We start from the raw sequence: 241,405 nt of genomic DNA, 5'->3' as shown, positions 1-241,405 counted from the left end.
GAGTAGATACTATTTTTGTGGTCAGCAAAGCAGCTGCCAGTAGATAGACAGTGAGTGTATGTATGTATGTATACGCACTGTCTGGGAATGTTTCAGTTACAAATGCAGCCACCTACATCAACAATATCCCTATTCAACATTTTTAAACAAGCACAAATAATATTTGTAAAAAAAAAGTTTAATTTTATTTATTATAGTAATAAACTATTTTATACATTACCATTGCTTGGGTGTGCTTTTCCATGTGTTGAGTCTGTGCTTATCAACAAGGGTTTAAGTTACTCTCTAGAACTTCTGGCCATTTTGTTGCTGTTGGTTTGTATTATCTTGAGTGTTATCAGTAGAGAAGTTTGATATTACTGGTTTTGGTCGTAAACAGTTTGGGTCGTTTCCTCAGATTTCTGTATGCTGTGTATCAGTACAGTCGGGATTTACACTTCCAGGGTCGCTGTAAACTGAACTCAGGTGTTGTGTAAAGTGTGTAAATATCCTGGCACCCCAGGCAGCATCCTGCACTGTGGTCTCCAGCCTGGGCCAGGTGTCTGCTGAGCAGGAGCGAGCCCACTGGAGGGCTGTGACCTGTCTGAAACGGACGTTCAATATCCTGAGGGTACGTGTGTTTGTAGTCAGTCTGTTTTAGACTATGTTCACTGTTGCAGTATCTGAGAACTATTGCAAAACTTCTGGAAACCAGAGTACTAGAGACCAAAGAGGCTTCTGCTGTCCTGTCATCTGCTGCAGAAGAAGGTGACCTTACCATGGACTTACATGAAGACAAAAACAACAGGAAGGAAGCCCTTAGTAGCGTGTCGCCTGCCAGCGACACTACTGCAACAGGCACCAATTAATATTATTTTATTGGCTACCTCAGCAAAGAAATCAATAGCCAGAGGTGGCGGGAACAGGAGATCCTTTCAGGTCAGGACACGCATACGTGAGAGGATCACCCGCAGCAGCGTTGCTGCGGGCCAGCAGCTGGTCTGGACGTGTAATACAAAGTTTTAGTCTTTGGGATGTCAGCCTACACTCCATGAGCTTCACACCCATTTCCGTGGTTCATTCTCCATCCTCTTGCTTGAGGGTCTGGTGAACGCGCCTGTCACCTGTGGTAAGACACCTCACGGGACTGTGAATCTCATCTTCAAAAGAACAGCGATGAGGCATAAGCTTTCAGACTGCAGAGCGGAGGCTAAACCGTACTGAGAGCAGCCAAGGAGCACAATGAGGAGCTATTTTTAACAACATCATTTCTGCATCCACTGTAGTATGTGGCGTGACAGGATCTCCAGTCGCTAGTATTGTTTCACTGGCCAGTATGAAAATCCAGCTTGCTTTTGCCTAATGTTATACAGTGTTCCCCATACTTAATAGAAAAGGAAAAATTACCATAGTGGAGGCATGTACTTTACTTTTTTTTTTTTTTTTTTTTTTTTTTTTTTAGGTCTCTAGAGGCTGTTGTTCTCGTTTTCTGAACTCTCCGTTATTTATTTTGCTCAGGCTTTTCCTGCATTCTTTGCAGCCCCCCCTGTTGTGCTGCAAGCTTAAATTAGTGCATGGGGTACAGCATTGCCCGCACAACGTTCCTCATCCCAGCTTCCCTCCCCTCATCAGCCCCACAGCATTTCAAACCAGAGGTAATTAACTACAGCAGGTTTGGCCCAGATTTGTGTGACAAATTGCAAAGGCTCCTGTTGCTCAATGTGGCCTGTCAGGCCTGGGCTCAGCTGAGCAGCAGCTCACCTGTGCCAGCCCCCACTCCTCATTCACTGCACCTGGGAGCATGCTCAGAGCTGGGACAAAAGGTTTCTACACCACGAGGTGTGTGCTGTGGCCTCTGACTTCTCTCAGTGATAACTGCAGGTATTGTTGTTTCTGTTTTGCTATGAGTTAGTGTGCAGAGGGCAGCACCCACAAGATGGCTGAAGGCGCATAGCCAGAGGCGAGCTCTGGGTTGGAATGTGTGTAATGGCCTCCTCAGGGCTGTAAAGAAGCCCCTTGCTGGTAGCACTGGCTGTAGAGGGCCTGGATGCCATGGGGCCTTGCTTGCCTTTACTCTGCTGCATGTGTGGCAGCTGCTGGGGACCCTTCCTGGGGACATGGGGGCTTTACCTGGCCGGGTGTGTGGCCCTGGGGTGCTTGGCTGCTGGGGCAGTCTGCGCTCTGTTGGCTTCTGGGTGGTGGGTATTGCTTATGTGGTTTTCAATTTTGTGTTTGGCAATGGGGGTTCTTTACTTGCCCTGTGGTGCGTTTTAGTATCTGTTGTGGTCAGAAGCACTTTGGCTCTGGTGCTTTCTTGCACTGGAGTAACTATGACCAGCATAAACCAGCTCTTCTGTGCTGTGGGAACCCGTGGGACTGAATCGCAGGAAATCCACCCCCTCTCACACATGTGTGCAATAGCAACGTCTTTTATTTGCTCCCCCCCCGTTACTTAGGCGCATCAGAACTGTTTCTGTTCAGGGTGTGCCAGCAATGTATCTGCCTGCTGGGGAAGGCTGCTCAGGCCAGCCGGCCAAACCTGAGGCGAGCAATGAGCCCAGCAGCTGTGTGCCCCCTCCCTTAGTGTGAGATGGCCGCTGTGCTCCAACCTGCCTACCCACAGTGGGCACTGAGACCGGGGGACATCTTGGCTGATGAGCTGCTTTCCGTGCTTGCCTTGCGCTCCGCTGAGGCAGGGTGGATAGAAAGGCTGCAGGTCCAACTGGAAAACGCTGAGCAGGATGCAGTGTTGCTATGGTATTTATTCCTGCCAGTGGTGTGAGGGGTTTCACTGCATATAGTGTGTAAAGAATATCGGCAAGTACAAATGTTTTTCATCTAGAAGATTGCATTTTTTGCTCCTTTCGTTCTAATTCACCACAACCTCAGTGATGGTATATGGAAGATGGGGGAATAACCCATCCTGTTCTTGAAAGACAGAATGAGTAAAAACCTGTGAGAGATCCAAAGGCGGCATTAGAGTAACTAACCTCCTAATGCGTCTGTCAGAACTAGATAGGAAGACGTTTGTGCACAGCCATATCTGCAAAATACACGTGCTCAAGCCTTGTCTTCCCCCCCCCCATTCCTGTTCCTCCTTCCTAATCAAGTTGAAGCCCTCATGTAGCACAGCCAAGAAAAAAAACTGTGCTGGAATATCCATTGCATGTATGAATTTTCTATAAAAGGAGGACTACGGGCTCTTCTTCAGCAGGGGTTACCACCGGGGGGAAACACTAAGCAGCGGGAGCACACCAAGTGCCGTATTAAACCTGGGAGCTACTGCGTGCTCAGCAGCGGGACCAAGACAGCTGAACAAGAAATGGTTCCCTGCAAGCAGTGGCTCGCAGTGAAGAGAAATAAGGGATTGCTTTCAAACCTCTCCGGCAATCTTTTTTTTTGTGAGTTTTATGGTTAAGCAGAAGGTATTTTAGGAGAACTAACGATAACAGGAAAATTTATTGAAGGTTCTCAGCCGTGGCGTGAGGATAGGAAGGAGAGCTAAGATAATCCATATGTAGCCCCAAGTCAAAATAAAGTGTTTGTTTTGGGTTTCCTTTAGGATGATAATGCTGCACATGCAGCCATATTGAACCTGGCTGTTGGGAGCGTGGCGACAGAAATAGAAAATAAAACAGCTCAGCTGAAAGGTAAATTGAAAAAAGCACCCTTTAGGAAAGTGTGCAGACACTGTGCATGAACTACTGCATGAAATTACAGTTCTGACAACAAGAATTGTAAATAGCTCTGTAAAATTGGGACAGGCACGTCTCATTTGTGAGCAGCAAACAAAGCAGCTGTAGTTAGGTGTGCTGAGCAGCCGCAGGCTGGTTGCTCTGACCTTAGTGGTAGACAAGGTGTCGGTAGAAGAATCTAAGGTCGTGGCGGTAAATGGAAGAAGCATATAATGTAGCCAAAGTACAGCCTTGGATACCTATCCGGTGGGTTGAATCTGCTGTGTTTCCTTTGTCCAGGAAAATCGGTTATGGAGGAAACGTAGCTGTGTCTCGGGAAAGCGTCTGAGGAAAGGCCAGGAAAAGAGAGTGAGAGGGCGAGTGCAGTCTGCAGACCCACCAAGGGGGCAGGCAGCAGAGAGGGAGCAGGAGCAGCTAAATGAAAGCACAGGACTGGCACAGGAGCTAACGGGAGGGACGGGCTCCCCAGGAAGCTCCTTAGGCTGGGGGTTATAAAGGGCTGTAGCCCTCCGAGTTACTGTCTGCCAAGCAGCTGGTGTAGTTTCATCAGTGAGCGTGGCTGTCTTCTGCAAGGAGCTGTGGGATATTTCACCCTGCCTAGGTTGTCTCCACCAGTGTCACAGGGTACCCTTGTAGTACTGCCAGCAGCCTTAAAGTTTTAAAGATTGTGCTTGGAAAAATTATTATTATGAAAATGCAATTTTTCTTAAAAACTGGTGTTAAGTAATAAGCAGTTCAGAGCCTCCAAGGACTCCAGAAGCAGTACGCTATTGTATTTTGAATGACTGCCGTGGTTTTTCAACCCTTATACCTTGTCAGGGCAGTTGTTCTTGGTGTCAGTAGTTATAGGCATAACTGTTCCAGGCAAGTGGGACATCTTCAGAGACTGGAGACCCTTTGTAGGGCTCAGATTCTTACCAAGCGATGTTTGGCAGGATTTGGTCAGATTGAGGAACTCTGAGAATAAGTAACCTGAGCGACGGGTGCTAAAGTCTGGGCAGATGGCACCAGCAGTGGAGCGCAAAGTGTGGGTCAAGAGGCGTCGCAGTTGACAAGCTTTGAGTTTAGGACCCAGAGCTCACTTGCTCACACACGCCTGGTGACCTTCTGGGATATCACCGTCCGGAGTGCCAGGGGCTCAAAACCTGCCTCGGCCTTGAAGGGGTTAAAAACACTTCGTTTCCCCAAACCTTATCGCCAGGCTGGGAGGAGGTGCAGTCAGAGGCTCCTGTGCTGAAGGGTCCTGTGTCTCTGAGTCTGGAGAGGGGTTTCTCCATGGTTTGTTCTCCGTGTTTTGGCATTTCATAGCACGTTCGCAATAGGTCTGCGGTGACAGGCTGGTAAGGTGAAACCCGGGGCAGGCTGGATGCTGCTGCTGCTGCTGCGTGGTGTTTTAGCGTGGTGCCCAGGGTAAGGCCATGTGGGGTGTTACTTACCTCCCCAAGCCACAGCTCTGCTGACGCTGGAGGCCCCGGCAGGCAGCAGTGGGGCCAGGCAAGTCCTGGGCTCCTCGCTAGGCAGCCTGGTCCTGGGCAGATGTTTGCCAAGGCAGGACCTAGGCAATGCCCTCCCTGTGTTTGTGGCACCGTCATGAGAACTGACCCTGAGCCGTGGCCGTGAGGCAGGATGCCAAGAGGTGGGAGAAGGCAGCTGAGAGATGGATGAAGTAGCCTGGAGCAGAGATGTGACCAAATGAATGTTATTAGCCTGTAATTTCAGCATAAACTGCCACCTCAGCACAAAACTACCACCACTTGAGTAAAGAAACCAATAACTATAAATTAGCAGTAACATCATTTAAAGAACTGTCTCATAAATGCTTATTTTTATCTCTGCAATTTGGCTTATTATAAGGTAATCCTCCCACATACCTGAGCCCTTAAAACAACCTTAACCCTTCCAGGAGCAGTCTAAGGAAAAAAAAAAAAAAAGGGAAAAAAAAACCCCCTGGATCTTCTTTTTCCCTAAGACTTGCCTTTTAAATTGATTTACCAACAGTGTAGATGTTTCTGGTCTTCTAGTTTCATTTCCAGTTGTTCTATTTTTGTCACCTAATTTTGGAAACTCAAATGCACTAGTGCAGGGATGGAAGTTCTGTGGTCCATAAAAATTAATTAATTTTGTCAAGAAAGATCAGCTCTAGAGGGAGTGCTAATACAATTTAAACTTCACAGGTCATAACTGAAGTTGCGTTTCTATATTATTTCTTCAGTAAACTTTTATTTTTCAGTGGTTGGCTGATGCACTTGTCAGCAATGATTTGCCTCAGCTACCCAACCATATGTAAAGTTTTTCTTAAATCCCTGTAGCCAGTGATGCACTTTCATTACCTGTAGTCTGACCGTTGCTGGGGAAGGCGCATGCCACAGGTACCCCGTTTCATTTGACCCATTTCTGAAAGGAGCTGGTACGCAGGTACCTAAGGTTGTTTACACTTAGACCAAATTGGCCCTGGATATGAGGAAAGGTGGTGCAGCCTAGCTGTGGTCAAAAATTTGCCTGTTAAAACCTGGTGTTAGCGTAACTTGCTCTCACCCAGACCTTTGTGACTCCAAGCATAAGGAATGAGTCGTCTTGCGAGCATCTGTGTGTTTGATTCCCCTGACTCATGCCGCTGCATATTTTTCATCCGGTTGTTATCTCCATTGGGTACTGATCGCACGCAGCTGTTTCTCCCTGAGGCAGTAGTTTCCATGGCCAGCGATGCTGACATGCGGCTGGAGGGCTTACATCGCTAAAGTTGTGGGAGCTGCCATGAACGCAGCGGTGCCGAGGCTGCCTGGAAGTCGGGCCTTGACACTCTTCAGCTCAGTCTCTTGCACAGCGTCTTAAATACACGGGTCAGATCCGTTAGACAATTTCTCTTCCTTTTCCTCTCCTCTTGGGCATCGGTGGCATCCCTGAAGGCCTCTCAAGCTTGGAGCTGCCAGTGCTTGGGAATGCCTGGGCTGAGTTGGTCCATCTGCAGAAAGCTCCAGTGTAGGTGACTCACGCCACGGGCAGCTGGGACTCATTCTCAGAGGCTCTGGCAGGACCTGTGCTTGACACGATTGCATTTGCTGAAAGTGGAAATCTCAAATAAAATAGTTGTCTTCATCTTTTCTTCCTTTTATGTGCAATTAATGGAGGAACCGCTCCACAAGCGGCTCCTGGTGAAATTGCTGAATTGGGTGCATGCGCACGCAACACCCCTGTGCATCCACATCTGAAGGGGGTCGGCAGAGATGACCACTAGAGAGGGTTGAGCTCAGAGGTCCCTTAATACAAGAAAGACCTATTGTAATACAGATTTCCCCTCATTCCTCAAAGGTGTTACAGCCTCAGCGTTCTTCACTGGCTTTGTGGCAAGCAGTATTTCAGCTCTCCCCGCGGGATTAAAATATATGCCCTAACAAGTGACTGTGTGCTGAGAGAGTTATTTTGCAAAGCAGTAACAGGCAGCACTACTCGGGGAAGGGGGGGATGGACTATAAAGTGCAGGCAGGAGAAGCTGTGACAGACCATGCATAGCAATCTCCTCGCTCTTCACAGCTCCTTGAGGAAAATCATGCCAGCGTGCCTGAGGAAGGCAAGCCTCCCCTTTGCAAGTGCAGGCAGCAACTGGCTCAAGGGTTAGCGGAAATTAAGGAAATTAAGAAAAAGGACAGGCCCTGTGCTACTGCTATGATTAATAACAAAATTGCTGCAGGTTTTCTAGTTAAGCTCTTTTTCTTCTGACCTGTGGTAAGCTGGTTATTCCAACTAAGCTGCTTTCAGCTCTCAGATAGGTGAGCAAAGCCTCGCTTGCCCTCTAATCAATGTGGAATTAAAGAAAGAGCCACTTAGCACGATCTGACTGTCCCCAGTAACAATGATGGCTGGGAGGGCTTTGCCAGCGAAGGAGGGGGTTAGGGGGAGGACGTGTGTGTGTGCACGAGAGAAACTTGATTGCTACAGCTTTGGGGCAGCCATTAAAGCTGTATATTGTGATACGCTATGCTTGCTAGTTGTTTTGGCGGTTTTTCAAAATCACTTGTAAACTGTTTTTGTCAGTAGCCACCACGTGTCTGTCCAGCTCCGTTTCACCATGTCAGAGCCACCACCTTGGGTTTTTTTGGTCACTGCAGTCCTGTGACTTTTAGGGTCTATCAGAAGTAGTGTCCCCCCCCCCCCCCCCCCCCCCCCCCCCCAGACTAGAAGTGTCTCCCCTTCCATTCAAAATGGCCAGTGTTGCTCTTTGGCAATTTCTCTCTTTGTTAACTGTTTCCTAGGTCCCTTAACTAGCTTTTCCTTAGTGTTTGGAAGTCTCCTTTTCCTCTTACCCTCACTGATGCTTTTCTTTGGTAAGTGGGGTGTCTCCTTCAGTCTCTTCCAGGCCTGGCAAGCTCCCACCCATCTAGGACTGCCGCTGAGGACTCGCCTGGAGGATGGCACTTCTGGCTACCACATAATTTCAATTAGACCAGGTGCCACATGATAACAAAGAGTCAATTCTCTGGTCATGCTGAGGAATATGCCTCCAAGCTGAAGGTGTAACTGAGCTATTCACAGAGCTGTGTGTCTCACCAAGCACTGTCTACCGGTGCTCTGTAAGCAGGACAGAGCAAAAACTTGATGAGTGGGCTTGGTCTTGAAATACGTGTTTCAAAGTAGCAGGACAAAGAACCCCTGGAAAGACTGAGTGTGAAGGAAATCTATTTACTTCTCAAATGATAAATATTTAAACTATAAGAAAAAGTATCTTTTTCTTAAATTGTGCAAGCACACGTCATACTTCTGACTAGACCAGGGTAGCAAGAGTCTAAAGGGAAGCATCATTTTACTTACACACACTACTCCTGGTGAGCATTCTCAGAAGCTTCAGACACTGAAGTCTCACCTTAACTGATCTACAAAAGGTGTATTTGCTGTTTAAACTCACACCGTTAGGGAATGCATGTTCCGTGCAATACACAAGAGGGATAACAGTGACCAGTTTGCACCACCCCCACCCCGCAGCCTTCCTGCACGCAGCAGTTTCTTCACAGCAGCAGAGCACTGATTTTTCTTACACCAAACAGTAGCTGACACAGTTCTCAAGCCAACAGTCAGTTTCAGCTTTGTTTATTGAAACAGAAAAGGATACAAAATTATGAAAGATGTATAAAGCACTGAAAAACAATATAAAACAATTTTAGTTCAGAAATAAGCATACTCTAGATGAGCTTCAAGATCATTTCCGTATAGGAGTAGGAAGTTTTGCATGCATACAAATTGGAATCTAATCCTCTTGTTTCAGGTAATAACGGTAATTGATAAGACTGATGAACAGACTCATGACTTTTCACTCCAATGCTAATTCCACTTAATTACAAAGTTTGACTTAAGTTTGAGGAAGTTCTTGCCCTTAGCTCAGTTCTACTCCAAAATGGAGGCCAATCTCAGATCCTTTCAGTAGATTCAGAGGCTGCGAGCGCCACTTCTGTGTGGCTGAGAGGATCCCTGCAATCATCCTAAGTCAATCAGGAGGGCCATGTCTCTGGCCAGGCAGCATTCAAGGTAAGTCTTATTTTCAACAGTCCACGGAATCTCCCAGAAGTGACTTCCAGGGGGAATCATGGTGTTCTCATGGACGGGAGAAAATCTTTCCCTAAACATAAAGGGCTGGAGATTCTGCTTTGAAACAGCAAGAGACGGGCTTAGTCTCCGGATGGGTAGAGAGCTGAAGCCTCTGCCCTTATTTCTTCAGGAATCAATGAAGGGGAAAAAGAGGGCTGCCATAGTTCTGAGCAGCAGAAACATCAGAAATGCAGGCACTAAGCTGAAGCCTATCTCAGGGACTGAATTTCTTGTTGAAGGGATAAGCTATATCAGACTTGGCTGAGGCTGCAGGAGTGATGGACAGCAGGATGCTAACTGTGCCTCCCAATAGGCTGAAATGGTTGCTGGCGGGGGGCATGGAACGAGTTTTGACAGGAGTCCTTCTGCTTTGGGTGCAGGAAGCTGCTCTTGGAAGAAGCCCCTCTCCAGGACTGGTGGCCTTTCGCCAGGCGTAGGGGGAATGTCTGTCTTTAGGAAGACTAAAGGTCTTCTGGCTGCTCTTCAACATCAGGTTAAAAAACACCCCCTTGTGCCAGATGTGAGCGGGGTTCCCCCTTCCCTCAGAAGTGCTGAAGCCCTCCCACAGCCCTGACGCTTGCAGACAGGACCTGCCCAGCTCTGCGCAACCCGGTCTTTTGGCAAAGATGCGGCTCTAACAGGTCTGGCTGTGGGCAAAGGACATGGAGCTCTGGCTAATTTGCTCCCACTGTATTGGACCATTCTGGGTTTTTTTAAAGGTCTTAAAATGCTACTCCTAGGGTGTCTTTAATATTGCAGGAGCTGATTGCCTGGACACCAGAGAAGGAAGCAGACTGAACAGATTTACCATTCAGCCAGACTGGGGTTATCTCCTTTTGTAACAGAAAAATACAAGAGGGAGACTGAACAGTTCCCCTGAAGGTGGGATTCACCTCATAATAAAGGTAATATTACATGCTTTAGCTCTAATACAAGGCAGAGAGCACTTAGAGCCCAAGAAACTGTAAGGTCGTATTTGATTAAAAAGAAAAGACCTGCCTCCCTACTCCCTCTTTTTAAAGAGACAAATAAAATCATTCCTAAGACTACCAAAAAAAGGGTGTTGTTTTAAAGGTGAAATTTTAAATGAAGACATTAAAGAGAAAAAGCAGACTTTGCTACAGTAGGTAGAAAAGTAGCTTAAGGCTGAACTACTGCAGTCGGTGAGAACAGCAAAAGAGTTCTAACTTATATCGGAAAGCAATCAAGAACAACTAATGAGCATCATGCCCTTCATGGAGTAACATAAGTGCAGGGCACAGCCTGGACAGAGGTTGAGAGAGATTGGGCTTTTTGAATTCTGCAAAGTAGGAAACCTTTTTTTCTTCAATATCTCAAAGTAGGCAGCAAAACATTGGAAGAAACAAACACAATCCTCAACATATATAAAATACCTATTCTGAGATGCATGTTTCCAATGTACATAGAGTCACAGAGATGCTGTTTTATAAAAATAACATAATTCAAAATGCTTCATAATTTCGCCCCAGCCCATCATTGTTTCTGGTTCAATTCCTGCATTCGCAATCCAGAATCAATTACACAAGCTTTTGGTTTTAACACATTAACCAAATACTTGGGTCTGGCGCATCCTTCTGCAGACAGGATATCCAGTGTAGAAGAGCCATTAACCTGCCTTAAAAAGCATCGTTCTGCGTCATTCCTAATTCACAGCGTATGTTTGCTCCCATTCAATTCCGACGTGAGAATAGCAGTACAGGAACCCAAGAACAGTCAGTGTTGCCCATGGCCAGCCTATAAATAGAAAGACAGACAATCCTAGTCATAATAATTAATGACTGCTTCAAGTAGAAATACTCTTGGGATGACCAACTTACGATGCTTCTAATTAATTTTATTAGCAATTCAGTCTCATAAGTAAGTAGAGCCAACCCACAAAATTTGAAAGGGAAAATCTGGATTGTTTGAGCTTCTGGGGGGCCTGACCCTCTGCAGCCCTTGTCTTTTCCATTTTCAAGGAAGTGGATCAGGTTTATTCCTGCTCTGCACCTCCAAAGGTGCTGAATTAAAAGGGTCTGCTTCAATCCTCTCCTTTGAGGTGGGTTGGTCTATCAAGCAGATCTCAGAATGAACCCTGACACTTTAGGCTGGCTACGGCGCTTCCTAGGTGCAAAGGCATGCATAGCCACGATGCAGGTTATTAAAAATCAGAATAAATCCAGTTACCTGTTCTGCCAAAAGAGGCTGGGGAAACCTCTGATTAAGGCTGTTTTGGATACCCTGCAGCTGGGTGTAAAATTGATGTATGTACTTTACAGCCCCCTAACAGCTAATGGGGTCAGGACACCATTGTGCCCGTGCAGAACAGACAGCCCTATTTGCCTGGTGTGTTCTTGCTAGTTTAACTAAAAAACCTGACTCCTCCAATATATAAAACTTTTGCTGGGAAAATGACATGTTTCATTATTATTTCAAATTCTTTTTAGTGAAAGCCACCACCTTTTCACTTGAACTTTTAACAGCTAAAAGCAGTAAGCAGGAAGTTACAAGCCAAAAGGTCTATTGCTTTCCAGTGGAGTTGTAGATCACTTGAAAAATCCTCATCTGTAGGTTTCTGAGTTGGGTAAATGATTTTGCTTTTCTTGATGCCTTTCCTAGCACCTCTGCTCCCCTTCTCCATCCTCCTCCTCTCCTTAGAATTTATGAAATTTAGAGTTTATAGGCTGAAAGCCCCAGCATTAGACCCTAATGTTCTTCAGTGTGTTTTGATTGTGGGAAGGGGGCAGGGAGGAAGGTGTTTGAAGGGTTTTTGGTGGATTTTTTTCATTGCTTTGTTGACATAAGAATTTTGGTTATGTTTACAACTGGTTTTCTGCATGCTGTCCTTGAACTACCATCAGCTGCTTCTAAAAGAAGGGCTTCCCCCTTGGGGAAAACTCTGGTCTGAAGGAACCTGATGGCAGAAATGAGATTCCCCACTAGCCTGGAGAACGGATGAGGAGAAGATATAACCTCTCTGCAACACAATGCACCAGGAAGGGCTCCTTCTAAAGGTATGCTTACAAGGTATTTTGTCCAGGCTCCAAGCCAGTTCCAGTCTGGAGGCTGGAATTAGTTGTGCTAATGTCCAGCTGAGCCTCAGCAGGGCTCGCTGCCTCGGGCTTGGTCCTGCACTTCTGGGGACTGCACGCGCTGGGACCCTTCCTCTGTGCTCCGAGAGCGCAGGCAGTGTAACACTTCATCCTGAACAGGTTCAGAAGAAGTTAATTTTTTTTCCCCTGTGAAAAGCTGTGTGTTTGCTTCATGAATCTCTAATTGTTCTGGCCTTGTTTTGTGGTGAAATAGTCTTGTAACCTGAATGATTTTCGTGGAGCCATTTACAAATATCAATCACTTGTCCTCACAACACCCTAAAGCAAAATTATACTTTTTGTTTAATTATTTGTTTCACAAAACAAAATTGCTGAGGTATTTCCAAAGGGATTTTTAACAATAAAATAGTCTCTTTTTTTCTTCAGTGAAATTAGGCTACTGTAGATTGGGTTTCACCTTTGATAGCAAGCTAAAGACCAGCTGTGCTTTGTCTCTCATAAAACTGCAAGCAAAAGTACGTCAACAGATGTAATAAAAAAATACCTCTTCTGGCAGCAGTATTGTGGTGGCTACTTTATACAGAGAGAGACAGAAAGTTAAAAAAGGACTGAGTGTAGAATTGTCTTTTTTTTTTTTAAAGGGAACTTTCGTAAATCTTGCTAGATACCTATTTTTAAATACTTTAAAACTCTGGCACACAGAAAATGTGCCAATGCATAAGAGATCTTGTCAGAATATGTAGGTATGCACTGGAAATCTTTCCTAGATGCCTTATATTTATGATAAGATTCCTTCATAATGCCCAAGACCTGGGTTCACGGGGCTCTAATCAGGCTTGTGGTAATCCTCCTGGAACATAGGGAGTCTCTCCTGTACAGTAACAGGTGTCAGGGGTTGCATTCAGCAGATTACCTCCTCCTGATCTAATTAAGATGAAGAAGAGGGGGGAAGACAAAGTGACCCACTATGGTCAAGAGAAAAGGGGAATTTTTTTAATTTAATCTTGCTACAGCTATTCTAGGAGGAGCTGCACAGATGCCAAAGCATTTCTTGCTGCATGAGTGGGAGGTAGCCAGCTCTGAGCAGGCGTGAAAGAGAGAGCACCTCTGCTTTGCTGGCCTTTTCTTGCCATACAGGAACCACGTGCATGGCTCCTGGGTGTGGGGAAATGCATGGGGTGCTTCCGCTGTAAGTGAGCGAAGCAAAGGCATCGTGTTCTGCTCCAACGCAATCCCAGATTAGCTCCAGTCCACTCAAGGCACGTTTGCACAAGTGCATCCATACCTGAGAAGCAGCCCAAGGGCAGCCTGAAGCAAGCAGGGGATCTTTAAACTGTTTTCACTCATCTCTTCCATTTTAGGATTGGCTATAAAAGAAACTTGTTGAAAAGACTGAAGAACTGGTCTCCAGAAGGTAATATTGTAGGGGAGGACACATGGAGCAATGCTAATCCAGCAAGGACGCAATTTCAAATGCTGCCTAGCATGTAAAGGACCTGTGTGTCATCCCTGCATGTGACCTCTATGATCCAGCAGCAGCATGAACTGCTCTCTTGCAAGATGAGTTCACAGGAGCCTTTCCCTTGCTTAAACAGTTTTTCCTTGTAAACCCAACCAATCAAACGGTACTGATGGTCTCGGATCCACAGTTCCATGGAACTCACTCTTTTTGTCCTGGGCCAGCAGTGTAAGGTACGTTCTTCCCTCGGGCCTTTTGCTGACTCTCATTCTGCTCCTACCCTCAAACACAATTCAAGGGGCTCTTCCTTTTGGTGCCTCCCCAGCTTTACCTTATCACCCTAAACCACTGCATCCTCACCTGCACTGTACCATTCTCCAAATTCTGCTTGGAAGCATACGTGCCTGCATTCTAGATCAGTATCTCTCTACAAAATCAATACATAAAATTTACTCTTAAAAACAACATTACCAGGGTCAAATCAAGTACTAAACTGTTAGGAAATGACTGAGTTAAGTTTGTCTATTCAAAAATAAGTCACATACCACCTTAAATCTTAAAATTTTTTGACTGTCTTCAATAATTTGATTTTAGGCTTGAAGGCCAAGTTTCGTGAGACTACTCAGATTTTCATAATTTTTTTTGTGGAAAGATTAATTAGTATTCATTAACATATGCTATTTGTAAATCCAAGAGCAAATTCATATGCTGTTTGCAAATCCAGTGACACTCATGAGCTTTACCTGCACAATTTTTTTTTAAGACAGCTGGACTTCCCTTGTAACAAAGGACTGCTGGGGGAGAAACATTAATGGCATTATGACCAAATTCTCTACTTATACAGGTATGCTGCCCCACAAAAATCAAACACAAACTCCTTTATGAAGAGGACTGAGAATTCTGTGGCAAGGTACCAGCAGCACTTTATCTGTCTGTCCCACAGCCTCTTCCCAAAGAAGTCTCCAGTCCCAACTAGGCAGGAGGCAGTGCTCTCTTGCACACAGCTGGTCTGCTGTCCAACAGTCTCACCAGTTTAAAACCACGTTTTGATATGTTATGTACTCAGCTTTCAGCATAATGTATAGGAGACTTGTTTAACACAAATTAAGAATTAACACAAACTAAGGCTGAGGTACTCAACAACTTTTTTGTCTCAGTCTTCACTGGCAACCTCTCTTCCCACACCTCTTGAATGGACTGCAAGATGGGGACAGGGGAGCCAAGTCCCTCCCACTGTAAAAGAAGATCCGGTTTGTGACCATCATGAGGAACATAAACATACACAAGCCCATGGGACCTGACAAGATGCGTCCCAGAGTCCTGAGGGAATTGGCCGATGTAGCTGCCAAGCTACTCTCCATGATATTTGAAAAGTCATGGCAGTCAGGTGAAGTCCCTGGTGACTGGAAAAAGGGAAAATTGTACCCACTTTTAAAAAGGGTAGAAAGGAGGACCCTGGGAACTACTGACAGCCTCACCTCTCCGCCTGGGAAGATCATGGAACAGATCCTGCTAGAAGCTATGCTAAAGTACATGGAGGACAGCCAGCATGGCTTCACCAAGAGCAAGTCCTGCCTGACCAACCTAGTGGCCTTCTATGATGAAGTGACTACATCAGTGGATGTAGCATGCCCAGCAGGTCGAGTGAGGTGATTCTCCCCTTCTACGCCACTCTCATGAGATCCCACCTGGGAGTACTGCATCCAGCTCTGGGTTCCTCAGCACGGGAAAGACATGGAGCTGATGGAGCGAGTCCAGAGGAGGGCCACGAAAATGATCACAGATCTGGAGCACCTCTCCTATGAGGACAGACTGAGACAGTTGGGGTTGTTCAGCCTGGAGAAGAGAAGGCTCCAGGGAGACCTTACTGTGGCTTTCCAGTACCTAAAGGGGGCTTACAAGAAAGATGAGGACAGACTTTCTAGTAAGAGCCTGTTGCAATAAGACAAGGAGTAATGGTTTTAAACTAAAACAGGGTAGATTTAGACTAAATATAAGGAAGAAATTTTCTATAATGAGAGTGGTGAAACACTGGAACAGGTTGCCCAGAGAGGTGGTAGATGCCCCATCCCTGGAAACATTCAAGGTCAGGTTGGACGGGGCTCTGGGCAACCTGATCCAGTTGAAAACGTCCCTGCTCATTGCAGGGAGGTTGGACTAGATGACCTTTAAATGTCCCTTCCAACCCAAACTATTCTATGATTCTAACTGCAACAGGAACAGCTTTAGGAGTTAGTCCTTCCTTTGAACTTCCTATCTCCTCTTCAAGAACATTTCTGGATACTTTGCAAACATCTAGAAAAGGTCATGTTTCTGGCATACTCTGGATTTTTAAGGGTGTGGGGTAAAACTAAGTAACAGTCTGGATCACAGCTCTTAAAAGACCAGTTACATCCTCATCACCTCAGTTCAAATCATCTCAGCCAACATTTAATCATGTATCCATAAGGATGTTCTTTCAAATTTCCTAGTCGCCTACAGTAATGAAAAAGAACCACATCAGCAATGTTTTGGGCATACCCAGGTTTCACATTATTATCAAAACACGAGGGAACAGCCCTTTGTTCCCTCCAACCTGTGAGATGTAAGAGAAAGGGACTGTAGTTGCATTTTCCAAAACTTGTCTTAGGAGCTCTGGGACCTTAATGCTATTTTCAGATGTGACTTGTCCGCACAGTCCTCAGAAGTTGTCAAGTACAGAGTAGTTATTAAATCAATAGAAGTCAGAAAAAGTCATCTCTTTGAAAAGCTTGACTTCAGAAGCGTACATCTTACTCTGATTTGGAAGTACCTAAGTTGCCAGAAGACTTGGCACTCAGGAAAATTTATCCTTAACCAAAAGTTCACATGTGACAAGACACTGAAGCAACTCCCCTGTAGAGTGGAATTAAGGAGACACAACTGTGGGAAGGAGGAGGACCAGGCGCCAATTTGTCAAGCAGAATAAAAAGCCAAAGCAAACCAGCATTTGAGGCCAAGACACCTCTTACCTATAATTAACATCATCTTTACAAGATCACTATAAACTGCCATATTTTCAGGAAAAATAACATTCAAAACTAAAGATCAGTTGAAAGAAACCTATTGTCTAGCCCAACATCTGAAGCAGAGGATAAACTCTGGATATTTTAATTTTAGGTCTGTTCATCACTTCCAGGTGGACCCCTGCTGAGCGTTATAGCAGAGCATGTCCAACAGCATGTATTACAAACACTGTGCAGTCTGATATCCAATTACTCTTTAGGTATTTGGAAAAGGAAGCCCCATATATTTTCAGCTGTGCACATGTGGGACTGGATAACTCCAAAGCACGTCAGAGGTGATCTAACTGGTTTATACAAAATTGCTCCATGCGTTGTGCATCAAGTTTTGCAGCTGCTTTGTACTCCCAGACACGATACACACAGCCCTACTTAATGTTGGGTCTGGGTAGCAGTGCTGTAAGGCTCTGATAACAAGTGAATGTCGCAAACGTCCGTCTTGGCCAAGGACAGACCGTCTTGTGAGCCCATTCCCCTATTCCTGACACACGTAGACAAAAGACCATCTGTGTCCCGTGCGTGTGCGCCTGTGAAAGGCCATCACTCAGTCAACCCCGAAGCGGGGGGACAGTGAGACCCCCAAGACCCCCCACAACCCACCATATCATTTCTGGAACATTCCTGAGCACATACTGTGCCTGCTCAGTGATGACAGACCCCCACCTATGCAGAGCACTTTGGGTTATAAAAAGGGGAAATGCAAGTTTTCGGCGCGCGCCCACCACCTGAGGACTACAACTATGAGCAGAGAACATCACTGGATCCAAGGGTGGTGGTATCTTTCTCTCTCTCTCTTTCTTTCTCTCTTTTCCTCTCTATCACTCTCTTTGTCTCTAACTTCTTTTTTGGCACATTAGGATAATATTGTCACAAGTTTTGCTAAGCCATTACCTTTCGTAGTTCTGCTAAGTTTTAAGTATTGTTTTAACTTTTGCCAAGCCACTATCTTTTGTAGTTCTGCTGAGTTTTATTAAATCTGTGATTCGTTTGAACCTCTAGAGTAATTGTCATTACTCCTGATTACTGCGCAGAGAATTAAAAAGTTAACCTCACCCTAACCCACCGAGTGGGACGGGACAACTGCATTATGCAGTGTGTGCTCTATTTGCACAGCTGAACAGAAACCTAATGTTCATTGTACTACGTTTTCACGGATACTGTTCTTCCAAGAGTGTTTCAATGAAGGGCAAGATGGAAGGGACTTCCCTCTTTCTCCTGGAGTTCACACCTCTTATGAAGGTACTTAAGCAGAGTATGAAAGGAATTACAATTTTCAATTCTTGGTTTAAAAAGTTATTTCTAAAGGGATATTCTTGTCCTTATAATACACCCTTCAAAATACAGCATTCATATGATAAATAGCAAATCACCCTTTATAGAGAGGGGTTTCCTACAAACTCCTTAAAGTGCCTTTAGATGCTAATTCCTTACTACTGCCTCCCTTTACTCACTTATAACTAACCCAGACAGGAAGCTGGGTATTTTCAATGACCACGTGAAGAAAAAGAACCAAGCATAGCCTCATTTTCTGGTGCAAATAATTTTACCATTCATTAAATAAATCCAAACATTTAAGAAATCTCAATGAAACTGGAACCCGTAATAGTAAACAACTCCACTCCTAGGTGTAAACAAAACAAATCAGAAGCAATTATGGAAGTATTATTAGCCCTATTTGGAATTCAGTAAAGTTAGCTTTCATACTTTTATCTCTCTCTCCTTCCCTCTCTTCCTTCTTCAGTTTCTGATCAAATTCTGTCATTGCCTCAGATTGCTGGACTCAGCAAGCTCTGGAGTGGTTTGGTGGCTGGCAGCTTTGCCCTAAGCACTTCTGTGTTGCACCTCATCCTAAGAACAAAATTTAGAGATGGGAAGATGCAAGCAGAGCTGGTACGAAGCTGGGAAAAACTCTCATATATGTTGAATTATACCCTCTCTGTGATAAAGTAAACTTACTACAGTACCATGTAGGGCCAAAAAGCAAAAAATAAACATGTAAAATATTACATGAAGACATGTAATTCCCCTTTTGTGTGGCTGCAGCATATCTAAATTATTTGCTTCACTGTAGGTACAGCAACATATTAGATTGATAGAAAATTTATTAATGTACCTAAATCACCCAGCTGGACCCCATCCCAATCACATCTGCCCCATCTGCACTGATCTCTGTATGCTCTGCTTGAGCTGACCACATTTCGCAGTGATCTAAGCCTGATTTTAAGAATTTTTCTGCAGTTTATCCTCCCACTGCTCTGCAAGCTCTATACCACCTAGAGAATTTGACTAGAAATGCAGTTTTTCACCAGTCTGAATTTTCTTGAGCAGTGCTATTAAAGGACTTTTTTTCCTGTGTGCATCAAGTGCTGTACAAAAAGCTTTGGTCAGGGAAGCAGTCTTTTCATTATTTAAATTCTTCCTAATCTCCTGGTGTTGGTGATCAATTTTTTTCTGGTTTTTTTTTTTAATAATCCACATTTGAGGATAGGTCCTTAAAAGTACAAGTGTGTGCATTACTGTAGCTGCTCCTCTTAAAATCTAGCAGAATATTTAATACCTGAAATCTTAGCCTAAAGGCTAATTAAGTCTCCCAGTTTCTGGGTTTAAAATGTAAAATGAAGAGTCTACTAATTTGTATTATTCAAGTACTTAAATTCAGCTGTGGTGCTTTTCTAAATTAATGGCTAACTTAGGCATTACTGTCTGCGAACAGCCTGTATCCTTGCGTAGGAGCTTTTACTAATAAGCATTTTAATTTTGCATACTTCCAGTTCAGCTACTGATACATAAACTTCTGCTGCTAACAAACAAGCCTGGAAAAAATTGCTGCTGCAGAGAATTTCACTTCCACTTAACTAGCTTCTTGGCTATTGCATGGGAGCACTCAAACCAGGGATATCAAATCACCTCCAGTCGTTCATTCAGGATAACTGCAAGGATGGTGAGGTAAGATGCAGTACATAGAGGACAGTGCATTCAGTTGCAAAAGAATACATACGACAAGCAAAGCCCTAACCCAAACCGTGGCAGGGGTTTTTTGCTGCTACTTTCGGCCTCCACATTGCACACGCTGCAAAGGACAGACAATAAATTCTGACAGCAAACACAGAGCCCTAAGTCCCCATCCGGGCATCTACATCCTCCCAGCCCATGTACATCAGCACACAGATTCACAGGGTCTGTATATTGAAGATGCCACCTCATCCCATTATTAGCCCCCAGCAAACAGCTCCTGCATCTTTCCCCTCCATCCGCTGCGTAGCCTGGGAGCAGAGCAGCAGAGTGGCTCAGCCCAGGGGAACCAGCCTGGGAGACCTTACTTATTGCTATGGATTTCCAGGTGTTGAAGATACTTAAGCTTCAAGTGTGGGTAAGGTCCAAATATTCAGAGAAAGTATTACTGTATAATAGGAGGTATTTCAGAGGAAAACCAGGGAAATGCTGTAAGGATAACTCAAAAAGCTGTCCCATGCAGCATCTGGAAACAAGACTGAAAAGGACAAAATCCTTAGCTGCCAGGTCTAGTCCTGAACCTCAGCCAGGCACACTGGCAGTAACCGCAAAAGCTTCCGCTTCAGTAGACATGAAGTAGTTTCCAGTTAATGACATTAACAAATGTATAACATAGTAGTCTACTTATGTGAATTTTAAATTATACCATCCTGGAGAATGCTTACATCTGTGGCTTTCTGAGGAGTACTTATCACTTGAGAAAAACTGAAAATGGATAGAAAACAGTCCGAGACCATAATTTGCAATGCAGGATGACCACAATTCACCCAGATCAGCATTACCGAGAGCAGAAAGCCGTAGTCTCTTAGTGTTTTCATAATGCAAACAGGTTTTATTTAGCAGATAAAGGTCACAAAAGTTGTGGCTTTTCTTTGTTCTTACTGTGCATGGAACCACACTTTACCATACCTACAATAATTTTACTTTTATGCTTGATGGCACTGAAGAGAGTTGTGTGCTGACAAGGACTTCCTTAAACGACGAGAAATCAATTCAACCTATGTGAGGGCTAAGGATGCTGAACATACTTTTTCCTGTTAATTAGATAAGCTGCAAATAAACAATTTCATAGGTAGAGCTCAAAAGACAGGCCTATCCTATAGCTTTTATAAAGCACCCCTCGACACAATTCAATGATGAGGCCAAAACAATTTGCATTGCATTATGTACATGAAAGAAAAAAAACCTGCTGTGTTATTTACAAATGCTGGCAAATGCTCCATGGATGCAGGTATCCATACAGGGTATGCCTGCCTGCATGGATTCTCTGTTTTGTCTTTGGAGCCAGAACCTCATTTAATGCTACCTAACCATGACATTAGCAGCTCTCTGGATGCTCCACAATGTAGATCAGAAGCATTATTTCCCCTGTATGTATCACCTGATGTGAGCAGGATGATGCTGGTAACTTCGCTCTGTATTTCTTGTGTTTTTTTCTGGTATTATCTGACCATAATTCTACCTTAAGTATTTTTATTTTAAACATTGTATAAACCACAAAAGAATCACAGCAGTTATGCCTTCTGCTTCATGTTTTAAAATAAAGCTTCACCCTCTACTAGTTTTTCCAGCAGAGCTAGTCAGTGGAAAAAAGCCCGAGATTTTAGGGAGTAATCCTGGTCTCACGCGTATCAAGTTGACTCTGGAGTAATTCAGCTAAAATCAAAAGAATCATATTCGTGCTACTGCTGAATTTGAATTAACAGTAAAGACGACTGCTTAAAACTGCCTGGCAGAATCTTTCTGCCACAACTACTAATAGGAAAGGAAAACCAAACAAACAGCTTTAGTTTTCAGATGAAGGAGGAGTGAATCTGTAAATAAGAAGCAACCTTCCTTCTCCTCCCAGGTCTTTAGTTGAGAGCTACACACAGCTAATGTGAAATCAAAGCCCACAAAATATGAAATCTCCATGTTTGTTCATTTATTTTTAGAACAGAGAAAAAAGCTTTCAAAAGCACGATTGTAAATAAAGATGCATTTTCACCTGGAAGCAAGGCAAAAGAGCCACCTCTTCAAAGTATTATGCAAAGAAAAGATTTTAGAATAAGATATCAAGCTTGGCATGCATAAGCACTATCCATATCATTAAATGTCTACTCTGGTATTCCCAGCACAACCTCCTTAAATACAGTGTGAACAATTATGGAAAGATAACACTTGCAAAGATTTTAGGGCATTTTCCACTTGTAATTATTCATTGAGAGTATTATAGACATGAATCAAAACATCAGAGCCACGAGCCTCCTTTCGTTACCGCTGGAAGATGGAACAGGAGAACAAAGAACAAAGTCCCCAGAAGAACACGAATGTCCCGAAGGCAGAGCTGGGAACGCTGCTGCTGCCTGGCAGGATCCCGAGGTGAGCCTCTGCCCCTTACTGAGCAGAGAGACACCCACGTTATAGACAGAAAGACGTGCTGAGCAGAAGGGTGAATTAACTTCCCCTCTGCTAGCACTTGAATTTCAGAAGGATGTCTATATCAATCTCATTGGGGTTCTTGGATTTAGGTTTGTATGTCAGCCTTTTTGCATACTGCAAAACTCTTTCGCTAGCCTTTTAGTGCTAGGGAGCTCTTGAGAAATCAAGGCTATATACTCTCAAAAGCAGAGGATTTGAACTAGGAATTCAGACAGGTATCATCAATCACCAGCAAGCAAACATTTGGGTAAAAAGGTGAAGTACTATAATTTATTTCCCCAACCTAATTTCTGGCTAAGGTACCCTGAAATGGTCATGAATATAAGATGCTTAAATGACCGTAAAATAATTAATATTTAAATGTGAAGGATTAATTATTCACAGCCCCCTTCCTACCTACAACACACTTTTTAATCTACAATTTTCCTTTGTCATCCTCAAAACCACTTGTGGTCCCAGACCACTGCAGCAATTCTATGGGGCTTTCTTGTCCCTTCCCAGTGTTAAGAATAAGAAAAAAAGCAGACAGCATCACAAATTTAACAACTATTTACAACCAGCTACGCTAGCAATAAACAAACTGTAACTTCTTATCACAGAGCTCTTGTACCTGAAATGCTCTCTGTAGTGAAAATTATATTACCTGTTACAGCTTAATGCAGTGAGATAAGGGCTGAGAGCACATCAGTAATTTACAGGAACGCTGCGTTCGGGATAATTGCTATATCAGTGTAAAGCTAGCACTACAAGTGAGGCCACTGAACCAAGTTCTCACTTAACAGAAATCCAAACACCTTGAGGAATGGAAGTGCATAGATAAGGTAACCAGGCAATCTTGCAAATCACTTACTGAGCCGTAGCAATTGATTCAGGACTAAGGCATTTTTAATGCTGCTGGTCTCAGGTTATATGAAGTTACACCCCTTCCGCTTGTGTCTTGTTTTCACGGCGTCACCAAAGGGCAAAGAAAAGGGTTTTTCTTTGGAGGTAAGGCAGGCAGCCCTGGACAGGCAGTGGTGCCTGAAGGTAGCAAATCAGGCAACAGAAAACATTGGCAACAATCAATCTCCATCACACCGGTGGCATATACCATGAAATGTAATTGTTGCATGCAAGTTATCTGGAGGAAAAGGCCATACAGGATCGACCTTGGTTGACCAGGTTTTGGTAAAACAATTGTTTCACTTCTCACCTGTGCAAGCTACTCTAACCCTGCTGCAGCCCATATAATCATAGCAACTAAAAAGAAAAATTATCAGTAAAATAGTTCAATTACCGATAGTTTGTGGGTAAGATTAAATTCATTTCAATTTGGCGGGGAAAAAAGAGTCTCTGTTAGTCCACCATCAAGACCATTTGAAACAAAGGAAAAAAACTAACTTGAAATTACTTGAAAGTATCAATATTTAATTGACTTCAAGGTCAAAATTAGACAATTCGCTTGTATAGTCTCAGAAAACACATTCTGGATTTCAAGAGTGCATCTATTGAGTTTGAGGAGGAAATACCTTATTCCCTGCTTTCTATGTGAATCGGAAGCGTGCTCTTTGCGACACAGAACCCAGAGAGCACCTGAATGCAGGGCTACCTATGTGAGCTGGGTAAGCCTGGAGCTCATCTGAAGCAAAAGCTAGCAAACCTTTTATCACCTACATTGGAAAACATAGACTAGAAATACCAAGGCAGCTACATCAACACACAAAACCTGCCAGCATTGCCAAGTGCAGGGAGCTTGTTTCCTGAGCCCCACTCTGCTTTCCTGGGATCTGGTCTCAGGCCAGTAAGCAGCCACCCAAGGGGAGGAATTTTGATCAGCACAAATCTGAGTTACCTACCTGTGTGGTAACCGAGATCAAAACAATTCTGTCAGCCCGAACCCCTTTCATCTGTACGCTGCTGCAACACTTCTTTGCCTAGTAGCTGGCTCAAAGGAATGCACATGGAAAGACTTAAATGTTGTTATAAGAGGCTGGCAGCTCTCCTTGCTTTCCTGTTTTCAGAAAGCTCCCTCAACAGATGCTGAATGGGCTCACTCACAATGTTCCTTTCAGGTACGATGGCTGCACTGGCGTAGGAAAGCATATAGAGGAACAAGCCTGTGCCTGCAAAGAAGATTTTCTTAAAAAAATCCCCCTTTTTTTTTAATATTATTAGCAGCATATTCCCTTTTCTAGAAGAAAAAAACCAAACAAACCATCACAACCACCACCTCCTTTACATTATATCAAACTATAACCAAGTAAATCAGTATTACTATGCCTTGCCAGAAAGTTACTGCCTATATTTAAATTGTCTTATTTAACAAGGTGCAGCTTAGTGTAATGACACACAGTCTTTCCATGTGCTTCCCTCGCCCACTAAAATTAGCAAGGAGCATCATCTGATGCATGGCTGTTATACCCTCTGTCCCACCTGTGCTCTGCTATTCAATGGAGTCAAAGTAGCGCTGCAAACCTTTAGCAAGACTGCTGATAGCGCTAATACACACATCTTGCTCAAAACCAACACGCGCATACACCTCTCCAGAGGAAACTAGTGACCCATTTATATACATCAACTCTGCAGCGTTCAACTAGCTTCTTGTCTCCTTGCCCAGGTGTGCAATGAAGTGACACTGCAGCGATCCACAGCCTTGACGGCGTTTGCTATTGATGTAAAGCAGGAACAGATTACATAATCAGAACCAGAACTCTATAAAAGTATCTTGTTTACGTATATACCATACGCGCGCTGCACCTGCTCGCTACTTGGCTTCCCAGCTCCACCTCAGCCCTGCCTCATCACCGCCACCTTGCCTGGCCCTGGCCGGCCCCTCGGCTGAGTCTGGTCGATGCCGGCGGACTGTGCCTGCCCCTTGCTGAGGGATGCTGGCAAAGGCAGTGTCCTGCCGGCCTCGCGGCCTCCCTGCTCCCCCTTCCTGCTGGAGCAGCCTCAATGGCAGAGACTCGGCTTCGTGGGATTTCTCATAGTGCTAATTTCACATCCCATGGGAGAGAAATATAATGAGAACTGGCTATGAAGCAGTCATTTCCATTTATAAATGGGATAGCACAAAAGAAGAAATGAGAACAAATTTCCATATGTACAGTCCCTGCTAAACAATCATCTCTGCAAACCTCTCCACAGCGTGCGTGGTGCACGCTGCCTTCTTTATGGGATCAGCCGTGCAACCAGAATAATTAATTGATCTAGGCACCATCACATCAGCTCAGAGGATCCAATATAACAGAGCTGGATCTGATTTATTTCAAAGATCACAGTTCACGTGCAATGGCTTGGCCACACAGATTAGTCATATTAAATATAATTTGGGGCTAATTAACGAATGCCGCATCTCAAGCAGGCCCAGACCGTGATCAAACATGTTTGTTTACAATCCCTACTTGTCAAAAAACCCACTTTCTCATATCCCCATTTTTGAACTAAAACACCGAGGTGGAGAAGTAGCCCGCCTGAGGAAGAAAGCGCCGTGGCTACAGAGGGCTGGCCGGGCACAGGCGAAGCCGGCGTTGAAGCAGGATGGAGCAGTGGGCTCGCAGAGCAGCACAAAGCCCGGCCATGTGGCACGCAGTGCCTTGGCGCGGGATGGAGCCTGCGCTGGGAAGAACAAGACGTGAGGAACAGCTCTACAGGTGATAGATCAAAGGTCCTGTTTCTCTGTTAGCGTCATTCCTCATGTCACCATTATGGTCAATGAATGACCCAATGGTAATTGGGCTATGCAGCTAATAATTTTTAGGATGGCATAAGAAATGTGAAAATGGTATATTTTAAAACCTGAGGTGAACAAAATATGTTATTAGATCTGATCCACTTAGATGGGTGTGGTAAGATGGCAGAAGGAAAGCTGCCCATGGAAAACAGTCTACCAAGAAAGGTAGCTGTGATTTTGTTGGGGATGCAGTAAAAATGCAAATGGGGTTAATTGGGAGTGGCTTTACTTTAGTTTGGATTGCCAAAGCTAGAGGTTGGCAACCCTTGGTTTGTTGGTGAAAGCATAGTGCCAAATGAAGATGTCAGGGTATCCATGATTTACACTGGTTAGCTGGAGAAGATCCAAAAGATTGCCAGTTTTGGGGTGGAGAGACAGGGAATATGGCTTACCTTGCTGAAATAGGCTATTTTTCTTCTGAAGGCAGTATTACTCCAGATCTTGACAAGGAGATTAATGCCAATTTTTTTTGGCAATGATTAAGATACCTAATAGAGAGTTTAGAGGGTTCATCATCTTCCCTTCCCCTTTATTTTCAGTTGGATCTTCTAATGGTTCTACATGAATTATTACTAAAAATCAATGCCTCATGCTGAACTATGGATTCTGGATGAAATGGAAGAGCTTCTCAAAAATTGATGCATGGTCACTGAATGCAGCTGATTTCTGCACAGGAAAGTAGACATTTAAAGAGAAAAGTATCCATTTATTTTATTGGTTTTTTACTCTATTTGGAAATCTTAAATGCACAATCTGGTTGTCCAGCCACCGTATATCACCTTACTTATTTCTTTCAAAAAATCTTTTGAATGGATACTGGCACACCGAGTACAGATTTTCCAAGTTCCACTTTTGGATCAAATTTTCTGACACAAGTGTTAGCATCCTTCATGTCTGCTCACACTGTATTTATCGTATGGGCCAAAGCTGCTCAGACGACCCTCTATTTCCACTTTGAAGAATTATTTTGCAGTGGGATTTGTCTCAGTGTTCACTTTACTGCAGAACTGCAAGATAATTATGGCTAAAAGACCTTCCTCTATCCTTTAGTGTTTCAGTGAGTACTGGACTCAAGTGAAGAGCTCAGCTGCAGTCAAAGTTTGTCATAACAAAGAAGCCCAATTAAGTAAGAGAAATTTACCATTTGGCAGAATCCTTTGACCCTTCATAAAAGGAAAAGTCAAACACAATACTTAATTTTTTGATCAGAAACTCTGCTTAAGTCTTTGACTTGCATCCTTGATGACCTTTAAATTGCATTTGAATACATTTCAATTACCAAGGCAGGAAAATTACCCTGGCAGATGGACCAAGGTCATTACCAATTTACTAACATCTCTACCTTCCCTTATGCTGAAGACCCTGTATCTTCTATGACTTTAGAATAATAAAGTAATTTTTATTCTTCAGAGAGTGATGTAGCTTAATTTGTTTTAAATCCTAATCCAAACTGCAACAGATGTTATGATTGTTGGGTGGAATACTTGAGAGGCTGTGGCATGTCTCCATTTCGATTTGCTATCAGAGGCCTCAGAGCACAATAAATAAAATTACAGAGAAGGAGAGAAGCAAAAGAGTGACTCAAATACATTGGCATCACTCTAGACAAAGACTCTGAAAAAATAAATATTGAAGGGTTAAAGTGAGCAAGTCAATCTTCAGTAAGAAGGAAGAAATGTCAGAGGTAGACTGACAACTGAACTAGGGAAACAGTTACACAGAAAAGATGGGAAACAAGGGTGAACCTCACAGATTTGAAAAAATTAACTCTTCTCTAAAAAAGAAATCATAAGAGGCTTCCTCAACTCCTTACTATTTATCTAACAGTCCAGTTAGAAAACAGGTAAAGAATGGGTACTATACACTACATTAGACAACAAATGGTCTTAATCAAGTCTGTTATGAGAGAGTAAACCATTCAAGTTCTCTTGTTAAACAATACTTGTTTTTTAGAAAAGAAGATGGGACAAAAGATTCAATAATAATATATTTTTTTCAAATCTTAGATGGTTATTTTTAGTCTTACAAGTAAAAACAAACAAAGCTCGTATGTCAATATAAACTTCCCCCACTGCTTATGAGTGAGCCTCAGCAGGGACACTAGCTAGCTCAACTTGCTTTGTGCCTTTGGCACATACGCGCATCCTATACATGCAGAACAGATACCAAAGGTCATTTGGCAAAAGACACCCCCAAAAATGATCAATTTGTAAATTGGAGTGACTACTAACTAGGATGGCCTTCACCTGGTAAAAACGGGTCCAGTCTTTCGAGCCTTCTTTCAGAGCTAATTATGCCAATTTTGTTTCAGACTGAAAACTTAAGTTAGTCTACAGTGAAGAGTTGTAGGCTTCGTACAGCTTGACCAGCAGCTTAATTATAGCTGTAATCTTACTAACGTGGAAAAATTTTTTTGTCTTCCCTCTTGGAGATATAAGTGGACTTAATCTTGTATCTCAATCAAGCTTAGCAGAACATTAAATACAAGTGCTGTCAGAAGCCAACTTCTTTAATGAAGGCAGCAGTACATAAAGCTGAATTGAATTATTAATGAAATTACTCCTGCAGAACCCACATGATGGTAGAAACACTCTGTAAAAAGTGTTGCATAAATGTTAACATTTTCTAACAAAATAACCACTATCTTTGATTAATGTAGATCTAATCAAGCTATACATGAATTTTGAATCATCTATAAATTGTCATGGAAGTAATTTATGTCATCTTTCAAAACCAGTACAAATTTGGCAAAGTACTACATGTAATACAGGGTCTTGATGTAATTAACTGCAGTGACAAAATTGCTCATAAAGCGTGTGTCCTTGGCTAAGCGCAGCACTGCCATGGTCTCAGTTTCAAGAGAACTGATGGGTCAGCACTTACCATTGTAACAGAAGTACACGAAGGTTACTGTAGGCAGGTCTTTACAGTTGTTTTATATACTACCATGCCTGCACTGAAATGAAATCATAGATGTTTTATGTAACACCATAGATAATGTGAAGATATAGAAAGTGCAAAGTGTAAGCAGGACAAAAAAACCTCCCAACCACCCTTATTTTTTCACAATCACGTTGAAGACTCAGCATTTTGAGATGTGACATCTGGGTATGTGGTGAGTTTCTTGTTTGTTTTTTTACTTTGTTAGTGGCCATGCTCACAGTAGCACCTGCATACCATGTTGTAGCAACAATACCTATTGCATTCGCTGGGCTAATAATTATATTGGACCAGATTTCCAAAGGGAAACATGCTCGGCCCTGGGAAGCTTCTGCTGGAGGCTCACCCTGGAGCTGCCCCCGATGCTGGGCTCAGCTCTCTGCCTCCTTTGGAAGCTGCTCCATAGCTTAGTTAGAGAGTCACTACATAAAATCCCCAGGATTTTCTGTATCCTGGTGGCTTGCACACTCCTCTGTAGAATGGAAGAGAGAGGTGCCCTCCCTGCCCCACAGACTACATTTTGTTTCTATCCGGTAATGATTTAAAGTAAATCAGACTTTCCAGTATGGCCCAACTGGCAGAAACTAAAGCAAACGCATCCTACAGATGCTTCCATTTTCTCTCTAGCATTCCCGAGGAGGCATCAAAGGCCCAGACCATGCAGAGAACATCTCATTGCTTCACTTTACCTGGGCAGTGGGCAGTAAAGGTGAGGGCAGATTTTCAGAGGAAGAAAAAAACCCGCAAAAAAGACAAGAGCATCATAAAGGACCCCTAACCTATGCGTGACAGACACATACACTAGGACAGACAATCCTGGAGGGAAAAAGTTGAGCAAGTTTGTCCAACATGTTGCCAGTGCAACAAAGGTTTTACTGCAATAAACACAGGTGCTATTTAATTTTTTTTCAATAAATGGCATCAAGATGTAAAATTTGCATCTTGTCAAACAGGTTAGCTCATACAGTGATGTGCATAGAGCTCCATGACAGCGTCACCATCAGCCAACACCAGGCTCATTGGAAGAGATGCCTTAGGAACAAGAGAATGATCTTGCTGCTACTAGGAGAGGCCTTTACCCCTGGCTGCTGTGATTTGTAAAATCCCCTGTCTGGGATTTTACTGTTCAGCAGAAAGCAGCAAGATGATATCAAATGCCCTAGCAAAGCTATGTGTCCCTTACAACTAAATTGCACACATCAGGTAACACTATAATAAGGTTCAATTCCTGTTCAACCTAATTTTGCTGGTAGACGTTACAAGAGTATTCCTGCCATTACATGCTGTTTAAATCCAGGGAAGAATGTTACTGAACAGGTACGAAGTATGGATTTATGTGAGATGTCTTACTGGTACAGCCTGTGGATATTCCTATATTACAAAGGTGCCCTCTGCATAGGTAAAGCCCCAAGCATGTGAATTGAGAATACAGAACCAAGCATCAGCTGGACCGAAATCCCTTTGTGGTTTTTCCCTCTTTGAAAAGCGGTCCTCCAAGAAATCCCAGACTAACTCTCGACATTCTGTAGGAAGTCATTAGTCCTTGAGAAATTTGGCATCTCAAAGTTACTCTGCATCCCTCAGGGCTAACCTCTCCTAAATGCAGTGGACCAGAGCTCAATTACTGTGACGCTCACTCTAACTAGAGCTAGCCTCTGTCCCTTACACCAAGAGGGAGTCATTAGTAATTTTCCTCCAGGAAGCACACAGTTCATTATACACTGCTGTCAAGTATAAAATAGCTTTTGGCTCCCTTAGATTTTTTTGTTTTGTTTTGCAGCATGACACAGAATAAAAGGCAATGTGCATTGAACTGTTTATGCGATAAAAGGCATGACTGCCACTACACAAGTTGAAGCAGCTCAATAGCTGAAAACAGCCGCTTCCTGCAGAGAATTGATGTGACAAAACTTGGAATCATTTTTGGAGTCAGGCAATAGATCTCCAGCCCAATACAGAGCAGGAAGTGTATTGAACGCAGGCTGTGTAAAATTCAGCATGCAGCTTACCCCAAATTAGCTTTTTGTGAGACGGCCTTGCTGCTTGGAGAAGATTTCTTAAGAACAACACTTTGATGGTGTTTTCTAAGGCTATGAAAGTGTATCTGAAAGAAACAAAGACTGACTACAGTAAATATAAGGTTTAATCTATCTGCGACAAGCTCCTACTAAAATTTTCATATGACATAAAAAGGCTCAGAGTTAAATACCACAGTCTTTGTAGATAATTGGTTTACCTGAGAAAAGAAGATACGGGCATTTAAATTCGGTGCTGACAAATTCAGTGGGAATTTTGCCACCAACCTGAACGGAAATAGGACCGCTTGCCAGGGTGTAATGCTCTTTGTTGTATGGTGGCCTCTAATCCAAGCAACTCAGGCAGAATTTAAAAGCACTCAATAATTTGGGGGACTTGGCTTGAAAGCAGCTGAAATATTGATGCCTACCTCACACTAGAAATAGACCATTTGCTTGTGACAGTTATTGGGGAACTTGACATCTATGAATACATGACAGGATTTTCTCTCAAAATCCCCTTCCAAACCTCAAGCCATCCCCCACACCTTCCCACCTGAGAAAAGGAGTACATTAAATATTTTAATAAATAGCAACACTTGAGTATTAAAATGATGTATCTCTCTAGTAAAATAGTTGGAGTAGAGCACAGGAAAATGAACAGAACTTATTTAGTCCAGTAAAAAAAAAAAAAAAGCAAAATTTTCTGCAAAAGGAAACTTAACAAATAACTACCAGACTCTCTTGTAAAGTGTTAGATTTCTACCCTAGCTTTCATGAAAAGCATTTAGAAAACAGAAGGTAGCACTTGCATCTGCTCTGAATCTGTAAATTTCACTTGAACAAACTTAGCTATGATTCCTCCATCTATCAACTTTTTCTCTGCAGCATTTGGTTACCTTGCTGCTACCAGCTTATTTACCTGCATGATCATTCTGTGCATGGAAACTGTCCCACCTTTTCATCATCCCTGCTCTCCTTCTCCCAAACCTGTCAAGCTCTGCTATATGCTTTCTCATACAGGGGAAGGCTGCAGGGACTGCAGAGCTCAGCAGTAGCCTGAATATAAATACCAGAGGGTTTCACAATCGCCTGCACGTGAATACTGTGGTGTGTAAAAGAAGTCCCATCCAGGACTGATAAACATGGCAGGGTCAAGCAGAAGGAAAAAGTCCAAATAAAGTAACAAGCTGTAAAAGGAACCAGTTGTGGCAAGGATAGGAACAAATGCAGGTGGAACTGTCTATAGAGCAGATACCACAAGAGGAACAGCTGTCTGACAAGCAGGACCACGTAGCAAAGCTCTCATGTCAGAATCAATGCAAAAGATTGGTGTAAAATGAGAGCGGGGAGAGCAGAAGGGCGAATGCTACTTTCCATATTGTGCAGACAGAAGTCTGCTATGCTGACTCAGAGCTATGCAATAAATCCATATATGCTTGAGACTTAGGCTTATGACTGGTAAACGCTTATATGTGATGCGTTTATGAACTTGAATATGGTAGGCTCAAGCACTGCAGAAACCCAAACTAGAACCAGATGAGTCTCCAAGCCAGATGCTACTTTTGGAGTCTTTTGCATCTACTTCCAAATCAAGTCATAGACCAGTTTGCATCTGTCAACATGTGGGTACAGCACAGCCTTGTACCATGGGGAAATGGCGTTCCCAAGAATGGACATCACTCACATTTGGCTTTTCCTGCTGCTGAGCTGATGTCTTCATCAGACTGCCACTGAGATAATGCCAAGCTCTTTCCTGGATGGTAAGTCGGCTCAGAAATACAAAGCTTGGATTTTGTTCCCTCCCTCTCCTCTGTCAACATACAGTTAACATGTAAGTGAACTGTAGTTAACATTTAAGTGAACCAAATTTCATCTGCCATTTTAGTGCTATGGCACTGAAGCCTCATAAGATCCTTCTGCACCTATTCATGCTTGCCTCATGTCTTTTTTTTACCATTAATACTGAGTATCATCAGCAAAGTTGACCACCTAGTACAGGATGTGAGCAGGCAAGTAATACGTGCCTCCCAGGCACCTGGCAAAGATTTCTCCTTCCCCAGAAGCAGAGAGAGAACAGGACAAAGTCAGAGTCTTGTTTCCTCTAGTGTCCAGTTCAGCTCCTGGGAAAGCCCAGCAGCACCTGCTCTGGGCTGCATCTCTGCCTAGACCAGAGCGCACAACCAGCAAGCACTAACAAGCAAGACAGAAGGATGCAAAGAAGCCACAGCATACACCAATGTTAAGGCTCTGTCCTGCAGTACTGACACAGTTTCAGATCAGACTCCATAAATAAGTTAACACTTACGTATCAAAAAAAGCACAACTGCCCTCATTAACTTGAGCAGGAATTTCTGAGTAAGAAAAGAGCTACTGGTCAACTCCCATATGACAAAAGGCCAAATCCTGACAGAGGCAGTTGTTCTTCACCTCTGGGGCACAAGCCTAAGTCCTCCCCATACTTCCCTCTTCCTTTTCCTCATCTCCAACCAAACGCCAACTCTTGCCTCAAGCCTTTGAAAGAAAACTGTCCACTTGGTTGTATATGCTTCAGCTCCACATCTGGAGATGCCTGAAGTGTTTTGGCTGAGTCGAGTCTTCTAGGAATTGGCCTGAGGGAAAGTAGAAATAAAACCTAAAAACCCCAAAAAGCAAATAAAGAATTAATGGTCTTGTAGTGAGAAATCTGAGGTGCTTCTAACCCTATTTGTAATACATCAATTTGATTTCTTTCAGGATTCATATAATGCAGAAATGTTAATATTAGTCTTCAGTCTTCTAACTTCACTGTTAGAAAAAACCCAAAAGTACGTAGTCTTATTTTAGCATGAGTAAGTGCTGAGGGTGCAGATGTACAGAAATATTTATGTAGATACTTAAAGATATTCTTCCAAATACATTCTGCCTCTTATTTCTTATTCAGTACCTGTTTTTAACTAGTAGGTGGGAAAACTGCTCATAGTTATCTTCCAGGTCATCCTGCGGGAGTAGATTTGAAAGCCACAGAGTTTCTAAAAGGTGTGGTAACATTTTTCATACGGCTGTCCCAGGATGCCTAAGCAGAACTCACTGAGGCAGTGAGATGCGCTAGAAGTAAGCCTCACTTCTTGACTTTGCTGGCCAGTTAGGCATCAACTCACCTGTACATGGGGTTTTGCCTCAGTGAGTATTTTTCAGGCATTTGAGGTACTTTTGATTTGGAAAAAAATAACAAAAATAATTCTCCAAGCAGCAAAACCTGCAGCCTGTTTGAAATTTTCTTTATAGCTTGTATCGGTCACTAATTAGGACTAGCCAGCTTTGAAAAACCAACCACACACACAATATTGTGAACCCAGCCTTCCCTTCATTGTGTTCACAAAACACACAACTCTGCTAAAAACAACAGAGCGCCACAGATTTAATTCTCCAATATGCTCTTGGAATTTCCATTAAGACTTCCCCCGCCCCCCGATCTTTCCAACCTTCTTTCTACTTTAAAAGATCTCTGGAGGTGGCAGGAGCAATCACTGTCAGGCTCTCCTACATGAGCAGCTTCAGGCTTTCTAGGCTTTTGCTGAACACAGAAATACACCAACACAAACAGTTCCGGGAACTCAGACAGAACTAAAAGATGGCTCTTAGCAAAGAAAAAAGGGCTTTACAGGAAAGAACACAAAAGTGTACAAAACAACTGCTGCCCAAGATTCTTTCCCAAGACTTAACATTGCTATAATAATGTAACAGTCAAAATGGAAACTGTATTTTCTATTCCTGAGAAAAAGAGGTAATTTCTGTTAGTTTTATGAATTCGGGTGCGCGTTAGTTCAGCCCCCACCTTGGTTGGACTCTGCAGCCTTGCACACGCATGCCGGTGCAGAGCAAGGAAGAGGAGTTCTTCCAGTTCCACACTAGGAGGATTTTTCCTCCACGTGATTTTTATATGGTAAGTCCAGATTGTTCATCAGCCACCCATGGCTGATAGACACCTTTCTAAAATCCTCTTTAATACTTAAGCCTGCATTTTATAATTTTAAGCCAAGTCTGTGCAGCAGGAGACCATGTGTGAAGAAGATAAAATAGAAAGCTTAACAAAACCCAGGTTCCCCATGTCCATGAGAACTCTTAACCTGAAAGATTCGAAACAATGCCTGGCACTTAAATACAGCTCCAACATCAAAGCGCTTTACAGACACCACACACGCTGCAAGAAAAGACGGGGAATATAAAATGTTCCTCTGTCAGGATGACTGTGTCAGTAATTCCAGTTTAAATACACCATGTCAGGAGACTTCCACCAGCTTCCCCGAGGGCTTACTCCTAATCTCACAGATCTCCCTGTAAAAATCTTTCAGACTTTAATTAGTCGAGCAATTGCTGCGTGTAAAACTTAGCGTCACACAGATTTAGACGGAGGATCCAAATGGACAATGGACATGTATAACACGCACAGTTGTTGGCAGAAAGTGGCCAGAGGCTCTTATGGAAACTTGCTTCCATGGTAGATGCGAGGGATCTTAAAGAAGGAAAAGGAGCTGCAGGCACAAGGAGTAACGCGGCAGGAGACTTAAATGGAGCAGTGGAAGGAGACACAAAGGAGGAGCAGTTCAGACTTAGGACTGCCGATGCCAGTGGAGCAAAACCAGCGGACGTCAGCAACTGCTGGTGTAAATGGTGTGGCAGAGGGCAGGGTTAGACTCAGACCTGGGGCACAGCTGGTAAGAGGAAAGATGCAGTCCAACACTCAAAGTTAAATAGTTGCATTCATGATTGGAGGGAGATTAAGGAACTTATTTCAAATGAATTTTTAGCATGTAAATTACATTTTAATGCATTTTGCTTTTTAAACAAACTTGTTTAAAATTTAATAAGAACCAATGATGACTTTCCTGAATATCTGATTTTTTTTTGTAATCTATTCAAATAATTTGTATAAGAAATATTACATTACTGAATCATGCTGTGAAGTTTAATAAGTTAAAAGGTGACGATTTTATATGAATGTAGAAATGGAATAAATAAGAGCTGTAGCTGTGGATGTCAATTCAAGTTCTATAAATAATGCAGCAAATAATACTGTGACAGAAGTATCTGAGTGAACTCCTGCCCTGTTTTAAGTACTTTTCTACCACAAATGCAAGTATTTATTTTGAGCATGAAAATAAGAAGTTTTGTCCTAATTTTCAGTTTCCATCTTCTTAGGAGATATGCAAGAAGATTTTCTTTAAAGTAGCTAAAAGTTAGAGAAACAACGTGAATCTAAACTCAGTATTCTTCATCCTCCTCTTCTCAGCTACAAGTAAAAACTAGCAGAGAGTGTAAGAGCTCATTGCTAAAGGACTCAGTATGGGCCAGACTTTCTGAAGGTCTTAGATATCCAAAGGTGCTGACAAGGTTCTTCAGTGCTATTGAAAATCCCCCTAAACACCAAGTCTCCTACTGTCATTACATTATTATTATTTGTTTGGGAAGAAAAACATAACTTTTGGTACTGGCCATCAGAAATATGTCCTTTTTTTTTTCTTCTTTTGTTAGGAAAATAGCAAATGCAACAAAAAATTAAAATTGAAATTAATTCCCTCGAGTTTCTTCCTCACCTACTGGAAGCATAAGGTTCAAGCAAGGATTTAGGAACTCTCTTATTTTAATTAATTCACTTTGGACGTGAAGTAGACTTACCACTCTCTGTTTGTTTTCCTACTCTCGTTAAAACCCATGAAAACATAATGACTTAATGACTATTCGACCTAACAGTACTCTAGAAACATTCATGTTTCAAAGTGATCTCCCTCTGAATTTCACACTCTTCATCCCACGCGGAGTCCACTTACCACTCACAGCCAGATCGTACCGTCGAGGCACCTCTGCCTGTCCCTGTCCTCCTCCCTGCTGAGGTCTTCTCCTTCCTGCCAGGGCTGCTGTGTCCCAGCACCTCCCCATCCTTGCCCAGGGGATTGCCAGTCAAATAAATCCAGACAGCAGCAGCCCTGTGCTGCCAAGATGTGGCGCTCCCCATGACTTCCAAGGGACGCCCTGCCTACACCTACAGCCAACGAGCCAAATCGCTACTAGTGTGGCAATGCAGAGCAACACTAAATCCATTTAAAAACCCAGCCTTTAGGGGTATATCCTCCTTTTGTAAAAAAAATGGCACCTCAGTGCTGTCCTTACTCTACTTTGTACGAAAAAACTTCTCTATCAAACTGGTTCTGTCACAGACCGTAAACGGTGTAAAAACTCGCAATCTACTGTTACTGTCCCCCACTCTCCAACTAAATCCATTCATGGTACCAGGACACACTACATTTTCTGCTAAATTTCATTTAAAAACTAAGGCAACAAACCCACTGAAAACCAAAGTCAATAACTATGGATAGAGAAAGGCAAGGTGGCTTTATTTCTCCTTGACTGGATCACAGTATCAGGTGGTTATGTTTAGGGAACAGGCAGGAATTACAGCATCAGGCAAGAAAGCCATACCAATTTTAATCGAAGAGGAAGATCTGTGCGGCTTGTCAGCACTGAACAGCAGATTTTCATATTCTCTTCCAGCATATTTGAAAACAGTAAGTTGATTTCCCAATACAAGAGAGTATTCATATTGACAGCGTTTTAAAATATTAGAAGCTTTTCATAGAATTAACCCATACTTCCACAACTTCCTTTTGCTAAGCATAAGAACTATGGCTGAAAATATGAATTGCCTCCCTCTCCTCCCCATATTCTGAAAAGCACTTAAATCAAGAATGTCCTAAATTTTTAATGCATCTTTTTCATTTCTGATTTCAAGAAAGAGTAACAAAGCTCTGAGTGTTGACACTAAATAAAATCTTTGTTTGCTTCACACAACCTGTCTTATGACTTGCATGGGTGTAGTAATCTTTTTATATTCAGATCAGGAGTAATGTCCAAACGTTGTTTTAACCTTGAAGCTCTGAAAAATCAAAGCTCATGTCCTCTTTCCAGTCATAAAAAGCATCTGTCCTATCAGATTACAAGATGGTAAACAATAAAAATCACACCATTTTTAATATCTGGTCTCTGCTTATCACTACATTAGAATTACAAGATGGTTTTAGCAGGTAAAAAAAGATGATCTCAAAATCCTGAAGATAAGCAAACCTTCCTTTCACTGTACAGACCTCTGGCACAAGGAGACAGTAACATTAAAATGACATAAGTAATAATGTAATGAAGGGGATTAGAAGATGGTTAAAATATAAATAGTGTTCAGACTTCACAACATTTACCTAAGTGCTCATAATATTAGATGATATAAAACTTCTGCCTTTTTTGTGTGATTGCTCAAATTTTCTTACAAAGCAGCTGAAGCTTTTTCATAAAATAATTTCAAAGAGAAGTTTTGTTTCAATGAGGAGGTTGATATTCTTAATCAAACTTAGTAAAGACTTTTCTTCAATAATGAGCAGATCTCCACAATCGATGCTTACTGCCTATGGTTTTTTTGACCAAATTTATGTAATTTAATGCAGCCTCTGCATGAAATGCATGAAACTGGATGGTGAGAAAAGTTCAGCTAGAAAACTGAATCTCAGCATTTCATTTCCAAAAGCCCGAGTTCCCATGTCAGACAGAAGGTCTGAAGCAAATCTGGAGAATTTTGTTTATAATAAATGGAGGCAACCGATACATATTACTGCAACTACTCAATTGTGTGACTGGAATGTCAAACTTCATAGAATAGTGGTAGTTAAATTGCCTCACTGAGCAGAAATTACGTGGATTTGAAAGGATTATAAAAGGATAAATTATCCCAGCTGTTCTCATTCTCTTAAGGCACTTTTATTAAAATATTTGCTGGAGGCAGTGTTGTCCTGATGCTTAATTTTCACTAACACTTTACAGCCACGTATAACGGTACAGCTCTTACTGACTGGATATTGATTATGTATGGCAGCAAATACAGACAATCAGTATTATAATTTTTTCTTCTCTTTTTCAGGAATCAAATCAAGGGGTTACAGGTCTTAAAGTTGATTTTTAAAAATGTATTATTGGTAAATAGGCATGCAACTCATTTCTGTCCTGTTTGACGAACAATGCACTGTACTGATTGCCAGTTATTGTGCACTTGCAATGTTAAGCTTTTTATTACTTTAGTTAATCTATTTAAACTGAGAGTTTCATTAACACCATTAGAAATGAACCACTGAATAAAGGGCAGAAACAGAAGTGAGAGAGGTGCTGATGCTCTGACCTTCAGCACTAGCACACACAGAAGGAAAAAAGAGCTATACCTTGTGATGCTACACACACTCGTATTTCCTCCCTAACAACATTCTCTAGACAAAACTGTGTTCTGGATTTCTATCAGATTCGAAAAAAAAAAAAAAAGGAAAAAAGAAGCAGCTGCATCAAGAATTTTTCTTTCTTTTTTCTCTTATGAGCTTGTGCAAAGGCTCATTACCATCTACCAGTTATTTTTGTAGGGAGCAAGCTAGGGATGCTCTCCATTTTTTAAAGGAAAAGTCTACCTGGTATTAATCAGTATTACCTGGGATGAGATCTCATCACAAAAAATGGCTGAAAGAACAAAATCGAGCTGCTTTCTCATTAGTGGAGAAAGGCTCTGCCAGCTGAGTTTGAAAGAGGTGAGCATGTGCATGCACTGGTCCACCTCTTGGGTTGACAAACAGCTTTTCCATCTCCAAATCAGATGTTGCATCTAATTTGCCGTAACACCAAATTCATTCAAGTGTGTGCACACCTGTACGTACACCTGCGTGTGCAGATTTTCTTTTGAACAGCTAGATACACTGTTATCAGAGAGCATTTAACCATGTTCACTGATTTTAAAAAGCGCCCAGCAATCCCGAAGAGTGAAACAGTCTTGCTTTTCCTTCTCTGATACGGCAAGATGCTATATTTTAAAGTGAGAACCATAACAAAAATATTTTATGGACTCACTACTATATTAAAAAAATATATGCTCGAACACACAGCAGCAGGGTGAAGTGGTAGCAGGGGAGAGAGGATAAAAAGCCCCCTCCTTCTCAGTTTAGATCTTTTGCTATATTAACCACATTCATTACATATTCAAGGGGATTTTAATGAATGCCAGACCAAGAGAAATAACTTCAATTACTTTAATTAGTTTTCCTTCATAACTACATATAAAAATGACAAATAGGAATGATGAAACTGATTTCCATACACTTGCCTCTTAGTCCTCAATGAGTGTGGATTTTTGTCTCTCTCTCCTTTTGCTGTTTTCTCTGTTTTATTTTTTATTAAATCTGTAGCATAGAACAGATTCTCCCAAAAAGAACTGTCCTCCTCCTATGTCGCTGTCAGGGATATTCTGGTAAAACCAACGGATTAATTAGTGAACTGGCAATTCATTCTCCAACTATGGCTCTTGCTCACCTGCTGGCAAGTTACTGAATTAGTAAATATACATTTACTAGGGAACACCTGCTTTTAACTGGGACACTTATGATCAAAAAACCCAAGCTCAAACCAGGAAGACAATGCTGAAGGGGTTTTTTTTCCCAACACTTTCCTTTCTGCAGCTGTGTATTTTCAGTCTTTTCTGTGATAATGATACTAATCTTTTTCATGTATAAATACACAAAATTTTGATTATAACTCAGAGAAAATGGATCTCATTATTAAATAAAAATACACTATGTGCTGGGTTTTTTTTTTTTAAATGTCTTACTTCTGAATATCCTGCCTGGACGCTTGTGGGAGGAACAGGTCAAGGAAGCTGTTCAACATCTTTTGCTGAGACAGTTTAATGAGAAAGGCAGCAGTCAACGCAACGCTGTCGCCTATAACACACCACAACTGCTTCTGCTGCATCAAAAAAACCCTTGAATTTTTAGCTACAGTTTTCAGTGTGCTGCTTTCTGGTAAAGAAAAACTGCACTCTGATGGCAGTTAGCACCATGGTGCTGATGAGTGTGCTGGTTCATCAAAAGGGCCTGGAGGGCAGCTGGGGGCTGCAGCAGAGCCAGCGGACTGATTCTGCTCCCTGAAACACTCACCGGTGTGAGCGATCACAGCTCCTCTGCTTGGGGACTCGAGCCTGGCCAGCTTCTCAGCAGCTCCAAGTTCTTTGTTTCTTTAAAAACGCCTTCATGAACATTTTGCTCTCCAGCAGGCATAGCTCTGGCCGCCACTGCGTGATGCTGAGGCAGGCTGCAGCCAGCCGCGCTGCCAAATGCACTGATGGACACGTGCTGTTCCTGGATCTGCTGCACATGTGCCTGCTGCCAGCATGGACCTACTGACTGGGTCACTGCTCGTTTTCGGGAATTTTGAAGCCACTGTTAAACTGACTCTTTGCTTTTGGAGGTAGGGATAACAGCTGCCTCTGAGAAGTGTTACGACTTAATATTTTAATTAAATATTTGTATGCGGATGGCAACAAAAGAAGACATCTGTCTGCCAGAAAATTAGCAAAGTGAGGATAACAAGAGGTAAGAATCAGAGAGAGTGCAGCTCTCAGCTTGAGGCCTGCTGAAATCCTTCTTCTTCAAGTGATCATTTAATGCCTTGAATAGGTAAGAAATCAGTCAGCTACTTAAGCCAGAGCTGAAAGCACACAGTGGAAACGCTCACCAGCCATACACAGCATTGCAGAATATGAGATAGTAAGAATTCAAGTATAGACAGATATATTTATATTTCCCTATATGCCCATAACTGGAACAATATCTAATCTTGTGTCTTCTACAGAGCTACTAGAAATTGGTACATTTTGCTACAGGCTGAATACGACCAGCTGTAAAACACTGATTTGGTTGCCAATGGTTAAAGAGGCAAAGATTGCTGATGGACTGCAACTGGAGGTCTACAGGTGACCCACTGTTTTTTGCAGTCTACTGTCTCCATCCAGGACTTCTAATTCTTTGTACTCCTGACTGAACTTCTCTACATTTGAGGAATCTGATGCTGAACTTGCAGGAAGAAATGTTCAAGCTTAACATGCACAAGTATGTTGCAGTAGGAGCCCACTGAAATATCCTGGATTCAGCAGAAAGTATTTAGATGCTAGTAGCTGGCTGAGAACTTTTCTGACCCAAAATATACTGTCACACTGACTCTGTAACTTTAGACAGGGAGAGCAAAATTTATATGAACCATCTGTGTGTGGTTTCTCATAAAAAAAACCCAATGAAACAAAACCTTTTATCATTTCCTACAAGAGGAAAAAAAGTATAATCCCTGCCCCAAAAATCTTGTCTTGAAATGCAAGCTAAGATTTTATTTTTCAATTAAAAGAATTCAAGGCTAAATGAAATTTAAATCTAAGGCAAACATATCTCCCTGGACCCTATCTGATAGGTCAGAAAACCTGTTTTTTGACTGGTTTGATCCCATATTATGACAGGAAGTTTCTTGGAGACTCAATACCTCCCTGAGAAAGGAAAACCATTTCCCGTCCTGCTCTGGTTTCCAAGAAAGACTTTGCTGGATTACAACAAGTCTAACACAGGATGCTGGCCAAAGATTGCCCATTTGAATTGAAAGAGTGCCCACTACCTATCAGGAGGTGGAAAATTCAGGACCATTACCTCCAGCCTTATGCTATGCTGAAAAGTCCAGACAACTGCTACAAACCCGGCTGTCTGCATCCAGGCCAAAGCACGTGCTGTTGCTGCGAAGGTGGCTCCAAGAAGCCAAGCAGTCCGTGCTTGCCAAAGCACAGAGAATGAAGTGTCACAACTGTCCTATCTGATTGATCATGCAGCTCTTTCAAAGCTGTTCCTTACTCACTTCTCTTACATCACAGCCCTGATAGAGAGGCTTTCGCAGTGCTCGCTTCCATCAAGGATATAAATAAACGTGACAAGCTTTTAGAAACAACCTGTTAGCACTGTCCTTGCATTAGCAGACTATCATGAAGAAACGGCCTCAAGCTTTTAAAGATGAACTAAGAAGTGCCTCTTCAAAGAACTAAACCGTTCAAATGTGAGAATTTAATACCTGCTTAGTGACGTTCACAACACTGGGTGTTAAGCACGAATTGCCTTTAGTTTGCAGCTATGCCATTTCCACTTCGTTCCCCCAGCAGAAACTTGGAAGTGAGGACTCCTCACAAAGGATTGAAAATCCTTCAAGTTCTTTTCCATTACTCTAGCAGCAAAAAGAAAAAAGAATAATAATAGGAAGAAGCTTTACAATAGGCATGGAGTCTTCCAGCTTTAATGGGTCTTTTACATTTACAGACCTTTAGACTCTAGCACTGTATTTTCAGTGGGGACGAGACTTAGGAAGACTTGCTCCCACTAACTGCAGTGCAGTGACAAAAGCAGAGCAACAAGGCGACGCGCTAACTCCCAGCTTTGCTTTGTTTCCAGAAAGTGAGGCTGCCTTGCCGCAGGGTTTGATGACTGCATAAGCAATCACCTGCGTGCACACTGAAGTGAGCTCTGATGAACAGGTGGGTACCAGCATGAGGGAACCGCTGATACAGTCCATTATTAAAGTACAGGCTCAGTGCTGCAATCCACAAGCGTGCAGGTGCATGCACGATCAACGTGCTCATCACCTGAAGCTTTTCACACTCCCGTCCTGAAGACGCACTTTGATCACCTTAATAGAAGAGCTGACCTTAAGAGAAAACAAGAACAGAAACTGCTCTGAAAGACAGCCACAGGCACACAAAAGCTTCCTGTGAAGCAGCGTTACTCATAGCCAGCTGCTTATGATGAGCATCAGCACTCTCATCAGCTGGTGAGTCAGCAGCACCTGCTCCCCATCACCTTCCTGCAGGATACGTAACACAGCACCACGCTCAGCAGCCCTCTCAAGCGTCCAGCCGTGTGCAGTAGGACCTAGCCCGCAGGATACCTATTGCATGTCAGCCAGTATGCCCTGCTAAATATAAGCATGCCTTATACTAGCGCCTACGCTACTCGTTTTGCATATGTGCTGGAGACACTGAATAGTTATTTCACTGCAGCATCACATCTAAACAGGATCAGACTGGAGCAGAGTTAGTAAAGAAAACTTTGAGGATACTTTAGGATTTTTTTTGTTTGTTTGTTTAAGATTCAGTAGGTAATACTTTAATCTCTGTGTAGTCCTGAACCATTGTTTCAGTTTAAGTGCATCTCTGCAAAGGTGCATACACAGAAATCACATATGACTCTACTATTCAAACCAAAAGTTTCTCTTATTTCGATTGTAAAGACCATGCAATGCTATTGTACCTGCTGTTCAGCTGAAGCAAATGGGAATAATTTAAGAATCCCATGTGGTATTTCCACACACACAATAATAATTCACGTGCATATTACAGTTCTTAAGGAGTGCTCTATTCCATACATCAATGGCTGCAATTCCTATAGATGTGAAAAGTCTTGACAGATAACAGGTTTACTGCAGTTTCTGACTACCTCCAGTGGTAAGTAATTTACCATCCATCCAGTAAAGTTATGATAAGCCTAATGTCCTGTTGCTTATTAATTATCAGCTCAACAAGCCATTTAAGCAAGAAAGAAATGCACAGCAAGCTGCTTCCTGCCATCCTGCTTATTTGCTGTAACAAATGGTTGCAGAGTTACAACACATCACACTGAGCAAACCGGGCAGGATTCCTGAACGCAGCATTGTTCAAAACGCATCCCTGCATCTAACGTAGGCATATTTGTTCTGGCACTCTGAAGCCTTCCTTCCTTCACCACAGGAAGCAGGATGGTCTAAGGAGATCATTTTAGGTGACTAAGAGAAAGCCTCCCATCCCTGTGCAGTCCTCCACTGGATATCGCTGTATTTCATAGCTGAGATACTGATCTTGAATTGTTTTAAACTGACCTCATATTTGCCTCTCTATTTTGGAGACCATAGTTTTAGGTAGACTCCTGAGATGACTGAAAACAATGGAAATTTCTCTCATTCCCATCATTCAACCTTGTAATTTTAAGCACAGTAGCTCAAACTATGTCTCTACCTACCTGACCTGGGGACAGAGTCACATACTTGTGTATCCAGTTTGACCTAAACTACACCTCCACAACTTCAAAGCTAAATTGAGCTCAAGTAAGTACTGCCCTCTCAGCTTTATTTGTTTCAAAATTGCCCTGCAGAACTGGAGTACTGCAAAGAGAAAAACCAGAACAGGCAATCCATATCCTCTTTTTCACTCCGCAGCAGCCACGCCAAGGAGTGGAAACTTTCTGATACTTCATTGTTTCCTCTTTCGTGACATTAAAAATAAAAATTATCCATTTCACGGGATACTGTAAGAATTTCTGCACCAACTACGAGTTTTGTGTTCTTGGTGTAGAAAGTGAATGGAAATGTAAGTTATAAACATCATGCTACAATCAGTCACATATGCTGCAGTCCATACACAGATTGCTGTTCATGGAAGCCTTCCCAAGTTACCATTGCTCCTATTCACTTTGACAGCTCTAATTTGATTTTTGTTCTGGAGCTCTCTTTGTAGAGGAGAAAATGGCAATGAACACAAAACATTGATAATGTGCATAATAAAAAGCAGACCTCACTATCATTCTCATTTGTATGGCAGTATATTGGCATTTTGATTTGCCCTGTCTGCAACACCAGTTTGTAGACCAGCCCTGGAAGTCTCCTCTTTTATTCAAAAGGCTGAGTCTGTGGTGCCAGGCACCCAACAGCTCCCTCCCTGATCCAGCGAGGACTTCCTAACTTCTCATTTCTAGGGATTATGCTGTTCTGCAGCACAGAGAACTCCTTGGATACCAGGAAGAATTAGAGAAAACTAAAATTGTGCCTATTTTCCCCTGCCTCATTAAGTGCAGTGGGATTTAAATACTGGGAACCACACACTTAAGACAACACAACAGAGGTTTTCTTACTCTCTAAGAAGCCATTCTTTCACAGATGTGGTCTGTATTTGACAAGCTCTCTACTGAGCATGAGATCAAGCAAATCAGACCAGTGTTGACTTTCAGTTAAATTCAACAGCTTTTCTTGATTCTTGTAGGACTTGACTCCAAGCATAAGACATCTGGCACAAGCTTTGGATGCTAGGATGTCATGTTTACTTATTCCTTCCCTTTGAATACACAGACATACATGCATATGGAAGTGGCGTAAGACAATTTAGTTAAAACCCCATTTATTTAGTGCATTCACTTCCCACCATTCATTATTGCTGCTTAAAGTACTTCATCTCAGAGAGAACCTTATTAGAACCCAACGACGTAACATATGGTCATGTTTGCTGCTCTGTACACAGACTACTTTGACAAAAGAACATCACAAGATATAAAAAGCACAGGTTCAGAAGGTGAGTTTTGTTATGCATGTATGAGAATCTGCGAGTTTTTTTATACTCGCCCTCTACAGAGTATTTTTCTCAGAATGACTGTGGCTTGTGCCATAACTGTATCATGCATTTTCTTATAATATGTCTATGCAACCAAAGCCAAGGGATGAATGCAGGGTAGTCTCCATCTTACATGTGACAATGAGAGCCCCTAATGTTCTGCATGAGCCTATTTTCTATCACTTTTCCATATAGTTCCCTATAGTTTAGGGATATAACAAGGTCTCATTCGAATCAACAGCTTACATGATCAGCAAAAGCTTTTGTGCTGCACTGTGCATGTACCACTTTAACCGCAAAATTCAAACCGGGGTAAAAGGATGGAGCATTAGACCAGAATCAGAGAATCTGATTTCCATTTGTGGCTCTGCTACAGTCTTGATAGGCAACACAAGACAAATCATTCACCTCTGTGTGAAGTCTACTGAAAGCAGGACTTCTCTGCAGGAGTGGAGAAAAACAGAAAGTTCATGTAAGTAACATCTGCAAAATGCAGGAAGGTAATGGGCTAAAGGTGCTCAGCCTTTCAAATAAATAAAGATGATGGCCAGAGCCCACCTTCATTAAATATTTTTTTCTCTTCTCAGAAATGAGCAGACTGAAAATCCTGAAATATTTTTGGCAGAGCAAAAGTTGCAGGACATATTTGTCATAAAAAAACCAAAACAAAGAAACCCTACTGCTCTTAAAATAGCACTAGCAATCAACTAAAAATTATGTACTCAGGAAAGACAGAACTTAACACTGGCATGTAGAAAGGAATACATTTCCCCTGTGGCCTCTGCAAGTCCATTTGAGTACTCCTGATATGATTACTTGCACCTTCAAACTTCCTATTTTCTTTCTTTCTTCCATGAGCTGGAAATCAGCTCCAAGGTGGAGACAAACAGAAACAGTAATGCTGAACTTCTAGCTGAAGCTACTGGAATAAAAATTCCTATCTTGGGAAAACTAGATTTATTTCTTTTTTTAAAGCCCCAGATCCTGGAGAAGCATAAAAATTTCAGCTTTTCATTGAAATTAGAGTTTGTATTCAGCCTTCATATTTGTAGAAAGCTACCTGAAACACAGCTGGACTGCAGCCAAAAGCCAAGAAATCAAAATTATGATAGAAAACACAAATGAAGCAAAGGTCTAAGGCATTAACACATTTTTTGTGATCAGACTTCTGGTATTTTGCTATTCACAGTTGGCAATGCTCAGGAGGAGATCAAAGTGACACCAGTTCACAGTCCACTGTAAATTAAGACCGCCTTAATCTGTGGCCAAATTAGTTCTTTTGTGAGATTTTCGCTTTACCATTTCATAGTGCTTGCTCAGGTAAGGAAGGTAAGGTAGACAGGGACTGCCTCAGCCATTTGAAATAATCGCTGCAATTTTAGCCTTTATTTTGAATCCTAGCCTGAAAATTTAAGGTAGCTACTTTGGAAAGTAATAAATCAAAAAAAAAAGGATAAGCTCTTCTTCAGAAAAACCAGGCTAGTACATTTAGCAGGCAAAACGCTCAACAACAGAGGAAGGGGAATTTTATAATGTTGTTTTACATCACATCACGTTTCCAGTTGAATTTATAATTACCTACAATTTATTCAAATTTGGCCTTTACTGGATTTAATAAACTATGATGTTCCCTACTGCCCTTTAACAAAACTGCAGGGCAACAAGAAGTAATGGAGTTAATGAGGGACATCATGAAAATAGTACTAGACAAGCTGACAAACTCATCTGTACATCATGATACAGCTTTTTTTTTTTTTTTTTCTTCCCAAAACCTGATTTTGCTCAATTACAGAAGAACTGGGAGATGTGCTGAATGTTACTGGAAAGCCATTGTCAAATACTATAAAATAAGGTATGAAGTTTGGCTCACTAACACAATTCGCATCCAAAAATCAAGTGCTAGGGAAGGGAGGGTTTCAGCAGGGTCAACTGCTACACCTGAGTTGGCAGAGAAGCGCGAGGACAGCAGTCACTGCTTCCTAAGCTCCAGTTCTGCTAAGTGGCATGGCCACCTGCCCATCGCTGCCTGCCAAATGCACGCCGCTACTAATTATAACTAGTTCAAATACGAATGAGTAAAGAGAAGCAGGGAGCCCATTATTACAGAGAAATACTACAAAGCACGGCCTTATTTTACCTACATGAAAGACAGAATTTTGTCACTCGATAGCAGCGTGAGCAGAATCCCACTGATCTCCATGTAGCAAATCCAGTGACTCTGAGCAACAAAACTCCCGTGGCTCCTGCTCTTTCTCTCAGAATAGATTTATTAGTTAGGTGCTACACTGAAGTCTCTTATTCTTTTTATCAGGTCTGTAATTTGGGTTCAATATCCTGAATATTGGGTGGTCTTGTTCTGTTTTACCCAGTAACTTGCTGAATTCTGTAATAAATGAGTAACTCTTTGCACTCTGAGTTTTATGGATCTAACTCTTCCATCTAGATGCCAGCCACTAAAACACTCGCCATGTTTCTAGGTATTCAATTTCTCCTTGTCTGTAGCTTCTGCAGTTTGAGTCTCATTTGAGGATGACAGCGCCAGTCCCCTGTCTAGCTAGGGACAAAGAAGGAAGACGCTCAATGTGCTGCATGCGCATTGTCAATACACCTTTTTGTTTGCTTCTCAACAAGGAAGGAACAATTTCTACAAGGTTCATTTCCTCCATCAGACTCAGAACTATGGAAGAGCCCTTACGACCTTGCAGTTGTGTCTCGTGGGCAAGACACAATCGAGACAGGGACAAAGGGCTTCTCAAAGAAATGTTTCCAGGGCAATACCGCACACTACAGTCCTGCAGTACAGTGATCGTCCATTCTGCTGCCTCTAACCACAAAACCACAGCATTCCTGCCAATTACTTACAACAGCGCAAACATACACTGTTGAGACACTCGGTGTCACTGCTTTCCCTCAGCTCCTTCCTTTATAGGACACCAGGGCCACTTTGCTATTCTGCACCTTCCCCTATGCCACCACTTCTCTCCTTGTCCTGAGCACTTGTCCTGATATGACCATCAGGAGCTGGCACTACCCGTCACAACAGGACCTGCATTTAGCTCATCCCCCCCGTCTCTCACAAAGTCTTACAAGGACTTCAGCCCTTACAGCAAGCCTGCACAAGCCCAGGATGCAAACCCAAGGTGTATGTATTGGGTTTTCGTGGGAAGGACTCACACTGGAGAAGTTGGCGGAGGACTGTCTCCCATGGGAGGGACCTCACGCTGGAGCAGGGGCAGAGTGTGAGGAGTCCTCGCCCTGAGGAGGAAGGAGCAGCAGAGACAACGTGTGATGGACTGACCACAACCCCCATTCCCCATCCCCCTGCGCCACTGCGGGGGAGGAGAGACAGAAACCGGGAGTGAAGTTAAGCCTGGGAAGAAGGGAAGGGTGGGGGGAAGGTGTTTTAATATTTGGGTTTATTTCTCATTATCCTACTCCAATTTGACTGGTAATAAATTAATTTTCCCCAAGATGAGTCTGTTTTGCCCATGACAGTAATTGCTGAGTGATCTCCCTGTCCTTATCCTGACCCACGAGCCTTTCATTATATTTTCTGCGCCCTGCCCAGCTGAGGAGGGGAGCGATAGAGCGGCTTTGGGGGACAACTGGCCTCCAGCCAGGGTCAACCCAGCACAGCGTACAGCTTGTTTTCTTCCCTAGAACCCTGTCTGTGCAACAAGCCCCAGGAACACACACCAACGCTGATCAATACCCATCAGTGAAATGGGCCATTTCATTAGCACAGAGCTCTGGAGGCAGCCTCTCTCTCTGCGAGCTGGCTGGACGCCACCACAAGCTGCTCTGAATTTCATGCCCCGTAACTTGATGCATCATTGGCAGACAACAGATGAAAAAGGCAGGTAGATTGTGTTCATCCCGTCACTGATTTTACTGTAAAAAAAAAAAAAAAAAAGGCAACTGGGGAAATAAAATATTTCCTCAATTTCTCCTTTTAATATGTGAAATTCAAGTCAAAAGCTAGGTTTTCTAGCATACATAGCCATATAACTCGCAATGAAGATGACAAGCCGTGTTGACAACAGGACTCTGGCAACTTTCAGTATCACTGTATTGGCTTTGGACCTGACATTGACTCAGCCCATACTGTGGCTGAAGCTACAGCCTGTAAAACCAGCCCCTGAACACACTATGCTTCTCTGCTTCCATTTTTCTAAGTACCAGGTTCAGGAGCTAAAGCCATAACTCATTTAAGGTCTACCACTGACCTGTCATTTTGATGACTGCTCCAAGCAAAAAGTATCAGATAATGAAAAATTGTGGGGGGGAAGCAGTGATTTATAGAACTAAGTTAACATGCTAAAATGAAGCTGAGCAATTAAACTTTAAAGAGGCTACCATTGAACAGAATCAATCAGTGGCAGTCAGAAGAGTGGATAAACACCTTTTCGTATCAGGCTAACTGGAGGTGACAAAGAGGAGAAACATGCTTTGGAAAGGACTCTTAAAACAGGTCACCCTTGACAGCCACAAGCTGACAGAGGCATCAGCACAGCGTTTTGCTGCGTGGCAAGGGCACACTCAGGAAAGCTTAGCAACACAAACTTCACAGGTAATGCCCTACTCCAAAACCCCCTCAATCTCTGCAGACCCCTGGGACCTGCACCCGGTTACGTGCTTGTTGCTATTTCAGTACTATCCTGGAGTCAGGAGGCCTGAGGTCTGTGTCATGATCATTGTTAGCAAACAGCCATTTCAGTGGATTGTGGGGGATTTTACTTTTCTGCAGAATCAAAATCACATCCTTCCATGCTCAAAAATGGAGCAAGGAAGAGGATACACAATTGTACAACAATAACTAAGGGTACAAATGAAACTAGACTGGTGCATGGCTAATGCTGAGGATGGTTAAAAGATGTGGCACAGAAGGTATCAGGCAAAAGGTAGCAAAAAAATAAAGAGGGGAAAGGGGGAAGGACCTGCAGGATAAGCAGATAAGAATGTAGCAAAACAGAAATTCTGGGGATAGGGTATGAGAAAATAGCATGTGCGAAAAGGAAACTGAGAATTGAAATAGAAAAGGAGACGAAAAATAAAAGTGAAATAAAAAAACCCCAACAAACCAAAACAAAAGAGCGGATATTTGCGCCAGAATAAAGAGGAACATTGAACTGTGTGTCAGCATCCTTACGCTGCACCCATCTCTGAGGTACATCAAATAGTGAGATGCAGAGGCATCCACGCTGAAACTCTTATTTGCACTGTTTTGTTACATTTGTTAAGACAAAGCTAATCCTCTCTGTATTGTTCCCATTTGAAACTAGAAGCAACTTTTTAGAATGTTGAACAATACAGCAGAAGAGAGATAAGCGCTTTATCTGCCGTACTCAGCTGCAAGCCTCACCAAAGAGCAACCACATTTCACTGTTACAGCAGCTCAAGTAAATCTAAAAGCTAAACTGACATCTCAGAAACCAAAAATCTATCACAATACCAGAGAGCATGAAAACATATGAGAAGCGAGTTGGAGCTTTTCCAATCTGCTGCAGACTGCTGACTCTTCCAGACTGTTACACAGAGTGGTTCTGCAACAACAGTTTTTCACCTGTGATTCATTTTGAACAATAGATCTGATCCTGAGTAAGCGTTACTTATCTAGTTCGTGCTGGATGTTTCTGACACAGTGTGTTAGGGAGAGTTTAAAAAAGAATAATAATAAAAAAATCACTTTAAAAATGAAAAGATACACTTTGGAAGTGAATTCTCTGATTGCCTCTGCTTACAGCACTTCGATTTGCATCACAGAGCAGCAACACAATCTGCCTCAACTGGATTCCTCTCTGCTGAAATCAAAACCTTAAAATGTTATCCAACAAACCCAGTCTGAAGTAACCTCTTCATGAAGCACACTGTGCATGGACTGTGGATGTAGCCTAGGACTATAGACTAATTTAGGTCAGAAGGAACCTCTGGAGGTCATCTGCTCCAGATGCCTGCAGCACCAGCTTAGGTTGCTCAGGGCTTTGTTCAGCAAAGCTCAACAACGTCTCTGACCAATCTGTTCCAGTGTTTAAATATCCTAATTCTGAAGCTTTTTTCCATAATATTTAATTGGATATTCCTTTGTTGCAACTTATGACTGCTGCCTCTTGTCCTGTTACTATGCAACTCTAAGACAACTGTTTCTCTCTTCTCCACACTCTCCCCTTAGATATCTGAAGAGAGCAGAAAGATCCCCTTCAGCCTTCCCTCCTTAACCCCAAAATTTTTAACGTGCACCTAACTTACAGTATCCACTCTGAGACTGCTACGCCGTGTTAACGTTTCCATTTTTCCTGTCGAAAGCATTTTGTAATCAGCAGACCCTCAGCGTCGACTGCCGCTGGTACGGATCTGCCCATGCCACACCAAGCTGCTTGCTGATGCAGACACAGCCGTACCCCGCCAGTTTGCGTACGGCGAGCGCAAGGACAGCGCGCCCAGGAGCACTGCAGCGCGCTTAAACAGGTAGGTTCCTGGCTCAGCTATAAGCCATAAGAAACTTAATTACATTAGCCCAAATAAGTCATTCAGCAAAACCTTTCTAGCAGACGGCCAACAAACACACTCTTGAATACAAACTGAGCCCTTCAGTATTGGTTCTGGATAGGAATTAAGGAGAATTAAAAATATTTCAGCTTTTAACAAATGTAAGTCTGAAATGGCAGTTGTCTAGATGGCCGGTGGGATTTTGCCACCATTGCAATTTTGTGGTCATCCTCAACCTCAACAAAGCTAATAGTGATACAGTTCTAAGTCATCACTACTTTTTTATGTATTTAAAATCTCAGTTGCTTCCAGCAGCGACTAATTGTTTATTAATTCCACCACAGAAAATGCTGTAAGGGATTTACAGTAATTAATACAGTAATTAATCTGCTTTCTGCCCTGAACTGTCTCTCCTGCACATGAACTAATGGAGCACTGACTGACCCCCAAGCTCCAGAGCTGCAAATACAAAGCTGAGTTCTGTGCTGCCTTTTCCCAGCTACTCGGGAAAGGTATCGGCTTTGTGCAAGACAGTAATATAAAACAATTCTTTCCTTTTTTTTAAAGCAACCGAGAGAGGACAATTGCATTCATCAACTCTCTGTCCATCACCTTCCTGTCATCTTTCAACTTATTTCTGTCACGCTTTGTGGGAGGAAAGGTGTGTAAATGCAGCTCACGATCATGAACCCTGGTGTCTGTTTATAGCTGCAATCCACTCCATTGCTAATCCTTTACAATGCTTGCTCTGGATTTATTTACCTTTGCAATAAAGCTTAGAGATTCACAGAATTGGCTGCATTTGCAGGGCATTCTTTACTGTACTGATAAATATCATGAGCAGAAAGATACGTCGGGAAACCCCCCCTGTAAATCAGAAAGTCTGAATCAGCTCAACTTTGTGTTTTAGGTATGCAGACAACATACATCCCACCGTTCATCAGATACCGCATTACTTAGAGACACTCATGATTAGTAAGACAGGAAACAGTAAAAAAAGAAGCCCTCCTTTCTCTGTGTGACCCAGGCTGCCATCCAACAGACACATCCTTGCTAACATACCCGAACGCTTCTCCATTGACACGAGCCCAGAGTTTCCAACGAGCCAGACGATATGCTTGCTAGGGTGCCAAGAGAGTTGATCCCCCTTCCAAATCACAAACCCGTTTTTCTTAAATGAAGAAAAGGTGGCTGCAGAGTGGTTAGGCTCATTTTAATGGAGAGCAGCTGTAAATGCTGGCATGTATAATTAGTAAAATAATGCCGCAAATATTTAGATAACAAACAACCTCTGTGATGATAAAGATGAGTGATAAGCAGCCATGATTTAAAACAAACTAATTATGTCCAATAAATCTATTCTCTTTCTGGATAAAGAACGTAGGAAATTTACTAAGTCTGGTCATGAGCAAACCATAGTGGGATGGAGTGCAGCTGCAGAAATGTCAAACTATCCTCACAAGGTTATACTTGACATTCTGGGAGAAATGCAAACAACAGAAACTTGGAAGAAGAATTCCTATGTGTCCTTAAAGAACTATAATTAGTTATTGCAGGTCAAAACTATACCAAATAGCAGCATGGTGATGAGAGCCAAAGGAAAGCAGATTTTGCCTCAAACTTCGCCATTAAGTAAAAGAAATAAAGGACAGGCACCCCAAAATTCAGATGCTAATACAGTATTCTGGAGCAATCCTAATGTGGTAATGATCACATTGGTATGCAAAGCTGTAGAACCGATTTTTGCTTCTTCTTTTAAGTTATGGAATGAAATCATGTTCTTCAATGCAAATTCTACTTCAGCTTCAATTCAATTTCATCTATGCATTTTAATTTGAATTGCCAGGAAAACAATACATATTTTTACATAGTAACTTTTTAAAATGGTCTAAATACTGTTGCTTGCTTTAAAAGTAAAAAACAAAACAAAACAAAACAAAAACCAACCCAGACTATTATTTTTGCTATGAGCTTCCTGCCTTTTTTTTTCAGCGACACAGACCGGATCACAAATATGACAAAGACACAGTGAAAGAATGGCCTCAATGAATGACTTCCACATACACACTCTTGTGTACAGTCATTTGCTAGACATACCTTTAGCATAATGACAAAAATGCATTTTCCTGTCCCCTAGCAAGTTTTTCTTTCTGCACTACAAAGACAGACAGTACCCAAAGTTCAAACCACAACAGTTACAATGCCTTAAAGTTCTCTGTCGACTGTCTACATGCCTCACAGATATGCCACAGGTAAACAGAAACTATTAAAAAAACCCCAAACTCTTTGTAATTATTTTGATGTTAAACTCATATTCTGAAAAGAACTACTGTATGCTTGCAAGTTTAGGGGGAAAAACCAAACCAAACAACAAACCAACCTGCTGCATTACCATGGGCATCTGTTTGTAGTGTAGCTAGAGGGCTTCTTCAAATATTGCTCCAAAAGACAGAATAGAACTCTGTTTTACAAAACAAATGTACTTGCCCTCTGTCTGAAGTGACAAAGATGACAATATTTTTAATTAAATAGATTTTAAAATATATGAGTTTAGCAGAAAGAACTCAAGAGTCTCCACAAATTCCCACTCACCTGCCTCTCACTCACGTCCAAAATTGTCAAGCTATTTTTTCACCTGCCATAATCCAGGTTGTCTAAGACACATCAGTTCTGTGTGTCCCTCAGTGTTATGGGGTATCAAACTCTTTGTTGGGATAAAAAGCTCCATGCCATGTCTCCAGCAAAATGTTTTTTCTTCCTTTTTCAAGGAAAAAATGGTATGCTATTAGAACTAGACTAAAAGAAACCAGACAAGCGGTTTACATTTATGATCTGGAAGCCACCCATGTCTGTGCTTCACCTGAAATATAATAAAGAACGGAGAGGCTGTCTGCTCAGTAGCATTGACCAGGAATATGCTATTCTGTAGTAACTCTGGCACTCTAAATTGAGGACTCCTTAGTTTGGAATTTTGTCATTCCTTTTCTCCACAGGCGAGCTGTAACGATGACTGAAATTAAAAGCATTGCAACAGAACGATTATTTTAAGAAACAGAAATCGGTAGCATGACAAATTAAGAGAGAAACCCAGAAAACTAATTACTGTCATAAAGGAAAAAAGATGGAATCCTGGAGTATGCCCATAACATTTCAGATAAGTTATGTGGAAAAAGCAAGAAGCACAGTGAATTCACCACTGGCCACTGCTCCCTGTGAGACCTGGAGAGTACCAATAAGGCAGGAGGTTAGAGTTATCAGAAAGAAACCAAACGCAAAAATTACAAAACGTAAAAAGCAATGCCAGCACATCAAATTCAAGCGAAGTTAGGTGTAAGAAGGTTTCCTCAGGGCACCCCACAAAAAACATTTAGCATTTTAACACTCCTTTTCTGTTTGAAAACTTGAACATTAAGAAATTTGTGAGGCAATATTCAAGGCAAACTTCTACCTGACTTGAGCACACAGGTAACCTCAGACACTTGGATCAACCCTTAAAAGCTGCTGTGTATAAATTAGCATGTGATAGTTACCTCATGAGTTTTCCCTCAGTTTATGGTAAGTAAAAGGAAAAACGGCAGAGCCATTTTAGTTTAAGGTTTTGTGTATTTATAAACACATGTATCTATTGGGATCACATTTACATCAGTGCTAATATTCAATGCCTATTTAATGTTCTGCTTTTACCTAAACAAAACTGTAGCTTAATACTGGTCTAATGAGAAGGCATGTTTTCAGCTCATTTTAATTAAACAACTGCAGTAGCGACCATGTGAGCACTCCTACTCTAGCTCAGTAAAACAGATGCCAACAATGGCATAAGCAAACCTGTTTTTAATCTGTTCCGGGTAAACTGAAATACTCAGTCAGCTTCTCTTTACAACAGCTCTGGGACTGTGATTAAAGCTTCTCCAAAACCAAGTACCTGACTACACTCACAAAATAAACCTGGTTTATCTTCATTACCTGAAATTGGCCTATGGTAAAATGATGCCAGGCAAGCATTTTACCCTTCTCCTTTAGTCAACGGGGAGACAGTCGTATTCAAACCAATTCTGCGGCAATAGATATTTCAATGAATTTGAAATGGACACTTTGAACTTGAAATTACCCCATTGTAACTGGAGCCAGACTGAGATTTTAATGAAATATAAATACTGCATTTCTGCAGCATCACTAGGTTACCTAACCTGAGCATGTGGGATACTGGAAAGCATCCAGTGTGAATTATAAAGAGACCTGGAGACAACATAAAAGAAAGACTGATAGAAAGACACATGGAAAAAATAACAGAGGGGTGCAGTTGAATCTGTAAAAGGCCACCTACAAACAGAAGGAATCAATCTGTCCCACCAGCTCGTAGTGGCCAGGGAAGGAGAAGGATTCCTTGTGTCGGCAAAGCTCAAGCTGCTGACAGGGATGCTAGGAAGGGCGGGCTCCGGCAACCTGAAGAGCAGTCTGGAAGCCCAGCGCTGGAAAGCTGCAGGAGTAGCTTGTATAAGTACCCGTCCCAAGTTACCTAGGGATAGGACGCGTGTGTCAGGTAGCAAGAACGTCTGCTCGAAGGTCCTGCCTAGGCCTACCTAGCCAACTCCACCTGCGACACAGAGAGCACACACAGTTACAACCATCTAGTCAACGCACATTTTCAATTACATTTTCTGGTGTATGATGGAGTGTCTGCACTCAATTCAGGTCTCCCTCTGACACGTTCATGTATAGCAAGGAAGAAGATAACAAATGTTCAATCTGCATGGGCACAGGTTGGTAAATCCTATATATGTATGAGTGAAACAATCCTACTGGTTCACTGTTTTCCAGAGATTTTCAATGATTAGAGCAGCATAGTTTTACATAGGATTTATTAATTATTTACAACACCAAGACTGTGAATGAAGGAAACTCAATTACTATACTTCACATGTATAGGCTTCCAGAAGTCTTTTAGTAAGGTGATTCGCAAGAAGGTACTGAAGAATAAACACCAAGTAGTCCAGTAGAAAAAATATTTTGAACACAGAAAGAACTGTCCAGAGACAGAATGCAAAGAAGGAAGATCAATTCCTTTCTGTGAAAACTATCAAGTTGGGGGGCATGAAGATTTACATTGGTGCTGTTTGCTTCAATATAACAATCTGGAAATTCAGTAATGAGTGAGATAGATAATTTCAGGTGCCATGAAGTTATCAGCTTCTTCATGGAGCCAGCAAAGGACTAATGAAGATCTGGTATTTCTTACACAGTGGGGAAACCTGCCCAGTTCCATACAGGAGTAGGATGAATGATGAAAGTAATGCAAAACACTAATGCCATCTTCAACAGACATTGTATTAATTCAGTGCTCAACAGAGTTAAAAATTTGGGTATGGTGTTTGCAGTTCACACAAAAATCCTCCCTGCTCCCGTAATGTCTATAGATATTTGGTAACACCTTTGTGAATGTAATTTATTATACTGAAATCTCCTTTTGTGCTTCTTGAATCCCATTGCTGATTTACTTCCTCCTGAATACATTATCCAAAAAATGATGCCAGCAGTGCCAAAGACATCATTAATCATTTGTATGCTACTCAGTCTCCTCAGGAAGCTGTCTGCTCTTCAATGTCCTCAAACTATTCTTATTCTCCTATACCAAGATATGTTCAGGCTGATATTGGGATGGCGGGGAGGGGGGAGTGACCCACAAAACCCATGATATCATAAATGGTCACTGATCTGTGACAGTTATTGCAGGGTAATATTACTGTCAGTCTGCCAGTCAGCCAAGAGTGATGGGCCACCCATCACACATCCTCTAGCCCAGAGTGAATTCTGACATCTTTCAATGATCACCACTAAAATCAAAAACCGTGAAAAGGAACAATCTGACAAAGAATTAACAGAAATAAAAGTAGTCACAAAAATAGCCACGCATTTAATTCTTCCCTGGAAAAGACTAAGAAAAAAAGATTTAAAAGGATTAAAATATGAACAAAAGAACAAAAGGGCAAAGTGCCTGCTTTCATGCCTTGCAAGTACACTGTCTGCTAAACACAAAGCCTCGCTAATATCTTAGGGTTTTTCAGCACAATGTTAAGTGTTGATGAAGCCAAACTGTGTATGTTTTGCCCAGAGAGGTTGTGGATGCCCCATCCCTGGAAGTGTTCAAGGCCAGGTTGGATGAGGCTTTGGGCAACGTGGTCTAGTGGAGGGTGTCCCTGCCCGCAGCAGGGGGGTTGGAACTAGATGGTCTTGAAGGTCCCTTCCAACCCAAACCGTTCTATGATTCTGTGTTTTCCTGGAGCCAGCTCTGCTAATAGTAATAATAATGATAATAAAGGCTCACCTCACTGGTTGGTTGGTTGGCTGAGGGAATTAGGGAAAGAACATACATTAATAGATATTGCCAGGGACAGTGTATACTTGTAAAACTTTGAGATGGTTGAATATGGTTTGGGTTTTATTGCAGATGACAATATTTGTCAAAAAGGACATACTTTTTGATCCTAAGGTGTTTGTAGTCTTTTTAAGGTTAATGAAGGAGAAATATAGCAAAAAGGTGTTATACTTTATGATGTTTCAGTGGACACAGAGAAACAAGTCACCCTACGTGTGATAACTGAGTATTTTTTTGGTTTAGAAATAAAAGAATAAATAGCTGGGGGTAGCACAGCCAGAGTAGGTGGTCTTTATATCTTTGCTAGATCTTAGCTGGACTTTATTAAACTACAGTATAGTCTACGGCATTCTGCAGTCTCTAGCCTGCTGACAGCTGTTGTGGGTTATCAGTTTCAGTAGAAACTGGAAAAGCTTTACGGCTGCTCTAACCTCTACCAGCAATGAACAAGTTGTCTTCATTACTGGAGAGTCCAAAGGGCTGTTTCTCTCCTGTCCACCCAACTTCTTTTGAGAAAATCAACTTTCACGAGAAAAAATCCTATCTGTTTCCAGCTGTAATGGATGTGAGACCTTTGATTGCTGAAGCAACTTTCACAGCCTGGGCATGTTTCTCTACGCGACATTAACAGCAATCAGAAAAAGATTCCGTTTACACTTAAAAAAAAAAAATCAGCCTGCATGCAGTACATAAGCTGCATTTATGCACCCTGTGCTTTGGCCTCTCAGTACATACAACACAAACAAGGGCTATAGTCCAACATCAAACCCAGTATTAACCCAAACTAAAGCTTTTACAACAAAAAGTGGTCTTTCAAACAAAGTGTTCTTGGATATCTATTTGATTTGTTAACTGGAATTCATGGTTATGTGCCGTTATACATATTGAAAAGGATTAAACTATGAACTGCCTTGATGCACTTCCTTAACACTGGTCCCACAATCCTGCAGCCTCGGAAGATGTCCTTTCTAGGTGACTGTCAAAAAAAACCCCAAAAACCAAATGTCCCTAACTCTACAGTTCGTGCTAGCTACGTTACAGCGCCAAGGCCAGTTACCTTGCTCGGGTTATCCTTGGCAGTTGTGTCAGTGCCAGCCATGCAAGCTAAAGCAGCCGCCCTTGAGATGTGAATCTGGGTTCTGCTTTTATAGATCAAAAGCACTGGTCCATATTACATTTTTAAGTAGGTATAACTTATTCATTCAATGGAATGTGCTCTTGCAGTGCGTTGCTGATCCCACTGGTATCTTGCACTGCATGATACACTGTCCGTGTTCCTTGTGCTACTTCGCAGTGGGACTGTCTGCTCCACAAACCAGCCCAGTAAAAGGAACTGGACAACAGCTTTTCTCCAAGCAAAGAAAGAATGAGAGCCTATGCAAAAGCCATGGAGGAAATCTGCAGAGTAGGCTTCAATGCAGGTCTCTCTTCAAGGTTTATTTTGCATGAATTTGCAGTGTGAAGAAATGCCTAGGCCAGACCTTTTTCTTGGCTGGATCTGCCTTGTTTCCATTTCTTTTTGTCTTTCCTCCCTTGCAGTCGTCTTCCTTTAATCTCCACTGAAGCTTAAGAAGGAGCTGAGAATACAGCTCCATTCCTTCAGAGCAGCAGTCAAAAGAATACTAATTAGCTTTTGTTGTTCTCATGCTTTAGTTGTAGTTAAGCCAAAATATCTGACTCCTCTGTCAACAGCAGAAGAATGCAGAGACCAAACACCTATTTGTAAGATAAAGAAATAATGACTGTTTCCTCAGTTCCATAAGAGAAACTAAATCCTGCTGTTTAAGGGACGTGTAACATTATGTCCTGCCCTGTGCAATTATGCAGTATCGCCCTATGCATGAGGGTATTCACCGTAGTCAAAGTCAGCAATGCATTTGCTGACCAGATTTTCAATGAGACTCAAGTAGCCTTCATCCCCGCCAAGAGCCTCCCCGGTCCTACTAAAAGAGAAGCAAAAGGACGGTGTTTACACAACCTTGCCCCCCCAGCTTGCACTGCTCAGACTGAGGTGTGTACAAAAACTTTTGCTGTCCCATGCTCTCCAGGCCAGGCCTGTTCCTTACACATTTTTTCCCCCCAAACATCTAGTATTGGGTGGTAACACGATACATGATACCACAGAAGACAGACCTTCGAGCGTGCCAGGACTGGCCAATGTACTGTAACTCGGTCCACATGACAGTCTGCCACAATGCTAAAAGAATATTTGTGCTTTTTAAAAGACTTTTGAGGGTCTTTAGCTGCAGCAAAATACCTGAATTAGTCCCACCTAACTAATGAATACTGCTTTCTCTGTTTCTCCTGCATGCTTATCCAAGAAAAATGAAGATAGACCCTCAATGTCTAGCATGAAACCCCTCCTCTCCACTGGCAAGGTTAGCCATTATCAGTGTATCACACGGCTGGCCTGCAAGTAGTTATTAATTATAGAGTTCAAGTGGTAACCATTACGTTTTTACGGAAGGAGGATTTAGTGAACACGACTCATGATTCCTGATTTCTCCATCTACTTCTGCCCCTGACTTAATATGCAACATTGGCCAAATCACATTATGAGAGTTGTATTAAACTGCGCACAATACTGTTTACACACCTCAGTGAGCACTATGAGGGCTTTCGGCATGTGGACAAGAAAAGGCTTCTAAATACAGTAATCTGCTCTCATAGAATTATGAGTCAAATAACATTAAAAGGGGGATAGTGATGGTTTTCCATCAGGGCTCTAGTGATGTTTTTCCCATGAAAGTCTCGATCATCCTTCTTTTGGCTGCACATACTGATTCACAGGGGCACGCTGCTGTATTTGTCATGCAGATCTCCTGTTATTTCTGATGAAGCGGTAATCAACCTGTGTAAGACAATGCTGGAAAACAGAACCACATTATGCTAGGGCATCTTTAGTAAGGCTAGGAATAAGATCAGCTAGAGTGAGACTGCTTTTGCAGGAAGTAATATCCAAACCGCCATGCAAATACTCCTTCTAGCACATCTGGGGTGTGACAAAAACTGAATCCCTCACTTTTTTCATAGCTTTTATGCAATAGTTGTGGTCTCAAATGGCCAAACTATTGACAAGAGGAGTTGTTCACTCTCCAAGCTTCTTCCACTGCTGGAGCGGTCTGCAGACCCACCTTGATACTGCTGAGTTCCTGCTAAACAACAGCAACTGTATCTCAACCCTTCTGCCCAGTTCGTATTCCAGAGGCACGGAAAAAACTATCAGGTGGTACAAAATCTCAGTTGCTCCTGACCTGGAAAAAATTTGAACTTAAGCTAAGGCGAAAGACTGTACATGCCATTAGCAATTCTCTAGAGTTTTTCAGTCATTTCATTTTCCACATTTCTAATCAGTCTACGGGTTAACTGTTCTTAAACATTTAAACACGCTATTTGGGCAGGAATGAACAAATTGTGTCCTGTCTCAATACTGGAATAAAAAAAAAAAGATATCCACATGTTAGACATTATTAGTAATGAATGGTGCCCGTGTCTTGAAGATTATCTTGTCCCACATGTATGTTTTAATTTCTGATTTGCTACACTAAAAACATAACTGATGCAATTTTTATATACAGCAATAAAGGATTATATCAAACATTCTCAGCTGCATGCAACAGACATGCTAGAACACAGATCACCATTTTAAGCCTTTTAAATCAAAAGTAATAGCAACTGGGACAATAGTAAGATTTTCTGATATGCTGGGTTTCAATTATTTACAGACAAACTATCTGATAAATAGAAGATGCCTTCACTGTAAATATTACTAACAGAGGGGTTGGCAAAGCATTATAGTCACAATAGTCAAGTTTAAAACATTTTTATATTTGCAAACTATTCCTCACTGTAGGATCCATATTAGTCTGAAGGTAACGGAACAATATACTTACACTTCTCTTTCAATGTTAAGAACTACTAAAGAAGATGTTTTTCCATCTGAACAATGAAACTATTACAGTAGCACTTTACTACTATTTCTAAAGAGACAAACAACCCTCTCCTACAACAAAGTACCATGATTTGAGGTTTTTGTCCAATCTAGATGCAAGATAAATCTTTATTCAGACACAAAAGTCCCACCATTGGGGAATTTTTATGGATAATTTGTATTATAATACACAAGTCACTCTTCTCCCAGGATTGCTTCAAAGCCTAACTTAGAATTTGCACAAGGATTATTATATTTGATAGAAGGCTTAGCTGTGGGTCTAATAAAAAACACACGAAAGAGGGCAGAAGTAATAAAAATCAGCAGTCCGCTGTTGTTATACGGTTAGGAGCATGGATGTTAACAAAACAAAAAAAACCTATCCTGTTATTTATCGTTTTTCGCATGCAAGCTGCAAAAATAAGGAAGTAGCTGTAAAAAAAAAAGTCAAACTAACTAAATTAGTTATTAACAACAGAGCATATTTTCTGCTTAAGACGCTTAAATACTGGCATGCTACTCTCTAGCTACAAATGACTCACGCCATTTACTGCTAACTAGTAGAATGGGCAGGAATACACAGATCTGGCAGCTTGACAGAGATTTGTGGGGAAAAAAGACTCGGGTATCTCAACAACTGTCGGAAATAAACCGTATCTTGTTAAAGCATGGAGGGCTAAGACACATTTGTATCAGGCTTTTAAGCTAACCTACTAACAGTGAAAATTCAAGACCTAGGAAGATAGCCCCAACCTAACAAGTCACAACTGGGTATCAGTACATGCTCTCCTTGTACTGGGAATTTTAGAAACAATAAGTGAGAAAAGGGGAAGATAAAATGGGATACAGTTTATTAAATAAAAACTATTCTAATATTAGAAGCCCATTACTTTCTTGGAAGAAATATTCTTGAGGAATTTCCCTGCCCTGCAATTTATAATTATTTCACTACAGAATGAACAGCAGGCATCAGATATAATTTGTAACAATAACTGGGAATGCTTATGATGATCTCCGACTTTACAGCTGGATTTAAGACATTAGTAATTCTTGCATTTATTTAGTCTAGTATCTCAGCTACATGCTGTTACTTACACACACACATACATGCACTAACAGAAAAATGTAGCATTTCTAGGATTATTGAAGTTACGTCTAGGAACTGTACCATTTAGTACTCAAATTCTATCCGGTCTCTCAGAGCTTAGGTGGACCTGGACCATGCACTTCAAAACCACGTATTCAAATGGTCATCGGAAGTCACACACACGATAGCACCGGAGAGCACTGTACCCCAGGGGTACAGCCTCTGCAGCAGACAGAACTGAGGTTTTACAAGTTAGAGACAGATTATCTCCATTTTCGCAGGGGAAGACAGTGCCCAAAGAGATCAGAAAAGTACTGAGAGACACATTCCTCCCTGCTCATCCATCCTTTTCATCCTGTCCAGACTAGATAGCAAGACTATCAATAGAATGGTAGAACACTGAGCGAAAAATCCCAGCTGTTTACGAAGGAGACACACTTCTGCCCTCATGGTGCTTCCTTAGGGACACCAGAGCTATGTTTGCCGCACTGTATGGTGCCATTTCTCATAGGGTTTGATCAAGTCCACATAAAGTGTGACATATTCCAAGTCGAGCATGAACTTAAACCCCAACTCTGCAGAGTTTCAGAATGCTGTGGGCTGGGACCAAGTGCACTAAGAAAACATGGCACAGCATGCAATTTAAAAAGAAATGTAATGACAGGAACTAGAAGACATTTCACAGAACTGTCAGCATTTAGGAGGGTGTAAATCTGTAAATTTTATCAAATATGGGTACAATGTTTCACTCTCTCCCTCTCAAAAAAACCAACCCAAAACCAAAACCCTACCCAAAAAAACAACAGTCAAGACAATGAGACAAAACTCAATCAATTAATTTGATTTTTTCGCAGGATTTTTATACTTCTAGTTTTTCTATTCTTTAAAGCAGTGGCTATTTAAGGACGGTTGAAATAAATTCATTCAGACATAAAAAGATGCTAAAATATTCTGAGACAACTATCTTTCTTTGTGAACCTAGAACAGAGTTACAGACAAAACAGCATTAGCGTAAATATGTTACCTACTTATGCAGCAGAACTGTGCTATAGTGTAGTAAAAATTCCTGTCAAGCTTCCTTGGTGAGAAAAATAAACTAACTGCTTCTCATTCCTGTTGCACAGGCAACACAACTTTTAGAAGAGGATCTGCCTCCTCTGTGACCCATGCACTTTCACAACAGAATTGTTAAGAACATCTCTGACTTTGCAAGAGCCAGAATGAACACAGCTTGAATGTCTGATCTCAAGCTGATACGCAGGGCTGGCATTTGGGGAAAAAAGTGTCTTTTTTTTTTCCTATAAGCTGAGAAAATTTGATCTAGCAGGTTCCAAGTGGCAGTAATTGTGGAACCCCACAATGCTGTTTTAACATCACTTTTCAGGAAATAAACAACTTAGAAAGTTGTCATGAAAGTCTCAATGATTGCAAAGCTAAATACAGCTGGTGTTCCAGCTCCTGCTGTTAGATGGTTACTTTCTGTATTTGGGAACTATTCTCTCAATGAGCATTTGAAAAAAGTCAGGACTAGTTCAAATCTGAAGACAGATGAAAGGAGCTGACAGAAGGAAGAAACAGGATTCAATGATGAGAAAGAAGTAGCAGCTACAAGACTCCTGGAAATTTCTGAATAAGAGAAACGAAAAAGATTGCATCATTCTTCAGAGAACTTTTCTCAATGGTTGCAAGTCTTAGCTGAAATTATCGCTCTTACTAATCAGTTACATACGTGCCACGAGTTCATTTATGTATAAATTTCCCAATAAGCATAGTGACACAGTAAGCATAAAAAAAGCAATTCAAGTATTTTATACCAGGCTATGTTACTGTGAGTCATTGTGAGAGTTTTGCTGTGTATGGCAAGAAAAAAAGGGGAGTAAGAAGGCAAAATTGTGAGCGTCCTCTGCCCTCCTAAGGTTCTTGGCTGGGCTACTTTGCATGGCAAGAGCCCAGCAAGTGCAATGGCAGGGAAGAGAAACAGTCATGGTCAGTGTGGGTCACTACACTTCTTCCTCTGCATGGTATGACCAAAATTATATCTCTGCCCCCAACACTAAGGATGAGTAGGGCCTGGAGTGGAAAAGAGAGCTAATGGTCCTCAAAAATTACTCTTGCTGGTCATGCATGACAAAAGAGATCTGGCATAACCACAGCCACACTCCCATCTTCCAGTGTGGCTTCTGGCAGCAACATCAGTGCTCCCTGTGGCAGCCCTCAGCCCCAGTCCCTGCCGGCTAATCTACAACTCATAGGGAAATGAGGAGCACTATTCCTGTCTTGTTAGTAATTCCCAAAGAACAGTTTCAAGAAAACATGGTTCCAAGGGTATTCCTACATGGCCTTTTGACATGTCTGTCATTGTACTTAATGTGCATAAGGACCCAAAAGAGAAAGGCATTTTAGAGGTGTTACAAGATTTTTTTAAAAAAATGTTCTCCCATGAGTTTTAAAACCATTCCCATCCTCTTACTTCTTTGCTGAGGTATGCTATAGGAATTACACGCTGAATTGCATGTGTTTACAAGCAGTCATGAGGTCATGGCAATTTTAAGCTTTTTGAGACAAAAACTAGTTTTATTTTTTTATGTTCATGCTATGTTTAAGACATAAAGGGTCCACACATTCAATCTACTTCAGTCTCTGAAAGACTATGCTAAAACAGTACGGACTGATCTGCTACACCAGCGGAACATACATGTTTGGTAGTATCGTTCATTCCAGCTTCCACACTAAGCGCATTGCTACCATCAAGGTTACATCCGTAAGATGGACTTGGTCAACCCACTACCCCAACTGCTGATCGTACCATCCTACACTTTACTGGCATCATTACAAGAAAAAGGTGTATGAACCTTGCCCAAGTCATTGAAAATCTGGGGGCATTTTGCCTGTGATCAGCAAAGCTCATGAAGTAGCAAACTTGTCTATTATAAAAGAGCTGCAGATTGCCAAGAAGGCAGTGAAATGTAGGAACAACTCCCCGTTTTCTGTGTGCAGTGTAGTTTACTTAGTTCTGTAAGTCCCATACTGCATAACGCACAACAGTGAACTCTGTACATCAGTCATGGTGTAGACTCTCCTGCATTACTGTACGCGTACATGCCACATGTAAAATAAAGGCTTTAACATGGTACATGAGATGTAGGTTCTTTGGGACCAATTCAGACTCTGCAATCCTATTGATCCTGGCAGATGTGTCTGCACATGTTCTGGGACTTTCTAGATAGAAGGATCTTTCTGCATTGATATGATTCCAGGATCAGGTCCTAAGACTGTAAAGACTTTAAACTATTTAGATTCGACAGAAACAACTGAATTTAAACATAGCAATGCCATCCAGAGGGACCTTGACAGGCTGGAGAGGTGGGACCATGCAAACTGCATGAAGTTCAACAAGGCCAAGTGCAAGGTCCTGCACATGGGTCAGCACAATCCCAAGCACAACTGTAGGCTGGGCGGGGAATGGATTGAAAGCACCCTCGAGGAGAAGGACTTGGGGGTATTGATTGATGAGAAGCTCAACGTGACTCAGCAATGTGCGCTTGCAGCCCAGAAAGCCAACTGTGTTCTGGGTTGCATCAAAAGAAGTGTGACCAGAAGGTCGAGGGAGGTGATTCTGCCCCTCTACTCTGCTCTGGTGAGACCCCACCTGGGGTACTGAGACAGGCTGAGAGAGTTGGGATTGTTCAGCCTGGAGAAAAGAAGGCTGCGGGGAGACCTTAATAGCAGCCTTCCAGTACCTGAAGGGGGCCTACAGGAAAGCTGGAGAGGGACTGTTTATCAGGGAGTGTAGTGACAGGACAAGGGGGAATGGGTTTAAGCTGAAGGAGGGTCCATTGAGATTAGATGTTAGAAAGAAATTCTTTTACTGTTAGAGTGGTGAGGCACTGGAACAGGTTGCCCAGAGAGGTTGTGGATGCCCCATCCCTGGAAGTGTTCCAGGCCAGGTTGGATGAGGCTTTGGGCAACGTGGTCTAGTGGAGGGTGTCCCTGCCCGCAGCGGGGGGGTTGGAACTAGATGGTCTTTGAGGTCCCTTCTAACGCAAACCATTCTATGATTCTAATGCTCCAACAGTTTTCACTTAGAACGGACGCTCGAACCAACGTGATTCAATAGAAGATGGCGGAACATGCTTTATTGTTTCAACTCTAAAGAAACCCTCCCAAAACAATGCAAATTATTTGCTTTTATACAGCTCTCATCCTTTGGGAGGTGAAGGGGGGCGGGGGGGGGGGCAATCACTGCCTCCTTATTACTGCAGACCAAAATTCTTTTTCTTGGTATTTTGCCAGTTCACTTCCCAATGAACTGCACCCACCAAGCAAGGTCACATAAATGATTGTAAAAACAAGTTTCCTTTGTGCATGAAGAGGAATGAAACATTTGGAAAAATGTGACATCTTCAGTAGTATTCCTGCCACTATGCAATATTTCTCTAAATTATGCAATCCATCAATATAGCATTCATATTTTTTTTTTTAAATGACCTTAAGTTAGTTTCTGCATAACAGCAGCAAGTGGGATTTCTCAGTGAAAGTGAAAATCTGGGGGAACAGGAATGCTGGAAGACCATATGCCAGCTACTCTACAGCAGAAGCTTCCAAACCATAACAAGGACCATCTGAAAACACAAATGACAACAACTCTAACAGGCAATTATTGAAGTAGCCCTCCTGTTTCTTTCAGCTGCAAAGAAATTTGAATGAAGGCTTTGCAAGAGATGCACAACAGAATGGACAGCAAAGTATCACACAGTCACAGGGACAGCCTCAACTGACAGGTCTTGTGGCCTCCTTCAAGGTCCTTTGCTACATGATTTCATTCCTCCTGCACCTTTAAGCTCCTTCATAGCTATTTACAGATGTCACTGCTAGCAATCTCAGAAGTTGTTGAAGTGCAATATGGATCCTAGTACATCATTGTATGTTATCTGGCAACGCCCTAGGGTTAAAGTGTCCAACAAAACTCCATTTAATAATAAGTTCTAACTACTTTGCTCTGACTCTTTCTTAGCTTCCTTCAGCCCTTAAAATGTGTTAAATCTGTTAACTAAGCTAACTAGCAATATTCAGATTTCTGAAGGGAGAGATGCTGTCATATGAACTGCTGATCACCCTGAGACATTTTTCCTACACTCATTATAGCAGCAAATAAGGCATACGATCAGCAACACGTCTAATGGGTAGAGATGATCTTACATGAGCCACAACAGAGCATACAACAACTGACACAGGAATCTCTCATCTCTTTCTGTTATTGACATCTCACACAGCAGCGGAGCTACATAATAAGTCAGTCATGTTTTTTAAATGATTTAGTTGTTGAAAGGTTGAGAAAGGCATCTCAACCACTAACATATAAGTGTTTTTTTTGTAGAAAAAGGACCTAATTTCACTGTCTTCAAAATCAAGGGCAAAACTTCTAAAGTTAACAGCAGTCCAGGATGGTGCCTTGAAGGATCCTGATACCCTTCCAATTCTCAATTCATTCACTATATTTGTTTCATAACATGAAACAAATATAAATGCTGAGAATAATCCTCAATACTGTGATATAGTGTAATTAGCAAACCGCATCATTTTAACTTAATGCCATAAGATAATGGTCTGCTGTTTCTGCCAAAGCAAGCCAAGTGTTCCACATTTATGCATGTTACACCAAACATGTTACACCAAACTCTATGGTTCACTCGAACCTCTGAATCTTGTATGCCATTATCATGGAAATTCCCACTTGCAAATCAATGTCTAAGATGTCCTGTGAAACACAATCTGAGATAGTGCTGCACAGCTGTGAAGAATTCCAAAGGCTACCTGCCTCCATGAAGTAGGTCAGGTAATCACCTAGTAGTGAGGAGAAAATCTTTTCCCTGTAAATTAACTAAATAACTGAATTCTGATCAGCATAAAACCCGATTTTTCTTCAAAGCAAGCCGAAAGGGAAAACTGGAGGCAAAATAAAGGCTTCGCCATCTTCAATTAGTGAACAAATATTAGCCATTGAGAAATCAGCTTTAGTTTTGCATAGTACAATTGGTTTTAAATGCTCTCGGAAATTTATCTAATGAAATATTCATATACAACACTATGCATTTCATCCTAAATGCTAAGAGAAAAGAACGAGTATGAAACAGCAAATAATTTCAGACTTCTTGTCGTGGTTTACCCCAGCCAGCAACTAAGCACCACACAACCACTCACTCACTCCCCCCTCCAGCAGGATGAAATAAAATAAAATAATAATTAAAAAAAAAGTAATTAAAAGGAAAATAACAAAGAGAGAGAAATAAAACCCAAGAAAGGCAAGTGATGCAAATGAAAAACAATTGCTCACCACCAACTGACCAATGCCCAGCCAGTCCCCAAGCAGTGGCCTCCCGGTCAACCTTCCCCCTATGTTTTATTGCTGAGCACGATGTCATATGGTACGGAACATCCCTTTGGTCAGTTGGGGTCAGCTGTCCTGGCTGTGTCCCCTCCCAACTTCTGGTGCACCCCCAGCCCCCTCGCTGGTGGGGTGGTGTGAGAAGCAGCAAAGGCCTTGGCTCTGTGTAAGCACTGCTTAGCAGTAACAAAAACATCCCTGGGTTATCAATACTGTTTTCAGCACAAAACCAAAACATAGCCCCATGCTAGCTACTATGAAGAAAACTAACTCTACCCCAGCCAAAACCAGACACTTCTCCATAACAGTATTTGTTAGTAGTTTAAAATTGCACCATGATTTCCACTGAGCTGCACCTCAGCCACAGTACTATGGGCTTTTTCCCCCCATCAGATCATCAAACTTCAAAAAGAAATTGTTATAAAATGTTACTGAAACTGCATTTTGTACGTTACCATGGTCCTTAACTTACTGAAGAAGTATATAAATCCAAATAAAAATCCTGTACACTGATTTATCTTCCATGTGAACGGTTGTATCTGGTGATGAACCACCTAGAGAAAACAGGGCTTGGAATGGCTCTGGAGGCCATTCAGAGGTTCCTCCTACACCACGAGGAAATCAATATTTTCTACATTGCTTGACAGATTTTTGTCACTGACTGTCCTCCAAAGACGGCAATCCAACAGCTTACCTAGGTAATGTGTTCCAATGCTTTCCATGCTTTAGAGTTTGAAAGTTTCTCCTACCTCAACTAAATCTTCCTTGCTGCATTTTACAGGTTTTTTTTCTTCTCCTGACCTCACTGGCAATACAGAATAGGTTGTTAACATTTTCTTTGCAGAAACTTCTATGTATCTATTTCTGCCCTCAATACTTTCCTCGCAAAACAAAACAATGCCATTTATTTCAGGGCCATGACTTCCAGTCATGTTGCCGTATTTCCCTCTCCTTAATTGTTGTGTGATTTTTTTATTTTTTTTTTAAACTGCAGTAACCAAAATCGGACATATTATTACTTTAACCTTCAGAAGATCATGTAGGAGAAGAGGTTATTTTATGCATTTTACACTGCTGTCAATGCATCTCAGTGTAAGGTCTATTTTTGTTGTAAGTGGTATGATGCTGTTGATGCACGAAGTTTGCAATCTGGTAGAACAGTCAGATACCCTTCATTGCAGGACTTCTGCCCAGCCAGCCGTTCTGTACTCCTGTGGTAAATCATTTCTAATGGAGGGTGAAATTCAGTCTTAGCTGGATGTCTACTAAAGGACACCTTCTCAAAGGTTGGACGTCCAATCTAATCTAAACTAGCCCATACAAAATGCCTTTGAACCCAGCGAAGAGTGACAATGCGTCTCATCCCATGCTAAGCTAGGTATATGTGGGATGAACTGCCCTCAAGACAGGCACTTCTCACAATTTAGCAAGGTAAATTGGATAGTTAAAGTACTGGTTCATAGTTAAATGATGGCTGTCCAATTTTCAGACAGCTATTCAACGTAAAATACACCTGGCATGCACTGTGCATTTTCCTCACTGATACAGGCTCTGTTCCTCACAAACCAGAGAAAGAGCTGGAAGCATTTTATACTTTTATCGCCCAATATACTTGTGTCCCCTCCCAGTTTAATGCCTTTGGCCATACTTGCTAAGATAATTCAGCCTCTCAGCCAAAAGCACTGCACAGCACCAGTCCCAGGAGACAGTCCTTCCAAAAAGAAGCCTCCCTCCTTGGAGCCTCTCATTTGGAAGGGAAGTATTAACTAATTAATTACTCTGAATACAGGATTAAAACCAGTTTGTTACATAGAAGACATTTCTCCTGCTTTCTTATTAGCATGACACTGTATCATATGCTTACCGAAAAAAAGTCAAAGCAAATGCTTGCTGCAGAAATTTTGTTCTTTGTAAATAACTTAAGGGGCCAAGTTAAGTTTTAGAAACAAGCACTAAGGCTGGTCCAAACAGTTTGAGAACAAATTTAAGAACAAATACTCATACATGTAAGACACACACCCCCCACTCTTGTAATTTTGGCAATAGCGATTTTAATGATGCACAGAAATTAATTTTAAAGCCAGATAAATTTAATTTATTTTTCACAAGAGGAAAACAAATGTTGAAAAACACTGCTGCCTGGCATGGTCAAATATCAACTTTCCTTGTCAGTGGTATGGGAACTGTCAAAAGCACTGCCAAGGCACTAAAAAACAGTTCAAATATCAGTCAAGCAAGAATTCTGGGAAAAGAGAAGGGATAACTATAGCATGGCAAGGGGCATTGCAGCATCCAAAGCTTACCACACATGAGAAAATCTCATCTAAATCCTGTTCCTAGAAAGCAATCTACAAAGCTTTGACAACAAAGGCAGCGTACTCGCGTGGCCCTTCTTGCACTGACTATGCTGTCCTGCGGTTGAACTGCTTTCATACCCATGTCCTCTCCTCCCCACTCTCAGACAACTGTATAGCTTTTTGATAATACTCAGTCTTTGCAAAAGAACACAGCAGATCCTCTTCGGTAAACAAAGAGCAAAACTAGAAGTGCATTTTGTACATCTTCAGCTTCAGTAAAACTTCCTTTTAAGAGTTAGCCATTTTAAATTTGCATCACCATCACATACATGCTAATGGGAATCTGCTCTCCACACGCTGTTTTTATATATTATACAATAGAACTCCTAATTTCTGACTACAAAGTGCTATATGCTGGGCGTTTAGAGTTTTAAAATACTGATATTCTGACGTTCATTTACTTACCAGACCTGAAAGTGCCATGCACAACACCTAAAGCTGTACCTAAATCTGGAGATCTGATTTCTGCTCTGAGATGCTTTTTATTGCTTGAGTTTAGCGTATGTGTTCTTGACTAAGTTTGTTAGTGATCTACAAACGCCAATTATATTTACAAACTGTGATATGCACGTCTATTCTATTTTCTTCCTACCTGCATGTGTACAAATTGTTGTAGACATAATTCTGTGGGGTTTGAACAAAGGAAAGGAACTGACTATTCTTTGCAGCTGATCTGCAGGTGGACAGCTTACTTTTCACAGCTCTCTATTCCTTACCTGATCTCTGCTCCTTACCTCAGAGGGATTTTACGTCACACTATTGCTACAGAGTCCTCTGCCACCTCACTCAACCAATCTCAAGACCTACTGCCCTGGTTGTTCAGAACGTAGAAATGTCCTCCAAATGCAAATGTCTACTCTCTAGGTTTGGTTTTAGAGCAGTGCAAACCCTGCTTAGGTTTCCTAAACTAAGATGAATTTCAAACAGATCAAAAAGGTTTTAAATAGGGCAAGAATATTATTTTTAATATTTTAACCTGAAATTCACCAAGTATCTTCTCAACCCAAAGCTAACAATTATTGACTCAAAGTAACTAGATACATATCTAGGAGATCTTAGTAACGTACTGGACATTACAACATTGCTTTGTCTACCAAGTGCAAGGACACAGATTTGGATATTATATACAGAAGAGGTCCCTTGCCAGATTTCTTGAGTACTCTTCAGAAGACACTGATGGGAGGTCAACATATGTTCTAATCAAAGCTCTTCAACATCATAGTGCACAAGAGAAAATCTTCATGCATGGGAACTTTATATTGTTTGCATCACACCAGAAAGAAAGTGTAAAAATAAAACCCCAAAACAAACACCCTCCTGCCTCACAGAACACTAACTCACTACCACCACCCTTACTGCTTCAAACAAGTCGAGCATCTCCCCATTTAACTTTTTATGAAGGTAATGACAAAAACTTGAGTTGAAGACAAGCAGCTAGATCATCCCATCTGTCCTTGGGCTGACAAAGGAATGACCAAAGAGTATATACTGCAGTATTTAGTTTGGTCTGAATATACTGATGAATTGCATTCACCAGAACAGTGCAGGCCATACACAAATTTATTTATCTTTGTCTTTCAGCACTGCACTCTGCAAATATGTGTAGATTTTTGTTACATCTCCTACCGACCAGCACTTAAATTTACTTTAAATTGAAGACCATAGTTCTGAATAGTCCGTCTGGATTTGACTGGCCTTCAGTGGAAAACAATGGAGCAAGAGTGTTGATGCAGTAAAATCTTAGCGGCTGTTTCAGTTTGTACACGTGAGTTGTCAGAACCATAAAGCAGTAATAGAATATGCTCACAGTCATCTGTGTGATCTAAGCATACAGACATATAAAACTTAACCCTGTGATTTCTACTAGTAGAGTATGAGCTGCACTAAGCAAAAGCTTTTACGTTCTAAAAATAAATTTGAATAACATCATGGAAACAGTCACAAATGACTAAACTAATTTCCTATTCCTATCTTAGACACCTGGTACCTAATACTGAAGTAACTGTATGTACTCGAGTTACATGCAGAGCAATAGACCAAAGAACTATTAAAAAACCTGCACCAAACCAAACCTAGAAAAACAATCAATAACTGATCTCATTTAATTAAATACTGTTCTACCTGCTAAAACATTGCCTTTCATCAGACGCAAACGCCAGCATTCTGCCAACTACTAACCCTTGTGAAGAGGAAGGCATACTTTCTCCATTTACAATATACAAATTGCATTAAGAAAATATTTCGCATGAAGCTAGAAATCTGAAATGGACAATTTCACCAGTGCTTTTTTTTTTTAATAGATAAGAAATGATGTCTAGCTTTACTTCCAAACTTATTCTATCAGCTATTTTTTCATACTGAAACTATTAGCCGACTAAGTGGGAGGAAACAATTTAAGAGAAAATGAAGCCTTTTTAGGCTTTAGAAAACAGAAGACAAATCTTTTGTTTTAAGAGCAAAAACCAAACATGAACAAGCATTTCATCCCATCTTCCCTGCTTCACTATATTTTATGCTTAAAATGTACCTTTTTTATGGCTGTTTGAATGCTTTTTTGCTTGAGCTCAGAAGAGAAATCATTCAGTTTATATACACAACTTACTCTTTAATAGTTTCATTATTTTGAGATGCTTAAGTAGGACCTTGGAACTCCAGAGCTGACCTCTAAACCATTGCAAGGAACATGAAGAGAAAACACTGCATGAAGGAGCAATAGACAGTGGTGGTCTTTGTAGGAAAGTGCTTCGAGGCACAGAAGCCTATTAGTACTTCCCTCATGAGGAACAAATATTCCTCTACAAGACCTTTATTTCACTGTGTGGGACTCTGGCAGCAATAAGAACAGCAAGAAGAAAACTGGTCCCGCTTACATTGAGCTCTGGTAAAAAAAAAAATAAAGCTGGATTTGTCCCCTGAGTCAGCTCACAGCACAGCGCTACATACTGCTTATTCAGCAACACCACAGGCTGATATTGTCACCCAAGTTCCCCGTCCTCAAACCTCGTCCTCGATAGTCAGAAGGTCTCTACCCTGACAATAGATCCGCTACAAAAAAAACTTTAATTGCTCAATTATGCTGTATTATGCAGATCTCATTCACTAACCTTCCACAGAATCTATAAGGTTGGCTTTAGTATGCCTTTTCTTACTGATGTAAATGAAATACAGAGCAGAAAAAAAAATCCAACCTGGCTAACTTGTCACACATTTATTATTTGATCTTCAGTGATTTCACTGACAGAGAAGCCTGATAATTCTCATTCTAGACGTGATGGGAGAAAGGCAATGTTTCTTTGTAGTCACGTGGCCTGCATAGTTATTTAGATTTTGTCAGACAGATTTTTGATGTTTTTGAACAGGAACAGAAAAAAAGTTACTCCCAGTTAGTGCACTGAGAGAGCCTGGCTCAGCCCACCCAAGGTAATATTTGGAAAGTTCTGTTATCTAGAAAGCACATAAAAATAAACTTGCCTTCCATAAAGATCCTGTTCCAGTAGATTTTTCCAACGTGATTTCCTCCAAGAAATATTAGATTTGATAAAATCAACATTGAAGTGCTAACAGATGCTAGGACAGCATGAAGTCGACGACGAATTCTTGGCGAGAAGAAACGTTCCTGAGGGGCAAAACAAAAGGTGCAGATGAAGTTAACAACCTCTATAATTTTTCAGGCAACGTTAGAAAAAGACATTGTAGTTACGACGAACGACTTTCATGTGGAAATTCAAATCCTTATGGAACAGATTCCAAAGCTTTTGAAATACCCAGCAGAAGTCCCACCAATGCCATTTAAGCTTGGGTAAGACTTCACAATAAAAAGTGGTGTGGAATCATAGTTGAGGTTGGAAGGGGCCTCTGGAGGTTAACTAGAAAGGTCACCAAAGCAGCGTCAGGTAGAGCAGGCTGCTCAGGACTGCGTCCAGTTGGGTTTTGAATATCTCCAATGATGGAGACTGCACAACCTCACTGGGCAACCTGTGCTGGTGTTTGACTACCCTCACAGTAAAAAAGATTTTCTTCTATTTCACTTTGTGACTGTTGCCTTTTGTCCTGTCACTAAATACCACTGAGAAGGGTCTGGTTCTGTCATCTTCTCCCCTACAATTAGATATTTGTACACATGGATAAAATCCCCCCTGAGCCTTCCCTTCTCCAGGCTGAACAGTCCCAGCTCTCTCAGCCTCTCCTCTTATGGCGGATGCTCCAGACCATTCAGCATCTCTGTGCCCTTTGCTGGACTCACTCCAGCATGCCCACATCTGTCTTGTAGCGGGGAGCCCAGAACTGGACATAGTTCTATACGTTCTATGACTTAATTCTTTTCTTATTAATGTACTCCTTGATGAATTTTTGCTGATGGACATAAACCGTAATAACGTGCTGCTGGGGTGGATAATACTATCCAATAGGTTCCAATATGAAGTAAAGCACTTCGGTACAAAACAAACGGCATCAAACAACTTCAGAAGTCATTCATGATTTCATTGATTAATCAAGACTTCACTGAAAGATTCTAGTATCAGATCAGAACTGGCTATCACAGTGAATCTTAATAAATGGATGCTTCCATAAAAAAAAGATTTAAACACACATGCAATCCCCTATTATTTTTCAGTGCAAATATTACTGCTCATGTTTGAGAAGTGTAAAGTTTTTGGTACTGTTGCACTAAGGATACAAACAAAGTAGGTCTCTCTCCACCATATACCAATTTACATTTTTCTGAATCTGTATTTTACATTATCACCTGAGTTGTGAGTGCAGCATGGAGACTGCAAGATGATGGTGAAAGAAGGATAAGAAAGTTTTAGCTTCCTCCAATATTCAGTTGTTAGAACAAATTTTCAAGAGCATTATAGCATATCACAAGGAAATAATGTCTCATTACTGCATAAGGAAAAATATCTGGTTCATCATGGCCCCAGGCTGAAAGCCTCTTTACATAGTGCCTGAATCTGCAGAAGACTGAATGCTTTGTGTGAAGTGATGAGCATTTCCCAGGGCATAGGAGCTAAAGAACATATCAGGAGCTGCTCAGCCTTCATGTCAAAAACGTTGATGTTGCAGAAAACAGAGTCTTGTGACTGCAGCATCAAAAAAAGAGCAGTAATAGCTGCAGCCAGACCAGAATTCATGCTCAGATACCTGAAACAACATAAACACATACTCAAAACAGACCTAGACAATTAAATTGCTAGTTTTGTAAGCATCAAAACAAATGTTTCAACTACTAGATTATAAAGTGACAAATCTTCAAATAAATGACAGTTACAAGCATAAAAGTACAATTTTAACATATTACTGCAAAACAGATCTCTGGTAAATTGAATGTTAGTCCCAGTCAGAACTATATCCAGTGTATAAGTCAGTCTGAGTCAGCACAAAAATCACGATAGATAAGCTTCAAGGAAAAGTACTCTGTATCAGCTGTACGCACAATACAGCGATAGTCAATCTTCCCTATGACACTATGAAAAACATTCATGTATGAAAACAGAGACTGAGATTTTTCTCTGAAAATTCTGGATGAAAACTAGAGCATCACAGAAGAAGAGCAGAGAATATATTATAATTATGTAAATATTCACAGACACTGACAGTTACTTAGTGAAAGAACTTTTTCCCTTTCTAGTACTTTGCATCTCCAAAACTGCCCAAGGACTTCCAAGACTTTCTTCTTCAGTTGACACACAGGTAGAGGGTGTCTTAATTTTGTGTTCTCCTGAAATGCACAGTATGAATGCCTGGTCCTATATATGAAAAATGTAAGCCTTTTCAGAATGCATATGTGTATGCACACAGAGAAAATGTTCAAAATCTTGCTATTAAATCCATGTTACCAACCAAGTTTAAATAAGGAGCAGTTATGATCATGCTAGCTTGAACTTTTGTGTTAAGAGTTACCAAACTTACCCTCTTCTCACACCATGCTACTTAATTCTGATTGAGCTGTAGCTTATCTATAGAACATAGTCTATCATCAGATCTACTTTTCACTCTCCCTTTGTCTATTAAACTTATTCATCCACTCTATAAAGAAACAGTTTTAATTAAGAAAGGGGAAAGAAAAAAAAAAAAGAATCTTCTGGTAAAGCTGTAGAAAGAGCTAGAGATGGACAACTCATCAGACAGCTGGCATTGGACTGCATTTTCCACCAAGGCGCTGATTAGACACAGTAAGTTTGTGAGGTCTGCCCGCTTTACAACCCAAACCAGTATGACTAAGACAAACAACATGAATAGCTAAAAAACTCTGCCACTTCTTTTAAAAAATGAATACAGTTACTAAAAAAATAAATAAAACTGTCACATATAATACATCACCCTCTATAAAAGTGCTATATGTTAAACAATACAAGTTAACTGTAGTACAGACCATAAAAGCCTTTGGTCATTTATAAGGTATAAAGGAGTAGTTTAAGACAGAAACAGTTTAGACAAACACTGAACCTTTTCTGGGTTTTGCTGCAGCTAATTTCCATTAACTCTGCTAGGCATTGATCCAAAAAGCTGTACACATTTTCCTGAGAGTCTTTGATGTCAACGCAGCTTTTACCCAGCTGCATTGGTAAAAAGTAAAAAAAGAAAGTGTTCTTTAAACATCTCATGTCACCTAGAAAAAGCTAACTATGAAAGTACCTGAGCAGCTATTGTGCTCAAATTAATACACTGGAAGCACTAATTTGCCCATGAAAAAGGAATGAGGCTGGTCTAGATAATCCGTAATAACATTTGTGATTTAAATATCTACCAGCATGTGGATTTTTCTGAATTTACGGCAAGTTGTTTTCATCAAAGTAGACAAAATTAAAAAAACCCTCCACACCCACAACTCTTCATTATGCTATTTAATGCTTTTAACAATACATTCCATTGCAACAATACAAGCAGCTGCTATGGATTTGTGGTGTTCTCCCAGGTTTTACTGCTGTTTCTTTCTCCTCTTTCCTTGTTGCAAATACAGCCAGAAGATAGGGTGGCAAAAGAGCACCTATGATTAAAATGACAACGAAGTCATGCTGCCTGGCTGAAACCCTTATATTTGAATCCTTCCTCAATTCTTCATCTTACTTGTAATCTCACAATACTTCATCATACTTTACTTTTAGTAATCACCACCACCCCCACATTGTGAAATAAATAGGACTGTAGCATTTAAACTACACCAAAAATAGACATTTTGTCAAGATACACAGTCCAAAGGTGTGCGGCATGACAGAGGAGGTGACTTAACAAAGGCTGGCTCAGGCCACCTTTCCTGGAACTGAATGGAGTTTGGGTTATTAGTCCAATCCAACTCCTGCTGTAAATGAAGATCAGCCTCAGATATTTTTGCCAGATGTTGGGAAAAACCTCTCTCTGCACATTGCTGGGTCCAGGAAAATTAGCTACCATCAGATTTATCTCAAGTGGGCCTTCTCAGTCATCTTACAAAAATAAATGATACTATCACGTAGTGGGGTACCTTGAAAAGTAAATCTGTGTATGTGTTTGAGAGGGGTGGAAAAAGACAGGCGTGAAAAAGATTTGCATGGTCCAAACATTCCCACTCCTAAATCCATTTCCAATTACACATGCATGGCATGTTTAGCCTCTAAGTGAAAACCAAGCCAGAAATAGGAACCTTTTGTATAATGGTTGTTTCTTCAGAAAGATAGCTTATGAAGGACAACACACACCAGAATAGATCATTTAGGTTAGAATTAAGAATCAAGTTAAAGGACACGGTGGAACTTCGAACTCAGAGAGAATGTAAGAGAAAACACTCATTTCATTAGCTCTGCAAGGTAATTACACCACTATGAGTGCGAAACAAACAAACATGGCAGGAGAAGTGGCTTCCGACAGCACAGCATCATTTAAAAGATCTTCTCTCTAAGGTAAGTTAGAGCTAACCAACAATAAATTTGCATTTGCACTGATTTACAGGACTGTGTACAACAATATTACTGAATGGCATGGGGGAGATGAAATTGAGGGTCTAGATGTGTTTTTCCTAAAAGCATTTACTTCTAGCTAGCAAAAAACAGAGAAAATAATGTGGGGAATACTGACCAGAATAAGTCACCCACCTGCCCATGTGGAAGTTGAGGAGACACCCAAAATCAAATTCTGAACAGCAGTCAAAATTAGGCAGTCCTATACAAAATATCACACTGAAGTCTTCTTTTATGGAAATATACTCCCCAGTATTTTATCAGGGACCCAATCCCACATCTTCCTACAGCAACCATTCTCTAATTTTTTCTAGCAACAGCTGTGGCACCATGCTGCTTTGGCATGTCCCAAATGCTCATTATTCAGAGGGCTGCTGAACCCATTTGCAGCAGCTTGTTTTGAGAGCAGGTCACACGCATCATGCCTTTTAGGGAGGGCTCGGGAACTGGGGTGCATGTTTTCCACCACACTGCAAACCCAGCCTGATGACGGTGCGACACGTGCTAAGAAGCCTCCCCTGACAGACATTAGCTGGTAACTTCTTGGCAAGCACTCGGAAGATGGAAAATATCTACGTGTGCTGCGTTTGGAATGTACCTCATTTATATATCTGCTCTGAGACAGATTAAAGAAAACTTCTACATAAAGTCAGTGATGTTATCAAGCTTGCTCATACTAAAAATACTTTAAAGTGTCCCATGTAATGGACTTAAGTTTGCTGCAATTTCAACAAGCGTCCATCTTCATGGAGTAAAACAGAGATTCACAACATTTATTTCTTTTTGAACTACTCTTCCAGAGACTTGGTAATCCAAGCACATGGCAAAATAAGACCGTATGGTAAAATGGGAGAAGCAGTTGAGTATTTCTTATGGGAACATATGCACCGTGGAATAAGACTGTCAGATCCTATGGCCAGAGTGACATGAAACATGTGCTTGATACTACAAACTATAACACTACAGATTACATTACTCTATTTTCATCTGCCTTTGGTTTTTAAAGGGTCAAAATAATCTAGTACAATTTTTAGAAGAATTGTCTTTTTTTAAACATATATTTAATTACTATCTGTTCTACAGATTTCATCCTCTCCCACTTAAATCTATCAGCCAACTTATCCATAATAATTTTAAAATAAGGTACACAAACTGCGCTGTTTGTTATGTTGAAGAAATCAAGCAAATTAACTACCACGAATATAACACCTAGTCCTGCATTACCTTTCACTGCCTCTCCTAATGTATGACAGGGGAGTAACTGTGCTTCCTACAGTTAGTAATGCTCCATCCTTTCAATTTCCTGAAGGCTTTTACTAGAGAAGCAATGCTTAAAAGCTAGTGTAACATTGACTCATCTTTACGCCACAAAAACTATATGAAATATTCTTTGCAATGGTCTTTTATACACTGTTTGCAAGGATTTGGTGGGGGGGGAGAGGACGGATGGGTAAAACGTTTGTGGGTAAAGTTGCTGCAGTACAGGAGGGGCACAGGTGGTGCCACATTATGCATATCAGGAAAATGTCTGGAAAAAACCTCAAATCGCTTGCTGGGGTTCTTTTACCAGCGCAATTCAAGGATCTGAACTTTGGTTTTCACCCTCTGTTGCATCACAACTGAAGAGTAAGGCCCAAATTTGTTTACTTTTCTATAGAAGCAAGAGAGGCCACCCACTCAATCTTAAAAGTGCTTTCTTTTAGAACATGTTCTTAGATGAATGTCAGGCTAACTCTTCAATGGCTATCCGTGAACCCTGGTAATCATCCCATCACCACAAAAGTGAACCCCTCAATGCATCCCTTGAATCTGGGTCATCCGCAATGCAGCCCTTTGCCAAAAATAACGGGACGGGTGAAAAGCTGAAAGAGAGCGAGGAGCAGATGGGACGGTGGGAAGGGAAACGACACATCCTGACTAGCAGTTACCGGCTATTTTATCTATCTGCAGCTAGGCGCACTGAAAATGGAGGGCAGGGTGTGACTGAGCAGCTGGGGGAGCAGATGGGACGGAGGAAAGGCTGAAAATTGTGACAAAGCTCTGCCAAATCGAACATCAATTTATTTAATTTTTAAAGTGAGCAGTAGAAATGAAGATGGGTTGGGTCCACGCAGTGAGGCAACTACTAAAAATGTTAATACACATTGTCAATGGGTAATAGTGACAGAAATGTGTTTGGGAGACTGCAGAAACGAAGGGAGGGACTACATGTGCTCATTAACGTTGGTAGCAGTTAGGCTCGAAGAGCAGCAGGAGCAAGGGAAAGGCAGCTGATGAGAGGCTGACATGTCAGTATAATACCTACTCCTGCACTCTGAAGCTGAGGGGCAGATGTTGAATAGGATAAGAGTAGAGACTGTACCACAGAACAGAAAAGCAACAAAAAATAAAGACTTCTGGTTGAATACAGATGCAAAATATCCATTTATGAAATAATTCAAAAGAAGCTGAGCAGTAACAGTAACAAGATAAGGAACAGGCCCGCAAGCTCAAAGTGAGCGAGATGTGCTACCTGATCTTATCCATCAACAACTGCCACACGAAATGGAAGAATAAATTTAATTTCCCATCAACATATACCGTACCCTTCAGTAATCATGGCTAATCATTCCTGTTTGCTCTGTTCTTCATCTAGCCCCAACCCAGAACCAGTCCCCTTTACTTTATTTTTCTGGCATTTTATTTTGTTTGCAGTTGTTCCCTCCCTTCTCCCCAAGCTGGATTGGGGCCTGAGGTCATCTCCTGTTTCTTTTCAAGATATATACTTTCCTTCCAAAGCAAAGGTAAAAATTAGCTCCTGGAAGATTCACACATGAAGGCGGGAACTGACAACATTTTTCCAAGAGACAGGATGATGCAAATGACCTGTAATTCCCTACATCACTCCTATAAAAAGAGGACCACACAATTAAAATCAAGCAGCTGTCAGTTAAGATCTATTTTCACAAATAGAACTTGTTTCTGAATTTAGGAATAAATGCTATATATAGTATTTGAGAAGATACTCATCTTCTCTATTGATGTCTTACTAAACATTCACTCAACAAAACGCTGTCTTGCACTAGCACCAGTTAATTTTTAGATTTTCAAAAAGATCTACATTTATAGCATCTCTCAGCAAACAGCCAACCGGCCCTTCTGTTTGAAGAAAGCCTCCTACCAGCTCGTATGTATGCACTACACTTACAGATGCATGTGTGAAAGTTTGACATACACAGAAGTAAATTTCTGTACTTGCTCCTACACTTATTCTTCACCCTCAAAGAACCTGCCCAAACATTTTTTTTTTAAGTGGCAGCTTGTTAAAAGTGCAAAATGAACAGCATTGAAACGCACCAGCCTCTTTTCTGCTTTATGTTTAAAGCAGGGAATTTAACCAAGTAATGGCAGTGTACATACTCCTATAAAAGTGTCTCACCCAAGGAGGACAGGTCAAGAGAGCCATGCACTCTCCTCTGTGTCCAGATCCTTCACATCCTTATTTTTGTTCTTCTGGTTCCCATTCTGGTTCTCTCTGTTCCCTCATCCACATTTTAATGTTTTTACCTTTTAAATTGTAGTCAAATTGGGAAAGGATCTAACTTCATCGATCATTAGTGCTTCATTTTGGTCCTGCCCTTATGGTCTTCCCACACTGCCACTGTGAAACTGTTAACAAATAAATATTATACAGTAATACTCCCCATGGAGATATCTGATAAACACACTCAGCAAACACAGACCTCGCTTTCCCTGTGGCAAGTTTCTGCAGCTCAAGGCACAGCAGAAAGACAAGAGTGCGACCACTCTTCGGTACTTGAACTTGTATTTCCATAACTGCTGACATCTATCGTCTGGACTAATTTTTGAGGTGAACAGTAACAAAAAAGTGCAAAATCAGCATCACTCTGACTTGTTTTTACCCTGTATCATGATTTACTTGCTTTTCAAGCTGCATTATGGCCTGAGCACCAGAAAACTGCCTGATGTTTCTCCCAATTACCAGCCTTATTCTTCTGTTTTGGAGACTTTTTTTTTGTTATGACAACTGAGCAAGGGGCTTTCCAGATGACATTGCGGTCTGAAGCAGAGCAGCAATCATCTGGTTAAAGACAGATGGAAAATCACAACAGGTTCTCCACTGTTGGCATCAAAAATAACATTTCTTGCACAGATTTGACAAAAAAAGGGATGCTTGTGCTCAACAGGTAGGAAATGACAGAATGTTATCTCTGAAATCTTACTGCAGCCAATTTTGTCATTCACCTTCTGAAAGCCTGTATCATATCGCATATGCTTGCCCCTCACACAAAACATCACCTACCAGATTTTCAGTCTTTGTTACTGAGTCTGAGGCAAGAAGTTCCCTCAGTAAAGAAAACCAGAGTCAGAGTGCAAGTGTGTGTCTGCGTGTGTGCATTTTTAGCAGGGCTCTCAAAATGTTTTGTGATCCACTTCCATGAAGACAAATAAACCCTTAAAACAAGAGGGTGGAGAACAGAGGAAAAAAAAAATCAAGCAAAAGCAGACACGTGGCAAGAACTACTTGACTCAGAATTATTGTTGGCAAAGCTAAAAGTCAGTGGAAAAAACCTAGGCTGCATCAGCCAGCCGATACTCCCGTTTGATGGTCATTCAGCAGCTCAGTACACAACAGCGCCTCGACAACTCGGCTTGCTGCTTCTAGGTACCATACGCAAGACGACCATTTGTCACAAGTCTGCCCTGGCTAAAGTTCACATCCAGGGAAAGGAGTTTCCATTGATTTTGAGTCAGAGTGTATCTACTTTGGATAGTAGAGATTTCTGGTTAGAGCAATGATATGGTTGAGTTTGAGGGGTAGGGGGTGTGGGGCAAGCCCCATCCACTGGTCTGGATGTTGACATTATGGATGATACTTATATCTCAAAAACCAATTCTGCACTAGAGAATAAGAACCTGATTAAGGGATTTTGTTCAACTATCCCACCTTACATTCTTACAGATTCTCAGAGAGTAAAATGACAAACCCAACAGAAGTCTACAGCAAGCACATAAAAAGGTTATGAAGAAAGTATCATTGGCAATGCTTGCTACTTAATTGAATCACTATGTTGCAATAAAAATATGTATGAATTACACAAGACTATTAGTAAAAAAGAAAAGGCCAGACAGGCTTGACATTAGTAAACCAGTGATATAAATACTCTTTCCACCAAATGAAGCAAAAGAAAGATCAAAGCCTAGTGTGCGCTGAAGAACAGCTGAGAAGGGTCTGTATTTATTACAGAGATCTTATTAAAGATCTAATCTTGCAAGGTAGTCAATAAACATCCTTCCCTTGAACGAGTTCCTAATGTTTGGTCAGATCTTGCCTCAGTCAGCTGCAGAAGGAAGCTTTACAGTTATCTCACAGCAGTTTAAAGTGAGTTATATTTGCAAAAAGAAATTCTGTCATTAAAGATGACAGTTATACATTTGCTCAATGTATATAGAACATGGTTGTGAAATTCACAGGAATCTACCACGGCTACGCCAAATTTGGGCCCTAACGTAAGGCTGAGTAATTACTGCAGCAGAACCCAATTAATTAGTTTCTTTGTCCCACTGACTTTAAATACGGAGGCTCAGCCTACCACCCCCTGTACTGCTTGTGTACGTTTGCAAGGGTTTCCAGGTAGTTGAGCTCCTCCTCTTCCGCTTCCTTTCCTTGGCTTTTGTCTCTGACACTGTACTGCTCTGGCTGCTTTTCAGATTCCTCTCCATGAGACAAATCATCTAGCAATAAAATAACCAGAAGTAGTGATGCTTTCTGCTGGGGTAAAGAGCTAGGTCAGCTCAGCAAAGATTCCAGCAGGAATGAGGCATGCAGAGGAGGAAGTGGTGAGACTGCAAGGAAGGGAGGAAAGGGAAATTAAACCTTCTCCCCTTCAATAGCAGTGAGCTGTTAGATCAGCTTAATTCCCTGTTAAACCACAGCCCAGAGGTCAGGCTCACCAGTCAGTACCTTTCCCTGCTCCACACCAGCTGTCTGCAGGATCATTGCATAATGCAGAACTTACAAATAACTGGAGAAATTTAACGCACCAAGCAGAAGAAACAGGGCAGACAAAACTAAACAGAGAAAAAAAAGTGGGCAAAAACACCTCACCACACACAACTTTTTGAAAGACATCTAAAATTCTGTTCTCTGCGAAGCTGAGGATGCCAATTGTCATTGACCACATCTCTGGTACCCAAAAAAATGGTGATATTTTAACTACAGAGACAAATGCATGGAGTTCCTTCTTGGAGGGGGGGGGGGGGGTGTGTGTGTGGAATAAAATCTAACACCCTAACCAAAACCATGGACATTGTACAAAATATTTCCTCTCTTGCAAAGGGGGGGTGGGAAGGCAATTACAGTATACTGAAACGGACTTAATTAGTACACCTCATTACACCCATAAATGAAAATGAAGAAATCAAAGATTTTATACTTTAAAAACCCAAAACACTTACAAGGATAGTACAAATTACTTTAAAATAAGCCATGCTTAAAATTAGTTGGTTTCTCAAATTGAATTGTTTACGGTGTATTTAGTTTCTTACTAAATAAAGCTTGCAGTATGATCTTAAACTAGAAATTCATTGTAGCATTTTTAGAATAGAGATCTTTATGTTTCAATTTAAAAAATCCTTACTAGACTGAATGACGTGTTTTCACTTTACGAAAGAACTAAGATGATAAATGCTGCTGTTTCAATTGAGATTAAAACATTAATTTTAACAATCTGCCAACTTCACCCCATTTGCTACATCTTCTTTTAGATTATTTCCTAATATTTCTTTTTTTAAAATCCATTGATTTAAAGATGTTGTCAACTATTCTAAGGTTTCAATAATTCAAAATCTATTTTTATACCAAAATCTAATTTCTTGTATTGATCTATATCTTGTTTTCCTTAAGGAGAAGGAGGACGAAAAAAATTAAATCACTGGAAGAATGAGAGCCATTACCATTTTCTTTCAGAAATATGACACATTATTTATTAAAAGTCAATGCAAATTCTGTCATTGATTTCGAACGAGTTACTACTGGAGTCTCTGTTTATCTGTAAGAAATTAATATAGAATCAGTGAAACAAAGCACTACTTGGCTCAGTACAGGTCTAAATATCCCCTGAAAAACTAAAAAAACCCCAACAAAAACAAAATCCCTGATAAAAACACAATGAAACTTCTCCCATTTAATATAAAGTTCCCAGATACGCCCTAGCTTAAGATGCATAGCATTTATTGTTGCTTTATATACAATGTTTTGATGAAAAGACAAAATTACTTAATTCAGCTCCAATTTACTGATATCTAACAAGTAATCTCTAAGGGAAAAAAAGATACGTAGATAACCTCTCAATATACAACTCCCTGAAACATGAAATTTCTGAGCAATGCAACCAGAAAAGTACATAAGAAGGAGCGTCAGCTCTTTTAGAGCTGAAATCAGGAAGCCAGGCACTGGTTTGCAACCAGTACAAATGAAAAGTTTTGATTTCTTGGGTCATGAAATGCACTGTTTTCTTTATATGCTGATTTTGCTTCTCACAAATAATACCCGTGCTTCTTTGCTCATTCTAGTTCAGTATGCCTGAGATGACATTTAAAACCTGTCAGACTGCTACAAAAGTGTTATTTACCCATACTGCACTGGTTTCACGTGCTGAGATTTAAACTACCATAGAATCTGCATAAATATAGAGTACAATTCTTTTTATATATATTCTTAGTCAGCACAAGGATTCAGTGAAGGACGAGACTCAAATGTGCTTCATTTAGATTTCTAAATCTTTCTTTTGCAAGAGAATTGAGACAATATAGTGGGGAAAAGAGGAAAGCAGTTTTGATATAATTCTTGCTATTCTTTGTGATCAATTCAATTTTAAAAACAGAGCAGAATTAAAATTCAACTTATTATTCAAGATTTTTTTAAATGTATTTCCTAATTAAACACCTCCTGCTCAACTGAATTATCTAAATCAACTTTAACAACAACATATGAGGAGGTCTGATAAATAGAATGGGTTAAAAAAAAAGCATAAAACTGTGCTTTGTATTTTTTCACAAACTCATCTCTTATTCTTGGGACAAAAATAAACTCTCCTTCTCAAAAATAGCCTTTAAGAACCAACAGAGCAAGTGAGTAAAGCACAAGAACGCAAAGGTTTTCAGCTTGTCAACAGATGAAAGTTAAGTGAAAAACCTATCCCCCAGAACGGGGTTCTCAACACCACGATGACTAGGCTTGCAGCACACCTCTCGCCGAGACAGGATGATGGGAGTGCTTCCAAAAGCTAGATTGGGGAAAAAGGAAATTTATATAGGGCATTAGGGAATTTGCAGTTCATTTTAAATGTAGGTGGTGATACTTAGAGAATGTCACATCACGCCACCCCTTGATAAGGAAGGGTCAAAGTCCAGCTACTCATCTGCTCCCCAGTCTCAGCATTCAAGAAGAAAATGGGAGTTTATTAGAAGAGTGAGGAGAGGCAGTTTGCAAAGACTGTATGTAGCTCATGTTGTAGAGAAACCTTCAAAGCACAAGGCAAAGCACGGCTCAGCCATAATAACCACATGCAGCAAGATCTGCCTAACGCACTAATTCAGATAACAAAACTATTTGTATTAAAAAATGCTGGATTCAGAAATATTTCAGGGAAAGATGTGGAAGTGTCTTCTAAGGAAGGTCTACAGCCATGTTTCCAAACAGAAGTGGAAAACAAGGGAGACATGGAAGACATTGGATAAGCCTCTAAAAACACTGGATGAAAATGAAGGGGAGGAAAGGGGTAACATGCACTTGGTTCATTATTACAGAGTTGATTTATACAAAAAAACCCCTACTGCCAGCATTGGTTAACTATAATCAGAATTATGTGTTACAAATTAATACAACACTTATAACCCCACCTTCATAATGCCACATCCTTATCATTTCTACGGTATTTCAGAACTTAATTCCTTAAGAGTTCTTTTCAAGTTTCGAATACAGTGACATCAAACACAAAAAGCCCCTACACTTATATTTCCTCATACAACTGAATGCCTAAAAACTATGTTGTCTTCCAGTCCGGAGACAAACATATGCAGACGGTCAGATGGTGAAGCTCAGTTTCACCCCAGAGGGAGGATTAATGGAACTGATAAACTCATCCTCCAGGAGGGAAAAAAGCTGTTTCCAGGCTGTCACTGAATCTGCAGTGATGGACAGTTGGATGATATAAGGTAGCACTGGCTGTTATTGGCTACTAAATTACTTAGCTGTATCAGTTGCCATACATGGGATGCAACAACAGTGAAAACTGAGATGGGTGGGATGGACAACAAGCATAATTACTTGAGCATCAGGACTTAATCAGCTGCAGAGTCAGTCACCACCACCACCACATCATACAGAAGTGTGAATTCTGTGCGCTTTTCACTAAGGAAGCAAGACATAGGAATTATTTATTCTTACAAGCAGTTATTTATTAACAGAAGATTTGTGATTTAATAGTGAGCAAACCTGCAGACTAAATTGACCATCAAAATTAAAATAGCACTTTTTACATATGATTGCACACGGAAGAATTTTGTCATTTGGAAATGACAACATGAAGGTCAAAAGTATAAGTGAAAATATCAGAGGTCTTTAAAGCAAAATAATATTTTCTTTACTTGGCTCTTTAGTGGCATAAGATTTCCCAGTGTAAGCTTGTTCCCAGATGCAAGCAGCTGCTACACACGCATTCATCCAGGAAACACATGGTTAGAAATATACAGTCCTAATTTTAGTGAAGATGAATATTTTAAGGCCATCCTGAGTGAAATCAGAATACAAATGTTAAAACTGGCTTCTGTTCAGCCATATACAATGCGACAAGCAGTTGCTTACGTTAGGACTGCAGAGGAAGCTTTTAAAACCATGTGTATTTCTGTGCCTGCTTTGCTGATATTTTGCAAAATTCTAGTTATATGGTTTACCTCAATTAGTGGAGGGTGGGCAAGGGTATGCTAACTCTGTTATCCATGCCTTTTAATCTACATTATACCAAACTAGTACCAGGACCTTCAGATGAGCATGGAGCCAGGAAACAAGAACATGAAATGGAGAGAGATTCAACTTACAATTAAATCTTGAATAAGTGAAATAGAAAGTATCCTCTTGACGCCATTTTCCACAATTACTCCAAGCCAGTTAAGCGCGCCCCAGTACCACAGATAACTCTGTCCTCCGTGCCAATAGCTTACAAAGGCAAAAGTGAGGGCTGTGGAAAAGAGCGTTCCCAGCAGACTGGACTGAGATCCTCCCATGGGAACATAAATGTACCTGTGGGTAAAATGGCAGATAAGCAACGTTATTAGAGATTTCACAGAAGAACATCCGCTACAGAACAAATTTGTTATTTTGTAGCATAAAAAAGAATTTGAATAATTACCTGACATTCATTATGTACAGAGCTTGCCCTAATTTCTGCAAAGCTGTAGACCACTTCATGAAATATGTACATATGCCATTTGGCAAAAAGACAATTTTGTGGTTACGGGAACTCTGCATTAGGCAAACGTATAGCATAAACTATATTCTCAAAATTGCAAAAGACAAATGTTCAGGTTTTTTTAAACTGCAGTAGTTGTAAGTCATAGAATGGTTTGGGTTGGAAGGGACCTCAAAGATCATCTAGTTCCAACCCCCCTGCTGCGGGCAGGGACACCCTCCACTTGACCATGTTGCCCAAAGCCCCATCCAGCCTGGCCTGGAACAATTCCAGGGATGGGGCATCCACAGCTTCTCTGGGCAATCTGTTCCAGTGTCTCACTGCCCTCACAGTGAAGAATTTCTTCCTAGTATCTAATCTTCCTAATAATCTAAATCGACCCTCCTTCAGCCTGAGGCCATTATCCCTCGTCCTATCACTCCATGCCCTTGTAAACAGTCCCTCACCTTCTTTCCTGTAGGCCCCTTTAGGTACTGGAAGGCTGCTATTAAGGTCTCCCTGGAGCCTTCTCTTGTCCAGGCTGAACAACCCCAACTGTCTCAGCCTGTCCTCATAGGAGAGGTGCTCCAGCCCTCTGATCAGCTTCGTGGCCCTCCTCTGGTCTCCCTCCAACAGCTCCATGTATCTGCTGTACTGGGGCCCCCAGAGCTGGATGCAGTACTCCAGGTGGGGTCTCACCAGAGTGGAGTAGAGGGGGAGAATCACCTCCCTCGACCTCTGGTCACGCATCTTTTGATGCGGCCCAGGATACGGTTGGCTTTCTGGGCTGCAAGTGCATATTGCCAGCTCATGTTGAACTTAACTGTCCACCAACACCCTCAAGTCCTTCTCCTCAGGGCTGCTCCCAATACAACTGATATACACAGAAATTACATGTAATCTTCACGTAAATTGAAATGATAAGACTCTTAAAAAAAATTTAAAACATTATATAAAGTCATATATAGTCATAACCCATAGAATGTTTTCCATTTGTCAGAAATGTGGACACATGCAAATGTGTTTTATTTTTAAAAGCTTGTAGTTTCTTTCTTTTTAAATCTTTCATTAAAAATTATATGAACTGAAAGTATTTCCTATCTGGTCCTCATATTATAGTCTCAGGATCACATCTGCCTAATGACCTTCAGAGCACATGTATCAAAAAGCCACCCAAAACCTATATGAAGCACCCTGCATGCAATTATATTCTGTATTTAAACTGAATCCAGGAGTCAGAACCTTAGCCTTTAATTGATGTTTTTAAGTGTCCAGAAAGCAGTGCTCGTTCAGTAAAAATACCTGAAGCAATGGGACTCTGAAAGCTGACACAGTTTTCTGGGTCACTTCACTTCCTTCCTGCCTAGAGAGCTACATCCACTCCTGGCATTTTCTGAGTAAGGCATGGCCACTGGCCAACCTTTATCTGAAAAAGTCGTGTATTTCTGTCAACCCTTTGAAGAAGCTCGTCAGGCGACGGAGTCACCATCCAGCTCATGGGTACCAGTGAGGAGACTCAGCTGTCACTCCTTTGGCATGATGCGCTGTACTCATATTTGAGAGTATTCCTACTTGCTAAGATAATTAAAGGAAGGTTTTTGCAGTGAAATTTTTATCTCTGGTTATCAGTTTTATATTCAGAGATAAATACTAGCTTAAAAATTTAAAAGGGAGATTAGCGTAGTGCTTTATTCCTAATCTTAGGAAGTACAAAAATACAGTAATGGGGTAAAATAAAATTATAAGAGTAATTAAAAGGTAATCAGAAAAGTCATTAAGAAAACAACTGTCAAACGCTCCAAATTCTCTCTAAGCATAACATCAATACACCTTTTTACTTCAACCTGCTACGGGGAACATCTGATTACATTTATAGTGATTTTCAGTATAAGTGTGCTTTTTACTAAGCATATGAAAATAAATAGAAATTAAGATCAATAGCTTTTATTTATGTTGTGTTTTTCTTCTCTCTCCCCTTCCTATATTTTTCTCAGGGGTTGTCTTTTCTCATCACATATATAAAGGAACAGCGTGGCAATAACAGACACTTGCAACCAATTAGTCCCATGGCAGAGAGGTCCATCGTCGCAGTCTATAAGCAGGGGATGCCTTGCAGGGCTCTGGCACAGAGAAGAGAGCAGAGCCACAGACCCCGCTGCTTCGGACCAATTTCTTCTATGCAAAGGACTACAGAAATGAAAGACCAAAGCAGCTCAACCCCTTCTATGACATACTTTCCCAACACCTTCCCTCCCCCTTTTTAAAGGCTGATGATTTCATTTTTTAGGCAGGGCCCATTGTCATTACCATTCCCCTCGCGGGCTGGCTGGAGGAGGGCTGGCTGCAGCTGAGAAGCTGCAACCCTGAGAGCAGCAGCTCCATGCCCCTGCGGCCCTGCGAGCACGGTGACACCTTGTTTCCCAGAGCTTCACCCAGAGGAACCCAAAACAGGACATTGCAGTCCCGCCACTCTCTGTCATACATTTACTGTAACCGAGACGCCATTGAAGACACACAGCTCTGTGATGGAGACCCTACTCTAAGCCCTAAGTAAACCCTTCTCCTGACCTCATAGAGTCCTGGGTTAAATCCACAGCACAAAAGGTAGTTTTTACTGCAGAAGTGGCTCTGGGTTTCCATACAGTCCCCTTCCCTGCACTGCGACAGAGCTGTTGTGTAAGCACCAGCCATCTTGTCAGCACAGGCAGCCCCCCCGGCACTGGCATCGCCAGGAATGTCCCAGCAGCACCAGCTTGTTCCTTTGCAATCGCAGTTCAGTTTAGGTTGGCCCAAATGGCTTTCAGCTTACTGTGCAGAGAAAAATAGGCTATTTTCTGATTTTTAGTGTTTAACAACAGCAGCTAGACAATTGAGCAGCAATAACTCATAACTGATGTATGTTCAAGGTCAGTGACGTTTTAGCTCCGAGTGAGGCCCATGGCAGTTGTGGAACTGAAAATTCACTTGCGCTATCTTTGTGAAAAACTGTCTGAAGAAGGACGGAAGCCAGGAGGAGTCACGTAATCTTTACTAACACTTCAACCTTCCCCTCCAGTACTGTAGAGAGTTTGCCTCCTTGCCTGGAGGACAAAGGGAAAGCAGAAAGCAACACCTCTCTCCTTCCCTGCTGGCTACCATAAGAAAACAGAATGAAGGCTGGCTGCCATTTTTTGTCACAAGGGCACTAACCGCCCCCAGACTGCGTGGTCTTGCCTTCCCTTGTCAGGGCATTCCCACTGGCAACTTTAAAGTATAAAGGACTGATGGGTGTTGAGTCGTTTCTCTCAAGCAGCATGAAGAGCAATTCTGTATGTTCCTGGGGTTTTTTTACGCAAAAAAAATTGTTAAAAATCTATTATTACATTACAGAACACATCACGGAAAAAAAATTGCTACCTCATCACCCACACACATCATTTCCACGTCATGTTCTTGTGCTTACACTCTTAGATTGGCAGGCCGGTGTACAAGCAACAGGCAACTCAGTGTGCAGCCAGGCCAGATCCTGGCTCTGCAACAGCCACTTTGTGCTCTCCAATATAAACCAAAATTGTCTTGCAAAAGAACCACCACAAGAGTCCTCATCATTACAAAAATGCGTTTTGCTTCTTTTTGAGCATTGTAGTAGTTTAGAATCTAATTTCTCAATACCTTCCCTCTGTGTTTACACAGGAAAGTACTCATTTGATTACAGAAAGCTATATTTAGACTGAAGTGTGAGGGAGAATAAACCAGTGAATAGTATAATTAAGCCAGAAGATAGAAGAAACATGTTACTTCTGTATTATTATTTATGACACAACACATGCTTTGTTGTAACTAACCGTTTGTTGTGGTTTAAATCCAGCCAGTAGAAGCCCCACGCAGCCCCTCGCTCACTCCCCTCCCCGGCAGGATGGAGAAGAAAAGAAGCCTCTTACAGTACATTAGGAAAGTTGTTCTGTCCTCCAGTTCTCTAACAAAATCCATGAGAAATGAAGGAAGGAAGCAGGGAGAGACAGAGATTAAGGGGCAATGGCTACTACAATTTCATGTTTTCTGTAACTGCATGCTTCCCCAATTTTTTCCTTCTTACCAGTACTACAGTCCTTCCATACTGCGGTTAGAAACTCAGGGTTTACACAAATGAAGAGACTGCTGTAGAGCACGCTGATCTGCTGCGCCATGTGCAGAATAGCATTACGTAAATATCTCAATTTTAAGCTTCCATGCAGTTTTTAAGACTATTTCCATCTCTAATCACAGAAAATCCACGGAGAAGCTCAAAACCCCCTATTCAGGGACTATTAGCACGCAAAAGTAATCATAGGTCCTCATGGCAGACTAACACAACTCAAAGAAACACCCTCATAGCAGAATTTCTTAACAGCTTGTAAGCAGATTACACATTTACCATAGATGCACGAGGAAGGCCGACTTAGCTGAAAAATGTGGCACCAATGTGCAACAACTTTATCTTAATTCACATACTCCCAGAAAAAGAAAACAATTATTTTGTGGTCAGTGAGCCAAAAATGGATAAATGAAGTAAAGCAACAAAGTATTTTGCAAAGAGAAAAGGACGTTAAGGCAAGTAGAGTTGAGGATGGTCATGCCCCTACAGGTTATTTTAGAGGGATGAGTAATGCTGGTCCCCCTTACGATCCACGAAAATTACAGACAGGAAGATTAGACCTGTGGAAGATGCTTAGTATCAAAAAAATGCAGGCTAAGTGAGTATTTAAAAAAAACCCCAACACATCGACTTAGGGGATCACAAGTCAGTCCCTGCCAAAACTTCAAAGGTGAAATTTGAGGGTGAAAGAACAGAGAAGACTTCTAGGCAGGCTGTCAAAGAGGAACTCATGAAGGCCACAGGGCAGGCTTTGCCAACCATTCCTAGACTGGCTAGATCTCTCTTAATGACAAGAAGGAAAGGCATTTCACGTTGCCAGAACAAAAAGTTGTATGTGTTGGAGAGGAGAGAAGGGGGAAGAGAACTCTGTGTAGATTAAATAGCTCAAAGCATTAGGGGGGCATTTGAGGCACACATATACATATCACTATTGAGAGAATGTTATATAGTAAAAAATTTTTGATCACACACCTGACACAACTAAACATGCATTCTTTGCCTTCCCCTTCTGAGGCAAAGATTCTGTCAGCCTTTACCATATTTCCATAGACTCTGTTTTAATTTCAAACTAAAACTTACATGCTATTAAACATGTTACTTTCACAAACATAACTGTGTATGTCTTCTGAAAAACCAAGTGCCTTACTTTCAGTCCCACTTACAGTAGCTTAAATCAGCTTATCTACAGCCAGCAAGCTGTTCCATTTACACAACTTGTCTTAATTTTAACTCAGAAAGTGAACACTAGAGAATTGGATAAAATATGTAAATGGTACCATTTAAATCCCTAAAGTAATGCAAACACAAACATAATAGCTGAGGTATTTAAAAGTGACATTTACTTACAGAGAATAACTTTTAAATCCAATAACCATTTTGTTAGTTTTCTTGAAGTGGTAATCTACAGAACAATCATAAGAGATCTGACAATCATTCCCTTGGAAAACACATTTTTCTTCTAATGACATCTACATTATAAAGTTTTTATCCTGATAACTTTAGAAAACCACTAAGAGGAGCATTTGCAACCAGTTAGGAATCACTCTGAAAGGCTTTTATTCCTTGAGACTTCAATACATTGCTCTTACTTCCACGTGCATGTAATTTTAAACATATTTAAATCTTGAAGTAAGTGCAAGTAAAGCACTTGTTTAAATGCTGTTCTGTCCAGGGGCTTTCTTCAACATGTGCTTAAATTTCTTCCTGAAGTAAGGCGATACAGCAAGATGCATGCTATCCATGATTTTTCTTCCCCTCTCCTTAGCTATTGGTCTTAGAATGTCTTATCCAGAAACAAGTGAAATGTATTTTTTTTTTAAATGTTAATTTTGTAATGGTAAACGTCTTGTAAATAAAATTAATTTATGAGTTGTTTGTGGTTTATTTCAGGGAATGTGCGATGTTCACAATTTCAATGCCTCTCTAAATTTCAAAGCATTGAGGGGTTAACCATACTGTTTTGAGTTGGACAGTTACAGAGCCAGCACAGTAAAAGTTATAAGTCTTCCATCTTACATCCCAACAACAGAAATCACTTGAGGTTCTGTACAGTGACGGTGTCCATTTGTGGACATATATATGTGCATTATGCCTGGAGAATTTGACCCTTTAAGTCAATAAAAAGTTCTTCATCATTAGCTATGAAATCAATGCTCAATATCAGTCTGAACAATTTTGAGGATAAACTTCAACAGTCAAGTTAGCATTCATTTTGCTTCTAAATTATCCCAAGGATTGTCACCACAAAAGAGATTTAATTGAAATGAAAAGTGTGGCAGGACATAGGGTGAGAACCAGAGGTGAATTCTCTGTAGAACTGGGGTTGTGCTTCCTTAATTTATCTATTTTTTAATCCTCTTTTTTCTTTTTCTGCCCTTAGACCATTGATTTCAAACTTTTTCTCTACTGGATAACAAAAAGATTTCAGGCCCAGGTCTGCAAAGTCTTACTTGTGGGTAAGCTCTGACGATCCCTGTTTTGTCAGTTCAAGCTTTCACTGACTTGGATGGAGCTATGCAGAACGCATAAGTAAAGCAAACCTGTAAGTCTTTGCAAGACTGGGTCCTACAGGAATAAATGTGTTTTAAATCACAGAAGCATCTGTAAACAAGACTTTTTGAAAGCTGAGCCCCACATATTTGCACCTGAAATAAAAAAAAATAACCAGAGGTATCTGGAATACCATTTGACAAAATTGCCATTAGGAGAGGTAAGCCTTGTTCTTACTGTGAAACTCAATTTTTTTACACGGTCTAATAATTTTGCTGGGCTGTTGGCAAAGCTTTTTAAGCTCTAAGATTCTCTCACCTCACCAGCTTAACGTGATGTTTAGAGAGACCTTGAAAAATGCAGACCCTTTAAAACATTGAAGCTAATGTTGGCTCCAGGCAAGCCTTGTTAAATTACCACAAAAAATGTTTAATGAGGAATTAAGTCCATTTGGGTTACAAAGCATTAATGAGAATATTCATATGCAAGAACACTCAGCTTTACAAATATGACCTGAATTTTGGTTCACTTTCTAGTTGTGATCATGTTTCCCAAAGACTGAGCGTGCACTTTCCTACTAAAAAAAATGACAAGTGTTTAATGTGTTTTTCTTCCCTTGCATTCAACACCAAAAATGATCCGAGCCAAGTCCGTATGTCAAAGGGCAGATAACTGGGGAATATTGAACAAATCATTTTGAATTCACTCTTCCAAGGAAGCTCATGTTTTCAAAGAGATTCATTTATTTCAAATGAAATTTTAATCTAAATCATAATACTTCCTTTTAATAGAAAAAGTTTCATTACTGATGGACTGCTGTGTTTAGTTTTCTCCCAGCCGCATCTAGGAAAAAAAGAAACCCTTCCTACCACCTGTTTGCAGTCAAACGCACAACTACCAGTCAACTATCTTTGATCGCAATGGAAATGGGAGAGGTTCCAGATGACCAAAGAGCCAAAAGACTGGTTAAATCACTAAGTTCAAACCAGGGCCCCAACTTTTTTGCTGACAGTAGGAGCCTATACGTTATTGCCAAAACATCCTAGAGTTAAGTGCCTACAGGAGGGGGCTGTGTCCCCAGCTGGCTGCCGGAGCTGGGAAGCAGGTGCCTCCTCCCATGTACGGTTTGCAGAGCTCCCTGAAGCTGTTCCGAACTTAACTCCCCCCGGGGGCCCAATTCATTCCCGATACTCACAATACACCTACCATGTGCTGGTAATATCTAAGCTCAGCACGAAGCACAGCAATCAGGCTATACTCCTTTGAAAACCTGGCTGGAGGAGGGATCTATTAATAGCACTGTCACTCTTTGCTTATAAAACAGTAGAGGTCAGGCTCTTTGCCAAGGAGACCGACATATCTTGTCTCCCAGAGGAGTGCTCCAGCTCTCTGTTACCAGACTGCCACCAGGCAGAAAAGAAAATGAGATTCAGAGAGTGAATATGCAAGAAAAAACAAGTCTGTGGCTACAGCATTACCCAGACAAATGCAGAGATCCCAGTCCTGCTTTCTGCACCAGGAATTGCTCACTGTGCCCTAAAGAATCATTACACAAAATGCATAAGCAACACCACAAAAGAATTAATTTTTTTCTCATTTTCTTTACTTCTCCCGATACTTACATTGGAGGGCCCAGCTCAAAATTCAGAGCTCTGCAAATCTGCACCGGAGGCTGAATAGGCATAATTTTCCCACACAAATAAACCCTTTGCAGCAAATCTCTTCCCTTGCCATCTCCCCTCTCGTCTTAAGTGTGCATTCACAACAGCACATTTTACAGTAGTTTTCAACTACAGCTAAAGCAACAGAGACCAATTCTTCCTGTGCATGTGTCTACACATATTGAACTATTTGTGGTTCAGTTTGCAAAAAACTGTTAAGTACGTGCCATTTGTTGCTTTTACCATGCCAAGAATAAAGTACTACCTTTTCTCCCCCCTCTTAGAAAGCCGCTTTAAATTCCATAGGTGTAAGCACAAGCTATTTAGCCAGCCTGCTAATCTTCGCATGCCAGGTACATCAGACAAAATGCAGATCCATCTGCATCTATGGATTCAGATGTTTAAAATACACTCATCGCCGTGCACTTAACAGCTACCTTTTCCAGCATGTCTCTGCCAAAGGAGTGCATGAAATGTAGTCACTACAATAGAACCTATATTATTTTCCTTATTAAAATATTTTTGCTTAGAGACAAGGTGATAAAGTTAAACAGCCCTCTGCAATTTGCTGGGTAACAGAAAAGACTGTTTAATCTTCACAGATCCCTTTGCGGAGAGCTTGATGATTCTTTTGCATTTATATATCACTGCCTACACATGCATGGCAAAGGACTTTGTTAGTATCCACGGACCACACAGCAGTTTCACCACACCATGCAATACCTTTGCCTCACTGGGCTGTACAGTTCTATAGACAAGCAGAAGCCAAGGCGTTGGAAGACTTTCACCTGGGTACATCAGAAATACAATTTTTTGTGAGATCAGAATAATGTTTGAGAGTCAAAGTTCCAAAGTCAATGAAGACTCAGTAAGCATTACAAACTTCAGATTATAAACTAACGTCAACAAAGCATACTTCAAATGCATCTCTGAAACAAAGTGAAGGCATGTAATTAATGAAAAGAAATATAGAAGAGACATTGCTTAAATATTGCAGGAAGCTTGATGAAAATCAATGTATCTGCTTAAATATTGAGTAGCATTACATATTCCTCCAAGTTGCATGTGCACAATTTAAAGACTTAGGACTTCTGACATTATTCCAACCTGAGTAATTCTCTCACCTCTCTTGAGTTCACATTTCTTGTAAAATGCAGTCTGCAGTTCTGGGAAAAGACTATTTATAAAATACAGCCAAGGCATTGGGATGTCTAGGCAAAGCTGGGATGACTTAAATTAAGATTACACAGCACCTTCCAAACTAAAGAACTTTTATACACTCTCCAGTCTGTGTCAAAAACCCTTCAAACACCAGCAGAGTTAAATCCCCTCTGCTGTAAAGTACAATCCCTATTTATCAGCCCAAATCAACGTTGCCTAATTGTTATATAAGTGAGAATGGATATCAAATTTAATTAAGCAGAATGAAGCAAAATATTTACTTTTATGGAAGCGGCACCTTTAAATAACAATGATCTTATTTTTTTTCTCATTTGTAAAGAAAGCATAGACACTCTCTCCTAACACCAGTTGGGAACACAGTTCAATCCAGATAAAAACTTACGTGGGAAATGTCAGTTCCTGTGAAGTCAACAGCAATAGGGGACCAAAGCTAAACAAACCAATAAGTTTTAAACATACAGCAACAAATTATCCCACTGCAAAGGTAATAAATGAGTAAGAAATACTGTAGCAACAGCCAGAAATTTAAACATACATGTAAGAAGGGGAAAGAAAGGGGGCGAAAAAAGAAAAGAAAAGGTGCTCGCTCAAGGAAAAAGGAATGGTAAAAGTCTGTCAGGGAAAAAACATCAGTTAGGATATCACAGAAAGGTAAGTAGAAAAGGTACCATAAATCTTCTTATCCTCCTACAACACTTAGCTATATATCTGTCCAGTTGCCTAAGGGTAGTCCGTATGATAGAGAGAGAAAGAACAAATAATGATTGATAAAAGAATGACTTCTCTGCCTTGATCTTCACAAAAAGCCCCAAGATGATGAATCAACAAAACTGGTTGTAACTGGGAAGTACAAATGTAGGCCAGAAAAAGTAGAAAACAGGTTAAAGACCATTAAGACTGCCAGCAGCATTCCAGTCAGTGTGCCTTCATGAAGTTCTGTGAAAGGTGTTCAAAGAAGCATCTGGTTTACCCATTGGGTCACCAGTGATTGTTTTTCCTATTTTCTGCCTCGAGATTTCAACAGCCTGTAAAAAGCAAAACAAACTCCTTTTCTTTCTTCAAACATGGGGGGAATCAAGCAGGAGCAAGAAAACCCACCCAGCCTGGGAAGTGCCCAACAAATTCCCAGTGGTGCTTGGGAACAGGCTGTGAAAGAGCAGCTTGTGCTTGCATCATCCTTAGTACTTGGGGCTAACCAGCTAAGAAACAGCACGTAGCTTCAAACAGTTAAATCGAAACAGCAACACCAAACTGGTATGTTTTCCCTACAAAACCTCAACTAAAACCAAATCCATCAGTTAAAGTCTGAACAGTAACACAAAGAACATCATGGCAGGATAGCTATGGTGTAGCTCTGAAACTGCTTGGATTATTCCCCAAATACTGAATGAAGCATTTAAACTGCTTCAGTATTCAATAACTCATACCTCCAGCAACAGGGTGCAAGTACCTCCCAGGGCTGTAAGCTCCACACCTGGGAGAGTATCAGACACCCACAAACCATGGGTGACACTGGATGGAGGTGGAACGCCCGTCCTTCACTCCAGCCTCAACTGGGAGGCAGTGGGCCACCACTGCTTGTGGCTGTTGATTTTCCACCATCTTGCAGAACCTGGTCCCCAACTGGAAAATGGCTTTTCCCTGTCACAAATCACTGCTCGCACAGGTATCACTCAACTTCAAGAGCTACAAGCAGAACAACATCATCCAATGCTTTCTGACTCCAAGCTGAGACAGCCCCTGCCTCCAGGAGCACTTTTTCCTTTCACAGATGGATCACTTCAGAAGGAAGGATGTGGGGGTACGGCGTTTACATGGCTACTAGGCATCCATCAGCTCCTGGCTGAGATCAAAAGCTAAGACGCAACAAATAGGAACCTGAATTTCAGGCGCACCCTCATCAGTGATTTTACTGTTTGCCCTGAAGTAGAATTGAAATGCTTGGCCAGGTTAAGGAGGAGTGCCCCATTTACCCCCAGCTTTTACCTAAAACACATTATTCTCAATTATGAGCTCATACAGTGGCAGAGCATAGCCATATGGACAGAATTCTTGCATACCAAAAAGTCAGATATAATTGTCTGGGGTCAAGTGTGTTGACAATGTCCTGGAACATCTTCCATTTACATTGCAAATGTTTAACAGCACCACTGCAGAGACTGATAACAATGATCCATCTCTACAGTACTGTTTACTGATGTTCAGTAGAATTAACGTGAAGTTGAGTGGCCATAAAATGAAGCTTTCATTTTTACTTGCTCGCCCATTTGACTTTTAGTGATGCTAGCTGCCTTTGTGTTTATCACCTTTTTCTATAAACAGCCCCCAGTCCCACAACAGCAGCCCCTCTCTTCATTACCATCTGACCTAAAAGACAATTCTTCTATGATTGCCTCAGTCTCCATTCTATCCTGTACACTTTAACACTGTTGAAAAGAAATTAAATACAGTAATATGAAAGTTTAGAGCTGATTCACTAGCGTAGAGACAGTAACAGTAATGCTGACTGAAAAACATGAATGATGATTGATGGCTATGAACATTTCACCAGATACACAAATCATTAGTTCAGATTGCTAGGTTATTCCTAAGACAAACGGAAAATGCACGTGTTCTGTTCATGTATATGCACCAAAATTCTACCAAGGTGAGCACTGGATTTCTTGGACAGCGATAACTAAGATCAGCTTATTTTCTCCCAAGAGAAGAGGGCACACCATATTTTCTTTTATTGCCAGCAAAATTTTCTTCATCAGTATCAGATGGATAGGGAGCTGGGTTCTGTGCTTGTTTTCAGTGCCAAGTACCTTTTGCAGCAAGCCTCCTCTGTTCTCCCCTTAAAATTAGCCAAATCAAAACCTTTTCAAAATTTGAGGACAGAAGAATCAGAAAGATTTCTTGAGCTTTCCATAGTTAGAAATGATGCTACAACTCATTGTTATTTCAAGAGAAAAAAAAGTATTCAATAATTGTATGTTTATATTTCTTTTTCTGCATGTATTCACATAAATGCTTCAGCTGGATGCTTGCACGTTTTGTGGATGCAGGGGTGGGGTTCATTAAGCAGAGCATACATTTAGCAGAGCAGCTAGACAAAAATAAACTTTTTCACCACTAACTTAGTTTGGAGATTGCATTTAGCAGAGTGAACTTGACAGATATTTTTTCCAATTTGAATGATATTTCAGTTTGTTCAATTTCTGGAGTACACACATTAAAGAATTTCCATTTTAATGTTAAAAGCAATGCTTCCTACATTAAAAAGTCTTTATTTTAAGAACATGACACCACATGCAAGATACAATGATTTTCTTGCCTTATATGATGGGCAGAATAGCCATACATGATTATGACCTGGCTGTCCAGTTTTAATCTTCTAAGCATCCCTGTATGAGAACTCTTACTATGCTTCCATGATCTATTGGTATTTTCACTTGCATATTGACTAAGTAACTATGTCCATAAGGTGGAGAAACCATCAAGAAAATACAGTGCAAACCAAACCGCAGTCCTTAACACCAAGTGTGCCAGTTAAATCCTTTTCTGAGCACATGCACAGTACTAAATTGCAGCCAAGCTGTGAGGTGTTGGTGTTAAGCTCAAATTTTATTTAAAGAACAAACATACAAACACTGTTTCTCTATCTCAGACTCTTTTCTGTGCCTTTATGGGATAAGCTGAGCATATGACACAGCCTCCTGAGGTAATCCCTCTCGGACAGTTGTTGTTCCCTCGCTCCCTCATCACCTCTCCTCTGAGCCGGAAAGCACAAGCTGCTGGGGCTACTCCTGAGATCCCAATAGGCAATGGCTCTTCTGCTCCTGCCTGGCTTGGAAGTCAAAGCATCCCACCACAGACTCATTTAAGCAAGCTCCAACATCCCTTTAAAGCTATAGGGGACAGCATAAAGCCAGCTCTAACAGTCGGTATTAAAACCTTTAAAGCGTCCACTGCGGGCAGAAGGTTGGGGATTTCAGGCAGGGCTGCTGCCATTCAGAACAGGAGGTGGCTTTTAGCTCCTAATGTAACAAGAACAAAGAATGGACAAAAGTGAATGCAGGCAAAATTTAAAGTGTAAATTGAGTTTTAGACCTAATTCTGGTTCTGAAATACGGGTTATCATTGCTAAGAAATGCGTATGATCAACTGGATCTTTGCACAGGATAAATATTTTTCTTTGCCAGCTATAACTGAGCAAGAAAACCTGGCCTTAGTTATCATACAACGTTTTTTACCCTTGTTAATAGAGTTCAATATTAAATATGAGGACATTCTGTGAAGGAAGCCTAGCTGTGAATTCTATGGCTCTTGTTTTGCTGAGTAGGTAGTTTAAATCAATAGCAAGGGCGTTCTTCCCCATCTTCTACCTTCAGCCACCTTTGCAATGCTTTTTCACTTTCTAAAGGAGAATAGCAACACAAGCCACCACCATGCTGTTCCACTTTAACTCAGAATTTTTGAAAGGTAAGATTATCAAGAAAGTGTCTTTGTGATCAATCTTTGGTTTTGTGAACCAAACATATATCAAATACTTCTTGTGTGCTTCAAAGAAAAAGGAAATACAGGTCAAAGCCACTATTCCAGAGAGAGGAGAAGGAAAACAAAAGTACCAACCACTGGTGCCTGACAACTCTACCACCACTGGGACCATTGCAGGAAAGAGCCTGGTTGGCAGTATGACACAAATACAGTGCTTATTTTATGTTAGTCTTCTGGAAAAGAGGCAGAGGAGTCTTAAGCCATGCAGGGTTGATTCCTGCCTCTTGGGGGTTTTTGCACTGGGTGCAAAGAAGATAAAGAATCAGACTGCATCACCTGTTTACTGTGTAATCTATTAACAGCAACTGATCCACTCCAGCCCTGTTTCAGTTAAAATTGAAGTGCAATACTAAAAATCAACATTTCAGCATTATGTCAGTACCACTTCTAGTCTAGTCATTGAGATTCAGTAATTAAGAAAATGTCTTTCCACGTTCCTTATAGCAAGAAATAAAGCAGCAAAGAACCTTTTTCTGTACCGTATCTTTTCTGTACATAACCCTGCAAGGATCAATGATACCACACAGCCATGCCAGACTGAGGAAGACTAGCTGCAGATAGTATCCAATGTCAGGCAGCAGCCTGTACAGAGCGCTTGACATGTAAGACAAGCCAGTCCTCTCCATGTTTCAGAATTTTCTAGCTGATAACACTAATCAGATTTAACATTTTGCCAGTTCAGACAAAATTATGCTGGTACAAACACTGTTCTGCTGTTATTGGCTCTGAAAGCCGTTACGTGAATAAACAAGACAAGGCAAGTGATGTAATCACATAGCAATGGCATATTTTAACTCTCCTGATCCCATGTGAGGCATAGACCCATCTTGCTTAATTGGGACAGTACGTACATGCTTCACATCAGGCATGTACTTAAATAACACGTAGAGCCGAAACCTTTTTCAGTGATCCAAGAAGCTTTTCATTTATATATCCACCCTCTTTTCAAAAGTGAGTAGTAACTAACACTCACCGCTCTTTCAGTTTCTCACAGGCTCCTGGACTGCACAGACATGGTATTTTTCCCGACATTTTCCATGCTGTAAATGTGTCTTTTAGTTACTATGCCTGGAGGATTCTCTCAAAATCCAAACTCCCTTAGGATTACCAGTCACCAAATCTAAATCACACAGACTGATCCAGCACTAAGTATTAAACTATCCCATCTGTGCCTCTTGGAAAGGTCAGAAACTAGGACAATAGCATGACTTGCACAGTGCAGCTCTATCATCCTCAACACGATATCCAGCATCCCTGGCTCACCACTCACCGTATCTCGTGCTTTGGCAGGAAACCAGTAAGCCCTGGGCAGCATTTTACAATGCTACCCTGGTTCCATTTCTAAGGAACACTTAATAGCTTGCTGCCAGGTATCGCTGTACTGGGCTTATCAGAGCACTGAGGAGCGCAGCAAGGCCTGCACCCCCCCAGCTATCGTTCAGCTAACTCCATGTGGATCCTTGCATGCATGCGTGAGAGAGAAAGAGGGCCAAGAGGAATGAAAAGAACATTTTACTGACAGCACTTGACCAGTCCAAAGGTAGGCATGAATCAGTATCTCTAATTTATGTTTGCTGCTGGCAAGAGATGATCAAGTACGCAAAATATTCAAGTTGTCAAACATGACCAAGAGGTCTATTCTAATAACAAAACAATTGCTTGACACGTTCACCTTCAAATTCTAGGCTTTCTTAAGTTATCATGGTTCTGACATTAACAACAGATGAAACATGACTAAAACTCCCAAAACCATTTTATACAGACTCCAAGTTTTAACCCCTACTACACTGCATTGTGATCAGCTTCATCTAATAGCTAAGTGATTGAACACATATGCTTCAAAGCAAACGCAGATAAGGATCTAGATAAACTGTGCTGGCACCATTTGCAAGCGCCCTGCTTCTTGTTTTCATCAGCAGGTTTGCAGAAGTGGAGAAAAGATCATGAGAAGAAGTCTACGTGGAAATGAACTGCAGAAAGGAAAAAACCACTATGCTTTTTGTTCCTTTTCAGCATCTTTTTCCTCCTATGCAACTAAAATACAAGATTCAATTTATGAAAATTAAAGCAGAGCTGAAGAAGGGGAGACAAAAACTAAGTGTATCTTAGAAATTTGCCATTTGACCAATAAAGATGGAAATGTTTTTACTGCCCAGATGGTAATTATGTGTTCAAATTATATCATAATTATTCAACTGCAAGTGACCTTGCCATGTATAAGTCTTAAGAACTGCTTGTAGACTAGAAAGAACAGATTTTAGAACTGTTTTCAAGCTGAAGGTTGATTATGCTGAAACATTGCATACCAAGGAATAATGTGTTCTGACTCAGTGAGAATGAGCTGACTGGAAGCAAGGTGAGACGCTAATTAAAATCTGTGCAGCACCTGGAAATTATAAAGTGATTTAAGTATAAAATGTCATTATTATCAACGTACAAATATGTATCTCTTTGTGGGTGAAAGAACATCTAGGAAGAACACAGCTAGTAATCCTTTATTCTCTAGACCATTCAGCTGACGTATGACTGATGCTAAACATTATTTTTAGTAAGTTTCTCATGACTTTTCTAACAAGATATTATTTCCTTCTGCGTGCTTGGGAAGAGAGAGTTGTTTTCAAGGTAGATAAATTATCATGTTGCAATCACTCTTAAAATGCATAGGAAAATACCTTTAAAGTATGCAATCTGATCTAACAGGGTTCAGCTGGTTCACATTCTCTCAATAGGGTCCAGTGAAGCTTCCCATACATTTTCTGCATGAAATAGATACATGGAAAGCCATATTAAGTCAGATAAAAGGTAAACAAAAGAAGATTTGTCATAACTATAATGGTTAAAAATGCAGATTCCATTCTTTCTACTTATCTCACATGGACAAGAAAGTTACATTGAATGTCATCTTAACATACTGTTTATTCTCTGCATGGCATGTGTGATCCAGGATAGTATATCTATTCAAAACAATACTCAAAAGTTTTCTGTTTGTTCCAAAGTTATTTTCAGGCACTGGTAAGTGTTCTGCATTTTATTTGAAACAGTCCATGCTTGTCAAGCCACATTCTTGCTTGTTCTATAAACCCACTTATCCTATCCCCATCACTACAGTATCTGAATGCATTCTGGTACTCTATTAAAAAAAAAACCACAAAAACCCTAAACCCACCATATTCTGTGGTTTATTCACTCACCAGAGAAAAACATGTGTGCAGTATAGCACAGGAGTTTGGCATGGAAGGAGACTGTGCATACGTTTTTCAAAGTGCATTTGGAAATGAAGTAAGCATGGTCTGAGAACACTGCTCTGCCCATTGACTGAAAGGTGATACCGCGCCCCTGACTTTGGGTAGGTGCTCACTACAAAACTATGGGCTATATTACCAGACAGAATAAATTCCTAAAAAGATCATCTTTAACCCGCAGGTAGAAGGCCTCACTACTTTTGAAGACTAGGGTTACTGACCCTGGTCTACCTTCTAGATCTTTACAATTGAATCTTTTGGGTCTCAGCCTCACAGAGCCCAAACCTTGAACTTGATTAGTACTTAGTAGAGCAAAAGTAGAGAGAATGCACATTAGCTTTCCTGTGTTAGTAGTAGCTCACAGTAGTGAAAAAATGCACTAGAGTATTCAGTGGCAACTGGACCGTTCGACACACACCATCACACTGTGGCACTACCTAGGAACAACAGAAGTTTCTCAGCTGTGAAAGTTAGAAAAGACAGAGCACTCTCTGAACATAACAATACTGTTTCAAGGGCACACTGCACTGTGTTGCTGAAGATAGCTAAGCTAGCGACTATCTGCACAGTATAAAAAGCAATGAGTTAAAAAAAACCCTATACAAAATCAAGCAGTGTTGCCCTAGAATCCAGTTCCAAATCCTGTCCTGTCCTCCCCTGACACTTGAGTTGTATGATCTAGTACTTGACTCCACCAAAGGAGGAAATTGCTTATTATATTACCCATTATACTTCTGTAACTATGTATGAAAATAGAGATGCCATCTATAGATATGAAACATTGCATAATGACAGCCTACAAACGTATTATGCCACGGGGGGGGGGGGGGGCGCGGAGAAAAACAATGACAAGGAGGTTGTAAACAACCTAAATCAATCTGTTGCAGGGATAGTAAGAACCATCCTCAAAGTCACCCTTCCAGGGGTAAAGCCAATTGTTCATAATTTGTAACTGGAACTAAAACATGTACCCTGGAGGCGGGGCGAAGAGGGAGACAAATACATGAAACACCACAAAATGAGCAGGTCTTGTCTTCATTATCCCACCCAAACGAGCCACTGCACTGAGTAACAGTGAACAACCTGCATAAACCATATGGAGCCTAGTTTACATTTACAGTGTTTCCATATGTGTTGGATGTATATACGTTGCTCACCACAGATATTTTTAGAGAAACCTTGAAATGTTCATCAGGACACAGGAATGCTTCTCAGAATGTCACGGAAATGCAGGGACGTAACAAAGATGTCCAGAATAGCCAACAATGCTGCGTACACTGTCCATCAGTGCTACGTCTGTTCCCGCTACCTACGCAGGAGTTCACAAGATGGACTTCTGGAAAGTAAGAAAACAGACCGAGAGGAATGTAGAGTAGGGCTGATTGACAGGGAGCAGACTGTAATTAGCTGGAATTACTGGCCAACCTCGCTACTGTTGATTTTATTATCATCATCACCAAGAACTGTTTTGAGACAGTGGCTAGATAAGGGCACCACAGCACTAAGCAGGCCAGTTGAAGGGGCAAAACCAAAAGTTAAGAGTGGTAGAAATTATAAAGGCTAGAAAAAAACACCCACCTGCCTGAGAATAAGAAAAACAGAAAGGCAGAGAAAACATGAATAGATGTTTTAAAGCGACAAAATAAATTTTGTCCTATCATCCTCAAAACTCCAAACCCTTACATGCACTGAATGGAAAAGGTTATGCTAAAGAATTAAAATCGCTTTAAAAGGCAGAGAGCAGCTACCAGAAGAACACAAGCTACAGAAACAACTTAAGAGCACTGCAACAGAAGAGTCAGTTCAGGTGGAATGATACAAAAAATGTCACTTTCAGCAATTTTCAGTAATTTTCATGAGCAGTTTTCATTTCTTAGGCAAAAAGCCTCAAAACCTGTGAAAAATCTCACACAAAATTTGGGACTGACAGCAAGGAGGCATAAGATGATAATGTTTAGCTGTCTAGAATTCTCTATCATGTATCATGTAAACATGGCTTAATGCTATTTTTCCCCCAGTCAAAACCTACTACATTTTTTACAATTCTGTTCATTAGATGTACATGCTGCAAATAAGATGTTAGAAAATGTACCACAGAAATATGATTGGGACAAAATTTTTATGTAACTAGTACATGTCTAAGTGAAAATAGCCTACCTGTTTCGACGTTAAGAATTTCAGATATTTGTTTTATGTAAACACATCAAAAAGCAGGATATTGAACCTACAATTCCTAAACGCAGGGTAAGATACTTACTAGGTATCTCTATTTACAGTATACATACACAGTTTTTTGGAAAAGTCTGAGGAAAGGAAGGATAATTACAGCAAAACTTACACCAAATTTACATACGTGCTTCACACACATTTAAAACATCCTTCACCTTAAAGATAGATAACTTTCATCACAGTCTTTGATATATACCATAAAAACTTCAAGAGCCAAGCCCGAGCAATCTGAGCTTGAATTCAGTGTAATTATCTAGGCAGCAGGCAAAGATTGTTACCAATTTCTCCAGCTTTTCTCCCTGTGGTAGCTGCATTTTAGTGACTGAACTGCCCTTTCTGTGCAAGTTGCTGGGCAAACAAGGAGAGGGTACACAGATGACCAAAGGAAAATTGGTCATTGGAGGACTTACCAGACAGTTTCAGACAAACAGTTGTACAGGAATGGAAAGACAATGAAAAGTTTCGCTCTCAGCTTCAGTTATGTATATAGTTCATAGCAAAAGTGACCAGTATGAACACTGAGTTAAAAGTAACACAGGCTAATGCAGTAATCTGCTTAGAAGCTACCCGCTTTAGGATACAATGGGAGGTTTTAAATGTAATTAATAGATTGAGATCCTAATACTAAACATAACCAAGTAATACAAGACCTGGCTGTAAAAAAATTCCTAAATCAACTTATGAATCCTGTACGATCCTGTTGGAGCATCCACAGTAGCTGGGAATGTAGGGAGAAGGAGACTCCATCAGCCTTTCGTGTTTCTTTGTCCAGAAGATAGTTATGCAGCCAGTGCACTGGCCTCATCATACAGGACTTCTGGCTCAAAACAAGGGGTTAGGGAGGAGACACACAAGATGCCCTAAAGAGCCATCATAATGCATAGGATGAATTAAGCGCCAGGAGGATAGGTGAACAGAATTTTTTAACAGCCAGACTGCTGAAAAATGGACACCGGAGCCAAGTGTTCCTGACACAAAACTGTCCCATGGCATCTATTTGAGATGAGGATTCACAGCCAAAAACCTGCTTTAGATTCAGATGCAAAGTCATGGCCTTCAGTGGGTTGTGTTAGAAAAAACATCTGTAAGCAACTAAGTAAAGCAGATATTGCATCTATAGGCAACATATTACAGAATACTTTTACCTTCACACACAGACACCTATTATTACAATATTCAGTAGGCCCATCTGTTTGGATAGTACGTAAATAACACATCCAGGAACACAGACAGCTAGGACTCAGCACACAGTGCCTATCCGCTGTTTTTGTCAGATAAAACCAACACATTTCTCTATTAATATAGTGCTTTATTGGCCAGCTTGTATGATTTACCAAGATTGCAGAATCCAGACATTAGCAAAATACTGACAGAAAAATATATGAACATCATTCTTAGGAAGTGAGGTTTTTTGTCTTTAAGGACCAGGAAAACAGCTGGTCCTGTTACAACAGCAAAGGGTGCAAAGATGCTGGACATCAGCTGAGGAAGAATACTCTTACCTAAAATGATCAATAGGAACCCAGTTCAGAGCAGCTCTTGAGTAACTTGTAAAGAGACTTTCTGGAGACCTTTTCCAAGCAAAGAAGGTTTTCCTTTCCCAGATCAGAAAGGCAGGATTGGAAGATTCATTCATTTCTGTCTTTATTTAAATAATTGAGAGTCTGTTAACTAAAGTGGTTGTGGCAGTCTCCTGCCAGGGCTGAAAGAGAGAGTGATAAGCCTAACATAGCTAATTACCGCAGCAACCATCCTAAATCCTCTCAGAATCTGTTTCATAGAAATATCACTTTTCTGTGGAATAATTACCTCTTACATGCCCAATCCTATTCCTGACATGCATATTTTAATGCTCTGACATTTTAATGCCATCTGCCGCCAAAAAGCCCAGCCTGCCACACTGTCAGAACTCAATCCACGCACCATCTTCCTACTCCCCATCATTTCACTCTTCCCCTGAATCCAGAGGAATTGCTTTTCCAATGCCCAGTGTTATGATTTACCCTTTGGCAGCGTGGGTAGGAGACACTACCAAAAGCAAATTATAGCAATTTTCAGGCTATTTGTATATTTTGTGGCTACGGTTTCTGTAAAGCGAAGAGAAATCAAAGCTGATTGCTCTTGGAAGCACCAACTGCCTTTAGATCATGTCTTCTGAGGCATTTGTGCATGCAATAGAAATAATCCCGTTTCCTACTTCTCAACCCACGGCGATGGAAAAAAAAAAACCTCCTCTAGTGTCAATTTACCTCAAATCAGTGAAGGGGCAGGTATGATGAAATTATAAAGTGCCTTCAGTCAGATGGGATTAGTTGAGGCTCTTATCTTCACTTTCCAATATCTTAAACATTGTCAACATTACCTTGCGTACAAAAAAGCAAAGAGAAACAAGCACATACACCACAGAGAGACAAAGTTTTATCTCAGACAATTTGAGTAGTAGGAACAGGTTGGTTTTTTCCCCTCTGATTTGGGAAGTCTAAACAGCGTGGCTTTACATTTCAGATTAAATCAATAAAGCACTAACAGTATTTAGGAAAGAGTTACAGTATTTTCCCCTATGTTGGGGCATTTCAGCAGAGCTGGGACTGTGCGCTGTACACTGAGCATGTACAGGTAAATGTGCACAAACAAGAAGAAACAGTACTTATGTCCTGATTTGCGGGAAACTGTTATTTTAAAAGCAATGCCCTCAATCCTGATTCCAGTTACGTTAGTTGTGAGATAGGAGCGCTTCTACAAAGAAGAAATACAAATAATCATTAATCATGAAGTTATTGAAAATACAGGAGCATTCTCCAACACAACTAGATTGCCAGAACTACATATATAACAACATGTAAAACTGTGCTACTGTTCTCTGTTCATTCTCCCTTATTGTTACCCCATTTTCTAAGTCTAGTGATTGACAACATGTATTATTCATTCCTATCAGGACTGGAAGATCATTGACACTGCTGCACAGTGCTCCCCTCCTTCCAGGCTGCCACTAATAATTTTACTGACCTGAGATTTCTCACAAAGTCAGCAGAACTGTGCACTGCACAACTGGTTGCCAGGTGCTCATATATAAATATTTCATTGATACCTAGTAGCAACAACTCAAAAAAACACAGATGGAATGATATTATACCCAGAATAAATTAATATAGACAGATCACAAACTGGTTTATGATATATAAAAGAATGCAAATAAACAGCTCTCTTTAGAGTTTCCTTTTGTTTCTTTGTATTAAAAAATGTTCATTAATGAGACATCTTTCCTAAAATAAAAAAAAAATCACACTGGTCTGAAAATTATAACCAAGATAAACCAACAAAACAGAGGAAGTCATGTTCATCATCCAATGTACATCTAAACAGAGTCATTTGGGAGCTTTCTTCATTAACATAATTTCCTAAGGGCTGGTACTAAATTGATTACACAGAAAAAGCACCCCATATCCCTTTAATGTTGATCACAAATTAAAAACAAATCAAAACGTAGGAAAAATAGGCATGCCAAACAAAGATACTGGCTTAAAGCACTTCTGGACCTTGTTTCAGGACTACTAAAGTACATCTCTGCATACTTTACAGCACATTTTGTTCAAAAGACAACATCAACAACGTGCAACAGCCTTAGGGGAAAGCTCTCAAGCCCGCTCTGGGGACTCGGCACGCTGGTGTGGCTCTCAAACACCTCTGCACTAATGCAGGCAGCGTGGGGAACAAACAGGAGGAGCTAGAAGTCTGCATGCAGTTACACGGCCAGAGTGCTGCGATGGATGGGCACAGGCTCTTCGGGAAGGCCGGGATGGGAAGGCCAGGAGGGGGTCTTGCCTAATATCTGAGAAAGCAGGTGGAGTGCGCGGAGCTCTGCCTGGGCATGGGTGTCACTGTACTGGGTATCTGCTATAGACTTCCTGACCATGAAGCAGGAGATAAGGCCTTCTTCCAACAACCAGAATAAGCCTCATGTTCACAGACCCTGGTCCTCATGGGGAGCTTTAACCACCCCAATATCTGTTAGAAGGATAACACAGCAGCCCTCAAGTAATCTAGCGTACTTCTGGAATGCATTGATGACCACTTTCCAACACAGATGATTGAGGAACCGACAAGGAACGGTGTTTCGCTGGACCTCGTACTTACGAACAACGAAGAACTGGCCAGGGACAGGAAACTCAGAGGCAGCCTTGGCTGCAGTAACCATGAGATGATGGGCTTCAAGATCGTGAGAGAAGGGAGCAGGGCAGAAAGCAGGACCACAACCTTGGATCTCAGGAGAGCAGACACCATCCTCTTCAGAGATCTGTTTAAAAGAAGCCCACGGGATATGGCTCTGGAGAGAAGAGGGGACCAGGAAAGCTGGCTGCTATTCAGGGACCACCTCCTTCAGGCTCAAGAAAGGTCCATCCTGACAAATAAGAAATCAAGCAAAGGCAGCAAGAGGCCTGCACGGAGGAGCAAGGAGCTCCTAACTGAACTCGGACATCAAAAGGAAGCGTACAAGAGGTAGAAATACTGATTTCACTGTTAGTCTTCTGAGGCGTTATGAGTCTGAACTATGGGACATTTTGATTGCTGATTTAATTTTAAATGATCCTTCTGACAAAACTAGGACCTACTGCATGCATCTCTGGGAAGACTTTTGCATCAGCAGTTCTTGGAGGCAGCATCAGGACCTAAAGTCGCATAGTTCTTCAGAGAGAAATAAAATCTTAATATCTATAAAACATATAGAAACAGAACAAAAAGTCTGTTGATCTCAACACAAGCATGAGGATCTATTTGAAGAAAATTGTTTGTACTATCAAGGTCTGAAGTTGTCTGTTATGAGGACACAAACAATAAAGCACAAAACGCTGACCCAACACCACGGCATTAATAACTTTGTTGCTTAACAATGAGGAGAAATTTTACTCCTAAGAAAAGTGGCCTAACATTTAGTCACATATATGCACAGTTATTCACAAGTTACTACACTTTAAAAAATGTTCTCTTCTTACTATAGGCTGGTATAAAATGTCAAGTCAGCAATTCTGTGGACTGATGATGTAAATACTTAGTATCTATAAAATAAGTCATAACAACATGTTTCCTATGTACTGCCCTCAAGAGATTTCCATAGGATACACGAGAGGAGTTGAGATGCTGTGACCGCTCTGAACAGGTTCTGGAGGGTCTATGCTACTCCAGTGAAATGATAATCACCCAGTCAAGATGTAAGCTGCCTCTGAGACTCTGATCATAATCAGCACAAAGATATGTCAGCTTTCTGTGATTAAATGATTTTTCAGTCTAGTCCTACGAATGATTTGTGCATCTACAGCTCTAGTGAAAGCATGTAACTCCAACACATTTGCTTCCACAGCTGAAACATCTTAATGAAAGCAGTCATTATTTTTCTAATTTACTTCTGAACTCTTCAGAGACACCATCAGCTGAAGCGAGACACTTCTGCCTGAATATTGCTTTCTGAGCCTTTTGTTATAAGTCATGCTTAAGGTGAAAGAAATTTGAGAAAAATAATTTCAGGCTTTCCCTGTTGATTTGGTCTGTGCACTTGACAACACTTCATAAAACCTTGTGTCACTGCTCCTTGCTTAAGGTGGATCAAGTTTTCATCTTTCCTCAGTTCAACAGAAGAAGAAAAAAACCCCAACATTTAAAACAGCAATTTGAGGCACAAAATAATTTGGAGAGCAACTAAGGGCATGTATGCTACTAGACACTTTTTGAAACTCACTTTTGAGCACTATGCCTCTGACCTGCACCCTGCATGCCCTTCTCTAAGCACTGTCCAAAAAGCAACAAAGGTTAATGTTCTATAAAACAGATACTTGTCTCCTAGCATTGAAATATCTTTTAACTTGGTAACATTAAGTACATAAGACCATGTCTACTTTGTGCGATCTGTGTATCACTATACCACATTTGCAGTTTTGTTGGCACCTGCCTTAACTCTTCTTCACAGATTGTGCCCAGAAATTCAACCACAGACAATTCAATCACAACTTTTCACTTAGTTATAGCTATGCTAACATTGCCACTATTCATTTTTGAGAATCGACAACCAAAAGAAAGAGATTGATATCACATCTACAGAAGATTACAATTAACAGAAGATTGGCCTGCAAGAGCAATTTCTGCCTGCTGTATTCAACGCTTTGTCCCTATTAAGGCTATTTTTTATATACAAGTGAAATACTGATAGCTTGTATACAATTTCTTAACTTGAAGTCAGGGCTTAATTCCCACCTGCTATAACAACTACTGTACGCAACTGGAAACCTGCATAAGACAGAATGCCCTGCAATACCACAAACCAAAACCCAAGGCAAAATCATGAGTAAGAAATTGCAAAATTATTTGTTATAACTTTTGCTCCTTAACCACTGCTCTTAAGTCATGCAAAGCTCTGACCAGACACTTCAAAACATCAACAAATCTTCAGTTCTGGAATCCGAAATCAGAGAAAACAAGGAAAATCTTGCAGAGGTGGGTATATCAGAGAACTAGAATGTTTGCCCATAAAAGCAAGGACAAAATTTCCAAGAAATGTGATGGAAATCCTGGCAACTGAAATTCTTAAAACCTGACTGAACGCAGCACCACCAGTACTGTACTAAACAACAGAGTAATACTCTAGACCACTGGACGACCACTCAAGAAGCTCTTCTCCAACTCCAAATTATGGAAGTCAAGGGACAATAAAAGCATCCAGGTAATAGACATCTCATTGTATCTTATCACCGAAACTAAGTTAATCCAAGAAATAAAATTTGGTTTCACACGACTGAAATCAATTGTTCATGTGACAAAAATTAAAAACCGCAAACCTTTTCTGCTGAGTTTAAGCTTAATTACTATCATGCCAATGTAGGCAGAATCATCTTGAAATAACAGTCCAGAATTAAGATATGAATCTGAAGCATTGTTATCAAGTTTTAATATAGGTGTTTCTTAAAATTGTCTCAGATTATGTAAAATATGTATTTGCAATTGTCATTTTGTGAGGTGTTAATTAGAAAGGTAAATTACACCTAATACTGTTTTTCTTTCTTCTGGCACTTTAATGCTAAAGCCTAATGACTTCTAAACATAAAACATTATTTCCTTTCATATTCCTCTTCATCAGTTCTGTAGGTATAGGATTGATCAGCTCTGCAAAATCTGCCTGTATTTTGGCAATAGGCTGTGTGATCCAAAAAGAAAGCAACACTTAAAAACTGCTAACGACTGCAAGTGCCAAGAGAGCACAGCTCCTACTCTGAGAGTTCAAAAAGAACAACATGCTGCAGGTAGCTGCCGCCTGGGAGAGCATTTCACCTACACGGCGGTAATTCTGACCTAAACCCATAAAGTCCAAAAGCCAGCGCACGCTACAAGCCATCACACACGAAGATGCCGCTCCTGACTTGAGAAGTTCACGAATCACGAATTGCTGAAGACAGTTTACCGACAAGGCTTGACCAGGCTGCACACATCTCCTCGCTACGTGCTCACTGCTAGCAAAGACAGAGTGCTCGGCCAGGGTGAGCTGTGTGCTGACCCCGCACGCTTGCTCTTGTAGTCAATTATTGCTCTAACCCACCAGGCTCCCCAAAGGAAGGTCTCCCAAAATCTGAGGAACTAAACAAGACTTCAGGTGACCTTCATTTCCTCAAAGTGGAGGCATCATCTCCAGTTTAAGAATCTCTGCCCTGCAAGGCGCCATAATTTTGTCTAATGATGCTTTGATCTTATGCAAGTTAGCACTCACATACTTGAAATATCAATTAAAAGAATTGCTCATCTGTTTTCCTCATCTAGCACTTCACAATGAAAAAAGGCCATTGCAAATTTGAAGATCCCATCTTCAGAAATGCATTTTGCCTAGTCAAGGCTTGCTACTAGCTTTACATACAGTTTCTTTGTACCACTTCATTCTTGCAGTGCTACCCCAAATAAAGAGTACGAATACAAACTCTCTCTACACCGATCATACCAATACTGGTTGTGACTAGATAACCAACAACTTAAAATACAATCTTTATGGGTCATTTTGTTGGTTCAGTTCAAATCACAGTGAGGGAAAGAAATCATAAATATCATTAAAAAAACATTTCCACAGAGAGAGGGAGAGAAAGAGGCTAAAGCAGGTTTCCATGGTTACTTTGTTAACCATCTCCATTTTGCTGTTTACGTAGTTTAAAAACTACAAGACAAGACACTATAAACAAGAAGAAATGAAATATTTATTAAGATCTACATTACAGAAAGCTCCCACCATATGTCATCTGTTTCAACAGCTGACTGCCTGATGAAGCTCTAAAAGATGTGCTGACATCTACCAGTCGCTGGTGCTATCAAGTACGTTACACAGGACAAACCCTTATTGAACACGCACAGCGGAAACCCTTGACTCAAGTTCATTTACTAATATTTCATCTGTAATTTATTTTCAGTAGAAGATGATCCCTTGCCTTGAGACCAATAATAAAATTGCAGGTATCTCTCTTATAAGTAAAAGCTCTTGCTTGGCTGTCAGCTAAAACTAACTGGCCACCAAAGGCTGCTCTCAAGCTCTATCCATTTCAACAGCTGCAGTTTTAATCGTTTACTTCTGATGCAAAAGAAGTTCCTCTTATCTTGAGTCATCACCCTAAATGAAAGGTTAATTCTGTATAACAGCACTTTTCAGCCAAAATGTCATCTAAATAAGGCCATTTTTATTTTGATATCCTGGAAACTTTTGTTTTAGCTAGGCTTCTTATAGTTTGAGGGAGGAATGTAACTCAGTGATACCACTAGTACTGGGAAGACTCCAGACTCGCACTCGAACACCAAGAAGTTCGATAGGGAGTCCCCAGTGCAGGAAAGTCAGGAGGTATTTTGAGTCCTTGGTATCTGAATATCAACTGCATTCAGTTAAGAGGCAGCACATAGCCTTAGGTCCTGTATGCGTAGTCATCATGCAGCAACCAAGCACAAATAAACCCAAGGTAGGTTAACTCCATTACTGACAGCAGTCCTGCAGCACCGATTTCAGCACAAGGTCACAAGTAAAATCAGAGAATCATTTAGGTTGGAAAAGACCTTTAAGATCATCAAGTCCAACCATTAACCTAACACTGCCAAGTCCACCACTAAACCATGTCCCTAAGCACCACATCTACATGTCTTTTAAATACCTCCAGGGATGGTGACTCAAGTAGTACAGTACAGACTATTTAAGTAGAGTACAGAGAACAAGACAGACATATTTTTCTAAGAAGCAACGTTTTTCCTGCTGTGTCTTGGCCAAAAAGCATCCTGGAAACTGTTGTGCAGCTTGAACACGATCAGCCTCTCTACCATCCTACAGGCAAAACTTCTGCATTTCACTGTTGCTGTGTGTTTGCAAAAATTTCTCTCAGTGAATACATTTATTATTCTTTTAGCCAATCTGCAAGTCCTGAAGAGGTCAGCTAATCTCTCCTCCATGGCAGGATCAACTCTATGTAGGTTACTCTCGAACAAGATTTTGCTCCTGAGTTGTTGCTACACTCTGAGGACATTTGAGTGAGAAAATTTACCTGAGCAACCCATGGCCTGTTTTGGCTTCCTTTTTCCATCTGTCCAGAAAAGAAATTTTATATATATTTATATATATAAATTTGCACTTGGCAGATCTCAAAGAAAAACACTACTGAAGTTTATATTCTAATGTTAGCTCTCTATCACTGATCAAAAAATTAAGGTCAGTATTTAAAACTACTATGCCTCACCAGCAAGTTGTAAATGTCTAAAATTTAATACTTTCAGAGCAATAGTCTAATCCAGATTTGAAAAGCAATTCATTGTACTGAAATGCTAGATACATTTTGAAATAATCTCTAAATCTACCAGAACTGTCTCTGAAAAGCACTAGCACATGGAATGCCATTATCCTTATGGCTAGAGCAGATAATGTTCATTATATAATATCGGTATTCACAAAAAATAGTAGAGCAATACTTATACATCCTGATTCTCTCTACACCAGTCAAGGTGGAAATCTGCTTTATTTAATGCTTTTTAAGTTTGGGGTAACATCCTGTAACTCAGGCAAGCAAACTGCATTTTGCTATTCACATAGAACAGGACAGCAGAGGTTGGAAGTGGAATTACTTTTCAAGTGTCCAGCTATGTTGCTTGCGAGAAAATGCTAAGTCTTCTCCAGGAGAAAGCAAACAAAACTGTGTAATGGCTGATAAAAAGTATTATCCTTTGGTTGCCATGACCTTAGGTCATTCTTCGGCTCTGCATGCAGGTACTGCAATTACATTTTGGGGATATAGTAGGAAGCCTACAGCGTGTTACTTTAATTTCAAATGGTAAGATAAATAGAAGTTTGCAGGGTTTGACCCCTCATTCCTTCAAAAATATGAGTTCTGCCCAATTATTTATTTGTGACCTTTAAGATGGAAGTCTGCATGAGATTTTGATTCACATGGGCTAACTTCTTCAGGATCTGAAGGAGTGTTTCTCCTGAAACTGCATATCATAAACAACATATATTTACAAAGACATTAATTGACATAATTTATACACGCTTTATTGATTTATTCTTAGCTGCTTAAAAGATCACTTTTCACTACGGTTCCCTATTTACATTCCACCCAAGTAAATGCAATTAAAAATACACGCAGACTGCAAAACCCCACAGCATTTCCTTCCCCCGCCCCCCCCCCCCCAAATTTCTATCTGTGATAGAACAATTCCAAATCAAATAGTTACTTCCTGGCCTGTTTTGTCATCTGTTCTTGGTGTTATGTAAAGAGCTTATACTAAATATCAACATTGAGCTCTTATATAGCATTCTTAATCCATAGATCTCAAAGTATTTTACAAAAGATGATCATTATCCTGCCTCAGCTATGAAAAGAAAAAACGTGGAGATCTTTAGGGTGAAATTCAGATATCACTGAATTCCCACAGTCCACAGTGAAGCTAGGATTGCACTTTACATCGCAGTATCACCGCTCAGCCAGAACAGCATCCGTATCCTCAGACAGATCCCAGAGCCTTCCATAACACCGGTGGCCTGTGAGTTGCACTCAGCAACTCCATGTGCCATTTAGGAATCAATCCAGAGAGAATATGGCTTTCAATACGGTATCCTATTCACCTTGGCGTTCACTAAAATGCCTCCCATCCCACACACGCAGCACTTTAACAATGTACTCTACCTTCTCCCGGGTATCCTGCTTCCAGCTCTAAACACACTAACACAGCCATCAGTGCTGTAAATAACTGCAGTCAAGTCCTCTACTCAGGCTTTACTACTGAAATCAATACTGCTGCAGACAGATATACAGATATCAAGGTCTAATGACGCCACTCAGGTGTCTCAAAGTATTTTCACCTCCACACTGAAATCCTCAAAGCACCTGATCTGTGGGTAACTAGATATGAGTTATCAAGCCTCCTGCCTTCATCCTTTTCTCCCCTCTTTTAGATTTGTTTCCTGTGCTCACTCTTAGCACCTTGCTCAAAGGTAAATATTTAAACTCTCAGACTTCTTCGACTCTATAAACTCCCCTGGACTATTCAGAGACCCTAGAACCAAGTCTATGTATTGGAGTTTACACGGTCAGGGACAAGGACTGAAAGCAGACTGCGTATTAACCACCACACAGGTTACTGACTGGGGTATTGATCTGATTGCAACTGGTCCGTGCTACTGCAGTGCCCTAACATAAGCAGTAAAGCTATCTACTTCAGTAACACCTCCAATAACGTACTATCCAGGTGTGATGATCTGAGAAAAGTTTCTGACTTCTGACTTCAGACTGATGTTAAGGGGTTGTTGTTTTGACATGCTATATATCACAAACCACCCCAAAAACTCTTTGGACCCAGGCAAAGTCAAGCAACCTGACCCTGAGCACAAAGATAGGCTGAAGAGCTGTGATCTTCAGGCCAGGATTCAGAACACTTCGGTCCCCAGCACGCTCCGTGTGGTAAGGTCGCCAAGGAAGAGAAACGCATGCAAGCTTTCCTTCCCACAGGGATGGAGTCATTCGGTATTCCACTGTGCTAACCCAGTTAGGTTATTCTGAGCAGCTGTTCCTAGAATGCCATATGCTATATGAACTACCTACTGCCTGAACCGGTACTTTGAGGAAGAGAAAGCATAAAAGTAGAGGAGGTCACATAATAGATTACATCTTCTAGGATGCACATTTCCTAGAATGGGACCATCTTCAAAAAAACCCCAAACCCCACAGAGGCAGTCTTATGGACTCCCATGTCACTCCCTGCAACATTTCCCATGCAGAGAAAGACGTTCTAGAGAAAGCACGGGTTAAACACACAAAGTTTCACCCGTTCCCAAGCTGAGCTAGGCACGAGTGAAGTACAAATGCGGAAAGACAAACCGCAGCCCTGCGGATGTTGCCAGGCAGCTCTTCCTGCCTGCGTTTAGGCAGACTACACTAGAGCAGACTCCAGCCGACTCCGGTTTCTGACCGACCCGGTGAGCACCGCCCGGGCGCGGAGGCAACGCAACGCAATGCAATGCTCCGCAGCGAGCGAGCGGCCCCGCAGGCAGGCAGCGCCCAGCGCGCGCTGCAGGCAGCGCCAGGGCAAGGCCGCCCCCTGGCGGCAGCGAGGGGCCGCGCTGGTGGAACCGCCCGATCGCCGCGGCGAGGTCCCGGGGCGCGCCCGGCTGAAAGTCGCGACAGCGACGGGAAGCCCGAGTGTCCTTTTGGAAACACTGGTCCCCAGGGACCGCTGCCACCGCGGCCTTCTCCGGTACCGAATTAGCCGCCAGCCAAAAATAACGCCGCGGTAATTGCAGGGGTTCGCTCTCCCCACGGGGCAGGGGAACCAGGGCGGCAGGTCCGTGACGCGTTTGTTTGTAAGGGGGGGATGAGAGGTAGTAACCTCCGAGCAGCGCCCGCTCCGGCTACAAAGGTTTACTCTGAAACGTGTGCCGGCTAAGATGGAATTTATGGCAGCTATGGCGCATACAACCAATTTACCAGAAGCTGGGAGTAGAAAAGAATGCTCTTTTCATCCTATTTTTTTTTTCCGGCACTGGTCTACATCTTAACAATTCCAATATACTCTCACACCAAAATAGCACGTGGCTTTCCAAAACACACCTAAAACAGAAAACATGAAATAATGTTGAGATTGAAGTTTATACCAACCACATCCTACTACTTGGAAGTTATAATCATGTCTCTTCACATGCCAAAGTAAAAATATGGACCCACAACACATGGCAGAAAAAAAGAGACATTAAAAGTGAGAAAGACAAAAGAATTAACAAAGTTAAGCAGAAATTTGTAAATTTATACTCCAGGTCATATAAAACCTTTATACGTATGTTTAGCTTTAACTACAAATGCTTGGTGGAACTGGAAGCATTACATAAATAATATTTTTTTATTATAAATAACATTTCTTATATATTCAGGTTTGTGACTCTGAAATACAGGTTGCTGCAGTTATAAAAGACGCCGAGTCCCTCAGACTGAAACCACACATAAACTCCAGCCAAATTCTAGCCCTTAAAGTCAGGGACAAAAGTGCCATAATTTCCTGGACTTCGCAAAGAATAAATTCAGCATCCTTCCAATCTCAGGTGGTTCAAGACTCCTGGGCACATACTTTCTGCTATTATATTGAAATACAGCCTTTGATCTACCGCCATTACACTACTCGGTGAAATTATTTAAAAGCGGCCTAAAGTGAATCTCAAAATACTTCACGTTCCACAAACGACATATTTCTTGCTCACAGATAGTAACTCAAACACCCTGCAACAAAAATAACAAACTGTTTTAATTCACAGTTGCAACACATAAACATGATGAGATCTGTACCTTGTTAATCCCGACTTTGCCACTACAACAGTTTAAGTTAAATGTCACATTTACATAACATTTACATAAAGATTCAGTTTTGTTTATACAAAACCCAGCCTTATTTTTGCAACATGCTCAATGCTAATTCATTATGTAACAACAGATTGTTTTCTCTATTACAGAAAAAGTTTAATTCTGAGAAGATGTTTGAGAGGCTGCAGTTGCTCTGAAGCAATTTAGCATCATTCTTCATTACTGTCCGATCAAGGTTTTTCTGTTGTTTGATTTCTGGGGTATTTTTTTTTAAACAAATTTGAGGGTGTTTTTGGACACTGTCCCACTCTAAGCAAGACACCCCAACTGATTTCACACGTCACAGCCACTTGCACAGTTCATACTTATGCCCAGCGCACACGGAGCAGAACATTCGCGGAGCCTCCCAACACAGCTCACGAGAGTTCAGCTTTGGACTTTAACCGCAGTAAGGCTGGATCTTGTGGTTTGAAACATTTTAGAAGCTTTCAAGCTCTGCCCAGTTTGGTTTGGTTGGTTTTTTACTACCACTTCAGTGGTATCACTGCTTTCAACAGGAACACAATTAGACTGGTGCTGACCCCTTCAAAAATTGCCAGCACCAGCAAACATTGCAAAACTTCCAGCACGTCTCAAAGCAGAGCTCACGGGAATCTGCAATGCGGCTGGATGTAACGGCAATATTTTACAAAAAGAGCGATAGCTTTCAGCTCCTCCATGCAGGGGTCTCTACAGATAGACTGACTGCTGTTCTCTTCTGTATTTTAGAACTTTAAAATGATTTTTGCAGAAAACCTAAAGGCCCATATTGAAAGTAAATTTAAACAAGAAATAACTCCTAAGCCAATACCACCACCCCTTCACTGTAATAAAATAAACACTTTACCTTTAAAACTACTTATAAATTAGACACAAAGCCATTCAATCACTAGATGTGATTGCTACAATTGCTTTTATTAGCAAGACGACTACATTCTTGGGTTTCCAATGTGCTAACTTAATCACAAAATTTCAGGTCAGTCTCTACAAGGGCTGTCTCCATCACCAGATGTACAAAAGATGGCAAGAATCACCTTTTGCTCTTCCTAGCTCCTGGGCTAAGGAGGTACTGTTACAGAGGAGCTTTTTCGTCCCAGAGGGACTTTTTCATCCCAGAGGATGTTTTTGTCATGTAACTTGGAAACAGCCTGTTTCTGTGTTAGTCTGTTCTAGAAGCTTCTTTCACAGCTGGACATCCTTGACTGAAAACACTGCTTCTGGTATTTCTACCGCCTTTATCTGCGCTGCTCCTGAAGAGCACAGTGATCCAAGGAAGTCAAGACTAGTGAATATTTGTTATAGCCTCGTGTCCTCGTCCTTGCTTAGTTCAAAGGCTAGGGATTGGAGGCAGAACGGACCCAAGAGAGAATGAGAACAGCAGTTACACATATTCTACACACAGTGGTCCCACCTGCGTGTGACAAGTTAAGTACCAGCATCACTGGATCCTTCCCCAGGAAGTGTATCAGTAGATTTAAGTGGAATGATGCAGTGTGTCACTTGCATCTTTGACAGTTTTTACGCTGTACATTACTTTGACAACTACAGCTAGATATAAATTGTTTTCCTGCTTAATCAATACAGCACCTTTATACCAGCACTGATCCAAGTGAGAAAAATGAGACAGAGAATAAAGTTGTCAGAGATATACCACAGGAAACACAAAACAAAGAATACTGCTTATTCAATGGATCTCCCACAGACACACAGGCTACATACAGAAGTCAAACACATCTGCTCCTACCAGTCATCCAGGACTCCTCGGCAAAGCAGGACAAAGATTTGGCAAAATTAGTTAGGATTAACCTCATTTGGAATAGATTGGTGAAATCTACACAATGCACAAGTTGCCCCTTAGGGCACCATATTTTTCTCACGATGTCTGAAGGAAGGTGAGGGCAGCACTGTGGCCCATTTTTATGGCAGAAGACTAAGGTTACATGCTGACTAAACACACAGTCTGAAAACAGACAGGAAGTCCTGAGGGTAATAGCCATTGGGGAAACACTAGGGGACCGCACAGGGCACAGGAAGACAAAGTTGGTGTATTTGTATCCACACCACCTATCAGAAAGGGCCTGTGGCGTGAATGATCTCCAGAACAACGCTTAGATTTTTGTTCTTAAAGAAATGATTTGGTTTGCTCCAGAAGAGTATGGGCATACATTGCTGTGAGAGTTGGGGTTTTTCAGCCTGGAGAAGAGAAGGCTCCAGGGAGACCTTATTGCGGCCTTCCAGTACTCAAAGGGGGCTTACAAGAAAGATGGGGACAGACTTTCTAGCAGGGCCTGTTGCAATAGGACACAGGACAATAGTTTTAAACCAAAAAGGGTAGATTTAGAAGAGATAAGTAAGAAATTTTTTACAATGAGAGTGGTGAAACACTGGAACAGGTTGCCCAGAGAGGTGGTAGATGCCCCATCCCTGGAAACATTCAAGTTCAGGTTGGACGGGGCTCTGGGCAACCTGGTCTAGTTGAAGATGTCCCTGCTCATTGCAGGGAGGTTGGACTAGATGACCTTTAATTGTCCCTTCCAACCCAAACTATTTTATGATTGTTGTACATGCAGTAAGGATGACTAGGTGACCAGGACACAGAGTGAACCAAAAGCAAAACTTCTTGACAGAGCAGAGGAGAAAGGATGCATCCTTGTGGGGCTTTACACCTAGTAATTTCAAAGGCAGAGGCAGTTATCCAAATACCTCTTATCAATCCTGTCACAAGAAAAGTGGAATCTCTTTAATACTGTGCTGCCCAGCCCAGCTACAGTATATTAGAACATCAATAGTATTTTATGGGCAGCCACATTCAAAGCAGCAGCAGAGAGACTGTATAGCATTAGCACTGGTATTTGGCTCCCACAGACAGCCATGCTTTACACTGCATCCCACGTGGCATCCCAGCAGGAAATCTGTGTCTAGCTGGAGCCCAGAATCACCTCTGATCTCACCTAGCAATGGAGTCAGAGGAGGGATGCAATACAAAGCGAAAGGGACTGCTGCATCAGATGTTGACTTTCCAAGAATGGAGCGTGTTAGAGAAGGTAAAAGCTCAGAAGTATTGTGTTGTTGGGGTTTTTTTTGTCTGGCTGGGTTTGCTGTTTGGTTTTTTGGTTGTGTTTGTTGGGTTTGGGTGTTTTTGTGGTTGTGTTTTTTTTAAAAAACAGAAACAGCAATGGCAAGAACTGCTTGTTTTTTTAAGCAGGGGCATAGATCTCTCCAGCTTGGGATGGCTTGAATATTGTTCAGCTCTTCAGCAGTTCCCATAGGGGTTATACTTAGAGTGACTTCTCACCATCTCAGTAAAGAGTTATGATGTCTTTTGGGAGGAAATATGCACTTTTTCTAAAATTTTACACAGGAACTGATCTCAGGGCTACCATTCTGAATGGAGTGGAATAACAAGGAAAAAAGCCTGATTTATTATAAAATTTACTTAAACCAGTTATCGGATAGTTCATTATCATCATCATTCTGTTATTCTTTTGGGTAGCATGGAAATATGTAGGGTCCTATGGGATTCCACAGAGAATGGAAACACAAGTTGACCCAGCTGATGAACAGACTTTTCCTTACTTTCTTTCATGGGAGTACCTAATTTAGAGCCATAATCCCTCTTTTGCCATGCAACCATTCTGCCCTTACATGGAGCTGCCCTGTTTCTAACTAAAAAAAAAATAGTAGAGGTGGCAACACATTAATTTTAATCACAGAGCTGAACTATGCCTTGCTTCACCTGAGAAAACTAGAAAAGGAGATGCTTTTCAAGTTCTGTATTTGGGAAACCTTTGCACCAGGTAATAAGCTAAACCTAAATAACCTGCAACTCTAAATAAGCTAAAGTAATTGCAAGCCATGTGAGCACTGCTAACAGATGGACACCTTTGAGAAACATTGGGAATGCTTTGAAAAGAGCTGCAGGACCATGCAAGATCTGTACTGGAATGAGTATGATTCACATTTTTCCAAAGGCACAGCAGTGCTGAAAGTGTGGAGATTTTTCAAAAGGATCATGCCTCCAGGAACTGTCAATTCTTCTCCACTGCCCTCATCAGTGCTGCCCTAAAGGAAGCACTGTTTGGCATTAGGACAGTAAATATTCTCATATGTTCATGATTTTATTTCATCTAATGCCCTGTTCTCAGCACTGGATGAAATGCCTGGATAAAATAGCTTCAGTGAACAAACAGCACCAGGCAGCCTCTCTTGCTCTTTCCCCTTTGAACTGCTACCCCAAAGGCTATTTTTATGCATTTTGAACTCTGAAAATACATCCATTGCTCCATTTTCAGAATACCTAGATTTAGGAGAAACAGGGTTGGTTTTCCTGTAGTCACAATGAAAAAATATTGTTATGTTTGTATAGTACTTGTGTGATTTAAGTGACATTGATTAATGATTTTGCCAATACTAAAAAAAAGTAACAAATACTTTATCATTGTGTGAAAACAGTTGGCAAATGACCTTCTAAGTATGGTAGTACATTTTTAATGGGTAGTATCAAAACCCAGTTTTCATCTTGAAATTACTGATCTTTCCTCCATGAATTTCTAGGATCTCTGCTTCAAACACTATGGTATAGCTAACAAATGTTCAAGGCCCAGACCCCGACGTACTCAATTGCACTTTAATCTCACAAATAGTAGTTCCATGATAACACCATATCTCAGCATGAGAGTAAAGCAATTAGAAGTCTCATGTTACAATCCAGTTGAGCTGAAGCCAGTAAACACCACATAATTAACCTTTTCAGTATAATATATACTTTTCAATAATACATTTAAAATTATGGTATTTTTAAACCTGAGCTATGTTAAATGTATCAGAAGCATAGTTCAAGCCACAGCTAGATGGCTGGGCAGAAATTTTTATATTTATTTTTTCACTAAAGAACACAGAAGCAGGTGTGTAGCTGTAATTCTGTGATAATGTCATGCTTCACTCAGGCAAGCCATTGACTCCATACACTAGGCTATGTAGAATTCTAGTCCCTTCAATCAGCATTTTAGTAAGTAATTAGGCACAGATTGCCCTTTCAGTAGAGACTGTTTTTACTTTTGTTGGCCTTGCATTTTATGTTTGAAGTGTCATACCTGGTTCCCTGTTCTACTGCAGAGTGGCATCCTTATATTTAAAACAATATGGTATTTCTCGAACATTTCAAATCTCGGGTCATAGATTTTTAACCCTTCCTGCAATGGTTTGTTTGGGTTTCCCCCCCACACTGTATTTCACACATAGTAACCCAAACTGTGAAGAGGGCCATTTACAACATACTATATGAACACAGAAGAAGATCTGCAAGTTCAAGAGCAGAGACTGTCTAAATAGGCAAAAACAAAGGCAGTAATTTTCTAAAGGTCACATGGCAGACCAACATCAGAGATATAACACTAAGTCCTCTGCTTCCTAGTCCAAAAAGTCATCTACTAAAAGGAAAGAAATTTTCAGTTAAGGAAACCCAAGCAAAACTCATACTGCTACAACAGAAGGGGATAATATTTCCTCCTTAGCAGTACAGTTACAGAGAAAGTATCTGATGGCTTCCCAAGCGGTTAACAGGGGTAGGTGACAGAGTGAAGTATTGAAGCCAAGGTTAGAACACCACACTGCATAGAACCCACAGTGGGCTTTGAAAAAAGTGACACATTAGTCAAAGATGACATTCAACTCATTCAAATTCAACAACTACTTGCGGTTCGGGGATTGCATGAGTGTATAATTCCAATACTGCATCTCCACAGGACATAAAACAATGCAGTTTAAGAGAAGAACATCTTATTACATTCTTTGTATTACACAAGTGAAAGCATGTTTTGTGGCAGAAGCATTAAGAGCTCAGACTTAGTACATCACTGCTTACCATGATTCTATTCTTGTTTAAATAGTTGTACGTATTCCCAGGAGACCTTGTGCACTGTATTCCCTTTACAACTGTAGGTTTTTTTTAAACCAAGTCTCATATGATGACTTCAAATTCTTATATGATTATTTAAAGATAAGTCAATCTCCTGGTCAAATTATAGATGCAACTTTTTTTAGAACTGATACCACAACTTGAATACATTAAAACTGTATCAACACACTGAAATGCATGTATCTTCAGCAATATGGACACTATGGCTTTAGTAAAGACAACTGTCTGTTAAAAGCTGTCATGTTAAACAAACACATAAAATAGCCCTAGTGTTACAAAGCCTACTGCTCAAAGGTTACGAGATGTCAGGATAGGGGTTTGCCTGTGCAACCTTAAAAGAAAACTGATTTTCCCTGAGACATAGGCATTGTCTGATCTCCTTTCACTTTTTTTTGTATTTAGTTTAAACCACAAAAGCACAGTGCTCAATATGATACTACCCAGTATTCTTCCCTTTAAGAGATGCCCTTTGTATTATTGTCCAATTGGCACCCAGACCTTGGACAGGGAATTACCATTTTTTCCTGGATTTTGCCATGGTACTAATAATCTAGAGAAGCTAAATCTGAAAGGAGTATCTCAGATACTTTAGAGGACAAAGTGAAAAGAACACTTACAAGTGATGTCAAGTCTAAGGCAGAGAGATGCTTCTAGGCATTTATCATTCTGTCTGGACCTGTATGCTGGTTGTACTAGCTACAGTCAAGAGCAGTTAGCAGTGTTCTGAAAACATTACAAAATACATGCTTCAAGTGAGTGACCAGAGCAGTGAAAAGCAATCAGGAGCAACCAATCTGTTAGGGAGCCTGTGAACCAGTGCTGACAAACTCTGTATTAAGGCCACAAGGACTCATGAGTGTGACGGCTTAGCAGAATCTTTATCCAGCAAATACAAAGCAGCCTAAAATAATGAGTTCAGTAGCAAGGCCAAATCAAGGGAAGCCTAAGATCACCCAATCCTTATGGTGGTACCCAAACAACGTGCTCTGGCTCATGTACTGCATTCATTCTTCCAAGGTAAAGTTCTTCACAGATGGATACTGCAACACTTTAGGTGGGATGAAATAAGTGAAAGAATGAATTTTCTAAGGGCCTGAAGACCATGGCAAACTTCATCTTTCATGGTACACATCACACTTCTTTGTAAAGGTCAGTAGCTAGTGATAGGTATGTTACTAAAAACGAATGCAAGCACATTCTTAGTGAACACCTGTGATTTTGCTCACACAAAAGAACTCCAAACAGCAAAAACAGTTTCTCAGTGTAGCATTCAAACGCATTAACCTCACTTTTCCTGTTGAAGTGCCCTGCTTTAATCACTGCACTCCTCTAAATGTCAAACAAGACACAATTATTTCACTTTCCTTATTTATCTTCAGAACATAATCCATCCCATACATTGAATCAAATTTTCTATTGAGAAAATAAAACTGCTCTCCACAGTCAATTTCCTACAAAATTCAAGCTCTTATTAGGAAGTACAAAGGTTCTTGAGTTTCTAGTGGAAAAACGCTAAAAAAGTTTTTCTTCAGTACAAGAAAAATTAAGACGACTTGTTTAGGAATGAGTGGAATACTGCCACTGAAATTTCCTGAGTTAAGGTTTTCCTGAAGACATTCCTTAGAGAATGACATTGGGTACACATCCAAGCCAAACAGTTCAAGTTTCTCAAACTAATATATAAGTGGAAGACAAAAGAGGATCTTGCCACAGAAAATATCAAGTTCACATGACCAGTTTAACAAAATGCTGTTTAATAAGGAATTGCAATTCAAAATAAACTTTAGCTTACCTGACCAGGAAGCGATGTAGCCCAACATCAAAACTTCTGTAAGAAAAAAGTCACCACATTTTAATTATTAAAAAATACAACTATGTTGAATATTGTACAAACACTGTATTGCAAAACAATCAATAATACCAAAGATAAATATAAGATTACCAGAATTAATAAAAACACAAGTGTAATATACAATTTCTTTTTGTAATGACGTGAAATTTAAGATTATCATCATATGGAAAAATTTAGATTCATGTTAAAAAGTCACAAATCCCTATTGAATATCTCTTCAATAAAGCAATAAGATCGAGAGTAGTATGCTTTATGTGGGTTCTAAATTGTGTATATTCTGTTACTAGAAATAATTTAACCATCCTGATGACCAGTGACTCCGCATGTTTCCTGTCACATGCAGGTGGATCCTTTATGCAAAACTACTACGGAATCCTTTCTTTCCCCTTTTCTGCTCCATACTGCACTAAAAATGCAAGTGATTGCTGTGAACTCTCTCCATGATACAGAATAATCAAAGAACCCCCTTATGTCTCCTTCAGATCCACACAATATACTAAGAAGTGGGCCTCAGCTCTGGTGAGGAAAATAACTTTGAGGACTTTTGACAATAAGTACAAGTTAGATCACATTAAATCACAAGAACCATGCCTGAAAACTTTAGTGCTAACAACCTACATTGGCATTTACTGCCAGTGTTTCTTTCCCTTTTGTTTCCTCCATCCCTCAGCCAGCAAGGAGAATCAAGCTCATGAACAACATGCTAACAAATCCTTGCCACTACAGGCAGGTATTTACTGATTTGAGATATTTACCTAATTTCTGAAGTATGTGCTAGTTTTATGGGACTATCAATATAAGCCCAGATTAACTGTGTGCATAACAGCACAACTGGAAAATACAAGTGTCGTCTTTCTAGTGCTGGACCTGCTCTGAAATGGGCTTACATTCTGTACACAGAAAACATTTTAGCATATACTAAGCTCTTGAGCATCCTCTTCCGAAAAACCTAATTGGTCATTTGAAGGGAACAAATTTCTTACTTAAAAGCTGCCTCACAACAGAAAAAAAATATTCTGCCAGAAACATGTACATGATCATCATTAAAACTGTATTTTCACATTCCTTTCCTAAAATCATTCCCCATTTTACGCTGTTATATTACTGTGTAATTATGCTGCGTGAAGTGTATCCAGTTATCTTTCTGCATTCCTCCTGCCTGGACACACACTGTAACTTGGCTCCCCATCTTCACTAAAATAATCTGTATCAGAGCTGCCCACAACCTGTATTTATAGCTCCGAAAAAACTTTTGTTCCTAGGGCCAAGCACTTCAGTATGTTTGTGCTGGGATGGGGAGAAGAAACTTGTACAGTTCCAGGGAAGAACTGTATGCTAAACAGTCATCTTGCACATCTTCACCCAAGCTCATGTTTGCAAGTTCTCCTAGCTATCTTCTGACAGCAATGACTGAGTCTACTACAGCCTCTGAAGGGACACAACTGAGCTTCTTGCTGACAGCAATGTGGAGCACAAAAACATCACCGCTTTTGACACCCACTGAACCAAAAGCCTTCGCCTACAACAAGCGTGGTCCTGCTGACTTGAGATCAGAGTTGAAGGAGATTGGGGTGGACAAAGCCAAGGCAGAGTGGGTTCAGACAGGGAAGGAGAATGAGACCCTTTGTGTGAACTTACATGCCATCTTTTCTCCCATTTTTCACTCTTTCCAAAACACAGTGCACTTGCTATTAAAAATATTTATAACTATTTCATATGGGCTACAGCTATTAAAATATTTCCACAAAATCCTCAGTAAGCATTAAAAATGAACATGTATAGAACCAACTTATTAGAATACAGAGGAAAAAGATCAGAGCCTCAGCAGGTATAACTCAGCATAGACAAACAGGGCCCTTTATTCCTCAGTTTGATGCTATACTGATACATTTCAACTGACTACCCAAGATCCTGAATTCTCAGTGTGAGCAGTAATTTAAAGATGTAACTACACTGTAACCAAGAGAATTATGAGGATATACAGTAGTAAATTGTGCACCTAGATCTTAAAGACACCTCTGGACAGTATCATTGATTAGTTCCAAAAGCAAGAACAAGACTGAACAATCTCAAACTGTAAATGGGAGAAATAGTTGCATTACTTAAGGCTATGGTTATTTGGTACCTACACTTTTAAGCATCTAGGATAATGATTAGAGACACTGTGCAAGGCAAAAATACTGAAATGTTGATTCTGGGAGGCTGGTTTTGACAAAACTTTACCACAGATTTTCAACCATTCTGCCTGTTCATATTTAAATACATACCACATTTAAGTCTACAAGTGATAGGACAAGAGGAAATGGCCTCAAATTGTTCCAGGGGAGGTTTAGGTTGGATATTAGGAAAAAATTCTTTACTGAAAGGGTGGTCAGACATTGGAACAGGCTCCCCAGAGAGGTGGTGGAGTCACCATCCCTGGAGGTGTTCCAAAAGCATGTAGACATGGCACTTCAGGACATGGTCTAGTAGACATGGTGGTGTTGGGTTGATGGTTGGACTTGATCATCCGAGAGGTCTTTTCCAACCTCAAAGATTCTATGATTCTGTATAACTAATCCCCCCATTCTCAGATGGAAAGAGTTAACGAGGGGTAAAGAGGGTTTTTATAGCAGTGTTCAGATCACAACTTGGGGGTGGAATAAGCAACTACATGAAATGAAAAAAGGAGAACAAGTAATCACATTGCATTTGTATTAAATTCATAGTGATCCCTTCGACTTCACAGGAATCTACCTATCAGGCATGACAGGGTGCCCCCCACAATTAACTCAGAATGACACATGGCACATGAACGTGATTATCTGCTGTCTACAAAGTACACCCATGTTTAATTGATATTGCAACATAATTTATAATCAGCTTCATTCAGTTTGTTCGATCCTGAGCTTCTCTGCAAAATACAGGATTTATCTGGTAGCCCTTGCAATTTAGACTGCCTCAGTTACATAAAAGTTTCACAAGTGCTTTTTTAAAATCCTATAATGAGCATAATTTTCTGAATGAAAGGTTACTTTAGATTTTAATTAAAACAAGAGAAAGGATATCCACAGCAATACAAGTAAAAACTAATGCACCAGTTAAATTCTCTATACCACTCAAATGTCAGTAGCAATGTATTATTTTAATTTTGTGAGAAAGAATGGGTAAGATCTAGTTTATCAAGGTAGCAACAGTAGTCTCTGAACAGGGAAAAACCTTGACTAGTCAGTGGAACAATAAAGGGAAGATATTTAATCTCCATTTCATAATCATGTTACTCATTGCAGACAATTTGATAGCTATTTGCTTTATAAAAATGTCTCTAGTTCTGTTCTTCTGAAGGGAATTGCAGTTCTGTACACAACTTCAATGTTTTTAAGCATGGAAGTTCTAGTTTCTGATACATTTCAATGAAAGATTATACATATAAACCTTCCTAATCAAATTCATCTTTTGCTAGTATGCTAACTAGAAATCAGTGACCAACAAAATACATATACTAAACTGACAAGGTCCTTTTCCAAAATGTAATCTTTGAAATCTCTGCCTGCAAGCATACATCTCTCCTCAAGGTACATTTTAAAAATTATTGCAGACATGCAGTTTCTGCTTTGAAAGCTAAATGCATAATGCAACAAGCTGCCTCCAAATTTGCATTCAGCACAATGCTTAGAGAAGGAAGAGAAAAAAGAGTCCTTATATAGAAGAGATATGAAAAGGCAGAAGCATGCTGGTCTGAACCATGGTCAGTAGCAATAGCGCACACACACTGAAATTGCAGTCCTGATGATTCCCAGAAAAGAGTACAAAACCTCTCTTTTTGTCCCCAGGATACAAAAAGGCATATATACATATATCTGAAAGCCAAATGAGCAAAACTGTGACAAGTTGCTGTTCATGCTGCAATTAGAGTATCAAAAGGAGCCAGTCATCTGTTTCCCCTTTGTGTCATGGGTACTTTGGACTTGCTCTGACATTTCCATTTGTCCAATTTCCTTTAGTCCATCCTTATTTTGAAATCCTGTGCCTGGCACTTAGCAGTGCTGTAGAGTACAGTTTTCCAACTGCATCTGCCTATTGCAGGCTGGTGTATACTAATATAAAACCAGGATCAAAAAATCAGTCAGGGACCTTTCTAGGAGATGGTTCATGTTTTTCCTAGCCACATGCCCTGAGCCCAGCACAGGCCAGCAGACAGGGTGGCTTCCCCACAGAGCTACAGATTGACATGCAGTGACAGACTCTTGTTCCCTGAGCATCACCATCCAAATACTCACCCTGCGCAGCACCATGTGCACATTATCCAATGGACTGTTTATGGTCCTCCCGCTTTGCAAACTTGTGCCTTCCTTTAACTGAGGGAATCTGAGTTTAGACTTAACAGAGGAGTTGCATGAGCCTCTAGTACTGACTTTTAAATTCAATGAAGTTATACCAGCTTACTTAAGGATCTAACCCCACACCTACCCAGATGAAAACTGCTGTTCATTAGCTGTATTAGGGACCACAACTCCATTGTGCTGGATAAAGGACCCCATCTCACAACAAGAACAACGTTTGATTGTGAGACACTATTGCCAATGATTTACAGCATTAAAAAAAGTAAGTACCAAGCGTATGTCAGGATCATATGAATCAAAGCTAAGCTCATTACTGGAACAACTTTTTATGAACCTAAATTGCAATAATTTGTCAAACCCTGATTTTGTATATACATATTTTAAACCACATGCTGAAGAGAAACCAGCACAGCCTTACTTTCCATTAGTTCCTCCCCAGGACTGCTGGGTTGCATACTATTCCTGGAAACAAAGCACAAAAATCATGCATCATGTCACATAATCTGGGAAGTATTTGGCTAACCATGCACTTCAGCAAAGACGCCCACTGCAAGCACATGGGATGGCACCGCTCTGAAAAGCCTTATGAATAGATTAAAGACAGGATACTTCAGAGAAAGAAGTGAGGGCTAATTATCCCCTGGTCTCCCTCAAGACAAAAAAATAAATATATTGAGAGTTACTGCCCTGAAATTGCTTAGATGAGGGACAAGAATTAAATCCATATTCCCTAAAGAACAAGAAATAATTACTTTCACAAGTGCAGCACCCATACAGGTCTTGTGCACCATCAGGGTTCTGATCAGTCCTAGGGACTAGAGAGTAAGATTTTAATGGAGTTTTCTTTGTTACAGGATATAAAGTACTATGTGGGGAAAAAAATCACATAGCACAATCTCTTCTGTACTAAGTAACAGGTTAGATATCAAGACTGGCATATATCCAACACTTAGTGAACTCAAAATAACTGCATGTGTCAGCCATATATGTGGAAAACATTTATAACAGGGAAAGGACATAAGGAGAGTTATGGCTAGTACAAGGTATATTCTGCACATTCTGCACACAGAAAAATCTATCACTCAATAGCAACACTTCATAATTCTGAAGACCCTGTACTAGAATCACCTGTGTTCTCAAAAAGTCAATATTTTTATTTAAAAGTTGAGAACATGAGTTTGCCTGTGCCAGTTCTGCCAAGGACTAATAAACCATTTTTGCAGCAGCTAAACCACAATTTGACATCAAATCACACTAGCAGCATGGAGAGGGATAGTGACAATTCTAACTTTGGGCTGTACCTTCAGGGGGATGGATTTAAATGGACAGTTTACCATTTGTGAAGAGTTCAAAGTCAGCAACATAGATGGAGACAGGTAAATGTGATACTGTGTGCCCAGGGGCTGTAGATGGAAATATCCCGGGCACCTTAAAAACAGTCATGTTGCCACTGGACCACGAACACTTTTGAAAGCAGAAAGGAACGGTGTAATTTCTACAAGCAGGGGAGGAGTTCAAGCAGTAGCACTATCCCACATTTCACTGTAGCAAACAATACAATAACTGTACTTCGAGCTCTTCAAATCAGTGAGAGTAGTTGCCACTTATGTTGGTGATGAAATCCAACAAGTGGGTTATTTAGCACAGTTTCAGTACTCTGTACCCTGAGGGTATTCACCATCTCTTAAAAGAAGCATTGTAGTTGCGGCAATGTTTCAACAACAGTTCTCGGCCCTTCCTTTCACAAATGTGGCTAAAAACTTGACATTAGAAAAATCTAATTCAACCACATATCCTCAGAGGAGCCTGTCCTATTTAACCATAGAACAGCATTTGCAAGACCAGCACTTCCATTAGCAGTCTTTGCAAATAAATCTGGCATTTTGCTGGTGAGCTGCTGACTAAGAGTCTCCACACCAGAACATTTTGCACTGGAGACTGAGAGGTCACTGAATGAACAGCTGCTTTCACCAACACAATGCTCTTAAGTTGCTTCACTGTCCCTCTTTCTCAAGATCTTACAGCAGGGACGCCCAGAAGACTCTGTAAAGATAGAATTCCTGACGGATGCCCCATCATTTAGCAGTTCTAAACTACTTTTCGTGATACTCCTGTTTCTGCTCATCTTTCTTCCTACGCTGCCTGTGGCAACCTCCCCAGCTAGCAATCCATCAAAGATGAAAGCTTCCAAATTACAAATAATTACAAGTGTGTAGCACAAGTCTGAAACATGTTTTAGAGTCTTGTCTAAAGAATAAGATTACTACAGGGAAAGCAGCTACAAAACCTGCATATAGACTTTGCTAAGTTCTATTATTTAATGTCTCAATGAACTATAAAACTTTGCTAAAGCAAATCCCCTAGAGTGGGTATGCCTACCAAGTAGAATAAGTATTTTTCAAGTAGTGACTGCTACCAATTGATTCATCTTCATTATTAAATAAAGATCTGGGATAACATCCATATTTTTAAAAGACACTTTTGCCTGTCTATAGCTTGTGTGGATTCAGATATATTGTTTTCTGCAAGTTTACTTCAAACCTACGCCTTCATAGCAAAGTTTCTCTTCAGTGACAACCAACACACATCTTCCTAAATAATTGCCACCATGCTAGGATACACTATTTAGAAAGCAGATGCACAACTTAAAACAGAAAAAACAAGTAAATTCTCACAAGGTATTTTACAGCAGAAATATAGCAAGCAAACTGAAAATATTCAGCTAAAAAGCCCAGACTACTTAGTGGTGTTAGTTTTTAAAATGAAGATGGGAAGATGAATGATGAGGCCCTTAACCCAGAAAAATGAGATCCAATCTGATACAACAACCCATTTGGATTTATCTATTACCCAAACTACGGAACATACTTCTGGACACTGAGCCTTGAAAGTCACATTGCAACGTTTTCTGGGGACTCTCTTGCCACATACAAGTATGTTCTTGGAGCTCTCATTTTTCACTTCAGCCTTTCAATTAGTGCAAGACACTTGGTGTATTCCACCCACATACAGATTTTGCAGTCTGCCTACTGACACAATATTGGAATCAGGAACAAATATACATGCACAGCTCTTTTGGCATTCATTCAAGATAAACAATACCAAATCCTGTAATTTCCTATTCAAAACCAAAGAACTTCTTACCATGCAACATACAATGAAACAAACCCTGGCTCAACCCAATGAGAAAATTCCTGTTTAAGTGAATTCGAAGTTCTTTTAAACATCAAGATCTTAAGAACCTGCTTAAGCCTAGATCTCGAGCTTCAAAGGACTGTCTTTTGTTTGCAGGCTTTGATTTTAAGTTTTAACCACCTGCAATGCAGCAAACTAACAGTAGTACTTTCTTTCATCTCAATGTAAAAATGTAACTAAGTGAAAACGAAAACCAATGTTATTCGAAAGAAAAAATATGAAGACTGTCAAATGCTTTTATATCATGTCTTTGACAAGCAATTTCTTGTTACAGAAATAATAAGCAGGACTTGTATATACATGAAGATATCTTTATCACGTTCTCTGACACTTGCTTAAGGACATACTGGAATTTTAACATTTCATGCTTAGATAAAACACATTTCTGCTCTGTTTCTTCCTGGCATGATTCAGCAGTACCAAGTTGCCTTTTGGTTTCCTCTGTTACTAGAATAACCAAAGCTGCCACTGCGTTCAGCCTGTGCTGGATGCTTCCACCCAGAGTTCTGCTCAGTGCTGCACAGCTCTTCAGCACTGATACAGCCAATACATGAACATTCACGTTACTTCACAAAAGAGTACTTTGTAAATACATGAATACTTTAAGGTTGAACAGAGCAAACCCTAAAAATTTCGCTTGCAAATTATTTCCTGTATTGCCTCACAGGGAGAGGACAGGGCCTTCGCGTACTCATGAGAACAGTGGGAATCCACAATGAAATCCTGACCCAGTCAAAATCAGCAGCAAAACCCTCACTGATTTCAACAGAAGTAGAAATACCTGGACTGATTCTGGACAACGTATATAATGCAGGATACAGTCCAACTTTGGTATATGTTTTATTACAGACACCTTCACCTCCGAGTAGAAAATACCAATAAGAGTTCCAAAGCTTCATCTGTGGCGTTTCAGTTATTAGCTGGGAGCTCAGGCCAGAGACCCACATAGCAAAAGTAAATCGACAGTAAGATGGCCACAAGGAGAGAGGTCTTTTGTAGACCACATAAAGAGACTTCACAAACTGCGAGTGGCCTCCAGCCTACAAGTTTGATCCATGATCTAATATGCTTTGTTGTTTCATTTCAATTTAAACATACAACTTCTATTATATCAGAAAGCCCGAGGAAAGTTTTAATGATTCTGGGCAGCAACTTCCCCACGCCCCTGCAATCTCCTGGCAAGAGAGACAAGCAGAACTTTAAGGCAGCATCAGTCATTGCCAGTGTTAAGATACAGACCTGCCTATTTAGGAGGCTTTAAGACAAGAAATTAGTTCTGTTTCTCACATATCCCTCATATTGGATCTTGGTGACATAGTTCAGCCGACACCTTCTTAAAAAGAGAAAGTCTCATTTGTGTTCTGTTAATCTCTCCTAGAACCCTTCAGAAGAAATATTACTTTAATTTTATACCTTCTGATTCTTCAAAAGCCTGTGGTAGCTCATGGAGAGTGGATGAAACCTAACGCCCATTAACGGCAAACTCCCATAGGGTAAGTTCTCCTTCAGTTTTCCTCGAGTGAGACTCTTGCAATGCAGCGTGATTGTCCAATTGCTATGACATCCCTATCCTTACTGCAAACAGAACAATGAAGTTTATTAATAGCCATTAGTCATTTTCCACAGTGGTTGAGCAGGCAGAGCACTGGTTGCCAAATGTCAACAGCAATAATAGTTTGTATCTATGCAGAGCTCATGTCAAATACTGTGAAGAATGGGCTCTGTGGGTGATCAACAGTAGGTGGGTTTAACTTGTTTGTTAAAAAAGCCCAATTTCAAATTACAGTAACAAAGCAGTCACCATGCAAATAAATTTCCAGTAATTACGCAATGTAGACCCAAGAAGGATTAGGGTGCTTCATTATTGCCTCTTTTTACACTCCTAAGAGACAAATAGTAGATTTTTTTTCTTCTACTGAAGAGATTTAAGGAGCCTTTTTAAAGCTTTAATATAACCAGCAAATTGAGCTGTACAGTAGATAAGAACTGTAGCATGCACTAATTTGGCTGACGTCAAAAGCAGTTAAATCTTTTGTCTCTATCAGTGAAAGAATGACTAACCAGTCCAGAACTAAAGCGTCTTTCATACATTCAGGTGACACGCTAGCTAAAAACCATGTGTCACAGATCAATGCCCAGCTTTAAGCATCACAACAGTTAATGAAAAATACCACAAGTAAATCAGGAAAAGTGTTATTTTTCAACTTAGAAACAAGTTATTCCACTACTAAAAAACATGCACTAATTATGCAATTAAATCCCCGACTTTTGGGAAAGCAACTTAAGTATTCTGATGCTGGCAAGCAGGTGTAATGTTTAAAGGTTAATAACTGCACAGCCTTTCTAAGGCAGGCTCTTCTCTTTGAAAGGCCACCCTGACTCCAGCTGTTTCTCTGCACAGCAGCTGTGTATTTCACACAGGAGCACACTTAGAAGTACCACAGGGGTGGTAGGTGGGAAGGACATACAGCAAGACCTGCCTTATGCTCACCCCTAGTCCTTACGTACCAACAGAAGGAAAGAGCCCCTTCCTTTCTGAGACTCTCACCCAGCATCTTCAGAGACCACATAAAAAGCTTCAAGAATGAAAACTAATATTCTTTAAGCTTTTTAAAGCACATCATCCACAAATATATGCAAACATAAGGTTTCCATAACAAAACTGTTCTTATACATGTTATTTTTACTACTGATTTGGAATCCAGATGTCCAGATAGGACACACAAACCAGATCTTATTGCTTCAGGGTGTTATAGTCTGCAAAAGAAGGCTCATGGGCATTGATGGATTTAGACTTCTGCACACTGGCAATATTGATTTCTTCCATTATTAATATTTCAATACAATTTCCCCTTACTCATGAGCACTAGGCCATTTCAATATTGTGGGTGTCATTCTATTTAATCCTACTATCCTTTTAAATAATCTTTTTTCATATTTAAGAGATCTTCTCTACAAATATTGGGTGGGGAAAACATGCTCATTGATTTTTACATAGAAATGTTACAGCACTAACATTTAAGAATAAAACCAGTGAGAAGCTAGATTAAAAGACTTTTTTACCTGACTGTCTAAAACACACTGGACAATTTTTTCTTGGAAAATATCAAAGGCTGGAAATATATCAGAAGTGACACTCCTAATCTCCAGAGGAAAGAGAAATACACACAAGCCTGTTCTTTTTCTTGTGTCTCAGTTCCAACTGCTGGGTAAGTCCCATCAGAGGCATGGAGTAGAGAGATTTCAAAGACATAGCTGTCTAGAACTACAGGATAGATACAAAACAAATCGCCTCAAAATACCCAATCCCCCTGAAGCCAACTGCTAGGTCATTTATAGCACTTAAAATGAGATTCTCTGTTCATAGCACAAGCAGGCTTGGCCCAGCATCCCTGCTCTGATCCCCAGACAGCACCCTCTCCCGAGGCACAGAACCCCAGTGCAGGTCCTCCTGCAGCTTTGGGAAGTAGCTGTTGCTCCTGCTGCAACCCCTTTCACAGCAAGGTGGGCAGCAGGTATGAGCCACAGATCTGGATGTGCTATTCAAATTTCTACCAGGCTCTGGGCAATTCCCGATGAACCCCTTCTTCACACCACCATGGAGATATGGAGTTCCTCTTCACTACCTGCCTCTCCTTCCCTCATGCAAGTTTTTGAAGGATTTGTAATGTAACTGACTCCTGAGGATACCTGCCATGGGAAGAAGTATGCAACCCATCTTTTAGCATCCTTCCTTTCCCCCCCTTCCCCATAATTACCTCAAATGACAGGTTGCACAACAGCAATTTGCTGTTATTACTAGCATATAATCAGAGTACTAAACTCATGGGAAGGAGAAATTTAGGGAGAAAATATGCTATCAAATTTCAGGCCTTCTGTCAACTTATACAGAAACAGCAGAGCAAAAGAGCACTACAACACTCAAACAGAAAGCAAGAGCCTTCCACAGGAGTTTGTTACAGTACAAGCCTTTGAACTTGTAAAGGCACCTTCTTTGGAGCCCAGAGGCAGGGATGTCACCCTGAATACACATGGCTGTAGCAGTTACAGACGGACCATTATGTCTGTATTAACTTGTGCCAGATATTGACTAGCTGGGAAATTAAGGAGGCAAGCTTCCCAAATCAAGCAGACAGAAACACCATTTCTGATCTTATTTAAATTACCTTAATATCTTATAAAGCCTTTCAGCAGCTTTCTCCTCTTGATTTAATAACTCCAAAAATATTTATTCCAATGCAAAAGTCAGAAGCCCAAAGTGAAGTACATGATAAACTGGGCTGAGGCAGTAAGAAGCACAGGTGAAAAGGGATTAAATAATTACTTTTCCCCCTACAGGTCAGAAAAATCTATTTTCCTTGTTTAAAAAGCTATTCTAGTCCTCACCACAAACTAAGAAAAGGCAATTAGATATAAATACTATCAAATGTTTAAGCCAGAAATAAGAGATTGTAAGTTTTTTATCTGATCATTCCAAAATTACTGCGTGTGGTCACAGTGATCTCTTGTGCTCACACTCACACATAGCATCAGTATCAGACTTGTCTCTTCCCAGAAAAGAATCTGAAAGGAAGGGAAAAAGTACCCTGCATGGTCCTTTCTGACAGACATACACAAGGAACTATTTCCACAGCAGGGAAGGTTTCAAGAACAACGGTAAAGGGAGACAAAGTGTAACAGATACAGATGAGATTACACCTTCATTTGTAGATCCATTTTCTATAGCACAATTACAGATAATATGGAGTAGAATTTTGCTGTAGGCTCATCAGTTTGGAGCAATTCACTGAGACCTTGCATATAGGCCACTTTTCTCATACAAGGCAATCAATGCTTTCGCAATAGTGCGGCAGGTAAACCAGACCAAATTGCAGACAATTTCTTTCAAATCATAACCCAGGTGTCATTTTTGGATGTCACCAAAAGACCTGTGGGATAAACTTAAGTTTACATGTTAAGAACACGTGTTAAGAAGTGTGCATGTGTGTCTGTACATGCCAAATACAGCCCTCCTACTCCACCCATCAGCATGCAAGAAAATGAGGGATTGACTTATGCCAGACTCCCATCTGGTCAAAAACTGGGGTGTTAAATACAATGTGGAATCTACAACTTACAGCATAGTAGTTGAAAATGGCCAGACCTTTCTCCATCAGTGCATTATTTTAATCCAGCAGCATGTTTCAACACCATTTTCTTTATTCAAGATGAAATTCTGTTTCCTGTGAAGTCTACCTTTCAAATACTACTTAGGCCTTCCTGAAGAACATCTACCCTTGCTGAGGCTAACTTATATTGAACATGCACAAAGTTTTAGCACAATTTGTCCTCAACACACTTGTCCCCAAATTATTCTGGGATAACATACTTGGGAATATGCAAATTTTAAGATGGAAAGGCAGAGGACTTGTGCTTCTGCATGTCTCAGTCTATGACCAGAGATAACTGGTTTCTTATGCCATGCTGTTCCCATGGCATGTCAAAACACATCTGATCAATGCGTCCAACATCTTTGCAGAAGAGCACTCACACTCAGTAACATAGTACAGAAACAAAAATGGCACTATGATATTTTTTCCATGAGCAGCATCTGTGCTAAATGTTGTCTTAATTTACAAACTGACAAGTTTTTGTGGAATACATTACCATTCACCAATGTCAAAATTGACATAGGATTTAGTTACATGTTATCTATTGTTTCTGTAATAGAAGGGTAGCTTCTACACCCTTACTCCTCCACTACGATATTTTCCCATATTGAACTAATTTACAATTTTCAGCAGTAGCACAACTTTTTCCAGTTACACTATACAAATTGCTCCCCAGCTGCGAAGCTGTATTGCAGACATCAGCCTTGACCAACTCTTCAGAAGCACTTACAAGCACTTACATCGTTTGCTCTCACACTATTCATTACCTTGCTTTTACCCTTGGTAACAAAAACCAAGTTTTAATTCCTTGTGACTTAAGATAAAGCAGACATTAAAAAACTAAGTTTGTGTCACTGAACTGCTGCCTTATCTGGAAATCGGGAGCTCAGAATCTCCTTTTCACAGCTATAATCAAGCTTTTGAATAGTAATCCATCATCATGCATTTATTAGCTATGCAACTGCACATTTAGGAAGATAGTGATATCATGGTAAAATGAAACCACAGTAACACATTCAACACCTGTATTTGTCTTGAGACAGTAAACGAGATTGCTATTTTTGTCTCAAGAGATTGTTTTGATTGAATAAAATGCAAATTAAGCAGAATCTACTATAAAGTTGGTAACTTTTTTAATTAAAGCCTTTTATTTGTAAGTTTGAATAGACACAATTTAGTTTATTGTTTAGTACCGTAGATGGGGAGGCAGCATACCTGATTTGTTTTTTTAATACCTGCTGCTTTTCAGCTCTAGAGAAATTTTAGATGAGCTGTGGTATCATTCTTACTTTCCTGATTGAAAGCTCTTCCACCTGCTGTATCACCTAGTGAATTATGTCAGCACATGCTGATTATATGTGACACTGGTCTGGATGTATCAGATCAAAATCTTTGTTGTTATGCTCAGAGGACACCAGGTGGTGGTGGAAGACTCCTTGGTAGCGTATTTGCATTCCTTGCATTGTGACATTCATGTTGTCTTTCTCTTCAGGCTACCTTCTCTCCTTCAAAATCTGCACTGCTAATAGCTTTGAGACATCAAAATAGCAATACTGGGTCTTCTGAAAGCCTAGGTGGAGTAATACCCTGTTTGAGAATACCCTAAAGCGGACTCCAGCAAGAAGGGCAAAAGCAAGACAAGCACACACAAGTACATTTTTCCGGGCAGCCTCCCTGATGCCAGCCAGCAGGTAGCAGTGGTGCACTCCATGTTATCTGGCTCATTCCACCTCACCCCATTTCCCAGCCTGGCCCTAGAAGATTTTAACAAGCTTTAGCAGGCTGCCACTTTAAGAAAACAGAGTCTGGTACTAGGCACTGTGTAATTACCATTTACATTTGACCCACTCTGATAAAGTTGTTAGGAACATTCACTTAAAAGTTCACATTCACAAACTAGGCAGAAGTATTTAGCACTTTAAGGAAACAGTGTCACTATTCATAAGATTTCACAACACAAGCTATTTACTTCCACCATTTTTTGCTAGCTTTTATGTTAAAGCCATCATTTCCACACTTCCTGTCCTGTTCACAGTCATACAGTTTACAAACAAAGGCAATTCCTACTTTAACACTAACAAAACAAAGCCTCTGCGTAGTAGTGATTGAAGAGTTTAACTCTTTAAAGGCATAAGGGCCTCAATTCAGGGATCCAGAGGGCAAGCTACATGAATTTTCTTATATAATTGACAATGACCCATAATTCACTAGTAGCCATAGGAAATTCTACTATCCATACAGCTTTGAGAGCAAGAAATCAAATCAACTGTCCATGAATTGATTTTTTTCAACTTTCAAAGCAAATAAACCCCATCTATGAATTCATTTTACTATTTCTAGTAGTAAATGTTTGATACATATGAATGAAATACTTGTGCAAGTGGTAAATATCAGCAGATCACACTTTTTCCTTCTGTAAAGAGATAATTAAACTTTCTGCTAAGATACTAGTTTCAATTTTCTTGTATTATGAATATTTCTTAAAGAATACCCAACATTTTTAATGTGATACACCAGGCACCTTTGCAGATTCAAAGTGCCTTTTCATCATCTGTTACAGCTACCTGACACAGCAGTGTCATTATTATTTGTGCCAGAGTTGAGTTTCATTTGGCACCTCCAGAGCAATACAAAGATTCCCTGCAATAACAACTGCGAGAGGAGAAAAACCCCACTGCTGTCCACAACTCTGCTTACAAGGGCCAGCAGGCCAAGAGATGCTGCTCTCAGGAGAGTGCCTGGTAAAAAGCACAGATTTCTGTATTAACTCTGTGGGTCCTAAATTCAGTTCAAACTCTGAAAGAGAATTTAAACCAAGGCATTTGCTAGTAGCTCAATTTTTAAACAGCGCATCTGTTTTCTGCACCTTATTTCTGCTGCATGAGGACATGAAAGCAAACATGTATGTGACCATGGACACACACATGCATGTTCTTATACATTGACTGTCATATATCAATAATAAATTGTCTGAAAAAAATAGTGACTAACCTCCACATTTTAGTGAAGCTGTGCATCAGGCTCACACAGCAAGGCAGAGCTGGAGGTTTGAGTCCATCCATTTGGAGGAGGAGGGCAGGAACACCATACAGAACCAGGTATTTCACATAAAAAAATAGTACTTGAGCTAAAGCCAAGCCACCTAAAAGAAAATTTAAAAATAAAAAAATCATACCTTAAACAAGTCCGGAAATACTTTTAAAACCTGTTTATATCAATTACTTCTAAATAGCCATTATTCAAAGAATTAAAGCAAGAATTATCAGTTGATGGAATATTATAATACCTACTTCTGCAACAGCTAGAGGACATAAGCACATGCAATTATGACTTTAGGCACACACACGCAAAATAGTACCATCATTCCAATACGAAGACATAAGTAAGCATCTGTAGTTCCACTTCCAAAAATCTTTGGACTGTGGGTATCGACCACTATGAAACAAATACTGATTTATGTTGAGCTAAAATTCAGAACACACTGATATAAGTGATAAACGTTTACCACAGGGACAATAAATTTTTCATCTTTGCAGAAAAACCCAAACCACCACTCTTCACTTGTTCATCCAGAGCAGGTATAAACAATGGTTATCTTGGCAGCTTATCCTGACAGCTCCACAAACATTCCAGGTACTGTCAGATTATTTGTCCCCCCAAAACACCCCCACAAGATTCCTCTGGCTGCAGCTGAGGCATAGAGAACTGGAACTCCACTTGGCATAATGCTTAAGGTATATTTCAGTTTTTAAACCCACAGGACAAAGGCCTCCTTAGCTGCCCAGTTTCCACCAGAGCAGCTTTGGCTGGGTGTCTGCTCACAGCTTAACCCCAGTGCACAGCACATAACGCAGCATCTTGCACAGGTGTGAGATGAAAGTCAATACTGGCTATTCTCAGAGTTATTACACAAGTCACAATCTTTGAGCACATTATAAAGCAAGACAACTCATATTAATATTCTAAATGTTTTCTGCTGAATAAAATGGTATTTGACCAATAATCATATGAAAAAAATCAGTAAAAAGTAGAGGCCAACACCTTTACAGAAACTGGTGAGTGTTCACTCCTACAATTCCACTGACTTTGGTGAACTCTTCCATCTGATTGACAGTTGACATAAGTAAAATCTAATCCCAAAAGGGGAAAGTAAAGTTGTTATAATTTGGAAGAGCAAAAATATTAAATGCAATTTTACATTTCCTTCCTTTCCAGTGGTCTGCTTTCCCTCACAGATATTAACTTGTGATTTGACTGGAGTACTTTAGATATTTAATGTAATTTTAAAACCTTCCAGCAGACTTTCCTTGGAGACAAAGTTCTCATCTCATTCCCACAGTACAAGTCCATGAACTTCTAAATCATCTGCTTTTTTTTTTGCAAAGTATCCCTTCTACATTCTGCTAACTAATAAGTATACTATGGATGGCAGCCAGAAGTTAAACATTAAAAATTCATCTAATATATAACAACCTCAGGTGAAATTCCAGCACTAATAACGTAAATTGCAAAACTCCTGCTGGCCTACACATGGCCAGCATTTTGCTGCTACAATCCAACACTTTCAGTTTTATTACCATGATCCACATACACGATATAAGCAGTTGTGCCATACAAGATAAAAATTGATGTTAGAACAAAATACCTAGACATGAAGCTTACAGTATTTTCCTTCAGGGAAGCAGTCATCTAGTGTTCAATAGCATTCTTCCCCAAAGAAAAACAATCAAAAGGACAATTTGGATACTAGCCAATTAGCTACACATTAGATTACTGCTAAATCAGCCAACTTGCTGCTTTAATTCCCATCTCATTCAGTTTCACATTTCTTTCCTGACAAATTTCATCAGAGTGCTGAATGCTGACACCCACACAAACCAGTTATGAAGATCACAGGTGTCTGTGCACTGGTAAAATTCAGAATCCTTCTGTTATGCATGATGGAAAAACAGATTTAGAGACAGACTACCATTCTCTTGAGACCCAAAAAAATCAACATATTTTATTTTAAAGTACAATGATGAAAGACTCTGAGTTCTCAGATACAAAGTTATAACAAGTTTTCAGGAAAAAAGCATTTTCACCATCTCTAATAACATCCATCTAAATTGTCATTATTGTTAATGAACAGATAGCTCAAGAGCACTGGTGTCCTAAATAAACGTAGGCATCACATCATCAATCATTACCTGGCACGCACTAGCTACTCTGCATGTGGCAATTCTGAGACTCATAATACCAGCAATGTGAAGGTCCCCATCGAAATATGGAGATGAAGTTCTCCTTGGTCTTCAACTCATCCCAGCTGCATGAGAGTTCTGCCCACACAAGGAAATCTAAGGGCAAGATTCAGAGCCACACAACAGCTGGGCTGCCCTGGCAGCAGGTACAGGTTTAAGCCTTCTCACGTACCTAAGGCATTCCAGCTGCTCTGCATTTGCTCCATTACAGCACAAAGCAGCCAGAAGCACACTGCTTCACCCCATTCAGAAACACGAAATAAAAGACATTTAAGATCAATGCTAAATTTTTCAAGTTCATTAACAATATCACATAATTTGTTCTCTAGTGTTTGATTTAAAGCTTAAAAAGAACTCACACATAAACATGATCTTAAATTGGAAACAAGCTATACCAAGCATATATTAAAACACACCTAAGGGAAAAAGTATTGCAAAAATGCTATCTTTTCCCCAGAAAAAAGGCTCAGTCAAGGTTAATTTTTTTAAATTGAAACATTCTACCAAATAAAAAAGTTAAAGTATCCAATCTTACACCCATGCACTTCAACAGTCAAGCTGTTTGAAGTCCCAGATTAAGTTAACTGACTTTTATAGAAATTTATATTTTCAATTTATCATTTTATAATCCTTAAAGCATTCTAAGTTTTCCTAGGCTTTAAAAATGCATTTATAGACCTCTAAATATTTACCTTCCTTAAACTTACTGCAAAACTGCAGTTTGTAGGTTTCATACAGCTTTGTTTCAAAGCTAATTAGGATTTAGAATATGCACAGAATTTTAAATTTGGGGGTTTGGTGTTTTTTTTGTTTTCATATTCTCAAACTTCTACCTGACATTTTTTGACAGAAGTTATCAAACAGACCCTCTTCATAAGCAAGCAACTTAAGATTTGGATCCAGGTATTAGAAACCACACTTGACATTATTCTGTCCATAAACCATCACCAAAACTCATGGTCAAGAACTGTAACTTACAGGCAATTTTATTATGAGCACAACAGCACAATTTCACCCTTTTTGCAGCCACATGCCCCTATAGCATTAATGACTGTAGATGCTTGTTTCTGTCAAGCACCAGGGCAGGTTCAACTAGGAAACACCTATCAGCTAAATATGCGGTCATATTTCAAAAAGGGTAACTGTCACATGGCACAAGTCTAATGGGAAACAGACATTTAAAACAACTCAGAATTTGGGGCCACATCATCAAGTTCAAAATGTCAGGCTTTAGGGTTCATTTACATTTTTTACATACCTCTTCTCCTACAGAAAAAAATAATTACACAGGGATTCCCTCAAATTAGTGTCTCCATGAAAGACTACGGCCCTGTACTGGAACACAGACTACAGGTCTATCTCCATAATAAAGCCAACAATCCTACGACGCATCACAACTTTCCAGCTCCATTAGTCAATCAGTAAGAGTATAATTATTGACAAGCTTTACACATTGGGCTACAGCATTTTCTTCACAGCAGGACACTCCTCCCTGACAAGAGCCCCAAGACTGAAGTTACTATGACCTTCTTAGTGTAGTATTGACCACAGCAGGATGCTACACCTCATGCTGGGGTAAAGCTTTCATACGAACATTACCACAGCGCCAAGTCAACTCGGCACAAGCCATCAGGTAAGCAGAGCTCTGCAGCCATTGCCAGCAGTCCCACGTACATCACGCTGTGCTGTCCTGTCCCCCCGGCAGGGCTAACTGCTACACTCACCTGGATTAACACAAAAGTGACAATTCTGTTATTCCTGTCTACCCATTGAAAGAGGGCATCGTACAAGAAACATGAAGCACCCTAATTTCATTACTTGAACAGAAAACAATGCAATTAATATTTAGGCTCATATTGCTCAGAGTTTTTCACTGCTGCTTGGCAGTGCTTTGAAAGAGATGCTGGCTCACAAAATCAAAAGGAATGATGAAAGAAAAAAAAAGTACTACAGGGACACATGCAGCCCAGCTCCATATCCCAGCCCTCCAGTAGCACACAGGCAGCAAGAAAAATCCACAAACATATGGAGGAGTGTCAGGAAGGTACATACTACAATGTTTGCACTGGAGGCTAAGTGCTTCTTTTTAGACAAAGTTGAATGGACAGAAAGATCTCAAAGTGAAGTTATTTAAACAAGCCTCAACAGAGCTGCCAAGGGACTCTTGGTCAAGTGTGCTGGTTTTGGCTGCGAGAGTTGATTTTCTTCATAGTAGCTGATACGAGGCTATGTTTTAGACTGGTGCTGAAAACAGTGTTGATTAGAGAGAGACATTTTTGTTATTCCTGAGCAGTGCTTATGCAGAGCCAAGGCCTTTTCTGCTGGCCACCCCACCACTGAGTACTCTGGGGGTGCACGAGAAGCTGGGAGGGGACACAGCTGGGACAGCTGACCCCAACCAACTAAAGGGATGTTCCATACCATATGACATCATGCTCAGTATACAAAGCTGGGGGAAGAACGGGGGGACATTCAGAGCGATGGCATTTGTCTCCCCAAGTAACCACTATGCATGATGGAGCCCTGCTGTCCCGGAGATGGCTGAACACCTGCCTGCCCATGGCAAGTGGTGAATGAATTCTTGTTTCGCTTTGCTTGCGTGGCTTTTGCTTTACCTATTAAACTGTCTATCTCAACCCACAAATTTTCTCACTTTCACTCTTCCAGTTCTCCCCTGGATCTCCCTATAGGGGGAGTGAGCGAGCAGCTGCATGGGGCTTAGCTGCCAGCTGGGGTTAAATCACATCAAGGCATAGACAGGTCTTCCAGATTACTTACATAAAACCAGAGGTTTTTTCAAGGATAGACATGCCTTAAAGCCACCCACCTTGAATACTCCCAAAACATCTACAGTAGGCATTATGTTCATTAGTAAATACTTGCAGGAAAGAACTATCTAAATAAATCAACAGTTATCACATGAGTAAAAAAGCAGTCATTAAAGTAGGTTAATTACCAATACTATCTGGAAGTTTAGTCTGCAGGAAAGCTTATAAGGACTTTAGCTGCCCACCACCACTTTTTTCTAAAAAGCAGTGAATTAGTGTTTTAGAGACTAAAATCTTACTAAGCTTTCTGATTCATGTTTTTATTTCCAGTTTTCAAAACAAACATCAAGATGCCAAATACTTTATCAGATTATCATTATCTTGCAGGATGGAAAACAAACCTCAGATTACTCTTACTATTTTATTATCATTTGGATAGATACACAGACAGCCTAATTTCAATAGCAAAACATTGTGTGCTTCTTAAAACAAATTTATAAATCAATTTCCTATCTATGGGTTTATTAGAAAAAGAACTGCAATACATCAAAACCAGCACACTTTTGAAGAGGAACTTATGTAATATTTCTTTTAACAAATCAAAACATGAAATCACCAATTACAGATTAAACCAGGTAGCTCCACCTTTAAACAGATCATATTCTAGATTGATTTACATGCCGCTCATGAAAGTAAATACCCTTTTGGAGTACTAGAGCCTAGTTAACAATTAAAACAATGACAGCTAATTGACACTAACTTGTGCATGCTTCACTAGAAGAAACAAGTGACATACGGTTAAGGCCAATACATTAAACACACAGAACTCTTGCAATGTTGTATCATACATGCGTACGTCTCAGATGTATGTCTCTACATCAGACACCTCTGACAAACATATACAGATTTCTAGTCAAATATTTTTTTCACAATTACAGTATCTATTAATATCCTGGATTAATCCAGTGCAAATGCATTAGACAATACATTTTCATGCAGAATTCTGGCTTTCATCATTCTCTACACCTTGTGAGACTGGCATGAAGCTCTATTCATATCAGCAGAGATGAGTAAATGGTGCTGAATCACCAGGCTAAGTGCGAAGCCTCGTAAGGAAGATGTAGGCAGTGTTTAACCTCTGCATTTTCAGAATCAGATTTAACACACAAATGAATTAGCAACACTCAACATCCATTGCAGTTTCTATATAACTGAATGTACTCCAGAGTGAATTTTACCATTGATATTCTATGTTGTCATAGTGAAGGAAAAAATAAATCACCTATTTCAATTTAAGATGTTTCAACTAGTGCTGTTGAGCTCCCTGTTACTATATAAGTCAGTGGATTTGTCATTCAGCTACAGAAACCCAAAGAATATATGATGGAAAGGATCACCAGTCTACCTGCCCTGTATTTTTTATTTCTTTTCCCAGGCTTCATCACATACCACATCCAAATGTTATTCACTAGAGCAGATGAACCTCTGATCTGGCCCAGTGTGGCAATTCTTCTGCTATGCTGCATTTCAGGATACTGATTACTGGAATCCATAGTGGCTTTTATCTTCAGTGCCTGCAAATCTTCATTTTACAGTGTAAAATGTAAAGGCAGCAAATTAATCCCAATTAACTTTAAGAACTGAAAAGAATGAGTTATCAGAGGTTTCCATTACCACAGAATATGGGTCTTCCTGCTGTGTCATTAATTCTGACCACACCCAATTCTTTCAATCTGACCAATGCTACCAAATGAGACATAGCACCGACAAAAACACAGAATTGCTATAAACACTGCATTTAGTGCTTAGAATCACATAAGCACAAATGCCTTGATACCGTTCGATATGAATAGGTAGCTATTGGCATAGACACAAGTATTTGTGACTCCTAGAAGATGCTCTCATTCTCCAAACAATGCCTTCCTGCAATCAATAAATAACAACACTGTGCTGCCCAGCTGACATCTTTAAATGAATTCTGTGTTCAGACACTAACTTGCCTCCCACAAACAGAAAGGCCATATATATATATGACAAATGGGTGCACAGAGTTAAAAACCAAAACACTATGATACAGTCCCATTGTATTCTTCATTCTGTTCCCAATATGGGACCTAATATTTGGGCACTGGAAAACCATAATGCTTGCTATCACCTGGCTTTTCATATTATTCCTACCATGGAAGATCAGCATTGCTGAGAAGGATTTGAAGCTATGGGTCATGACCAGAAATCACTTATACCTAAAGTTACCCAAAAGAGTTAATATCTGGATATCTAAAAGCACCTCTATCCAAAGCTAGCTCTCACCACCTCCTCCTCCTCACCAGAGACTGACATTTCCTCTTGGAGGTTATTCTTGCTACCCAACACAGGCCACTAAGGAAACTGAGTACAACTGTGTACTCAGCATGAAATTACACTTTTTTCAGACCCATACAATGCACTATTTTGTTAATGCACATGGAATTTGGTCTTCAGTACTACAGCCACAGCTTGCTGAGATAGAGGCATGCAAGTTTAAAGAATTATGTGTGGAATGCTAAAGGAAACAATTTACATGGCAGGAGGAATATGTGGTAGAAGATATTCTGACCTCTATGTGGCATGTAGGGATTATAGTATTGAGCAGGGGAGGAGATACAATAGAAAAATATTATGGATCTGTTTTCAGGGTATTTAGTCCATGGAAGATGTAGATGCAACCAACTTTTTTCATATCATGACAAATCCAGCTAAGTCTTCAACATGTGAATTAAACAATAGATTTTGTACTGTCTCGCTGAAGAGCTTAAATAATGAATGTCCATTTTCTCTTATAGTAGAGAAGTTCTTATAAATAATACGAAGAATAGTTGTTCTTCAGAGGACCCTCCAGCTAGGTTTCCAACCATTTTTCATTTAAACCCTCCAAAATCAAGGACCCATGGTGCAACAAGACACTTCCCTTCCTACTCATTAAAGGATTGATGCATAGAGGATGCAGCCTGCTGTGCCTCAGAGCAGGTTGCTGACTATGTACTTCCATAGATCATCAATCCATAGGGCAGGAACATAAGCTACCTTTCCTGGTGACTGCCAGGCACAAGTTAGGAAATGTAGGGAGAGGAGTAATCCAGGAAAACAGGAGTGAGAATTGAAAGTTCTGCCTTTACAAGAACCACACATACATTGTCTTTAGTCATCTGCTCACAGTTCCCAACACTAATCACTCAATTAATGGACTTGAAACTTGCCAGTTACAAATGTAACCTGCATATAACAGCAGTTATAGAGATTGCACAGATACTTCCATTACAGCAGTTCTTCCATCCACAGTACAACTAAAACACAGGAAAGCATGTGCCACAGGCATCATCCACCCAGATTACATAGCCAATAGAGACTGGAGGATATTGAACAAGCAAAGGGTGAAACAAAGCTACAAGGCCCTCTGAGCCTTTAAGACACTATGGTAACACAGGTCACAAGAAACATACAGCTCAGTCATGTTATCTGAGACAGAGGTGGCTTCTGCTAAAAGCAGAGAAACCCTGCACTGACTTTGACATGCTCACATTCAGAAGAGTAGAACACACAGAACTAGGCATTTGCAAACGAATTAGAAGGAATGAGGTAACATAACCTATATGCAAGAGTGCTGTTACAGTAACACAAGTAGTGGCTTGTAAAGGGGATGGAGAAAAGAACCTGAACATTTGACCTAAGAGGATCTTTGGTTTAGTTGCAAAAGGACACAAGTTTTAAAAATTTTTTAAAAGTTTAAAAAACAACCGTACAATTCACTAAATGTACTAACAGTACCTAAAGCACACAAGCAGTAGTATTGAAGGCAGCTTGCACCTTTGTTACAGTTAAATACACAGGCAAAGCCATACATACACTATTTTGTACATTGCTGCTTCTAGAAACTCATTTGTCTAATTCCTTCCACACAAGAGAAAATACTTCTCTTACTGCTAAGAGAACTACTGCTGGGTAGTACATTCTCACAGGTACTATTTTCTCTTAAGTTTGTACCTGTGTGCACTCAGTAACATTACTTCAGGTAACTTTAGATTTTCTGCTGTATTTATGGCCATATACATTAATAAATGTTGTACACTGGCATTTTTAAACCACCATTGCAACTCAGTCAGGGTTTGGTTTATTTCTCACCTCACAGGAACACCACATGAAGTGATGCAGAACACTATGAAGCTTCGTACTTCTGAGATGCATACTGACCATCATTGTTGCCCTTAAGATGGTGAGAGCAAAATCTCATAGCATTGTCATCTTTACCTGTGCTGCTGGCAGTTATTGCCCATTGTTCAAAGATATCCCATAAGAAAAATGGGGGAGCAGTTACAATCTCCCTAATTAGAGTTGATTGCAAAACAGCCTCACAGCCTTTCCCCTAAGTTTACCAGGCTACCAGGGCAGTCAGGCATCACGATCTAAGTAGATGCTCTGTGCTGCTTTGAAGCTGCTGTAGTTAAGTGGGAAACACAAAATAGCAATGCAGAAGAGCTAATATACCATGTGGTTAATCCTCTCAAATCAACAACAAGCTGCTTCCTTGGTCTCAAGACGCAGTTATCTGATATAATTGGTTTTAGTAACACAGAATGCAAAATAACGGAGGGGAGCGTTTGGCTCTGTACAAGAACTGGTGTAGAGGCATGGTAAGATCCATAGGGATCCAGTAAGGATCAATAGAAAACTATTACTGGTATCCTTACTCATATCAGTGGCTCCCTAAAACAAGTCACAACAGTGATCTGTCACTGGTTTGAGCCTAAGGAGACCTGTATAATCATTGCGGTAAAACTTGCAGAGAAAACATTTTAAAAAGGGACAAACTTCTGCCTCTAAATCTCATTTGTACTATATATTTAAACACCTGCTTTCATTACTACAATGACAAAGCTCAACAAGAGTAAACACTCTGAACACACCTCTCCTAAAAGCAGGGTCTCCGCAGGGGACTTGTTTCAATTCAAATGATTGTATTTTAATCAGGCAGCTTTACAGTCCAAACTTGCTTTGACACTGACTTTCATCACCTGTTGCTTTGAGGCATTTTAGCCTTCTCTAATCATCTGTTCAAAATGCATTTTAATTCTTAGGATATAAAACTTGATTTCATCAGATAAATATACAGCCTACTTAGCTATTGTCTGGAAAGTAACTTTTTCCCTTTTTAAAGTCAACATTGGCAGTCTTGAAGGGAGGGAGGAATCCACCAGTAACAAAGCTGGAATATTTTGTCCCTAATTCCATAGCCTTGCCTACCTTACCCAGTGGCCAGCACTTACCAGCTTCCACACGCTCAGTAACACAGCAAAGCTCTTTGTCAGACATACAGACAACACCAGAAGCTAATAGATTTAGTTTATCTATGAACTGACATTTAGAACAGAAGATGAAAACTCAGAATCCACTATTTAAACAGTGACTGAGTAGAACCATGGAGACAAGTCTCCCTTTCTGCTCTTGCTTTTTTTATATATAAAAATTATATATTGAAACATATATTAAGTGTGTATATATATGCACATACATATATACACAGAGACAGAGCGCACACATTGCCCTCTACTGACCAGAGTCCAATACACAAGTGTCCTCCAACACACACCAGTCATGGTACATGATCTCCAACGAATGCTTCACAGGACCATACCAGCGTGTGTATTGATTCCTGTTACTTGCTGGTACAGTAAGAGGCATCTCCTTCAATTCAGCAGTCACCAAGGCTTTTTCAGAACCCAATTTTAAGGCCTGGGGTTTCTCTGCTTTCGTTCCTCCTACCTGGTGATACACACAGGACAGTAGAAAAATCAAACCAACCACATATGCCAGTGGCTTATGGGTTAGCCTACATCCACCTACATACCAGCACCCCAAGCTCTGGCCATTTTATGCTACTTTCGTAAGCACTCTTTCTCCCCAGTTAAGCATTTTAGTGAAATACCAGGGAGCTGAGAGGGGGCAGAAGAGGAGAAGACAAGCAGGAAGAGAGCTGAAAGGCACTGACTGCTACTTTCAAGCCATCTTGTTTGCAATTCCTTCCCTCTGCTCTTTTCATGAGTACTGCCATTTTACCTTTCAACATGAATACAAACTAGAAACATCAAACAGAAGGAGATCAATAAACACTTTAATTCTTAATGTTTCACCTCCTCCATCGCTACACTAAAACTCTTTTTTAAGTGTCCACTTCTATAACTTGGTGAGGAAAGCCACTTTAGACCAAAGTATAGACACACACTTCAGACTGGAAAAAACACAGAATATTTTTTTGAATTTAGGAAACAACTCAATAAGTTCAACTGTAAGCTTCTTAGAGGATCTACATGTTATATTAAGAGTCTGTAGACCACCTTTCTGACAGTAACTGGTCATAATGTATACTCATAAGTACCTACAGATGGACATAACACAGAAGTAGACTGGGGTTCTTGAAGCAGGGGGAGAAGGACGATTTCTGCTATTGTTTCTATACTCACCCAAGGCCCAGTATGATGCAGCTTCCAAAGGTGGAGCACTGCTGTAGAGAGCATGGATATACATGAGGTGAATCATCAGCTCAGCCAGGCACCACCAAAAGAAAATACGAATTACGCCCACAATTAAGATGGTGAGATTGGTCTTCAAACTGAAGGCTTCTTGTCTCCTCATCTAAAGAAGAAATCCAAATAGGTTATATGGCACATAACTGACTGTTTTACTCAAATACTCATCCTGAGAACTTTAAGTTTCACTTATTATTCATTACTATTACTAAAGGGACCATTTGAGTACACCATTTGGAAATTCCTGACATACTCAAGGGAGACTGGTCTGTCCATTCTCAATCTCGGTAAGCAATAGAAATCAAAAAGAGGCCAAATATGTTGTAGAAAAGTAGTGCACCAAACTATTGTAGAAAAGGCCAAGTGCTGTTAACCTGAACAGAATCCAGACATGAGACTAATTCCTGTAACTCAATCAACCTCTAGAGATAATCAAAAATGTTTAAAGAAACTACAGCTATGAAGGAAAGTTTTTCAAGCAGCAGTTCTATCAAACACAGAAACAACTGCTTGCTCTTAAAATACCTCCAACTGCTACCAGCTGCATGGGATTGACTGAGGACAGTACTTCATTTTTCTCCTGTAGCATTGCCAAGGTCAACAAGACCTACATGACATGCTGAGCAAATGGCAGTTAAGTGCAAGTTCAACATCAGATAAGAAGGTTTGCAGTTGACAGGCTTCTCAAGATGCCCCAAACTCTTATGCTGCTAACTATAGTAAACACATTGGTATACTATTGTTTTACCTTCTTGCCGTAGTAGAAGAGAATATGATCAAATAACAGAAACATAAGATTACCTAAAAATGTAGTCATGTTTTGTACACCTATCATTGTGTGTTTGCAACTTCTCCTTCTCCAGTCTCTAACTGGTCACCAAAAACACACGTACAAGATAAACAACCAACCCATCTGCATGGACAAAACCCCCTCAAAACTGCAAGCACAGTACAGCTAACATGCAGCAAACTCTGCTCACTTATAAATGAAGCAGGACACTCATTCTGAAAGTTCATTTGTACCAGCTAGATGAAAGATTGGAGACTACCATTTAGTTACAGGGATTTGCACAACAAGCCTCCAAACCCATGACTAGATCTGCTATGCTCTGCTTCAACCCAGAAATTCAACAAGGCCATTAATGAAGTGTCATAGTCTCATTTTTGCTGGTAATGGATGCCAATTGCCAGCATCGGTATTACACATTTCAGGCCATACAGCAGTTTGTCTCCATCTCCAGGACTTCTGCCTTCCAGTGTGCTCAGCAGGAGCCCTCATCTCAATCTCAGCTTCAGTTAAGGGATTCTGCAGGTGGTCTTTTCTGATAGCAGCAATAAACATACTCATTGTGTTGTGCACTTTGAATCAACTGCTGGGCACTGTAAAATTCAAAACCCTTCTCCAGTCTCACCTGTCAAGGCAATACTCTCTGCTCAGGTAAGAGCTTTGACAGCACACTTCAGCTAACACCAGCAAGAACCATGTCAAGGTTGTTCAGTTTGTTCCATCTTCTTTATGGCTTTAACCAAACAGGTCTGTGCATATTTAAATGCACCTAACTGCTAATGCAGGCATCCCATTCTCAATCTTCCTTTTACTCCTCACACCAAGAATACAGGCAGTCTTTGCTGAGCCATATCAGATGAGCTTAGTTTCAATGCAAGACCCCTCCATTTTTTCCTACCAGCTACCCCCAAGCTGCTCTCAACTTGGAGTCTCATAGGTTTTCTGAAACTTTCCTTGAAAAAATCTCCCTCTGCTAGGGGTACAAGAACATACATGCAATTTAACAGACTTCAGAAGCTACAAAATAATAAACAGTAAAAAAAATAAGTTACCTCAGGCTCTATGCAAGTCTATGCAGACCTTTCCTACAACATCCAGCCCAGACAACATTCAGCTTTGCATCTTCAAAAGCTACTGAAGACAAATGAGCACAGGGCTTATCACTCAGGGGTCCACCAGAATCTCAGTTTTCACTTTCATAAAGCCCACTCTATTTGCTGTGGCTTCAACAGAAAATTTCCAAATATAAAGCGAAGCAAGCAATGCCTAGGCTTCTATACATAAACTGAAACAGCAGTTTTATGGTTGGAAATGTCCACTCATCTGCTTTATCCCAATGATGTTAGCTATAGACATCACAGGTGTCGATTTCACTTCTAACTCAAATGCACAAGAAAATGAGGAAAGCCATAAAGCATGGAAAACTAGGGTTTTCCCCTTTCATGTAGAAGCAGGCTTGAAAAGCAGCCTGCAAGGCACTAGAAAAGGCATGCAGTAAGATAGGTAGGTCTTTCACATTAAAGGAGCTGCTCAGCTTGCTAAAGCCTGAAGAACAGTGTTCCAAGTAAATCACCAGCTGTTTTCACACCAACAAGAGCAAAACTGGGGTCTTCAGGAATTCCAAACAGAAACCAGCAGCTTTCTGCCACTCTGAAATCTGTTTCAGAGTTAATAGTCAGCTCTTGCTGAAAATGTGACATTATTCTGTCTGATGGAAGAACAGAAAACAAAATCCAGTTCAGAAGCTACATGCTAAAATTATGAACACTCTCCAAATGTAACAACATCTGTCATTGGCTCCCTGAAGGGATGAATCTGACATCAGACAAAAGACATCCTGTAAAGAGAACTAGGGAGGAAGGTTTATCTTGTAGCTGATATCCACGACACAGTCAAATTCCCAATGCTATGCTCAAAACTGTCCAGTCTTCACATTCCTAGAACATTACTATGGTATTTTCTAAATTGTGTGGAATATAGCTTCAGACACCCAAACAAATCTTAATCTCCAAGGACTAAGTAAAAATTGAAATCCTTCAAATCACTAGTAAGGAGGACAGTTATAGAATCAGTTTAGATGCTTTTAATAAAGTCAAAATATGCAAGAATGAAAGCTCCTTTTCTGTAGGGTTTTTTTTCCCCCCCCAAAGTACCTTGTTGAGGGAAAAATATTTATTTCAGAAGGAAAGACCAGAATCTGATGAAGAAGATTAATCATCCAGTCTTCAAAAACTATTTTGCTTTCTTTCCATCTTCTCTAACACTGGCATCTAATCAAACTGTCTCTACCCAAGCACTAGATAAATACTTATTTTGACAATATATTTTGACTACATATATTCTCAGTGTTAGTTACCAGCTTTATCGAGTTCAGTATTATGCCATGACTGGCATACAAACACAAATACCCAAGACTGATTTCTAACTACAGCCTTCCCTTTTGCACGCAGCATACTTCAACACTTAGAGAAAAGGATGATAGATACAGACTAACATTAGGAACACCTTTTGTTTGAAAGTCTCATCAGTATCAATTGTGTCAAGTAGGTAGCTAGAAAATAAACAGAAACTCAGGCTTAGCTATAAACTTATGAAACACACCATTAAAAGAGCATCTCAAAGAAAACTGGATGAAACTGTCTACCTAACATTTTCTCATGATTAGTATTAAAATATCTCAAAATGAGTAAAAAAAATCAACTTATCATGCTTTAATCTATTCCTCAGAGTACAGGGTCTGTGTCTAAATTTGGCAGCTGAAGAGAGATCATCACCCACTTCAATAGCTTTTACCCAATTCACCTGAGGTGCAGATGCACTGAAAACCTGTAACTGTGTGATCTTAAAAGCACTGTTACCTGTTTACTGAATTCATCAAAATTCATAAGGGGTCCATTGTGGAACATGGGATAATAAAACACATATGCCAGCATCCACAGGAACGAGTGAGATGACTTCTGGGCAGGTCCATGCCAGCAGTACTCCAGGCTGAAGCTAGTGCAGAAAAGACAGCGGACAGATACTGTGAAGAGCAGCAGATAATACTCATTTTCTGTGTCGTACCACTTTCTCTGCAAGACAAAAAAAGCCAGCTCACAATGGTGCATTGCTGTGCCTTCTATACAGCTGGACAGCAATGTCTACCCAGATCCTAACTTTCAGGGTCATGAGCAGTAGGAAACAACTAAAGCAAACAGCAGCTGGAATGAATGTCTGAAGTGAACAGCACTACTTCACACATGAACAAGCAGCACTGGCTGCAGAAGGAGAAAGGGCTTCCAGAGCTGCTGCAACCAGCATAGGGACAATAGCTCAATTTCAGAAACATATTACATTGTGAAGAACTATGACAGCAGGAGAGCTTTCCTTACAGGAACATCATTACCCCCCTCAGGTTTGGTCCAGTAATACAATACCCAAACCAGCTGGCAACCCTAGCAACAGCCAAGGGACTGCAACCCAACTGAAGCCAAGGCTGCAGTTCAGATCTGAAGAGAATCAGTCACTCTTGGGAAAGCCAGACACTGGAAAGATGTTACTGAGCCTTTATCAGGTTTTTGACGCTCCCTGCCACACTTGTTTGCAACAACAAAAACACATCATCATAAAAAACTTGTAATCAGTCAAACTATGTCTGCTGATATTCCCATTTGTATTGCAGTAGGCCCCTTCCTCGTCTCAGCAAGACACAGATCTGTCTACACCACGTGAAGAGACCCTACCCACTCATCTCCCCTCTGCCCTCCCCCTGAACATCACAACAAGCCTTGTAACATATGCCCAGTTTTTCCCCTTAGTCCAAGTAAATGCAACAAGGACATTTCCTCACAACTCAGCAGTTTCTCCAAAATCTGTACCGCCCAGCAAAAGCCAATAGAGAAAGAGCAAAACTGAGCTTGCACCAACCACCTGTGAGCAAGCAACTCCTCTGGTACAAATCGGTGTTGGAGAAAGTCTCCCTTTCCATGTAGAAGCCTGCAATCACCAATAAAGTACGGTCAGGCTTGACTAAGCAACTTCTGGATATGAATCCAAAACCCAACACGTTACATTGGTAAGATTATAGCTCCAAACAACAAGATATGTGTTTAGTAGAGCACTAGTAAAGTATTATAATGCTCCACCTCTACTGAATAGCACTTAGATTAAGGCACATGCTTTCATCTCAACATACTGGCCAGCATGACTGAGAAACACCTTTTTTAACTGGAGAAGCTCTACTGCCTAAGGTTGTTCAAGCCAGCCTCTGCTCACATCAACTGAAAGGACAGCACTCTGTCATAAAGATAGCTGCCCTAATGGACAAACACCACTATAATTAATTTGATGCTTAATTAAACCTTCTCACATTACCTTGGCTTCTTCCACAGCTGGTATGCGTAAAGTGGATAGCAGGATAAGGGAGCACATCCATGTCAGGAGTGACAGCTGAAACTGAGCCACAGCAAATGAAATAGTTGCATGTAACAAAATGACAGCAAAGCCCTTGATTCCCAGTAACAACCAGCAGGCAGCCATTCCATAAGCCATCAAGCACCATGGTTTATACTGTTAGAAAAAAAAATTAACAATTTTTAGTTTGATTATTTCTAAAGAAAAAAAGCACTCTATACTCAACACAGGGTCTGTAGTAGAAACAAATGCCAGTCAACAAGGTTAAGAACACATATGAAGCAATGCAGGGAAACCCAACTGTATCCATAAAAATGGAAGGGAAGGGGTTTCTGTAGCAGCATGTGTGAAATCCTTAGCCTCCCCAGTCTGGGGAGAACATAACTTCCTCCCTTCCTTTCCCAAACTAGCAGGGGTGACACCACATGCCAGTCATTTCCCACAATCATGCAATCATTTAGCAATCATGCCAAAACCCAAGCAGTTATCACTTTACAGTCTTGGAAAGGAATAACTACACCCTTCTCCTGTGTACAGGGCAAATGACACTGGTTAATGGTTCACAACAAAGCACATGCTTTCAAGGCTTGGAGGCTGAAGTCTCCACACACAGACCTAAGGCAAGCTACCTACTCACTCTCACCTGTGCATCATTACAGACCCACTCACACAATTCACCCCACAGAATGGGATTTCTCACACTCAGTAGCCTCAGTGCCAAGATTCCCATGCCCAGAGTAAACTGAAACCCACAGAAACTCCCTGCTGTGAAGAAAATCTATACATACCTTCTCCACCAAGAGCCTGGACACTTGTGATACCAGCAAGTGACCAGCCAGAAGCCACAGTATACGTTCCCTTCCCCACTCAATCCAGTAGCTCCACTCAAAGTCCATGGGGTCCTGGGGCAAAGGGAACTGGTCAGTATGTGTATCTGGCCATAAAAACATGCTCTTACAGGACAAGGAAACATCTCCGTAACAAACGAGGTCTGCTACCCAACACCACAGAACTCAGTATCTGGGGGAATATCTTGTTTCAGCAATGCAGTCTGATCACTTACAGCAGTGAACTCCAACAGCTCCATTTGACTTCCAATGGTGTGAAATTCAGAAAGAAAGCTTTAGATGGTGTCACAGCTCCTACACCCCACGCTAGCACTGAACCTGGCCAAGCAGCAATCACTGCCATTCCCTGTGAATGCCATGGAAGTTTTCTGACCATAAGGTAGACAGGGAGGCACCCATACCTCCTCCCTGGCACATGGGGAACAGGCTGGTGACTACACAGAGATGTAGCATGGAACAAGGGTCCCACTTCTCAGGGCTTCCCAGTCCAATACATCCTTGCTTTGGTTCCCCATCAGGAAGCTTCTGGGTAAACAACAAATTAGTCTGCTACTACTGTTCCTGACCATCTCTTCAAACCTAAATTCACACCTCTACTTGCCCTGATCCTTTTACTTTTAGGATATTTTCCCTCTTTATAAAGAAAAAAAGTTGTTTTGGACTAAATACATGCAAAGTTTAGTCAGGAATTTTTCCTTTTTTCAACTTCTGCCAGCCTTTTAAGACAGAGCTTTTAAGAAAGGCAACAGAGAAGCAAAGTATTGCCTTCCCTTCACATGTCCCTCACATCTCCTGAGGGATTCTTAGACCAACTCTGCTCTGCCTTGGAAAACCAAGAGCTTGAGTGAAAAAGACACCTTGCTGGAAGAGAAGTTTCACTTCCTGTTTCAACAAAGCCTAGGTGGGACCAGATGAAGTCACATCAGCTGGAGATTCCTGTGACATGGGGTTTTTATCTAAATTAGGTAAGAGGGATCAGCTGGTAGCCCCACATCCCATACAGAGCCCCAGTAAAAGTTCATCTCCATAACTGCTTTACACCTTTCTTGAAAGGACACATCAGGCGCCCCATACCAGCAGTGATGGTGGGCCTAAACACCAAAATACTTCCACAGACACACATTCCTGGCCTCATGTAAATCATCCTCAGTATTAGTTGCATTAGTTGCACTTCTTTAAAAGGATGTGAGGTCAAAAGCAAGCAAGGTGGGGGGGAGGGATTGGCCGGTTTTTTCATTTGGGGTAGAGGGCTGTTAGTTTTCTGTTAGCTTTTTTTAAGACCAACCATGTTTCTTTAAGCCCTTATGCCTCAAAAATCTGTTCTCCCCTATGCTGGACTACAGTCTAACCAAGAGGGAAACACATGTTCACTGATGTTAAGCATTATCCAAACTACCCAGTGACAGGAAAAAGGGGAAAAAGACTGCACGCAATGTCAAGGGTAATCATAGGTTTTAAGGCCAAACAGTAAAACAGAAGGCCAGAAGGCTAAAGTCATGTAACAAAGGAGAAACACTTAGGCCAGGGATCAAGAAAAGAAACAAAACTTTGGTTACAATTATTAGATCTAGACACACCTGGCAAGTCCTCCATCATTAGAAACAGACTAAAATTAACTATGAATATCCAAATCTGTAAAGTTACTACAAAACTCTGAAGCTAAATCAGAAGCTCAGGTGAGCAGAGGGCATGGAGACATGATGTTAGCATTATTGCCATAGAATAAGAGATGCCTGTACCAGTCAACCATCCTACCTTTTTGAGGCCCCAAAAGAGAGTCCCTGGTTCCAGCCCAAACCTTCTGTCCATTGCAGCTTCATACTCTGCAGAGAAGAGCAAGCCTTTACTAAGGACACAGCAGCCAGAGAAGGGAGAGTTGGGGATGCAGCCTCTGCTACTCAAGATCAACACGTTCCCACGTTGTTTCTGCTGATGGGGACACTCATAGCCAGGGAAGGGCACGTCACCCTGTCACCAGGTGAGCTGCCTGACCAAGCCACGCCTCTGCCCTGCAAAGGCAAAGCTACTGAATTGCCCAGAACTTATGTTTGATTCCCCTTTGCAACAGGGGCAGTAGCATGTGGTGACCAACCTTTCATCACACAGGACCTGCACTAATCCTTGTTTCCCCTCTTTCAGGACTGCCTGGTGTCTCCCACCAGAGCAGAAGGGACACACAGACCTGACGGTGACTAATACAAAGCCACGCAGAGAAGCCACCTCCAGAGCCTGTTCTCATGCAGCCTTTTGCCATCTCCACAGAAGATGTGCTGCACAGCCCTGTACCCCCTTACCCAGCACGTCCCTCCCTGCCCTGCAAGTGCCTTTCTGGCACTCCTGTCCTTCCCTTAAGCACTTTTGAGAGCCAGCTAGGGTCATTAATGTAGAACACCTTGTGATTAAAGCCTAACATATTTCCCTAATGAGCCTCTCTAACTATACTTTTATTAGCTAATACTACCTTCATTTCCCTTAAAATACCAATGTGCCAGAACCCAACTTCTTCTCACCTACAAATTGCATTTACATTGTTTAAAACCACAATCTTACTCTGCACTACACAGCCCCACTGAACCAAAACCAAGCCACCGCAAGAGCTACCAAGAGGTTACTCAAGGCACAGGCACATGTTTGGAAACAAACTGACCCCAAAGCTGTACTGAGAACCCAGCCATTGCTCCAAGCCCACAACCCAGCACAGGAGCCCCAGATCTCCAGGCAGGGCAGCACCCACCTGCCCTGGGGGCTGCCCAGGTTCAGTCCCCAGCAAGCACGGTCAGGAGGCACAGCTGCTTCTGAATCACCCACCTCCAAGGGGCTGCAGGTGACAGGGTTCAAGACTAGCCAGGAAAAACCCCAGCTTTCCTGAACTTCCTTTGAGTGACTGAGCTTCAGAGGTCTCCTCCATTAATTCCCTGACAGCCACGTGCCAGGACACCATTGCCAAGAGCCTTCCCAGCACCTGAAACAGTCAAGCTTTGGGACAAAGCTCTCTGCCCAGCTGGCACATAGCTACTGCTTCCTTCCACAGGACTGGTCTGCAGCCAGGAAGAGCACAGGTGCTTCTTGCAAAAAAGCAAAGTAGAAACCAGCACAGAGAAAACAACTCGAGCTGAGCAGCCTCACCAGCCACGGGTTGGAAGCACCCCAAGAGCGAGCATATCCCATTGCAGACTTACTTTGAGACACTTTGTGTGCTTCATAGAAAGCATAGAGGTGAGAGCCCACGGAGAGGAGCCCATAGAGACGCATTTCCCAGGCCGGCAGCAGCATCGGACTGAGAGCTGCCCCCCGGCAGACCCTGCCGGCCACCTCCCTGCGGGGAAAGAGATGACGGGAGAGGTTTCCACACGGAAGAGGGACGGACTCCGAGCAGCGGGACACTCCGCACCGGGCGGCGCAGCTGCCGTACGCCGGACTCCCAGCGCGGGACCCAGACAGCGGCCACCGAGCGCACTCCAGGCCCCCGCGCTACCGGGGCCCTGCGGCGGGGCGGGCTCGGGGCAAGGAGGCGGCTGGGCTCCGCCGGCAGCAGAGGCAAGCCCTGCCCGGCCGCGACGGCTGCAGAGGCCCCGGGACAGCCCGGGCCCGGCGAGGCCCTAGGGCAGGACTAGGGCGAGGGCCGGACTCCGGCTGCTCTCGCCGACCCGGGACTGAGAGTGGATGGAGAGCCCCACTCCCCCCTTACCTGAGGGAGGCTCCGCCGCCAGGAACAGGATCGGGAGCAGCAGCCGTGGCCCCAGGCGGGCCGGGCCAAGGCTCCAGCCCCGCGGCGGGCAGGCGGGGCCCCGGCGAGGGGCAGCTCCGGGCCAACACGCCCCCGCCGCACCACAGAACACCCAGCCACGGCCCCGCCCGCCGCCTTATAAGCTGCGACCACCCCCCGCGGGGGGAGGGCGGGACTGGGGCGGAGCGGGACGGCGCTCCGCGCCCCTGCGCGCCCTCTCCCGGCCGCCGGGCGGCGCCGCAGCCCTCCCGCCGTGGCGGAGCGATCCCCGCGGCCTGTGCCGACTCCTCCGCGCTTCCCGCTCCGGGACTGCGGCTCCACTCAGCCCCGCCGGCTTCTCCGTGGAGAGGGACCTCGGGCAGGCCCCGCTCCCGCGGGCTGCGGCCGCGGCCTGGCCGATACGTGCCGTTGTCTTTCGGCGTGAAACGTGCAATGCAGGTCTGCTTAGATCTGCTGAGAACCCATGCGTTGGCTTGTATCAAAGGCATGAACCGTTTGGGTAAGAAGTTATCATTCTGGTCTGTGTTTCCGTATTACGACCTGTCTGCAGATGCAGGCAGCCTCACAGCTGAGGGATCGTAAGAGAGTATCACTTCTATAAAGGCGTCCTGGGCAAAGGGTGCCAGCTGCAGTGTTTTACAGGAGCTGGGACAAGCCACAGGCATGGCACTGGGAGACAAGTGCTGCAAGGAAGAGTGAAAACACAGACATCTTCTTCAAATTATCAGTCTCTGAAAAGTTGTTCCAAGAGATGTCGTGTAAATTCATGCTGAAGTAGAAGTGAACGATTGTATTCAGACCCAAAAGATGTCCGTTACAGCCTCTCACAGACACTTTTCCCCTGCTGGAATGCAAGGTACACGGATGCAGGGATAGTTTTTACAGTCGTCACAATGTAACTTGAGAAATTAGCAGGTTTGCAGAGCAGAGCACCACCAAAGCAGGAACGCGGGGCTGGAAGTGCTGGTGTTGACAACCACCTCATGGATCAACCTCCATGTTAGCAAAGGCGGAGGGTTCCCTCCTCTTGGCACTTCAGACATGGCTAATGAACCTCGCTGCTGTCAGTGTGAAAAACACCTTGGCTTTCCAGCCCAAAAGGTTTTGGCAATTTATGCTCATCTGATCTTGCACCACGTGACTTTTATCCCTCTCTGGTGTTGACATCAGTGATGTAATTTTTTTAATGGGGGAAACATTTCATATCCTTTTGTGGATGTTGTTTTGCTAAGTTTCTCTTATAAAATAGGGTTTCAGATCCCCTGATCACCTTAAGGCTTTCTTTGCATATTCAAATTCCTGTTTCCTGCTCTTCAAAAGCCAGTCTTGTGTCTGATACTCCAGGTGGGGTCTCACCAGTACAAGGGGTTAAGTCTTCCCTGTCTGAACCAGACATGCATCTCTTGGTGTCTCCAAGAAGCACATCCGTCCATCAGAGCCATGTGGTGGTCTCCCATCATTTTGCCTTTCGCCTCCAATTTTTATTCCCGTCTTTCCTTGCCAGCCAATGACACACCTTCAGTTTAGGGTGACAATTTTGATAGTCCCTAGATGTAAGACATTGCATTTGCTCTGTGGAACTCCCATAAAATCTCAAGGTCACGTACATTCTCCTCTATGATACCGATATCCTCTTCTCTGCTGACAGTGCTTCCCCAGTTTTTGCCCTCAGCAGGTTAGTCAGTACCTTCTCTGCCCCAAAAATATGACACCACCTGCATAACAGCACCAGCAAAAGCACTCCTGAGTTTGTAAAAAGATTCCCACAGCACCGCAGCCGAGGTATGGCCACTAAGGGTCAGCAGAGCTTGTATTTTCCTGCAGCTTTGTGGTTTCTGGTCACCAGCATGAAGTCGGCACAGGCAGCAGGCCCTCTAGATGGCTGCATAACACAAACAGTATGCACGCAGGAGCGGTACTGCAGTTTCAAAAAGGAAAAAGGTATCACAAGTTATAGCTTTTACATCAGATTATACTGAAAAGGACATCTTTGTCATTAGTTATGTGGTGACATCCAGGAGGCCAAGCATCCTCTGTGACCAGGTGAGCAGCTACCTTTCCACAAAGGTCACGGCCAAGCCTATGGAGCACGAGCACTGACAAACTCTGACACGGTCCCAGCTGGAAAATCTCACTGCCTGGACTTCTACATTAGATGATTTTTATTTTTTTCCCCCATCCTTATTCAAAGAATTTTATATAGTAAAATGTGACAAGAATCTCAATGAATGACTTTGCAAGACTAGCTGTAAACCAAGCTGCTGAAAGTCACTGGCACTAACACCTACGCATCGACACGGCCCTCACCATTTTAGATGGCACAAATAAAAAGTGAGTCCTGCTGCTGCTATAGTCACTGACAGGCGGTGCAGGAACCTGAGAGCAAAAACCCTAGAAAAGCAGCAGCAGAAAGCCCCACTTCTCATCTATCAGCAAGAAGGTAAGGTTTTTTGAACATCTCTTGCCCTGTGTCCCAGCAGCTGCACAGGCCTGGCAGCCTCTTCAAGGCATCTGCCCTTTGGGAAGAAAGTGGTGTGATGCTGAGTACACGTGCGACAGGTTTCTCCGAGGCCAAACCCAACAATCCACCTTGGACAGAATGATGATTTGTGATGGTAGAGGTGTTTCTCTGGGATAAATTCAGAGCATCACTTCTGCTTGAAGGTTTGCACCGCTCTTACTCTGTGCCAGAATGGCTACAGAGTGGAGAGGCAACAACCTGCCAAAGAGGTCCACGTCTGTCATCGCTACTGGGAGCAAGCAGGAAGGCATCCAGTCCCCACCATGGCCTTGATGAACAGTGGAGAGTGCAGTGCCAGCCTCTTGCAGATCTGTTCAAGCATGACTAGAAGACAGTCCGTCTCTACCAGATGTTCATGTCCCCTTTTTTTATTTCCACCTCTTCTGAAGCTGGTATAGCACCTGAGTTGGAAGTGTCAGGGTTTGACTGTAAAGTTCAAATGTTTCTTATGTGAACAGCTATAGATGTGATCATCAGAAACTTAAGCAAACGATTCCAGAATCAAGGAGCACAGAGGTAGCAGGAGGCATTTTAAAAGGGCCCTTACTATTACCTTTCTGTGCAAGTTCTTCCGAGGTGAGCTCATTACACATCTCTTCATTTCTAGGGCCTCATCATGACCCATGGGGACATAAAAAAGCAATGAGGTGGGCTACTGAGGCGTTCTGCAGCTGGGAAAGTAAACCAAAGCTTGTGGTTTTGAGAAAATTCTTTTTTTCAACTTGTCATTTGTTTCACATGCAGTTAAGAAGTCAAAATGAGCATTTATGAATCCAGCAGTAGAGTCCTCAGGCAGGCTAAAGCATGGGGCTTTCTCACTGCTTTTCTGAATATGAAGTCCTCCTGGCAATTACAAGCAGTGCCCTAGAGATTTCTCACAGGTTGATCTCTCACAGCGTTGAACCAAGCCTCTTATTTTCATTCACCCTCTGGAAATCACAGTAATGCCTCCTGCATGCAACATCTGAATGACGGGACACAATCAGCACCCACTGACAGTCTGCAGATTAGAAGTTCAGCAGCATGCAGGAGCATGAACTATGTATATTTAGAAGAAATCACAAGTATGACAAGAAATCTCCACGTAGGAAAACAGCAGTATTAAAATGGGGAGAGTGAGAAGTATAAAAGGTGTGGTATTCATGAGTAGAGCCAAGTGAGTCTTCCAATAGCCAAGTTAAATATGACACAACTGAGGTTAACATGAACCCTCCCTCTGAAGATCTCAGGCATGGAGTTATGGACTCTAGGGAGACAACGTGCAAGTTTGCCCTTTTCGTCTTGTTTGGCTTGGCTTAATGAAAAGCAAACATTACACCAAGTTGGTCAGCATTGCAGATATAGCCTCATCTTTACAGGTTCATTTCTCCTCTGATTCCCAACCCTGAAACTGGCTCTTTGTGAAGTGCAGAGCATTTTTTTCCCCATCACCTTTAGCCGTATCTATGTAGACATTGTTTATAAAGAGATCCTTGCAATTGCAATGTCAGTATTGCTGTGCATGCAGATATAATAATTTTCCTGGCTTCCTTTTAATGAATCCCTTGCATCTTTGAGAACTTGTTTCATGCTCTGAGGCTGGAAAATTACCATCATGCTTCTGACTGGGGATTCATAAAATTACTATTGGAAAAAATACAGTAAATTAATACAGTATTGTAACTAAGCAGCTCATTGTTGGATTCATGCTGAACATCTCAGAGGCTTCCTCATCAATACCCTACCTGCTTTGCTTAATTAAAGCCCTGAAAACCATGGCTCCTGGTCAAAGCCTTTTAATGGATTTCTTTACTGATTACCCATTCTTCCCTCCAATGAAAGCAGTATGGTAAGCGAAGTCATACAGCCTTGCTCTCACCATGGATGTCAAGTCCACTTGTGTATGGTTACTGTAGCTGGGGTGAGGTTCCACTGCACTACCTTGATCATGTCTGAGTCTTAGTTAATCATGCTTGAATCTTAGTTTCTAAGTAGTCAGCTGTTAAACACAAAGCGGTTTGGGTTTTGGGTTGTTTTTGTTTTTCCCACAATACTCCTCAGAAGTTGTCTAGCTTTATGTGTGAAATAATGAGAGTTAAGGGGATGGTCAGTCAACTCCTACATACCTTAGCCATCATATTGAAATCTCCTGTGATTCCTAGCAAGGAAGTGGATAATCCACTACTGGAGTATTTAAACACCTCAGTATTTCAGTATCTCAGTCATCCTTGGGCAGAACGGATGGTCCAGTCCAAATATGGGAGAAGGGATTCTTAAAAAAAATCCCTACTTCAGGTATTATTTTTCTTACCATTTCTAAGTAATAGCGGAATGAAATTCAGAAAAAAAGGCCAGATCACAGCCAGTTTACTCAATTATAATTTTCATTATTACAAACAATGGCAAGACTCCCACCTGACCTCCAATCAGGCAATTAGCTGACAAAATGTAAGTGATCCAAAAGGTGTTTTAAATTTAGTAATACTGAGGTTGTAAATCAGATGCAAATCTCATTCTATCATACCACATTATACACATCTTTTGCAGTGGCATAAGAAATTACTGCTATCTGTGCACATCTATATTTAATCCATAGCTATATTCCTGAAAACATTGCCTTTTTAATCAGTTCAGTGAATGGAATAAATGTAGCAAAAAAAATACATCTCAGATTACTATATGATAATTGACAAAAAATATTCAGACAGAACGCTCTCTCTCCCTGCCTACCGAGCAAATTTTCTAAACTCTCCATTTCTTCACGTCACTTTGCTATACGAACAGCCAGTAAAGGATCATTTCAGCTACCACAACCACCTGTATTTTACTGATTTATCCCTTATGTCCTATTGCTTGCCATATCTTTGTGACAGAGTGGGACTACATGCCAGGTTGATTATTTCTATTCAGCAGAATATTTTTCTTTTGTCTTTGTAAGGTCTGTGAAACTAAGAGGACTCAGTGGAGCTGACTGTTCACAACATCACAAAATGGAGCCGATACAGCCCCGTCCAGACTGAGAAATTTCTCCCTCATACCAATCAGACAAAGGTATAGACCTCAGTCTTTTATGTCAACTTTCTGCTAGAAATATTATTTCTTACAAACATTTCTAAGTGGATTGGATACATCCTGGTACCTTTTATGAACAGATTTTGTTACATCTTAGCTTCACGAGCAATGCCAGTATTTCCCTTATTATTCAGGCTGCCCTCTCTTCAGGGACTCTCTTTTTGTTCCATAACTGTGTGGGGCCTAGTCAATGACGCCTTAATTGCCAATTGTTCCTTCTAAGCTCTACTACAACATAGATATTAAAAAGTCAATGAATACTAAAAGTCAATGCAAGTATATTCATGGCCACAGTCATGCGTGCTCCTTGGCTACCTGGTGCATTTGTGGCCTTATGGCTGCAGGGTCCCTTTCCCTTTACACGTACGCACACTTAGATCAGTCTGCACCTGCCTCCACATTGTGTTGTAAATAAAAAGCTTATAGCTGGTTTCCCACCTGACCACATGGATGGCATCTTAAGAACTAAGCTAACATTATATTACTGGTCAGGAGGAGCCTTCCTCTAAGGATGTTTCAGAAAACAAATACTTTTCTATGTTTTGTCTCAGAAGCTTTCTTGCTTTCTGCACTGACTTCCCTCTAATTTGTCTCCCTTTTATGTTTCACCTTTCCTTGAAAAGAGGGTAGTACTCCAGGGTGGGCTTCCAAGTCATAAAAAAACTGACTTTAGGATGCAGACATCTTCTGTTTTGCTTCTGTGTTTATGTAAGAGGCCATAAATGTATATAAAAGATAAGAAGCGCTCTGTCATACTTGAAGCATTTTTTAGATTGTTCTTGAAATGATGCCTTTCAATAGGAAAAAGAATTCAAAAGCTCTCTTGGTGCCTGTGCAAAATGCCAGCAACATCTCACGCTTTGCAGATAATCTCTTCATATAACGGGGCTAAAATATTAGCAAAAATTGCATTTAACTCATAAATATTTACAGCTATTTGAAATGCCAAAATTTTGCTCTGCAACTAGCACAAATCAACTGAGTAACATTGTGTACAATAAAAAAAGTGGGTCACTGCCAACTGTGGCTTATAACTGCAACATGATTTGCAAATACATCAAACTGCTGCCTCAGGACAAGGTGCTGCTTTCAGTGCACAATGTCTTCATTGACTACTGTAGATTTGGAATAGGTTTCAAACCTCACATCTACCATGAACTGCCATAATCTTCCTGCCTTAACGAGAAGAGGATTCACCTCTTTAACACACCATCTTGACATGGAAAATGAACTGAGTAAGGACCAGCCCATCCAAAGCGTGCAAGCCCTACAAGACATCCTCTGGGCTGCCTGGAGGAGACAACTGAGTCACCATCTCTGGACAGTAGTTTACACACTTGAGTCAATGGAGATTTAGTGCAAAATACAAAGACAATTGTATGAAAGACTGAAAAATAGAAAAATCCTTTCCCTCATGAGTGTCCCAGATCTAGGTACAGCACCACACTTGCACTTTTTTCTCTTTTTGGCCCCAGGTACCCTGCATTCTTTTTTTGTCAGGTGATAGCCCTTCCATGGAAAAACAGAGAGCTCTCTTTTCCCACCACATTGTTTTTCATGAGCTCACTTCTGTTATGGAGACAGGTGGAACTCTTAAGGCTGAAGGGAATACAAGATCCATCACTCTCAAGTCCTGAGGTTTGCTCTGAGCTTTAGGTTGTGCCAAAGGGGCCTAACCATTTGTATTTTAAACAGGAAGTGGTGAAGGCTGCCTTGAGGATGTGGAAAGCGGGACCTGCTCTGGCTGCTGGGGCAAGCGTACTCCTAGCAGCCCTTGGGGAGTGCAGAGGCACTCAGAGATGCCCTACAAGTTCTCACAGCACTCCCTGGGACACAGGGAGTCTGTACAAGAAATAAAGCAGAGCTGCAGGTGCCTGAAGATATTTTGGGTCAAACAGGTAAACGTTAGAGTATTTCAGCACCACTGGCGTAAAGTGCTTTTAAGTGGCAGTGTTCAGTTAGGTACCTCCATTTTACCCAATTTCTGGGTTAGATGCCGGTCCTTCTTTGGAATCAGCCCATCATTCAACTGACTGTTCACAGCCTTTTCTCCAGAAGGGAGTTTCTAGTGGAAGGGCCAGATAATAGACCTGGCTCAACTAGCCTCATCATTGAGAGTTGCAGCCCATACATAGAGAACAAGGCTAAAAATTCAAGGTCTTCCATTCCACTCATGGTGGAATTTGCTTTTTTGTTGTAAAGTATGGTCTTTGAAAAAAATCTGCCTTCTAATGCCATTTTTTGCTACTCACATGGTCTGCTTTGTTGCTGCCACCTGATCTATGGCTACTTTGCAACACAAAAGAAGGACACTTCAGCTGCAGGACTGCTGCTGACCCGTACTCAGAGGCAACCACATGCCCAGTACGACTCTCTACTTCAGCTGAAACACTCTGTGGACATTTTAAGTAAAACATTCTGAACAATATCTCTCTTCACCATTTCTATTGCAACATTCTTACCACAAGGAAACGGTGGGGAGTATTTTTGGTTTCCACTTTCTATAGCCTTTTTCTAAGGAAATGCTATTGTGGATTGCTCTAAAAACACAGTTGTAGGTCCTACAGTATGACTTAAGCATTTAATCTGTCCCAATTACTTTGTAACAGAGCGCAGAACACCATTCTTAGGAGCTGTTTGTATTAAACCTCACACTTAAAATGCACTTTTTCTCATCAAAGTGTTTTCCAGCATTAATTTTCCAACATCTTGTAAAATTACTTGGCAAAACAAAGTGGTATTATCACCTTTTTTACAGATTAAGAAACTGAGGCGAAGAGATCAAGTGATTTACCCAAAGCCTTGGAGAGAATCATAGTCAGAGCCAGGACTGGGAGTTTCAGGTTTTGTCGTGTGCTCAGAACAATACTTCATGCTTTACCTCTAAAGACTAACTATTGCCAACAATAGTCTGACTTTATCATCCTTCAGGGCACACTGCAAGGCACATTTGCTTTCCCAAACTGAGAGAAGCTGGGAGAGTGGCTCTGGTAAGAAACCCAACAAGCCTTCAGCTACTGGGTTATTAATGCCTGGGCAATGCCTGCTCTTGGAGTAGTCTCTTTGGGTAATTGTGTTTTAAGAATGTGCTGGGAAGTGCTTTGAGAAAAGTGTTCCTTTTTAACTAATGAATGTTTACAGGGAATAAATACGTTAAAATAATGCATCAGTATTCTTCACATCAATAGCTACTCTCATTTACGTCCATTTTCTGAAACGGGGGGAATCAACAGGAGAGAGGCAGATGAAACAACTCTAAGTATGATATATACCTTCTTGAAGGGCATAAATGAAGAAATTGCTAAGTAGTTATAGCTTGAAAGCAAGTAATTTTTTTTGGTATTTTCCGAAGAGGGGAGAAAATAGGTAGAAAAGTATGATATTATGGTAAAAAATGCTTTGGGGGGGTGGGGTGGAAGGGTACTTATGTTCCCCTTCTGAGATGCCTGCTATCTGTGATTCCTCAAAACATTATTGTACAGATGAAAAACATTCACTACAGCCTCAGAAGAATTTAAAAATTTGCACAATGTTTCAAGAGGATAAATGTGACCTATTAGCGAAGAATACTTTTCAACAGTAATTTTCAACAAATTGGTTTGTTTTCCACTACTGTATAACATCAGCGTCTTTCCCTTTTCATTAGAACTAGTCGATTTTTGAGGCTCTGAGTGGGAAAAAAAAACCCACAGAAAGAAGAACATAATTGTTAAAAGTAGCTTAAGTGCACACAGCACAAATTTTGATCATTTTCTACTCTGTTACCATTTTTATTCTCAGTATTGCTCTTTCTGTGGAAGAAACCAGCAAAATCCTGTTTACTACAAGTACCTTTTTCTAGTGTCGTCTGTGAATCCCAGATGTTTAGTCACAACTGTGCGGGAGCAAATGTTGTCCATTTCCAAATGACCTTTTTTGATTCCCATTCAAAAATCTGCAGTCACTTAAACCTCGCCTGCTTGACAGTGCACACACCCACACAAACAGGACATTGTTCTCTATTCATCGTGCTTGAAAACCATGTCCGAACTTGTGTGTTAAAAAAAAATAATCATGTGGACTTAGCTGTGGGATACATATTTCTTTGGTATTGCCTGCAGCATATTTTCTTGTTAACAGCATATAGAATAGGTGTAGTTTTAAAAATTAGGACAGGGTAATGCTACTTTCCCAGGGCAATACAGCTTTTTTCTAACATCATTTTAGGAGTTGGCTGACAGCATGTGTTGGCCATGTAGTGATTCAAGTGTCTGAATCGGAGAATCTCAAAGTGCCAGAGTCTCTAATATCTTACTTACACTAGACAGTAGCTGTATTAGAAAATTAGATTGAGAGTAAGTCAACCTGAAGAAGGATGCAGATCAAAAGGAACAGCAATGACTACGGTTTTGATGGATAACAGAACAACTCACAGAGGACATGGCAGCAGTCCATGGATCCAGACCTGGTACCCACAGAGACAATCTCTGAGTAGAACCAGCTACTGAGAAGTCCTGCAGCTGAGGGAGAGCAGATAGCAGGAGCCAGCGGCAGCCAGGGGCAGGGAAGCCTGTTTAAAACATTGACATGTTGGTCAGGGGACTTTGGTTAAACTGGTACAAGCACCGTTTAGTCTTTCAGCTGCCCTTATATAACTGGTATAAGCCTACAAGCACAGAACCACCAAAATTGGATATTATCTTCTCTGGAACATTTTCTGCCCCTCAGTAACACTTTAGCAGGCAAACAGGCCTGGAGAAGGACATAACCATTCCCTACTTCAGCCTACACTTCTCCAGATTAATTACTTCCCAGCTAAGAGAAGTCTTTTCTAGGTATGAGAGGGAAGTTTTTTCACATGTTCAGGTAGGAACATCATACAGGTCCAAATTACACGGTTTCATATATATAAATAGATCTGCTAAGCATGGGGCTGCTTTTCTTCATTTAGACAGACAGTCCCTAACTAAGAAAAAGTTATTTCTTCACCTGGCAGCCAAGAGCTGTGTTTCATCAGGCACACTTACATGATGGGCTTCCCGGAATGATGAAATTACTCTTCAAGAGAAAAAGTCCAGGTTCATAACGGTCCACAGGAGCCTCATTTGACCATGTCTACCTTCTTAAGGGAGTTCACTTTTGAATTGGCATAGTACCAAAGCAATTTGATTTTGAAGGTGTTAAAGTGCTCTGTATCCTCTATAAGAGATAACTCTCGTTCACCCAGGAGTCCGTTCTCCCTTGGATATCAACACACGCTGCTCCCACAGGGAAATCGGGACAGCGAGGAGAGGATTCTCATCCAGTTTTACCCTGATACACACACTGTACCCAAAATATCTGGTCCTACTGCAAAAAATGAGAGCAAAAGCCTTGTGTGGCTACTAGAGAACCGTTAGTCTCCAGGTCAGAAAATCATTTGAATTAATGGAACTTGAGAGCATGCTCAAGTGGTTCGCTGAATAGGACTGATTTGCTCAATTGAGACTTCTGTCTTTGAGGAAAGAGTCAATGCTACCAGCCCAGCTCTCCCAGGCAGCCTTACAATAACAAAACACAGAGTGTGTTCATTAAGTAAGAACATGAAAATACCACCAGGTGAGTAAGCAGATTGCAGTTTCAATAGTGTTTTCATCACAAACATTGTGAATTTTTTTTTAATTATTATGAAAAGCTCTTTGACAGTGTAATTTTAAGTAAATCATTCTCTACAAAGCTTTTTTATTTATTCTTTACAATTTCCATCATCGGATATTAGCCTCTTCAAAAGAAGAACAACTTGTCAGAAAAAAAGCCTGTTTCAGAATTTAATGAGAACATTTATTCTTTCTTTTCTCTGAAGAGGATTATAATGTGATGGGTGAAATATAGAGAATAATTAGTCCCATTGGAGAGCAAACTCCAGACAATATTTTCTCTTTTCACAATCTGAACTGGGTGAGCAGGATTTGGTTTTGGTTCACCAACCAAGAAAATTATTAATTAACTCTAATTGCAAAATCTTTATCCTGGTAGATGTGCAAACCTTCAAACACCCAGCTTGGCTTTCCGATCCCCAGATCTGTTTCTAAGAAATACATTATAAAAATTCTCGTTTCACTATTAGGTTCTGGATTTACAGCCAAAACATTCAGGGCTCAAACCTGCTGTACAGCTGGATAGGCAAGTTACTCCGTCCGTACATGAAATGTCATTGGAATAGTCTGCAAAAGGGTTCTTAGCACACACAAATTCAGATGATCAGCCAGTATAAACCTGCTCAGCACTGCAGACATGAACTAGCTAACACTTTTGCCCTTTAATCTCGGAATCCCTAAATTAGACATAACACGGCCAAGGGATCACAACAGACCAAGGATGAAAAAAGATGTGGTTACAATAATGAAGCAAGCAGAAGAGGGGCTCCTCACACTGTTTGTTTCAGTATGTTTTGCTTTTTCATTCAGAGTGAATCCTTTGAAGTGCTGAGGGGATTTTTTTCAGGGCACAATCTGTGGGAATGGGTGGAGCTGTTCAGGAGAAGGGACAGAGCAAAGAGAGAGGCTAAGGTCCTCAAGCGCCACTGGCACCACGGGCACAAGAGGAAGAAGACACGGTTGATGTCAGCATAAAACGAATTGTTGAGGGCTGGAGAATCAGCTGATGAGCTCTGCAAGGGAACTGATCTCCACATCAGGGCTCTCCTGTTACCTTGGCTTACAGCTACATTTATGCAAAGTTTATACCAGTCTTAGAAGCCTCTGGTAAGTCACCTAGTGTCATCAGGTGGCATTTCAGATATCCTCTTGCACTGTTCATCAAACCGATGAGGCTAACGTGACACAAGCAGCACACAGACACAGATACCTGTGACACTATCCAGAGCCCTTCCATGCAGGCCTTTGGGAAAGGGCTGGGGAAACTACACAGGAATTTCTAAGTCTCCTTGTCCTGATTCACAGTCCAGGCCTCAGTGCCAGACTTCCAGGCTTGTCTGGCTCCCAAAGAAGCCTCTGTCATCCGTCATATATGTTGAAGAAATCTGTAACAAAATGAGGTAACAGATTTATTTTTTTCAGAGCAGGTATTAATGTGGAAAAAAGTCTGGGTAGGGCATTAGCCCCCTGGGAAAATATATTCCAGACATTATATTCCTGAGATGATCCCATGTCGCTATCAGTCTTTGGACCCTTTGCCTTAAGCCTGCAGAGGCTGGTTACAACATGAGAAAAGCTTACTTTTGTCTCACACGCATACACCCCCTAACACTCCCCAAAATCAGAAAACAAACAACTTTCTACTCCCGGTTCTAAAGGACGGGGCTGGGAAAGTGAGCGAGTTTCAAGAGAGCTGCTCATTTCCCTCTGTGACTGGAAACTAATTGCTGCAACCACAGAATACAAAATGAAAGGGAAGCAAGACATAAAAATGCAGGCAGTAACAGTCCTGGCTGCTAAATTAACAGAATTATATTATCTATCTGTGAGACCACGCTGGAAACTTGCTGTATTCCAAATCATACTCTTTTTTATGATGGGCTGAGGCAGCATCTTCCTTTAGTTTTTCACCGCAGACGTCAAAAAATAAATTATTTAAACCAGATGTATGATATTTGTGCACATTTTAGGGCAGCTCCAATTTAGCAGATGCCTTGTATTAATAATATACAGTTGTGACAGGAAATGTGGTTTAGGTTCCTGGAAAAACATAAAAGCTAATTCCATTACTCCATTTCATGGTGCTTTTCCTCAAATGCTAAACTGGTTTTGATTATACCGAAACCTTACAGTGAGAAAACTTTGTCAAGAGTATTAACTTATCGGTGCTTATCCTCCTTCCTACATGTCTCCTCCTGCTGACCTACATTCTGGGCTACCTGCGAACAAGCCTAAAACACACAGACAAAATTGTCCTACAAGACCTGGTAATGTTGCAGAGTCCGTTTACGAAGACTATTTCAATTATTATTTTTCCTTAGAGATACTGTGTTCTGCTTCCCATTCTCTTTTTATTCTGCCTGAATAAAAGCATTCAAGCTTCTTGCAGTTTAACAAAACATTTCAACAACAACAACAACAACAACCCCCCAAAATCTCTTATCCATAGTAACTAGACAAATCATGGTAATTGATCTCTAGAGGGAGTTTATTAAAAGCCTAAGCACAAACACTTTCCAGAACACTGCTGTAATAAGCATGAACTCAAACAAATGCTCGGTTTGCTATCTGCAGTTTGTCACTTGATACATTCTGAGCAACTGACTTGAAAAGGGTTTTTTCCAGGAAAAGGGAAGCACGTTCTGGTGGATTAAGAAATAATACTGAAGTGAACTCATTTCAACTAAGTTTGTCTTCAATGCCAGAAGACTTACACAGCTTACAGATCATTGTACATAAACAAAAGTTATAATAAGAATATGTTACTTCCAATGTACCTAAATACATACATTTTTCACTAGTAAATCTCAACTAAGTCCCAAATTCAAGAGCATTATTCTGATGATTAGCAAGCTATTTTACAGCCAAAGAAGGATCAAATATTTAATTGATACCTGACATTAGAACAGGATAATCCAGACAACAACAAGCAATGACACAACCCACACCACAAACACAGACAAACATCTACAGCTAATATTGTGTTTGGAGCAAAAGCAAATGTCTGGAGGTGAACTGCAAAATTAGAAAAAGCTGAGTTTAATAAGAGCTTAACTGAGCTGCCCACAATGGAAAGAAAGTGCTTTGAGGTTTCACAGGGCTCAACCCCTCCCCTCCAAAAATCTCTCCATCAGGGTATCAAATGACAGCACACTTAACCAATGAGAAAACTAATCAGAAGTATTACATCAAGCTTTCATTATTTCATTATGGTACAGCGACACAACACTGGGATCTTCTGAAAACTAGTGTGTAATTCCCACCCCCCACCGAGGTATCACAACCATGTGTGGATTTGTCCTTACCCCCTCAGCATTACAGATTTTGTCATGGCACAGCTGATTCCTGTCAGTCTAAGCGTTTGTTGTGGCTTGTGGGATCTTAACAGGTTCCAGTATTGTAGCCTTGGCTTTGACCTGCACCTTAGCCTGGGTGTTAGGTGAACAAATGTATGGGGGACCCTGAACACACCCAAGGCTAGTGTTAGAAATCTGGGGGTGAATCTACTGTGCAGTTGGTCTGTTTTCAGATGTGGCCGTGGTAGTCTTCACAACAGTAATATTTGGGAATATCATTTGACTCACACCAGGAATTGTGTTTACATACATTTTGGTTCAGGCAGATTAAGAAATACTACAGAAAAGGTTCCCCCCCTCTGAACTGGTTGAGCAAACGAAATGAAAAAAATCTGTTTATCATTCTGAAATGTTCTCTCTACTGTTACTTTTATTGCATACTTTTACTAATCCATAACAATCAATAATAGTTTTCTGAATCATTCTGAAGATTTTCCTCTGCAAACTGCACTTCTTATTGTCTATCTTGTAGCACCTGAAAGTGTAGCAAGTGATTTCATAAATAAACAAGAGTCATGCTCTCTACTATGAAGAGTTTTCAGTCTAAAAGGGAATGTCAATAGCTGAGGAGTACAATTTAACCTTGCTCAATCTGAGTAGTAGAAAATGAAATAAACTGATGATTTTTTCTAAAGAATGTACCCTGCTGAGGCCACAGCTGTTTAAAATACATACATACATAGATATGTTTTTCAAAAATTCTGCTCTACTGCTTCATACCAGAGCAGTAGACAGAAACAATGTCCCTTAACTGTCCTTCTGCAGATCTGCATCAATATACACCATAACAAAGCCCTGGATCCTGTACCCACCCTAAAATCACATGGCAAAAAATTAAGATTCTTTATTATAAGAAACTAATGGAATTAAATGTACTAAACAATGTCTTAATTCTGATTGGAAACATAGCAGAGGAAGATTACATCGGATACTTGAGAAACAAATGCACAAAAGTTGAAACTGGAAAAATTCAGGTAACAAACTGCAAGTTATCAGCTGTAAGGATAGTCATCTCTTGGGTCAACCCTCCACGTACTGGGGCATGCACTACCACCCAAAACCCTTAAAGCAAGACTGACTTGCTTCCTTACAGTGCACACTGTCAGTCAACTACAAGACGGCTTTCACCAGAAAATCCTGGTAAAGTTCTGTAGTCTGTGTAATGCAGATGATTAGACTAAATTATTGCACTGGTCAAGTCTGGTCTTAAACTACATGAAATACCAAAAATGATGGTATATAAATATCGAGGGAAAAGCAAAGTATTTTGCATAAGTAAACAGAAAAGAACAGTGGAAAGGAAGGCAGCATTTCAGCAGAGCTGTGGCTTTGTCTACTTAAGTCTTCAAAAGTTTGAAGGAAGCAGATTTCAGCACCTCTCTGGGTAACCAATTCCAGAGATACAATACCCTCTTGATGGAGTTTTTACTAACGTCCCATATGAAAAATGATATTCCAAATACCAACAGATTTAATTAATTCACTAATCAAAGCCTCCAAGAAAGAAGCTAGGAAAATCAAAATGAGTGTTTCATAGTGCGTGAAGAGCATCTACGGAAGCTGAATGGCTCACAGGGATCTACACTGTACGTACACATTCACATGGTTGACTTGTGACAAATTGCATTGAGAAATTTCTGAGGATTTTCAAACAGAAAAGTATATAATGAAGACCCCACTCATATTTCCTTTGGTGCAAGATGCTCCCTCAGCAGCCCTTCTGAATAAGCATACAAGCAAAGGATCAAGCACCGCTAAAGCTCTGAGGTGCGCATCTGCACTACAACTGCAGCGTAGTGCAGAGATGCCTAAGCTGGCTTCAAAATGAGCTCGCTCAAATGCTGGACATAGTCAAACTGCAGGCCTGCCAAGAAGTGGGGTAAGCCCTCTGCTCCTCTCCAGGCCACCACAATTAAACCGATCCCAGTATCTGAGTCAGCTCAGGTATTTCCACAACACTCCGCAGACTGAAGCACGAACATATACTTTAAAGTGAAGAACCAGTCAAGGCTAAAAGAAGCTGAGAACCTCATCAGTGCAAACATGGAAAAGAGCTGACTGGACTAGTTTATGTACAGTTATACTAACGAAAGTCTAATTAAATCTAACACTTTGGAAAGGTCAACAAACACTGTTGCAGTTGGTGGATTTCCATCCATGGCTACTGAGATTTATTAAGCAGCTTAGTTTTTCCGAGAAAGGATTACCAAAGAGAGGATACTGCCAATTTTTTATGTTTTACAAAAATAGTGAGTCTAAATCATTAGATCATAGCATTACATTTCTTCTGAAAATTCTGCTTTTCTGTAAAGCACCAAATTATATTTCAAACCTGAACAGTGCTTATGCTAATACAGAGGCTGAGGATTTTTAATGGGATCTGATCACGCAATCCGATCTGAAAGGAAATATCTGGGAATCTGGCAAGGGTACAATCACAGTGAGCTACTGTACTGTGATAATGACAGTCTACAAGCAGTCCTCTAAGAGTCACCTGAAGAGTTTATAGTCTGGTGTCATGGTTTAACTCCAGCGGGTAACTGAGCATCAGGCAGCTGCTTGCTCACCCCTCCTCCCCTCAGTGTGATGGGGAGGAAAATGTGAAAAAAACCCTCATGGGCTGAGAAAAAGTTTAATACGATAACAAAGGAAGATAATAGTAATACAAGTGATGCACAAATGCAATTGCTCACCACCTGCAAAAAAACCCCAATGCCCAGTCTGTTTACAAGCTGCAATTCTGCTTGACTTAAACACTACAACTACCTAGCAACAACTAAAAACATCAGTGTGTTATCAACATTATTCTTATCCTAAATCCAAAACGCAGCACTATAGCACATAGCTACTAGAAAGAAATTAACTCTATCCCAGTCATAACCAGGACATCTGGAAAAGACCCATATCAGAGTGGGGGGGGCTTTGGGATGTATGTAGGATTATCTGATTATTTTTTTTCTGGGCACATGCAGAATTATGTATAATATGCAGCCAAAAGGAAAGTTGGCATAATTAAGGAATATAAAATGTTGCTTCTCCTTGTATTTGGCTTGATGGAATTATTTGACTATTCCATCAAAACTGGTTAGAGTCCTTCCCTTTAGAAAGGGTAAATGGAGCAGATGTACTTCTAGTAAGAAGTCTTGCACGTGCATTCCCAGTACCCTGGATACTCCTACAAAGCGTTGTTTCCGTTGCAGGTTTTTGCTTCCATTGAATCCTTGGTCAGGAGAAGTACCAGAAGCTGCCATTTAGGAAGTGATGCAAATTGCACTTCATCCTCGTTTCATATCAATTACAGACTTCCTATGCAGTCTTCAGGAGCTTTTCATTTCAATTTAGTTCCTGGAAAAAAATTATGGTTAACAGGTGGAGGCTAATAGCTTCTAATAGCATATGTTAAATCTGAAGTTTTTGCTGCGTGCACAGGCATTGCCTGTTAAGTAATATACTAAAAGGCCCGATTCGCTTCTTGCATGACTTGTAGGAGTCATGAGTAACACTGAAGAAGTGAGAGTCATGAGTAACACCAAGGAAGTGAGACTCATTTCCACAACACTGAGTTGTTAAGTACCAGATCTCGGTGGACCGGTTGTTTGTATTTCTACAGCCTTTTTGTGTCCCGTCCTCAAGAGCAAAGAGCTCTGTTAATCAAGTGACTTTGAGCCCTGCACAACTCCATGAAAAACTATTCAGCATGGAGATGTGGATACAATCTGTGGCTGAAGAAACCCCTAGCTGCAGACTTCCAGAAATTGGAAGGGTACACTGAGAGAAACAAGACCATATGCTTATCTAGTATTTGAACTTTTTCCCCAGGGCTCTGCTATTAGCCCATATCATGCACGAGACATTGGAATAGGCGAATCTCTGGTCTGACTCAGTACAGCTGTTCTTAGGTTCAAAGGGGAGAGAACACGGCCCGTCTTTTACTCAATTGGACTGGCAGCTAACATGAGAAAATGTGCAATTGCCTTTCATTCTGGTTTCATTCACCATTTCAATCTTTCACTTTTCTGCCTGTGTGAAGCTTAATTAATTCTTTTACAGAGGCAAAGTGAATGTGACATCAATGCCACTGACCTCTAGCTCCTTGCTCCCCTGGACACATACTCACTATTTATCCTCCTAAATCTAAATTTTTGGACAAAAGAGCAGTCACAGTCTGCCCCAGCATGCAGCTCTGAAATTAAAGGCACAACTTAGCAATAATGTCATTTTGTATTTTATGTTTTGTATTGTTCATTTAGTTTAACTTTCCAGAGTTAAGCAATGGGATGTAAAGGACTATTCTGTCCTGGGAAACAGAGAATAAAAAGGCGCAGGGAGCTCCTTGTACAGACTTGATGGTTAAGATCTCACCATAAATCCTAGGCAGAATGGGTGGGAGACTGGGTGCTCCCTAGCCACATCTCTCTTCTGGACGATGGTGGAAGAGTACCTCAGCCCACTATGCCACACAAATATAAACAGTCTGTACTTTAATATGAGGCTTCATGGTACAGGTACATCCCCAAACACAACAGTATAAAGCTAGGAGCAGGACTCTGCATACACATGCTGTGCCTCCCAGGCCTCTGCTCTTCCCACAGAGCCCCTCTCTACTCCACAGTACAAAAAGAGTGTGCATACAGTCTCCTTCATTCAGCCCCCATGCCTTGCAGTCACTGTCACTTTACAAGATTTGGCGGGCAATGTCCTACACCAACTTTCAACCTCTCATCTGAAATGGAGCAGGCAAACATCAGTCAACCAGCTGACAATGGAGAGAAAAAGCTTTGATACACCGACTTAGTAAACCCAATGTCCTGGTTGCAAATCCACTGTAATCCCATGTTATCAGAAGGAATTCCCACTTGTTTGAGAATCAGGAAGCTTTCTGCTTTGCTATTATCCTCCCCAACATGCACGCTTCCCCTGCTGCTTTCCTTTTCTTGTACAGTACTGCAGCATGTGGAAAATCATGAAACCGAACTGCCGATAACACCACACCTTTAACAAACTTGCCAACTGATGGATTCCTACCAGAGATTGTGTTCACTGAGCAAGCTTTAAATTTAGAAAGGCGAGCGTGTAGCTTGACTGAAGGGAATGTCATCCAAGAACTGATGATATTGTAAGATAAATGCCTGAAAGGACCAGCTGTAGTAAAGTATAAGCTCTCAATATCTTTGCTAATGGACTGTGGTTCTTTCTAAGGAGAAAAAAAAAAAAAAAGTGTTTTTATTATTCCAGTCTATTACCAGAACGTGCTATCATAGCATATCATCAGGATATGCCTAAAGAAACAGGAAAAGTGTATGTATGGCAGGATACACAGGATACACATATGCATGGCAATGTCAATTTAAGATACAGGGGGGGAAAATGCCTCTAGGATTTTGAACATGTCTGTTAAGTTAAAGTATCATCTGATATTGGAATAAAACTCTGCTGGAGTGAAACTGTACAACTGCCATAGATCACAAACCCTAAATGCAGCACATAACAATGAAATCTGTAACCCCGTTGGGAAAAACAAATGAACAAACGCACACTACCATAAATGTTTTTAGAGGTGTCTCTCCCTGCAAATACTGTAGAGTCTCCTGATCTCCAGAAAAATGGAAACGGCTCTTTCTTTAGACAAGGCCCTTCAGTACTTGCGTCTGCAGAGAAAAAAAGACCAAATCTCTGAGGAGGATCAAAGTTTGCCAGCCAGACTTCTGGTTTGGATTTACTCTCTTTCATCACACCCTTGTCCCAGCTGCTTGTTCAAGTAAAAGTGACTCCCTCCTCTCTCATTACACTACTCATTTTCACAGGAGACAGTCTCTTAGCCTAGATTCTCTCCATTTTGTACCAAACATCTCTTTTTTTCCTTCCTCTCTTGTATCTCCATTCCAGTCTTCAAAGCGGACTCTCTCCTCCTGGCATGGCATGGCCCCTGGGGCAGCCTGGCTCTGCAGCGCAGCCTTGGGTGCCCCTCATTACACCGTCCCCTCTGGGTGCTGCCAAATGCAGCCCTGCCGTTTCATTCCTGCCACAGCCACGGGCAGCGATGCAAGAGGAAACAGTGCCCAAAAGGATGCCAGGTTCCCTCCCCTGCTACCAACCATCCTGGTCGGGGGCTGGGGGGGGCCGGGAGCAATGTCAGGCAGCCCCACATGCCCCCACCACCTTTGCCGCAGCCTGCAAGTGCCAGCGGTGGGCAGACCTGCCTGCTCTGTGAGATGCCGCTTGCAATGACATCCAGGCTCTACATACACATTTCTGCAGGCCAGCCCTTGCATCGCATTGAGCTGCAACTGTTGTGACTGAAATGGCATCTCAAAGCCCCATCTTTGCGGTGCTGGGGATAACTCTGCTGTGGGCTGCTGGGCACCCTGCCCTGGGCCGCCCGTCCAGAGGGGCTGCAGGAGGCAAGGGAGGCCATGTATCGCCCCGTTCTTTACCGCCAGCTACACTACTCTCTCTCTGTCCCTCGCAACTTTCAATTTCTCTGGGAGATGTCTGGAAGTGTATTTGCACTTAAAGAAAATTCCTGCTTTGCTAAGCGGCCCACAGTTTTATCATGCTTATTCTAAGAGGAATTAACACGAAATTCCCAAGCCCATTGTATTTCACATTGCCTGTGGAGAGAACCCCCAAACAAGCTTATTTGAAACACTTGTTTTGTCTATTACATATTTAGCTGCCAGTGACAGAGAGAAGTCTCTAGGGAAAATGGTATTTTGCAGGAACTTGAATTTTACTTTAGCCAGTTGTGACAAAATATCTGAGTGAATTTTAGCTTATTGAGAGTTTTGGGTCTCCCTTCCATATAAAAAGTAGTAAGCTTATTAAAAGAAAATAGTTTTCAAGTATGGTCACATAACAATCCATGTATAAAGATCATATTAAAAAAATTCCAGACATCCTTTAGTTGTGGTGGTTTAATTTCTGGAAAAGTTGGGGGTTTTTTGAGTTTCCAGTTACAAGCCAAAAATCCACATTTCCACACTCAGGATATAACAAAGGCCCCTGAAATTGAAACAAAGGGACAAAAGTGACTTTCTTTTTAAGGATCTGGTAGTTGACAGGGAACTACTATGGGAAACAGATGAGAAACACAGGCTCCAACTGAGCTGCGTGAAACAGCCGGTCCCTGTTTATTACCAGACAAAATGGTAGGCATGTAGAGCTTCTCTTTCTTTTTGCTGCTTTTTCTCTTACACTTTATTTTATGTTCCTGTTACGAATTGCAAGGAATTCTTTTGTCTGAGAGGGCTACCCTGTCCACATCTACCCAAGGTCCACACAGCCCTAGGAGAAGCACGGCCAGCCCCGCAACTAGGCAGCATTACTGGGTGCTCGGCCCCGTGCATGGGAGGGATGAAGCACACAGCTTGGCTGCAACCTGTGCACAAGAGAGCACAAGCACACAAGGGAGGATGGCTGCAATGGTATAAAAAAAATAAGCTGGCCCACGGAGAACTTAGAGTCATTGACAACCAGCTGGTCACCATGAGCTGGGTGGGACCAGTTCTCACAGAGTTCCTGAACAGTTTTTTAACAGGAAAGCAAAGTTAATATCTATCTCTGCCAAACAATTAAATTGAAAAAGGAAGAAACATCAGTTTTACAGATTGTTCATCCAAATACGTTCTTCCCTGAAAAGCACGTCTTATCTGCATGCTTTAAGATGAGTCACCAGTGTCCTGCTATGTCTGGAGAGCAAACAAATTGAAGAGCCAAACCTGTTTCAGAGCAGTGGGGAGCAGGCAGTTGCTAACAAGATAGCTCAGTACTGGCACAGGTTACCAAAGGAGTCCGTGCAATTCTCATCCTTGTAGATTTTTGGGAACAAATGAGACAAACAGCTGCCAGAAATGACAGGCAGGTATAAATCAGGAGGAGGGAAGGACCATATCTCGCAGTCTCTTACGGTTCTACATAGCTACGAGGAGACACTTCAGGAAGACACTTTGCATTTCATTATCAACCACAAGTGAAAGGAAAAAAACCCACTTTCTATTAATTTACTATCAGTCAGAGCTCACAGCAATAACTCTGACTTTGAGTAATTATTTCTGCTGTTACCCAGAAATTACGTTCATGGGACAAGTCTGTAGAATTTGCCTACATTAGAGTATGCTGCTACCTGCCTGTGTAGTAACTCACTCTGACGGAGGACCATAACATATGTTAGCAGACCTGGCCTCCGTCTAGTCTACAGTTGAGCATTTGAGGACTCTGGGCAATTACAGCAATTCAAATAGAAAAAAAAAAATGAGAATCCTTGAGAGCCTAATTATAAGGGAGTGTTGTTATTTATAAGGGAGTGTTATTAGCTGGTATGAGTAGGTATGAAGATTTACCTTCGGTACAGAAAAAGGTCCTTGATTTTGTTAATTGGATAATGATGCAGCAAAGCCTTTGGAATTTGGCCTATTTATATAGTAACTGGACAGTTACAACATCAAGGATTTTGATGAAATATTTGCTGGATCACTTGACCCTACAGATGTTGTTAACGTTCAAGTGCTGTAATTATAAACTAATTGACATTTAAGCAATGGAATAAATTGCCCTCGGTGCATGTGGGATGTATGACCATATATGATTTACAATAGCTATAAAGTAACTTAAGTTATAAATGGCTTGTTTAAGGAATTGTTCTCTGGACCTTAACCCCAAACTATTTTTTCTTTGCATTTCTTGGTCACCTGTTTCTGTCAGGATAAGGAAATTATGCAAAAATAATAACATGATGAGCTGCTAGAAAGCTGTTGCTTTACATAAAGATTATTATTTATTATTAGCAATCAAAGATTATTGATGTTGCACCCTGGCTTCTGCAGAAATAAACCAGTGGGGTTTTTCATCATAACTTAAATGCGAATAGCAAGAGATGAAACTAGGAAATAGTCACAAATATTATTTGGGTTTTATCTAATCTCAGTCTAATCTGAGAGCCCACATGCTGGGTTCATGGCTTCTAACAGAGACCAATAGTGCGTTGTAAAAACAAGCAATATTCCTTTGTAGTTCAGAACTGGGAGGCAGATATGCCTGGAAAGCATAGTTGGAGAAGCCTTCATATGGACTTGGGTTGCTCTGTTGACCTACTTACCAGCTTACTGTGGACATACCATGACCTGTTTCAGAAGTTGTACCACACTTACTTAATAAATTCACACTTTGCAATACAGGAAAAGTCCATGCAGTGTGATACAGTGTATAATAGGTAACTGGTGAAATTTAACAGGAAGTCTACAGGAAGACCTGCAAGCCAGATGGGAAGGAACACAGACATCCAAGAATACAGCCAGATTGCTCAGATAGCTTAGTGGCACAAAAAAGTAACTTTAGTTCATTTCTTCCCTCATCTCCATGAGTCTTCAAAGTCTGCTTGGCTTTGAGAAATCCTCATTCCCGTTCTTTTAACCTGTTCACAGTAAGTGGCATATGTTTTTCTGCAGAGGTGTATGATCTCTGTTATGGAATGCCATAAGTTCCTTGTCACAGGAGGACTGGCAAGTTGGAGGTGCAGGGGAAAATATTCCCTGCAGGGTAAAGAAAAAAGCCAAAAGATCTCATCCAGCCCACAGCTCCTGCCCTAGAAAATATCCTCTCATCTCAAGGGAGAAGCTAAGAGACTGAAATGGTCCAACTAAACAAAGAACTGTATCGTGAGTAAAAGCTAAAAGAGTGGGTGTGTTTGCCAGCCATTGCTGAACTAAAGATAGAAGGCTTTGCTTATGCATTGACCCAGAAGATCTGAATACATGAAAAGAAGGCATTTTCCACTGTCTACAAATGGAGAAATTCTGGAAGAAGGGCTTGATGCCAAATATTTTTCTAAGCTTGGTGTGTCAGAAGGGCTCTGGCAAGTGCCTTTAGAAAAACAGCTCATGTTTGCACATATTCACCAACCTTTTTGGGAGACAGTTTCTTCAGACAGCCTAGCTGGGTTGTGCTTGGCACCTGAGACGTTTTACTGGAAAATACAACATGTTTTTCTTGCTGTAGAAGGTAGTAAGGTTTACAAAGATTATGTTTTGGTCTGAGGAAAAACAGTAGAAGTGCATGACTGGGGACTTCAAGTAGAAAGAGCTGACGTTTCTGGCTAAAGCTAAACAAGTAAAAGTATAAACTCTCTCTAACGAAAATAACATACCTGGGAGAAAAATTAACACAGCGATGAATACAAGCAGACCACAGTACAGCTGAGGGCATCACAAATTTGCGTGGTCCAATTAACATGGAAAAGGAACAAAGATTTAATGGAATTATGAACTATGTAAGGATATTTGTGCATAATTTAGCTTTTAAAAAAGTTCCTGATTCTCTCAGGAGTACATCTCTTGCAGCTTTGGCATCAGGATTTCAGGTAGCTATACAAGACTGGCCCACAGCCTATCACACATACAGTGACTTCTGAAAAGGTAGGGATGCTTGCCTGTGACTGTGAATATTTGTCTACCAGGCTGCAACTTTGCACTAGGAAAGGTGGATTTTTTTAGAAATTAAAAGCTGCAAAGCAGTACAAATGCCAATCTGCTTTGACTGTAAGCAATGATCTCAACTATGTCTTTCAATAGCATAATGGCCCTAAGGTCATCACATGATGTCCCTCCTAGTCCTTGCAGCATGCCCAGTTATCTCACATGTCCCCAGGGTGGATCATGTCCTTGAGCTGTGACTTTGTGTCAGCTGTGCCAAGCAGACAACTTCTATGGTGGGCTCCTTAGATTTAAGGATGACACTAGCTGATAAAGCCTTATTATGAACTTTGAGGCCCTGTTAAGAAATCTGCTTGGATTTGGACAAGAAGGCAGCTCAGGGCTATTGCAGTACAAAGACCAGGAGAAGTGGGAAAAGCCAACAGAAGGGAAAGTTCTCCTCTATTAATATCACTACAAGGACCTATTGTCATGTGAAACTCAGTTTAACCAAGTTGCAGATTTTTATACATAATGCGGCATCTGTCTTCACTGATCTCTTCATTTCCAATTTCACTTAAAAACACATGTCTAATCAGTTTGAATTCTCAGTTGCACAATCCCTGTGATCTGTCTGGCAGACTGCTCCTAAGAAAGCCAAAAGCCGAAGAATCGCCTGTACGGCGCCTGCATGTTCCTCACGCGGTGCCCAAGGACAGTGCCATGGACAACGCCAAAGCAAATAGCTGTGGAAGGGCTTTGACATTCTTTGTATAGATCAGCAACAGATCTTCTGGTATAATTTGCTGTGGTCACAATTGCAACATTCTTTTTTTATGCAATTGTAACACAATTGATCTTTTGAATTTCAGGCTGGTAAGGAGGGATACCCTCACAAGCAATGGGGAAGAGAACTGTGCAAACATTCAGTTGCAGAGGGATGAGTCAGTGCTGATTTTTCATATAAATTAAGTAATAGTGAGAACTTGAACTGGATGTCTGGTATCTATGTTTTCTAAAGTGGGTTCCTTTCCCTGGGGGGGGGAAACCCTAAATGGGAAGACCAAATCTTTCACAGTCATATATTTAACAGCAGGAATCTTATTTACATACATGAGTACGTACGCCGCACACCAGTGATCCTCATTGCCTAATTCTCCAAGTTGAGGACACAAAACAATACCCAGTCATCAGATACCTCGAGAGCTAGGCTCCCGTTCCCAAGACTAGATTAGAAATGTGCACTGTTAAATAGAAGACGTTTACATGTCCCATAGACAAAAAATGCTTACCATTAAAAGACGACCATATATAGGAGCAAGGCTATGGAACAGGATGGAAATAGGCATAGACTGGGGATCAAGGTCCAGCAGCAGAAGGCTGCAATTGTCTGCTGCAACACTCAGTCTCCAGCAGTAGTTGCCCATCTGTAATGACGGGGAAGCTCCAGAGCTTTTCAGGTACGTGATTTTCCTACATCGTCATAAGCCAATCATCACAGACACTGCATTATCATCAAGTTCTTAACGACAGGATCAGATGGTTTAAACCAACCAAACCCTAGGGACTTTGCCCACCCCTCCCACCCCCAACCCTCCACCTTGGCTGTGAAAAGTCTTGCTTTTCCTTCCCAGCCTGCCTGACCACTGCCATCCCAGGTACACACGAGCAATTTGTACAACAGGTACACAAACAGGTCCTCACCGTGCAACTGACTTCAAAGGCCTTGTCACAATATTGGCCTGATATTAAAACCTCACCACCAAAGGTAGGATTTCTGGCCTTCATCTCACACCTGAAAATAAGACTGTACTAACAGGATTCTCCTTGGGTTTTCCTTGCCAAAGCTGAGGTCAGCCTGCAAGACCTGCCTTGACACCTGCTCCAACAAGTGCACCCGTGAGACTAGCTAGCACCACTAAAATAGGCTCTTCAGGAGGAGGCATGCTTGTTTGCCTGACACACAGCAAATACCCACAGAGCTTTCTTCCCAACCTTCAAAATGTAACACACTGCTCATACCAAAATGACACATTTTCTATTCCTTTACATTTGGAGATCCTCCTGTGTTTTTCTCCAAACATGGCCTTTGTTTGCTGTAACTCAATATTAAACAATTTGGAAGTGTTGCTACCCCACAACAACATCCCCCAAATTAATATGCGTCGTCTTGTTCTCCAATTCTTCCTGTGCTCTGTAATCCTACTCTTAATCATTTTTGTTTGTTTGTTTGTTTTAACCTGTATAAGAATCTTTAGACATTAATAGATACTGCATGCTTTGCCCAGGAGTAATTTTGTAGGGTGATTTGAAAATCTTGGGACAAACTATTCTCTGTTAATAGATGTTACTATAACACATTCTTTAGGACAGGTACATTTCCAGTGTCATGTCTTTCATCTTAGCAGGTCATCAGATTCTGTTTAAGGAATTAATCTGAAAAAAGGCATATGTAGTTTAATCCTGCAGCTTTCTGCTCAAAGTGTTAGGTAAAATATATCAACAGAGATAGTAAATGGATAGTTTACTTTTTCATAATATTTTCCCTTATAACATAAGGGTAAAAACTTCACACCATTTAGGTCAGCATTTCCCATAGGGCCAAAACACAATCCTGAAAATTCTGTGAATTGCTGAGGATATTAAACACTGAGGATAAGATTACAGAGAAACAATGCAGCCATTTTGAGCTGAGCTTTCCCACAGTGAAAGGTTCAGTGAGGCCCAGCTGGTTGTTTTGACTTCAGACACTGACTCAGGGATTGGAAAGTTGGACACCAAGGGTGGAGAAGAGAATAATTTGGCAGGCAAAAGGAAAAAAATTAACCTTTCTCAGTCCACATGCTGCGTACTGCACCTACCAGCTACTGCAGGGTCTAAAACCAGATTAGCTTCTGTATATATCTGGGTTTAACAGCATGCAAGTGATTATAATTCTTCATTTTTTCTCCTCCTTTGTTTGTGTTCTTGTCTTAAGCTGGAGGCCTGGAAGCAGCTTATGTACACTGTGTATCTTAGAGGGGCCCAATCCTGTCTAAAAGTCTCAGTAGTGCCATGACACAAACTTAACTGCAACCTACAACTACAGAATAAAATTGCAGAGAACCATCTGAGGTTCTAAAATTGCACCTTCAGTTTTCAGAAGCCTTTTCTTTACTCCCTTGCATTTGAAGTTTATTCTCAATGTTTCTTTTTTTTTTTAAGAAACGTGAATATGCTTTCTGCTAGTACCTTGACAGAACAGCTATTTTCATTGTTTTCTTCCTTACACAGTATAGCATTTGCTCACTTCTGCTGCTTTCCTGAACAAAGCACGTTTGATAGCATACACAGAGATGCACCCAGAAACGCAGGCACACAGGCACACTGCTTGCAGATAATGGGAATGTTGCTTCCGACTTGCTCTGGAGCGAGAGATGGGGGTGCAAGGGGAAGTGCCCCCGCCGGGGAGGGCTGCAACAGCAGGGCTGGCATGCAGCAGGGAGTCCTGGCAGCCGTCAGGAGATTGGGGCGGCTGCTCAAGTCCGGCTGGGTCTGCTGGGGGGAGATTTGAGCGTGGGCTGCTGTGAAGGCGAGCCGGCGAACTCCGCCGTGCCCTCTCGCTGGCTAGAGAGCAGCTGGGTTTTACAGCTGCGTGCAGGGCTGCTGTTATATCTGCAGCGCATACCGGTAAGCAGGAGGTGAACAGACACCTTGTCGCTGATTTATAGGCATGGCTTTGTTGTGCATTCCCGGTGCCTGCAGGATTCTGCTGACTTTACGCTTGCTTAACTCCCAGTAAGATCAGTGGCAACTTTGCCTTCATTGAGATCATAATCCCGGAGCCTCCAAGAGGGAATATCGACAGAGAGTGCCAAACCACTTGGTATTCTGTGTTTAGAAGGCTGCACAGGCTGAGGAGAGTAATTCAGGGCGTATTCATTGCTGTAGCGTGACTCTGACAGGACCATCTAACCTCCTGGTGCATCGGCTTGCCCAGCTGGGGAACACAGGCTACGATGGGTGGGAATTCCCATTTGGAAAGCGTGTTGAGATGCTTCAGAGAGCAAACAATTGTTTCCACAGAGTTATTGTTCTCTGAAGAGAATTATTACTTTTACAACTGAGAACCATCAGCTTTAAACAGAGATTTCTGTCTTAGCCTCTCACTTCTTTCAAGTGAAGTATTTTTTTATACTGAGGAAGCCTCAAAGGCATTATTAGTAACATGTTTTCCTTCCTCTTTCTAAAAATCCCACTTTTCAGTTTTCTTTCACTATCCAGTCTCAGGTTAGTGAGTACTGACAAATACTATCAACACATCTTGACAAAGAATAAAGTTCTGTCTAGAGCCATTTCACTCCCTCAAACATGTTGAACTAAGAAAGCTAAAGAAGAAGCGGGGGCAGGGGAAAAAAAAGAAAGAAATGAGAAACATTTCCAAACATAACATAAAAGGTCTTGCCTTAAGACCATGGATTTCCTTTTTGGTACTTTCAAAGAATGCGTCTTTAGTTCTCTTTGGCTGTGTGACCAACAGTTGTGGGGTGTGTCTGTGGTTTTCTTCTCTTCACAGTAACTCTATTGTTCAGAAACTGCAGCCAATTTATGGAAAGAGGTGGAATGTTTATGTAACTTACTTTGCTTTAGACAAGAAATAAAAAAAAAATAAAAAAGACTGGTGGAGGAAGGCCAGTCAAAACAGGATTTTTCTTCCTTTCTGGACACAGATGTTGGGGGAAAAAAAGCCAGCTCTGTCTTCACGTTAAGCTAAACAGCATTTCCATTTTTAGACACTTTTTTAATTAAGTAGGTCAGAAAAACAAAATCAGCCATTAGATTAGTGCTATAATTTACTTGTTTCAAAATGTGCCATGTTTGAAAGCTGCTCTGTTGACATGCTTACAACACCATAAACTGAGAAATAGATATATTAGGGTCAGATGATACCACTTTTGCCTAGACTGCTGTGTCCCAAACATATAGTTGGCAAGTGCTGCTAGACTGCAGATGGCGAGTGTCTCTTCGCAACTAGACTGGAGTTTCCTGCCATTTCCAAATTAGCTGAGCTACAAATATGATTTGCAAATTGCAAACCAAAACAAGGTAGCCAAAAGAACAAACCTTCTTATTTATGTATACCCACTGTCTGTATTGCAAAAGCGGACGAATTAGGATCACTGAATTTCTGCCTTATCTATCCAGTGCCCTATGCCTTGCTTGGACTCTCCTTTAACTGCAGTACCTACCTAAAAACTTTAGATCAAATTCAGCTTTTCTAATTGGACAAAACTTTGATTGCCTGCAAAGTTTTTGATTAAATCAGAAGAGGGATCTTTAAAGCTTAGGGTATCCTTAGGTGGGTTCTCATGAGCTTGCATTTGTTAGGTTGGACCTGACCTGAACTGCACAGGTGCAACTCACCTGAAGCCAGCACGTTTGCATCAAAAAATATCTCAAAATGAGGTTTTGAATGTAAGAAGCCATTTCCAGCCATCACTCAACACCATCACAAAACATATCCTCCTCATATCGTAGTGCCACCAGCATGAAACCAGGTGGGCATGGTGCCAGGCTGCACAGACACCAGTTACTGGCAAGACTGGGTTGCAGAGTCTAAATTCAAATTTTGGTCTTTGTTTCAGACATACACACAGAAGTCTCACAAAAAAACAACATGGAAAATATTATAAATAGAAAACAGAATGGAGTTTGGTGGCTCAAAACCCTGAGTGAATGCAGTGTTCTCTTAAGCCACAAAAAATACAGAGCTTGAGAGACACTGAGGAAGCTGCCCCTGCCAAAATATTTCAGCCTTGACAGGGAGAACAGTTTCTGGAGGAAGATTCTGTTTCTATAATTATCTGGTCCTTCGCCTCCCTAAGACCACCAGTTTATTGCATTCGGCCAATAAAGGCTTCTCAAGGTGCCAGGAATATCCAAGAGTTTCCACCCTAGCCCAGTGCTCAGGTGGCAGAGAATTCTTAACCTATTACCGAACCCGTAAGCCTCTCAAGTGCTCTGAAAGGCAGGGCTGCACCAGCGTGAGTGAGGGCTGGAAATTGTTCCAGCAACATTATTCAGCTTGAAACCCCTACTCGAGTGTGCAGAGAGTTTATTTGACCCAACGGGCCAGATCGAGCTGTGATTGCTTTACCTCCCCGCCAACTGCAACAGAATTGCACAAGCATGAGCAGAGTCTGGTCCAATAACAAGTAATTTGCCATATGGAAGCTACTGAGCAGACATCTGCAGGACACTGAAAGTGCTTTTCTATATACAGCGCTGAGTGCTACAGTTGTGCATTCCACAGAGACTCAGTTTGCAAAGGGATAGAAATGAAACATTATTTAGGGGTTTGGTTTCTTGGCCTTGAAAACTGAAATCTGAAAACAATTAGAGCCCAGTGCCATACCAAATCAGTTATGCAGTCATTCCTGGATTTTCCCATGGAATTTTTACATAAGAATTAGGCTGTATTGGATGCAAACTAACACACACACACAAAGAATTGTGCTGGTCAGAGGCAGGCCTGCTTATAGATGAGTTTCAAGAGTTTTTGCAAATGCGTATAAAAGTCAGTCAGAGGCATACTGAAACACACTGCTAAAGATTACTAGAAATTTGATGACAGCTCACCCATTAAAAGTTCTATCATGCCTTACATCTTGTCCCTGAGAGATGGTTTTCTGCACCCTCCCATTCAGGCATTGCTTATCTTCTCTGTCACTGCAGATTTCCCTCTCCAGCCCACCTCATACACTCTGTCCCACAACTGGGACACTGGAAATACCCTTCCCATCTCTCTTTGGACACCTTGCGGCCATGGCGTGGGGGATGGTGGTGGGGGATGGAGCAAGCCCCGTGCTTTTTCAAGGAATGAGCAACCTTTGATGGTAGGTTGGCCGCTGTCCAGGAACACACAACGAAGAGGCTCCCTGCAGCTTTCTCAGCTCTTTGTGTACCCATGTAGCAGCTGGGCAAAATCTGGCCTCACAATGGTGCGTCTGTAATGACACAACCAAATCCAGTCCTAGCATGGAAGGGAAACACTGTCCAACTGGAGGTCAAGCTTTGAATTATAATGGTGCTCTCCAGACTCCAGATATCTGAATCTGCTGCTTTCCCCTTCACTCAGAGCACTGTAGCTAATGTTTCTTTATCCCATTAAGGGTCCAATTGCCTTGAGAGGAAAGGATTTCCGTGATTCTTTCAGAAAAGTGAAGCGTTTGCCCATGTAAAAGAATGAAAAAGACAGCATATTCACCAGGCAGGAAAGTCAGGCAATCAAGTCTTCAGTTTTCCTTCACTGCAGGAGACCTCGTGCAAATTTCTAGTGAGCACGGCTGTGCAAGAGTAGGTCTCCGATTAGTTTCTAGTACCCTCTTAGTGCATTTGATTCAATTCTCTTCCCTAGCCCATTCATGAGTACCAAACCCACTGCAAAACTCACTAGGTTTAGTGACAGGTGTTACGACTGACCTGTAGAGGAGTCCTGGAGGCAGCCTTACTCAGATCAGAGATGTGGATGCAATGGCATGGAGCACAGAGTCACCATGGTGGTCTGGAGAACATGAAAGAAAAGAAAAAAAAAAAAAGAAAAAAAAAAAAGAGCTTTCCTTTAGTTTGGACCCATTTTGAGCCTTTTATGGTTAACTCCGAGCTTTTCTTTCATTGAGCCAAATGTTGTCATAATTTTCACTGCATTAATCTCTAGAGTTCAAATCCCTTTTTTAACATGACACTTTGGATGTGAGATGACAAGTGTTAATATTCATTATTCTAGAAAGCTATAAATATCCTGAGGTATAGCAACTCACTGGAAAGGACACGACCAAAATGATTTCCTCAGCCCTGTGCTTACATTCAGATCTTCAACACAGATACTGTTTTTCACATACTGAAATGCTTTTGTTGCACTTATTTTGGCACTAAAGTTCACTCACGTACTTTGATTTTAATGGATACTTGTAAAGTTAAAATATTCAGTCAAACTTTCCAGTTCACAGTAGGCAACTTGCACACACACATTCAGCCTATACACCATTATCCTGTTGCAGTGCATGAAGAAAAGCAGTCATTTCAGAAGCTACTGGAGTTTCCCTACTGAATTTTTCCTACAGATTCTTTTTCTAGCAAGATCTTACTTGCAAAGTGTTTTCCCACCAGAGGCTTGCCAGATTTTTGGGGCGACGCTGAACAAAGGTCTTACCACCTTTGTAACACTAAACAGCATTTAGTCTCTTTCATAAACTTGATAGCCTGTAAATCTGAGATGGTCCACACCCTCTGCATTCCTATGTCGCATACTAACAGACTCTTCTTTAATTACAAGGTGTGGCATTTCTGGACAAGAGACAGCTAATCCTCCAGACGTGTGTGTTATTTACATTTACCCTAGAATTTCTCCTTTATGTAAAGCTTTGGCTCTGAAACTGCAAAGGTTAAACCTCACCAACAAAATCTCTAGCTCATGGCCACACTTTGATGCCATTTAATATTCTGGTTTACTAATGATTAAGTAGAAGTGTTCTGAACATATACGATTCAGATCTAAAAGCTGGGAGGTTTTTGGATCTAGGAGTTTGGTTCCTGCCGGTATGTGTTACAAAACGCAACCATCTGCAAAACCAAAATTTCAACGGGAGCCCATCTTCACATGTTACTTCAAACCATGCTCAACTGCAGTTGCCTTGATGAATTCTTGATTAGAAAGAAAAAGAGCTAAAGCTCTGCGTTTCTTACATAAAACACGGTCAGAAGACACGCTGGCAAGCAGTTAGTGATTTCAGCTCCTGCAGCTGGGAAAGCAGCATTGCCTGGGCGTGCATGCTAACCCCGGGCTGCGCAGCCCCTGGGGACACCCCGGCAGGAGGCTGGGAGCCCCCAGCTCTGCGTGCCAGGCTGCTCTGGGCTGCTAATGGGGGACAGGAGCCTGCCAGGGCCCTGCTGTGCGGGAATGATGGGACCGGCCCTGCAAAGCCGTCAGAGCTTGGCGCTAGCTTTGCTGGATCTGGTAGCTGAAGCACACCTCGCCCGTGACTGCCCAGCGCAGGGGAGGACCACTTCCCGCAGAAGGGCGGCCGACACTCCTGCTGGGCCAGTGCCCGCCGCGCACTGGGCTGTTTCCTCGCCTCCGTCCAAGTCTGTCACCCACGGTGCTTCCCACATCCCACAGCTTCAGGAAATCCAAAAAGCCTCAGCCCCAGCCTTCCTCCAGCTGCAGATGCCTCCTCCCCGCCTTTCCCTGAAATACTTCTCCTGTTCAAGAGCTTCTCTCTTGCTGCCATCTTTTCAGCCCAGGGGAAAAAACTACCCTTACCTCCTGCCTCTCAGCTCTGAGAAATCCCCACTGAGCGTCACCCTTCCCTGAGGCGGCAACGCTTGACCAACAGCAGGTGCCAGAGAGGGAGTTACTTGGTGGCAACTTGTGACTTCTAAAGGAAGAAGACTTCTGATCCTGGCCATGCACACAAGGGAAAAAGACCCCACCAGTCTGTAACAAAGCCTTAAAAGGCAAAAAACCCACTCGGAACTGAAGCACGCCGAGGTCAAGGCGATGATTTTGCCATGCCGTACATAGGACACACTGTGCACTCACACATCCACATCTCGGTGTGCCCCATGCAGCAATGAGGGAGCCCAGGATTCCCATCCCCAAAGGCCCACTGCCACCCCCCTCAAACATCCCTCTCTCTCTTCCAGAGACACCCTGTTACTGTACCTCTGGCTGCCCCCACCACAACCCTGCTTGGCAGTGTCTGCCCCTGCACACACCTGCACGCCATGCTTGGTGTCTCCGACCACAGCCCCCTCGGCAGCACCTGCTGGAGGCAGCAGCAGACACCCCCAGGCACCCACAACACATCACTGCTGGGTTATGGAGAGCAAAAACTTGACTTCAGCCCCTCAGAAAGGACTTTCTGACCATCTGAGTGAAAATCATTGCACTGGGTGCCAGTGGCAAGGTGCTGGAGGTGCTGGCAGGGAGGGCTGCAGGGTGGCCTCTGTGAGGAGAGGCTGGGGCTGCCCGATGCCAGGCACAGCCAGTTCCAGCAGAGCCATTGCAGGACATGGCTGAGCCCCACAGCCAAGATTGTAGTGCCTCAGGGAAAGCGTGTGAGGAAAAATGTGAGAAAGAGCCCTGCAGACACCCAGGTCAGAGAAAAAAGAGATGCTGCAGGTGCCAAAACAGAGATTCCCCTTGAGAGGACCATGATGGAACAGGGTTCCCCCTGCAGCCTGTGGAGGGACCGTGGTGGAGAAGTTCATGAAGGACTGCAGCTCACGGAGAGGATCCACACTGAAGCAGGGGAACAGTGTGAGGAGGAAGGAGTGGCAGAGAGGAACTGTTACGGACTGCCCACAACCCCCTTTCCCATCCCCTACAGCGCTTGAGGAGGGAAGAGGTAGAAGAGTTGGGTGTGAAGTTGTGCCTGAAATAAAAGAGGGAGGGAAGGTGCTCTTCTGTCTTTTTTTCGTCCTCACTATCCAATCTATTTTAATTGGTTATAAATTAATTTTCCCAAAGTCCAGTCTGCTTTGTCTGTAATAGTAAGTGGTAAATGGTCTCCCTGTCTTTATCTTGATCCATGAGCTTTTCTTCATCTTAATTTCTCCCTCTGACCTGCTGAGGAGGGGGAGTGAGAGCACGGCTGGGTGGGCATCTGGCAGCCGGCCACGGTCAACCCACCACAACCATAAGTTGGACCAACCACAGAGAGAAAGAAGAGAGCAGAGAAGAGAGCAGAGCTACCCTGACACTGCGGTCCAGACCTGGTGCTCGTGATGCTTCCTGATGAATTGGGCCATTCTCTGAGGATTGCCCTGGACACAGAGCCCCACTTCAACACACACTCATCATGAGGTTGAACTTGTGGGTTTGGAAGTTAGTTATGTACAAGGGCAAGGCTATCCCTGCCTCCTGCCCAGAGACAGTGGTCTTAAATAGGACAGCACCCTTCCTGAAGCAGTCCAGGAAAAGTCCGCTGAAGAGAAGGATCATGAAAGAAATCAGGAAAGGCACAGATCAGTAATCCGCAGTGTAACTGGAAAGATGGTGAAGAGAGATCCCTTTCTGGGGCCGCTAAGAAAGCTAGTACAAAATACTGGGGTGGGTTTTAGCTTGTAACTTCTGCTAACCAGTGTAGCTGTTGGCAGATGCAGCACTACTATGCTAACACACTCCTCTGCCCTTTCTACCTAGGACTCCTTTAGCCTGAGTTCCAACTCCACTGTTTAAGAATATGAGACAAGCACATAAACTGCCTCTGCTCCGTGGCTGAATGCAGCAGAAAATTTATTAATGGAAAAAGAAGAAATGCAAAAGGAAGATCATCTCTGGACATAGCCCATGCAAAATGTAACTTGCCATAACACAGCCCTGAAAGGCACTACTAGCAAAATAGCCTAGCATGTTACAGCATCCTCCCAACTTGCATAAAAGCTGCTTTATTGCTGATCTCAGTTTACTCTATTCCCAGGCAGAACTGAACTGTGGGGTTTTTATGGGTCATCTGGCCTCCCCAGTAAGTGTTCTCGGCCATCATTAAGGCTGGGTACGGCAAAGTTCTTTTTCTTTCTTTCTTCCTTCCTTTTTGCAAAGCTTCTTTCTAGCCTTTTATCAGCTGACCTGCAGAAGCTGCAGAATGACATGCAGTCCCTCTCCTGAAGCAGTCCATGGATAACCAACTGCTGCTTCTTCCTCCAGGAGCCACGAGCAATGAGTCAGGGGCTGGTGAGGGTGGGCAGTATTACCAGCATTGACTGTCTCCAAAGACACAACTGCCTCAGCTCCTTCAAGCCTCCCCTTTGCACCCCAAAAGCAACATCTGGGAAGAAAATGAACTCACACACAAAACCCACTTGCAAACTTCAGATCATGAAGAAGTTTCTGGGTAAAAAAAAAAAAAAAATCCCAAACATCCAAACTCAGAATGACAGTCTTTGTAAGTGAAACCGCTTCCTTCCAGTTCCTCCAGCTTCACCTGCTTCCCATGCTTAACACAGCAAAAAATCCCATAAGCAGCTCATCTGTTCATACCCAGGAACTGCTCATGTTACTAATGTGCATAATCTGGATGCAAAAAATCATCAAGACATTTGTGCATTTTTGAACCATATCCTGTCATATTCATTGTGGGAAGCACAGGAAAAAAGTATCAACTTTTATGCAAAAACCTGACTTTTTTATCTGTGCTGCATGTAGCGAGCATGGAATGCTAAGTTTGCAAGGGAAGTCAGAGTTACCCAATTGGTTTGTCAGGACACTCTGGTAATGTGGCAATGAAAAAGAAATTATTAATAAAAATATTCAGAAAGTTGTGGTTAAGGTAAAAACAGGGCAGGTGTCTGCTTCTATGGCTGCATAAGGACTAGCCCATATGTATGGAAAAGCACCATCAGGGAGACCAGCTTAAAGAAAACCTAAGGAAGAGTGACGTGAAACTGGTGGGGAAATAAAGGAGGGAAATAGAAACTCTAATGAGAATCTACTTGTCCATGACTGGAGTCAGAGAAGGGAGGCAGCAAATTTCAGAGAAATACATTTCAATTCATGACCCAGTTGCAGCACATTTCTCTCCCCGCTCTGTGTCCTTCCAGTTCACTGTTGGTGGCTCTTTTGCCATCACCATGTTCTCCAATTTACAGATGACATCCAGTAACGAGCCTTCAATCAGGGGGAGGACACCAGTGCTATTTGCTTTCCTTCGCACCTGCACTACAACTGAGGAAGAGCAACAGGCTGCAGCTCATCTGACAGTTCATTGCTTGGGAACCCATCAGCCCCAAACTCAATATTATTCCTGGGATATTCTTCAAGTTTACAACCAGCAGGGTGATGTAGAAGTAATTGCAGAAGTAATTGTTGTGCAAATCTACAAAGTGCCAAGAGGTTGCTAACAGATCTATAATCATCTTCTGAATGACAAAAACAAATTTCTGGATCGCAGCTGTCCCTGCCACCTCAATGCTTTGCAGCTCACAAACCAGAGGAAGGGCTTCCTGTAGCTCCAGGAAGACGGCTTTATCATGTAAATGGTCTGGACTCTCTTCTGGCCACCTCTGTCTTCATCACATCCAAGTCCCAACCTCTGCACTTGTAAAGAAATGGTGGGGGAGGATTCAAGGGAAAAATAGCGTAAGGAAAACCCAGCCTCTGTTCACGCCCTTACATTCAAGAGGTCCAAAGCTATTTGTAATTGCTAGTCACTGTCACTGCTCTGGAAAAGAACCTGTCTCTGATTCATTACCTGTATCTCTTTGCAGCAGCTTCTACAATGGCACAAGGCAGAAACAATGAAGCTGCATTTCACATCTGCCCATTATAGATACACAAAGCTTGGACCCAGATCCAAATTTCTGCCTGCAAAATCATGGCTCCAAGCCCACCGGCTGGTGTAATTTTGGATTAAAACCCCTAGGTTGGTCCTCTGCTAGAGAATATAAAATTTCACTAGTTAGATAGAGGCTTAACAAATGGTCTGAGCAGAGATTTCACAACAAATATGTGATGATTAACTGCAGGATCACAGAGATTAAAGGTGGGAAAGAACTATTAGATCATTGCAGCCCTATGGCAGTTGCAGAGTTGTTCTCTGTAGTGTATCTCTCCCAGCACCTTGTTCAGGCTAGTTTTGAGTGGCTCAAGCAAAGGCTCTCCCAGTTTCTTTCTGGAGGCTGTTCCACACTCAAGCAGATCTTGCTGATATTCACCTGATATTTAATTTCACCTTGCTCCATTCTAGAGCCAAGAGCCATCTTAAATAGTCCTCTTTCCCACCAGTGTCTTTGTGTTGCTGTTTTCTGCCCTTATGTCACTTGATAAATTCACATCTATTTTTCTGTTTGCCACCATTTCCTGCGATCAAGATCAGCAGAGAGTAAATAGCATACTTCCACGTACGCTATGCCCTTTCCAACTTCCATTAAACAAATCTAGTCTTTCTTTGGACAGATGACATTGAATTTCTGCGGTTTGACTCATCATGTCACTTCCTGCTCCCGCTTTTGACTCTTCATGAGGTGCCAGCAAGACAGAGAGCAGGACCCACCAATTAATGAGATGTAAAGATACAAGAAAGGCTTTCTTGAGATAATTGTTTCTGACAGCTTAGTACGACAGGAGATAGATGCAGACTCGACCCGAGGCCACATGGCTGGCTTCAGGTCGGCTCCTGCCCTGACTTGGACCCCTAAGTCTTTTACTCTGCGTCCTGCGTTTAGGCATAAAGTGCTGCAGCTGGTGCCGATGAAAGGAAGTTTGATTTGGTCGTAATGTACAAAGCAGCACGCTGCAACTAACTTCACAGACTGAGGCCGGGAAAAAATACGTTCCTCTCATCAAGTCACGTTAATGGAATATTTTCTGCTGGATCAGGATCAGACATTGTAAGGTAGACATTGTCTAATACAGAGAAGGATGTGGGATGAACACATGCCAAAGCGAACAGTCCTAATGACCTTTGCTTTAAAGAGCCCACAGACAAGACAGAACAAGGCCAGGGCTCCAGGAAACAGCCCGGCGAATGTGTGTGCACATGTGTGACAAGCTGTGCCCAGCCTCCCTCCAGCACACCAAACAGAGCCTACCGCTGCCTGCAGGCAGCCAACATCAGAGCGCTTTCAGGTTCCAGTTCAGAGAAAACGACAGCGGCAAGCTACGCAGCTACACGCGCAATTTTAACTCCGAGAGCTATCACAAACGCGAGCGCCCGGTGTTGATCCCAGCGCTTCTAAATTTTCTGAATTCCCTGCTTACTGAAGGGTGAAATTAGACTCATGCTCACAACTTCCAGCTTGCGGAAAGCAGCTCAGAGCAGGTAGGGGAGGGTATGGTGCACAGAGGATAAAAAAAGATGATTGTGGGTGCAGAGAAATATATTCCAACAACACAGACTTTGTTGTAGCAAAGTTCAGACTGGGAATTTGCATATGGAAATTCTTTATGAAGGTACTCATATTAACAACCTGAATTGCACTCTTAAGAGATTACAGCAGTTAGGGAGAGGTAAATGAGCTCTGTCAAAACAGGAACAGCTCTAAGTGATTCCCCAAAGCAGGATCGGGGCACGCACCGTGGCAGACTTCCTCCATATTCTGGCACTGGCTAGGGAAATTATGGAGGTGTTTCTCTTCTGCTTCAAAGTAGAGGGTCTGGCAGCAGTTTTTGTCCAACAATGTGGAGTTTGAAGGAATTTGAGTTAAAGCAGTGTTGATGCAAAGAAAAAAAAAAGAGTTAAGGCTGTAGTTCAGACACTGCCAACTCACCTCCAGTTTCCCAGGTTCAAAGGCACAGGAGACAAGATGGTCATGTCGCTTCAACAGCCTCTGAGCATCACAGAGACTTTATGAGGAACAGAGCAGGGGCAGGAGGGCAGACCCATGGGGTCACCTACAGTGGAGGGCTGCACCCGAGATATGTCTTCCTGTCAGAGCACCTTTGGGTGCTGTGTAGCTGCACTTCTGTGAGCCTCAGCAAGGCTGCACCTCTTCTCCAGACAACCACATGAAAACCATAAAGCAGCTGTTTCTTCCCAATAAGCCTCACTCAAACATTAGCAGATCTTTTGAGCAGAATCTACATGTCCCAGGTAAGTCAGGACCCAGGACAAACACAAGGACAAATGGACAGCAGTCAGAGAAGACCACTTAGCCTCACGCAGGGCTGGGGCATGGAGATCCTTCATATTGTGCAGATTTGGCTGACACCAAAGTGTTCCAAATATTTGCCATTCCTTGTAGGTGTCAGAAGCTGTGTACAGATATATCTACAGAAAGTCCACGTACAGAGCTCTCTGGTCTTTCTAATCTTCTCCTGTTTCTCAGGGAAGGTTATGTATTACAGACCTCTGCAGTATACCATTGGCCTGAAGGAAGTACAGTGGGTCTGGCAAGCGTCAAGGGTTTAAAACACTGCAGCGAGCTGCTCTCGCTGACCCAAAAACCTTCTCAATCCTGCTTGATTTCTGCTTCCTCAGTCCAACCCTGTGAGGAGGAGGAAATAACGACTCCATGTGTGTCCTACTATGCCCAGCAGATCTCCTCTGACGAGCCTTGCCCAGGGGTCTGCCCCCATGCCAGGTTACCAGTCTCACTGGAGGTGTACCAGAGCAGATTATGTGCCCATCCTCTGCTAAGTCTGGCATGCTTTGTTTAAACTGACCACGCTTCATATGAAAGAGTGAAATTAGAACGAGAGAAGTAGCAGAGCCTGTTTTTCCATGTAAGTAGTGTGAGCTGTAGAAAATGGACATGGTTGATGAAGCTATATGGTGGTTATAGAAAGGAACACCCCATTTTCTCAAGCCGTGGTAGAAACAGGCTCAGAGAGAACAGACCTGATGGTGACTCTGCAAGACCCAGAGTAAGCACCATTGCAGATCCTCAGAAAGAGATTTTTCACACTTGGGGTGCACCGTATTTATTACGGACAGAGGAAAGACTGTCTCAGGGTCTGTGGCTGTGCACTGAGAGGACAGGATTAAGGTGCTGTGGGCTAGCACTGCCCCACACTCCCAAACCTGTACGGAGCTCACCTGAGATTCTTGCTTTTTCAGCTCTTTTTAAAATTTCATCAGTGCTCTTGTGTAGTCTATTATGCTCTCGGGCTGCAAAGAAGCAGCCTCTGCTGTAAAAAGAAACAGTCTGTTTAAATCTTTTTCTTTTTTTCCTCCTGAAATGGATGAATGTGAAGCATCACCCAATGACGCTCCCTAACACTGAATCCATCGGCACCTTTTGTGTTTTCACGGACATATTTTCCTTATAAAAACCAGCTCCGTCTCCTCCACTGCTATGTGAAAGGCTCAAAGAAATGTCAGAAAACTGACTGACAGACTGTACAGGCAAAGCGAAGAACCTGACTGTGTTCAGGGGCTGTCAAGTGCACAAAGTAAACAAAAGAATAGATCTATGTAATTTTTCCTCACGAATCTCTTTCAACTACAACTCTTATTTTAGATGTTACTTGTGAAGGAAAGCGCAACACAATGTCAGTGTGTTTTAAATGTAAAAAGTCTCATTAGTTTTGACAAATATGTTTCTCTGATAAATTTTATTATAACTATCAGAGGCAGAAAGCCTAAACAATGTTATGTTTCTAATAACCATTTGAAAGTTACAGCTTCCTAAAACTACCATAACCATTTAAGAACCGTAATGTGTTATTGTAATGCCCTGGTTTTGTCCTTCCTCAAAGCCTACCTCTGGCTCTTCCCCCAAGCTGCCGCTGTTAGAGGCTCAGCAGCCATCCTATCCCATGCACAACCAGGATGGAGCAGTAGGGTCTTCCGTGCTCTTTGCTCAACTCGCATCTCCCTGCTTGATGAGGTTGTGCTGAATACAAATATCTGAGTGAAATATGTTCAGGTTTTGCAGAAATCGCCACCACCATGGATGACAGAGCTTACACAGCTCCCCGCTGCAATACGGGCTGCCTACAGGGCTGACAGAGCCGCCCTCCTAAGCTGGGATTTACTCTCCTGCCCTGCCAGAGACTCTCAATCCAAGGGAGCAAGAGAAAGAGTTGCATATGCGGGTTAGTTTCAAATCCGTTTTTCTGACAGCATGATGCAGCTTCATGCTGCAAGCGCGTCTGACAGACATTGGACCCAGGGGAGGATCCGCTCTGAAAAACCTTCCCCGGGATACTTTTGCCCCTTTTACTTCATTCTCTGCATTTCTTCTGGCTCCTGGGGTGGGTAATTTTCCTCAGTCAAAAACAGACAGAAGGGGCCGGGGGGGGAAGGGAAGAGAAAGGTACACTGCAGCGAGCGGGCAGCCAGACCACAGGTGGGCACAGCGCATGTAAGCGGCACAAAGCAGCTTATTTCACACGAGCTGGGGAAGGGAGCATGGGTTTTGCAAACACCACAGGCTGTAGCAGGCTCCGTCCGGCCTCTGCCACAGGGCAGGAGCAGATGCGTGGGGCAGCTTTGCTGCAAGGTGGGACAGGAGCACGCCGTGCCTGGGAGCACCCCGCTTTCTGCGGGGTTCGTAAACTCTTGTGCAACCAAACCAAATCTGCAATGCCCCCACAGGGTGGCTTTGCCATTTGCTAACAATGAAAACAGAGCAAAACACTGTTTGCACCTACAGCCTTCTCCTCGGTAACCCACCGCCCGTGCCCAGCCCTTCCTCCTTTCTGCTGAGAGGGGCAGAAGGCAGCTGCTGGAGAGCCTGGGGCCATCCAGCTCCTCTTTGCTGGCCCAAGCCCACAAGCCTCATACACCCCAGTCCACCAGCTCCTCTACACCATGAAGAATTCGTCCTGCATCCCCCTCGGACCCTCCCACCAGACAGGGAGAACTGCGCTGCACCACCACACCCACAGCCACTGGCACCTGGGTTTAGATGACTGCACTTGCAGCATGGCTACGCTCAAAACATCGAGGATTTCTGTATTTGCAATTAGAGTATTCAAAGTGTTTTCATTTTAAAGGTGGGGGGATCTACTTACTTTCATTTTATTTTGTGTTTTTCCGGTTCCACCTGGAATTCAGATTTACGTAACATGCAACCGAACGTGTCAAGGTATCTGAAGGCTCAAAATGCACAATGCAATACTGTAATATAGCTCTTTGTTATGCTAATTATTTCTTCCCAGCTGCTCCTGCAATGAACGCCAGCCCGACCTATCAAAGGGGAACAAAACCTCTAGGCGAGCATTCTGCTGCAAGGTCCCCTACCTCTGAGCTCAAGGGGCTGGGGCTGCGTCTCTTCTGGCACCTGTAAACCAAGCCGAGAGGTAAAACAAAACAATTTAATATTGCAGCTCCACTGCCACTGGGAACATGAGCTAGGAATTAAAAAGTGATACCCTCTTGACAGTCAGGTTGCCATGATTTACATTTTTCTCTCGGGCTCCCTCCCCCTCCACATGCATCATCTCAGCACTTCTGAGCAAAGGAGAAAAACGAGGCAATGTGGGAAAACATCCAGTCAAACCTCAGAGGTTCCGCCGAGGTTCTGATTTTGGCACCCACCGGGGTAGCGCTATGTGATCATGGAGGATTTTTAGTGCGCGTGTCAGATTCATGACAATCAGAAAATGCTGTGGTTGCATTATTTAAATTAAGTTTCAAAATAATAATTAAAAAAAGGTTTCATATATTCAAAATTAAAAGAATAAAATTATCGGCCTGGTCACCTTTCTATTATTTATGTTGCTATTCAGTTAAAAGAGAGTTTGTCTTGTCCCTGTGTTTCTAGAGCCTAGGAAGATATTTTATTGATAGCACATGGAAATATTCAAAGGGAAAAAGGAGCTTTGGCAGCTGGAAAGGGACTACTGGGGGCCACCGGCAGCTTGAGAGGCTCAGAAGACCACTGGGAATGTGGGGCAAGCTCGTTAGCTGAATGTCTTATTTATAATGGTCACTAGTGAAATACCTCAAAAGCTGCCATTACACTGTCATCTTTAAGCCTCAGAATTAGCAAACGGGCGCTTTCAACAGGTGGATAAATTCATACAATAAAAATCCTTGTCTCAGCCTGCATGCAGAATAAGGAAAATGATCTGCCAGCACCTTATGCCCTGCTCATATTTTAAGATTTTTCTTCATGACTGATGACTATAGAGGTTATTTTGAAGTTTCAGTAGTGGAACAATTCTTCAATGAAGGTACATTTCAGGGTTGCATTAACACTGTGCACCTTACTTCTCACAGCAAACACAAAATCAAATTTGCCACTATTACACTAATTAGTCTGCTGGCAAACCAGAACCCTATCTGTCATGCAGAGAAAGGGGTCAAAGAAGGAATAATATGTATTCAGCCTCCACAGGTAAAATGTAGGCTGCTCAACATTTAAAAATTAGTCAAACTATATTTTCAGGATGATAATAATAATATTAATAGAAATTGAGAAACGCAGGTCACTTTGGTCATACTTGTTGAGACATGCAGAAGATAAATTTGGGGAAAACATAATATTGGAAGTACATTACACTTACAGCATAACAACACTTAATGTATCCGCACTGTCTGATGATTTATAATATAAATGGCAATTGCCTTGTGAGCCAAATCCACACTACTTTATTCAAAGGAATAAATGGCCCCATGGCAGCTGTATGGCTGGTAAGTGGGGCCTACTCACAGAAGTAAGTACAGAGGATTTCACCCCGAAAGAGCAAAGGATGGAGGCAAAAAAAGAAAAAAATTACAAGGATTTTTAGGGTTGAGGCAGGAATAGAGCACAGATTTTACACATATATTGAAAGACAGAAGTGATTTTGGAGTCAGGGAATAAAACTGGGTTTGAAAATAATCTGTTGCTCGACTCCAGTTCCCAGTGGCGGAGGCTTTCCCTAACCGAAGGGGTAAATACGGAGTAGCTGGTCCCACACTATATGGGGTGGAAGAAGGTGATTGCCATTTGAAACTTGTTCTGATTAAGAAAATGAGGCAGAGGAGAAAGACAAAACCAACAATAACCAAAGGCACGGGTGGTCAGCTGATATGACCAGGTACAACTTGTCCAAAAATCAATGGCACAGCATCATCTCACACCAACGGAGGGTCTGATCGCCCATCACCTGGCTGCAAAAAGTCTCCAAAACATCACCCAGCAAACTGCCAGAGAGCATTTGATGCCAGCCATAGCATCCGAGTGAAAATGCTCTATTAGAAATACAAAGCGTTGAGGAGTCAGTAGAAGTGCCATCGGGAGGCCCCTGTGGCAGCTACGGGCCAGTTTCTCACAGAGGAGGCACTGCCACCGACCACTGCCACCCCATCACCTTCCTTCGCAATGGCCAGAGCCCGTAGTTTTTTCAGGAGGCAGACACAGCCCGTGGTAGGGAAAGATGATCCTGGTGGGGTATTCCACGAGGAAAGTGTCCCTGCAGGAGGTAGCGCTACATGGATAGACCCTGAGCAGACAGACCATTCATCTCATAGCTGCAATCTCAGTATGACAGATTAGATGCTCTCTGCAGTAAATTGGAGAATGATGCTGTATTAATTGAGAAGAATTACTAGCCGCAGAAGAAAAGTTATTTTTCAAATTCAGTATCCCAGTGCTTTGGGGGGTTTTTTGCTTATCATGCATACTTCTGAGCATGCACAGACCACCCATCTGTGACTTCTCCTCACACTCCTTGCATTCCTCAGAGGAAAACTCAAACACAGAGATTAAAAGAAGTTAACATACTTGCCTACCTGGCCTTTCAGCTGGACCCAGTAGAGAAAGCTTTGCATACTTTGTGGCTTGCACCACTCTTGCAAAGCTGAGGAACTGAAACACACCCCCTTCCCCCCTTCCCCCCTTCCCCAGGCACCCACTCACTTCCTTACTATGACTTAAAGACTAGGGAGAGCAACAACAGGCCAACTAGCCCCAAATGTACCCATTTTCACATGATTACTCCCCTGGAGTTTAATCTAAGATTCCACACCTGACCCCGGGCCCCCTGACATGGAAAGCCACTGACCCCAAATGGTAAATTCAGTCTGGTCTCACAGCCACAGCCGCTTTGCTTCACGCTCTCTGCGGAGAGCCAAGAGGAGCGAAGGTCTCATCCTAACGCCCCTCAGCCCCAGGGCGCTTTGCGTTCGGTTCCCCAGTGCAGACCGGGCCGGGTACACCTCGCGTTAGCAGCCTCAAGCCGAGCAGGATTAATTGCTGCAAAGGCACTCGGCACCCTGCCACGGCTGTGTTTACGTTAGAGAAAATGGACCTCACAGAGTTTGCAAACACCGCAAGACGAACTTTTGTAAACTCCCTCGGTTTAGTCATCTTTCCCCATCTGTCAGAGAAGTTAAAGTGAGATTGAAAAAACACAGGAAATTACTGTGTATTCCAAGCAGTCGTGACTGAGCGGCTTGGCTGTTACATGGGATGCCTTGTGGAAGATTCACATCTCCTAACATTTCCAGCAAGATCCTTTGCAGCGCTTCCCCGGCTGCGATCTTTTAGCAGGCTCTGCACACCCTGCCAGGAAAAGCCTCTGGGGTGCTTCAGGCAGCTGCGGAAAAACTCCTACCAGTGCTGAGGAGCCCCAAAGGTTACCTCCAGAAAGCGAGGGCAGCCCCTTTCTTCGAGGCTGCAAAGCAAGGGACAGGCGATGGAAAAGGTTAGGTCCCTTTGGGGAGAGTTCCATTCACTGAATAAAACGCCAGATGAGATCCTTTACCCTGCAGTGGTTTAAACCTTCCTCTGATGTGACTGACCGGCTGTTCTGGTGATAAAACTTAAGAAACTTCTTTTATCAAGGTTCCTGGCATGAGTAAGCAGCAACTGCATTTGCTACACCTCTGGCTTAGCCTTTATCTCAAGAAGGCAATGAAAGGGCGTGAGTCAAACGCAGACTAGAAATCACCTTCACGTCTCTGCTTCGGCCACAGCCCTTTAATCACCAGATCACCACCATAGCGGCAATCTGAGCTACCGGCAGCTGGAAAGACCATTTAGCTGGGTGGGTCGCAACTGGCATGGGCCTCCAGAGGGGCCACAAAGCAGCAAGACACACTGCAGCCTGCTTAGTTTGCTCAAATTCCCCTTCAGATCATGCTGCACCTCCGACCCAGCTTCCCGCTTCCCCTGCGCCAACCTGTAGGGTGGTGGCACCCAGCCTACCACGCCGGCGGCGTGTCGTGGTCTTCAGCGAAAGGACGGTCGGAGATGTAAAAGGAGGATGGAGGGCTCACGGGAAGATGAAATGTGAAAAAACATCTCTTTTCCACAGCTTTGCTTTGGGGTGTAAGACCTTCAGGACTGAAAGAAACACGTCATTTCTGCGGCTCAGCCTGCGTTTGTTTTCTCTGCGGAGCCGGCTGCTACGCTGGCACTGCAAATCGGTGCCAGCTGAAGCTGTTTGAGTGCTGGGGATGCTTAAGTAACCATGTTAAGCTGTTTCAACAGTTTAGCTAATCCCGTAAAAATAGTAAAATTTTACCAAATTATTAAGTATATATGAAGCACAATGTTATATGCCGCATGTTTTGAAAAAGGAGCATAATTTCTTTTCAACTCAAATGAACTATGCATTTCCAAGGGAAATGTATTACCTGGCGGAAAGCGATCCTGAAGATAAAAAGACACTTCTGTTCTTAGTGACAGCAAAATAGACCTGACAACAGAAGCATCTTTTTCTGTTGCTGTTTTCCATGTATGATGGAAGTACCATTAGAAGCAGGGATTAGCCTGCTGAAAGGCACAGTACTTTACAGTCTCACACTCTAGGAGTAAACTATCTTATGATAGAGTGAAACAATCTCCCTCGAGAGAAGCTCTTCCACCCAGTTCTTCCAGGCAGGTAGGCCAGGCTCAAGTTCAGGAGCATTCATTTAGCAGTTATGCATGGGACGTAACTGATGAAAGGCATTAGTATAATCTTGAAAAAATAACCGTTTCTTGAAAATTTGTGATACTAGCAAAATGTCCTTAGTACTGAAGTGTGCAATGGGCAAAAGGCCCACCAGGTTTACACTCTTCACATGCCACAAATCAAACCAAATTTAAACCATGAAATGCATTCAGCCTAGCCCAGGTTGGAAATCCTATCAAGGTCTATTGCGTTTCTGGCATTTGGACAAGGGTGCTTCCAACTCCCTTTTCTAACATGAAATGCCTCCGTCTCTTCTGAAGCGAACAGGGTAACTCAGTGGACTCCTTAGTCCAATACATCTATTCTCAGTACTTGCTATTATTTTGTGAGGCATGGTCCAGAGAAAGGCATAAAAGACCACTTATCCTTAGACCGATGTTCATTAGATGACATTTCATCCCTTACAGACCCTGACGACACTCGGTAAGACTCTCCACAGCTGTAACAGGTTAATTTCTAGGTGCCCCTGGAACTAAAGAAGCTGTTAGAGAGGCCAGAGTAGAGAGAGAGTTCTGCTGATCCATCACTTCAGCTGGTGCAAATTCCACTCAGAAGACTCCGCGATGGTTTATGTGTGCAGGCTTGTTCTTGAAGACCAAGGAGCCCCATAGGGTCAAAAAGCTTTCAGCCCCCCCCCCAAAGTGTTAGCTGATTTGTGGCTTGGGCAGCATTTGGCCAGGTGTTATCCTTGGCTGTACATGCAATTCCACAGAGAAGTCTGTTGTTTCTAAGCGCACCTTCAGCCTGTCCTAAAGGCTCCTGAAACCCCGAGAAGGCTGAGCTCCGTCCTGGACTCAACTCGAGGTGCAAAGTCAACTGCAGCCTAACCTCTTCAGCAAGGAACAGTTTGATGAAATGGCATTTCCTTGGGTGAGGGAGGGGAACATGGGGAGGGGAAAGGACCCAGTAGCCACTGGAGATGTAAAATTAAAATGAATTTTGGTCATTTTAATAAATATATATATCAAGGAAATTTCACTTTACTACAACAACACATTAGTATACAAGCATCTAATATTTAAGCTTAAAACATCAAGTGTTTATCAAATATTGGAAAAGAGCAGACATTACTAGACTATCTGGGTATAACACAAGAAAAATCAGGGTTTTTTTTTAAAAATTGGTCCTTGTGGACAAATGTCTAAATGATGATCCTACTCATACACTGTATGAATGAGATCTATATTTAATATTATTATTATTAATAAAAAAAGCTTCTGTCTTGGAGAAATCAGGTGGGATTTATACGTTCTTTATTTGTTGTTCTTCACAACGATAACCCTTACAAACTTGTCAGTTCCAACTCACCTGACCACATAAAGGTTATCATTGATTTACGTCCTAGATACTCTCTTTGTAGTCACTTTGGCTGGGGTGGTGGCGGGGGGAGCTTTTTCCTGTGACCACTGGGCTTTGTCACGAAAACTGCCCAGTTTGCAAATGTGACCGTGTGGTGCACACGCTACCCAAAATAACCATGGCCCAGGAGGACTCAGGCTGAACCCGTGAAACCCAGAGCAAGAGGTCTCTGACCCAGAGACCCAGCTGACTCCAGTGCCAAACCGGGGGGCAGCCTGGGGCCGTGTACCCCCGGGGACCCTCGTGCCCTGTGCCGAGCCGGCCGCCCCCCCAGCACAGGGGTGAGTTTCACCCTTTGGACAAGAACCAAGCGGAGAAGATGTCGCTTGAGTGCACGATGCTGTGGGAACTGGCAGCTATTATGAGTCAGCCATGGCTTGGATGTGGCTATTTTGCCAAGCACATCCTGCCAGTTGTTATGGGGACTGTGGGAACTAATTAATTTGGTGGATCTAAGACTCGCAATACTCTCCCTCCAACCCCGACTAATGTCTTCTGGGCATTTTAAACAGCACACTTTTGCAAACCATCTATCTAGGGATGACTAAACGTTGTCCTTAGCCACTGAAATCTCAGCTCATTTCTCCAAAATGTTCTTTTTTAAAATTAAACCCCTTACATTCATTCAGATAAAATCATGTTTATCGCCACATTATCGATTAACATTGTGCTTTTTGCTTTCTTTTCTTGTCTTTTTTAAAATCAACGGCAAAAGTCATAGAAAACTCCCGCATGCTTTTGCAATCTAAAAGAGAGAAATTATGCGAAACAGAATAAAGTATAAAACATGCCACTGGTTCATGAACTTCATTATACGAAGAAGGAAAAAAAAAAGAGCCCCAGCAACAGACAGTTGCCATAGAAACACTCAAGCATCGAATGCTTGTTTACAAGAGACATCTCTCTATTGTTTCTTAAATCCCTTCCTAAGGATGGCAAATCAAAAAGCAATTGAGCATCAAAAAGGAAGAACAGAGCTGTTTGAATAGGAAGTTGAACTCAGTACTTCAAAGGTTAAAGGTTTCTAATAATATTGATCCACCCTGTGGGTTGGTTTTTTTTTTTTTTTTTCTCTGTTTAGGTTAAATCCCTGCTGTATCACTGGTTTATACTTAATTTTCACGCTGGCAAAAATTAAGACAAAAAGTAAGGCACCAAAAAAAAACCTGCCCTGTATGACAACAAGCCTCATTAGTTATTACAGCCGAGGTGAAAAACGTGCAAGTACTTGAGCTGCATGTTGTGTTTCTGATTAAGATCCCATAAACAGGTTATTTCTTTATGCTATGTCCTATTTTGTCAGTTGAACAAGACGCTGAATCCAGGAATTCAAGAGTATCAGTACAAAACGTAAGGATTGTTTATTCCCAGTCCATGTAGACAGTCCTTTGTCAGAACAAATACTGAGTTACAAGGAGCACATCACCCTTGCTGGTAGCATCAATTTGTTTACCAGACTTCTAATTCCTTGGTAAACATAATGGAGGTTCTTCTTAATTAATGGCAGACTTCTTGGGGGCGGGGATATATAAAACGATATGTTGTCCCCATCTGGCTGATTGGTATTTTCAGTAACGAAAGCTACACCATAGCTGTACAGACTACAGCGCTAAGCAGGAACGCAACTGCGTTCTTTATGAAGTCTCCATATTTATAAATAGCCCGCTGATGCAGATCACAGAGACGCTTTACGCAATCTGCTCTCCAGTCATTTGAAACTACGCGTAATGTTTGTGGCATGATTGTATCATTTGTAGAAAACTATAAAAAATCCATTCAAAATAAAAATTTGATAGACAAACAAACATGCTGCGCATGCTTCAACAGAGCAAGAAAGATGCCTCATATTTTACTTCCTTTGCTGCAGCACATTTTATTACTCGGTAAGGATTCCTTTTTCCTTAAGGATTTTTTCCAGGATTCGCTCACGTTGCTCTTGTCATTACATCCAGTCTCAAAATAGTCATAAAATTTGCCTTTACATTCGAGAGCATGGGTGCCTCTTACAGGTTCACAGTTTAGGGTGACGCTCTCTCGCTCAGGTTCATTACCTCCTTTCTCGTCATTAAATTTTGCCTTTTCCTGATTACCGTGAGACCTGGCATTAGTGATGAATATTTCATTAGCAGGTATCTGGTCATCACTCCTGTAAGAAGGGGCACTGCCAATGTCATAATCCACCTGCTGGGAACAGCTTGGCAAAGAAATGGGAGAGGAGGAGGAGGAGGAGGAAGTATTTTCTGTACTAGCGTTAACAGAGTAGGGTAGATTTAAATAGTGACTGCCACACTCTTGATAGAAGCAGCACGTGTGGAGCTTCTCGTACTCCTCCTTTGCCATCCGGAGGCGTTTTCTGTAGGGACAGTCCTGAGGCACAAACCACTCTTGTGGCGAGGTGCCGCTGAAGGAGCAGGCGGAGAAGCACCAGTTGTTCTGCATGATGATTTCTCCATGGATTCTCTTCATTAGATTGTTGATGAGGACGGATCTCCGCAGGTAGACTTCAGGATCATCAATGAATTTCAGCTTTTCCAAAGACATGTAAAGAATATGGGCCCGCTCCTCAAACACGGAGATGGTCTGAAAATGCAAAAGACAGAAGATGTCGAACTGCAGGCAACCGGCTCTGTTCCAGGCAAGGAGAAAGAAAATGAAGCAACGTATTCCCCCTGTGCCACTACTTTTCTCATTCTCCGAGGCGCTTAAAACTGGCTTTTCATTTTGCACACCCATGTAGCTGGGGACCTGCTTTTCCCTGGCCGCAGCACTCACCCCGGTTTAGGAGGTAAGTAGCTGAGCGTTACGCTACGGAGGCAATCGCAGGGCACGAATCCAGGAAGGGAGAGCGAAATCCAGATGCGCACATCTGGCTCTTTATTTGCATTTGGGTTTAAAACATAAAATTGTTGTGCAGTTTTGCTCCAGTGACGACTGGGGACTTTTTGATGTAAATGGACCCAATTCCATCATCCCCTGTGGGGCTTCTACAAAGCTCTGAAGCCAAGCGAAGGTCCCCTCCTGCAGCCTCAAGGTTTGCCAAGGCGCGAGCCAGCAGCCATCGCCTCACGCAGCAAGTGTCGGAGCATTTCATCCACTGCCAGTGGAACAGGCCCTCCAGCGAGGAGGTCTCCGTTTGCCAAGCTCCTTTACACCGCTCTCGCGTACAAAAGTGCACGCAGGGAGGTAGGCAGGGAGGAACCCATCTCAAAGCATCACAGCATCTGGAGAGCAGCTGTTGGCCTTCGTACTACACCCTGCGCTCTACAGGACCGGTGGGAATGCGGGTAGGCAGGGACAGGGTCAGGAAACGAAGAGAGGATAGGGATTTGCAGAACTCCTGGCTCAACGCCCACAGATTTGTTCTCCTTTCCATGGCCCTTCCAGGATTCCCTTTCTCAGCCCTGGCAGCACGAGCAGGTTACTGCCCCCGGGAGGCCCCGGATTCTGCGCTGTAATCGCTACCCTGGGAATCAAAATAAGAGAGGGGGCAACGCATGCTACTGTGAGCACTATTAACTAATTTTCATTTTTAGTAAGAATTTGGTTTGCGTAGGAGGCGAGCAGCACAGCACAAAGAGAGACTGCTCTAAATCCCCCCCATCTGTGCCTTGATCGTTCTTCCCTTTCCCACATGGTTACAGCATTTTTGCAGAGTGGAAGTCGTAGCTATGAGGACTGAAAGAGCTTGAAGCACAGCTGCTTTTCACATCCATTCAGCTCTCCCCAGCCCTCTAGCTCTTTCCACAGCCTGGTCCTGTCTGCAGGGCTTAGAAGCAGCACAGTGCCTCGTAAAAATGAAAATTGGCCGTGTTTTCCTGTGAGTTCACAGCTGAAGCTCTTCTTTGTTAGAGAGAGTAATTTTCTGTAATAAATGACTCATTTTAAATTATACTAAGCCTATAGGTTAATTTGCGTCCTTTATACCTGCCGCAGCAATAGACAGTGAACCCAAAAAAAGCCTGGAGCAAACCAGTAAGCCTTGAACTGCGATCCTCCTGGAGATACGTCCTGGAGGGCCACCAGTAGGAACAAGTTGTCAAAGGCTTTCTACTACAAATGTTTGCCAACAGCCCTGGAGAGGAGCTCTGGGCCCTACCGTCATACCCTCTACGGGACAAGGAATCTCAGAACATAACTCTTACTCTACTGGGCAGCCAGAGGTATAAAAATGTGTAAGAAATTCAAAGAAACTCGGTGAGCATCCTCCCTCCCCCAGAGCTCGGTGCTGTAAACTGCAAAACACGTTTGTGCTGAACAGGAGAAACTGGTGAGCCAGGGTTTCTGATACGATATGCCTCTACAACGGCACCAAACGATGTCCAGGACAGGCCTATCTTACCAATACCTCTACAACTGGGTTTTATACCGTTAGAAAGGGACAAGTAACTATTCCTCCTTTTTGCGAGGAAAATAATCACTGATACAAAAAAATCCAGCAACCTAGCCAAGAAAAAAACTGGCTGAAATCAGAGAGTGATGTGACATGTGGGAGACACGCTCACTAACCGGAGCACATTTTTTCAACACCCTCGGTGCTATTTATTCATTGCTCTGGCAGCAGACAGAACACCTTCTGGAATTAATGGCGGGGCAGTTTTTCACCTTCCCGGTCAGGTACTTCTTTCCAGCCAATACTATTTGTAGCTGAAAACTCCTTCGGCTACTCTAAGGTCCTTGGGAAGCGAGCTTGGCCTTACTGCTCGCTTCTCCTCTGCAGAAATCCCCCAGGGTCCTCCTGGGCAGACCTCCCCGTCCAGGGTCCACGGTAGGGACGAGGCACTCGGTTCTCCTCGCATCTCAGAAGGTTGCCTCTGCGATGCAGGTAAAGATAACGCATAGACTTGCCCCACACCTTGATCTGGTTTAGCTTTCTGTCTCTGGGGCTCTTGTGGTACTATTGCCTCCCGTAAGGTGGGCTTTCATCAGATTATATTGTGTCCTCTCTACTGCCAGGAGTACGTGGGTAGCACTGGACTGCCATGGGCCAAGTACGATCCAGCGAGGTAAGGATGGTGTCTCGAGGCATCAGCTATCCTTAAGCACATCATCACTCCAGGCGTTCAGTTCCTTACAGGACTGAGCCCTTAATGAACGAGAGCATAAAACCTCTCATAAAAAAAAAGTTAGATTTCAATTTACGTATTCACTGGCCTAGGAAATGTTTGCTCTAATCCCTCCCCTGACAGCTTTCATTAAAAAAAATATTCTTTCATTTACTAATCTGTTCTTTTGGAGTTATTAGCTTTTTAATAAACAGGATTAAATACTGAAGGAGCTTGTACTCGCTTTCCAAGTCATTCTGGTTTTCTGGAGGATCTCTAACCCACTGGGGGTACAAGGAACCTATTATTACTATTTTCTCCCCTGGAAAAAGTTTTGAATGAGTGGGGAATCACGGGCCCTTTTATTTATGTTATTTCTGCTGTTCAAACGCTGCTACGGAGCCGTTTCTGTAAGCATGACATAAACTATCTAAGAACAAAATAATCTGGAAAAAAAAAAGTTATTCTCAGCATTTCCATTTACAGTTGTTATAAACGAAGAAAAGCCTTTGCTTCTTAAGCAATTCGATGACAATGAAACAATAAAAGTGAACAAGTGACAACTATTTGTTTCTGAGCAAACAGCTGGCTCATTCTCCTAATTTCAGCAGAGTATTTCAGCCTTCTGGAAATGGGTCAATTGAGTGTTACTAAGCATCTGAAACTCGGAGTAAAAATAACGACTATTAGAAAACATACTTTATGTGTACAGCTGCTGAGCGGTGGATGAAAATCCTCTTCTTCCACATATTTCCTTTTAAAGTATGTGATCTTGGATGTTGTTACAGGATTTGAAATTCCCCTGTAATGCGACCCTGCGGGTAATAAATCAGATATGACAAATGACATGCGGTTTGCCGGAGGTTCTCCAAACAAAATACTTTTCATTTCCCTTCGCGCTACAGGAGAACTCCACCGCGTATTTTCACATACATTCGCAGCGACCAGAAACAAACCCTCACCTGACCAACGCACAACTCGCCCGCCGCACCGGCTCGGCCAGCCGCGGGCTGTTTTAACAGGCAGCACCGGGAACCGGTGCCGTCCTCAGGACGCTCGGCTTCGGGGAAAACTTTCACTCCCTGCCCGCGGCCGGGCCGGCGGGCAGCTGCCTTCACCGGCGCATCCATCGCTCCGGAGATGCCGGGTGCGACGGCGCCCGGTGAACCCCGCGCACCTGCGGCCCCGCGGCCGCGCCACCTTCGCCCCCGGGAGAGCCCCCGCCCGCAGCCCGCGCCGCACCGCGCCCGCCCGGCCCCGCCGCCGCCCCAAGCAAGCCGGCGGAGCCGCCGCGCCTCCCCTCCGCGGACAAACCTCCGTCCCCCCGCCCGCCGCCGCGGGGCCGGGTTGGCCGCCCGGGCGTCCCCGCGGGGGATCGGCGCGGCCCCGGCGGTGCCTACCTGCGGCGGGGGGCCCGGGGGCCGGCGGGGCCGGCGGGGCGGCGGGGCCGGGGCGGCCGCAGCAGGGCGGCTCCCAGAGGGCGCGGTAGGCGGCGAGGTCGGCGGCTCCTTCGGCGGCGATGGGGCGGCCCAGCCGCTGCATGGGCAGCACCAGGGTCATCGCGGGCGCCGGCACCTGGAAGCGAAGCAGCGCGGTGAGCGCCCGGCACCCCCCGTCACCTGCCCTCCGCCCCCCGCCCCCCGCGTTCCGCCCCCTCTGCCCCCTCGGCAGTCGTACCTCTGTACGCACACGTATAAAAAATACACGCGCATATATCTTACATAGACACACGTTATTTTTTTTCCTTCTTACGGCAGGAAAAAGGCCGGAGCCCTCTCCCACAAAGGGCGCGGGGTCCCCGGCACCGGGAGTTAGTTCGCGCTCCCTCCCCCACCGCCCCCCGGCCCCGACCCGGCGGCCCCGGCCCCGGCGGCGCTCACACACCGGCACGGATCCGCTCACTCGCTTCCCATTTTCTCCCGGCGGTGTTGGCACGGCGCGCTCGGCACCGACGGGTGTGCGAGTCTGTGTGTGTGTGTGTGTGTGTGTGCGTGCGTGTGCCTGCGGTGTGCGTGTGTGTGTGTGCCGTGGGGTGTGCGTGTGTGCGTGTGCGAGAGAGCGCGCCCAGCAGTTAGGGATCGCGTTTCTTTCTTCTTTCTTCCCTCCCAAACGAAACAGACAGCAGAGACTTAGGTAGTTGTTTCCACTAGCCCCGATCGGACTGAACTGGATCTGCCTCCAGTCAAAACACTGCGAGACTAAGACAGAAAATTGGCTCCGGTTTCAAGCCGTGAGTTGCAGTCCCACCGGAGCCAAGCACAACATCGGCGGAGCGGGCGGAATATTAAGCAGGAGCGGGGACTCCAGGGCCAGCGCCAGGCTGCGAGCTGCCTCCTGCCGCGACAGCAGGCGGGAGGGGAGGGCACGGAGGGGAGGGAGCAAACTTTCTGCGAGGGGCAAGGGATGAGTTCATAGTCACCTACTTCTTGGCAGAGGAGCGCGGAACAATGCGCCCAGGCACGGCACGGCCCCTCCCTCTCCTTCCTCTTCCTCCTCCTCCTCCTCTCTCTGAGAAAGCGAGGTGTAGTTGTTTCCCCTCGGTGTAGTTTCCCTCCCGGAGGAAGGTGAGGGCCCGAACCAGCGGCGGGAAGGAGGGGCCGCAGGTGGGCAGGTGGAATTTCAGCAGTTGTTTGTGTTAGCAGCTGAGCGCTCTCTAACAAGAGGAAAAAATAAACCGCAGCAGAAGAGGGAGGAAAAATAAATCATTCACATCTGCCGGTTGTTTTCTTAAATCCTGGAAGAATGCGCAAGGCCGCTACTTTATTAAGAAACGGGCTTCTGGCACGCGCTAACTTTCTGTTCCTTAGCTGCGCGCACGCGTGCGTGGGTCTGCCCCGCGCTCCGCACCGAGGTGGGAAGCGGGAGGCGAAGGGGAAGTCAGCTGAAATCCCCCGGCGGTTTGCCTGAGCGAAGGCCACCAGACCTCACTGCGGTCGTACTAACGGGTGCTAAACCCCTTCCTCGGAGCCCGTTTACTGATCACGCGCTGCGCGTGGCCCTCGGTCATTTTCTGGCAGTAGTAGCCCTTTAATGGCATCTTGCTTTTCCTGGGCAGAGAAACAATGACATGGGGAATGGCCAGCCACTAGGCTGACCCACTGGAAGTTATCCCTGACACAGACAATATCTATTAGTTATTCCCTGCACCTTTTGTTACCAGCTGAGTACCGACACATGGAAATACTGGTCAAAACCACAAGCGGGTCAGTCTGCTGACCTAAAAGCAGGGCCAAAAAGTAGCCCAAAACCCAGCTAAAAAATCGTGTATTTTGTGGCTGAAAAGATTACGCCGTCATTAGAAAGCACCCATGGACTCTTCTCATTAATCTGCACCAAGGCATCACTCACAGGGAAACATCAATCTTCTTGTGTTGGCATGATGTCAACACTCAGTGTTTGTCCTTAGAGAATAAGGGTTGGAAGAAACTCGCTGCTGCTTTGGGAAAGTCAGGATTTCTTTGCTCATAATGAATTCAGCATCTCTTTGTGGATTTTTTTTATGAGAATCAGAGATTTCAACTGTGCAATTTTTTTAAAAAGCCCATATTTCATCACAAATAGGTCTTTCTATGCTTAAGCAGAAACACACAGGAAGGAAGGAACGGAGGAAGGGAGGAAGGAAGGAAGGGAGGAAGGATGGGAAGGAAGTGTTGGGATGCCTTCTGCACAGTGCTGCTGATTTATCTTGGAAAACTGAGTTCTCTGGATAGGCAGTAAAGTAAATGAACTGCTTCTGTTATTTACAACATGCAAAATTAATAGAGGCAGGCCAGTTAACTTCTATAAACAGCTACCGTCCGTGCACATTCTCCCTGTTTCCAAACTGTAGAGAAACAAGGCATAAATAATAGAACTTCCCTAGGAAAAAAAAAAAAACCAAACAAACCAACAAACAGAAAACCAAAGCCCCCTTTGCGTTACAAAGCTGTACAGGTGGCACTCAGCTACAAAATAAGCCCCATTTTGTAGGGAAGGAATTGCTTCAGCACACAGAAGCCGAGAACCAGGCTTTTAAAAGGGCTTGTGACTCTGGGCATGCTATTTGCTCCCGTTTGATTTTCAGAAGCGCTGATTTCCAGCTGCTGCAAATGAGCGGGAAGGGAGCCGTGAGTACTCGGCGCATGGGAAAAGTCAGCCTCCTCGAAGGTGGAACCGGACACGGCAAAACTGAAAGCCTGAAGCACGAGGTGGTATTTACTGAAAAAGCGCTACCGGTCCTAAGTCCGTAAACGGGGCTTCTGGCATTGCTCCTGAGGAGCCAACCTACTGTTTTTCCCCATTAAGGGTGGCAAAATCCACTGCTGAGTGTCTTGCCAGAAGTCACGCAGCAAATCAGTGTCAGAGCCAGAAATAGAACCAGATCTCATCGTCCTCCAGCCGTAAGCCCAACCCATTTATATTACATTGTCGTATGCAATGGAGGGATTTCATCCAAAATCCCGTTCGTTTCAATGAGACTTTGCAGAACAGCACACGCATTGTTATATTTCCATTAACACCACTGGAAATAAAGGATGAAAGATGTACATTTGAGCATACAATACATTTACTATACAAAAGTACAGCAAAAGGTTGACACTTAGGGCTGGATTCAATTTTGAAAAATCCATTTGGGAGCCTTGTGTGGGCTTCAGTGGCATGGAAGCCAGGCACAGTTTTTTATTGAACCCAGCCCTCCATCCTTAGGCTACCACAATTTTTCCATTTTGTCAGCCAAATGCACGCAGTGCGAGGACACCCCGAGGCATCTACAGCAGCCTGAAGGTTAAAATGTCAAACTTTTTCCATATGCAGTTTTACACAGTAAGACTACTATACATTGCTACACTACTCCATTTGCTGGGGTTTTCACTCACTGTTCCTCCAGAGCCATTATGATGTTAATGAGAGAACTGTAATGATGCCATTCACATTATAACAAGCCTGATACGATGTCAGTGAAAAGGGCTCTTTATACAGTTCCAGAATGCCTTTAAAAACCCAAACTTAAATATAAAATGCCTGTGACGATAATGTGGCAGGTCTCACCAAGATCAATAAAGAGAAGGGAATAGACTTAAGATGGCTATTCCTTTCTTAACTCCTGGGTTTGTGCCTAAGTACTGCAGCGGTTTCACCGTTTCCATTGCATAACAACAGGACTTGAGGAGAGAACAGCATTTCTTAACTGTACTGTACCATTGTTAACATCTGGATTGCAGCGCTTAGAAACCAAAACCACCGTCGTTTTGGTAGCAGTTACCTTTCTGGCGTTGCAGAAAGTGCACACTGCAGCAGCAGCAGCAATGAGAAATGCCGCTGCACGAGCGCTGCACACAGGCTCTGCAGACCCACGGGCTGAGAAAGCAAGCGACAGCGGAGAGAGGATGGGGAAAGGCGCAATCACATACCCAGACTGGTGTACGTACATTAAAAACAACAAACCCCAGCTATATCACATGTAAACAATTCCAGGCTAACCTCATTGTAAACTAGCTAATCTTTGTGGTTGCCGCAACAAAGTTTGGTATCGCCAACTGAGCCGAGGGAGGCAGGGCATCCTCTGGGCAGGAGCGTCATGGAAGACGGCATCAAGGCTCCCCTGGGAGCGGCAGATAAATGCACGAGGATGCCAGCATCGCTGACGAAGAGAGCAGAGCCATGGAGTGGAGACAATGGTGGAGCGATGACAGCTAAGGCGGAGCTGTGACAACCTAGCACGTGAAAATAAAAGACTGGACGCGGGCAAATGAGGAGGAAAGGCAGGAGGTGGATTGGCTCTGACCACAGCAGCGGACGGGGAAGAGGATGTTGGGAGCTCGCGTTTAAATAGATCAAACTGGCTGATGTATCACAAGTTCAAGGAGGAGGAAGTTACAAACAGAGATGGGAGATAACAAGGGCCTTGATTAAAACGTTTATTGTCTGGGTAGGTATGTGTGGAGTTACAGTAACATTGTGAACGGAGCAGTGGCACCGCTGGGGACACTGAATGGCAGCACGCCCGGGCAGCCCAATCACAGTAAATGAAAGCAAAGAGTCAAAGACCATCCCTGCTCTGGAGCAGCGAGGTGGTGAGAAGGTGGAAAAGCATCTAGAATTGGCCATGCTGGATTTAAACTGAAAACTGGACAGGCCATGGGTTGGGAGCAGACAGAGAGAGAGAGAGACATCTCCTCCTTCTCCTGTTGCTATGAAATAGCTGAGAAGAAAGGCAGTGTCTCATCGCGCCAGTGCAGAGCGGTCCCTGGTCTGCGGTGAGGGAGATGCTGAGCCACAAGCTCAGGAGGAGGCAGAGGGAAGAGGGGAGCGAGGACGGGTGGCAGCGTGACGGTGCCGGCCCCGGGGCAGCGATGGTTTCCTGTCCCTTCACCTGCGCCTCGTGTCCGAAACGTGTAACACCGTCTAACATCAGCACGGTGCAAGGGTGAAACGAAAGGGTTAAGGCTGGCTGAAATGACTAGACGGGTAGAACAACAGGTCTGTGTGCCAACCGGGTCAATTCAGCTCTTCATCCTTCGGAGGTATAGATAAACTGTAGACCTGCCAAGACTAGTGTTTTTCCCTGTATTTCTTGGCCCTCGCTTCAGGGAATTTCAAGGAATCCACTGGGTTGGTTTTTTTCTTTTTGCTTTCTTTTCTTCCTTCTTTTTCTAAAGCTGGGCTTACTGTTTGGTGGAAAAGGAATTAACTTGAAATCAGAAATTGATAGAGCCCTTCCATGAAAGTGTTTCAAAGGTATCTTCACTTAACTTCTGCCCTAATTTAGATTATACAACTCCAGATGTTCAAGTGTCTCTTTCTCAAGACAGAATTCCAAGCAAGTATTTCTCTAACTTTCCTAATTCCCACATGCTAATTTTTTTTCTTTTCATACTTCCCAGTTGAATGCTTCCCAGAAAGATTTTTAGGAGTTACTCCGTCCCTGTTTGTCAGAGTCCCCTGATTTTCTTAGCAAGCATGTTTTCAGAGAAAAAAAAAAAAAAGAAAAAAAAAGAAAAAAGAAAACGTTCTTTTGCGTTCTTAACAGTTGTGCTTTCTCCTGCTTCTGGTCTCTGTGAAGCAGAACTAGAAGAGGTTTCTATACCGACAGAAAAGAGGTTTCCTCTTTCCTTTCTTTGTAGGTATTTGTCGCCTATCGGTACTCTTGGTAACCTACGTGCAATGAACTCTGAAATGGTGGTTCTAACAGTTACAGTTTGCACTAGAATTTATGCAAATATATGAAGATAGAAGCAAATTTGCAATCTATTTTTTTTGCCACGGGGCTCTGGCAGAGAGGAGAAAAGGTGACATGGAGTTTTCTGCAGCCGTCTCCTGAAGGCAGCTTCGCCTGCCTGCTCTAGGAGAACAATAAAGCCCCGTGGTATTTATTTCAGTAAGCATAAATATTTTTTCCAGTGTTCTTAGCCAAAATGTCTCATATGCTCTCTGCCTCCACCCCGCTGGTGGCTGCGTGGTCCTGCTAGACATATAAAGCTCCGTCCAAGATCCACTCAGCTCAGTGGGAGTTCAGTTTGCAAAACACTTTGGTATCCTGAGGGCAAAAGGTGCTCCCGTTGCTGCAGTCTCTGACAGTATTTCGGATTAGTTAACCTCTGCGATGGGTTTTGACCCTGAATAGGTGCTAGATGTTGTTGCTGGGACCGAAGGCAGAGAGAAAAAGGGGTCCCGGCAGGGCTGAGAAAGCAAAGCCCCGCTGTTGCGTAAGGGGACTTCCCAAATCGCAAGGCGGTTCTCGTCACTTGTTCTTTCAACGAGGTACCAATTAAAACCGCTTCCCCACTTAACTTTCACTCCGGTGCAGCAGCGCACGCATGTCGCTGGCGTCGTAAATTAGATGGTTTATGGGGTTAATTATATTGCCTTCTTCGCTTTTGGGCTGCTGAAGAAAATAAACAAAACAAACAAAAAAGTGTTTCGGAACAAAGAGCGAGTTGTCTCCCACTTTGCTGTGTGCTACTTTCCACGAAAAATGAGAGCTATTATTATTCTTTTACAAGTTTCCTTCTAAGGGAAATAAACACCAAAGGTAGGATTCCAAGGAAATGACTCACAAATATTGGCAACAGGCTCCGAAAATTGGATCCAGTCTTTGCAAAGCCTTGAGCAGAATACTAACCCCTCTTATTGCAAAATAAACTTTTCCCAGACGAGCTGCACATCAGCTTTGCGCGCGCGCGTGTGTGCGCGTTAGGAAGCAGAGACAGGAACAGAACCCATTTCTCACGTCTCCCCCTCTTCCCCCCGGGGCACCGCTTCTGATGCCATTTTTAGCTGGAAGCTGGAAATTTTTAATAACCGACTGAGTCATCCTTGGGAGGGGGAGGGAAAGGGATGCGCCTCACCTTGCCGAGCAGCGTGCTGCCCGCCGGCCGTCCCCACCCACAGAGACCCCCGGCAGAGCCGGGCCGGGCGGCCGATTTGCTACAAGCCGATCTGCAAGAGCTGGCAGGAACCTTTATCCTACAGCTGTAAAAATGAGGGGCAGAATGGGGAAGGGATTTTTTTTTTTTTTTTTTCTCCAATCCCCTGATATTGCATTGAATGCAGCAGGGCAGGATCAGCCTCTACTAATCTGTTTTCAGTTGCTGAGTTACCCTTTCAGACGTGCAGAAGGTAACCGTGCACCGTGACTCATATTTTATTTCTTAATCAGGAACCCCAGGAACCAGGAATGCAGACTTTGAAAAAAATCAGACAGCTGAGCAAAATCAGTGTGGCAGGATTACCATCTGCAAACAGAACAATCTACTTTGCATATTTATTTCTCAGCTGTTTAAAATTTTGAATGATAAATGCATATTCTGTATCACTTGTAATGCACACGTTCTAAAACGCTCGTTCTCTCTCATGTTGGTTTGGGGGGTTTGTTTGTTTGTTTTGTTTTTGACGATGTAAATCTGGTTAGACAAGAGCGACAAAAATTGCAAACCTTACACTGAATGCCTTTGTCGCTTGGTTCTACTCAGACAAGCCTTTTAATGAAAGAAGCCGGTCCCCTTATTCATTTCCTTTGCAAATTCCTATTTATCCACTCCAAATCGAGATGAAACAAACGGGGGTGCTGGTCCAGCGTCGGATTTTTTTTAGAAAGTCCCTTTACAGCGTGCCTAAAACCGACTGGCAGCCAAGTACCTACTTAAGACACTAAAGGCTGCGTTAGTGGAAGCTTTGCGTCTGGTTCAAGGTTTCCAGCTTTGCCAGGTAGTTTCTTAAGCCTGTAATTCACCGAGTGCCCAACAGACGCTTCTTCCGACAGAACCTCTAAGTAGGAACGATGTTTACATAGACTGTCTGAGACATCTGAATCGTGCTGAACTCCAGCCATCGCTCAACCAGTTATAACCAGCTGTCAGGGTTGGGAAGAAAACCAGGATAAACCAGTGCGGTGTCGCCTTCCCGAATCCGCTGGCAGGGTGGCACGGCAAGCTGGGAGGTAGGAGCTCCTCGGACCCCGCCTCGCTGTGGTGTTAACGGGTGAATTTTAATACTCGTCATTGCGCGGCCGGTCATTTTAGTGACAAGAAAAGGGGGTCAGCTGGGAAGTGGCGGCTCCTGCGGGGAAGGAGATGCAGAGGGACCGACACCAAGCCAAGGACGGGGAGAAACAGGAACAAGAGTGGAAAGAAGGGCAAAAGGTGGCCGAGCCTTGTTACTCCCCAGGCTTTTCATCCTGTGATCCATACGGACTTCACATACCTGATCCCAGCCGGCCACCGCCACTTCTCCTCCTCCTCGCCGCTCGGCAAAGACTGAACGAGGGGAAATAACACCGCCCCGCCGCCTGGAAGCCCCTTCCCAGGGAGAGATACTGGGAATCGCTCTCGTGTGTTTTGTAAAGGTCAGGAAGAATGAGTTTAGTGACGGGATAAAGGTCTCCCAGCCGCAGCAGGACGGCACACGGCCGCGGCGAGGAGCTGGGAAGGGAAGAGCTGGGAGAGAGCCCACTGTTGTATGGGCTAGAAGGGGTTGATTCAAAAACATAATTTAAAATGCTTTCTTTCCATAATAAATGTTTGCAATGCACATAAAATCAATTAGAAAAAAAGACAAATGTCTAAATAATGAAAAGATTATAAAATTATGATACCGATACTGTCGAGTATCTATTTTTAATGGATGACATAGCTCATGAGGCAACTGGGCAGCACAAATGACCTGCAATTGCTAAGAGACACTTCTGGCAGGAATGGATTTGTCATTCACCTCTGTGCGCTGGGGACATCTTCCCAAGATCAGGCTTCCTGGGGTAGCATCACAAATTACAGTGTTAAGACAAAATATTACATTTTGATGCAGAACTTTGTATCTGACTGATTTTTTTTTTTTTTGAGACTTGCAGCATTCAGACTGACTCTGACTAACATGACTTTGTCCGTTCATTTCTCAGTCTCCTTGTCTGTGTCCGTTTTCAGACTTCAACATCTATCATCTATAAAGGCAAGCAAAGATCAATTTTATCAAAATTTTAAAGGCTTTATTTATGTTTCAATTTACAATGCAGACTCAAGAAGACTAAGTTTTTAAAAAATAAAACATTTTAAGTTCAGTCTTCATTTTAAGTCCAACCTATTGATTCAATAGCTAAGGAAAAACTCATCTCTCAGAACAAGGGAAAAATAACATAAAATACTTGCATCATATGAAATAATTACGCAACTAAGGAAAGTGGGGAAAAAAAGAAATCTTGTATGGACAAAATTGAGGTGACAAAAGCAGCTGAGGTAATGAGAGAGTTAATATAAGCAGATCACAGGCATTTATAAGAAAAGCATTCCTCTGCGCCATTTGTTGTTGCAAAAGCAGAGACGTAGATTTTGACTGTCCTTGGACTGCTAATGTTCTGCTAAGATCTGCATTCAGTTATTTAGCTGGTGCTACAGAAAGTGATTATTCCTTTTACCTGAACAGTAGCATACCCCCCCCCCCTTGGCATTATTCTGAGAATTAATTTTCATTTAGAGAACTGTTTCGAGGGGTACGTCCTCATCAAGGCTGGGACTCGGAGCTCTCTGACCCACGCAAGCGGTTCTCCCCCAGCACCGGAAGCTGGTCTTTATTAGCACTTCATTCCTCAGGAGTGCCTTTATTGCCACGAGCAGGGACTAGTTATCGGGGCAGCGCAGTGCAACGTGGACGACGTTCCCGGGGAGCGGGAGGGACCGCGTGTCCCGGTGGCGCCTGCTGCGCGGGCCCCTGGCCAGAGGACGGGCGAGGGGCTGGCGAAGGGGAGAACAGAGGTGCGGCCAAGCGAGAGCAGCCCGGGCCTCTGCCGGAGATGATCCCCTCCTCTTCACCGCGGCAGCTTCCGGCAAAAAGAGCGCAGATAACCAAACGCTGGGCCCAGCACGGAGGAAGAGGATTTACTTTTCTCTGTCACAGACCTGGGTAGTGGCAAATGTCCAGAAAGGAAGGCAGTGTTGATGCGTGGGAGAGACGGCATTTTAAGAGCAGGATCTGGCGCAATGGCAATTGCCCAAAGCAATTCCTGCTTGCCTGCTCCAAAACCTCCATCTAGCTTCTGCACAGCTGTGTCAACCCTCTTGTTTATCCATACGGCGTGCGCTGGACTACGTCTAAGCTCCAGGGGCTGGGAAGATGCCCAAGCTAAGTCCTATGAAATTTTCTAACTGGTGCGACTAATGGCTAGGGATATGCAGTTGCTCTAGTTCATACAAGCCTGTGCAGCAATACTCCTGATTTCAATGGAATACACTATTCCCCAAATTTCAAAAAAACAGAAAGAGGAAGTTTGGGGAAGCACTTGTGTATTCCTTTGTATTTTCATTGTGTTTAGAGTATATTGATACTCACTGCGGTGCCCATATCCACGTTCACCTTCATCTCCAGCAGCAATGGCAAAGACACTGTCTACCCAGTCCTTCTCAAGCGTGCACTCCGGAGCTCGACAATGACTTTTTTTTTTTCTTTCCTAAAAGGAGAGGGATTTTTAAACTTCACTATCAATTCATCCATCTAACCACCTAGAAAAACTGAATAATGATCAGCTTCAGTTCAATTATTCAGTTGATTCATTTTTGCCATTGCGGTGAAATTTTGATATGAACTCTAAAATAAAATTTAGATCTCATGTTAAAGCTCTGAAGTATTTTTTAGCTCTGGCTTAGCTGCTGTTCCATGATAATGAATTAAAGATTCATTTCCTTCCCACGTCTACTTCAGCCCGACACATGCCTGTTCGCCATCCCTCTCCGTTACACATGCTCTCTGCTTTTCACAAAAGGAGGAAAAGACTTTCCTCTCCCTGCTTCCAAGGACCAGACGGTGCCAGCCCAGCTCCCGTCGAACAGTTCCTCAAGCTCACCTCACGCCACGGATAGCTTCACTGAGCGCCGTGGGACTACTCAGCCCGAATAAAGCTGGGGGAACCTGCCCGCGAGAAGACAGATCCAATCAGTCCAAAGACAAAAAAACAAGCTCGCGGCAACGTCTCGGGGTCCGGCTCCGAGAGGCTCCAGCCCTGCTTGAGGACAGCCAGCAGCAAGGTGCCAGGTTTCTGTTACAGCCCGGGAGAAGTTTGGGCAAGGTTACCGGAGGATTACGCAGAACTGGAAGGGCGATGCGCTGGCGATAGTCTGCTCGAGCAATTTATTATTATGAGCTGGGAAAATACACCCCAGTTGTCTTAAATAGGACCACATCGCAACCTCCGAAGGATACAGCATCTTAAAAAAGAAATCCCAACAGCTAAAAAACTGGATGATGAGAAATGTACCATTCAATTACAAAGTAAATTATATGAGCCTCCTGTGTGTGGTTCTGCTCTCAAAAAGCATTAGCAGCTTCCTACTACTTTACAGCAACGAGAGCCATTTCTTTACTTAGAGAAGCACTGTAAATCAGAAATAAAAAGTCCTCAAAAAAAATATCTAGGTAGCAGTTCCTAATCTGAGGGGCACAAAAGGAGTTAAAAACCAGCAGAGCATAGCCAACGATTGAGAAATAAATTGGTAGGAGGAATTATTCCGGGAGCCAGAGTGGGTCACAGTAAGTTAAACCATAGACTGTGTTTGTTGTCTGAAATTATTCCAAAAGCAAAATTATTCCAAGAGGGAAGGATAAATATCCTTGAATAATCCAAACCAAAAATCAAATATAAAAGCAAGAATATTATTTAGTTGGATTCCAAGTCCGTGTCATCTTGAAGGAATTAACCACTTGCCCAGGTTTTGCTCTCTAGTTGTTTCCAAGTACGGAGGCTGGAGAGGAAAGCATTAGGGGAATGCAGGGAATCTCAGGCAGGGCACTAAAATTAAGTTTCTTATTCGGTTTACATACTGTATATGTTTTTAAATATAATTGATTTTGCGCCCTAAAATCTGATCCGGGTAATACGGAAGATGTATTATGTTTCAAAGTATACTTGTACAGAGCAAGTAATGACTTTAATAAAAGCCCGAAGATAAATACTTCAGTTTGAATGCAGATTTTAGAATCGGGGTTCACTCTCAGGGCCGCTCTCCTCTGCGGCAGGGTACTGCTTAGCCTCAGCCTGATTCACCTGGTACCGCACTTCCACACCGAGGTGTAAACATTACGGCTTTTAGTAACTCCAGAGTGGGTAACGACACTTGGTACGTCAAGCCCTTCTATAGCTGAGCGCTAGGAGCTACGCACCCACTATGAGGTTAAAAACAAAAGTAAATGCGCAGTTAAAGAAGGAACAAACAAACCGCTATCTCTGCTAGTTTAGCAAGAATTTAGCTTTGACAGATAGCCTTAAAAAAAATCTAAATGAATGGATTTGCTCTTTTCTCATTCTCATCGATGAGAGCGACCAAGCTAGTTACCTGTCACTGCTGCTCTGGGGCTGCCCTGGTGCAAGGCACCGTATTGCATCAGCGCTTCAAATTCCGTAGCGAAAGATTTAAGCACTCATATAAAGTTTGACGTTTTAATCTCTGAAGTAAATACCTTCATATGCATTTTAGAGGCTGTTGCTTTTGAAGGGATTTCCACTGTAGCTGATAAATTATCACACGCTAAAGGTGGTTTAAAATAACAAAATACCATTCCCTCTGTACATGCAGTAACTTACACTTTGGGGTTCAGCAAGCTGACACAATTCTTTTCACTCGAAGAACTTTAAAGGCAAACAATTCTAGTAATTGTAAAGCATCAATTTTCCTTTTTTTACGCTGCCAAGGACTCTTCCAGTCATGCTTCCTTTTTTCCAATAATTAGCTATATTCAGAAATAAGTATATAAGAAATCCGAAAGAAATGATGGATATGGAAATACCTATCTATGGAAAGCGCCAAGTCTGAAGACCTTCCACTTGTCCAGTCTACCTGAGAGAGCTTAATAAACTTGTTTGAAGTTATTCTGAAAATCAGCAGGATTTTTGAGACAAAAAAAAAAATTAACACCCCCCCCCCAACTTAGTTGAATTCAGTGAATTCAATTTAGTTCAGCTCAGGATTTCGTTACTTGCTTAGTGGCTATTTCTCAGTATTGATGTGAGGGTTATTACTAAAATACATAAGCCAGCTACTCCTCCTACAGGTCAACACACTGAGATCTCTGTTGATGAGAAAATGGTTCTGGTGTTTCAGAAGGCGGCACGTTGTTTTCAATGCCCCAGCCTGATTACCGGCATTTCTGGAGGGAAACGAGCATTTTCTGCTATCCCTTGCAGAAGAGCTGAAGCTGTGATCTCAATTGTTTGCATTCATTAAAGAGCCTCTAATACATTTCAAAAGAGTTAACCTCAAGGCTTTGGCCAAATTCCAACTCAATTACTGTCTACCTGAAAATTCTCCCATTAAATTAGGATGGATGTATTTGTCTCCTCCCTTAAACCGGTGTGCAGCCGTGGCTTGAACTGCTAAGAGCTTTCTAGGCTTCGTCTTCAAACTGGCTCATTTCAGGGCTAGGTTAAGAAAAGCAATACACTGACTTGACGCAGGACTATATACTGCAATTAGTATTTGTTAAATGTTTCAATATCCACTTACAAAAGGAAATATTAAAGTGAAAAGCTTAGCTCCACATTGTATCCCAGAAAGAAACCAGGTGAGACCACGTGCAATAACTTGCTGAGAAATCCACTTACAAATAGATTTAGTGGATCCAGGCGAAGGCTGAAGATCTAAGTGCAGACCACTGCGATGTGTTAACATTTTTTCAGATCCACCCCTCACATAAACTACAACATTTTTACTTTTTGTACAAGGCAAAAATGTTTGTCATCTGGTGGTTACATGGACTACAAATTCATTGAATCATTTTACAGCTTTTGTTCTTTTGATTGCAGCATTTACTGGGGATGCTTAACTTGGATTGCCCGGAATGACAAGGAACAGTTTAAGTGTATTCTGTAGTTCAGGCTGTTGACGTAATAGATCTTATGCCGCATGTCTACCTTTTGAGAAAGCTTTCAGTGAAATACTATGCATAACTAGAGAGGGTGGGATATGCACTCGGAGAAGAGCAATTCCTTGAAATACTTCTGCCAGTGAAACGCTTGCCTAAGGGCGGATCACCCCGTTCCAGGGAAAAACCAAGAAGGAAGTAGAGAACCAAATCCGCATGCAAGATGTGTGGTGGCTTGGGTACCCGCATCCTTGGATCTTTACAGATTGTCTGGAAACACCTGCTTTCGAATGACCTTCAGCAGTTGCACTCCCTCAGTCCTTCCTGGGGGTGCCGGTGCTCTCACGAGGGTCACGCACCACCCCCCGTCCTCTCAAAGGGCTTTCTGGGGTCCAGGCACCCACAGTGGCAACCTGCGGTGACGCTTGTGTCAGATAACAAGAACAACGTACGTCCTTGAAGTGGGTCTTGCGTGGGACAAGTGTTCTGGGGGTGGAAGAAGGGAGAAAAAAAAAAAAAAAAAGAAAGAGAGAAGGAGTATTGTTGGAGGTTTAGGAGAACCCCCAAAATAACATCAACCATATTTAATGTACAAATTTTAAATGGTGACAGTGCTATACATTTTCTAATTGATTTTTTGAAAGGATGCATTATACCAGAGCCAAGTAGCAATTTCTGTCCTATCAAAATGACTCTCTATGATGTTTCAAAAGTATTTAGAATCGTTTCTGCCTGCCCCTATGGATTTCACTTCTAAAAATTTTTACAAGATTTTTTCAAAATAAGATGAGGAGTGGCTGGTTAGATTCCTCACAGGTAACAGTCAGCAATGCAAAATGCCTCCATATTCACTACAGCTTCCTCAGATAGTGGTTTCAGCGTCGTATTGAGCTGCGCTAAGTGCGGACTGCCAGGGAAAGGACAGCTCGGCTCCACCTGGGCACTTCCACCCCCCTCCTTGTGCTCCACTGGCACTCATTTGCACTCCCATTCGGTCACACTGAAAACTTTAAAAAAAAAATCTTCTTAGGCTTTATCCCGATCCTTCAGTGAGTCTTGCTGATAGCAAGAATCACAAAAAGACTGCACGACTGAGGTATTCAGCATACATGTGCGGCATGTTAAAGCATAAGCAGGAAAGCATTCTTCGGACTATAATACCACGTGCAGCAATTGCTATAGAGTAATGCTTTAGAGAGAGTATTTCATACGATCTCTCAACAGAAGAAAAGACGTGCATCAGTTTTACTGATTAATTTAATGCTACCACAGGTCATTTAGTGCCTGGATATCTCTATGACATGCAAGAAAACGGGAATTTTGGTAATAAGGGCCAAGTAAATCAGCTAAGGCTACAAGGCCAGTCTGCATCAAATGTGGAATTAAAGGGTATTCCCGACTCCCAGTCCATGCTTAGACCAACAAATGCCACCGCACCCTCACCCTGCTTTATGAACAAATATGCTCAGAGCCTGGAAACAGCCCGACTGCCATTTCCCAATCAACGCTGCTTCTTTACGATATATACCGGTGCTGTCGACGGCAGTAGTTTGCATTCACTGGCAAACCTTCTGTGAAGAAGTTCAGTTAAAATCCCATGTGCTTGGGAATAAGGAAACATATAGAACGACTTCATCCCAACTGTCGCCTTGGCTGTCTGCGTAACGTATGGCAAAGGCCGCGTGGTTAATGCCATCGCTTAGCCTATTGCCCTGCCCTGCGTGCTCCAAAGTGTTCTGTGCCGTCTCAGACAACTGCAACGAGCCTGTGCGATGATTTGCCGCGGAGGCTTACTTAGACCTAGCTACAGTTTCATGATCTTTAGCCTAGTTGACTGATTTGGAGCTTTTTAAAATAGCTGATTAAATGCCTTTTCTTTTTCCTGCTTTTTCTAAAAAAAAATATAAATATGAATGATCTCTACATTCTATATCTCCCTGATTTCCTAAGAATGCCAGACATTTTCTGGTGAAGGCATTAATTAGCAAAGGCTTGTGTGACTGACATTTTAGTCTATTGGTACGTTAGGTCTCTGCATAAGCAATGAAAATGCTGTGATATCATGGAAAATACACACTTAACTCCGATAAACAAATGGGGTACAAATCTGGTCTCCTTTGGCACGTTTGAGCCTGCTCCCTTTCAGAACTGT

General features: G+C 42.1%; 2 protein-coding genes across 3 annotated transcripts; both read right to left on the bottom strand.

Annotated features, from left to right (window-relative positions):
- Positions 1 to 8,751: 8,751 nt before the first annotated feature.
- HHAT (hedgehog acyltransferase) lies at positions 8,752 to 169,375 on the bottom strand. 2 transcript variants are annotated; one of them, XM_054822034.1, is made up of 12 exons: positions 169,233 to 169,375; positions 168,724 to 168,860; positions 167,300 to 167,367; positions 165,485 to 165,598; positions 164,658 to 164,852; positions 163,163 to 163,375; positions 159,452 to 159,623; positions 147,941 to 148,091; positions 132,223 to 132,258; positions 90,830 to 91,031; positions 76,263 to 76,407; positions 8,752 to 11,006 (listed from the first exon to the last, which is right to left on the bottom strand). In XM_054822034.1, exons 2-12 carry the CDS (start codon positions 168,815 to 168,817, stop codon positions 10,915 to 10,917), a joined length of 1,482 nt encoding a protein of 493 aa, XP_054678009.1. In that variant the 5' UTR covers positions 168,818 to 168,860; positions 169,233 to 169,375; the 3' UTR covers positions 8,752 to 10,914. The 2 variants fall into 2 exon arrangements, with proteins under 2 accessions (XP_054678009.1, XP_054678011.1); XM_054822036.1 differs by having other exon boundaries at positions 164,658 to 164,738.
- A 50,792-nt stretch (positions 169,376 to 220,167) lies between these two features.
- Positions 220,168 to 226,369, bottom strand: SERTAD4 (SERTA domain containing 4). The gene is made up of 4 exons (XM_054822037.1): positions 225,820 to 226,369; positions 225,336 to 225,510; positions 224,635 to 224,750; positions 220,168 to 221,473 (listed from the first exon to the last, which is right to left on the bottom strand). The coding sequence occupies exons 2-4, from the start codon at positions 225,493 to 225,495 to the stop codon at positions 220,736 to 220,738; spliced, it is 1,014 nt and encodes a 337-aa protein (XP_054678012.1). The 5' UTR covers positions 225,496 to 225,510; positions 225,820 to 226,369; the 3' UTR covers positions 220,168 to 220,735.
- Positions 226,370 to 241,405: the final 15,036 nt, after the last annotated feature.

Source organism: Grus americana, chromosome 3 (assembly GCF_028858705.1).
Source record: "Grus americana isolate bGruAme1 chromosome 3, bGruAme1.mat, whole genome shotgun sequence".
Lineage (NCBI taxonomy): Eukaryota > Metazoa > Chordata > Aves > Gruiformes > Gruidae > Grus > Grus americana.
The sequence above is the reverse complement of the archived record's forward strand: the minus strand, read 5'-3'. Positions and strand labels throughout refer to the sequence as shown.

Bases quoted from the DNA above. Each gene is read 5' to 3' on its own strand.
- SERTAD4 (XM_054822037.1), bottom strand. From the start codon at position 225,495: ATGACCCTGGTGCTGCCCATGCAGCGGCTGGGCCGCCCCATCGCCGCC. The intron at 224,751-225,335 runs GTAGGCACCGCC...TATTACCCGCAG, and splicing joins CCCCGGGCCCCCCGCCGCAG to GGTCGCATTACAGGGGAATT. The intron at 221,474-224,634 runs GTATGTTTTCTA...TTGCATTTTCAG, and splicing joins TCAGCAGCTGTACACATAAA to ACCATCTCCGTGTTTGAGGA.
- HHAT (XM_054822034.1), bottom strand. From the start codon at position 168,817: ATGCTGCTGCCGGCCTGGGAAATGCGTCTCTATGGGCTCCTCTCCGTG. The intron at 165,599-167,299 runs GTAGGATGGTTG...CCTTTGCCCCAG, and splicing joins TCTTTTGGGGCCTCAAAAAG to GACCCCATGGACTTTGAGTG. The intron at 11,007-76,262 runs GCAAGTTTATTT...TTCTATTTATAG, and splicing joins GAACAGGATCTTTATGGAAG to GCTGGCCATGGGCAACACTG.